Below are 272,504 nucleotides of genomic sequence, written 5' to 3' on the forward strand. Positions count from 1 at the left end.
AGCCTTCGTTACTCAGTGTGCATTTACATAACTGATTTCTGAGAAGTGGAGAGGGAGTTGTCCGGCTCATATTCCTAAATGGGAGGCGTACAGTGCTGTAATTGCACAGATGTAATGTGGCATCAAATTAGCCTTTCAGATCAATGCCTAATCTAACCTCGGCCCAGAAAAAGATCTGAGCGATCCATTCCCGAAGAAGGCTGCCAAATCCCCCAGCATCCTTAGTGGTGGTGCCGTGCCGACACTTTAATAAGCTGTAAGCTCCTCTTCTGATTTAAGACAACCTGAAATATAACACTAATTCCCCTGATGAAAGAAGTGTTATTTCTATAAATGTGACACATGTAACACAAGCTGAGGAAAGGGTAGGAGAGAAGGGAAGCGTGTGGGGGATGAAGACGTGGATTTGCTTTCTGCCTAATGCACACATTTGCTGAAGTGGCTTCAGCCAGTGTCTCTTCAGCTGACCTCCTCTCACTCTGCAAAAAAAAAAAAAAACAGGTTTCAGTATGGTATTCCTTCCCACTTTTTCTCATGATGTTTGATCTCTAAGCTCAGAGTAGGGTATTAGACTTCACAAAGGCGAGCCGTTGATACCCCAGGGATCAATACACCCCGGCTGGTCAATTCATTAGAGCCGTACAGTGATTAATTAAGTTGTCCTAACCGTCGGAAGCAGAGAACATTAAAAGGGAGCGAGAAGAGACGAAAAGTGCCGGATTGGCTCATCGCGGGTGTTGAGTGAAATGTGAAGCTCGGCGGTGATGTGGGCTTTTGAGTTTTTCATCTGCTTCACCCCTGTCTGCTCTGTCCTTGGAGCCGGGGCTGTTCATTAGAGGATGAGGAGGAAGCTGGATACCACAGTGTGAAATAGGGAGAGATGCTAATCCTGACAGGTTAGTCATTAAGAAGCCCTTAGAGGAGGAGGAGAGGTGGGGGGGAGGAGAGATGAAGGACATGGGAAAGAGCAGAGTCTATGAGAGAAGGTAGTAGCCTTGTTATTAATCCTGGTCAGACACAATGTGAAACACAGCGACCTTTGACCCCAACAGCCTGTTTTTTCCCAGTCACCCATTTCTTTCATGTTTGAAACACATGTTTAAATGCCACTGACTGGACTACATTGACCTATGACCTCTGAAGACCTCGGCCAATAGTTTTTTGGTGTTGTCATTTTCTTTAACACACTCTAATTGACCATATGGACAGAACGGTGGGCGCACAGGGCAGAGGAACATAGGATTTGTGTCATTGTTTGTATCTCAACCTACATACACACCTCACCTTCTTGTTTAGGGTAAAACGGACTTTCATACAGGCTAAGCTGTCAATCAAACTCTGATATGGGAGTCTACAATTGGTTTGGTGTGAAAGTCAAACAGAGCAAACACAGAATGCTTTCTCTTGGTCTTGACCAAATTAACTAGACTAAAGGTGTGAAAGAGCCCTCAGTCTCTCCGGAATGGCAGCTACTTAACACATCGGGCTCACTCATTTTATGGTGAGCCCGAAAGGTGCGACAGTCAAATGCTAAAACATTAGCATAAAGCTGAAGGGATTCAAATTATAGTCCCTTTGAAGCCTTGTAACGTAAATTGGGCGAAATTGCAGCTAGCGCGAGTGGCTGTCGCAGAGGCTGATGCATACATAATTACAGTGTGCCGTGTTTCTTGGCAGGAAAAGAAGGCTCGTATGAATCTCCCCTGATTACCAGTATTTAGCAGCATTGTCCTGATTGCACATAGAGTATGTGGCAGGTAGCTGTTACTCCTTTCAGTTCTTTCTCTTAGGGTATATGTATTTGTCTCTGTCTGAGCTCTAACTTCATCTCTTTCTACAGAGACCTGTACATCTTTATCTCTACAGTAGTATGTCATGTGTCTCCCAACGTGTATTTAAAGTGTCTCGTCCTCCTGCCGCACTCCACGCCGGTGTGACGACGAAGCTGCCAAAGGTGAGAGTCAAAGCATCGCATTTCCACCAATGAATGGCTTTTATGCGATCTGTTTGTAGCAACAATAGGCTTTGGTGTCAAGGTGCATGGCATTACATTACTAATCAACCAACAACTGACACTAGCAGGTAAAACAATACGCTGTATTCCAAATAAGCGGGACAAACACACACACAAAACCACTCAACCATGTGCATTAGCGACACAAGTCCACCCACAGAAAGCTAATTACTGGCACTCTTTCTGCATTTTCTTTTAGAACTTTAGCTGTCACAACACATTTTCTGGAAGGTGACAAATAAGCAAATGTTGCAAATTTGTTTTCAATTACACTGATGCATTGTAAGATTATTGTTCCACACAAGAGATATTACCTCCATTTGGCCTTGAAAACATGTTAGATGAGCATAATTATATATTTTCACGCTGACAAGTGATGCATTACAGTCTGCATTTTGTGACAGTTGGTATCCAAGGTGTGTGTAATGATATCAAGCAGAGATATTATGAGGGGTAGGAGAGCTTGAGAAAGAAAAAAAAAAAAACATCATCCACCAGTGGGATATGGGAGCGTGTGGAATCCGGTATTCCCTTCCATTAAGGCCCAGGGGTCCCATTTTAGATAATCATTATTTTACAAATAGGACTAGTTTTTTGCTTCTGTGAAAATAACCCTTCTGATGATGGCTTCACAATGAGACAGGATGGAGCTCTCTGTGCTGGGAGAATGCTTTAAATAATAAAAGCACATGGGGCTTCATGAATAGAGTATTATGGAGCTGTGAATGGAAGCTTTTTTCCTTTGCTTCCCGTACTGGCTCCAAAAAACACTCTGCTGCTGTCCGGCTTTTCTCTCAAGAAATGTAAAGAGACAGATGGAGAGAGAGAGAGAGAGAGAGAGAGAGAGAGAGAGAGAGAGACAGAGAGACAGAGAGACAGAGAGAGAGAGAGAGAGAGAGAGAGAGAGAGAGAGAGAGAGACTGCTGTCCAAACAGTTGCATACATTGTATGTTGATGCTTTGGCAACTTTCATGCCAATAAACCCTCTTTGAATTTGAAAGAGAGAGAGAGAGAGAGAGAGAGAGAGAGAGAGAGAGAGAGAGAGAGAGAGAGAGAGAGAGAGAGAGAGACACACACACACACACAATATTATATGTAGAGCTCTCAAAATGTATATTCTAAATTGTGAGACATTACTTACCATTATAAAACAAGGATATTTGCCATCTGAACATAAAGCCTATATCTCCTTGATATACATTTAAAATATTAAAAAATACATACAAATATACAAAAATACATAATATTAAAATACATACAGTACAGTGCAACATAGTTTTAAAAAAGTGCATCGATACAAACTGTGTCACAAAGTGAGGATGTAAAGGAAGTTGAAATTTAAAAAATCAAGTTTAAAATTGCACTTAAAGTGTGTGTTTCAATCTAAAACCTCAATGTATTTACGTCTAAAAGTAATTTCGAAAGTGCTTTATGTTTGAAAGTTCATCTTTTATCTCAATGCTGTTTATAACTAAATAAAACCACTATATCGGAAACTCATTCATACCGGTACGTGTAAATGCACAACAATTACTATTGCAAAACAATCACATATGCCCGCCCTGTCACTTCTCTGTGATCACTTATTTCAGATGTCAATAATACTAATCACACAGCCGCCCAGCCGCACAATTCTTATTACAAAATAGCTCATTTCAAGCTTATCACTAAATATTTGGCCTTTTAATTCTTGTATCGGTTTACAAAGTCTGAATATAACCTTTCTTAATGTCCAAATAATAGGTCATGGTTTTCCCTCTGCTTTCTAACCACGGCCTGTCACATGACTGTGACTTCTTGCATGCATATAAAAGGCACTTCCATGTCTTCTATCATGCATGTGAGTGTGTGTGAAGCTGGACCAGAGCTCTGACAGGTGGACGGTGTGTTGAGAGCCCCCTCCCACAGCCTCTGGTCCTCTCCAACGACCAGCAGTGGAATCCACCGCGTCACGTCTCCTTTCCCCCCAATTCACGCATCACCACCTGGCGCTCTGACAGCGGCTGCTGCCCGTCGTGGCCCCCTTGTCAAACCCTGTTGCCTTACCCCCTGACACCTTCCCCCATATCGCCGCTCAAAATGCCAAAACCACCGGCGCTGAATGTTTGATTTCTATTTATTCATGTGGTGTTTCTGCTCCTCCACCTCCCACACTCACTCTTGAATAACTTTCAAAATATACTGTATATCTAAAACACATAGCAGGCTGCCTGTGTATGGGAGCTGTCAGGAGGCTGTCATGTTAGCCAGCTCTGCTCGGCATACACACCCTCTTATGAATTCATCAGCTTGAAGACGAGAAATCTCTGTAAATGTGTGTGTGTCTGTCTGTACATGTTTGCCTTTGATTCTACATTTGTATGTAGGTGGCACAGTTTGATGACATGTGACACTGAAACATATTAATATGAGCGATGATGAGAAATAATCTGTACAAGTGTCACTATACAGGCCACTGGCATATCAATATGTGCATGTTGTGACCTTCAACATTTAGAAAGTTGCCAGTTTTGTGGAGTTAGAATCAACGACCAGTCATATGGAAGATTTTTCAGGTTCCTTCAGTTTTTTTTATGTAAAGGTTCTCCTCTAATCAGCCTTCAGTCTGGACTGATTTAACATTGGAGCCCATCTCTCCCTGTCCTTAATCAAGCTCTCATCATGTTTCCTGCGCCGCATGAATGATTCACTGTCAGTCGGAGCCGAGCACGTGGACGGCCTCTCAAGGACTTGTTTTCTGTCTGGAAGTTCTGTAACATCTTTCAGCCGTTTTAGATCAAAAACAATTATTCTGGGGGGCTCGAAGGATGAAGGTCGGATATCATAATGTCATAGAAGACGTTTCTCTGATAAGCCTCCGCCACCGTGGAGCGCTGCAGGTCAATGAAGCTTGAATATGAGGCCATATAAGCCCTGCAGTTAAATCCTCTAAAACGTGCAGGTCAGATTATCTGTACATCCACCTATAGCGTTACTTCATATTATATCACAGAACTACTTGACGCAACAAGAACCACAAAGTAATTGGATTACACACATCAACCATTCTCTAAACTGTAATCTCATTTTTTTAGCAACATCTTTGGTGCTAGATGCCCGTTGACATTTTTCATTTCTCACTGTATTTAGATCAGTTCCCGGGTTTTGAGAGTGTCTCTTTTCTGTTTCTTCGTATTGAGCCTTGGCTGCTTTTTGAAATGTCCGAAACAGAATGATGCTGCTGCTCTCAGTAATGTATTGCAAATCTCTTCCTGTGCATCTGTTTAACAAGAAAGACCCACAGTCCTTCACATCAGGCTGTTTTAATACAGAAGCTACTGTAAAAAAGCATTTATGAAATGTATGATCAACTGCAATAAAGGGGTGAACGATCATTTTTAAATGTCCTTGATTTAAAATCTGTAATCTTTACATATTGACATTTTTAGTATTGAACCATTTAACATTGTAAATGTCCTATACGTTGTGGTTACAAACATGCCATCCAACTGTATAATTACAGTAAATAAAATGCACATTACCAGGTGGTCTGTAAATGGCATTGATTTGTAGAAAAGGCAGTATTATATACTGTACATTTGCATCGATGACATCATTTCTCAGTGAGGACAGAAACACCAGCAGTATGTTCTCTTGTTTTTCCTCCCACTTGCTGTGACGTCCCTCCACATTAATCCTCTGTCCTTCCTCTCACCTCCTCTCCTGACCCCACGGTTCAACATTTGCTCAGCTAATAAGCATAGCATTTCAGCTGAAACCATTTTTTCTCTTGATTTACTGCGCACCATGGCTGCACACCAAATTAGAGTGTTTATTTATGGCCATCAATATTTAATTGAGTTTACTCTAATCTTGCGTTAGTGGGTTCAGAAGTCTCTGCATGGCTGTTTAAATATTAAAATTAATTGGAGGAGCGGAGATACTGTAAAGAGGCTTGGCTTAATTGTTCTGGGAGAACAGGTAGCATCTGAAGCCTTGGCATGCAGAACACACACACACACACACACACACACACACACACACACACACACACACACACACACACACACACACACACACACACACACACACACACACACAGACACGCTTAAAGATTTCCTTCTGCATTCAGCATGCACAAACAGAAGTCCCGTTCTACAGTTGAGTCGTTGTGAAAAGTCTATGCTATCATTCAGCTGTAGCCAAGCTAATAACAATAAGTTGATATTTTGAGTTGTTATAAAATACGGCAACACAATTTATTAGGTAAAATGCAAGGTAAAGTGTTTTCTACTTCTAAAGCAGTTGAGTAATAGGGAGTTTGTTGTGGTTTCTTTGTTGTAAACTACAGGAATTAAAGAAATAGTTAGACATTCTGTGACATACACTTTTTTTTACACTGTCCTCCCAAAAAGAAAGGCAGCATATGTTTAATCCTCAAGCACCCATAAACGTCATATGTTACATTATGTTAAAAAGTGCATGACCAAAAAAAAATAAAAATAAAAAATATTTGTGGACAGAAGGATAAACACAAAAAAAAAATGGCACAAGCACTTTTCCATATTTTGGCACGATAAACAGTTAGGGTCGCGACCTCTGTCAAACACCGCCGAGATTTGTGATTTGAGATTCACCAGCACGGGTGATTAGGATGCGGCCTGGTGTCAATTCGCGTTAATCGGAATATGCACATCTGCGTAAACAGGAATATTAGTTGAACATTAGTTTTCATAGCCATGGAAACAACTTATTAGCAATATTGTCTTTTTCGTAATACAGACAAAAAGTACTTGGTGCATGTAATAGTCACTGTGGAGCACAAAGTTGAAACAAATGACACTAGCAAAGGCTTTTACACACTAGGGGTGTGACGAATAAACAACACAAAAATGCTCTATATTCACTCAAAGCTTTTTACTAACAGGAGACTCAATGAAATATATGACCTTTGAGACACTGCTCTGCTTCAATATGATATTGGTAGTTGGTCTTCTGCGAGCATTAATCTGTTCAAATGTGTTATTGAAAAAGTGCTGCAACTGTCGCAAATTTGCATTGCTGTCAGTATGAATAGTTTTGATGTTCAATATTTGCAGGTGAGTTTTTTTTTGTAAACAGTTACACAGTAAACTGTATATGTCTAGAGCTTTATAGATAGATAGATAGATAGATAGATAGATAGATAGATAGATAGATAGATAGATAGATAGATAGATAGATAGATAGATACTTTATTAATCCCCAAGGGGAAATTTGTTTGTGAAAGGTATGAACGGAAGGAGTGAATCTGGTATCTTTGTTTTTGTACAATATATATATATGCACAACGTGATTGGTTGATACACTTTTAAACAGCAGAATAGTTACGTTCTGTGTGAACAAAAACAAAGAGTTAAAAAAAACATTGTTGTGCAAATTAATCGCACAAAAAAATAGCTGCCAGTGTGTAAAGGCTTTAATAGTAGACGCACATACAATTAAATTATAGACAAATCTATATTCTCAACACTTAATTCTTCACTAATTTTGCTATTTTTTCTAAATAAAAGCTTACGGTTAACCAAGATAACTTCATCCAGATCAACAAATCCATCAAACCGCTTGAAAAGAACCAACTCATCTGGATGATAATTAACCGGATTAGTTTAGCCCGATATCTGCTTGTTAACCTGAATTAGTTAAGCTATATTGAAGAACAGGGCCCTGGTCTGGAAAGCAGCAGAGAGCTTGTGTTAGGCCCCGGGTTATGCTGTTGAGGTGATTTAAATAACACTGTCTGTCTCTCATTTCATTAATGCACTTTCCCTCTCTCACAGAGCCGCGGGGCATACAGCTAGAGCAGCGACTGAATGAAATTCTGTTTTTTAAAATGAGCAGCGTACTCGAAAGCGATGGTAATCTCAGATGTAGAAATTGGAAAAGTCAGCACAGCAAATGCATCAGCAGCTTTCCGCCAGACAAACATGCAATATTGATTCTCTTTCAGAACAGGTCATATTTTATGTATTTGTTTTAAAGATTTTGATATTGTGCTCCAGTGCTCCTCAGGTTTTGGAGAAAGGGCCTCAGGAACCTTAATTGTGTGCATGTGTGTGTGCATGTGTGTGTGTACATGTGTGTGTACATGTGTGGACTCCTGCCTTTAGATGACTGGTGTTTCCCAGGTTCCCATGTGACCCTACAGTGTGAGCAAATCACTTTGCACCAGCCATTCTAGTTAAGCACTCTATCCTCAGCCATCTCTGCAAATGACAATTTTTGTTTGCTTACATCCGCATTTTCCTTCTGTAGTTTAAATTAAAATATGCAGGAAATCCAAATAGATGCTGAACTGAACTGCACTCAGATACTGTGGAGCAGATTATTTATCATAATGGCATTACGAGTAAATAACAAATAAACAAAGGCAAGGGGGAGAGTAAGCCAGAAAAAAAAAAATCTGGGACAATATTTCTGTTGAAAGCACAGTGGCTAGCTATCACTCTCACGGCCCAATTCAGTTGACAATGAATTGTCAGATGGCGCAGACATCAAGAAGACAGATAGCTTAATAAAAATTGCCTTCAGTGCATCATAAACAGCAGCAGGAAATGAAGTAGAGTTTGAATTGCAAAGGACTGTGATGTGGTGAGGTCTATGATAATTTACCCACTGAGGAGGGGGAGGAGGGTGGATAGACTGCGTCTACGTCCCCTCAGAGCCTCCAGACCTGCCCTGAGATGTCCACATGCCTTATGCAAGTATTATTTAACTCAAGAAATCATTTTTGCATGTAGATGAACATGAAATTATTTGCAGAGCTGCCAGTTTGGTAGCTCTCTGTGTTGCTCAATAGGTTCATCTGTGCTGACTCATGACTTAATCGGCTACATCTAAATGCAAACGCAGTGATGCTCTTGGGCTCTGCTTCCAACAACTTCAAAATAATGAAAAAAATAATAATATAGCAGTTTTGTTCCCCACCTCCTGATGAAACCCAGGAACAGGTAACCTTGAAAAATGACTGATTGCACATCATGAAATTGCGGCACTCTTTAAACCTATGTCCCCTGCTGAAAAGTAAAAAAAAAAGTGTTCATAAACAGAATGCTCTACATTTTCAAGAGTTGAATGCTCAAGTGTTGAATGATGAAGCTCAGGTGCTGAAGGATCTGATTCCTTTTGGAAATGCGACTCTTCATTTGAATTCCTCACACTTCTACTCAGGTGCCTCTGTGAATAGAAAGTAATAAAAAAGGCACTCCAGCTGCTCCTGAACTATGTAATGACTTAAAAAAAAAACTCTACTTTTGCTTTTTTTGGTTTGTTTTTCAGATCACAGAGCTTTGTAGAAGATGCAAACATAACTATGTTATACTATGCTCCTGTTTTAAGGGTAAAATAAGAACGTCAGTTAGATGGGAGCAGATATGCTCATGTAGAAAGTCATTAGGATAATGAATCAGGCCCTTTACGTTTACATGCAAGTGTTGGTACTTCGCCATGTGGATGAAACAAAGATGGAGGCCTGCATGTCATTTTGAAAGCCTAGATTGTGAGATTTGGTTCAAACACTGGTGCCTCATTGGACGAGAGCCACGGGAACCCCAAGGAGTCCCGATGACACAGCCATGACATCATCACGGCAATAGAGACCGGCGTGTATCTTCACCCCACGCCGTCAATGCGACTCACGTTGCCAAAAGGAGGTGAAACAACGTTGGTACCTTTCAAGAAAAAACGCAAAGTAAAAGTCCTTCGCTGGATGAACAACAGACTGATGTGTGGTCAAGAACACACTTAGATCCTAAAGGAGCAACGGATAACTTGCCACCAACCGCTACAAAGCGATTTCAAGTAAGTGGCTTTTGGCCGTGTGTTTTTAACCTCGTTTGTATTGTTAACGTGTTATTGTGTATTTTACGGATCACCAAGTCCCATTCAGTGTTGTGTAACATAACTGTTGTGCTTGTTGCTGCTGTGATTGTGTTGTTCCGCGCTGCTGAGCTTTCTTGTGTTTAAATCCGCTACCAGGAGCAAAGCTGGCAAACTGTACTTTATTAGTTAAAGGTCCAGGTTAAAGGTTTTCATCTTGTTATCTCCTTATTTTCAAACTAAACCGGACACACACAAACACATAAACACACACACACACACACAAACACACACACACACACACACACACACACACACACACACACACACGCACACGCACACGCACGCCCTCCATTGTGTGTCTGATTTTCCCATTAAATAATCACAGCCACGCTGCCATTGTTAAGTCTTGTGTGAAGTAACCACTTTACGTGTCTACGGCCGCCATTGCTTTCTGTGACTATTTTTGTGCATCAATATTGGAATAATAGCTGGATGTTTTAGTCAGTGCTCAGATTCAACCATTCACTGTTCAGTCTGAATGTGGAATTGTACTTTGACTGTTGACATTTTGAGAGAATTTTATGACTTAATCCACAGTTTTGTTATTGGTCCCTGATCCCCGTTGTTAATAATGTATATTTAAAATCAATTAATAATTTAATATCAATAATTGTATTTGCATCCTAATAAACAAACACCCTCCAGCCAGATCCCAACATAAGCTTTAGTGACAAAAGACGAGAAATAGGGATGATCTGAGAAAGAAATGGGGATGAGAAGAAGGGGTGTAGTGAGTTTTAGGTAAGAAGGGGAAGGTGATGGAGAGGGAATTGTGTTTGTGTGTTTGTGAACATTGAGGAGTCTGACTGCTTCAAATTAGACGGCACATTGCTGCAACGGCTGAAGAATTTTATTAAGAGTCTTTATATCGTCTGCCTTAAGCCGCCCGATCAGCATAATCCCTGTCCAAACAAGAGATAATGAATCTTCTCTTTTAGTATTGGGTTGGATAGAGGAAAGCAGGATGCCAGTGACGAGAGGGAGAAATGCACAAATTATTGGATTTAGATTAGGAGGGGCCTATTTTAATGGGTTTGAAGTAATACCACAACGTTAATGAAAAGTTGCCCCAGGCCTACATGATTGGGTGGGGAAGTGTGTGTGTGTGTGTGTGTGTGTGTGTGTGTGTGTGTGTGAGTGTGTCTGAGAGAGAGAGAGAGAGAGAAAAAGCAGATTGGCCGATAAGCTGTGCTTAACACAGCTCATTGAAAACTCCCAGCTATTGTTAGAGCGAATGCTTTTGTCTTCCGTTTTTTTTTTGGGTGACTTGCAATGCAGTCATGTCCATATGTTGTGGTTTATTTTTAGAATTTATTAATGATGATTACTTATGTGTTGGTGTCTTTGTGATTTTATGGATTATTCATACGTGTGTTGACTTGTGGAACGAACACAGATTGTTATACAGAATTTCACCGCATTTCCTCTCAATGGCTCTCAACAAGGCGACGGCTTGCAGGTGACAAGTCTAACAGCTCTGACAGGGAAAACAAAGGCCACATAGAATAGCCGCTATATTAAATCTCTGAATATAAAATGCTGCCAATATACATTTATATTTTCTCTGCCAGTTTGTTCAAAGACACTTAAAGTCAGAGTATGGCATAACTCAATTAATTCAACTCGTTCATGTTGGGCAGTTTATCTGCACTGGCAGGGCTGCTTTGCATATAGTTTCCAATGACCTTGGAAACACTTTTGATCTTGTTCGGCTCAGTAAATGCAAATATTTCTTATGTTTTCTGTTCTGAAACTTGCATAGTTGAGTTGTTTATGCAGTAGCCCATTTTCCTCTTATACAACTCTCTTTTCCTTATCAAAATGCAGACTTAATGCAAAGTCCGATAATGCTGCAGAGGGAATCCCTGCCGGGTAGAACTAATTCATGGGATGGAATGGCTAACATTGTGCAGAAAAACAAAAAACACCTCAGTTGTGCTCTATTGTTCTTCTGTATTTGTATGCCAAACTTAAGGTACGGTAAACAATATAAGATTCGCCCAGAGAACTTTGCCTATAACGCATTGACAACACTGCACTTGTTGAAAAAAAGGTTGACTCATGCTTTCAATTTCTCAAGCCTGCCCTCCTCTTCATAAAATAATAATAAAACCAGCCAACCTTGGTCTCTTAGAGCAGTTTACATGAAAATACACTCGTTAAATGGAGCAATGCCAATTAATAACAGAAATACCTCAACCTTGGCATTAGAAAGAATAACCAATGACAGCAGCACATATTTAAAGTGTTATTGTGTCTGTCTTTTCCCCTCTTCTCGCCTTTAGAAGCAGGGAAGAGGTGGAAAGCAGAAAAGAAGCAGAAAGAAAAAAAAAAAAGAGAGAGCTGCTGTACAGGCGGCACTGTAGCAGATCCAAAGAGAGCTGGATGAGCAGATATTGGCAGGCAGACAGAGAAAGGGAGATGCAGACTGTGATAAGGGCAGACATGTACAAGGTCCTCTGTGGCCTCCGTCTCCAACACGCACATAACCCAGACTTACCTTCAACAATCATGACACTGTCAGAGGAAACAGGTGTTTGAGTATCCTGCCGTGGAAATCAGTTGCGTGCTCTGCCTTAAAAAAAGCACTCATGTATTAATTACCCCCAGATCAGATTCATAATATATCATTTGTACTTGCTTCCTCATGGTGAAGCTTTCATCAGAGCATAAATGACAGCAGTGCGATCTCTTTTCATGACACATCCTGCAGCAGGAGCAACAGGCCTTTTGAGCCATTATAGAAGGAAACGCACAGCTGAAACTACTTTAGCAAATGAAGGCTCAGTGCAAGTGTCCCAGCCAGCATGCACAACAACAGCACACTGGAGCTAGCGCTCTTAATGCTTTTTATAAGTTTGATAAATGTTTGATTTGTTTTGCAACAAATCATTGCACTTTTTTTTATTTTTTTATAAATATTTATAAATAAATAGTACAAGGGAATAATGAATAAAAATGTCATTACAATATAATCAATTACATTATTGAATAAATTAAGGGGAACTACGATTTAATCCACAGTTTTCACCATTAAGCATTCACAAATATGGCCAAAACAGAACATTTTGGAGAACATTACACAAACGGTTCAAGAGTGATTTTTAGACCTTGTGGAGTTCAAAACATCCCTCTTTGAGACAGGATGTTTGCAATCATACTCTTTCAACTATAATGCACTATATTTATTGAACATCAATTTATTTGAGTGATCGAATGCTGAGTGTGAAGTTTATTTATGTATAATTGAAATGTCGTGCCACCAGAAATTCCAACAATGGAACGGAAAAGTATGTCAGCACATATTCTTCACATCTGCATGGGTCCATCGTCTCCCACATCTTCTGCTTCCCCTGCCACCAGCAGGTTTCCAAACATGCATGACTGCATCTGGATCTATGTACGTCGCAATGGCTATAAGTCTCTCTGCTGAAATTCTCTCCCAGATGTTGCAGATATGTAATGCAGTTGCTTACATGCAGGTATTAGTTACAAAAAAACATCAAAACAAAATCCCACAGTACCTTCTAATACTGAAACAGAGAGAGGTGAGAAGCTCCAAACTCCCTAATTTCTCTAATTACTGCACAATTATATATCCCTCTTGTGCCAATTACAGGTGTATTGATGAAGACTCCAGATGTGCCATCCTAATAATTAGCAAGGTGATATTACAGCTTTCCTTACGCTTAGTAGGGTTTCACCTGGGTAGAGCTGTGTGGAACAGTGACAGCCTGGTGCTACGTTACACCAGGCCGCAAAATTGATGTGGCTGTCAGCTTCAATTAGAGATGTAATGTCTTGGATCAGAGGAGTCGGACTGGCCCGGGGAAGGGGTAAACGAAGAATGGGGCTCATAGGAGGACATACTGTGACACAGGCTGAAGGGCAGCTGCTGAGGGGGAAGAAAAGGCCAGAGGGGGAGAGCTGGTGTGAAGAGGTCAGGAAAGAAGCTGGGGGAGAAGTGCTTACAGCAAAACTGTTGCAGGATGCAGCTACGCTGGTCCGTTTCAGGATAGACAGCAATTTGATGAAGAATGTTCATCCATCTTATTGCTATTGTGCTCATGCACATTGTGACATCCAAGACAACTGGCCAACTCCATCTGCTGATGAGGATCACGTGATATTATCAAACTGCTTCAGAAGAGCGACTATAAATGAACAATGAAGTGTTTTGCCAGTTGTAAAAGAAAGCTTGGCTTGAGTGAAAAAGTTGACATACTTGAAAAGAAAAGATGCCATAAACATGTGATGATGGGAACATATTTTGAATAAACGCTCTGCTTCTTTTAATGTCAACAGCTTTTATGTCATCCCGTCACTCTGTTAAATGCTCCAACTTCAAAAGAAAAGCCCTCAATAAATGAGAATAGGCAGGGTTGGTGCATGTTTCACACTATATAACTGGTGGCTAATAATCATAGGCTCTGCTAATAATACATCAAAGTGCATGTCGATCAATACAAAATACAAAACGCATTTTAGGTGGGAAGCACACAGAAATGCTGAATTAATTCAGTAATCTTGGCGCATCTTCGTGATTGTATTTGCATGAAGGTAGTTGATAGAAACACATACTGATTCACATTTAACTTTGTAAAACTTCAGAGATCCATTTAAATCTTCTTGCATTTTAATGAAAAATGCATACACAAATGTGCAACCAATCTCTTCTTTATTGCGTGTGTGTGCGTGTGTGTGTGTGTGTGTGTGTGTGTGCTGATGGTACTGCGTTCACAAGTCCTCTGCCAAGCCGGTGTTTTAAAATTTAGTGTGGACGCTGATCTCACAAGACAGATTAATCTGACAAAAATAACTGTTCTTCCTTATGTTTACGCCGACCACATGCCCAGATTAATTACAGACCCACACAGGAAGTACACATCCAGGGACAATGTAGTCATCTGTCTCTCTGAACACACACACACACACACACACACATACCGACACACACACACAGAAAATATAGCACCATGCTAATGTGACATCTCTCCGTGCCTTGCGGATGTGGAGAAGATTATGTCTTTGTGTATGTGTGGATGTCGGATGATAGGAAGTTCATTACCGCCTTAACTCTCAGTGTGAGGTCACCCGGCACAGAGTCGCTCACCAGGACCTGAATGGCATGCTGGGAGCTCAGCCTGAGGGGAAAACACACCCAGTATGCAGGCACATCCTTAACAGCTGACATATAACACACACATGAAAGTATGAAAGTATCTGAAGTAAAATAATTTACACCTCTTGTTTCAAATGTATATTGGAATGCAACAGTAGATGTAGAAAAGTGAAACTAATAAAAAAAAAAAAGTTATAAACATCTTAATGTTGGAGCGTTATTATTTTCTGCCTTTCAAGTGAAAAAATATAAAAAGCAGGGGGAAAACAGCTCTATTTGAATCGGCTGTGCTCTGGGATTATGTGTGTGTGTGTGTGTGTGTGTGTGTGTGTGTGTGTGTGTGTGTGTGTGTGTGTGTGTGTGTGTGCTAGGCCAGAGTGCAGTGAGACACAGGTGTATTAAATTGGGTCAGCGTTTTCATTTCTCAGGGTGAACACAACACTTGCAGAATTGTGCTATTTCAGCGCACACACACACACACACACACACACACACACACACACACACACACACACACACACACACACATACACACACACACACACACACACACACACACACACACACACACACACACACACAGAGTTAAGTAGGATTAGGAGTTATTCTTGCATCCAGACAAAGATTGTCATCCTGTATCAGACACAATGAAACAGAGGGAAGTCGTTTTTATGGCTCCTTTTGTGACTGTGTTTTTGTTTTTGTATGTGTGTGGAAATAATGTTTACATGACGACCATGTCCAGGGTTCAAACCACAGGGGAGCCCGGTGAGAGGAAGGTCAACTCCCTTCAAAGAGCCCTGAGGTCCATGAAAAGAAACACAGTTTGAACTTTGAGTGCTTATGTGCATCTGCTTTGGGATATCCACTTTTCCTGATGTTCACCTTCACACCCCGGAAATCTTTGAACGCGTGAGAGCTGCTTTGTTACAGCAACAGCAGCAATAATAGAATAAAGCAGCAGCTTCACAGAAGGCACAGAAGTCACATAGAAAATACTTTGAAAGAGATGAAAGCAGCACAGAGCTAGCTTGCATGCTAATTAAAAGGGCAGGACTCCACCTGTTTGCGACCAATTCAACATATAGCAAGCTTGCAGTGCTACATTAGCCTCGAGCTTGATGTCTCACCACAAAATATATTTTAGAACATTTTGAATATGAGGAGCAGCACATACATTGGGACAGAACACAGACAGCTATATGCACTGCTAGCATGACAACAATACCAGCACCAATGAGGCCATAGTTATTTAGTACCCTCCCTTAAAAAAATCCTAATGCTGTTTAATTTGAAGCTAATTGAATTCATAGATAATATGGTATTATATATCATATGGAGTGTAATGAAGCTAGAAACATGTCTAGGTATAATCTTAACAAACTAAACATTAGTTGACATCAGTTAAAATCCCTGTAGATTGTTTGCATCTCTGACTTTTCCTCTGACTAAATGATGTTGTGGCTTCCATTTTATGAAAACATTAAAGCAAATAGTGATTTGGGTTTAATACTCGCTGCCATGCTAATTATTTGAAGCTAGGAACAACAAAGTAAGAATCAAAGCTTTGCTCACAGCAGACATTGTAAACTGTCATAGTAAAAAAAGCAAAAGTAAACAGGTGTATGCTTACTGGAACTACGTGATTAGTGTTATTTGCTACACCTGTGCTTTGTCAGCCATGACAGCTGTCGAAAGGACTGCTGTGAATACTGGCGGAAGCCCGGGTGGGGTTGAGGAAATTAAAGATGTACTGGCTGAGTATTGAATGCTGGAAAACATCCAAGTGAAGATTAACATTAATTTATGACACTTCTAAAAGGCAACATTGTAGATTTTTTTTATTACATTATTTTGATCTGCAGAGCATCATCAATTAATTTGTATCTGCATAATAGCAAATACTGTTGCAATGAACTATGGATGGGGATCAATTACTACAATAAAGTGACTTATTACTGATGTAATGGTCCTGTCACCAAAAGTCCCTTATACAGTTTGTATTTAGCACAGTGTAGACAACACAACCTGTTATTTCCTGGTCCACAACCACAGCTATTTAATTCACATGTAGGCAGTTGCTACAGAACGAAACAGACCTGACCCCTCTCTCTCTCTCTCTCTCACCTGTTAGACTTTCTCTGTCAGCATTGGGTGAAACACCAGGCCTGCAGTATTCACATGTCTGAATCACTCAACACAGAAACAGTTGAAAGCAGCTGGACGGCCGCTAGACTGGCGAGGAAGATTCATCTTGTTGTCTGAGCTGGACTGACGGGACCGATGGGTCGACGATTTCACTTCTTACAGTGACATTTACAGAGGTGTCAAGTAACGAAGTACAAGTACTTCGTTACTTTACTTAAGTAGAAATTTTGGGTATCTATACTTTACTGGAGTATTTATTTTTCAGACGACTTTTTTACTTCTACTCCTTGCATTTTCACGCAAATATCTGTACTTTCTACTCCCTACATTTTAAAAATAGCCTCGTTACTATTTCATTTTGGTTTGTTTTCACTCCGACTCGTCATCGTTCAAAAACACACACACAAAAAACCTCTCCGCCCCGTTGCGCACAGATAAGTGCGCGCACACAGGTGAGCGCTGAGCACACACACCCAAATATATGTCGCGTGAAAAGTAGACCGCTATATCTGCGTTTTAAACGCTCCCGGGGTGAAGATGCAACAGCAGCTCTCCTGTGAGGAGCACCCGGAGTTCTGCTCGCACCGGAGCAGCTCTCTGAACCCGGAACAGCTCTCCTGCTCCAGGTGAAACGAGCCAAAGTGCTCGTGTCTTCTACCAACAATGAGCTGCTGGCTTCACATATTACAAAAGTACAAAGTACACAGATATAAAACTAAGTCATTAATAAATACATGGACAAATGCCTGTACTTTCGGGTAAATGGTTACGGTACGCCGTTAACAGGTTACGCTTGCGCATGCGCAATTTGACGCGACGCCGTGAGCTCCGTGAGCTCGTCTTTTCCTGCTGTTGCGTTTCTCAAAATAAAAAAACAGATCTAAGCTCAATATTGAGCATGAATTGAGAGAGGCCGTATCAAATCTACAACCCCGTTTATAACATATGTGTCGAGGAAAGCAGCTCACTGCAGCCACTAATACTGATACAACGTGATGGCTCACATATCTGCACTCATTCTGTTTTGTTTGGCAAAACAAATTAAAAGCTTATTGTTTTCCACAATGAGCTATTTAGTAGTAACTAAATATGAGTAATTTTTTGCACAGATAGAACTTACACAACACATTGTCTGATGGGGCAATCTGATTTACTTGAAAGTGATTGCAATTTTCTTTATTCTGTTATTTATAAAAGCACAGATGAGTCACACAATTATGTTATTTACAGAAAAAGTTTGAGAACCACAGCTTTAAGTGTTTGTGTCGAAGTCGCCGCCTATTTTGCACTATTACAATACTTATAGGCAACTAGTTGATCATGTCTTCAGCTCCATGAAACGCAAGTTAATGCTCAGTAGTACACATATGGTACTTTAATGTATTTGCATTGTAATAAAATGTGATCATTTTAAATGGGCATATATGCAGCTGAAACGGGTAGCCTAGTGCATCCCACATTTTTCAACATAACATTTTAAAACATTATAGTCATTATGGCCTTTATAAAAATTATTGTTTTGGGGGAGGTGGGGTAGTGCACTATAGGCCCCTGAGGCGTGGCTTAAGAGTTTGTCCTTAATGGAAAAAAAACATTCCCCTTACATTACTTTTACTATTATACTTTTAAGTAGTTTTTAAACCAGTACTTTTACACTTTTATTTAAGTAAAAAGCTTGAGTTGATGCTTCAACTTTTACAGAAGTATTTTTAAACCCTAGTATCTATACTTCTACTTGAGTAATGAATGTGAATACTTTTGACACCTCTGGACATTTATGTGTCCGTGGGGACATGGAGGGAAACACCAACTGACCTGTCTGATCAGACGTGGTTGTGTTTTTCCCTGATAGGAATATTTGCTGAAAAAGGAGAGTGCATGAATTATCCAGCACCATATTATTTGCAGCTGCTAAAGACAAGCAGGGAAAGTCCTCAAGAGCTTTTCTTGGAAAGACAGATACTCTTCAGAGGACATAAACACATATTCTTTACAATCCAAAGTGATTTATTTCAGAAAGATTCACACAATGACTCAGTTACTGATTCCTGAAGGAGAAATACTCTCTCTAGTCACAAATAAATAAAACCACTGCTCTTCTTTCTACTGTCTGTCTTTCTGACTCCCTCTCCCATTCTTTCTAACACGCACGCACACACACACACACGCACACACACACACACACACACACACACACACACACACACACACAATCCAGCTGCTAGACTATGTCATTCGGCACAGGTGCCCAAAGAACTACTGAGTTTCATTCATCAATCTAAGCTTGAAATCTGCAACAACTGCACACTCGAAAACAAGTCTCTCTCTCTTTTTCACTCTCTCTCTCTCTCTCTCTCTCTCTCACACACAAACAGAAAGACACATAGAGAAACAGCTGCACTCTGATGAATGCCCTATATTCATTTCACAGGAAGCTGGTTCATCTGTCACTACTGATGCAACCCTTCCACTCTGCCCCTTCAACACACACACACAAGTTCTCTTTCCTTGATTAGACTCCCAGCTGGTCTTTGCGACAAATGCTCCTTTGATGCATCTTCCCGGGGGCCAAAACCACCATCAGCACCCTCCTCTTTCCACTTCTCTTTCTCGCTCCCCGCTTCCTGCATGACATTAAAGTCACTTCCAGCAGCCCCCTCACGAACCGTTTACTCCCCACTGTCCTATTCAGCAGAAGCAGCTCTGTCCTCCAGCAAGAGGATGAGAGAAGCAGAGAGAGTTTGGGATTCTTTCCTGCTGAGTTGCCAGCTTGAGCTGTAATGAGACGTCCACTTCAAAGTCCTTTGTTTTTATTACTGCATCAAATTGGGGACTGGGAATCAGACTAAGAATAGCTGCAACTGTACATTTGTACCACATTGCTTTCACAGTGTGACAACAGCTGGCTCACCTCACCTCCTCACAGGTCATAAGTCACCAGGAAGCCCGAAGGAGTTGCATACTGGTGTAGATGGGAATATACTGCAGCACTGACTCGTTACTTTCAATGCAGGTTAAATAATTGTGTTGCTTCTGCAGCTACATTTACATGCACCTGAGATGACATGATGTGTTTGATAATTAGGGTATGTGTCTCGGAGGATGTGCGTATTATACTGACACTGCAAAATAAGAGAGGAAACATGGCGGGACTAGTCCTATGTTTGTTTCTGATAAATTACATTTAGCACCTGTGCCTGCCATACGCTGATTGAGTAAAGAACACCAGTTTGGATCCATGTGGCTCTTGTGCAGAATCAAAATGAAGAGGAACCAGCTTATGGTATAAATACATACCTTATGTATGAGATTATTCCTCAGTTTCCAGCCTTAATGTAAAGAAGATGGTGTTTAGACGACAGCAGCACGGTAAAGATTCTCAGGTATACATTAGGGGTGGAGTTCTTGACAGGATGTTATTTGGGTACTAATCTATACTTTGACTACAAATAATATTGTTTTCCCCCTTATTGTTTGGCATAAAAAGGATAGTTGCAATCAGTTTTCCCTTAAATACTTATATTATAAAACACATCATTGAAAATAGGTCTGCAGATATCATTTTCCTTTGCCACAAATTAAGTGTATGACGAAGGTGGCAGAACATGGAAATAAAGCAAATAAATAAGTAAATGTTTCTGTTTTAAGTTTAATTGACCTACACAACAAATATTAACAAATATAATTATTTTGTTAAGCACATAGAATAGACTCCAGAGAGGTCAACCTCCCTGTTATGAAAAAACTGCTATTAAAACCCCAGAAATCCAAATATTTATTTGGGAGAAGTAATGCTGCACACTAGTAAACACCAATTCAATGTAATATAATAATGTAATGCATTAAAATCCATTATATTTTACACCCACTGAAATGGGGCTAATGTTTCATTATGTTCAAAATCATTTTAAAAAGGAAATATCAAGGTCAAATGTATCAGATTGATTAGTATTATTATAATGGAGGCATTGAACATTGGATTTTCAATACGTTTTATGATAATCTCAGAGTTGGAAGTCTATTAGAAAGTTGTGTCTGATGTGTGAAATAGAATAAATGTAATATTAGCGTGTATAGACGCTGCAGCTCATTCAGTGAGACGTGCAGCTTTTAGTGAGTGGCTGACCTCTGGTTAGGTCACCGTGTGCAGCAGTGACACGCTGACAGTCCGTGTAAAAATAGATCCATCTCTAAATAGTGTCAGTATTTAGTTTGCAGTAGAGGAACTGTTCACCAGGTGCCACACCACTTCTTGTCACCTGTCATGCATGATCGCTGGAGGTGCACAAGGATTGACCGGACCAACAGACCCTGCTTCTCCCGGTTGTCCTCAGCTCAGACGAGAAGTCATTTTAAATATCAGCCAGAAATGGATTTGACTGTTATCTCCAGACACAAAGCTTTTGCTGTGACCCTCGGAGAAGGTCAACATATTTACCACAATCACACTAAAGACCAGGAGAGCTTGATCTCACTCCAAGAGCCGTTTCTCCCGCGTTGAACTTTCACATTTCATTTCCTGCAAATGCGACACACCTACCTTTAAACGTCCCAAATCACAGCAAATCCAAAGAAATGATGTCACCGATAAAGAAGTACGAGCGCAGAAGTAAAAGACCAGTCGAGGTAAAGCAGTCAGAGGAAATCTTGTGAATATGGTTCTTTATTGCACACATGACATTTGTTTTCCTTTTTCTTTCTTTTTTGGTGTGAGCAACAAAAACTGGCATTACATGTTTTACACCCTATTCAAAGTCCTGAGTCTAACCCTCTATAAAAACAAGGTTAAACAAAACAAAATAAAAGCTACTTCACATAAAAACTTAAATGCCACAAAAAAGAATCTCACACATTTTAGTGCACCACTATATGGATGAGGAACTTACAGAATATACCATACTAGTAAAATTTTAGGAGAAAATTATACTTTGTATGCATACTTATCACAGTCAAAAAATAAAGTAAAACAAAAAATTCCAGTGGGGCTAAAATAGAAAATAAAAAAAAGTATAATTCTGTATTTTAGTAGCATTTGCCATTGAACCACCTGAGTGCTACTGATTGGTTAACCTGCCGTTTAACTCATTGGAGGAATGTTTGTTAAACAGAACAGAAGAAAAATTAAAGATTGACAGGTGAAAAGGTAGTTAGTAGATAAATGCACTAAATGCCCTGCGACGGAGTTGGAAAAGCGCTGAGAGATGGCAGCAGTATGCAAGCGGCTGTTCACTGCATACTGTGGTCCAATCAAGAGAAAAGTTCTCAGTTGATCAAATTCAAATCATGTTCCATTAAGCCGAAGTTTAATGGTGGGGAAACATATGAGACCAAATTCCCCATATGTTGTCACACTTTTCCAGTTTATATTTTAAAGTGTGTGTTTATTGTGCTGAAAAAGAGGAAGCGTGGACATTTAGTTTTTGTGCTCAAGAAAAAACCTTCTTGGCGAGATGAAGGAAGACGGAACATTGGCACTTGAATGATAAAGTACAAAAATAAATAATTTCCCAATCGCAGGAATAAAAGGCACTTTTAACTCACAGATGCAATATTTCAGGCAGTGTTTGCAATACATTGTGCTCTGGAAAAAAGACTTGCCACTCAACACATTTTTCATCAGCCTGGTGGCTGAAAACCTCTTCCGACATAAATAAGGCGACGCTTGTGACAGCGTAAGTATATCGACTGCTAATGGACGGATTTTAGCTGGAGCTGCATATGGCAAATATGAGCCAAACAAACATTAACGGCCAATCCGACAGTAATAAATTGAAAAAAAAAAAGCTTATGGCTGACAAGACAAAAAGTGAAGGAGAAAAAACTATTAAGAACGGCTGGCATTAATCCAATGTTTGTCTCTACTTGCTGGTGCTTAAGCAGGCGTTATAGGCGAAAACACCCAGTTTCAGAACAAAGACATAAAAATGTTAATTTCAGAGAGGAAAAAAAATGTTAAGTTTGATGTTAGACACCTTTAATCCTTGTTCTTTGCTTGCTGAGACATGAAGAGAATTGCAACGGTTAAGGCCAAGATGTTTTGTGTTGCGCAGATTTAAAAAAGGAGAAAAAAAGGAGGCATCACTCAGTGGGTTAAAGTAATAATCAGGATTAATGAATTAATAGTTTGCTTCGGTGTCCGTGTCAATACCTTGAATTAGTCCGGGAAGAAAAAAAACAGAATAGAGCGAAGAGAGCTGACTGAACCCAGGGACAAGTGCACTGTAGTAGAGTGAACAACACACACTAGCAGTGTTTCAGACACAAAACAAGAAATAATAGCTCGCTGAAAGCCATGTCAGCATTTTACACCGGAAGGAATAGTAAGGTTGTTTTGATCCCAAAGTACTTCATATTGGCACCGTGTACTGGTGTGTGTCTAAGCATTATGGATGCTCCCAAACGGCCCCAGTATTAGCCATTATATCAATAAGCTGAATTGGGAGAAGTGTTCACCAAACAGACAACAGCTGGCGATAACTATAACGCTGCTATCCAGGCATAACAAGCCTGGGAGGCAACGGGAGAAGAAAAAAAAGACAGACTGGGGACAGATTTAGACCATCACACAACCGCCATCTATGCGTCTGTTGTAAATAAATAATATATGTATAACATGTGCCCTCTACATAATTCACAGTAAAATAAATCCTTTTGAGATGACGAATATGCAGTATTTTTGCACAGATTATGACTAGCCCTGCACCAACCACTATTTAGAGAAAGAGGACACTGGTGGACGTTTGTGTTTTTGACTTTTGTGTACACACAAATCACCCTTTTAGCGAGAGTGCGCTTTGTTCAGCTGAGCCAGAAGTTAACCAGTGACCTCTAATAACGTACAGCTGTACAACCCCAACCCACAGACACTTCCTGTCGTCTCACGCGGTCAGTGACACAGAAGGACGGGACAACCAACAGGAGAGTTGTCTCCAACAGAGACGACGAGACACAGCAGCAGTGTTGGAACTGAGCGGGGAGACAAGTATGAAGAGTGTCAGCAGAGTTCTCCAGCAGGTGAGAGTGCGTGAGCGGGAGTGAGGGACGTTTATCAACTCGTGCAGTTTCCAGTTAGGCTGTGTGTGTGTGTGTGTGTGTGTGTGTGTGTGTGTGTGTGTGTGTGTGTGTGTGCGTTGAGTAATTGTATGCGGAGCATATGTGCAAAATTGACTAGTGTGTGTGTGTGTGTGTGTGTGCTTATGTAGTGTGTAAGTGGTGGCCAGACACCAGTTTTAATTGTGTTAGTCCGTGAACCAGACCAAGGTAATACATTCATGAAACTGGTTAAAAACACAAGACAAAATATCAGCAAGTTAGTAAAATCTTACTAAGAATGTTTTATTAAAATAAATGCCAAGAGGTTAATAAGAAAAAAATAACAGCATACACCATGAAAACTAAATGCAAGCATGTAAAAATACTTATGACAAGAAAACTAATAAAGTAGCTAATGAGTTAAACAAGCTGGGAATTGGCAAGAAAACAAAACCAAATATAACAGGGAAAAGGCAACACTCCCCACAAGAGACAGATTTCAAGATGTAAAAGAGAATGGGGGGGAGGGAGGAAGAGAGGGGAGGTTTGGGGCGAGGGGGTTGCATGTGGATTCCATAAAAAAAAAAAAAATGCACTCAGAAACATGATTAATATACATATAAAATGAGATTAGAAAAATACATTATAAACCTGTAACAATGGCTGTTAATTACATTATCATACATGTAGTAGGCAGGCCAGAGAGAATACGGTAGGTATATATTTAACCTTTCACCTGATGGACTTATCCAGCCTTTCACAATGACACAGCAAGTTGTAACATTGCAGAAGGAATTTTCTTAATACTGTCAAATGCTGAATAGCCATCACTTGCTCCACTTTAATATTGCATTTCAATTTAAAATTATAACACTGAGAAAGAAAAACTAATTGACCTTTCGGTGTAACAGCATGATGAAAGAGCTATGAATAGAAAAACAAACTGCCAAGGGTAATATTGGGATCTAAGAATTCTTCCAATTTTATATTACGAGAATACTTTACCTTCCAGCAAAAAACTGTCAGTTGTTTCAATAACTGAAAACCATTTGGCTGTGAAATAGAGTTGCTTGTTTCATTATCCAGCATTTCATTTCGCCCATTATAAATCTCGTGATTGTATTGATAGTTTGTTGTAAAATTGACATGGAGAAACATGGGCTGGACGCTTTCGGTTGACAGCTATTGAAACAAATGGGCTTAATGCCGACGGGGCCGACGCCCTCCGACCCCCCCTTTTCCCGATCCATTACCTTGAACGTTATGTATTTTCCTCAGCTCGTGATCAGAACATGTTCCGGCAGACTACTGCATTGCTATTGGCAGTTCAATTTGTTCTAGGAAGTTAGTCACAGTCACCAAAAATCAAGACAATATTTCATATGATCATTCAAATCTAAATTAAAAGGAGGACAAATCCTGCACATATAGCAGAGTAAAGGGCCATCAAGTAAAGGAAAAAAATAAAAAGAATTTCAGGAAGACAAAACCATGGCACATATTTTAGCTGGTCAAAACGACTGCTATTCTTTTTGCATAGAATAACTTCGGTAACGCCACGATATGGTGGGAGCTACCCTGCTCGACTACTCGGAGCATGTAACACGAGCCATTCCTCTCTGCGCCATCTTGGTGGGTGCTGGATATTATTGAACACAACTGGAATACTCAGAAAACAGAAACACTGTTGATAAGGCACTTTGATTTGATCCTTTTAAAACTCTCGAGGCGTCTGTCTCGCTCTGATCCTCACTCACTTTTCAAAGGTTATGACTGTTTTGGTCTTCGTCTTCCTTTCCAATCATATCCAAGTAACAGCACTTTTTCTTCACACACTCAGTTTTTCTGTTTTCCCTCTATACCATTTTAAACTTTTTTTTTTTTTCTGATTTTGTAACTGCAAGTAAAGTATCAAAAGCTAAAATTGCCAAAAATAGATTTTTTAATTTTTTTTATCTTCTCCAGCACCCTGTAAAATTATCTATTTTTTGTTCACTTATGTATTTGTATATGCAATGACAGATATCTACATTTTTATATATTTATATATATGTATATTTATATACATATATATATAAATATATATATACACACACAAGACGTATGTATAAAGCAATTTGAACAGGCAGGCATGGCTTTCACATCCTATTTTTTTCTTGAGAGAGTTGAACAGAAGATTGTGGGCTCAGGAGCTAGACTGCGATAAAAAGGGAGATTTGACACATTGTGGATGCGCTTTTGGAGGGTTCGTCATGTGTTGAAAATACACGTTTCATACCAAAAAATAATCACAGACTAAAATGAAGAAAAAAAAAAAATCCCGAATTTGCAGATAGGGTCAGATTATGCCAACCTGATGTCTTGGGTTAAAAATAATAAAGACAATTAAAAACAAAATTGGCCAAATGTTGAGATGCAAAAACAAAAATAAAGACATAAAAAATAGTTTGGCAATGTGGCTGATGAAACAAACCAATATAGAAACCTCACGACAAAAGCATCTATGTACAGAACTTCAAAGTGCCCTTCCCTTAGCTGTAATTGAGTAGCGTGTTGATTTAGTGTTAATTGCCTGCTTTCACCTCCTCAGGAAAAGACAGAGCATTAATGGGTCAAAAGTAATCTAACTGACTGGCTGTCTGTTCCAGTTGAAGGCCGGCACCACAAACTCACACCTTTTCGAACTCTAAAATCACAAAGAGAGCCCTCTGTGAGACAGATGCATAATTGCAGATATATAATTCATTGGAAAACCCTTTGGCTAAATATGCACACTTAATACTTTTTTTTTGTCTTTTCAATCACAGCTCAGCTAACTCATTGAGATAATTTTCTAAATACATCAGGCACTGTATGATGGATGTAGTGTGGACGGGGACGTAGCAATGGTCAGTAGCTAATAAGCACTGCCCCAATGCCCCCGAAGCCTCAGCACACCCTACTTTCATTGTAGTATTAATTAAAACACACACACACACACACAAACACACGCACACACACACCCATCAGCCCAAACGGGGACCTTCCCATCTTGCCCTTCATCATTCCTTAGTTTCTGCAGCCTGCTTCAAACACCAGATTGCTTTTGTTTTCCAGGAGGTAGCCACCTGCCTTATTTCGGCTCGTCCATTTAAGCTAAGCTAATTAGTCAAATATGAACAACAGAGAAACCAAAATCAAGTGGAGAAAATGTGTCAAAAGTAAAATCAAAAAAAGAAAAGAAAAAACACATAAATCATAAAAGCTCTTTTTGCAATCATTTCAGCCATGCTTTTTTTTTTTTTAACGGACAGAAAGCTGTTTGGAGGGGCACACCCAGAATGCGTCAGCTCATAATTACATTTTAGAGCTCAACAACTGCACTACATGACAGAAAAATGACAGAAATTAAACAAGTTAATGTGAGTGTTCGTTCTCTTTCCTTCTATTTCTTTTTCTCTCCCAATGGTTAGAAACAGGGTGGGGGGGCTCCGGAGTTTTCTTTTTTTTTTTTTTCAGGGGGATCATGTTATTACTTTGAAACCAAATGGTTTGCGTCAAATAGACATTTAACTTGTATTCATCCAAGTGAGGTCACCAATTTAGAGTGATTAAAGGAGAGTGGGTGGGGGTCTTTATTGCTATATAATTCAGTGCAGATTTATGAGTAATACCACAAACACATCCACCCAGTATATGATTCATGAAGAAAAAGAAAGAGAAAGAATGGGAACTGAACTCAATGAACAGAGGGAAAAATATGGATATTACACAACTTGGTTGGGTTTTGTTGTGTTTGTGAAGATTCTCCATTGGCTTCTACTTTTTTTCAGAACGTGTTAGGGTAACTGTACGGGCAGGCGCCTCTCTCTCTTTCTCTCTCTCACTTGCGTCCGAGAGGCTAGCAAAAGGCAATTACCAGTTAACTGATCAGCAGGCAGGCTTGGGGCGGCTCGTCATTGGGTGAAGAGTTCAGAGGTCAGAAGGTCATGTGTTAGTTGCCGGTGGCGGCTAGGTGGTTAGAAACAAAAACAAAACAAACAGAAAAAAAAGATAGAAAGGATATTAGTGTCAGCAAGAAGAGACTGGAATGACATCATTTTAACAATAAAATGAATGCAATCTCTTATGTTGCCCCCTGCTCCTAATTCCCGTGCCAATGTGAGATGAACCCAGCTAATCTCAACATAATCATGACATTGTCACATTATGATCCCGACTACTAAGCCCCCACCCTGAATCATGTAGCATGGCGGTTTAATTTAAGCATTGCTCCCCCTAAATCAAAACAGAAGCAAAGAGAGGTCGAACAGACAAACAGAATAAGAACAACAAAAATCTAGTGTTTTAGTGTCTGTCAAGTTGGAGTGCAAGTTACAGACAGTGTGATTAGTGGTAAGGAGTCTCACTAATGTTATGTGAGGGATAACTGTGACTAGTGTTACATGTGCAATGAATAGATGAATCGATGTTTTCCGATTCTTTCTCTTTATTTAGCAGTATATTTTTATATAATATAAATATACACCAGAACCATAAATACATTTGATATAAAATGCTCAAATATAAAATGACAGTACCTCATGTACAACTGAAATATTTAAAATGTGTTTTAGCTTCTTTTTTTAAATCATCTATATGCAATATACTGGAGAGAATGCAAGCTTATGTCTGTGCGTGTCTTTCTTCAATAGAAAAATAAAATGCAAAATAAATTTAAATTTAAAAAGGTGAAATGGTGCATGACAACTTGTCTTCTGCCCACCAGGTCTCTCAGATGCAGTATAGAAATGCTATTCCTTTTTCTTTGCTCCGTATGAGCCAAGAAGATAAATCATGTATGGGAACAAGCCTGCCCCATTTTAGGCTCTAATCTCACATCAGAGGAATGTCATTATACACATTTAACACTGCCTGCAAAGTACTACCTGTCTTGGCTTCACAGCTGCATTAACCAAAAGCTGTTCGGATCACTTTTGCCTGAGCTTTGACATATACATCATCTACAGAAGACTGTATGTTAAGTACTAAATGTAAACAAAATGTGCATACCACAAGCAACCATTTAGCTGGTGTGTGGATGTATGGGGTAGGAAAGGTAGTGGGGGAAAGGAAAACAAAATACAATACAGATGATTCCTAACTAAGGCATCGAGGCATAATAGGCATAATAATCATTGAAAGTCATCAATCAATAGAGTGTAGCTAAGAGACTAAACTGACCTCTGTCAGCGGTCACAATCCTTTGGTAAGGATGGACCCGCGTGTCATGCCGTCTCACTTTAGTAGCCATTGCACCTAGATTGCAACAGGTCCACAAGGTTAGAAACCATTCACTTTGAGCAGGGGAAAAACAGTCATCTTTTACAGTAATAACATTCACATTTTTAACCATTATCATTATAATGCTTAGATAATACAATACACAGAAAAGCAACATAATACAGATTATAGTACATATAGACACACACACACACCACACAGAGCTTCTTTTTATGTGTAGAAAAATGCAGTAGAAAAAAATAATACGCCTTTTTGGAGTTTTACTTGGTATTTAAAATGCATAACTTAAGTAATAGAATTCCACAGTGCTCATAGTTATAGAGGAGTCTTTGAAAAGGGGGCAGGCAAAGGGTAAAGGCTTCTGGGCTGTCTGAAAAAAATAATGTGATTCTTCCTCTGGGATACAGAGGGGGGATTGAGAGAAATTTGTCTCTTTATTTTGAAAGGTGGGGAAATCCAATACAGCTCTGATGGTAATTGAATAGTGCCAGGCACCACCTGCCTCTCGCTCTCTTTCATTTTCTCTTTCCCTCTTTCACCATTTCTCTCCAGGTCAATCTGTTCACTGGCGGCAGAGGCTGTCATTTTCCTCTTATATTTGTCACAACTGATTTCTTCCTACTACAGTGCTCGACACCGTCTTGTGTACGCAGCACAAACAAGCCGTTTACGTGTCACTGTTTGTTTAAGTACTACATAAATGTGATGCGCAGGAATTAAGAAAAATAAATCAAGTTCTCCCAGAGGAAGAGGGGACATGGGAAATAAGTTTTATTTTATTTATATAATTTATTTTATTTTGGCAATGTCAGATGTATTAGCGAGTTTTGGCTGATGACTAAGCAACCACCTACACTACTCTGAAGAAGCAGATGGCCTGACATTCCTTTATTCTCAGAGAAGCCAATAGTGGCTGGATACAGTAGCGCAAGCAGCCGAACCAAGTGCATGAGTGTGTGTGTGAGTATGAGAGTGAGTGTTTCCACACAGGGCCCTGTGTTGCTGAAGGCACCAATCGATAATGTGAGTAAATAAAATGCACTAAGCTGGTGTAACCCTGCAAGTTAAAGAGAGAAAAGCCAGTCAGCTGCCCCTGTCTGTTCTAGACATGACTCCCAAGAGGCACGTCAAATACACAGGTTAGCTAAAATCAGGCTAGTGTCTGCTGTTGCGAACAACAATAGAGGAGTACTGTGTCATATTAAAGCGACTGACTTAACTTGGGAAGTATCTTTGCTTTATTAACCACCGCCTCAATGAAGCACATGGTGTTCATATAAGACTCTTTCATCAATATATGTTCAGTTATCTCTTTGGTAGCAGATGTGCTGAGCTTAAAGCACCATTGAGAATGAATAGAATATATAGACCCTTACATTGAACTCTACTCCTGACGCAGAAACTAAGGGGAGCGTCAGGTATTAGCACATAGCTCAAGTTCAAGGGGGGTGAAGCTAAGACAATGGAGAGAGGGGAGGGAGAAGAAAAAAGGGAAGAATTGAGGAATTTAATGAACATTCCCAGTGGGAGTGAGAGAGGGACTATCTACAGGCATCAAGGCCTGCCTGCAGAGAACAGCACAGAGAAATTATTTCAAAAGCTGCAGAAATCCAAGGGGATCTGCCGCCAGACTGGATATGCCTCCAGGCCAGTGCATGAAAGGGTTAGAGAGCAGGCTGCGTGTATGCGAGTGTGTTTCTGTCGGCACGCCTCAATTCGCACTGAAGCAAGCGCTCCGATATGAACTTTGCAGAAAAGAGACTAATCTAAACCTGAGAGCATAATTGTCTGGCGAGAACATAACTAAAACAGTGAAGTAACCTTAGTCTGAATTATAAACTTTCCAAGAGCCTAGCCCTCACAAGGTAATTTTTGCCCCCCCTTTGCCTTTTTAATACAGTGTCCATATGAGCCACATAGCTGGTCATCCCATTACCAAGACCTTCACCCGCACATCCACTCTGTGAGTTTGTCTGTTTTTTGATCTTCAGGTGGACACCACATATTTACCTTTCAACAAGTCCTGACTGTGGCTCATGGCAGCTGCGTCCAGCACCCCAGCTCCGGGGTAAAACAAGCTTCCCTCATGTCCAAGCTGGCCAAAGTTGGCCAATGTACCTGGACCCATGCTTCCCCAGGCTCTCTTACCTAGAACCCCACTGTGGTCGATGGGGTACTCCAGCAGGGAGGTGGGTGCCAGGGTGTAAGGGTAGTCGTAAGGGGTAGTGTAGATAAGCCCGCCATCTGGTGAGGGAGGCACCAGGGTGGGGGTACCATTGGACATCATGGCAGCCATCTGAGGGGACCGGATGAGGTTCATGATGGGGCCCCCACCTGGTGTTTGGGGCCGGAGTGCCTGGGGAGGCATCACCTGACCTTGGGGGCCCGCTATGAGACGTTGGCCCTGAGCGGCCGCTGCCGCCGCTGCAAGAGAGAATGCAAGGGTGGCTGCCATAAGCAAGAGAGCAAAGGACAGGAGTAGAAAGAAAGAAGAAGGACAAGAGATAAAAGTGGAGTGTGGTTGATCATAATCACAGATGAACAGTGAAAGGTGAAAATACAAAGGAGGAAAAAGAAAAGGTAACGGGAAGTGGCAAGTAGAAAGGGGAGAGGAAGGGGGCAAAAGGGAAAATTAGTCCATGCAATGATCATGGTGGTGAACCACAAAAGCCACAATCTGTTGCAAAGGAAAAGTCAACATAGCCAAAGAAAATAAAAACAATGCCCCATACACCAAAACACAAGAAGCACAGAATGCTGCTGTCATCCCAATGCATTCAAAGCATACAAATCACCATGGCAGCTATACATTCATCTACTGGAAAAGACACAGGTGAGGTAATCAACACACATGCCAACAGAAACAGAGCTGTCGACTAGCTGTAGAGGAGAAACACTCAATGAAGAGAAGGTTTCACAAAAGACTGATCAGGAATTTTGTTCTGAATATGATCACTGAAGACAACATAAGTTGTTATTAACTTAAAATATTTTGATCCTCCACATAGTCAGCAGTCCATTTAAGTTGGATAACGCACAGGTGAACACACAAATATATTTTTTTGGGTGGTTCTGCATCAGCACGTGCCATGAGCTGTGCCACACAAGCTTCCCAAAAGGCAGGTCAATGAAGCGCTTTGGTAACTAGAGTTAGATGGTGGGCCAGTTCAGCGTGGCAAACATTTTAGCAGATACATTAAGCGAAACGAAACAGTGGAATTAAGCACCTATAGTTTCATTTCATAAATCTGAGCCCAAGTATATCGAAGAACCCAGTTTCTGATGTTGCAATAACAAATTACATTTTTAATGATAATCAAAAACATAACCAAGGGTCCAGAGAGTAAATGTACATGTTCTGGACTTACCAAATATTTGTGCTTTATATGATGATTCGCATATCCAAAATCATAGATGTGATTATGCATTTTGAAATGGCATTTGGTGATTCAAATCTGTGAACAATTTGTTCTTTTCATATTTCAATTGGAAATCCAAAATCGGAAAAAGAAAAAACGATGCGTTGTCGTCATTTAGGAATCCCCTCCCTTTCAATTTTTATGCTCAAGTCAAAATTGGCACATTTAAAACGGGCAACAGGATGAATCTCTTTTTGAGATTGAATGTGTCAGATTTATGTGACCAGGAAGTTAGACTTCTTTGTGTGTTCCACATTAATGTAATAAATATGAGTTTGAACATCGATATACATTTTTGCTGAAAACATGTATTGATGTTTATGCTAATATCCATTACATCACATATTGCCATCACCCAAGTGTATTTGCTGCTATTTTATCAAGAGCCAGGCTCAAACTAGTCATCCTGGTCACAGAAATCTGAGCATTTAATCAAAAGTAAGAAAAAAAAGCTTTTTTTTTTGTGGATTCATAAATGAGTAACAAAATAATGAATTGTTTTCTTTTCATCAATCCAATTTTGGATCTCTATTGAATATGAAAAGAATGAATGATACAGGGATCGATTACAGAGCAAACAATGTAGACATGTGAGCGATTGACTAACATGCAGATAAGAGCAGGTGGAATACAGCAATGTGCTAAAAGAGTTCGCCAAGAGCAAGTGATACAGAGTGATGGCATCTAGATTGCAGGATGGGGGGAGGAAAGGAATACGGAGTAGAACAGAATGGAAGATCTCCTACTCATGGCTGGGTAGGTGGGAGGTAAACATGGATTGTTTGGAGAGCTTGAGAGAAAGACGTCTGCTAGTTGTCACAGATAATATGATGTGTGTACACAGGAAGTCTGACTACACATACATTTAAATAAAAGGTAAACAGTATTAGATCATGAGAAATACAGAAAATATAATATATAATGAAGTATGGTCAATGAAGTTAAAAGATCAGTTGTTTATGGTGCAAAACAGATGAATTGTGTAAATTGTCTATACGTGCCTCTATGGAAGCTCACTTACGTGTTTTGATGTTGTTGTCTCTGTACGTCCCATTGAGAATCGCCAGCTCCATCAGCTGCATCTTCTTCAAATTGTCTTCTCCCTCGGCCTGTGGAAAACAGGAACTTTAATGTCCATTCACAATAACACACCACACACTAATTCCAATTAATTCCACACGCTGAGGCCCCTTTATAGGCCAATTGAAACAATCCACATGGCGACCATTTCCCCAAATTACATGCCCGGGTGTTATTAAAAAGCTACAGTGGGGAAGCTAAATCATTCCAACAATACATGTCGTCTGTTCTCTACAAGCACCGGTTGGATTGGGTTTAGGGAAACAGAGATGGAGATAAGCTAAAATGCTGTTGTCATGGCAGAGTGCCTTGTTACTAAAATGCTGACAGGCACATTAAGTGTGGGAATGCATATTCATAATCCATATCAGAATGATAATTACTGTAATTTTCTTTGCTCCCTTGTGCGCAATCAAATGAGCAATAACCGCCCTGGCTAATGTCAGTTCTGTCAATTAATGTTTGGATAAATAAATACAAAAGCCGCAGCCACTGTCATTATTGCCAAATTAGGGGACTGAAATTATTCACGGAAAGCAATTAAGACAGCACCCCCTCCTCCTGCTGCTCGCACCCATTCATTCCTCCCCTTTCCTCTCTGCACCTCCACCACTAAACTCCATTTCCCCCGAAGCTACCGAACACTCAATAACCACGAAAACACAAAAGCCCCTGTGATTTTCCAGGTTGTACATCATAATTTCAGCAGGGCCTCATGTTAAATTACTCTCCAAACGGAAGGGTGAGACGACAGGCATGTGAAGCCTTGCTGGCCTCAGTTTCACCTGAAGTGAACTATTGATTTCATGCCTGTTAATGGTCGAAAGTCAAATTTGGATGCTTCATCATTTCAACTTACAAGTACAAAGAATACTGTACAAATAATGGTGGCTCATGCATATATACTCTGCATCTGCACGTAAACGCATCATGCGCACACAGAGGAAGGCCGACCAGCCCGTTAGTGATGGCAGTAATAAAAGCAGGAGGGCAGTTACTGAACATCCTCGATTTCTCTATTCTATCTCTGCACAGAGTGTGTCTCCTGGACCAAGTTTAACAACAGTATGCTGCTCTATTCAGACGATAAGGAAAGAAAGACGTAGAAGGGTAAAGAAAAGAAAAAAAAGAATGAGGGCTCAGAGTTAAGCCCTCCCTTGAGACTCCTCTTCAACACGGCCACTGAGAGAGGAAGAGAAAGAGCGAGGTTAGGCAAGAGAAAAAGTGACAGAGCCTGGTCTCCCTTGACTAAATATAAAGCAGTGGCTTCAGAGCAGTCACAGCTCACACATTCAGCTGTGTGTGTGTGGGCAATGTTTAGTGTACCACAGAGCTGCCAATTAATGAAGCAAGGACATTCTCTCTACTGCTTTCTCTCCCTCGCTAGTTCTCTTTTCTTTTAATGGTGAAGAATCAAAGCACAAAATGACAACAAAAAATTCAAAACTACAATACGTTCCCTGCAAAGACAGACAAACGCTTATTCAAACATTGGTGATGAAACTTCCATGATTCAAATATTTTTTGTATTTAATGTTTTGATGATGTGTAGCTGAGAAGATGTTTACAATTATTTAGCAACCTAATAAAAAAAAGGTATACTCTACAAATATGTTAAAATCTAATTGTCAATTCATTATGTTGAAAATAACATGGTCTTGTATAACTGTGAACATTGTACATTTATACTCAGCATCATTAACAACCTTAGGAGGTGAAGAGAGGGCCACTTGACATGCAGTGTCAACAGTGATAACCAGACCAGGCTAATTGAACATGGCCCAGGTCAATAGCTAGCCTAGCTAATATTGGCAAGTAAACTCGACTCAACGGAAAGCCAAAATCACAACTAATTAGATGCTGCAATGTCTATGTAAACAGGCAGTTATTTCAGGGTTTATCACACCTGAAAGAGAGCAAAGTAAACACTATAGAATAAAAGAAAATTCCAATCTCTGTTAACAGATGTTGACCTCTACACCTTTGTACAGTAAAAAGAAAAGTCTGTACTTTGCTTTCATGAATCAAAACAGCGGTTTTATCCTTCTGTGTGTGTGTGTGTGTGTGTGTGTGTGTGTGTGTGTGTGTGTGTGTGTGTGTATGTCTCAAAAGAAACTCTGTGGCTCTTTGGAAGTGGGCCAAGCTGACAAAACCGAGAACTGAGGAAGGAAAGAGAAAAATACTAGATAAAATAAGGACATAACTTCACCAGATGCAAATCATTGAGGGCGCTCCATGATGTGCTTTCAAAGCGCAACACGCTTGTGGCAACAATAAATCAAACATTTGTCTTTGCTCTTTTATTGTCACTGTATGAGAGCTGTATAAACACCATATACTCTGCTGAAACCATTGCTAACTAGCTTTCCATAACACAAAGGCTTGCTGTCTACCAACAATAATTCAAATGGCTACTTAGACGTTCCTCTCAAATCTAGCACGGGAAGACCTCACAAGCACAGTGCATCCCTGCAGTATGATTGCAAACTGGAGAACCACAGATCAATGGTGTTTTGCTGTGGCCACACTGAAATACTTTGTAACGAGAGTAATCTTTTAAAATTCAGACAAAATAATGAGCACATTCAGGGGGTGTTAGAGGTGCGTTGGTCTTTCACAACACTGTATGGATGAGAGGGAGTACAGGGGTAGCTCGGCAGCATGCTGCAGCTCAAGACAATGTCGAGTGTTAGGGCCGCTGGTTTGTGTTGTATGATGATGAATCTGCAGGGCCGTGAGAGTTAAATGAGCACGGAGCAAGCCTATCCAAGTCTGCATAGGTGGCCAACTGTCGGTTGAGAGGAGAGTGATGCAAAATAGAGGGCAGCGAGAAGGGAAGAGCACAGATGCGGCTGCTAGGATGAGGTGTGTGCTGCTTCTCTGATGGACTTTGGGAAGTGCTGGCAATGTTAGCAGCCTGGTTTGAGCTACACAACTAGTAAGATAGCAGACTCAACACTGCTGCAGACAGGAGACGCGAGATCAGGATAAACCGAAAGATAATGCAGGTGATACAGCTGCAGTGGGCTTGCACCGACTTAAGTCATGTTGCCCTGGGTGGACTGGGCCAGCTTCCGACTGCAGGAGCGCAGCTTAGATGAATGTTTGATGAACAGCGCAGAGAGAGCGGTTAACACTTCAAGGTGTTGCCACAATTAACAGATTCCTCAGTCAGAATGCACCACCCATAATAAAACGTTCACTCAGACGAGGGCCGTGTGTGTAAGCATGCTGCATGTGTGCGTCTGTAATGATCTGGCTGCTGGAATTCCCGAGAGAGGAATAGCTGCCAAATTATAAAATGACAGGGATGAGAAAAGGAAGTTTTCCTTCATCATCCCCAACACGCACACATGCATGTGCGTAACCAGCACACATACCGACACGCTCCTGTCCATCAGCGGAAAAGCCACTCAATAAAGCTGCTCTATCCACAAGAATCAGATTCAATCAATGAGTCCTATTTGTGAAATCAGCAGAGCGGTAAAAGCTATCAGGGAGGAGAGCAAGTCAGAGGGATGAGGGAAGGAGAGAAGAGGAGCAGGAGGGAGGAAAAGGGAGACGCTCGTGCGATGAGCTAAAGTAGGTGAGCTGTGTCCCACTGCCACTAACCGACAACTCTGCGATGAGGTCACTAGATGCATGCTAAATCACTGTCATGCTGCACTCTCTCCTGCCGCTCTCCTGATCAAAGCTTGCAGTTATGAGTTGATGACAAACAAATTGTAGCTAAAGCCAATTGTTACAGACAATAGAGTTAATGTTCAATGCTACATGTGCATGACAATAAGCAAAAGATGAGCGGCGGTCTGAGAGTTTATAAGGCTGCACCCTCACTCTCCACAGCTTCCCAGACTCCAGGCCCTTTCCTATCCATCTCACCCACAGATAAACACAACAGGCGCCTGGATTAGGTTGGATGAATTTGCTCATGTCTATGGCTGCAACTGAGGGGGAGTTTTTGCTCATATCGGGCAAGAGTCACTGTCTATGCAGCTCAGCTAACAGCTCTGCTTGGCAAGATGAAATGATAAGCGGAGAGACTGATAGAATGAGAGGTGGAACAAAATAGCACCAGAAGGAGAAAAGGTGCAAGAGAAAGTGTGAATACATTGAGTTGGCGAAGGGGTGGAAAAGATATGCAAGAAGAAGAAAAAAGGGATAGTGGGTGAATATGAGACAAGAAAAGACAGACAGCGTAGTGAAAACCAATTTGTCTGCTCCCGAGAGGGCTGACACTGGCTAAGGCCTGCTTTCCTTCCCTGGCCTCACTGCCAGTCATCACAAACAGGCGTATGCGCACATGTGTGTACACACACACACACGCACACAGCCGCACACAGCCGCACACATATCTTGGGCCTTAGCAGGGGCCAGGGTCAGGCTCCTTCCCAACTACTCCAATTACCTCAGCAGTAAACACAGCCTGCCCTGGCTGCCTCCTGGGATACAGAGAGGCAGAATGTGTAGAACTGAGAAAGAAATCCTGCAGAGTGGAGGAGGTGGTATTAAGAGCCTTGGGGAGGGAGGAGTAGATGACTTCATGTAGAGGGGTGGAACTGGTAGTGGCAGCAGCTGGTTTTTCTCCCGTAACCCTCCCTCTCTCGCTTCCTTTTTGGTTCCATCCCAAACTCTAACATCTGGAGGAAAATGATTACTCTCGCCCTGCTGCCAAAACGACTTATCAACAATTCCACACTCCAGAAGTGTAAGGTTAGAAAAAAGGAAGGAATGAGTACTTGTAGCAAGCTTCAAAACTTCTCCACATTAAATAAATAAGTGACAAGAAAGTTGAATCAATTCAAGTCAGCTAAAGCAAACATGGAAGTTGGATTGGGTAAGAAATGAAAACACATGTGCAACAAACCTGATTCCCATGTTTTCAACAACAAGACCATCAATCAAAAAACTACTCCACCAAAAAACATGTAAATACATATATGCCAAAGACATCTTTTTCTTTCTTATGGAAAACCATGCATCAATCAAATACAACAGGAAAGTAAACACTACATACTTACAATACATAAAAACAAACCCGTTTGACTATATCAATCAACCACAGGAGACTAAACAAACAGATATAACCTTTTTCCTTTTCCCTTTCATAAAAAGCACTTTTAAAGAATGTACTGGAGTAAGTGCTGCATGTCCTTTCTCAAACTCACTGCTGCACTTTCAAAGGCAATTTTCTTTCCTCTGCCTTGCTCTTCGGCTTTTGTGAACATATCTGCCAAGGGAATCAGGCCTCAACTGTATTTTCCTTTTCCCCAAAGACTAACAACGCAATCTCCTGCAACTCTCCTCTCCGACTGTCTTATACCTTCACAGCACCCCAGCAAAGCCGCTTTATTTCTCCTTTGCTCCCTTCCTCACTCTCAGACAGCTCTGTTAGCGATGTGCGCTATTAGTCATGCTAAACCACCAACACACTAGCTCATTAACATAGAAGTGAACCTGACTCCAGTCAGATTATTACAAACTCGTCATGGCTGCTCCGCCCCATTACTGTCAATCATACAGCTTACTGAGGTACAGTTGAAAGTGGCATATTACAAAGTCAGGAACCAACTCTTCTGTTCATACTTCATTTTCTGCATCATAACAAAGCTCATAAGTGCCAAGGCCTCAGAGTAAAAGTGCTCTGTCTGCTGTCGCATTGGCTGGTGCTCAGGGTGTTTCTATATGTTGCAGAGAAGTATAATTTAATTGGTAAAGCCTAGTTTACTTCCACAGCTTCTCTGGAGTTATCCATTACATGCAAAGTAAGTATGGTTGGCGGACGCAGCCTAGGCCCTGGCTCTATGGGGCTTATAATAGCATGTTATTATGATGAAAGGGGTGAAGTGGGCAGCCTTGGTTCTCTGTACTAGTCCCATCAATATCAACTGACACACACATACATAGACTCAGTGCCACCGACAGGAGAAAGGAGAGGAAAAAGAGAAGGACTGAAAATCTGTTTTTCCTACCAGCTCAGTGCACTCTTGAACTGAAATGGGGGGGAGAAGAAGAGAGAGAAAAAAAAGACAGTTTTTCCTCTCCCATCAAAAGCATTTCTAGTGGTACAAGGGGAAAAGCTGTGCAGAAATTCTGAGTGATCTTGTTTATCCTCAGAAACTGGGCTGTTATTCCATGTAACATAACAGCATTAAGAGCGGATTAATCTTCATATAAATAATCTAGAAAAATACATACAGATTTAACAACAAGATTTAGATGTATCATTAAAGCTTGTTGGTCTGCACCGGATTTGAAAAACAGATGCGGTGTTACAGGCGAAGAGCAGGAGGGATCATTCAGTACCTCCATGTTGTACAGCCCAATAAACAGCTGCCTGTTTCTCCCGTCCCCTTTCTCATCATGTGTTCTCTGCCTACCAATAATATTCCCTCTCCTTCCTCGGTCATCCCAGCATTTACTCCCAATTTGTAATCTCAGTGTCTACTTTATTCATCCACCCCTATTCTTTTTCTCCTTCCGCTCCCCTCCTCTCCGTTTATACCTCATTCCACCAGGCTGCCAGACGGTGTATTGTTCTGTCGCTGCGATCCTTTAATGCCATCCAATCGAGCAGGGAATATCTTGAAGGGATTTGGCCAGGGATGATTTCAGAGCTTTAAATACTGCTAGGGGATTTGCATCATTCAAAGATCCTGACTCCTAAAACAAGGATCTGCGCACCTCCTGCTAGACGTGGATTCAAACCTGAAACTCTTTGAATGCATCTATGGACATATGCAGTGAGCCCATGAATACTTTTTTTTTTTTTTATATTTTAGACACTTTTCTTTGGTGTCCTCTAGCTATCTGGCTCCATGCAATCTGACAAATATCATTAATACTTCCTTCAATTATTCACATGCAAGGCTGAAAGACAACTTTCACTAGGTTTCTTTTGATGAATTGGATCACTGACTAAGCTTGAAGGCCAACAATGATAGTGTTATAGATGCATGCCTTAGCTGCCAAGAAAAGAAAAAAAAACATTGGGATTTAAACAGAGCTTTTTGAACAGAAAAGAAGTGAGGGTTGGTTTTAGTCTTGTTGTGCCCCAGTGACGTTCCACCATGGGAAAACCAGTCAGCGCCATAGACAGAAAGTGAAGTATTGTACACATCACTGCTAACAAACAATAACAGTGTGAAAGAGAAGAGGGACTGTGATAAACAAACCAAATGAACCCAAGACAGACCAAAAACAACTTGCGACATCATGGAGGCAAAGAAAGTCATCCGTCCAGAGTTAGCTGGTGGGACTGCGAGCATGAGAGTTTGAAATGACTTCAGCAACGGCTGGCAAAGCAAAGCATCACAGACAGACTGTAGGGGCTGAATTTGACGTGCGGCCTTTGGGCTCTCTAAACGCTGAGCTCTACACAATCCTATTTTCCTGCCTAAACACTGGGACACAGTCGCATGAGAGACGGAGATGAAAGCAGTGTGTGTGTGTGTGTGTGTTCCCACTTTGCAGATGAAGCTTGGCCCTAGTAGCACCCCTAGGGAAGTTCAGAAACTACAGTGTGTGGACAATGTATAAAGCAGAGTGTGAGAGACAAAGGCGCAGAGCGGCAGAAAGACAATGTGCACACGTTTCAATCAGCATAGGACCTTTGGAGATGCAGGTTCTTAACGACAGCTCCCCTACAAATTGACCCACAAGCATACGCACACATGAAAACTTCCACACAGATACGCACACATCTGCATTGCCTTGCCACTCTGTAAAAGGATTAAGGAGACGTTCAAAGAGAGGCAAAGAGATTGGCCAGGGGCCTGTAGGGTCCCACTCCATGCCACTGGGGGGGGGGGGGGGGGGGTGACCAGAGCAGATTAAAACTGCCTGGACTCCTCAGCATGCCTTGTTATCCGCCTCCTTTCCCTACACACTGTATTAAGACACTGAAAACCCCCCTGGAGCACCCACAACCAGGTGGATTAGGAAGCAGGCTATTTTACAACGATGTCAGGGACCTGGGTGGTTAGAGACCAAAGTGCACGTGTATGTGCGTGAACTGAAATAAAAAATGGACGGCACAAGTGGGCATAGCAATTTTGTAAGTGGTGCAGAGGGCCTGTGTACATAGCATGCACCTTCACTGGGGATCTTGGTTGACTTCAAAATCTAAATGAACGAAACAAGAGAAGAAACAGGACAGACTCCCAGAAGAGGGAAGAAATGAAAGAGATGGATTAGAAACAGGATGATGTTTCAAGGAGGAATAAGGGAACGAAGAACCCAAGACACCATGTAAAAGAGAAAGTGCTAATTGCAGTGTGATGAAGCTGAGGTTTGGTTCAGGACAATAATGGACGACACATTTTCAAAACTGAGGACACAGAGCTACAACCAACAATAAGTGACATGCACCATTCTTCATTATTCTAGAATGAGATTTAGGCTTGTTCCACTAGCCAGACTTAACCATGTGTTTGTTTTAGTGATTAATAGTTGAATGATCCATCACGGTTAAGAATTTGATAGATTCAAAAATGTATCCCTCTATGATACATTGGTTCCATATGTGCAGATCATTTCAGCGGCTAAACATGTTCTAAACTGTTAAATATTGTTGGCACAGCATGTGCGCCTCAAGCAGATACTGCAACATAAAAGTTGCAGCTTACAGTGACAGATTACTTTATTTAGAGCAATGTTTATGCATGTTACCGTACTTCTCCATTTCTTGCCTGATTTTTCACACCAGTGAGTTGGTGAATGACGGATATAAAACAAGTGAGGAAAGGTGATGAAAGGTGCCATTCAGCACAAATGTTATTGCAATCTGAATCTTTTCCCCGCTTTAGACTTTTTACCATTTCTTGTGGCTGGCTCCGTGAGCAGACTCCTGATGAGGGGAACAGCGAGCCGAGTGGAATTCAAAGTCACACTGCCTCTTTCCTTGTTCTTGTTTTCATTGCTGCATTGTTCTGTCACCATGTGCAAGCACACATTTCTGAGACACAAACCCCACAACTAATGAGCATACTATAGGTCTGCCCCTGGGGATATATGCATATACAAGAAATTCAATCTAAATTAAACACACTTACTCACATGATGAGTAAGTCATTTAAATAAACAGTTTTTTTTGTGGGGACGCTTTAAATTGTATTTATTTAAATGGCATGCGGCTACATATAGGAGGCAGAGGGGCCGGCCAAGTCTCTGAGATCGGCTGCAGAAGTCTGCACTTTCAGTTGGGGGCCAGGAAACTAAACTGGAGGAGGAAAAGACGAGGGAAGGTGGCCAGGCATAGGCAGGTTGATCCCTGCAGGGGTACCGTTTCTTTAGGGTTAGAACCACCTGCCTGCCCCCCAGGAGAGCCATGGAGCTGGAGAGGAGGAGAGATGGGCAGATGGAGATGTGGCGGGGAGGGACGGCAGGGGAGGAACCCTTGGGCCAAGACCACGTCTCCTGTTGGGTTTGAGCTGAACGGAGGGACTTGGCACACATGGAAAGAAGCTCAATGGCTACTCCATGTAGTACAGCAATTAAATGCTTAGACTGGAGGAATGTGTGCGCCTTGGGAGTCATTAAAATTAGGTGCAAACTTGGAACAACAAGAGGCTTTTGTGGCACATCCTCTCCACACAATATATGGAAAACGTATTGTTATAGTTTTATAATCCATCAGTGACTGATACTTTTTGTGTGACTGGCTCCAGCCTGCTCTGTGGTTTGTAACTTGTGCTGTTAACAGGATGTGGTGGCCTTCAGGCCACTGCAGATACAGTAATGGAAGAGAGTGGTGAATGGTGTGTCCCCCTCAATCACCCAGAGAGAAAATAAGAGCAGCAGACAGCAGGAGAAAGGGTGATTACACATAAAAAAACAAATACAATGAGAAAGGACACACACAAGAAAGCAGGAGAAATACAGAGAAGAAAAAGCCAGACACTGAAATCATTGTACACCTTTACTTGGCCGGATACCGTAGGTGAAAGAAAGGTGGTAGATAAACAAAATAAGTTAAATAGATAATACATGTCAGCCCTAGTCTTTAATGTGATTGACAGAAGGGGATGGGGGGTTCCCTTCCTGCACCTTTGTGAGCTGGTAAATACAAAATATTCACTTTAGGCCGATGTATTCTACTGCAATTTTTTTTTTAAGTTGACTAATTTAATCCATGTTCATGTTCAGAGCATTCTGTACTGGGAAGCCAGTCAGGGTGATGCTTGAGCCTGCTTTCAGATGTTTTGAATAATGCCATCATTCTGGCCCGAGGAATTAAGCAATTTATTGTTGTATTGATGTCTGCAGTGTAGTTTAAGAGTGGTTGATGGACTTGAGCTCTCTTGTTATTTATGTTACCAATAAGTTCATTCGAAAAAAAGGCTGTGAGCAGGGCATGGCCAAATATAGACATACATGCTCGAGTGTATATGGTTTCACTCAACAGGGTCAATCATTGACACTTTTCACACACTAACCAATCAAATAACATGCAGCAGAAATCATTATTAACATAAGTGTCGGAAAAGTCGCATCTGTTTCCTGTGGTAAAACGGTTTGAGTGGTCAATTCCAATTATCCACTTATCACCTCTCGATCATTAATTAGAGGCTATTTATACACCACAGTTTTAGTGTTTGCTCTCCTGGTTACACGGTTTCACTAGGTGTCTGTGAAGTACCTGCCTCAAATGTGTTAGCGGGGCATATAAGGACCAAAAGGCTGGATAAATGAGTACAAAGACTGTGAGGATTTGAAGATGGACAATGATGACTGCTTGGGAGTAAATGGAAGCTAAAATACTACACAGACACACACTATAGAGAAAGTAAGAAAACAGAAGAACAGCATTGTATGAGGAGCACAGTGATGCAGGCTTGCAGTCTTAAGTAGAGGTCACTAAGTCAAGCAAGCCAATTAAAAAGATGATTAACATTCACGCGGAAGATCCCGTGTCTACGTGCCGGTGGGATGAGCTCACCATTCTCTCACACAAAATGTGTGTGTGTTTGTGTGTATGTGTGTATGTATGTATGTACATTCAAGGTCCCAAAGCCTATTTGAAATGGCTGGCGTGTGACATAATAGCTATGTTTGTCATAAGAGCAGATAGCCTGTATCACATTGTGTTGAACGTGTCTCCGTCATAGCCTTAGCTCTGCAGCTGTACTGCAGGCCTTGCAGCTCGGTTACAGGCAATCAACAATATGGTATGGTGGTGAGATTTAGCGGGATGATAGAAACACACGAGCTAGTTTCATGATACCTAATAATCTCAGAAACATCTGTTTTTGACTATTGCCTTTAGAAGCACTAACATAATGTGCATCAAGCACAGTCAATGCACCAACTGATGAGGTTCAATGAAAATTGTGCGCTTCCGTTCTTATGGATATGAATGTATATTATGCATGACTAAGGACGTGGGGTGGGGGTATAAATAGGAGTAAATAAAAGGAGAATGGTAGTGATAGGTAGGCCTACCAGAGAATAAACATCATTAATTGGGGAGGCACACAAGGATGATGCAGCCAGATGGTGTTTTGTACTCATTTGTCATACACTGCTGACAGAGAGAGAGTGGAGGACAGAGTGAGAGCTAAAAAGCAAAGGAAACAAAAAAGAGGTGTTTATTGATTGCAAAGTCGGCACACTGCTGCCTAGAACAGACTTCCACTGTTTAAATCCAGCTCTGCTTGTTCTGCATCATCTTCGCTCTGTGCATGTGCCTTTCCTGTCTGAGTGATTCTGATAGTTGTACCATTGTAGCACTCTGCCAAGCCGGATGCATACTGGCGAGTACAGACGCAACACCCTGCAGATCGCCAAACTTGGCGACCATTAAGGTCCATCTGTCTTGCTTTTACAAAAACACCATCTAGTGTATGTTCGTCCATGAAGGTGGACCATAGCAGAGTGAAAGAGGAGAGAAAAAAGAAAGAAATGAGGAGACACAGAAGGCCCAGGGGAGCAATGGACAGGAGTAGGAACAAAGGTGCCGGCGTACAGGTTTTCCTAAAAGAGAAACTTTATGTTGGCCTAAAAGTAATACAATGCGCCTGGTTAGCCAAACACGGAAAAGGACGGAGGGCTCTCACTTTGTTATCCACTTCCAAGGCATTTACAAAAATGAAAAGAAAAGTAGAGTGATGAAACCGTCTCATAATTATCATAATGTGCACTAGAACTACATAAGTGAAAATAAATACCCAAAAATAGAACTTAAAAAGGGGGCAATAGAAGGACTTAGGCGAACATGGAGAGATGGAGCACAACAGGGAGCAGTGGGCATGAGCAAGATTGCAGGACTGGGCTCCCAACGTGTTGCAAACGGAGTGGTGCTCAAGGCCGCTGGGCTGCTACCGTGCTCACTTTGTTCTTAGCAATGACAGTTTCATTCAGCAAGCCTTGGCTCTCCAGGGCCAAAGTGCCCCTGCACCAACTAGTTCTTTCTTTCACGGTGTGCTGTTCTCCTTTCATACCTAACCTTCCCTGCTTCTCATGTGCTGTGTGTGTGTCTGTGTCTGTGTGTGCACCTCGATTTATGTCTGGTATATACACCTTGCGGCAAGTGCCTGCTGTCACTGCACTGAATCAAATGTAGAGAGCATTGTCTGAAGCTTCCTTTATCAGGCAATCTCCCATAACTTAAACAGCATGACGTGATTTCAGTTCTCGCTATAACGTGAGGAACATCTAGATCAACAGCCCCATCAGATTAATTTATAATATTCACTAAATACTAGGATCGCCAGAAAAGACTTCAGAGTAAAAATCATATTCGTAGCTGACTTATCACCACTAGGGTTGGGTACCGAGAACCGGTGGGTACCGGTGCTTCCTTCCGGTGCCTGAGCCGATATAAATACTTTTTTTTAACACTACTCTGTAAAGTTGCACAGTATATAGATACTAAAAGGGTAGCGCGGTGCCCGCACGCTAAAAACGATAATTAAAATAGCGCGGATCAGAGCACACTCGCTGCTCTGCTCTCTGTCTGCTTGCAGAGCGGGGCTCGAGGGGGCGGGGCTTCCAGCGCTCACACACACACACAGCGCGCACACAGATTGCTGGAGACACGAGCACGAGCTTTTGAACGTCCGTCCTCGGCTTTCTGGAACAAATCTCTCCCAGTTGATATTAATGATGACGTGTAGTCCAGTAAAGCAGCAGTTTGTAGAATCCAACGGTTTCTTAGTTCCGTTGCACACGGCCCCATTCAGGCCACCTGATGATTGTGTCTGTTCTTTTTTTAAATAAATAGTTTTATAGTTTGAAGTTAAAAGGTTTGAAGATGTAGTTTGAAGTTTGAAGTGTTTTGTATGTACTTATTTATTTACATCTATAGTATACTTTAAACAGTTCATTATATTGTTCAAATTGAGGAAAAAAATTGCCTTGGCAATAAAAAGGTATCGGTTCATGCACCGTTATCGTTTTAAAAGTATCGGTTTAGCACCGGTATCGAAAAAAAAAAAAACGATACCCATCCATAATCACCACAGAGCATAATCAAAAAGCAATCTTTCAGAACTCATGGAGGTTCAGTACTGGATGGTTATTTCCAGGTCAATGTGTTTAACTTTACATTCATATTTCAGTATTTAGCCTGCTTGGGATTTTTCACACCTTGCAATGCAACAGAATTATATGCATCTTTTTCTAGATCAGCAACATTTTAACTCAAAAAAATGCAAAGGTCAAAGCCATGGCTCACTGACAATTCAATTACATACAAATCTAAGGACTTAATTTGTTACAAAAAGAAACTGTATCCATCTATACTTGGGTGAGCTTTAGAAGTACCTAAGAGCAAAATACAAAACACACTTATATTATATAATATCTAATAGGAAAAGGTGCCTTTGGGCCAAAGCACGCAGAGTTACCAAGGGACAAGGCCTCTGTCTGGTCTTAGATGGCCTTGTCCAATTGTCTGCCTGTCATTTTCCCATAAGCCCTTCATACAGTGCAGTGACTTGAGGGGACCAATAAGAATGTATCATATCCATAACAATGTCCAGTGTGTACACACATCAATCAAACACACACACACACACACAAAATACACACAAGGCACACAAAAACTGAACTGCACCCAAATGGAGCCAAATGTGTGCGAGGACCCAAACACAAGCTCAGTGTTGTCTATCCATCGTCACACCTGTCAATACCTTCCGGCAGTGAGAGAGGATTTTAATAGATTTAAATAAGCCGTCATACTGAGTGATCACATTGCTGCTCATCACCTACACAATGACACAAGAAGACCAATAATATCTTAACTGCTGTGTTAAAAGAAATGTACAGAGTGGGCAAAGGTAGCAGAGTTTGATTGAATTATGCATGTTAACCAGTATATGAAGCCAGCGTGTCAGGTTCCTAAAAAAATTGAAAGGCTACTAAAATTCCTTCTCCACCACTCCGTGTAACCTTCTGTGCAATTAAATGGTATATGATATCATTTTATGGCATCTCTCGGCTGAGATAATTATTACCAATTACAAAGTAAATGTACACTACTTCTCTCAAAAAAACAACTTGTGGTGAAACATGAATGAATGTTTTACTTTTGGCCATAATCCAATCAATCAATGTCAATACAGGAATTAAAAATACCTGCTTTGACATTTAATGGCCTAAGCTGCAACATGCTCACATGTTTAAACCTGTACAGGAGTACAGCAGCGGTTGTTCAAAAGATTCTGGCTGGATTTTCCCCAATTAAGGTGTTTACTGTCTGTGCCTCTGCTGTATTTCATGTTACAGGTTTGGCCTTGATTGATGACTAATTACTTTAAAACTGCTCGACAGCCCGAGGCCAGCTTGATACAAAGTTGTATAGTTATGCGATTCCCTTTGTGCAGGCCAAATCTTATTGCATAACAGAGGAATTTCTGTGTTCACCATCCAGAAGTTGTTTGACATTTGAGAGTACAACTCAGCAGAAGATCATTAATAACATATGGAGGTAATTTGGATGGATTGGATTTAAGCGGGTCTCTGTTTAAAAAAAAGTCAGCAGTGAGCTGTTTCTTATTTGTGATGGTGACATCATTGTATATGATCATGACATATACACAAGTCAGGTTTTCTGTTTCACTTACAATTGGCCAGGGGCTGCTGTTTATCAAAGGACAATATCTGACCACAGGTCAATCATTCTTGCTCCCTCACCTCTTCTAGGGACCGGAAGGGGAAGTAGTGCGGGCCAGTCAGGGTTTATGCATACAGCTCTGCAAGTATGTGAGCGAAGGTTACCTAAAGTGCAGTGGGGCTCTGCTGCCGGCTCCGTTTGAGGGCCTTAACCACGGACTCAAGGGATGAGCAGAGCATTTTAGTGAGTGTGTGTGTATGCAAGTGTACGTGCATGCATGTAGAAGTATTTTGTATCCGTGTGTGTGTGTGTGTGTGTGTGTGTGTGTGTGTGTGTGTGTACTAGGGCAGGATCAGTGGAGTAAATCCACACTTGAAAGAGTAGCTCAATCAGGCTCTCCTACCCATCTCTCTCTTCCTCATCTCGCCGATGCTCCCCTGCCCCAGTTCATGGTGAGTTGAAGAGTTCACAGGACTAGGGAGCACAAGAGCACCACAGAGGGCAAAGAGGAACGACTGTGAACCTTTACACTTCCCATCAGCACCTCTTCCAACTGTCAATCAATCTCTGATTAAGGAGCAACCATATAATTGACGAGGCGTTATACAATAGTCAATATTTTCTCAACCTACACACCGTCATGTCTTAACAGTGTGCATCCAAGTCACACTTGGTTGGTCCCATATCCGTTTGAAACATTGTTTAGGTGTAATAAATGCATCGTTATTGCAAAATGCAACTAGTTAGAGACTTCAAACACAACTTTCAAATGGTCAAGTTAAAAAAACATTACTACTGAACAGTATTGTATATACACACAACATAATTCCATCACCAAATGAAAAAATACTATGCGCCTGACTGTTGGACCACTGTGAATATAGGTTTTTCCATGCCAGAGATCCTGGCTCCTCATCCCAAGAGAGTGAATTATGAGATTTAAAAGAAAAACTAATGATTATAAAGCCTTTAACTTCAATTTACCACAAGCTTTGTAGAGTAAACCCATTGGTTATCGTTGTATTTCCCCTCTTTGTTTAAATGCTGCAGCTGAGTCCTCCTCAATGACAAGTGAAGCCTGTTCCTTGAAAGGGAATACAAAGCATAACCTCACGTTTTGTTTCCAATGCAATTTAATAAAGGCAATTTTAAACAGCCAAATGTGGAGAAGATTCCCTTCATTATAAGAGTGTGTTCCCAGCGTGTCCATAGTTTAATCCCATCTAGTTTAGCATGATAAAGGGCATTACTGCCAGCCAGCGCATGCACATGCACGCAACATGAAGAAAATAGTGCCTTAAGGGATTCATGGTTGGATAACGCACCAGCATTCAGGGACGGGATCACAGTTATTCTCTACTGACACCAAGTCACTTCTAGTGACATTTATTTCTCATACCCTAAACCCGTGCCAGGCCATTGAGGTAATGGAATAAGAGTGTGGCCTCTGATGCAAGCAGAATGAAAGGTCAGATCTACAAAACTATTTTTATGATCAATATTAAATTATGAGGTATTGGTGCAAGAACCAAAATATGTTCAAAAGCAATTATTTATTGAAAATGTACTAGGAGTAAAAGGTTTTAATGTTTGGAATACAAATAACCAGAGACACGTGCACTTGTTGCTCTTAATACCTCAATAATTGGAACATTTACAGGTGAATTTGGCTCAGAATACACATTGTCTATCTGATGGAAGGATCTTTTCATTACATTAAAATTAACTTTTAAGAATGCTTGAAGAATGCTTGAAGGAAAATGGCCTCTGGTGGATAGCAATGGGTCATTAATTATCTCTATAAAAGCTTTTGTTTGAATTAAGGGTAGAGTGAAACTTTTTATGAGAAAGATTTTATTAGTGTCTCAAAAAAGCTTGAAGCTGCTTTCTTGTGTGTGAGAAATAAAAGAGGAGAGCGCCTCCTTAACCCAATAAATGGGTCGGGTACCGAATCACCAGACCATATTTGAAGCACTTGTCAGGCTGCAAAATGAATAGAGATTTCAAGAACAGTGAGGACGCTATTTTTGTGGCACTCCATTCTGATGAGTGTTCGCCAAGAGCTGTCAATGACTTAAAAGGATGCCGAAAGGGGGTGTGTGTGTGTGTGTGTGTGTGTGTGTGTGTCTCATTCTGCTGCTTCTAGAGATGGCTTCCTCTTCAAGTTTGTGTGTGCATGCACATAGTTGAGTGTGTGAATTTCCTCTGTGTGTACATCTGAAACACTCCTGCTCTCTGAAACAAAACAAGTGCCCAAAGGTGCGACAGGCAGAATTAATAGACGAGCGATCCTTAAAAACAGACAGCATGAATTGAAGTCCTGTCCACATTGTCAGGCTAGGCTAAGGCCTCGCTAAGACAGACGGGGAGCAATGATCATACTAGACAGGATATCCCACCTCTTGTGTCAGATTTTACATCCATAACCAATGCAGTTCCGATGAGCTAACCGAAAAGTTACAGGTCATGGCTCTAGATGTAGCTAAAGTAAACCTGGTACAGTGTATTCTTTTCACACATTATCAGATTCAACTCTCAGATAGTTTGCATAGAGATGTGCTATCATTTCGCAACTTTGCTTTTCAGTCTTCCTGGCATCCTATGTGCATTTGTTTAAAATTAAAGGAGGTAATCTTCTTTGAGGTGCCACCCAGTGTTTCAAATCATAATTCTACTCTAAAAGTGATATGCTGATAAATTGTAATCCAGCTGCATCAAGTGCAAACATTGACCTTGATGCTTTTTTTTTTTTAAATGTAAATGAAGTACATGTGTAAACATTTTGTATTAACTGGATAAGGGGCATGAAGGAAAGCAGCTCAACAACATTGCGATTCAAGTGACACTGCATCTCTTGTTTAACCTTGCATGCTGGGCATTGGCTGGCCCCATTTCCGCAGACCACCAAGCACTCTGCATTGCCACCTGATGGCATATCTGGGCCTTCAGCTGCCCTGTCCACCTGGTCACCACAGTTAACAGGGGAAATACAAATTGCATGCCAAAAATCAGCAGCTATCACTAGTGGCACAGTGCAAGAGGAAGTCAAGGCAGGGGGGAAGGCGGAGATGAAATGTGGCAGTCACCGGATGCATGTACGGGTAGCTATGTTTTTCCACTCCACTGGGGGTGCGGCCAACCTGTTCTCCTGGTCTATATATGGAAGTAAACAGGATGCTGACAGTGGGATAGCGGTGTTGTTTGGACTCTGATCATGGAGCAGAGGAAGGCCTCTCTCAGCACCAATGAAAAAAACTACGTCCTTTGTGTCGACTTCCTTGGAAACTCCGGCGACTTTACTTTTTGAGAGCATTAAATAACTTACAAGGCCATAAGCAGCTACCATTGTGCATGCTTTGTGTATACAAGTGTGTGTGTGTGTGTGTGTGTGTGTGTGTGTGTGTGTGTGTGTGTGTGTGTGTGGGGGGGGGGGGGGGGGGGGGGGGGGGGGGGGGGGGGGGGGGGGGTGTATGTACTTACAGCAGGTACGAGGAGCTTCTTGACCTCCTCCATCGCTCTCCTCATCTTGATCTCAGCTCTGCCCTGTGTGTCTTCCACTGTGATCAGGACATGAAGGTCTTCGTTTAAGTGTTCCCAGTTTGGCTTCCCTCTGTTCTGCTCCTCCTGGACAGAGATGGAGAGGGAGAGAGAGAGAGATGGTGAGTGAATGTGACAGTGTGGGTGTGTTGGAGCACTAGTGCCGTAACACAGCATATCAGAGGAAGAGGAGGCGATAGACAAGCATACACAGAGGACGATGGAGCCCTGTGAAGCAGAATGACAGGAGTGGTCCTTTAGTCAGCTATTTAGCTTTAACTTTGAAAGAACGCTCTTCCTTAATAGATCCCTGGCTTCACAGAGACAAAGACGACAGCTAGCCCTGCAGCAATTAATATCAGTGAAAAGATGGATGGGCGTAGGGATCAGAGGGAGATGGATGGGCATTTTTTTAATCCACACCAATTTAATAATATGCATGCAATTATGATACAGTTCAAAGTGCTGTTGGATTGTGTGTGAAGGTGCATAAGCGTGTGCCTCTGTCTCCAACTCGTGTTTCCGTGGACAATACTGTTCAGGTAACAAAAGCTCCCTGGGGGAGTCGTTTTGCCACCTGAAAAGGCTGCACCTAAGCACTCAGAGGGTGCCAAATTGTAGTGTTAGCAGTCCCTGAAAGGCAAAATGGGCTGTATTAAAAAAATGACAAAGCTTGATAGCCTTCCAATCCGTTTCTAGATTTGAATTGGGAAGGCTGAGGTTGGGAAATAGTGCACGTTTTACGTCTTTTTTTGGTACATCCACATAAAGCCCAGTCAAAACCTGACTATTTTGTGGAAAGGTAAAATGGTATATGTAGAAAAATATGGAGTAGCATCACATTTGCATTTCTTTTCAAATGCGCTCCTCCATTTAGCATAGGTATGTTTCTCCCTCTTCAGGTTTCCCAACCGAAAGTAAATGCAGTGAGCAGACACTAAGAGCGCTCTAAAAAGCCTCTGAGGTTGTATCGCATGTCACTGAACAACCATGAAAGTCAGCGGTTTGAAAGCTGACTACTTCCCCCTGAGATGAAAAGTTGAGGTCTAGGTCACCTAAATAGATACAACCTTTGATTCTCGGATGTGTGACACCACATTCAAAAATCAAGACTGTATAATGTTACCATGATAATATTTGAGTGATTTGATAGAAAAAAATTATCTAAAAATGAATGCAACTAAAACAGTTAAAAATCAGAATTGTGATTGTTTTTTCAAAAGGAGGTCAGAGTCTTAAGCAGTCAACTGCATCCCAGTTTTCTACCCTCCTGCAGGTTTGTTCAGACTGTTGATGAACACTGTTGTTTACCCCCACCTATTCAAACCACCCCAACTTCAGATCACTGCTCATTTGTGAGTAGTGAGCCAGTGTGAGAGTGTCTAATTAACAATGCATTGTGGTGCTCTGCAGGGGGTCCACCTGACATGATTTCAATACACTCAACCAGCCCCACAGAGTAAGACAGGTGGGCGTGCACACACACACGCACACACACACACGATCTGAGTGCCACGCTCCTGCTTTCTACTCCACAGAGACCTGTTGCCATGGCACTGCTCTTTACAATACACACACGAAAGTTCAATATTCCACTCTCGTTTTCCCCTTTTCCACACAGGGTGGAGAGCCTAGTTTCAGCAGTCCAGCTATTATTTCACAATGGCTGTTTGCTTATGGCCTATTAGGGGACATGGGGACAACAAGGTGATTCATTTTCTAGAGGGGACTCCGATAGACAGGCCACAACTCTGAAAGCAGGGTACTTTATGAAAGCACATCGTAGATACATAAATGCACAACAAAATCACATGTCTGTGCGCGCATGTAAAGTATGCAGGCCAAAGCTCTGGCAGATTCTGATTTAGTTAGGATTGTGGGCAACGAGATCTGGGAACACACACACACACACACACACACACACACACACACACACACACACACAAGGTCACTCTGTGCCCTCTGACAGAAAGTGACAGCATGACAAACAGGAGGAAGGGTGGAGGGGGAGAACAGAGAGGGAAGGTGAGCAGAGCACTAAAGGGAATTCTGGGAAGGCCTTTGAAGAGAAAGTCCATGCTGGCCCACATCAAATGCCATGGCTATAACCACATACTGGAGGGTAATCAGTTTTGGTAAAATATGTAGCATGAATAAATAGCGCGTACACAGTATCTAGAGACAACATCTAAGAATAGGATCAGAGGGAAAGACTGCTTGTTATGTTGCCTGACGTCCATCATCTGTACACCACCTGTTTGCACACGCGCACACACACACACACAAAATATAGAAGGCTGTCTTTTTTTTCCTGACACTTTCCTGACTTTTATTGGTTGTACCAAAAAGAGTGGCAGTTAATTCTGGTTGTTTACATGTTACTTTATTGATCTTGTTGGTACCATCATTTCACTTGCCTTCTTTTACAGGGGACTTACAATACAGGGTCAGACACACCCTTGAAACTGGAAGAGATTAATTCCAGTGCTTAAATACACATTATAGGGAACACATTTGCAGACCCAAAGCTTTCAAAGCTTTTAATTATTGGTGTTGTGAATGAAGATCAGAGTCTAAATAGAATGTTGGACTGTGTGGCGCTACAATTTTGTCCTGGCAATATTGCACTTTAACACTTGCCAAGGAAACAGTTTGGACCGTTTCAGCTCTCCTGCTCTGAATAGTCCCTTCTCCTTTGATCCTAAAAGGACATTCCAGTTGGGGTCAATGTAACTGAGGCTAAATGCCAGCACACCAAACAGGTGCAGTAGGGAGCTGCAGGGGCATGAAAGGACACGAGGGTTGTAAAAGAAGGATAATGACAAAGGAATATTAAATAATATATTAAATTACATTATTTCTACTTGCATTTTCAAGTACGATAAACTGCCTTGAAATACTTAAAGATTCACTAAATTGAAATAAAGCACGACTTCTTGATGCTCGATGACTTTGGTCTACTTTATTGATTGCTTTGGGCCAGATCTCTTGTTATAAAATACATCACTAAGTGGAAAGTCTAAATCAAAAAGTACAAAGGAGACAGACATTTCCAGAGGGCAATCCTGGACCGCTCACCTAAATGTTAGACCCTTGCTCTGTGTGAAAAAGTTCTAGGGGGCACTAAACCTGGTGCGAATTGCCATCTATATGTCCTTAACCATCACCTTCTATCAAAGAAATGTCAAAACGCTAAACCCTGAGGCATCAAAAGTAACAACTGGGACTTTCCCTTTTCTTTTCACATGAATATAATAGCTTTCTATAAACTCTTTATAAAGACGAAATTAGCTTTCAGTTGCACTGGGTCAAGTAATCAGAGCCCAGGAGATCAGAAAGAAAACCACAAAGTCAGCTTAAACTTTAAACAAAACAAGTGGGCGTGCTGCAGTGCCAGCAGGTCAGTCAAGTTCAACACATTGATTGGCAATGTCACATTTTAGTCTATTTTCTGGCAGGGGTTGAAGATCCAAACCCGAGGCCTATTCTGTTCTGCCAGTGACCGTGCTGATACCACTTTTTTTTTTTTTATGTGCCAGGACAATCAGCAAAAAAACAAAACTAATCAAGAGTGTTAGAAGTGTATTTCATTTGATATAAAGCATTCCTCAAAGTGCAGGTCTAAAAGGACACTTAGTTTGGTTTAATGTAAAACGGTGGTCCTTGGCGCTAACTGTAATCTTACGCTGTAGTAGCTAAAATAGAACTAGGGAATTGTTTTTGCAAAAGGGAGGGAAATCCCTATTCTACGAGTACATTGGTCGATATAACATAACTGTAATTTAATTGCTGTTGTTCTTGATGTTGTTTTGTATTAAGCGTGACTGTAGGAGTGAAAACCACAGGGACTCAAGCTGCCACTTTATATAAAGGTTTGATTGAAATAAGGCCACAGGAGGAGTAATTTTCCCTTCCAACCGTTTAGACAATAATCATAAAAAAGGCCTTTCCCTTTGGGCACTAACTAAAGACTTTACATGATTTAAAAACAAACAAAGAATAAGGACCCAACACAAGAGACTGGAAGAGGATTTAGTGTAGTGGTGTCATAAACACCTTCAAAGAAGTACCATCCATGAAAATAGTGTGTGATCCAAAAGTCTCAATCTAGAGATGTACTTGCACTTATGGAGTCACTCACAGGCACCTTATTATTAGTCTAGTTTGAATAGAGTGTAGAGTGCAGTCTTGACAGGTTGTTATCCTGCGTTAGTCTCTCCTCTCCTATATTTGAGCGGAACGTCAAGTTCCACACACTCACACTCAGTGATTTCATCATTTTCACAGCGGGTTTATGATGATTAAAGAAATGTATATTTCTCTCCATATTCTAAACTAACTATGCACATATTATTAGTGAAATTTAGAATACCTTGTCATTTAAATACAGACTAAAGACAGTGTGTTGGCATCTAAAAAACAAAGTCTCTCTATGCATGACGAAAGTGGTGAGAAAAATGGTAACATTACATTTAGTTAATCTTTGTAACATTTAGTTAATCTAAAATGGTGACCGGCTCAACTTATACAAGCAACCACAGTAATACTAGGTAACATGTATTCTTCTAATACAAACAGAAAATAGTAAAAAGCATTATATTTGTTAAGTACCGCATTTTTCTCTTCACGTTCCTCCTTATTGTCTACTCAACGTGCTTTTCTCTCTCTCCATTGTTCTTTATTTTACTCTGCTTCTCTCCCTCAGCCTTTGCTCGTCTCTCTCCCACTGCATAGCTCCAGTGAGCCGACTCCCCGCCAGGCAGTGCGGCCCAGGAGGGAGCAGCCAGCTGAATTATTGAGAGCATAAAAACGCTGCCGCTAATGGATCCTGAATAAACACACTGGTTAAGCTGCTCCCGCGGCTTCCTCTGCTGCCACAGGGCATCAAGCTGGAAATACTGAGGACGAGGCTTCAGCGATTGGAGGCTACGTCGGAGGCTTTGTCTGGGGCTGGGACCGTTGTGACAGCCTGGCAATCCAAAAGGATTTGGGGTACAGGGAGCTAACCTGACAAAGATCCTTGTGATTTATTGACGTCTGAGACAACAAAGGATGTAAAAACTGACTGACCATTAGATGTCTCTTCCCCCCCCCCATCAGATTTTGTTCATCGTTGCTGTAAATATCTAAATCAGACACCACAGTAGTCTAAGGTAAGGACAGAAGGGTAGTGAGGAAGGAACATTAATAATATAAAGCCATGTGTAGAAAGCTGACAATCATTTAATGATAGAGATGTACTAAAAACCCAGTCTGCTACCATAAAAACATTATTTATTTAATTTACTTCATACCTTCTAAAAACAACCAGCCAGGACTATTTATGAAACATTTTGAATATCGAGTTATTCCCTGCACTCATCTCATCATCAAAACACAGATTAAAATACATGACCCTGCTCGGCGGTATTTTTGCATTAATGTTTAACTGCACCGGGCCTTTGTTAGCATAATACTTTTGAGCCTTTGACATGTCCTGTCCAAAAAAACTTGGGCATGTCGTTAAGTTGAAAATGGTAAAAGATTAATAAAGTTATTCATAGATTCATGAAATAAGCTAAAACAAACTCCTGCAGTGTGTGTGAGAATTTGTACACGCTTAAGCATGTTGAGCATTTAACTATTTCTGGATCAAATCCAAAGAAAGAACCACAGCAGAAGCCACTTCATTTTGTTCTGTGATAATGAAAACACACTCCGAGGGAAACGATAAGAGATACAAATAAATACAAAAAAGAATGGAGACACAAAAAAAGGGAAGAAAATGCTGCCCCTGCAGCAAACTAGAGCTTCCAAGATTATGACTCAGCTGAAAATCTGTGTAAATCTGTGTAAATCTGTGTATGAATCCCGTTTCTGTTGGTATGCACTGTGGACTATGTGTGAGTGTGTGTAGAGAAGTTGATGCCCATATCAAGGAGGGATGAAATACACTTCTTCTGATTTATGGAAATGCACTTTAATACAGCACCACTGCCGGGCAAATCAGAGCAACTAGGGCTATGCCAAGAGTCAATTGTGTAGTCTTAAAAGACCACAAATACTACTGCAAGGTTGACCTGCGAGTGGGGCAATACAGGACAACAAAACCGTGTGGCCGACTTTCATCTGCATTGTTTTGCGACAGTCAGTCTCCTGTCCAACCTCAGCTCAGTAGGCCCAGAAATAGAGGCTGCCATATGTACTTTCCACTGCACAGCGTTTCGCAAACAGCCATATCAGATGTCAGCGTGCAGCCACCAGGCATGAACGGAACGAGTGTCTGTCTCAAGTCTCTACAGTGCAAGTGGGATTTTTTTGTGTGACAGCAGTCCCAGTAAATTTCACGTTATTGTTTCATATCTCAAGGATGAATCTTTGTGGAGAAAGAAAAAAGGCAAGATTTATTGTGTTTTGGTAAAATAAATGTAGGACTTGTACTTGTGAGTGGAATCTACTGAGTACGATTAATATCAAGAGATAAAACGTCATACATTAAACACACACTGCCATACTGATGAGCTTACCTTCTTCTTGTCTCTCATGGAGCTCTTGCCTCGCACCATGATTTTGCATCCCGTCTCTGCCTCCAACTGCTTGGCTGTGAGTCCACGAGGGCCAAGGATTCTCCCCACAAAGTTATACTGCAGATACAGAGGGAGAAGCAAACCAGTGAGTCAAAAGGTGAATATGGAGTAGGATTTAACGGGAGGTCAGTATATGAAATCAGACCACAAAGGAGAAAGGCTATCAATAACAAGGGCTGAATACACATTGCATTTGCTCCACACAGGATAATAGACAAATTGTGTGTGCACATACACAAAGATTCCACTTTCCAGAATGTTTTGTTTTCGTTTACCTGTCTGACTCAATTTCCAACCACAGGCTATACTGGGGTTGGCTGGTGCTTACTTTACTGTCCCTGCTAACCGTCAAAATACTCTTGAACAAAAAATAGAAAATGAACTACTGGGAATAAGTTTGGGTGGGAAAGGGAGGAAGAAAGCAAGTGGAAAATGGAGTAGGGGTGGTGATGAGGGGGAGGCGGGATCTGAGGTGAGGTAGTGCGCTTGACACAATGTTCTTATCAAGGCCCCCTTTTACTAGTGAGTGGCTTTGGAGCTTTGTACCAAAAGGAAACGTATTTACCGTCGTAATCCTCTCCACTTGAAACTGGCTTCCAAAGGGATGAAGGGAAAATGTGTTGAAATAATCCAGCACAATTTTCAGCCAAAATAAAAACACAAGCAAAGGAGGAGAGCTTGGAGACGGGAGAGCACAGTGACACAAAGTAAACAATCCCCAACACTTTATTTATTTTTAAACAGTGTGCACGGCATCTGGTGGAGAGCATTATGGGTAAGATTTGAAACTGTTAAAATGGGATATTTTAACTTTTTTTTAACTGAATTACTTAAATGCTCACTGAAATAGCTTTCCTTAACAACAAGAAGCACAACTGTTCATCTTTTGAAGTGTTCAAATAAACCGTGACACAGCTGCTTTAAATTCTTAAACAGTCACATCTGCTTTGCACACCACCTCTACAAAAATCCAAAAGGCCATCAGAGCAGTCACATTTGATTACAGAGAGATCACGAAGTTGACTCAGTGTTGGTGTATTTCCCCTAAACCACATAAATCAACACTTTAAGTCAAAAACTCCAGGCTGCCGTTTTTTCCCTCGCCCCTTCACTGGGCTTGCCTGCAATCGCAGCCTGTCTCATGCAGGAAAGACACACCCTATGGCTGGAGAGATGCTGGAGTCTCCCTGTAGCATGCAGCTACACAGGCTTGTATGTGTATGTGTGTGTGTGTGTGTGTGTGTGTGTGTGTGTGTGTGTGTGTGTGTGTGTGTGTGTGTGTGTGTGTGTGTGTGTCACACAAGGCAACTGTCTGGTTGGTTAACTCAAATCAAGGAAACTGGTGCAGGGGCTATTTGTGAGTGTGTGCGGCTACTGAGGGATGTAGGGGCACCTGTCCTCTGAGGTCAGTCACCAATGATGCAGGGTGGCCTGTTTCTGACTCGTGTGCACGCATACACACACAGCCTCAAGGAGCACAGGAGAGCGCTGTCTGTCTGCATCACAGCACACATTGCAGACAGGGGTGAACCCCAAGCTGTGGGCATTACGGTGATGCTGTGGCGCACGCGCACAGTAATGTCCTGGGTGTAGTTACACAGCCTACCCCACTAGCAACTGTCTCAATACACACACACACACACACTTTTAAAAAGTTCTATATTTATATGTCGGCTTCTGTGCAGGTATGACATGTGACAGTTCCTAGCAACCTATAATATCTTCCATCAGTCCAAATCTCATCAGATTTACACAATATAAATATATTAAATACATACAATAGCTGAATTAAAGAATTAGTCAAATAAACAAGACTAAGGAAATAAGTATATTGGATTAAAAATATTAGGCGGTCGCTTGTTGGATGGAATATGCCAAAATGACAGACAGACCATTTCACATTTTTTATTCTCTGCCCTTCTCACTTTGTGGCTAATATCATCCCTCTCCGACCTCCCTCTTGAATGCATTTCTCTGTGGACATGAATATGTTGATGACAATTGCACTCGACAGTGAGCAGGGGGCCTGATGGAGGAAAGCTGAGAGAAATAAAGAGGGAAAAGGTTAGCAAGATGATGTCATCAGAGCAGGGGCGGAGACTAAATATCTTGTTTTTCCAGTACCGAGGGAGCCATTATGAGCAAGGAGGGCCGACACTGCCACGGCGTTCTCATAGTTTTCCCTCTCTAGATGTAGAACTGAACTTTATCCGAGAGGTCGCTCAGGGATAAAGGATTAGGGCAGGCGTGCCTGTGGCTCAGGTTTTATGGCCACATGGGTGTGTATTAATGACAGAGGCATGTGCACAACTCCAAAAAAAACATGTGGGATGGAGCACGACACAGAGCAGGCGTCGTGTCTGGCCAAGCAGTTACCACAACTTATACTCAAACATCACTCAAGCAAAATTTCAACACAAAACACACATCAAATGACTATGTTTGTGTTTCAAGCATCTCACCACAATCTGGCACTGTAACAAGAAACAATCTCATCACTAATGATGCCAAAATAATCTCAGTGATGAAATAATGCTCAATGTTTTAAATGTTTCTAGATGACTCTCTGCTACCAGTCTTCCTGCCCTGCACTAAAAAAGCCTCAGACATTATTCTCAAGGATGTTGATGTACCGTTAGAAAAAGGTGACCTCCATTTAAAGCCACTGGAATGTAGAGACAATGGAGAGCCAAGAGGGCGAGTTATCAGGGGGGTGCAGGGCCATTGAGCCTGCCAGAAACTCCACTCGGTACAGCTCGAGGAGGAGAATGGATACAGTGGCCTCTCTGCCAAATACACTATCTACTCTTCACCTCCTCTTGCTAAACTATCTAGCCCCCTACGCACTTGCTAAAAAAAGCTTGTTTTTTTTCTTTATTTCTGCTGCTACATCCACTACACTGTCTCCCAGGACTGATATCTTTGGAAAAAGTATTTTCTGGGAATCACCATGTTTTTCTTTTTTTAAAGTGAAATTGGGATGTTTATATCAATGGTTTTGTTTTCCCCCCTCTGTTGCTTGATTCCCCCAAGACAGAGCAATAAGCACCATTCTGGGGTTCAACAACACAGTAGCAAAAAATGTATGTCAACCAGCTCCGTTCAATCAGGCGCTACCGTCAGCCCTCATCTGGTGAACAGAATAAATGCTAAAACTTTGTGTTTTACTGACGAGGAAACTCAGCCGTCTAGTTTTCTTTCTGTATTATTGCTGCACTCTAATCGCCCAATTCTTGAAATGAGAAAAGTAAATAAGAGCCTTTGGTGGACAAACTATTTTCCTTACTCCTCTGTGTCAAGTATTTTTTCCAAACAAATTCACAAATACAGAGAATCACACCATTTACAAACAGATACACACATGCACACACACACCCCTCCAGGACAAGGGCTTACACTGACATTAAAGGGCCTTTGTTTAGCCCCAGTTATCGCTACTCCACAGGCGGGTTTTGTTGCGAGCATATCTACGTCTATGCCACTGTGTGTTTGTGAGCACACACACACACACACACACACACACACACACACACACACACACACACACACACACACACACAGTATGGAGTGAACTATTGCAGACATCCTCAACACCTAGAACTGATAGTCACGTGTGTGTGTGTGTGTGTGTGTGTGTGTTGCATTGTGGTTTGTTTTTGTGTGAACAACTGAGAAACAACTGTTTCTCCAACAATGCTCAGGAAAGCAGAACAATTATGCCTTTGACAGCATTTGTTTGTGGTGGTGGGGAGACAGGAAATGAGATCATGCTGAGGGCTCTGACTGTGTGCGCGCAGAGCTTATCGAAGAGCGGGGCCGGGCCAGGAGAAGAATACCAATCACTTATTAGCCGGCCTCGCTGGGCTTATGGAAATGAGGAACAGTTCATTCAGTGCAATGTATCAAGTTGGAATGTGTGGTTGTACCAGGCACTGCCATCTTTCTCTTGTTCCTCCCACTCACTTGATTCTAACCCTCCCATAATGCTACAAGTACTATTGTGAAACAGCTCATACCAAAGTAATGGCTCACCATTTATCACAGTAAGACTCCTTTTCCTCATGCCAAGGATACGCTCCGTGTCATTTCACTTCAAGTTACAGTATTTGGAGGGTTCAAAGAGGGCATTGAGTTGAACATTGCTCCTTTCACACCTCTTTAATGTATCCATTCATAGTGTCTGGAAACTGAGAAGGCTTCCTTCTCGTCTTAGTACACAGGATCTAGCCTTTTCTCTTCTGTTTCTTGGTCGTCCTCCTTCTTGGGTCTCCCATAGCACAAATCAATGTTTCTCTCAGTCTACACACAACCTCCTTAGCCACCAGCCGGCTTTTCATCACTCATTCATCTTTGGGTGGAAATGTTTCATCGTTCAATTAATCTTACTTACCTTCGCTTTGTGGCCTGACCCACAGCACGCACACACACACACACACACACACACACACACACACACACACACACACACACACACACACACACACACACACACACACACACACGTTAGCATGCTTTAACCACAGAAGGAACAGAGGAGGTGAAGCTGGGGCGATGAAGGAGTCAAAATTAGACTTAGATTCCAATGGTGACATTTTCGCCTGAAAGCCCTATAGACTTCAAAGGGCTCTATTCAGCACATCCAGCATTTCGCACCTAATCCATGGCTCCTTGGATAATTCTGTTTGGATTTATTTTGGGGTTGGAGGCAGGGTGAAAATACAGAGGAGGGAAGATGGAGAGATGGAAAGCGTGATGATTGATGTCGGCTGGAAGTTCGGAAGACATGAGTGGAGGAAGCACTGAGCAAAGCTTGTGAACTTTTGGATAAGTCAGCTGCAATAAGAAAAACATGACTTGGGAGACGCGTAATACAATTCTGTCTCCCCCTCAGTGTTCGTTTGAGTGTGAGGTAATCACAAGTCAATAAAAGACTGCCCTTTGACAGCTGAGAAAGTGGTGGACCAATGCTAGCCATGTAATGCTACCTTATCTCACCTAGAGGAGGAGGAAAACATTATCTACTTTTGATTTTTCACGCCTGGCCACTGCCGATCTTCCTGATTGAGAATTGCATTAGTTCATGTGAAGCAACAAAGTTGCTTCACATGAACTAATGCAATTACATGCGTCAACTGTTCAGTCATAAGCTATGCGTCAACACCTTTTTCTCATACACCAGCTAACAGGCAGTCAAACATTCATACAGGGATACAAGAAGGCCTTTCCAACCAGACAGTTGTCCCTATTATTCAGCTATACCAGCGCCTTATGAATGTTTATTGTACAGTTAAACTGTAAAATAATTCCTACTTCCACACCAGTCTTCATCACAACTCTTTAATAATAGCCTAGGGGAGATATTTGCCGGAATATAAGAATCAATAGTAATGTATATACTTAATATGATACTTTTAACACTCAAAAACATTGCTATTGATCTTTAAAAAAAATCCTGCATCAGTGGGATCTTGTCTGTGCACACAGATGTTTTATGTGCCAACACTACGTCCCTGGTGCAGCCTTTGATTCCTGTGTGGTAAAACTGCTTCCTTTGTCCTTCATCCTCTGTTTTCCCCTCTCTCCGCCTCTCAGTCTAATGACCGAGAGACCAACAGGCCCAGGAAGCACTACTTAAAGCTTACTTAAAGTTTTGTAATACACAAGCAATCACTGGCATTAGAGCAGTTAAACACATCTAACAGTTTACCCGGTTGCCCTTCATCATGTTAACTGATTACAACAAATAGAGTCATCTCTGTTTAAATTATCACTGTAATTGCCCTCCTCATCAAAAATCTAACTAGAAGACCATCCGTTCATCAAATTATCATCATCATGCATGGCTGGATAGCAAGAGATATAAAAATCCTCCACTCTGCCGCTCTATCAGTGAGGTGAGGTGAGGTGTGGGGCGGTACATTTCCAGGACTCTGGTAATGACTTAAGGGGGTCAGAAGGATATCAGGAGCTGGCATGATAAGTGATGACACCCTCATGGGAACAAGCTTAATGACTTTCCCTGTGCAGGGAACTGGCTGATTTGGTCCAGGCAATTTTTCTGCAGTGAAAAAGAAAAGGTCCAGGACATCCTGCCTGCTCAAATCATCAGAGCCTCTTTTTGAGTTTTCTTGAACCTGTGCATTGCGGTCAAAGAGAAGCATCACCGGGAATGAAGCTCTGGTATCCATTTTGCAAGGCCACCGTCGCTGCATCCCGTGTTTAGCGCATGCCAAGATGGGTTTAAAGAAATACAAATAAGCCAGAACGTTTTTTCCCTACACTAGAATGATAATGTGTGGAGCCAGACCTTTCTTTGCTGCTGATATAACACTGTGGAGATAGGCCTGTTCAGCAAGACTACCGATAGCCAAACTGAATTTAATGCCAAGAGTAAGTGCACACTGTGATGGAAGATTTTCTTTGTCACTCGGGGAAAGAGGAATAAAGTCTCAAGAATCAAAGTTGTCTTTTGTCCGTTTATTTCATGCAAGAAAGGAGGAAACATGTGACAACTACCAAGGCAGTCTGCAGCCAGATTTCTTCTAAATATGAAAAAGTCACCGGTATATTTATAAACATTGGAAGTAACACCCCTTTTTAGTTGAACACTAGTAGAACTGAACTAGTCTAAACCAGATATGGTTTCTGCCCAGAAAGCATTTTTCTCACATTACAATCAACTCTTATCAAAAGGTAGGTTTGCAAAAGATAGTTAAAAACAGGCTTTCCCAGGCACATTGCGATACTGTGTTACCTCTGCTAGCTTGCAGGCCGTCTCAGGACAGAGGCCTATTGTCTTCTCTTGGCCTATGAGCTTTCAAATCACTTCTGCTGACATTGGCTTAGTACTTTTTCATTACAACACACAAGTACACAAATATAGTGTTGAAATATTTAGATATACTGCGAGTGTTCATGGTTTATGAATTCTAATCAAATATTTGAGCAAATATTTAATCTCATCCTAAATTCACACTTCATTTACAGTTTCACCTGTGTTTTATTCTGTAAAGCTTGTTATACTTTCAGAAAGGCACCGTTATAAGTTTTAAATGTAGGAAACAAGGCAAAATTGATGAGCAACAAAATAAACCAATCTTCAAAAAGTGTAGACTTGCATGGGGCATCAAACAAATATGCTGTTAACTCCGAAAACACCAGACTGTGTTCCGTTAAACCACAAAACACAAGACAAACACTGATGCCACAGAAACTCCAACAGCAGAGCTGTATTGCACAGCTTATCGGACTTATCCATATACGTGATCCTTCTTTTCTGTCAGGCCTTTTTAAGCTGGCGAGAGGTCAGACAGTCCTGTTCAGCAGTTGCTCAAGAGCGTACATCTAAATGAGGTTCTCATTTCATAGAGTCAGCACAGCAAAGGGGGTGTCTGTGGGTGCATGTGTGTATTTTCACTCCTAAACATTTCTTACTACCCAGTGACCTGCCCACAACCCACACAAGCATTTAACAGTAGGTAAATACACAAGGGATAAAGTAGAGACAGAGACGAACTTAAAAGACATGTAACACATCCTATCGGATGCCTGAAGGTCAACAGAAATGACATGCTGAGGTGTCAGTCAGCTGCCTATCAATGTGTGTGTGCGCGCATGTGTGTGAGAGAGAGCGTGAGCTTGGGAAAGACGCAAAGCCACAGATAGCATTTTAATTGAAGGTTGAAGTTATCAGATAGCCTGCGACTCAGCTGTCAGTCAAGATGCAGTCACCACGGTGACGCTTCACAGCGCTCTGCACCACTGACGACGTCAGGAAACGGCTGACTTTGAAGAACGGTGAGGGAGAGAGAGGGGAGACAGACACCCAGGCAGACAGAATGATAGAGACACACAAACACATTTACAGGCAATTTTGGGACACCCAGACAAGTACACACAGGCCAGAAGACGGACACACTTAAAGGAATTAGAGTAGAGGCGTGCTGGCAAGGCTAGTTATTTTGGTTTAAGTGACATGCTGCACTGCATCCAGGCACCAGGAAAAATCAAATTATCTACAGGGGGACGCCTAGGTGAGCCGGAGAAAGCTCAATCAAGGGAGTGTGACCTCGGCATAAGGATATGGTGGGTAAAAGTGAGTGGGAGTTGTGTTTTTAAATGAAAGTGGAAGCTGAGAGGCAGGCAAGTGGATGGTGGGTGTCCAAAAATGACAGGGGAAGTGTGGAAAGATGGAGACCTAGTTTGAATGGTGACAAATTGAGATGTTGCCAAGACTGAGGCTTGGACCATCATTCCCTGCTTTCTTGGAAGAACCTAGAATTGCATCACCAAGACACACAAATCCACAAGCGCACATACATATGCATAAGCCTTTTTTCGATGCGGGGTATCTGGGAAATCAGACGGAAATGGGAGAGGGGGGAAATATTCCCCGGTCTAATAATTATCATTACAGTTTCCTATCCCTTTAGCAGTGGGCAGATGGGGATAGGAAGTTACACTTTTCTTCTCTTCCTTCATCAGTTATTTCCTCTCTTTCTTTTTACACTGAAAAAATCCTCATCTAAAATCCTCTTTTAAAACTGGATACAGAGATACAGCTTATCGGGCTGTGTTTGTTTTTTAATCTTAAACTACCGAGCCCAGCTCTCTGTGGAAGTCTGTTAACACAGCAACACTTTATCTGCCATTGTCTGCTGCTCAAAAGATGAAATTACAAGTTTCATTTTTAACTCTGCCTAACCCAATAGCTTTAAATTCCAAAGGGCAGCGAGAGCAGCAGTGAAAACGAAAAGGGGTAAGCAAAAGGCATGCCTGCACTATTTATTAAAAGTTACACTGAGAGAATTGGACTTGGAATAAAGTCAATATAGTTCTAAAATTAACATAACGTGCATCTAATTGTGTATGTAACAACAGTTTCACACGTTTTGCACATAAATCTTGTCCCAGATGCAGGGATGTAAAGAAATTATTCAATTTAGACCTGCTTTTGATTTCCCCTGGTTCCAATCAGCACATCCATATATAAACAAAGCTATCTGGCATTTCCCTCTTTTCCAGCAGACTTAATGACTTAGTGTGTACCTAAAGAGAGTAGAAAAATGTCCAAGTGAAATATGTGCCATTTTACATCCCCATGAATGTGTATTGTAGTGTGTGTATAAATTAGTGTGGAAGGTCATCAGTGAGTCATCTCGGCCACGAGGGCGATGCCTAATTAATTTAGTAGCTTTCACGGCAGCTCGTAAACACAAGACTGAGCTGCAGCTCTGCACAGAGCAGCATAGCACATTGAGAAAAGGGAACACAGGGGTCAGCTGAGGATGCCACAGTTAATAGTCTTTGTGTGTCAGAGAGTGAGAGAGTGTCTTCACAGCCACAGGTGGCAATCACTGCGCCATCATTTTCACAGACCTCCCTCACTCTTCTTTAAATGCTTACTATAAAATCCGAACATAAGTAAGTGTAATGTTTGCACCGGTAATACAATTTTGCTATGAATTACAATACCAATATTTTGTAGAAATATCATGGACAATAATAATATAACACAAAAAATATATGAATAAGGCAATTAGCTGAGAAAGGCAGCAGCAAGTGCAAATATATGATTCTCACAACTAATTAGAGGACAGCCCAAGGACCTGAAGTCCTGGCACTAGAGATGAAAGGTGACAGACTGTGTTGTGGTTGGTTGATTTAGCTTAAGTTCAGAGGCCGGGTCTGGTCTGAGGGACAGCTGGAGCTAAGCTGATCCCAGCCAGTCCCTGGTGCCCTTTATCAATTCTGTCAGGGGGAAAATGCAATCCACGCCTGGCTGAGCCTTGCCCTGCTCTACACTGTCTCTTATCCTTCGTCACCTCCCTCCATTCATTTCCTCACTGCGAGCTGCTGGGATTACGAAGAGAAATGTCGCTCCTCAAGACGTGACACAACCGTTCATGTGGGCGCAAAAGATTAGCATGAAGACAGAAAGGTGGCTGACAGGTCAGAACCTTGCAAACACACTACATGGCTCTACATATAAGGAGCCATAGACACACAAACGCATCAATCATTCCTGAGACAAAGATTTACTGACTCGCCTCTTGGTTATGTTGCCACCATCCTCCTCATCTATACAACCAGCATAGCATGGCAGCTCAATCGTGTACTTTTCTTTCCCAGCTTTGTGTGTGTGCATGTAAACGTGTATATCTTTCCATTCCAGAAAAAGTAGTCTCCGCCACAGCTCTAACCAATGCGAGTGGTAAGCCTAAAAGATTTCCATCTCATTCCACCTGAATATTTATGGAATTGTGCTTTACTTTTCATGACACCACTCCTCTCAATCCCCTCCTCATCTCCCTCTCAGCACTAACCTAAAACTGAGTCGGCCCATGAACACCCAAACATGCCATGTTTTCCTGAGACCATGCAGGACCAATTTAGACTGCCACCTGATACAGCTTTCACGGTAGTCTGTTAACAACTTTGTCGTTATTAGCAACTGTTTAACAAACTAACAAAACAGTCAAGATAGTCATGAGTTGTTTGTTTACAGACTATAAATGAAAAAAAAAAAAGAGCAAAAAGGAGAACAAAGTAGATACAACCAAGAAGGAATTGCACTTAGGAGTGAGCAGGAATGTTCAACATGAAAAATGAAAGAAAATAGCCATGTCCTCCACAGAGACAGATTGCTGAACTATTGCCAGCTGTCATTCAAGAGATGACGCCATAAAGAAGCATGGCGAACGGTGAGAGGACCAGCTTTGTGTGTGTGTGTGTGTGTCCACAGATATAGGATTTTTTAATGTATTACAGCCGATTTAGCCGTTGATACAAACAGAAAAGGCATCTTGTTGCTTACAACACTCAAATTTAAGAAGGAAAGGCAAACATTATATTGCTATAGACATAATATATCGTTGATGTTATGTGCCATTTAATTGTTTTCTTTATTGGATTTTTTTCAAGACACTGTAAATATTAGTTCTAAAACAATTAAGGCAAAAGTGCCAATATTATTGGCACTGTGATACATCTGCAACAGTGTGAGGTGTGCAAAGCAGCTACTTACGTCGGGGTACTCTTTGACAGGCACAAACAGTTTTTCCTGCAGGTGGACGATGGGTCCAAGAGGCTCAGGCAGCTCCAGGGGGTGTCTGTCCACAAGGCCATTCACTGAGTCGCTGTACATGTCTTTACGCACTCTGTTGATCTCTGAAACACACAAACATGTACAATTGGGTAAGCAACTGAAGAGAACAACACCATCAAACCTTCTTTTTTTATTTGGTATTTGATATATCACTGTCATATTGATTTTTACTTCTGGGCAAAAGCTTAATGTAGCATATAAATCAGTTTTAAAAAAGAAAGAAAAACAACAAATTTGTCAATTGCCTTGAGTATTGTTTGCCGTTTATAGACAAACAACCGAATATGTTTGTTTTTGGAGAGGACTAGAAAAAACAATGATCATAGCCTGCAAATACATGACAGCTGAGAACGGATGCTTCTCAATAGCTGCAGTTTACAGCATTTATTTTGCTTAGACTAAAATTTGTTAATGTGTGCGTTTGTGTGCAGGTTTTTCTATATGCCTGAGACAAAAGTTAAGCGCTGCATTATTTAGGGGTTAAGGCCAACGTCTTTCCTTTCTGCCTGGTACTCCCCTGTGGCTGTTCCCTAATAGAGCAGCCGGGCAGTGAGCGGCTGGGCAGGTGCAGAGAAGAGACGCCTTCAGATCCGATCCCTCTGTCAGATAAAACTAATGGACCTCTTTTTCTCTCCCACCCCCCGACACACACACACACACACACACACACACACACACACACACACACACACACACACACACACACACACACACACACACACACACACACACACACACACACACACACACACACACACACACACACACTTTGGCGGCCGCCATATCTCATATAAATTCACACAGCAGACAAACGCTGTGCAGGCTTAAAAATAAAAATGCATTAATTCATCCTGCCCGTCCTGTTTTTATATGTGCAAGTGTTTCACAGTTGAATGTGGATCGACATTTGCAGTTGTAACACCCGTTAACATTCTGTGGTCACACTTTGTAACTTCCCACGTATCCCATCACGATACAAACAGTCATGCCTTTGCTGAATGCAAAAGTTAAATCAGCAGTAAAGGGAAGGAGTAACGCTATTCAAAAAGAGCCATCTACAAAGACAGTTTTTCTTTTTGTGAAACAGTTGAAACAAAGTGGGAGGGGTGAGGCCTCAAGGAATGACGTGTGTATGGGGGAGTCAAGGAGGGTGTTGCACTATTTCCATCTCTCATGAGACTTTAGAGCAGTTGGGAGCACTATATTAAACTCGAGCTGGGGAACCTGACACTCAAGACTTTGAGGTCAGGCAGGCTTTTCTGAGGGCATCTATAGTTAACCTTGTGGAAAATTGTAAGGTGGGTCAAACTTGCATAACTAGGTTTTAGTTATTGTCTTAAGTTAGAATACCTATACACCTTTACAATAAACAAAAAAAGGTTAAAAAAATAAAGACAAAATAATTGATTTAGCCATGGCATCAGTTTGCAGGGATTTCCTGTTCAGCTGATAACCTGTTTTCTAACTGTCAATGACAGACTGACAAATGTGTGATAGATGGGCTCACGGACACTGACAAGCATACACACAAACATCTGGCCTGCAGCTGTTTGGACAACACCTGCGGGACACATCAGCCCTGTACAAACATGTCAGGAGACTCGGCCCAGAGCGACTATTCCCCACTAACATGACCTCAGCACTCTGTGGTCCGCAGATACTCCCAGTAGTACCTAAAGATGAATTCATCCTCATGGTATCTAGCCCAGAAGACAGATTACATCAGTTCTAACCAACACCAGCGGCTCCAGTCCACATCCAGGCTTTGTGTATGAGTGGAGGGGAGGACACATCATACAGGGAGGAAACAGGACAGCATAACAAAGGGTGTAATGGGAATATGAAAAACAGGAACTGTAAACTACAAATGATTAGGTGTCATTTGTCAGAAGAACACTCAAGTAAATAAAGCATAAACATAATGGCCAAGTGGTTGAAGAGACAGCATTTTAACCACACGGTCATAAATGTAATCACTTTAACCCCTTGATGGATATGCAAATCTATTCACAGTCTGATCACTCCTAGTTAGCATTTCTAGAAAAGGTGATCACATTCTATGAAAAAGAAATGCACCTCAGTACTTTACTTGCTGTGCCTGTCTCGTCAAGCAAACGTTAATAAACAGAGAGGAGCCATTTAACAGACCACTGGTGGGCTGAGCACGTGTGTGTAGTAGCCACCAAAGACGAGTAAAGAAGAGCTGACATTCTGTTTAGAAAATCTGTTCCGTCCATAGCGCATAGCAAAAGCAAATATAATTTGGGCCATTTGCAACCTCCAATTTATCCAAGAGACGCTATTCTTCTGATAACGAGAGAAAGATAAAAAAGAAGTATGCACACGTGACAATGCAACCTAACAACCACCAGCAGCACCCCTCATCCTAATTCTATTTCCTCTTGCTGAAATGCCACATTAACATAAGGGGGCCGTGCTGGGCCATCAGTGGGGACGTGCAGCATTTGACAACCACTAATTTCGGTGCGGCAAGTCTTTTCTGAAGCGCTGCGCTCATCTACAAATTACCCCCTGCTTTGCACAGCCAACAAAATCATTTGTCTAGCTGTCCACCCAGGGAGAAAAGGGCTTTTGTAAGAAAGACACAAGTGAGGCGAGGGAGACCAAGGATCACTATCTTAGGAGGAATGGAAAAAGGAGAAAGACAATGAGCAGGAGTATGAGCAGAGTTACGAGCAGGCTAGCAAATATTACATTTGTATTGTTTTGGGGCATTTCATGGCAACATGTATTTGTTCCACATTGATATGCAAGGGGCAATAACTGATCCCCTCTTACTCCTCTTCAGCAGTATTGCCAATGAGTGCCAGTTTTTCAAAACCTGGCTCAGCAAAGCACACACAAAACAGCACTTTTTGTCAAGGCTGTCTATTTACCTGTGGAGTGTGGCTGCAAAAAAAAAAAGTGTGCATGCACTTATGCAGCCAAGTGAGCTCACTCACAAAGAGAATAAAAATATTTCTGTTTAGCGTTTTACCCAAACATCTGTAAGGAAGAAACAAAAGTCAACCATGAGAGTAATTGGAGGGCAGAGTGGAAGAAGGTTTGATGAGGCAGAGAGAGGGAGAAATATTACCAGTGCCGAGCAAGCAGAAGGCACTTAACTCTCACTGCTCTTTTCTGCCTCAAAGTAAGTTAACATTTCAGATCATCTTTGCTTTCTTTTTTGCTTCTCAATATCTGCCCTTTCTCCTCAAATCTTCAGTGACAAAAGAAAATGTCAGAAGTTGTGGGTGCAGATTTATCAGCCCTTTGTAAGCACAAGTAAAGAGAACATTTCTCCTCATCCTATTGGTGAGAGGAGTACCCAAAAGAAAGGATATGGGAGAGGGCAATGGCAGGCAGATGGATGGCGTTTGAGAGGCAGTGTGCTGAGGAACATGATGGGAGAGGAAGAGGCTGTAACTTCAGAGCCTTTTGACCATGAAAAACTTTGGGGGTAAAAACAAGCATTTGACCCTCAAAAGATGGTTGCCAGCTAATTGTCATCATGTGACGTTGTTGGACATGCTTGAATATCGGCCATGATATGGGTCAATTATGACTAATTGAATACTTAGTATTTAGATAGTCCTAAAATGTAAACCCAGCATTCATGACTATGTTCCAAGCAATAGTCTGAAGAATAATGTTCTGATTTAATCAAATTACTGATTGATTAAACAGCTAATTTCATATAATTACAAAAGTTAATTTACTGATAAGCAAAATTAAATGTGTTGACATTACATTTAGCTGACGCTTTTATCCAAAGCAAATTACATTTTTGCTCTATACACCGCAGACACAGCAACAGGGAGCAATTAGGGGTTAAGTGTCTTGCTCAAGGGCACAACGACAAGAACTAGCGGAGCCGGGGCGCGAACCCTCTGATTGTAGGACATGCATGCTAACCACTTAGCCACAGTAGCCCAGTCATCATTTAATTAAGCTTAAAAGCAGCATGCCAAGCATCTGCAAAATTAGAGCTTTTACTTTGGTCCCACTACTGTCTAGATTTGTACTGAAGCAGGCAGACTTTCCACACAAATGAAAAGAAAAGAAGAAAAAAAAGAAAAATCACAAAGGGGCATAGTGCTTCATGGTCAGATTTTTATCCACACAGACTATTACCCCTTGATAGGGCAAGGAATAACTAGGCCTAGACTGAATAGTCATAAGCACAAGGAAGGAAATGATAGAAGGGACAGAGAAAAAAGTGCAACTACTCATCTGAACAAGTGATATTTGACGGACTCAGCCACCATGAACTCAGCACCAAGGAATAGGGAGGCTTTTCATTTATTCAGCCGAGCCTGAAAAAAGCAGCTTTAGATGCCTTGTGTTGCCTGGTAAAAACAAAAAGCTGATAATATCTACCACCTGAAATAGATCAAGTCCAACACCAATTCATCTTAAAGCCGAAATTATCAAATGTTTAATTCTGCAGGCATTGAATGAGTCCTGCCTGTTTAGAGCGGTTAAAAAAACTGCAGTGTTTGAAATCATTCCATCTTTTTCTGATTGCACAGGTGAACATACTAAATTCATTATTTAAACAGGGGAAGAGAAAAATAAACATCTAGGAAGCCCAGGCAAATGTAGACTTAAAACATAGTGGTCGACTCGTGTCACATTTTTTTTTATAAAAACCCGCAATCACAGATACACCTAAATGTGCCGGTGCCGATTGAAACAAGACTAAGGTGAGGAACAAGCCTTTTCACTTTAAAGCTGTGCACTTTAGCAATCACAAAGCCTGGGTACCCGTTGCAAACGAAAGGATTTGGGTGTTTAATGCATTCCTGCCCTTTATTCACGGCACAGACGACTTTATCCAAGACGACACTCCACTTCAACAGTTTAGGGGTTTGGCAGGCCAAGCATATGAACGACGGAGGTTTCTTTTAAAGCTGGGAGCAGAAATATAGTGCGCATTGGTGGGGGTGACTGAGCCATGAAAACGTATGCATTTCTGGGTCTTATCGTCTACTCACAGCTGCCTCCTCTCTCCCCCTCCCTCTTTGTGAGGGAAGAAAAGTTTTTACTTCCTAATCTTTGATTTAACAGTAGGCCTACACTGCACACTCCTTTGATGTTCTAGCACAAACTATTCCTGTGCGGTTAATGAGTATACTGTATTATCAGCATAGTTAAGAACAGCATAGTTATTTAAATTCTTACAAGGAAAATACTAGGTTTGAAATATCCCGACAAGAGATTGCCTGAGGGATCATTTGCATTCATGAACTTGAATGTCGACATCGTTTAGCCAGAGGGTCAGCCCTTCACTTGCCTTTGTTTACAATTTACCAGATTTACTGTAAATGTAATATAACAGATTGTAGGAGTGTGACAGTAAGCATGTGAAACACAATATGATCAGTACAGGATGCTTACGTTTGGTATGAGTATTTACCAGATTTACTGTAAATGTAATATAACAGATTGTAGGAGTGTGACAGTAAGCATGTGAAACACAATATGATCAGTACAGGATGCTTACGTTTGGTATGAGACTGTTTCGGTTTTGAAGACCCTATGAACCAAGACATTACGGTAAATAATAGTAACACTGGACAAGCAGGAGTAGATCAGACTGTGGATCAACATTTTTCAACCCAATTAAGGCACCGTTATGTCTCTAGGAATGGATACATCAAACACACCAACTAATTTGCAAGAGCATAACACAAGTGTGTCTGTTACTTGCAGTAGTCTATAACACACTTGGGTGCGAGGCACTCTCCCCATGGCATGCAAGCAGCCTCTTTTCACCGATTCAGAGAGAGAAAAGGCAATAATGAACAGCATAGGAGTGTTTATTGCTGTGGATATGTGACGATAGTCAGGCTTAGAAAACACAAAGTGCTCGAGCCCCCTGTGATAGTGTTCATTCACATCCAAATAGTTTTGTAATTAAGCTGGGGCAAAGCAGACACCGGCTTTTGTTTTCATTCGATTACTTATTAAGTATCTTCCAGTCTTTTTAGTTTAAATTCCTTGTTTGTTTCCCCTTAAAGTGTTTCCTTGCAGAGCTGTAGCAGAGGGATGGTAAGACAAAGATACTTGTTTTGACTAACCCTGACTGTTGAGGCATAGAATGAGGACATAGGATTTTGGCGGCCATCTCTTACATATAAGTTACACTAACAAAATTATCACCACCAATATGGACAGGAGGAATCTGTAATCAGAGTGATCAACAACTTGTCAATGTAAATATGGCATATGGGTATTGTGAGACAAACTTAGAAGAATAGTACTCAGTCATTCCTTGATTTTAAACTGTTAATGTTCTCTCAATGCATTTCAAAAATAGTACAGAAAAATACATCTCAGCCTTGCACTAGAGTGACTCATCCACAGAGTTCCTGAACCCTGACATGATGTGGATATAAGCGCTGGGCCCCAAAGGCTGTGGGGTCTAAATGGCTCGACAGAAATGATGGTGTGGATTGCTGGCAGCCAGAGGGAGAGATTTATGTTGTGTGTCAGGGATTCTCCTAAGGCCCGCTGGGTGAAAAGCTCCAGCGTCAGGTCTTTAAGTAGATGGGCCACTAAATAAACGGCTAGCATAACAAGGTTTTGGGATCCACTTCTCCCCAAGCCAGGTCAAAATATATTGAATTACAGGAAGAGAAAAACTCCCATACACACATGCTTACTCATCTCATGGGTGAACAGCAAGCCATTGAGTAACTGTGCTTTCATCCAAATTGGGTACGAACGGTTGATGCATTCTACACCAGTAAAATGCTTACACAGTAACCCAATCTCTTTTAAAGCTATACACTGCAATGCGTGCAGGTTATATCCGAGGCAACTACCTCCCCAATAGCAGCATGTTCCACTCTCTGATCATCAGTAATGAGCTGATGCTGCCTCAGAACACACACAAACTATTAAAAACGTCCACAAACACATGAGTTAATGAGCTTTTGTGAGAGCAAGGCTCTCTTGGGACAGTGAACCCACAGAAATATCTCCACGCAGAAGGAGGAGAGAATCTGCCTTAGAGAAAAATCTGCTCAACAAATATAGCAAGAAACAAGCGGGAAACTGTGCTAGATCCCACTTCTCCTTTACCATCCACTGACACATATTTACTCACCAAGAGACAGAGTAGAACATGTTACACATCAACCCCACATTCTCCCTCGACTCTTAATCATTTTCAGTGGAAACTAGGGCTGCAACTAACGCGATTGATTATTGTTTCGATTAATCGGATCAAAAAACATTTCCTACCTTTTATTCAAAAACAGAAGTGACAGTGCAAATTCACAGTGCAAAACATCTTAAGAAAGTGCACAAACAGGTTGCTCCTTGAACATCTGAGCTGTTAATTAAAAAAATAAAATAAAAATGGACTAACACTAAAAACATACACATGTATGCTTTACATCTGCCAAATGTGAGCCCTTTTTTTTACTGTAATTGATCTCCTTGGAGCAGAGGCTGCATTTAGCATACCCTGCTTTATCAATATGTATGAAATACTGGGATACAATGGGAAGCTGTATTGCTCCCCTCACAATATACAACCCAAACACGTTAGCTAACGTGATAGCAAGCTGACTAGCTTCCATTAAAAACAAGTTTGAGGGAAACAAAGACGCTGGAGACATCTTAACGCTGATTGGCAAAGACTCGACACATCAAAGATGTTTTATTTTTGCGAAGATCACGACCTCAGCTTTTCTCAGTGTCTCACTCCAATCTCAGAAATGCTGGCAGGCCAGTTGCTCTGCTCCGCTCTTTTTTTTCTCTCCGCGACTTATTGACTGGCGTAATAATCACGCGACACAACAAATTGATAATGCAATTTGTTGCCAACACTTTTGATAATCGATTTTTATCGATTCGTTATTGCAGCCCTAGTGGAAACCAATGCTACAAAGTAGCAAAAAATGTCTGCCTTTTAAAATACACATCAAACCCAAATCAGGATTATTATACATTTCCAATATGATTTTAAAAGGATGTAATGTATAAATAATAATGTATTCAGATCTACACCTAAACACAAAGAGCAAGACAACTGGGTGATTTAAGTAGTTTTTTTTCTAAATTATGTAATCTGTCAGTCAATCAAACCATGTGTTAAAAACATTCTTACATTCCTAATTACGTCAGAAATAATGATAGTTTACCTTCTCCTTTATTCTGGCTGAACCCCTGAAAATATGTAAATTCTAACAGCAGAATGTGTAGGTGTGGCGATGGCCAAGAACAGCAATCAGCAAAGCCATTAATCATAACTGGTGACAAATGCAATGTTTTCTGGGGCTGTCACTGTGACTGCATGCAGGAAAGGGGAAAAGTGCCAAGCTGAATGTGGCTTTCTGTGTCTGCTGGCAGCAACGGTGACGGTGGGCTATAGGAGCGTGTCATAGCACGTTAGTTTGGTGATTAAACAAAGCAAACAGACAAGGAGAGAGGGACCAAAGGATAGGCAGAGCTGACGGGAGGCAAGAAAGAAGCAGAAACAGTGATAAAGGGGGGACAAAGGGAACTGAATACACTAGTTTATTAGGTTGTATTGGAAATTCTAGTTGCAAAAGTTGGATTGTCTTACATCTGAGGAAATGTCTTTACCGTCGCACAACAGCAAACAATTGCTTGCAAAACAAATACTATTTTACTAGAGTGACTGCTGTCACCTAACTCCAGCACCATAAAGCAAATAGCTGAACAGGTACAGTGAATGTCCTGGAGAACTCAGCCCCAAAAGTAGGCCAGGTTAACTGAGGCTTGAGGAGTTATGATGACAATTTTGAGATCATGATAAACAACTGTCAAGTGGCCCGCAAACACAGAGACCACAAACGCAGCTTTAAAAATACTAACAAACAGAAAAAATCTTGTTGTGGTCCCAAAACTGGCAGCTTCTAAGAGTATTTGAAAAATGAAATGACAATTACTAGAGCTCGACACAATACTTCAGCCACTGGTTAAGGCCAGCTGTCTTTAGAATTGTAAAATGGAAGCAGAACGATTGCTACTTGACTGTATTTTTTTTCATTTAAAAATAGTAATTAATGTTAATTCGCAGTTTAGATGCAACACTGCAGTTTAAACACGTTAAGAATATCTTGTAAAAGGCTGGATCAAACGTGTGTGTGTGTTTATATATATATATATATATATATACACACACACGTCACATGCTCTTATTTTTGAAAAAGGTTCAACATTGGCTCAACATTATTCCGAAAACAAAAAGTTGGAAAAGAAACCCATCTTTCCCTTCTCACTCACCCCCATGCTAACCCAAACTTAACTGTGATTTGAGTGGTTCAGACAGTATCTGCAGAGCTATTAAGACCTCAAACTAAAATTAGAATAAGGGATCATCACACTTGATGATGTGGAACTGCTTTATGGGGCTGTGTGCTGGTGGGGGCACGCTAGCAGTTCAATGAGCCATAGGAGTGCCAGTTTTGTGCACTTAGTGGGGTCTACCATAGAGTGAGGTGAAACTGGCAGGGAGGGCTGGCTCGATACCGAACCATAATGGCTTACTCTTAATGGTTGCCGCAAGGGGCCAACGTTCATTACTCTCTGCGTGGGGGGACTTTAACAGGATCCTGGGGTGAGACTTGCGAGTGCATGCACGCTCACACACACTTAAATTTGGGGGAGGCACCGCGAGGCACATGAGCAAGATGGAAAGCTACAGAAACGGTTTTCGTTCCTTCACACACACTGACGAAAAAGTATATGCCTTACAGGAGGCACCGGCAAGTGTTAGTCTGGTAGTTAACAGAAATCTTAAAGCTGCTTACGGTAATTTCATAATATCACCAATTTAACGACAACGATAGAATAAATATTCAACTCCAGCGCAGCACAAGCTAGAGTTCTGTGCTAATACCTCCTCTCTCCTCAGTTCACCCTTTAAAAGTAGCCCAATACCCTAGCTCAGCTGAAACAGCCAACCAAATGCACACAAATGCAAACTCAGGCTCTCTAAAATACCAAGCAAAGATGGGCTATTTTACTGCTTCTTTTGCCATCTAAAAGGGGGAGCGATATGTAGCGTTAAATTGGAAGTCACAGCAATAGTCATTTAAATGGCTAGCTTTAAGAGAGAAGCCTCATGAGCTGAAAATGGGTGAACACATTTGAGGGGATATACTTGGTCGAAAAGGAAACAACCTGCCTCATGAAAGCTACAATACAAGGAGAAATCCCACTTTACCTTCATGATATATATACTATATTCCATTCATACTAAAAGCAATGCCTACAGGAGCAGTCAAAACCAGTAGATTAATTAGTAAGAAAACAGACACACACTTTTTTTTTCTTTTTCTGCATCTCGTGGGATCTTATTTCACAGACTTTACCTGGCAGTAAAATCAGGCAGACAAACAAAAGCAAGACCTGAGCTGTGCTGCACAATGCTGCTCAAGAATCCCTCTCACTTTGCTTTAACCCATTTGCCTCTACTTTTAGCGTTTTGGGGATGAACACGCGCAACTTAGGCATCTAGAAACATAAATGTTTTATCCACTAAGGCCTCAGGCATCCACACTTGCACACACACAAAGACACACTACAACAATGCAGAGGATGCCATGTAAAATGAAGTACAGGATGCATACTGTGAGCTCAACAAGATGTGACAAAGTGAGATAGGGAATGGGAAGAATAACAGGATGAAGAGTCAGGATGCATGTTGATGGGATGTATGTCTGTGGATTGGAAGAGCAGTCCTTGGCCAGGAACCATGTCCTCTGGCCCATGAAAAGGGGTACCACCTTTGTCTTTTGCCCACTGCCCGGAGTGCCCCAAAAAGATTGATGTTCGTTAGGTTTTGAGGAAAGGCTATGCCTCACAGTGGGCTGAAGAGTTAGCAAAGACTGTTGACTAATATTCAGATGATCTAAAAATGCAGAGCATTATTCATCTATTAAACACATCTTAAGTGGGTCTACCCCTGCACACAGCTGACCCCTTCTTCATGCAACAATGGCAGGAAAGGTCCAGCTGTCAGAAGAGGAAACAAGACAGGAAGAGGTTGGAAGGAAAGGCTCTGCCTGTCAATGTGACTAGAGAAGATAACATTCAGTGCTTCCTGTCCCCACCCCTGTAGCTAAGGAGACCACAGCACTCACAACCTATGAGGAAGAATGGAGAGAGGACCATTTGTTATACTGCCCACCATTCGATCAAAAAAACATTTCTGACTTTGTCTTTATGATCCAACCCCTATCTTTGTCCAAAGGGATAATATATCATGCTTCCAAAATGATCATGGCCTAAATCCACAGGAAAGAACAGTGCTTTTGGTGAGACTAGTCTACTGACAGAGCACCAAATGGTTAATGTAAAGTGAACGAAATAGGAGATGGATAAGTTTGGTACCAAGAATGTCAACAAACCGATTGAGGAAAAAAAAAATCTATTAAATATGTTTTTGGTAGGTGGGGGAGTGACCCAAAGAGGAACAGACACATTATTTTCCATCTCTCATCATCAGGAATGAGGTCACTTGATTTCAACAAGAAATCATACCAAAAATACATATACATTTGCAGTATGGTTTTTAATTACATTATGATTGTTGTTATTCCCTGTCCCTGGCAGCTGGAGCTCCATCCAGGGCACGCAATGGATTCCTCTGATTTAGTACGACATGGGGAAGGAAAGCTGCGTTGACATCCATCGACTGAATCACTTGATTACCAATCTCTATTAAAAAGGCCTCCTACAAGGGTCTCGGGCGACCCAAAGCTGGAAAGATCAGTCAAAAAAAATACTCAAACTGCCTTTAAAAAAAATAAATAGACACTACAAAGTGAAACAATCTGATGTGATGGGGAGCAATGAGGTGGCTCTGCTGACCCGTTCAGAGGTCCCTGACAATGCCCCAGTCTTGCTTCACCACACTGTACAGGGTGGAGCCTCCCCTGACTTTAATATTAATTAATAATTTGTTTGTATTGCTATTAGTGTTATTATAATTATGATATTTACATACAGTTATCGTTTTACTATATTTTCCCATAGTTCAGACATGCATTCAAATTATATATATATATATATATATATATATATATATATAAATAAAATATAAATTTAATTAGTGAATTTCTTTTGTCGTGCAATAACAATAAAACAGGAAAGAAGCTGCAAGTCAATAATACTAGGCACAATAATTAAAATAGTGATTTGGAGTTACTAAAATGCAAAATGAGCTATAATTGTATTATTTAAGTTGTATTTTAAAAATATTATTATAATATGATGCAATCAAAACAGCCCTGCAATAACTCCTATCTTTATGCATCTTATCTCATTCAGCTGTGTGATAGTGTATTGATTACACTCTATGGTTGCTTCACATGCTGTAGCTCATTTTAATAATAAATACACATTAATGAAGACAGTTCAATGTTGTCTTTTAATTTTTGATACCTGGCTCATTGCCAGCTTATTTGGTAGACCAGGGTTAAAGTAACGCTGTCTAAAACTAAAACAATTCAACAGTACCACAAGCTACATCCTTCAAAATAGGAGGACTCTTTTGGGTGGGTTTTAGTTGCCAGTGCAAATGATCTAGTGTATCATCAGCTTGAAGTAATTTTGCAGTTGTGATTACAGTTGACAGTGATGTACGTAATGCAATACAGAATTTGAGCAAGGCTTGAATGCTCTATACAGCAAAGACATGAATTACAAACACAGGAATACAGGAAGACAAACAGGTTACATCACAAAGTGTATGGATGCGTGTGTCAGCTGTTGTTTTATCCCCAGTCACCGGGCCTGTCAGGGCTTGTATCTAGCATCTTAAGTTTAAATCCAACAGCCAGTCTCTGTCTCTGGGCGTGACGATGCACAGAATCACGCCACAGCCACTGTGTCTGTGCCGGCTCTTCATTGAATTGATTTGATTTGATTCGATTCAGATGAAAAAATGTCATGTCAGGTTGTGAAGACAAACGCCTACTCTTGTACAATACAAATTAGACTCACGTAATGTGTTGAATACCTCGATGGATGTACATAGTCCTTCGACTGAACTTAAATTGTTCTGGGCCAAGTATACATGGATGGATTGTGTGCCAGTGTTGGTAGCTGTAAGTTAAACTGGTACAGCTGCTTCTCTATGAAGAACAAACAGGCCTGGCACTGGTTAGAGACTAAACAACTCCCGATGTCTGATGCACTTTGAAATATTAAGTTTGCTGGTCTTAAAGGAAAGACAAGAACAAAAAGAATAAAAGGCTCCCCCTGACCTTCTCCCTTCTGTCTTTATATCATCAGAGGAGCTGCACTTTGGCTGTGTGTTTTGGTCTGGTTGTCTGATCCTGGAGATCTTTCAGTCGATTTGCTTTGTCTGCCAAGTCATGTTGAATGTACCATTTATAGCATTTAAAAACAGACAGACATTGGAGGGTCTTTAACAACTGCGTCAGAGTATCATAAAGGGAAGAGCAAAAGAGACAAAACCATCATTAACCAAGCTTCCAGTACGCTTAAGCCTTTAAACATTGATCCGCCTCAGTGCCTCAATGCGCTTGGGTGTGAGGACTTAACAAATCTGCAAGAGCATATAAGTGTGCAAAATTACAGCCAGTGGGTGCAGGCATGTTGTTCTCTACCAACCAGCGTTTGAGCCTAGGAATGATTGAGTGGAGAGTCAAGCAAATACTAGGGTCCTGAGCTCAGACAGTGAGAGCTACACTGATGCAAACCGACAGACCACGTAAGCAGGCCTTTAATGTCACCACTGGTCCTCACATGAAAGAGGCAATGTAGCCCCAAGGCGGGATGTTTGCCTCACATACAAGTATAGAGGAAAGCTGCAATAGAGAAAACAAATGGACGAATTGAGAAGAACAATCTGGAAAAACAGGAGATGATGAAAGAGAACAGCAGTAGAGTCACCCTGTTAAAATAAATAGTTAAACACAAACCAGGAAAAATGAGTCATTCCCTTGGGAAAATGGATACTGAATTTCTCCTGTGGAAAACACTGACAATGATAGAAGGCCATATAAAATAAACAGATGAGGGGGATGCATGTACATGGTTAAGACAAAGGCAGCGATAACAATGAGAAAGCAAACTGTGTGTGTGTGTGTGTGTGTGTGTGTGTGTGTGTGTGTGTGTGTGTGTGTGTGTGTGTGTGTGTGTGTGTGCAGAGAATAGGATTGCATATGTGATGAGGGAGGAGGAGCAGAGATAGAACCAAGGTCTTGTTCATCAAAAGTGTCAGATGCTCAATAAAAATACGGTTGCAGGAAGAGCTCCCATCACAAACAGCCTAAACTCATGTCAGACAAATACTCTCGAAGAAAGCAAAGAATGGGAGAAGAGAGGAAGGGTGGAACAGGGAAGGAAAGAGAGGGATTAGAGGGGACAGAGAGAGAGTCTGTCCATCTCCTGGACAGACTATTCTTCACCTTAAGGTGTCAACAGCAGCTGGTGCCTTGGCACCTTCCTCATCCCCACACCTGTCTCCCCTGCCGTGCGCATCTACACATCGTCCATCTCTTGCTGCCTTTAACCAGTAAATGACCACTAAGGCTTACAATTAAATTATTTTACCGACACACTGCAGGAAATCACAAACATACTAAACTGTATATCCAATCCAAAACTGTTATAGTTATTTTAGTCAAATCACTCCATTTCTTAATTCACGGTTCTCCGCGTCACAGAGTGTGTTCTGGCACCTCCGGCGAGAAAATACACACCAGACAGACCGGCACAGCTGTAATCTTACCCAATATGACAACAAAGCAACACCTCGTAAGTTGTTTGTGGGCAACATTCACTGTAATAACAGTGAAGTTAAGTCCTAAGGGTGCTTGAGTAGCATCTAGGTAGAGAGAAAGTTAGTAGTTCAGTTAGTAGTTATGTGACCTGTCAAAGATGGCAGCAGGAATGTCTCTGGACACACAAGTAACTTTAGTAGACAATTTACCATATGTGAGCTAGGTAACTGTGGGCTAGCTACAACAGTATATTAAAAGCTTCTCAGGACAGAAGTGCATTTCAAATTCAATCCCCAGTAATTAAGTCATGGATGGGATCAGGGTGTAATGGGTAATTAGGATGTTCAGCATATAGGGCAGGATATAGGGAATTGTGAGGAAATGGCCTGGTGCTTGATTCAAAAGGACATGGTTACCGATCCACACACACAATATATATTTACATCATGTATGACACTAGAAATGTCTTTTCTACTAAGACTAAAGAAAAGATCACAGCCGTTTTTCAACATGCTCCAAATTGTCTCCACGATCACACAATTCAACTGTAAGAGCAACAACATAGATGGGAGGGTCTTGGGTTGCACAAACCACATCACTCAGAGTCAGCAACTTAAAGAACCGCACATTCAGCACTGTGCTTGCAGCTAAGATAATAAAGTGATAAATGCAATACGTAAAAATGCATCGCAATGTACCAGACTTGTTTAACAGACAACACTTGTGTGCACACTTCTATGTGAACTGGTAGGATTGACCCAGTGTATGCGTCTGGCCCATTAAAGCACACAAAGCCATTGTGCATCATTAGGTGAGGGGGAGGAATGGAGAGACAGAGGGGTGGAGTGTGGAGCTGAGGGAGGGGTCAGTGACCTTCCTCATAACCAACCAAATGACCTCATTCACAGCACATAGGAATCCTCTGTCTCCCCCCACTGTTCTTCATCACATTCACCATCCTCCCCTCTCGGCAGCCTTGTACGCCTTTTTCCTTTCAGCGAACACAATCAATCAACTGAGCAGGGACGAGGCTCATGCTCACTAACCCTTTCATATACACTGCACATTCTTTCCTGCCAGTTATCTGTGGGGTTTTATGCCAGTCTTTCCTATGCCACACACAGTGCTAGAGAGGGACTTTTGTTTCACCAATTAAAGTCTAATCATACAAAATCAACCATTGTTTCAGTTCTGTAATCTCCTCCCAACTACTGAACTGATAAGGGCAGACAGACAAACTCACCATAAACAGAACAAACAGCGACATACACTAAACAAACAGAACAGTCAGAAAACTTTCACTTGCAGTCTTGCAATTCTGACTTTATTCGTGCACTGCTACAATCAGTTTGGGTTGAATGCGTTGCACATGGACATATATTATGCTCGGCAAATCATGTTTTACATTACAGCACAAGACTGCAGGGCAGACAGCCACTGTAAAATACAACATGTGCAACACATGTAGTTCTTGTTCGGCAAGACAGCCACTATGTGCAACTGTGTCAGAAAGACAGAGTTCAAGCTATTGTATAGCTCAGTAGGTATAGAAGGCAGTGGATTAAAAATAATTAAAAATTAAGGCTATACAGATTAGTTTGAAGCTTCATTCATGACGTTGACATTCAAAGTAAACATTTGAATGAAGCGCAGCTTTTTCTTTTTGCATGCAAATTACTTCCATTTAAACCCAGTATTTCTGAACTAAATATAATATTACTAGTATTATACCATTTGTAGAATTCTTGTGTAAGAAGGGTAATGGTGGTGGAAATATGAATTCGCTTTTGATAAATGGTTGCACTGAAAAATGGCAGTGAACCCCCGTGTTTGGCAGAATATCAAGAGAGGAGAAAAGAGCAACAGGAGTGTTGAGAAATAGTATGACATGGACTTTGACATGTGTTGAAGCTGCTGAGAGTCAGGGAAGCAGCAGAGTCTGTTTAAGACTTGAGTTCCCAGTGCTTCATATTTGATGGCAGAAAGCTACAAAAGGATCTCTCTACCTCTTGCCACCTCACTTTCTGTGGCCCTAAGGGAAGGTTATGGCAGCGCTGCCTGCTCTTGCCAAGCCTCACAGAAACAACACGGGCTGCTGAGGGACAGGTAAATTATTCATCTTTGATTTATCGGCCAGCCGGCAACTAAACCAAGGTAAAGGCTGCAACCCCGGCAGACTGAGCCACTAGGGTGTTTTAAAAAGGAGGATGAGGCTAGAAAACCTCTTTGACTTGAGAGTTTGGACAAGGATGAGGAGAAAATTAACAAAGACGTGACTATGTCACAAAGTAAGAAGGTTTAGGAAAACATATGGGGACTTTGATAGTTTCAAACAAGTGGAATGGGGATTGCAAGTGCCAGCGGTGAAACGATCAAATTACGGATTCAACATTTGTAGATATTTAAAGCAAGTAGACGTTCCTATGCCTCACTCAGGATGGTATTCACATTTAGCTGAGCAAAAACACACTATGAGTGTGTGGGGAAAACAAACACCAGGCTGGAGGTTAAGTGCTACGACTGTGCTCCCGGTAACATTCCTGAGCTGGCTGCCAACGCTCGCTTGCCATTCCTCCTCTGAAAGGAGAGAGAAAATTAATGCAGAAGGGTGGGCGACTCAAAGAGAGGAACAGAGTCAGCATTCAGCTATTATTCTGATAAAAATGGGGAAGGAAAGAGGGAAATGATTCCTGAAAACCCGAATTGTTAGACGTTACATCTGTTGTGACTGTACAGAAGCTTAAAAAAAATGAAGAGAAAAAGAGAAAGAGGAAGAAAATAAGGCGGACCACTGTGAGTGAGAGGGGTGGGAGAGCTATTCGAAGCACTCAAAGAATGCAACAGGGTGGGGCCCATACTTCTGAGAAATATTGTGCATGCTCCATATCCACACAAATGTGGAGGAGGGACAGAAGTTTTAAATCATGATTTAATCTAAATGAATCAAAAGAAAGCTGACAGACAGACCCACCTCTCCTTCTCCCAGTCTGTCTGTCTGTAGGAAAAACAAACCACTGATTTGCCCGCTCTATCGTCTATTCCTATCTGAAATGGGTGTTTGTTCCTGTCAGATGTTTTTGCATGAGACACAAAAATGGTAGAAACTGACATAACTTGGGTCAAGGGCAATGGGAGGCGCTATGGTTTCAGAAAAGGGAATAAACAACCAAATGTAATGAACAGTAATAGAAGGGAAGACACATAGTTTTGGCGTCAGCGAGCCAGATAGTCAGCCAGGGTAGGGCACAGAGACGGGAGGCCAGGCAGAGGCAGCGGTGATAAGGAGCCCCAGCACTCACGGGATTGAGGCCTGAGATAAGAGCCCAGAGCTGTCGCTGGATGACTTTATCTTACAGCACCCGCTGGGTGGTGGCATTGCTGGGGCTGGAGTGGGGCCAGGGGAGCAAGCTGGGTCCAGGGTTGGAGCTAGAACATGAACTGAAGCTCACACAGGCACTGTGGTGGGGCTTCTGGATAGGAGGGCTGCAAGGTAGAGACACGTCAGAAGGACGACAGGAACGGCAACACTGGGTCGTGCCACAACCCCTACACAGCACCCTGTCAGACTTATACCACCACCTAATTTATTACCAGGGGAGGAGAGACTGAGAAAGAAGGATCACATGAGTGCAAGCGAGAGCCAGACACAGAAAGACAGCACAAAGGCTCCAATTCTGCTTTCTCACTGGTGGCGACAGCTCAGTAAACCAGCTCACAGACTGGCTCTCGGTTAATTAAATTCCAGCTTATAAGTGGTGCTTTGGGAGAGAATGTGGGGAGAAGAAAGGGGGTTGGGGTTATAACACGTTTCAGCATGCGACAACAGTCCTGGCATAACACCCTCATTTCGCTCTTCCTGTGCTCTCTCACGGTTCTAAGCTGTTTCCTTATTTTACAAGTGGTATCCAGTCTTGTTAGCTGATAAATTGATTGCATGTCAAAGGTTAGTCGAAGTCTAGCCCTGGGCCAAGAAATGCCATGGGTTAGCCTACAGTGGGCAAGAACAGTGCTACAACAGCCAGGTACAGAATGAAAGTAACCAGATTGACTGAAATATGGGACATCAGGTGGAAAACCAATCAGAGACTTCTAGCATTCTCTCATTTATCAAAATCTGTTCTCTAAATAGCGGTTCCCAAAGGACCGGTTTCCTACACAGGCAGGCACCACAGTGGACAGCAGACAGTTTGTCCTCCAAACGCCGACAGCTCTCCCGGGAAGGTCCTGTTAAATCAAGGCACACACGGAGCAAAACAAGCAGATACAAAACTGTATATGCAAAGAGGGGTGCTGCAGCCAGGAACAAATGGTACAATGCACCATGTGGCTTGGCCACACTGCGTGCAACGGAACAACAGACCATTTAAACTATTATACAAACAAAGAGCCTGTAAGGAAAGCTAAAGAGAGCTTGGAATAAATACTTTCAATCAATCTAACTAGTCCGTTCTCCATAGAAACACTCCATGACAACAAAAAAACTTCACTTTCTCTTACGCTCCGCTAACTTACAACAGCGCCTGCACTTCACTACTAGGCTGCATCTCTAGATGTTATATGGGCTGTCTCCTCCTGCCAAGAGAAAATATAGCAATTTGAAGCAGCTTGTTGGCTGGCAGATCGTAAAGAGAAGTTTAAAAAAAAAAAAAAACTCCATAGCAGGTGTCACCTCAGGGAGATGAACAACTGCAACGCAAGGGGATTTCAAAAGAGCCCTGTCAATCAGCCAGAGTGACCTTGAGGGACTACACATATTGGGAACTTAACAAGGGTGTCCATGCACTCAAGCCACTAAAGCAGGGTGGAAGCAGTCGTCTCACACAAGGGTGGTGTCAGCTTTCTTCTGCCGGGGAAACAGCTGTGTAGACATGCACAAAACTAAGGGGGGCGAGGGAGACATGTGCAGCTGTCGAAAGGGTATACTCTTGAGAGATGGACAATTTGGGAAAGAGTTTGAAGCTTCGCTAGATCTTTTTGATCTCATTAGGCCCAATAATGCCTGCAAAAGGAGGGCATTTAGGATGTTCAATCGCATTCAAGCCCATGAAACAGTACTTACTCAGAAGAGACGGGCTGTCATTGTAATTTTATGAACACCACATTAAAACTTTCGTCCCAGAGGAGACGCCTTGTTGGCAGGTTAGGACGGCGCTTAATTGTATTTCTTTTGGATTTTCTCCTCATTTTGGATAGGTCTACTTTGACTAGTTATGTTTCTCCCTCTGCTTGAGAATAAATAGCTTTTTCATGTTGCATCTGCTCTCTCCTTGTCGCCTTGAAATGACACCTGCTTTCAATGAAACGGAACTGACAGAAGTCTTTTGTAACACTAAGGAGAAAATCACACACACATGTGAATTACGTTTGATGTGAAAAGTTATTTTATTTTGTGTGTGAAATTCACAACACACTACCACAAGTTAAAGAAACCCGTCTGGAGTCGATCCTGTCTGACTGGAAGTTGCAATTGAGTGTGGTGTACATCACACTACCAAATCACAAAAGACAGAAAACACGCTTCACTGATCATCATACAAATGTTTATCAAACAAATGTCAAGCTACCATTTAAAAAAAAAATTTATAACTTTCCTGAGCTTCTTATAGTAGCTTTATACTAAAAGGTACAAGGTGATTGGAAAAGAATATTAGTTTGATCACTCTACGGTTTCTTCTGTTATTTTAGTGTTACAAATTGCACAGAGAGGATTCTGTTTTTGGTTTTACCCTGGGGTCAGTTTTCACCAGTCCGGAACAGGGAGTGGGAGAAGGCTGGCCCCAAATATCACATCAGAGTTTCAGCTCTGTTCAAAGGGGAAAGCAAACCGAACTGCCCCTAACGGGAACCAGACAGGCCTCCTCGGCACTGGGGTGGCTTTCATCACACACACGCAGTTTTTGGCGGCAGGATAAAGTTTAGGCTGGTGCTGTGGAAACGCTTGTAAACCTTAGATTTGTGTGGTTTTGTAGGATTGAGAATGGTGCTGGGAAGTCCCAGTCATGATTTCTTACACACAAGAGGAGGGACCCTGTTTATCCGTTTAGTGTGGCAGAGACGCGTCGGACCAGTCCAGCGCTACAGATTGATTTCTAAACCCCTAAGAAACCCGTTTCTCCAAAGTCACAACATCATATGGTGCAATACATCAAATTGTAAAAGCCTTTTTTTGTAAGAAAGAATGACAAGCGAATCAGTTACGTCATTTAATGACGACATCAAAAATTATAAATCTAACCGTAAATCCCAAATGGTCAAAATTAGTAGGTCTACAGCAGTATTTATAGTCTACCTACATGTTAAATTTCATTCAAACACTTAGTCCTCTTATGAGACATTCAGCACACATCTCGGAGTAAAGTGTATTTTCTTCCCCGCTTTTTAGTCCGACCGTTGGCGCATAGCTTTGATAGTTTATATGAGCAGAGAACGCAGACAAAACACGTACAAGTCACTTTTGACCTGGTACAAAATACCTAAACTGTGTTAGAAACAGTCTGCTCTTTCTGAACATCAGAATATTAAGGAAGTCACAGAGAAACAATCTTTTCACATTTTCAATGTGATAGAACTAAGTTTAATGATTTAAGTTAACAGTCCGTTTAAAAAACAAAAACCTAAATCCCCGTCTCAGATTACTGCCACACTATTGGCCAAGCCTGTCAGGAAACAGATTTTTTTGTTCATTCGCGCCACAGATATAAAAGCCAGGACACATATACATATATATATATACATTATAAATCACTGCTGACCACACAGAAGAAGAAAACATGGTTTCTTGCTTTCAGCTTACACAGCGTGCCCACGGCTGAGTAAACGAGAGGAACACAGACTGTGTGAGTGATCCCTTTTCTTTACTGTTCGGCGATGTTTAGGGTCTGTGACTATGGGGGCTGGGAAATGCCAAAGGGGATTTTATGGAAAAGAAAATAAGCCTGCTTCCCGTCTCTCCCCTAAAGGAAAACTCTGATACACCCACCCTTCCCAATTGAGTCCAATAAAGCAATTGTTTCTTTCAGTATTTCTCTTTAGTAAGATGTTAACAGGGTGTGGAGAGTTATCAAATTTGGTACCATTAACGACCAAATCTGGTTGCAAAAATGTGTGGGAAATGTAGTCATCAAACTCCAGTAAATGTATCTCTTTCTTTCTTTTTTAACAGTTAGTTATTGCTTAAGTGCTTGCCTGGAGGCATCAACTTGAAAGTGGAGTGACATTTTTTTTTTTTTTTGCAGTGGCATTCTTTAGGCAGATTAGTTGTAATTTACTGCCGCGAAATAACAGTTTTAAACTTGATTTGAGTAGATATTATAAACGTGTATTTTTGCACTTTTGTTTATCACCCATCAAGGAAGCGAGACAATCTTTTACAACCGGTTTGGCAACTGCATACTCCGGAGCCTACGCATCCAGACATGCAACCGAAACTGGCGGATGCACTGCTCTTTACGTGAAGACGCCACTGGTTTATCCAGTGAAGTGCTCTGTATGCCTTTTATCTTTATGCATGAGCGTGTCATGGTGTCCAGTCCGACACTCCACGCGGCACGGGGACAGTCTGCTAGGGGGCTGTGGCGCTCTCTAGTGTCCCCAGCTCAGTTACATAAAGCAGAGGTCCAACCTTCCGCTTACACCAGCTTATGTTATTGATAGTATAAACGGCGAATAAGCCTCGTTTAGCAGCGCCGCACAGCAAATAAATCTGTGACAACGCGTAAAATACACACGTAGACAGACAAATCCTGTCTGGGCGGCGGCGCCGACAAAAAGGCGACGCAATTTTTTGGTACAGCACGTTTTTGACTGGCGGAAAAAAACACGACGACTGCTGCAGCAGCAGCAGCATGGGCATAAAACAGAGACGACGTTCACTCTCCTCCTCGCTTGGTGACGAAATAGTGTAGTGAGACGAACAAAACGGTGCTTCTTTTAATAAAAACAAAAAAAGTTGAAATACTTTGCATGCTCTCGTCACCCTCCCAGTAGCAACTAACTGGCCATTGTTTGGGCAACAAGCAGACACACATTCCTCCGTGCTTTTAAGCTCGGCCGCTGGGCAACAACTAACACAAACCCCTCTGAGCAAGAAAGAAAGAAAGCTTAGAAAGTCAACATTTGTTGACGCTTCTTCACGTTTTGTCTTGACACGTAGTTATTGACTCAGTATTTGAAGACGTAAGCTAAGTTAACGTAACCATTTCTGGTTCCCGGAGAGTTCAACGGAATGCAGACACTCGGGCTCGCTAGCTTAGAAATGTGGCTAACACGAGCTAAATCGCCGTTGGAACATGTGGAATCAGGCCCCCCCCGTCTCAATTAAACGACACATCCGTTTAATTAACCAAACTAGCGGATTCCAAACCGCTCCATGATCGGTTTGTGTCAACACGTTGGAGATAAGGCGGGTTGTTAATTTTTTGTTTAACTGCGTGAGAGAAAGTTTTCGTCTCGTCGACGTAAAAGTCGAGAGTGGAGCAACAAACTCCGTGGAAGCCCGACGTTAGCAACACAACTCTCACGTCCACCTCTCGTTGTCGTCTCCCGGACACTCGGATTGAGTGCTGGGTTCACAGTTTATGACTCTGGGAAGTTTTAACCGTTATTGAGCAATATCGGTGTCGCCGTTGAAACTGTGAGTACGGGTCTCCCAGCGTTGCGTAGCAGGGGCACCGACCGGACTGCGCCGTGGTCACGCTGCCTTCCCTCCCCCGGCGCCTCTTTCCCCCCTTCGCTCGAGACGAACACTTACCTTCATCGAGAAGCCTCTCCAGGTGTGTGAAGATGCCGCAGAGATTTGGCAAACTGGTCATGAGCTTCTTCTCGTTTAATAATTGCATCAAATAGTCGGGACTCGGCCTCGGTCGTTCCTTCACTTCGACCTCTCCGACCATCATCTTTGCGGCGAGAGCGGAGAACAAACCACCGTGAAACACAGAATCCTCTTTTGGGAAAAGGAGAAAAAAAACGAAAAAGGAAAAAAAAGAACTTGCGACTCCAATCCCTCGCTTCCCTCCTCCTTGAGACGAGAAGACTCTGTAAACCCCCCTACAAATTCAGGTTTGGTTTGTTCTTGTTGTTTGAGTGGAGGGGGCAAAAAAAGAAACCGTTATCTTCCTTCCAGAGACTCGTGCGCCGTACTCTCCTCTACGCCGTGTGTGCGCTCGGGGACGTTCGATTCCACCACTGTGGGCGCGAGAGACTGATCCACCGGAAAGGTTCCATCCTCCTCTATGGCTATTGGCCAGTGGGGCCTTCATCGGACTAATGGGAGAGCCAATCAGCGCTCAGATCGGTGCCAGCAGGCTGGAGTGGGGTGGTTGCTGGAATGATGGACAGAAATTTGGGCCAATGGAGTGCGGTGCGCAGGAATGCACACATAGGGAACCTGAAGTGTTGTCAACACAGAACAGCACACCTTTCTTTCTTTCTCCTTTTGTCCTCACGTATATCAACATTACATTTGTTTAAAATGTCTCCAATGATAATCTTTCTGTGAATGAATCGTCCCGCAATGTCTTCAATGGTCTCATAACTTAAAAACCAAAGGCAGTGTCCATGATCATACTGAGCGTGAAAAGTGGACACCAAAGTAAACCTTTTAAAGATAGAGTTAGAACTTCTCTTTTCCTCATATTTATTTCTTTGGAATTCAGAGGCCTCTTTCCCTTCGTATATCTGCTTTTTTTGCCTGGTTAACTGGTTTTTATGTTGCTTCCCTTTCGCCCTCATCTATGCTACACACAATCTTCAGCACGTTCAGTGTAAAAACAACATTCCAGTGAGTGACGACTTGAAGGCACAGCAGACAAATTTGTCACATTGATTTAACAAGGTCTTGTGTAATTCTATGGTTTAGCAATGGCGTGTATGGCTCTACTAATCTGGTATGAACTAGTGATCTGGTTTGAATAGTCACACGTAGGTTGAATGCCTGTTCAATCTCCCACTTCACACAATGTGTGTGTGCGTGTGACAGAGGTATACTTGCCAAGAGAAACCAAATCAGACTTTGGATTGTATGTGTACGTTCCAAATTTGGGGGCCAAAAAAAGAAAAAAAATCCTGTGCAATCCGTATTTTACAAGATACCTTTTGGTACTCAAGACTTGTACATCTTGTTATCTGCCTTGGGACCGATTGATCAACGTTCCAGTAATCAATAAGGCCTTTTCGTTGTCCTGTCCTTGGGAGGACCTCTCTACATATCCTCTGAAGATTAACATCCCTGATCAATGGTGCACACACAAACAAGCTACCTTCTCTCACGTCCCGCTTAGTGTGAAAATAAACCACAACTGGTTCGTTTTTATTTTAACAGCTGTTGGCCGAGAGGGGCCCGGCTAAATCTGAGCCCTGACCTTGGCCACCATTCAATTTGTCCACTTACTGCTCACCCACTCATGTCTTTGTAAAAGTAGTCCCCACGCTGGGTGCATGAATGCTCAAACAGCTGCACTATGACCTTCTGGCTGCAGTTTGTCGCCACTGTGTTAGCATAGAGAATAGTAAATTAAATCTAAGCTCTCAGTATTAGTGCCGTACGCCCAATAAATTGATCAAAGGACACTAGATATGATGATGTCTTGAGACAAGTTTAATTAGCCTGAAATGATGTCTCTGTATCATTAACGTCACCCACGTACAACATATACACAGATTGTTAACTTGCTTGGACAAAAAAAAAAACATATACCCCAAAAATATTTTCAGTCAGTCTTCTGTTCCTAGAGAACAGCATTTGTCAGTGTAGCGGGCGACAGGAGCCACCACATCAAAGGAGGATGACAGATACAGCAGCCTTAACAACCTGGATCCTGCTTCTCTGCCCTCCAGCCAGCGTGTACATATAACTACACTATGTTTTTGCTTTAATTATGGTCGAACTTCAGTTGAGTCTCAGACAATCACTTGGGGACTTTTGTCTGTAACTGCCCAGAGTGCATCAACATGGAAATTATGTTATTTGATTGGATTTAACGGCCTAACACCTTAAGTGCACCACTAACACATCTACCATGTCTTCTGGGGAGTCTTGTATTTACCACAGTCACAATTTCAACCAGGGACCGCGGGAAAACAGAGTTTTTTTACATAATGGCTTGTCAGTTGCACCTCCGCCAGTTAAACAGGACATGTGATATTAGTCCCGTCATCCAAATGGACGGTAAAATCAGCGCGCCATCTTAAAGCAAGTATGATAAAACATCCCTTGAAGTCAAACACTGATAAGTGATTTTGGTGGATAAGAGTGTGTAGATAGGCAGAGGGAATGAGAAACCCCATTTTTCATGTGACTTGGAGATAGCTGAATTGTTCATGGTGTTGACTTTATGTTTCTATATCTTTTTTTCCCTCCCTTATTCTTTGAGTATAAGCGCTGGAAAAAGTCACAGACTTCTTGCATCAAAAAGAATCTGGCATTTTATTCTGAGCTTTGAAAATGGGTTTAGTTCTTATCTCAACGGTGTGCATGGTAATTTGCACCTAGCCTAGCGCTCATTCTTCTGAGTTGGGTCACATACGGCTTCTGTGTGTGTTAATGTGTGTGTGAAATAGAAATGCAGAGTTAGAGAGACAGAGATACACAGCGTTAGACAGGCAGAGCATACTTAAATGTGTGTGTGAGCCTGTGCATGCTTGTCTTCTGACAGCCCGAGAGTAAACAGTGACGATATTAATCCCCCTCCCCCCCCGCCCTTGTGTTTTCGTCATTTTTAATAACATGGTTTCTATTGAACAATTAATCCAATTAACAAGGATCCAGATAATTAATGAACATGCGTTTAGCCCCTTTTGAAAAGAGGCTGTTCGCTCACTCACAATGAGCTTGGAGAGCGCCGTGGGTTTTCAACTGAAAGTATGCTGAGTGAGACAATGGGCCCTCGGTAGGGGCCCTGTAGCCGGTTGCAGCCTGTCTCGAGGGCCTCAGCCGCGGGATAGCGAGTGGGAGCTGGTGACTGTCGAGGCAAGGCTGTCTGTGATAACAGCTGTAGCTCTAGAGGAGGCGAACAGAGGTCCACGGGCTCTGATAACACGCGTACGTACAAAACAAGAACATCTTTTCCTTTTTCTTTTGGCTTACTAGTTTGGGGACTATGGGGGAAAAAGCGCTGGCAGAATCTGGGTCATTTACATTTCGAGGAAGGTGTGAGCACAGCGCAACAGAAATAAATGTCCTTCTAGCAACCACAGCATATACAGAGCATATACAGAGAAATACATAATGTACCTATAATTCATTTTAACTCGTATCATAAGCATGACGTGACAAATGCCCCATTCGTGCTTGTGTTCATGCGCTGTTGCGCTCAGACTTATTTGTGTGCATTTGTTATTGTCAGTGACTGAACATTACTTATTTGTCTTGAAATTCCCCAAAGCAAGAGTTGTAGACAGTAAGGATGAAGAGGAAGCTTGTGTTTGTGAAAGCGATGGTGGGACATGCTGGGATGACACGAAATCAACCATTTCCCCCGAAATTTTACTTTGGTGGGGTTGGAGATCTCATCTGCTACATTTTAAGGCCTCTGTACCTTTTTGTAATCAGTCATTTTACAGGATGTCAATAGTATGATCACACATTAGAGTTGTCGCCATTTAACTGTATCTGTGTTTATTGTGACGACTTTGGAATAATACAATTCAACGATCGATCAAATCCCAGTGCAGGAGCACTGGAAACAGGTAGCGCTTATGAGATCAAATCACTGTGTTATGCTCATATGCTCAGTTGTCTGACAATACAAAATAGAAAAATATGTAAACCAGAACCTAATTGTGACTGGTTGTACTTGAACACATCAGTGATGACGGAGAGCAGAGGGAGATAGAAGTGGGGGAAAATTACAAAAAGAGAAGAAATTGAGCCGTTTTCCTATTCTGATTTTTAGTGAAGATAGAGAAATACCTGAAACTATTCAGATTTAAATGTTGGTAGAACTGGTTCTACAGGACCAAAAACAGCTGAGAGATAGGGGCCGGGGCGGGGGTTAGGGAGACAGCTATCCATCATCCCACCCGCCTGCCGATTGGATGACAGGGTTAAGGAGGGCCATAACACTTACAACAATGTACACTTACAAAGTAAGCTGGCAGAGGTTGGACCTAGCCTGAGCTACGTCAGTATTTTTCTGCAGACCTTTGTCCAATTTGTGCTTGTAAAGCTATTTGGCGACGGGAAAGGGTGACTTGGTTGACCAGAAAAGATGTGTGCGCGCCATACAGGCAGTACGTTTAGCAAAAGTGAGAAGACAGGCTTGTTTTCTTTTTTTTATCTCTCGCAAATTAGACCACGCTCAAGGAGTGTATATTATTCACACAATACAGGTAGAAGTGTCACCTGAAGGAGTGCTACAATGTGGAGCGGCGTGAGGAAAAATCCATCACAATTCAATCTGAAGCTGCAATGTTTCTGCGTTTCCCATAACCCACTCTACTCTCGCTGCCACAGATTCTCACCATTCTCTATTTTGTTAAAGGTCACCTTGGGTGTTGTAGTCTAGATGCTCCAGTGGTTTGGCAATCTGGTGATGGAAATGCGTGTTGGCCTGTCTGTTGGTGTTGGGGGACAGGGACAGGGACATGGGCAGAAGGGTGTGACAGCTGGAGCCACTTGTGGAAGAAGGCTCTGATGGGAAAACATCACCTCCAAAGTCCCACCTCGGAGCTGCTAATCATCAATCAAACAGGCGGAAATGACCCACAAATCACGCTTCACCATTTTACAGTAAGGGACACTTAAACTGAGCTGAGGGTAAACAAGTTTCACCCGCTCCTCCTTCTTCATTCCGTCCCTTGTGGAGAACACACTGGTGTCAATACAGCTTAAAGACATCCAGCCGATTCTACATTTGTCCCCACCAATTGTTAACAGTGTAGATCCATTCCTGCTCCTACTGGAGATGCCTCTGTTTGTTTACCTGCTTGGTCGCCTGTTTGTGCACGCCTGCCAGCCCGTAGCAGGGAAATAAATGAGTGTTTCTGAGCGATAAGACCTGTAGGAGAGGAAGAAGAGGAAGAGGAAAAGAGAGGAGGACGAAGGAGAGTGACAGAGAGAGCGGGAGAATCCTCATTGATCACATCTGTTCAGAGGCGGATTGATCCTGTGGTGTGGTCTGGGATCTAAACACACACACACACACACACACACACACAGAGAGAGAGAGAGAGAGAAAATAATCGCTCAGAAACCTTTACAGTATTTGAGATTTTAGCAGACTTTATTAACACTTTAAAGAGGACTTCAGAAGTAAAAAAAAGAAAAGAATAGGAGCTCCTCTTTCAAAGGTGTTTACATTATTCCTCCATTCTTGAATTAAGCCTGCAAATCAGACACTGGCATATGGAGAGGCAGATAGATAAATCTCCATTGTGCTGTCCTTTCTAGCACATGCTCAGTAGCTCCCTGGACGAGCGTGGACTCCGCCTGGCAGACGAGAACAAGACAAATCATTCCCAGGGGGGCATTTATTTCTTTTCCACGGCACCATCCCTCTCATTGCTGGTCCTAACAATCTGCCTTTTGAGACTATAACACCGGAATAACAAAGACAGCTCAGCATTAGAAGGGACAGGAGGAAAATGGGGAAGGAAGTGATAAAGAGGAAGACAGATAAAGACTTTCTGAATGCTTAATAAATCCTCCACTGTATGCGGGTCACATTAAAACATGCGACACGCAACCCAACTTTGATCACATTTAGGGTGACCCACATGGATGAATTATTTGATTTTCAACAAGGGGAGACGTCGTACATTCAGCTTGTTTGTTCAGATAAGGGAGCGTGAGGATATCATTAAGTGCCAGTTATCTCTTGTGAGGGAACAACAGATTACCCACCACCTCTTCTTTAGTGTCTTATTCCTTTTTCTGCAGCTGACTGCTCCTAAATCTCAGGTCTGGCCAGAGCTAGACAGCTCTCTCTAGCAGGTGACACAACACTCCATCCATCCATCTCAACGCGGCCCACACCGTCTCTCCTTGCCGTCATTTCTCTCTGCACTGGATTCATCTTGGACTTGCAGGTCTGTGTCAGGCCGAATGTATCTCCCTGACTTCCTCTTTATTCAACATGTTTTCTCTCTCAAACACACACACTCTCACACCGCAAGCATTTTCACGCTGCCTTTCCTCTTCCATAATTGTCTTTTTCTTCCTTCCTCTGTCTTAGCCTTTTCTGTACTTTTCTCAATCTCTTTTTTCCCTTCCGTCAACAGAGCGCTATCGGCGTGCTTGTGTAGCTTTTGTTGTGCAGCTCACTGCAATACAAAAGCCTTTGTTGGCCTGCCACCACTGTGATGTGGTGAGACGGAGATGCACAAGGACAAACTCTGTGGTGCCAGCTTTCAGAAAGTCAGTGTTCATTCGCAAATCGCGGCTCAACCTGATGGCTGGTGTAGCTGGTGGGGCCGAGCCAGACACACGCGTAAACACTTGTCTGCGGAGTCGACTGCGTTGATCTGTGAGGCGGTATGAATTGTGTATGAATCGTCCCGTGTCGGTGCAATGCGTGTTTCCATCAGTGGAATGGCTTGCATGTGTTCCTCAGTGGGAGTTATTGCTGGCTGCAGTGCAGTGGCAGCTGTTGTGGGGGGCTGAGCTAACTCGGCTAATAATAACCCCGGAGCTGAGTGAGTGTCCACAGGCTCCACATCGTCTAGGGTTGACCCTCGGAGTCAAGTTTCAGCGGAGAGTGAGGATTAGGCCAGGTTGTGGATTAGAGGACGCTATTTCACCCATGTAAGGACCAAGGCAGGTGTGCAGGAACGCTACACGCTCAGTGGCTAATGCTGGGGTCGTAGGACCCTGACTGCAACACTTTGGAAGCACGGACGCCTTGATCGTTTGGTACATGATATGTCTTTCCAAAATCCAGTTAGCAGTGAGTGAGTGTGCTATTACAAACAAGTTGGAATACACACACATAGGCAACACGATCAACATGTTCTTTACCTTGAATTCTGGCCTGAGGCATGTTTAGCAAAGCCGGGATATATTTAAAGGGGATATTATGTTCATTTCCAGGTTTATATTGCTTCAATATTACAAATAATGTTAATCTCTCTTTCTCCACCCTGTCTTGTTACTAAACGGTAACAGAAATAGCATTGTTAGACAGCTTGGGTCCATTTTTACTTCCAGTTAGCTGGTGTCATTCACATACACTGTGACTTTAAGAACGTTTCTGTTTAAAAATGTGAAATGGTTTATATATTTTATAGTTAGTGATGTTACAACCCTAAGGAAATCCTGACAGCTCGTTTAAAGGCAATTCTTTTTTATAAACGCTGTATGTATTTCTCCCTGGATTGAGTCAATACTTTCGAGGTTAATATGTGTAGCACTTAGACGTGCTTAATAATAAAAAAAACACACATGATCCACATCACACTTTTTACAATACGGGACCTTCGATCTCGTCAGCACTTATGTGAGCTGAGGAGAAATTAACAAGAGGCAAATAGACGAAGATGTTGCAAAATGGCTGAATAACATGATAGATCAATACCACCGTCTGCTCATCCCATCAGGAATATTAAAAAAAACTTGGAAATCCTCTCAACTGAAAATAATAATGTGTCGTTATCCGCAACAGATACTATCTGCTGTTGGCAAGTAGAGCATGCTGTTATAACCTGTGCTCTATGACTGGAGGAAATACTCTGAATGCGAAACAATTTATTTCCTTGTGTATGTTAGGGCACCCGCAGTCACAAAATGATCAATTGCGCATTATGAATAAGGGGAAAGGGTTAGAATATGATGATCCGGACAATTTCTGCTCTATGCTACATTTGTTTTTTAAGTCTTTTCTTCTTGTCGGAGAACAGAGCGAGATAAGGGAGATATTGGAGTAATGTCATGCTTGGTCTTTCAGGCCTGTACGTCCGGACCGGTCATGCGTTGATGCCTTTGATTTACCAAATAACCTCATTGGCTGCCTCCATGTCACAGTTCACTCTATTACTTGCATGAGCAATTACAGTGCGCCGTTGTTGTCTGGTATGGTTTGCCATTATTGTGTGTGTGTGTGTCTGTGTGCTTATGCCATGTGCATGTGTGTGCGCAGCTCTTGATTGGAGACCATATTCTCCGATGTTCCTTTCCAGACTGTCACCTTTCTTAATGAGCTTCAGTGGGTTTCGGAGGAGGTCGAAACGGACACCATTTAGCATTTAATGCCCGTTAGCGCCTGTGATGTGACCTAATTGAGCCAAAGCAATCAGACTGCCTGGCCCTTTAAGTGCGAAGAAGTGAAGTGAATTCTGGGCAATTTCTGTATATTATAGCTTGTATGACATTGGCTTGAAGCAAAAGACTATGATGAACAGATGGAGAGCTGTGAGTACAATTTCTGACGAGATCTGAAAAACTATATTTGAAGCATTCTATGAAAAGAAGCTTAATAAAAATGTTCACCATGTTGCACTTTGTCCTTTTTTTCCCCCGAGTTGGCCTCTCTGAGCTCTCCCTCCTTTGCTGGCCAGCTGCTAGCCTGTGGCTCAATAAGATTGGACAGGTGAAGCGGGACAGCGGGGCGTCACTGATACAGTTCGACAGAACCGCAGGCTGTTCGGAGTTCGATCAGCTCATCAAGCGAGAACAGAGGAGAAATTGTACCTCCCTTTAAAAGTAGTTAATGTGCCTGCAAAGTTGCTTTATTTGTTTTATTATGCAGCTGCAGGGATTGAGCTGAATGATGTGTTTTGTGTTGAAAGGGGACTGCGCCGCACTGCTTTTCGTCTTTCACTGTACAGATCAGGCAGCGGGCCGAGAGCAGCTCGGCCGAGTTCAGCAGCGTGGAACAGCTATTCAGGAACATTCTTTTCACGATGTGCTGAGGTTGAAATATGAGCATTATGAACCTGTCTTCTCGTTGAGAATAGATTCCTCCGCAGGCCTGTAAAGTTGCTTTTGCTGCAGACATGACTTACAGAAAGAGATGGTGCAAGTGTCCTTGTGAGAGTCAGAAATCAATTACGCTGTGTTTCCCCCATAGGTCACAAGGTTGTATATGTATATGTGCCAAAGCTTCCATTGAGTCAAGGGAGAAGTTTCCACTGTGACTTAGCAGTAGAGCGCAGAGCAGGAGAGAGTGCCTTCATCTGCACGGTGAGGAAACACATAGTTGGTTAAAGATGCCTACTGAGGTGCTGGCTTGTCGAGATAAAAAAACACACACACATGTTAACCAAAAACATAGATAAACCCACATGCACTGATCACTGGGTGGGTATTTCATTTCAAAGGATGGCTACCAAACGAGTGTATGCGTGTGTGTGTGTGTTATCTGAAGGAATGCTGTCAGTCATCATTCCTATAGCGTCTCAGCCTGCATGTTGAGACAGGCTCCGTCTCCAGCTGGTGTTTGTGACAGAACGGGTACAACACAACAGAAGCAGTTGTGGAGCAGAACAAAAGACGGTGCAGATGTACAGCAGGACTTTATGGACTGAGGAAAGACAGATCTGCATCACTGGAATGTCACATTATCTATGTGAAACTAATGTGTCTTTTGAGTGGCGCTCACACCCCGTCGGCTCGAAAAGGTGGCTGTAAAATGCAAACAATGTTGCAGGAGTAGTTTGGGAAGTTTTCTGTGGCCGTGACACTTTTTCCGCCTTGAAATCATGTCACCATTCAGTGGAGTCTACTGAAGTCGACATGAATTTAAGCTGCTGTTTCTGTAAAGGAGCAAACAACTTTTTTACGGTCAACAGTCAGCATCACGTAAGGTTTTCACTTTTAAAGCAATACAATTTTCATACATTGTGAACGTGTTACATTGTTCATCTGAGGCATGGCACTGTTTGAAATAAAGTCACCGTGCATCAAGGGTTCCTCATCAGCTCGCTAAATAAATCATTAAAGCAATACAAAAAAAAAAGTGAGAGGGATAAATACACAGATACACAAAGTATGAATTGCGATGAATTTAATAGGGGTTTAAAAGAAGATACATTGAAAAGCAGAGGGATGAGGAGAAGCTTTGAGCTCGGCAAAGTGGAGCAGAACAGAAACAAAAAGAGAAGGAATCGAGTGACAATGAGATTAGGGGAGGGCCAGGACAAAGAAAGGGATAAGATAAGAGTTGGGGGCAGATATACTGACAGACAAACTGACAAACGGTTAAAGTCAAGAGTCTGTGTAACATCAAGTTGAGACCCCCCTTCTCAGTTGATCATACAGGACTGGTAGGTGGGCACCATGTATTTGATGTTTATGAAGGAATCCTCTCCTCCGTAGCGCTCAAACATCTCCAGAGTCTCCTGGATCAGGTCGCCGATGTTCTCTCTCTTCCGCTGGCTGTAGTCGATGCCGTCTCCAGTGTTGACTGGGGACGAGGAAACAGAGTCAGACAGACAGACGGCATGAGAAAATCTGACGGCAAAGGATGTATGAGTTAGTGGCGGCTCTGCTGTTGCACAACGCTGCGTTGGTGCACACGAGGCACGAGCAGTGACCTGAGTCACGCTCTACAAGTAGGAATGTGTGTCTGTGATTGCTGTTTGGATTTGTATTAGAATGGAAATCTGAAACGGAGAACAAATTCAACAGTATCCAAATGTCCAATTACTACATTTTGTTCATTTCATTTTTCATTGTGATGAATGTAAAAATCAGAGTCAGAGAGCGTAATACACTTGTGGCCAATCACAATACAGCAAGAAAGCTGCAGAAGCGCCCCTCCCCCAGGACACACACACACACACACACACACACACACACACACACACACACACACACGAAAACAAACATTCGCGGACAGTGCAGTAAAACACACAAAATTGTACAATAGCGCTCTAGAGCGCTGGGGGAACTTGTTATCGAAAAAAACATTCCTGAGGTGTCCAGCCTCCACTCTTTCCTTCTTCCTCCCTTTTAACAGCAGGCACACTTAAACACACACACACACACACACACACACACACACACACACACACACACACACACACACACACACACACACACACACACACACACACACACAGATCGTGACTTTATCAGCACACAGCAAACTGCCAATCTCATGGCATTGCACTGGGGGCTCAAAACACTTTTCAGAGGGAGGTAAATATATAGAGGAATGAAGCACACACACACACACACACACACACACACACACTCACACACACACACACACACACACACACACACACACACACACACACACCACCAAGTTGTTTGCCATATATGTCCTATTCAACTATAAATCCTGGAGAGGAACTGTGGATTTATTTCTTGAGTTTATACAATTTAATAATAAAGCGCTTTCTTTGAGCAGAGAGAAGACAAGAGAAGACTGTATCATAAAGTGTACTTGTGATGTAAAAAATTCACAGTAGCACTTTAAGGAGGACCCCTCAGCCCCTTCTTTCACTCCTAATTAGACCTGATGAGAGAAGGCGACATTAAACCTCTCTCTGACTTCTTGCTAACACTCCTTCCTTTTTTCTTTCTCAGTCTTTTTATGCTCTAATCAGACTCAACTCTCTCTCTCTCTCTCTCTCTCTCTCTCTCTCTCTCTCTCTCTCTCTCTCTCTCTCTCTCTCTCTCTCTCTCTCTCTCTCTCCTTTCCACCCATCCATGGCCTCCTCATTAAAACACAAAGAGAGCCGATCCCATAAAGTGGGCTGTTAAGCAGTAACACGTCTATGATCTCAGTCTGCTGCACTTGCTTTCTGCTCAGGATCCTTTCTCCTGATTTAGATGAAAGCGACGGGGGAGAATTCTCCAGCCGCGTTTTGACAGTTTGTTAGCCTATAGATGCAGTGCAACTTTAGCAGCTTTGGCTTTATTTAGCAGCTATTTTCTGTTTTCCTGTTTGAGAAACACGAACAAAAACAGCACAGGATGAGGACTGCAGCCTTTCGGAAAAGCTTGTTTTGTATTTAAACAAAGGCTCTGTTTTATTCTTGAGCTACCCACAATAGAGGCGTCAGCACCCTGCTAGTTAGCAAAATCTTAAATAGCATCTCAAATGTGAGCAATAAAAGAAAAAAGGCAAAGCATTAGGGAGGAATGAGTATGCGGCATGTGTTTAGTTGGGGCGGGAGCTTGGCGAAAAGTAAAGAATGAAGTGACAGGAGTCAGTCGAGTCACTCTTGCAGTCTGTTTCAGCTGCATGGTTAGTGTGTGTGTGTGTGTGTGTGTGTGTGTGTGTGTGTGTGTGTGTGTGTGTGTGTGTGTGTGTGTGTGTGTGTGTGTGTGTGTGTGTGTGTGCATACATGTTATTGTAGGTTAAAAAGCCAGGCCTGTGGAGAGCCACCCCCTGTTAGAGTGAAAATGAGCAGCCAAAGCCAGCCCAGAGGGAGAGCTTTGGCCTTCAGACTACAGAACACAGGGAGCCGGAGAAGAGGTGCAGCTTGGGAACCAGCGAAGCTCAGACCCGTTTACTGGGGCCTGCAGGGGGGAGCAAGGAGGTCCTGCAAAGGGGGAATTGTTGCTGTTGCTATACTGACAGTTTCAGCCCTTCCAAGTGCATTTCTAATGCTGAGCCGTTGGGAGGCCAGTAGCATCAAAAGGAAGAGGCCAGAGGAATTTGCAACGATTCTCAATATTTAAAGAGGAGAAAAGGGAAAAGTGTGTTTAAGCAGGGATAGAGGGGAAGGCAGGGAGGGGAGGGGAGAGGGCGAGGGTGTTAAAAGCTGCCTCTGCAAATGTCCTTCAGCAAAACAACTTGCGTTCTTCTTCTTCTTCTTCTTCATTCCTCCCCTCCCTGTCTTTTTTTCTTCTTCTCTGCTTTCGGCAATATCTGCAACCCAGGGCAGACAGAGAGAGAGAAAAAAAATCTTTAAAAACAATCATAATAAAAAAACTCCCGCTCTGTGAACACAAGGAAAAGGGCCATAGCAGGAGTTGGCTGACTGTTCCTCTGAGGAAGAGGAAGGGTCGATACAGACAGAGACGGGGAAGCATTCTCAGTACGGCGACATTTGCTACGCTGAGGGCGAAGGAAGACGAGGACAGTGGCAGAGAAACGGTCTGTCTGTCTGTCTGTCTGTCTGTCTGTCTGTCTGTCTGTCTGTCTGTCTGTCTGTCTGTCTGTCCTTCTTCTCATTAAGACAACAGGGTCTGTGTCTCTCTCTGGCTCTGCTGTGATTTCTTCCGAACCACACCAGACCAACACTAAACGCACAACAACAGCTGCAGCCTCCTCCTCCTCCTCCTCCTCCTCCTCCTTCTCCTCCTCCACCCTGCTCTTTCTCCATCCGTCATTCCCCACGGTCCTAAACAACCTGTCTTCCCACATCAAGCTGAAGACAAGCAGTCACAGTTGTCGGCAACACTGGAGCGTTTTGTCCGAACTAATTTAAAATACATGCAGTAGATTTTAAGGGGATATTTACTGTTGGGAACTGGAGCTTAATGGATGGCAACTGTTACGGAGCTGTACTGAGACCGCCACCTTAAGATATCTGACCGAGGTTAGCATGCATCATGTGTATGTTGTTTGGTTATAATCTCCTCTCCTGCCAGGGACCGGGTGACACACACACTGCAGCAGCTTTGGAAAGTTTAGCTAGGAATTCCTGATTCAACATAAAATCAACCCACCTGCATTGTTTCTAATCAACTTACCCCTGCTTGTGGAAGTTCCTTAGGAAAGCAGCTTAGAGAGGAGGCTTCCCAACACAATAGCTCTTTGATCATAGCAGGCAGATGCAGACGAAAATCAATGGATGTGAGAGACCTGTTTTTTTTCAAGAGGGTTTTGCCATGTTTGAAAAAGGAAATGGAGGAATGAACGTTACGAGTGCGATGAAAGTTACCCAGCTGAGGGTGTAATGTGAGTGCATGTGTTGTCATTCTTTCTTATCACCAACCATGCACACACTGATAACCCTCCAACCCAATTTATCTCAGGGCTCCTTATCAGTTTAAGACTAAGCACATAATCTTATTTTCTCATATATATCAAAGTTTTCTAAAACAAAGATCTTATTTTCCCTTGGGAATGAATGGGAAATATGAAAAGAAATCACATTTAAAAAATGCTGTTCCCCTTGAAAACAATTACATTTGTCCTTGTTTCCTCTCCAATGATGTAGATTAAGTTGTTATTATTATTACTATTAATCATAATAGTCTAGGTAGATACTTTTCTCTTTGGTGACAGCTGAAGGTATATAAGTGCAGCTTTGTAATGTTTTCCCCTTAAATAATTGTTTTGTTTAGACTTAAAAAAGGTCCAACATTTAAATATTACTTTCGAATATTCATCTTAAAAAGGAAAATACATAAAAACTACAAGATAACATGAAGCCATGCATATTGAGGGTCATGCTATACATCATAGCATCATACTTCTCATTTGTGTGGACGTTTGTGCAGCCTGCTCTCCCCCTTTTCTATAACCAGTGAGCATGGTGGAATAAGCAAACCAAGATGAACGAGCTAACTGTCCAGCAGCTATATGAGAACAATTAAGCAACTAAATGCTTCATCTACATACTTTTGTCACAGTGTAGTAAAGCACAAGGCTATCACCAGATGAACGTTAACACGGATTCACCATCTTTTGTAATGTTCGAAAGGTCTGTGCTGTGATTGTAAAGCTAGTCTGTGGTTACAGAGGGGGGTCTGATTATAGGGCATTAACATTCTTTTATTTCATGAGGTAGATTAGCCCCAAACGGACGACTCTATCTCAGCACAGGCCTTGCAAGATTAGGGCTGATTTACAACAGTAGAGCCAGTTGTAAACCCATGAAATGCCATTTTTTAAATAAATTTGGTAAGAAATGTCAATATTAACACCAGCATTGATGCGTGTCATCACAGCACAGTCTACTTTAGTTTACTTCACCATGTTTGGAACGAATAAGAATAATCCCTTATTAGTCCCACAGTGGGGAAATGTATTCTCTGCATTTGACCCATCCTTAGTATTTTAAGGAGTAGAGGGCTGCCCCTAGTGAAGGGCCCAGGGAGCATCTGGTGGTTCAGTGTCTTGCTCAGGGGGATCGAGCCGGCTACCTTCGGGTTGCAGGACGACTCATCCCCAAGAGCTACAGCCGCCCCGTTTAAGTGTGCAGTATCCTCTTTAAACTGGCGAGGAAAATCTGATCGCAAGCGGTCCTTTGAAAATGTATATTTCACATGGATCTTTAGTAAATACTATCTCGATACATGTGGATACTATGCGTGAACGAGGCCATACGAACAAAGAGAGGGAGAGGAGCAAGCCTCTGACAGAGGGTGTGTATGCGTGAGGAGGTGGAGGGGAGAGGCTGAGACCACGAGGGGAGGCCTGTGCTTAACAGCAGGGCTCTAATTAAAAGGGCCTCACAGTTGGGCGCCAGGCAGGCCTCTCATAAAGAGACTCGCACTCTGGCAAAGAGGTGGGAGGCACCAGGTGTGTGTGTGTGTGTGTGTGTGTGTGTTGTATTTGAGAGTGTGTTTGTGTGTGTGTGTGTGCTCCTAACCACAGGTGTCTGCAGAGGAAGGGCAGCTAGACACTGTGAAAGAGAATATCCTAGCAGAATGCATGTGCGTGTTGTGGATTTTGTGGGTATTGTTTAGACACATGCAGACACACACACATGGAGATGCACACAGGCAAAGGAAGAGAATAAGTGTTCCTCTATAATTACATGTGACAAGGACAGAAAAAGCAAGGGAGCAAGGGAGCAAGGGAGCGAGGTATGATGACTTAGTTTAGTATGACCAGTGGTGGAAGTAAATGTAGTAATAGTATAGTAACAATATAGTCAAATGTAGTACAAGTAGTAGCAGAAGTATAAGTAGTAGTAGGAGTGTTAAAAGCAACACAAAATAAATACATACATATTTAAAAGAACCAGAAGAGCGACATTAAGTTTTGCACCACAAATACAATTTGTCGTGAAAAAAGAAACACAAGGAGTGAGACACTGAACCCCGAGTTGCTTCCTGAGCGCTTTACAGCACGCGGTTAAATGTAGAGGTCAAAGTTCATGTATGTACCATTATGTACGTGATGATTGAAATACAGTTTAGTGCTTACCTTTAGATTTTTTACTTCATGTCACTCTTTTCTCTGTATCAGTGATCAACTGATTATTTTTTCAGTTTCAACTCTGTGTCCCCGTTTGGTCGTGTTTGGAGGTGTTTGAGGGAAGCGGGCAAGGAGAGCATGATTTACATATAGTCTGCATACAAAGGAGAGAATGTCACTCTTCTGGACCCACAACTCGCACTAACCCCTCCGCTATGAGCACACAGCTAGGACACGCTAATGTCTTCCATGAGTCCACCTGTGTGCTTGTTTTTAATGTTAAAAACATTAGACTGAGAAGCCGATGAATTTCTGCTCAAAAAGTTCCTAATACCATATAAAGTAGTTCACTGTCGATTATTGTTACGTGAAAGTCACATCAAAAGACATTTGGACATTTCATATTTTTTTCATAAAAATTGTTGTGACTCAGCATATCCTCAGTGGATTAAAAGAATCCCAGGAATCATATGCTAGCTGTGCGGTGATGCCAAAGGCTTTGGAGCGAAATGTGGCTTCAGAAGATTGAGGCTCTCCCCTTAGTATGTAGATTATATGTAAATCACGCTCTCCTTGCCCGCTCCATTTATATTCCCTCCACCTCCACGGCAGAACAGTGATGAAGAGTTGAAACTGCAAAAAAAAGTGTGAAAAAAAACTGACATTGAAAACGTCATAACACGTCAGAATGCAAAGAAATATAAAAATAAACTGAAATTTTTTGATGCCTGTGTTTTCAGTGCTAATGTTTTTCACAATGCCAAATTTGATTTTCGATGGCAAAGTTAACTGTCACTGTTCTAGCACCATAAATATAGCCAGAATAAAAAAAAACTGATGTAAGAAATTTCAAAGAACATCACCCTCAGATGCGTCTCTAAAAATAAAAACACTCAAGTTAATTACCAGTACTTCAAAAATAGCACAGTGCAATTAATTTGTTACGCCACCATGGTCTCAATCTCTGTTCCCTCACACTGGTATTACCCTCTGCCTTAGTCCCCAACCCCCGTTTCCTCCTATGGATAAGCCAGAGGCTGACGGACAGCACAGCTGTGGATCACAATTACACACACACACACACACACACACACACACACACACACACACACACACACACACACACACACACACACACACACACACACACACACACACACACACACACTGGGCCCTTAACCTTTGTGTGTAATCAATAACAGCATTTCACCTGAACACAGCTAGCCACAATGAGTCCAGCATCTTCAGACACGCTACAATACACACTCTCACACACACTCCCATGCAGGGATGTCCACATGAAGTTGCGAGCAGAGAGGTATAACAACAGGCTTGTGGCCAGCAGTAGTTTATTAAACCTCCAACCCCTCCACCAGCCATCATCCGACTGCTCATGCTTACTGAAGTCTAACCTTTGCTGTAGGTCAGCGATCTCATTTTCCATGTGTTCATCCAGCGCGGCAGTGCTCAGTCCATCGGCTAGCCGCAGCTCAGTGCCACTTCGACCAGGTGAAAGTTGGACATCAGCAAAGCAGTATGCCAGGTGCAGGAAAACGTGTAAAGATCAGATTGTGCAGCAGAAAGTAAGAGTGGAGGAAGGCGTCGACGAGGGTGAGACAAAGACGTAACCGGCTGAGGATGCTCCTGAGCTGCACATGAGCCAAAGCTGCTACATTCCCATCGATCTGGCTCCCACTGGCTCACTAGTCTACATTTGTACATAGGTATACAGGAATTGAATTCCAATTCCACACTTCCGCCAAAAAAAACGTGCCATGTCTTTGGCTAATCTTTCCCCAGAAATCCCAGGCTGTGGGAGGGGTTCAAAGCCCTGTCGAGGAAAAGTGGGAGAATCAGTCTTCCACATCTCACAAAAGCCTCTTCTTGCTCATTTCTTTTTCAATTAGCCAAGTAGACCTAGCTATGACTGAGAGTAAAAGCAGTTTGTGGCATTTAGTCATGGTATTAATGCACAGAGGGCTCATCTTAGATGAAGGATCAATGCTATTTTCTAAGCTGTTAACATGTCCATTATTGTTTCAATTACCACCACTCAGATCATGGTTTCCCCAGTCCCAACTGTAGCCTGATGAGTGCTCTGAGAATCAGCTTCAGTATGCTTGTCACAGCCCTACAGGTATAATACATATTGCTATTTCACAGGTACTGTATATCCCACTGATTGCTTGGATGGGCAGCTACTTTTGAATTATGTTCAATTTGATTACATATTTTTCAGGGGGCACAAGTCTGTGTGTGTTGTTGGTGACAAACAATCTTTGCTCTGAAGTCTTGGCATTCTGATGCCCAACATACTATCTCGCTCCCAAGAGATGGTTTATATAAATGATAGGAAAACAAAAGAAGACTGCAGTGGTGCAGTCTTCCAATAATACACGTAAGTATAAATGTGATTAAAAATAGAAATATTTTATCACCCATTTAGCCATTCAAAACCCCGACCTCTTTAGAAGGTGGAAATATACTGTATATGACAATGAAAATTAAGAGAAAATGGATCAAAGCTTTTAACAGTACCGCCAACCACAGAGGACCTAGCCTTTCCCATTGTGCCTGTCTGTGTCTCTCCCCGGCTGGGAGGAGAGTTTCAGTGCTGTCAGGTGCGAGTCAATGCCGTCAGATGCGATCTCATTACGCCAGCTTACCTCAAGGTTACTAGTGGGCTGCTGGCTAGGCACAAAATCGATCGGCACCAGGGACAGACGCTAAAGGCCACCGCGGTGTGCAGTGTGCACAAGCCAAACAAGCACTGCACTTTGAAATGCAAAGGTTCACTAATAGGCTGTAGGCACATAACATGTACACAGAGCTCTGAAAGCACACTGTGAAGCCATGTGAAATGGGTGCAGATTGACAAATTAACATATCTCATTGCCTTTACACTTTCTAATGTAACCAGCAAACATTTTCATATACCATATCGAGTCAGTGGTCAAAAAGTTAACGAAAAAGTTTACTTGTTGATTAGTGTGCAGTGTACCTGCAAAATAAACAAATAAATAAAAATTATCGTCACCACAAAATGAATCAGTCTTCGAGGGTATCACTCAAAAAAAGGTCCTGAAACTTCAGAAACCTGTGCAAACGTTCCACATCGTACGTATCTCTCTCTGTGACCCACAGGTTACATCAGATAATAACATCCAGACAGCAAAGTCCCCGAATAATGTTGTTCCCTGTTGCGTCAAGCAGACGAATGTTTACTCACAGATGGCAGCAGAAAGGCTGTCTTCTAATTTCTAACATGTTTGACAGGAATCCAATAAGCATTGACACGTTTTTTTCTATGCTTCAATCCATCAGGCCCATCAAAGATTATGTCAGAGTTCAAAGAAAATGCCCACCTTGATCCACGTGCGTCTGGAAATGTTGTCTGAAGCATCATTCATTCCTCAGATCTGAGCATACATGGACATCCAATTAATGGCTGTCACAAATAAAACATAAAAAGCAGGGGAAATTTGTATTCCTATTCCCGGTGGCTTGCGACCTTCAGTTCCAGAAGCTAATTATTATTCATAGGAAACAGCTTGGCTGTTGTACCTTTGCTCTGGTAGCAGGTGTCCATACGTGGGGGATACCGGCGCATGGCTAAGGCTACTCCTCGTCCCGTCCCCTCATTTACACATCTTAATGAGAACAAGGAGCATATGTTTAAGGAAACTACTCGTTTATTTTTTCATTATTTTTTTCTTTCTAGATTTACTTTCCGCAGGGAAATGGTGGCTTTCAAATGAAACATCACAGCACAGCTTGGACAAAGTGTGGCTGTTGTGTTTCATTTACACCTCCGGTGTGCATGTTTAAATGCAGAAATACTATGTTTATACTTAGATTGTACTCTAAATGGTGTTAATAAACAGCTGAATGTGATATCAGGTTAATGTTCTGAGAAGACATCTCAAAAACAAGAGTGCATTAGAGGGATTCAAAGATTTTGCTAATGGAGAGACGTTCCTGTTGCTTGTGATGAATTTAATGTGAGGTTTGCGAATGGGAAGTACTTGTGCATAAAATCAATTAATTAAGATAGTATTGTTAATGTATCTACATTACAGTAACAATAAACAGACGTACAATTAGTTTGTAATGGAATAATTAACTTGTCTTTAAAAGCATTGAGCGAGAGATGGCAGCCCTTTGTCAGCACCGCGTCAAGGCCATGAGCTTCGTCAGGTTGTGCGTGAAAGCTTTGTTGCATAAACGTCACTCATGTAACTGGAGGGATTTAATTGCAGACCAAAACAAAGAGATTGTTGGAACAGTGGAAAGTCTTGTTTTGATTAGTTAACATGGCAATTAAGCCTAGTGTACAGTTGCATTTTGTAGGAAAATAGGTGTAAAAAATGGTCCTTTCTTGACATTTTTATTTAGTATATTTTGTAGACTAAAAAAGCTAAGAGAGCTTGTGGAACGAAGCAAACTCGCTGCTCGAACACATCACCCAGCTGAACCTACGACCTATTCACCTGCATGAATCACCGCATTCGGACAGTGGCCTAAGAAAAATGTTTTACATACCTCCAAAACCTATTGCTAGGACTTTGCAGCTAGACAATGAAAAGGTTTGGGATAGTAAAGGGCAGTAAAGAGTCAATATGATAAGAATAAGCTCAGGATGGTAGAAAGCAAATCTGAGACAGGCCTCATATATGACGTCTGAAAAACATAGAGAAATGGATAACACAGAGCTGCTGTAAGTGGAATGACCTGGACAACAAATATATGGAATGGAATCAGAGGAATCGCTCTTGTAAAGACAGCACATGTCTAGACGAGAATCCCGTGGGTTTCAGGTGGAAAAACTGACAAGTATGGACAGATGGAGAGAGAGAGAGAGGCCGCCCGTCAGAGCAAATTCAAAGAGCGTTTCCATTTGTCCTCTTCACTTGTCACAAGAGGAACATTTGAAGTGACATACTCATTTAAGTCAGCAACAAATCAAAGTCTATCACTGATACTATCCAAAAGCACGTAGAGTATCCGCTCTTTACTTAACAATTTCATTGTCATTGAAGGAACTTGATTGTAGTTTAAACATCAAAAGAATAAGGTGTGTTTTACCTCCTTAGACGCACTGTATTATCTCCCCTTACCAAAAACAGTGTCTTTACTGCACTATGTGAAAATACTGGCACACACACCTAGACAGTAACTCACATGCAAACACACGCACACGCACACGCACACACACACACACACACACACACACACACACACACACACACACACACACATTTATGTCTATAAAATCACTTTAGTCTTCATAACCACTTTAGCCTTGGAAGCTGCCATCAATGGAAGGACAAACACACACACACACACACACACAGACATTAACGTAGGGAACGAACGGTGAGCGGTCCAGCCCTTCCATTAGCCTAATGAAGTGGCTCCCTAAGATGGATGACATGACATCACCTCCACCACCAATCACAATATCACCCCTAAAAAACCTTCCACTAAAAGCCCTTCCTCCTCCCCTCCCCTCCACCCCCATTGCTTACTGCACCAAATGGACGATGAGCATTCCAGGGCCCATTCGGCCCCCTCACAACACTTTTATTGGTCTGGTTATTTATCTCTTTAATGCAATTGGCTGGGAGTGGATGCCTATGTATGCGTCTGGCTAGTAAATCACAGTGGGTTGGGTCGGCGGAATGATTAAAAGAACTTTTGCTCAACAATGACAATGGCACCAAGCGGACGGCATGCAGTCCGTCTGCATTTAGGCAGTGAGACGCTACGGGAAGCCTGAGGGCAGCAGCTCCCAGGGGACATGGACAAGGGAGAGTAAGGCCATGTCCACACAACTACATTTCCATTTTAAAACGCAAGTTTTAGAGCACTGAATATGGAGGAGTTTGGAAACGCTCCCGAGGACGAATAAATGAGAAAACTAGGATTACGCCCTAGTGTGGACGAGTGGAGACGGAGAAGTTTGGAAACAATTATATAGACGCCCGCGTTCTCTACTTGATTGGGTCTTAGCGGTCCTGGCGTGTCCTTCCTTGATTCGTCACACCCCTAACACCCCTATGTTTGACCTCGTCGTCAGTTCAAGCAAAGGTCTCTGGTCCCTTCTTTCGCCGTTGACGTTCTTCCTCCCTCAGTATTTTCTGCAACTAAACCAACTGTGTGTGTAGAAAATCTACTTCCTGTTTACACCGTCACGGGCATGCCCAGTATACGTAAATGGTTATGTGATATGCGTATTAAAACTCAGTTTGCAAGTTTTTTACCCACTTCTCAATTACCCTGTCTCCGAAGTGAATAAACAAGTCAAGCAGAACTTTTCAAGATATGCGATTGCAAACTTTACCTTAAAAATAATCAAACCTTAGCATCGATCTGGCCTAAAACCCTTCCTGGTTAAGAATCTCCTCTTCACCCATTCTATCCCACAAGGACAAAGAGTTTATGGGTGGAAGGAGATAGGTACAGGCATCCATAAACAGTCAGGGTTTTACAGGCCCGAGGGTCTGTCAAGGTTTACGAGTACCCCGGCCCTTTAAAGCAGGAGTGTTTAAGTGTGGTATTTACATAAAGCATGGCGAGGTGTCTGTCCTAAGCAGGCCTCACACCAGTACAGACATGTTTACTGTTGACCACAGGTTGAGAGGCTGACATGACATTAGGACCAACAATAATCATATATTGCTGTGCTTGTGGATCTAAATGATAAAGAACATATTGTTGGCAACATTCGAATGAGAAAATGTCAAATACTGTAATTTTTTGCACAGTAGAGGCTGTGGTGTTTGTAGTACAGCTCAAGTTATAACCACACATCTTTGTTGGACATGAAATCAAACCCACATAATCTCACTCAGTTCCAGTGTCAATTTGGCCTCTGTCATCATCGGACTTTCCACCGATCAGATCGCACTCTTTTTTTCTCCAGCTTTCTTTTGGCTTCTCTCGAGAAAAAGCATGAAAACTGATGAAATCACTGAACGCTCTAAAACAGGCTCAGCTGCTCAACTGGACAATGCATGTGCGTGGGGGGTTTATGTATGTGTGTGTGTCACCTCTACAGTATGCTTGCTTATTATTAGCAGACGTTCCTATCCACTGGGGGAGGTACAGTCCAAACAGATGCATTGGGAGAGAGGAGAGGAGGGAAGTATTGAGATATGCTGGGACAGCAGTACCACCCTGATGTGAGTCATATGACACGCTGTCAGCAGCCATCCAACATCACACACTGACTCATTATGCTGGAGGAGGCGAGATGACAACAGTAGCCATGATCAAGGAGAATGGAAGAGGCACATCAGTGAGAGAAAAGACGATGAAAGGACCCAGTCAGCGATTCTGATGGTGGCATTTCTCTCGGCCTTGCGCTGATGATGGCACGAAAACTTACAGATGTACACAAATACATACACAGCAAACTTAACATTGTTATTCAGGGCTCTCTGTACTTGGTGATCAAATAAAGTCACATCTTACACACTCTAGTTGGAGTCTGTCCTTAATAAAAAAACACAGCATCAGTTATTTTTTAGCAAATTCCCAGAAATAATATTCTCACATTTAAGTCCTCTTTCAGTCGTAGGAATTGTGACTGTAGGGCGCAAAGACTGAAGGGAACAAAGGACGGATGGGTCAAGAAAATGTCAGATTTTGACCCCGGAGATGACCCCATTTCCCATTTCTTACTGGCATTTAACAATGTCGATTTGAACCCAAACCACAATGCCTTATCCTCGTCTTTTAGCATACATTTTGTCCCTGTTTTTGTTAGGGTCATTTCAACAGTGTGTCTTCTCAACATGGTGGAAAAATAAACCTGTATTATATGTTTTGTAGCATCTTAGATGGAGATGCAGCGATGGCGTTCTTCTTGAACAGAAAGCCCAAATAATTATGACTGCTTAAATGAAATCACCACCTGGTATTCTGACAAAGGAGACTAATTCATAACATATGCCATAACAAATGCCATCTCAGGTGGGAGGAAACAAATTAAATGCCACGATGTACCGGATTTAGAGAAGAGACATGTGTGTTCATTTAATTATGTAATTTTCTTCCACCCTGTTGAGAATATTCATATGCTGTAGCACTAAATGATAGAAACACACGGATTAGCATTTTGTTTTGCCACTTTTTGTGGAGATTTGCATTAAACATGCAGAACAACAATGCATTTTGCAACATGACACGTATCCCTATACAGGTTACTGAAGGCCACGTGTACAGTATGCATTGATTTAGGCTTGAAGATTTGAATGACTTCACCGTTCACAACATCTCCCCAGACAAACGCCATATGTGTCTGTAAATATGTTGATGGTGGACAGGTTTTATTCATAAGGTATGTGAACGTGTGACGCACGATGTCATGGCTAGTTGAAGCTTATAGGTGTTCCTCGTGAGAAGCCGATGTTGGTGTCCGTGTTGCCTGCTGTCCCCTGGCCAGGTGGAAAGCAGGACTATTAGGTCGGCAGAGGAGGGACCATTTATTAGGCTCTTTTCTGGCTGTGGCTATATTATCTTCCGTGATGCTATTTGTCTGAGACCAGCCAAGCCACCGCTGTGACAGGATGGGGGGAGATGAATGATGGGATTCCGAGACACAGCCAGTTTTGCTTCGCTGACAAACTGGGGCAAGAGCTGGAGGGATGTGGCGAGGAGAACGAGGAGAAAGAGCAGGGGTGGAGGCAGGCCCCGGTTATGAAGGCAAACGAGAGACACTGTGGTAGCCGTTCGCCAGAGGACACAATTTACAGCACCTGTTGGCTGTGATTGATCAAGAGAAGAGGAGGGAGGGTAATGGTGTCTGGTCTGACACAGGATGAAGTGATGGGACAGAGGAGAGGGTTAAACCCGGAGATGCAGGGAAAAATAATGTGTGAGAGAATGAGAGGGATATTGGGATGGAGGAGGATAATATAGACGGAGTGAAGACAAGATGGGGGAGTGAGGAAACAAAAAAAGCAATAAACCATGAGAAAGAAATATAAGGAGAGTGGGAAATGCATAAAGAGAAAAGGTTCTTTGTGCAGGAATGTGTGAGGAAGAGAGACGGTGGGAATATCTATTTGTCCCCTGATGGGAGTGTGTTAGGAGTCCATCTGTGGAGAAATGAGATCAGTGGCTGACTTAGTGCTAGAGGAAGACTTTGCTGCCCTGCGGCTTACACACTGACTCAACAGCCTCCCGCCCGCCCCTCTCTTCCCCTCTCTGTTCTCTGTGTGTATGTTCAGGTTTGTGTGTCCGTGTGTGTGTGTGTGTGTGTGTGTGTGTGTGTGTGTGTGTGTGCACTAGAGGACGCAAGCCTTATTACCCAGAATGCTGCCCCAAATGACTGAGGCAGTCTCTTCCACTCGTCTCTCCTCACTATCTCTTTCGCTCCATCCCAGCTGAAACCACAGAGCGCTCTCCTCATAGAATCACCCACTAAATCATCTATCCACCAAACAGACACCTTGGCAAACACTCTTACTGGATGCTTTCATTTTCAATATAAACACACACCGGACAGAGGGTGAGTGTGTATGCACATATGTGTGTGTGTGTGTGTGTGTGTGTGTGTGTGTGTGTGTGTGTGTTTGTGTGTGTTTTGGGAGAGAGTCAACAAGAAAGGAAAGAAATATAAACAGCAATGCATTTGCTTATATTTGTGATTAATTACAGACAGCTACTCAGAATTCCACTGATAAGTTTGCATGTGAGGTATGTGTTAAGTTCTCAAAGGGGTTTACTAAATCAGGCTACACCATTCAAACTTGGCTGCTCAAGACTTTACTAATATGCAAATTGATTAGGTAACAGTGACAGCGCCATCCACTCCATATTAATCAACCTCAAATGCACTGTAGCATCAAAGGCCACAAGCTTTGGGCCAGAAAAGTGAAAACAATATGGAAGTCGCCTAAAGCTGCATTCTTTCTAATGACCAGCAGGGGGCAACTCCACTGGTTGCAAAAATAAGTCTGATTGTATAGAAGTCTATGAGAAATTGACCCTACTTCTCACTTGATTTATTACCCTCAGTAAACATTGTAAAAATGGGTTTATGGTCTCAATCGCTAGTTTCAAGAGTTCTTTAATACAACATGATTTTAATTTAATAAATGATGGTCCCATTTAGAGTAAAATACACAATAAAGCAGTATGCTCATGTGTCATCCCAGCTCCCCTCTCTCATTTAAATATGGTTAAAACAAAACAAAATGGTGACAGCCAAAACGTCAACAAGCCAAACGTGAGGCTTCAAAACAGTAGTGCACAAACCAATGGAGAGTCCCGGTGCACAGGCCATGGTAGCATCACAACCAGTAACATAACTGCCATACAATATAATACACTTACCGATAATTCTTTAAATTCACGTACGACTTTGTTTTCTTTTTATACATGCATAGATGAAGAAATATGCACACACACACACACACACACACACACACACACACACACACACACACACACACACACACACACACACACACACACACACACACACACACCAACACACACACTTACTGTACATCTAACACAACAAAGACCTTCTCATCCCAGGAAACCAGATGAATAGAGAATCGGGCCCAGGCCCGGTGCTGGGGATGCGGTGACGGAGTATGCCAGAGGGGAGCTAGAGGAGGAAGGAGAGGAAGGTGAGCCAGAGGGGGAAGGCAGATTAGAGCGCCTTGAGGATGCTGAGAAGGAGAAGGAGGAAGAAAAGGAGGAAGAGAGATGAAACACGAACGAAGAGCAGCAGAGAAGGTAGCAAGTGGCTCAAAGTATCTGACTGGGATTACTCTGCCCGCTGGGTTTACCTGATTACAGCACGGTGCTGGACGACAATAAAAGACACAAGGGTTGGCGTGAACGCTGCAGACGCACAATCAACACACATCGAGAGCCTGAGGGTCCAACGGGAAGCAGCAGCTACAACTCTCTATTCTCAACATCAGGGTGTGCTGCTCATGTCTACACGTACTTTTTGTATTACATGAAGTGTGTGTGCATTGTGGATTACATTCAAGAGGAAGAAATACATCACACGCATTGGTGAGCTCACTAAAGCTATTTCTCCCCCTCCCTCTACTCTGGTTTCAGAGCAATCAACCATAGGCTCTTATAATACACACGCTCTCCTTGCTCAAACTTTCCTCTTGATCTATGTTTCATGCCTTGACTGGAGCCGGAGCACACAGTGCTTCAGCCTTCATACAGAGTCACACAACTCTCCTGGCCTTATGAGGACGAGGAGGAGAGAGCACTTAATTAATCAAGAGTGTTTCCTTTGTGTGTGTGTGTCTCTTCTCTCCCTGTCTTTTCTCATTGCTCTCTCTGGCTGTTTGGAGTTTGATGAGAGGAGCAGTGTTTGTTGTTGGCTTTTGGAGCAGTTTCAGAATGTAATGGCTTATGTTTGTTAGCTCGTGCAAGTGGTTGCCAACCTCATTCGATCCTAAACAAGCTGACCAACTTTACGCATCCAATCGAGGATTCAAGCCTGCAAATAGTGTCTCCGCTGAATGGTTAGTCAATTTGAAAGAAAGGATATTTTCATCTGTCATTTTGAGGAATCCGGCTTTGTTTGTGATCTTCAAACTACATTCTCTGGTTCAACTATTGATTTGGAAGTTGGAGCTACAGGAGATTTGTTGTTTTCCTTTCTACTCAGACTATTTCAATATTTCAACGAGAGCGGAAATTGTTCAAAAGAAAAATAAATCAGCAACTATTTTGATAATTGATAAGTCGTTTATGAAGCAAAAATGCCAAACAATTTTTCATCCCAGCTTCTTAAATGTAGGGATTTTCTGCTTTTCTCTGTTTTATGTCAGTGCAAATTAAATACACTTTTAGGATTTTCTTCGAACAAAACAAAAACAATTGGAAGACATGACCTCGGACATTCTAATACATATTTTCCACTATTTTCTGACCTTTTAAAGATTAAATAATTAATTATGAAAACGAATATTCTTAAATTCCAGCCCTACTTCCAGTTATTCCAAAAGCTTTACTTTGAACTTAACAATTCACGGTACATTGTAAATCAATGCCTTGTGGGTTATGATCCCAGATGTTGGTCTTTTATTGAGATTATCACGTTTTTTAAAGCATACTAATCTTTAGGGAAGAATTATTTGACTTCCATGCCCAGGAGAGGGGTACGGAGTAGAGTCGATTAGTCATTTGTGGTGAGGATCATTTATATTAATAACAAGCGGGAGTGTGCCTGCAGCCGTGCCTCAGCTCACGTCCCTGTGATGAATGCTTTATTGGTTGGTGTCCAATATTTCTTGAATATTCATTATTACTATACATATATAGATTTAATGCAGTCATGGGTTTCATTCCCTTTAGCGATTCCTTTTAACCTATATGAGAGTGGAACAAATAATACAATTCCGAGAAAAGTTAACATATTTATGCAAAGTAACACACAAGTGGAAAATGTCGCCGCAATAATTTAGCTCTTTAGTGCCAAACCTGTACTGTACTTAAAAAACAACAACGGATAACACATACATTTATAAGATCCTTACAAAGTTTATCCACTGCAATGTGACAGCCTGATATGAATGTTTGTCTCTATTCCAAGCAAAGATAGTGATTCTGTTACCTATGGATCCACTCTGTCTCCATATCTCTGACTCTCAGCCGTGTCCGGGCACTTTGTGTGGCTCCCAAAGGAGAAAGGTTACACCGCTGATCTGCTACAGTGCAATCAGACTTCAGACGGAGCCTTGAACTTCAGCTGTCTCCTGCCGAGCGGCAGCTGGATATGGGTGTGAGTTAGCGAGAAGCAGATGCACGGAGAAAAGTACGAGTGGGAGGTAGCGAGAAGGAAGTCCAAAAGTTAAGAAAAATATGCCCCTTGAATAATCAACGCCTAAATCAATTTGTTCAACGTCCAAGAGAAGCGGACGGACTACAGAGGAATGTGTGGAGTGGGCGGTCGCTAAGCGAGCATCCAAGTCCATATCTCCGACAAACACACAACAGCCAGTCTGCCTGAGTCCAGAGAGGAGATGGCTAGGGGGGATGGGGCTGAGGAGAAGGACACAATCATACACACTGCTTTTTATTTTTCTCTCTTCTCTTCTCTCCTTTCTTCTTTCTGTTTTTGATAGATGCTGCAATGCACATCTGACTGCATACATTTTGCTCATCAACAACTACTTGTTTCATTCTATCTACCCTAAATGGACAAACGTATGTGGACATGTGAATAAAGAATGCGAATGCTGAACATTTCACCCCTACGTTGTTGTGAGTTAGACGAGAATACCACTTTTATATCCGCCAGTTAGCTATTAAGCTAAAGCCATACATACAAATATGTGTATTCAGTGAATACATTTACAAATTACTTTATGTGCTTTGGCAGAATTCTTTGACATTTTTTTTATTTAAATAAAAAGGTTGAAAAAGCTTCACTGGATGGAACTAACAACGACAGAGAGATGCAGTGCGGTACAAGGTAGATAGACTAGAAAAGGCCTGCAGGCAGCAACCGGCCCACTGTGCCCTGCTCAATAAAGGTCGCCATTTTACAACCACGCCTCTCGGCATTTTGATTTTAATACTCTTCCTCTCTTTACCTCTTTCCCCTGTGTCTTTATCCCTTCCTCTCTCTGTGTTTCTTTTGTCTATATTTTGTTTTTCATTTGTCTTTGAATTCTTACTCTGCCTGTCCTCTGTCGCTGCCTTTTTACTCAAGTACTCCTGAACGCTAGAAAGAGAGCTCAAGGAGACCTAATGTGGGCGGTTGGGGGCGGGGCACAAATGCTGGCCTAACCAGATTAGCATGTATACTATTTCTCACATTGACAAATTCATTTCCGTACAAATTAAATGAAGGAACCCTCCCTTGATATTTTCAAGGAAATTGGAGATGGTTTTGAAGAATGAAATAAAACAACAATCCCTTCTACAAAAGAGCAAAAAAAAAATCTAATTACCAGGAGAGCAAAAATAAAGGTAGGCTAATAAATTAGGAAGAAATAAACGGTTGACAGAATCCTATATTGCTATGAAACTGAGTAATATGAGGCAGAGAGGTCGCTACTGAGGAGGATTTGGATGCAAAGAAGATTCAGAGAAAGGGAGAGAGAAACGAAAAAACAATAATAGAAGTCTGGGAGAGGGCAGGAGATGGGGGATGGGGAAGGAGAGGATAGGAGAGGAGAGACAGGAGGAAAAAAACAGCACTCAGACGGAGAAAAAAATGAGTGGCAGGTGACGGCGCGAGGCTGTCTGGCTGTTCAGATCCACTGACATTTACAGAGTGGCCGATCGCTCCTTGCTATCCTCCCCTTGAAAAGTTCAAACGCACACAGATCCACAGAGGAAATGCTAAACTGCGTGGATTAACACACTGTCTCACTTCTCTCTGCAGGCCTCCCCTCCATCTTTGTGTGTTATGGCTTCCGCTCTGCCCGTTTGTAGTTTCACGTCTGTCTCACCTGTGTCTATATCTTCAACAACAAAGGGCCGACTGCAGTCTGATTCAAAAACATAGTCGAACTTTATCTGTGTGTGTGTGTGTGTGTGTGTGCAGAGCTGTCCCAGCCCAGCTTGGGCCGGCTGGCAGACAGACAGGTAGGAAGGGAGGTGTGGGCACCCAGGGTGGGGGAAGGCTGCTGAGACAGGCCTAATTAGACATGAGCAAGCGCCCAGCTTTAGGCTCAGCGGGGAAACTCCCCACCACTACTCCCTCCATGCTATCTAACCCCCGCCGCTCTACACACGTGCACACTGACAAGTGCACGCTGACATGTGCACGCTGACATGTGCACGCTGACATGTGCACTCTGACAAATGCTTGCAGATTGCTGGCTCACTGGCTAGGAGGAGAATCTGAATGCACTTCCTCTGACCTCAGGGGTTTTCTTGTTTTTGTGCTGGCACAGCGAGAAACTGATGTCGTCTCTCTTTTTTCTCTCTTATTACCGTCTACCGATATCTCTCTCGTCCTTGTTGCATTGTAATTCAGTCCATTTTAATTCTGCATCTAATACAGAGCTTTAAGTAAGTCTTAGAAACACAGAAAACATGTGTGGAGGTCTGGCGACAGTCGAATCAAGGCCACCTCACCAATAAGGTCACTATGAGAATTCTTTAAAAAAAATAACATTGAGCATTGAATTTCCCCTCATTTCCCAAGATTCACATTTTGTCTGTTGCATTAAAACATAATCATTAGAAGACCTGACAGAGGGACCACGAGCAGTAAACAACAAACTTGGCTCATGTCCCTTTGAGAGGCACGCTGCGTTTACTTCTTGTTTTACTGTTGCGATAAAACCACTGACAAGTTTATCTGTGGAATATCGTGTGACTGTTGCACAAACAAAGATTAGTCAGCCAAAAACAGGAGGAGTGTGGCAAGTTTATGCAAAGTTTGCTACAAATAGTTCCCATAAGCTACTCATCATACCATACCTTAAAAAGTTCTATAGATATTAACTCTGAGGCGAAATTTATATAAAAATCTATCTATAGTTTCAGGAAAGTTATGGGTTAACCAATACAGAAGGTAACTTTTTTCTCATGCATATCAAAATGCATATTAGTTTAGCCCGATCAACTTAATTATTTCAGCTTACCATAGTCTATTAATCTGTTTAGAAATGCAGGAGATGGGATTGGTGATTCAAATCGGAATTTTCGGACCCCTACACCCCTTGGATCACATGATGTTGAATCTAAAAGTATTAAAACATATACACATATATGCAAGTACCATGCCTTGGCGATGAGTTGAGAGTAATCCTCGTGCCTTTACTAATGATCTCTCCAGCTATGGTGCCTGAACTCTCACTGTTCCTCGTCTCTCCCGCCACACATGCAGCCCGGAGAGATGATGGTCGGCCTGCCCTCTTCATCACCTCTTAATCAGAGTGTTGGCACTGACTGCCCCAGGATTGGATCAACCTCAGTGACCCCTGCTGCTGCTTTCCATCCAGAGGTCAGACTCACATCACTGCACTGTCTCCGAGGCAGCGGCACACGCTCTTCAATGAAATCTTATTTCTCCCATTTCCTGTCTTTCTCTTTGTCTTTATCTCCCTCCGGCTTGATGTATTAACCCGGGCGTGATCTTCCACAACCCGGGCCCGAGTTACCGGAGTTCTCTCACTCTCTCTCTCTTTCCTGAACAGTGCTGGAGTTTGGTGTGAGACGTTAGTCTAGACAGAATCTTTTTCTGCGCCCGTCAATATTACCAAAAACAATATTTATGATGAATGCTTAATAAGACAAGCTGTTCTTTTGACCACAGGTAAAACAGGCATGCAGGCGTAGTTCTCGTGATTGGATTCGATTGCAGGAAAGCTGCAGTGTAAACAACACTGATTGCACATTGTCTGCAGGAACTCTTACTTAGTGTCCAAGATTAGGGTTTGTTTCACCTTCCGAGGGCTGGTAAACAATAACAATTTGAAAATGAAATAAATAAACACACCAGCAGCTATGAATAAGTTTTACCGACCAAGATCATAATGTTTTTGTTTCATATAAATGTGTTACCGTGCCAATTCTTGAATGTATAATGTTGTACAGAATCAATTAACTCATCTAGCAGTAAGCACTTATTTTAAGTGTGCCACGTTTACAGTGTGATGTACAACTACAGCAAATACAAATTACAAGACACCATTCTGTTGGCACTTTAGTGCTCCGTGGAGCCAGTTTACTGCTTATCACTTTGTGAATATACGTCTACAATCAACTGAAAGGCAGTTTATTCCATTTCTATTAAAACATCTGGTTTAAATCTGTTAAGTGTTGGATTGTTATACCGTTTTATTGTTTCCACCCACTTTTAAGCCAAATCCACCCCAGATGAGGAGATACATTTTACCTCTATGACATACATGCCAGATGTACAACGCCACTGTTCCTCATGAATGTAGCGCCACAGATGGCCCCAATATATCCACCAAAGACATACTACTATGAATTAAGTGCTATTTTCAGACACTGGTGTTATTCTCTAAGTATAAAAATAAGGATTAAAAAGCAGTACATATGTGCAATGTGAAGTCGGTCTGGATAAGAATTCTACAGCAGCTTGTTTTTAGTTAAAAAAAAAAGGGTGATCTTCTTTCATGTTCTACGGGCTTGGCGAGTTTGGCAGGATGACATGGAGGACATCAAAACGTTGACAAGTATTTGCTCATGACGTGTGTCCATGGTTCCACTTGGCTGCCTACACACACACACACACACACACACACACACGGGTGTCAAGACACAAAGGCACCCATGCGTGAGTCTACTGTGTGTTTTCACCGTCCTGCGTTCCATCGCGTTTGCATCTGCTTGCATATCTGGACTGTCTGTTTCTTTTCCAAGTGAGCGTCAGTGTTTGGGGAAGCCTGTTGGCAGGAGCTCACACCTCCACTGTGTACAGAGCGCACATGAAGGAGGCATGCACAATAGGTTTTCACAAGCACACACACACACACACACACGTAGAAACACATATAACGTAAAGATTTGCTTAGCCGACTTCCATTTTAGAGCCACATCCAATATGTTGCCCGATGCTTTGCTCTTGAATCCTTCCCCTCAGGTATGTAAGCTCTTCATTAAAGCTGTGGCAATCAGAGGGGAAAAAGTACTGCTCCTCGTAAAGAGAATAGATTACTTCCCCCATCTTTCACAGAAAGCTGTTTGCTAGAGTAGACACTCTCCTCCATTTTCATTAGCAGCTTGACTACTATATATTCTCCATATAATTGAGGTTGAAACCTTCTGCACTGTAATGGGGCTCTCCATAACAGTCTTTTAAAAGTGAAAGCCTGCCATCCTTGGGCACTGTGTGATATGGGCTTGTGTTGCACAAGGTGTGTGTGTGTGTTTGTGTGTGTGTGTGTGTGTGTGTGTGTGTGTGTGTGTGTGTGTGTGTGTGTGTGTGTGTGTGTGTGTGTGTGTGTGCACTGCTATCAAACAAATCACTCCTTCACATCTTCTTCTCATGCTACTTTTCAAAGGCAGCTTTGAATAAACAAAGCATGTCCTCACTTGTTTTGAACTGATATCTGAAAAATTAAATATGAATGAAAAATCTAATCTCTGCTTCTCTTTGTCAGGAGGAAGCAGATTTGCTATTCACAAGCAAGACCCAGACAAGAGAGTAACACACTTAAAGGTGGCTGGGTCTGTGTCATGTCTGGCCATGCACTTTAATTGGTGCAGTTTGGCAAAATAATCATAATCCTCTGAAATCCCTTTTTACATGCTTGTTTATGCATGAGTTTAAAAATTCCACTAATCATTATTTTTTTTGACTTCTTTTATGTTCTTCCCTTTAACGATGTTTTACGATAAGATGTTTGTGCACGACTGCGATTATAATGTTTATGATTATTTCATAAACTACAAACCACATTATAGGCTGAACAGCGGGGCTAATTCTGTCGCCTTTAAAAAACAACAACACATCAGCTTTGCTACACTTCCTTTAGTTACTAATCTGGCCTCTTTATGCAGAACAATGGGCTAGCTGAGCACAGTTTCCATGTTTCACTGGAACTAGTCTCCTCAAATTACCAGGGAGGTGAAATACTACGGCATGGTTAAATCTTGCATGTGTCAAGTTGCAGAGCTCAAACACAATACAGACAGAATATTTCCCGATCATCTTCAATTCACCTTAGTTCCTCAATCAGACTGAAACATCTGAGAAGCCGACATCTGAGGGAGACTTAAGCTGATGAAAGGTAGCTATCAGGATCGAGACTGAAAGTGAAGTCAAGACAGTCAATGTTAAATGTAAGGTAAATTACTTGGCGAGAGCGATTTAAACCGCTAATGAAACATCTTAAGTCTGTCATAAAGAAGCAATTTCAGACTTCATTTTCTTCCAAGGGGAGAGTGGCCCTGGACTCATTAATGTGATTTGGCTCTGCTTTCCATTACAGATGGACAAAAAAAAAATTAAGGAAACGCCGTGGCACAATATGACAGAAGCCTTTTCTCAGTACTGAAATCAAAATCGCTAAAACTGTGTCCTCCTTCCCATCTGGCTTCAGCCTTTAGTTTCATCAGCCAATCTTTGAAAAGTAATTCCTCCGTATGTATCAAGCCAACCTACCTGCACTCGCTCTCTGCATCCGCCTATTAGCCGAGCACACACACCATCAAACCTTCTTACCACACAGACAACTCAGCTTCACAAAGTTAGTGCGGGTGATTGGTGGCGTCGTGTAAATTGGAAGTTGCGGTCTGAGTCATAAATCGGAGGGAGAGAGGACGACAGCGCTCCGCCAGATTCGGGGAGAGCAACGCTTTTTTTTAATAACTATCTCGTCAAACAAATCACTCTGCTCACTCCCAAAGCCAGAGAGTGTAAAATAACAAAGTGAGGAGTCAATAGCAATAGGGAGGACTGAGGTTCAGACGTGAATATGGACCGTGAGGATTTCAATATTACTGTTGTTGAAAGAAGATCATCCTCACTTCACATTTTCCTTTTGTATCTCTGAAGCTTTTCATTAATTTGTTGTGTGTTGCCCTTACCTTGTGTTGCCCTTACCTTTGAAAACATGATCTAGTGTCACATTCTAGTAAAATAGTTTAAAATTCCAGAATGTAGATCATTTATGCAGGGTGACTTGCAGTAAGTGGAACATCCACCTCCAACATAACATTAACTATTCAAACTAAAAAGAAGAGGTTCAAAGGTTTTACAGTGTATTACGAATTCATGAAAAGTGAATTTCTCACACTTTTTTCGATTTTTGCTTAATTATATTTGAGATTTGCTAACAGATATTTGTGTGTGTATCTTTACTATATATATATATATGATATCAAATATATGTAGGCAGATCTCAAATATATAATATAGGGTAAAGACACACACACAAATATCTGTAAGCAGATCTAAAAAATTATTCAGCAAAAATTCACGTTTCATTCATCCTTAATACACTGTAAAACCTTTGAACCTTTTCTTTTTAGTTTGAATCGTTCATTTTATGTTGGAGGTGGATGTTCAACTTACTGCAAGTCACCCTGTATAAATTATCTAAATTCTGGAATTTTAAACTATTTTACGAGCTCATGTTATATCATATACATCGTATATATATATATATATATATATATATATATATATATATATATATATATATATATATATATATATATATATATATACGATGTATATGATATATAAAGAATATATATATATATATATATATATATATATATAATATATATTATAATTACTACCCGTATACTTTCTGTTTACAACTGATAACATATGTGCATCTTTATAAAGAGCTCTTATCTTTATATTTTTCAATTCAAGTATCTTGACTTCACTTTCAGTCTCGATCCTGATAGCTACCTTTCATCAGCTTAAGTCTCCCTCAGATGTCGGCTTCTCCGATGTTTTCAGTCTGATTGAGGAACTAAGGTGAATTGAAGATGATCGGGAAATATTCTGTCTGTATTGTGTTTGAGCTCTGCAACTTGACACATGCAAGATTTAACCATGCCGTAGTATTTCACCTCCCTGGTAATTTGAGGAGACTAGTTCCAGTGAAACATGGAAACTGTGCTCAGCTAGCCCATTGTTCTGCATAAAGAGGCCGGATTAGTAACTAAAGGAAGTGTAGCAAAGCTGATGTGTTGTTGAGAATATCAACTGTCAATAAAAATACGCATTATTATAATCTTTTCTTTTTATCCCAAAACAAAGTTGGTCAAGCTTAAATACAGTCTGCAGGTATTCATTTCAGGCTGCATTCAACCCTGACTACCTTTATCAATGAGGAAGAACCGCCTGTGCTTTGCCTGAGAGGCAAAAGCCAGGGAAAAATACACAACGCATTCATTGTTGCTCATTAAGCTTACTGCTTTGATTGCGATACAAACTGGAAGGATAGTAGAAGGATGATGTTCAGAGAGACTTTAAGAAATTCAAACTGAAACTATAAAAGGGAGGGGGAAAAAATAGGACTTTGAAAAGTAAAGGGGACATGCCCCCTCCATTCCCAGCAGAAACTAAAACAAATTTACAGCACACCCACTCATTTTTCTTTCTGACATTAATGGATTGAAGTCCCATAGGTTGGAATAAGCGAGGCATTTGTGCTCGATATCAATTAAACTTGCAGGGACGGATCTTTGCTTCAATTTGTGCCACCTATCCAACCCTCATCCACTCACATCTTTTCAACTCCCTCTGTATGAAATCAAGCCACCTTTAAGCATCTCCATTTCTACAACCAGAATGAATAAATTCCTGCAAAGTTGTCCTTTTTGGGAGATACAACACTTTCATCCACAGTAAGTGCAGCTCTGTCTGCATCTCTCCGTCTGATTATCTAATAGAATGCTCTCTGCTAAAACTATGCCATCACAGCTGATCAAGATGGTGCTGAAATGTTACCAGCGCATGTGAAATGCTGAGTCAGACCAGGTCCGCCAGCTCATTCTGATTCTTGTGACATAGAGTGTCTGAGTTTGCTTAAATTAATGTGCATGTGTGAATATATCGTGCTCTCGCCTGTGCATATCCATAATGTATGAGTTGACACTGTACATGTTACTGTGTGTCTATGTGGCCATCGTTTGTGTGTTCTTGTACAGTGATGTGATAATGCGTCAACATCTGACATATATGTCACGTACATGTGAGCATGTGAGCGCGCGCGTGTGTGTGTGTAGAGGTGTGTGTGTGTGTGTGTGTGTGTTAGTAGCTGCACAAACCCGACCCTCTGGGGAACTATCAGTGTGTGAGTGTTTGAGAGAATAATACATTTGAGGAGGGCGGGGATATGAGCGGCTGCGACCACCAATCGATCCCTCTGCTGTTTCTCAAATTAAGAAGGAGGGCTGAGTATGAGGGGCGGATAGAGAGACAGGGAGACAGAAACACAAGGGAGTTTAAAGTAGGTGGGGCAGCAGAGCGTTTCACTATGTAAGATATGGAGGCTGAGGAGGAACAAATGTACACAAGAATAGGAAGAAAGAGAGAGAGAGGGGAAGAAATGGGGGTGAGAGAGAGATTGATATACTGTAGCAGGGAGGGAGGGAGGTGAGTAGAGTGAAAGACAGCCAAAAGCTGACAGGAGTCCAATTAAGTGTCATCCCAGTAGAGGCAACCGTCCCCATCCTCTCCTGCCATGGCTACGCGGCCTCAGCTTCCAAGGACAAACTGCTCGTCCCGTGGTGCAACGCATGCACAAACCTCATCACACATTCAACACGGGTGCCAACACATATTTAGTTACACAATTTCATCAGAGCATAGAAACACACAGATGACACCTGAACAGTTTTGCCACACAAATGGACACTGTAGACATCTGCAATCAGGCTTCTCCTTAGGGGCTCAGCCTTTGGAGGACCGGCCAGGGACAAATTGGTGCCAAAGATGACTGGCGCCAGCAGCTACTGGTCCCAAGGTGCAGATCTGTGCCAGGGGCTAACCCACTCATCTCTGCTATGCTCTGCCCACCAGCTGCTACCCAGGGGCAGCACAGACACTACCCTGGAGTGAGCTAGACATCACACACACACACACACACACACACACAGAAACACACACACACACACACACACAGAAACACACGTGTCAGGTCTCAATGAAAAGAAGACACATTCGCTCACGTATAAACAAGCACACAGAAACACACACATGACCAGTGTTGCCCGTGTCACACACACACACACACACACACACACACACACACACACACACACACACACACACACACACACACACACACACACACACACACACACACACACACACACAGGCTGTGGCCATGGGGGTTGCTTGCTGTCTCTTAGAAAAGCCTGGTTAGTGAGTGAGGCCGCCGTCTCGAGTGGCTTTGGACTAGAGCAGAGTGACTGAATGGCAGACTGTGGCACTAGGGTGGGATTAGAGGGATGCTTCATATTGACATAGAGAACAAATCGACATACTCTAATAATTCCCTTTCACATTCTGCGGCAGTGTGAGAGGAAACAGCAAATGGAAGGGAATAATAGAGGTCGAGGCAGACGGGTCCCTGTGAGTGCTTTTGCCCCCCAGACAGCACAGCCCACGCTCACATACGCACATGTTAATGCACACATTTGTACACATACAAGAGCACACACACACACACACACACACACACACACACACACACACACACACACACAATAGACACAGCACATATGCACTGAATGGAAACAAGTGATCCTTTTGACTGCGGGCACTGCAGCCAGAGTTACAAGAGAAAGACAGAGAGAAACAAAAAGGGCACATATAAAAGGAAGAGGGAGACCGCCAGAAAGAGAGGAGGGGGGTGGAGGGGATTTAAGGATGAAAGGGGGAGGGACAAAATAATAAAAACGTGAAAGTGTGAAAAGAGAGCTGGTCTTGTTTTCAACATGTGCAAAAGGCAGAGATACCCTGTTATAAATATTCCGGGCCTGCCTTAGATTTAATCTGAGCTGGGATGCAAACAACACACAGGCCCAGCCTCAACAGGGTGCTGCTTGTGGAGTGTGTGAGCGTGTGTGTGTGTGTGTGTGTGTGTGTGTGTGTGTGTGTGTGTGTGTGTGTGTGTGTGGGCGGCTGAAGGATTGGTTGCCAGGGAGATTCTGACATATCGGGCCCCACTCCCTGCTGCCCTCAGTTTAGCCTCGACAAGTCAGAGAAAACGCTCTGCGGCGGCCCGGCTAATTTACAATCTCTCGTTCCCGGTCGCCTCCGTCTCTCCCGCTTTCGCTTGTCATCGTCTCGCTCTCTCTGCATCCAAGTTGTAGGATTTTCTATGTGTAATTCCTACATCTCATTGTACCAATCACACTCCTTTTCTTAATAATCGGCTTTCCATCAATACCTTCACAGCTGAACAACCGCTTTCACCCTCCATCTGTTTCTCCTTACTCTCATTTCGCTTTCCCTTTTCTACTCACATACTGCTGTTCTCTCTTTCTCTTCCTCTATTCCCTAACTTTACGCTCCCTCTCAGGTAGGCTGATGTGGTGGGGACCTGTTGTTTTGCATCTGGTGACAGCCAAACAGGGCCTGTTGTAATTAGTGTGGAATTCTAATGAGCTTATCAGGTCAAAAGCAGCTTAGTCCTCTAGGACCCTAGCAGGGTGGAAATTAGCCCCGCTCCCTAACACACACACACACACACCAGCATGCACATTACACAATAACACATTGTGCATACCGATGATACAAGCTCGATTCATTAGCGAACACTTGCTGACAAATTCAGCCTCACCCTCTCCTCTCATAAAGGGATTAGCCCACTTTACATCAGTCAGTTAACAAAAAAGCAAATTATTAATGTGAGTGGCAACAGCAACAAAAAAAGCCAACAGCAGTGATATGTAAGGCTGTCATTGTACTGAATAAACAAGTAGCTGCAGGGGGGATATGTTATCTGGAGAGAGGATGGCAGACAGAGACAAATTCAAAAGCATGTGCACATACACACATACACGCACAGAACATGTACAGAAAAACAAAGTAACTTTTGTTTCCCCCTCTATTGGAAAGTGCCTGGTTAAAAGCTGAAAGCATCACACTCCCCTCATCTCCTCCTCCTGGTCGGCAGCGTTCTGCAGTGGACGGGCTGAGGCAGCCTGACAGCACCTATCTCCATTAAATATCTGCGCAATTAGTTCTAGGAAAGTTTCAGCGATATACAGAAAGCAGAGCGGGAAGGGCGAGGCACATTGATTAAGTACAGCTGTACCAACAAGATTACACTCAAGAATTTTAATCGTACTTGTCAGCCATCTAAAAATATGACAAGACGCTGGCCTTTTGAAAAAGAATGGAGACGGTTGAATGGACTCTGAGGAAAAATATGTGAAACATTCAAGTGTATTTATTTATTTATAATACAAATGTGCACCTATATTTGTTTTTTTTAAAAGACAAGAAAAGCCATGAAATTAGGCGATAAACTCCTTTCCAGTTTCCAGAGTATTTCCTTCTGTTTTTTTTCTCCCGGTGTGTCACGTTTGATGTCCCCAACACGCTGGTCGGCACCAGATGGACCGTTAATAAACAGTGAAAATGTTACGGTGGCTACTTTTTGGATTTCTGTAATTAATTAGTCTCCCTTTGAAACTCAATCCAGAGTTGGTGAATGTTGGAGCAGTGGAAAGACTAACAAAGCTGGTTATGATGAGTTTGTTTTGGTTTCTCACGAGTTTAAATGAAGTGTGTTGTACGATGGCCGGCGAGGCAAAACCCCTGGCAGACCTTTTCAAATGAATCAAAACGGTTGCAGTCTGCAGAGCTCAGCTTTCTATAGACATTACACGGCAGCTCTCTGAAAGCCGGCTGAGACGATAAGGAGCATTTATTTCCTCAAAGACCTTCATTCCATTCTAATATTAAAAATAACTATAATCAATGAATAATAAAAAAAAATAAAAAAACACATTCACATTATTTTTAACTTCAAAAAGAGATGACTAAATGTGATTTCGGTTGCAGTTTAAGGGTGTGCATAAAGTCTGTAATTGTACGTCAGTGTGTTATGGTGGGAGAACCGAGAACAATAAAAGATTATGGGAGAACAGCAGGGGTTAGAGGATGGGCTAAATCCATTTCCTGTGTTTGGTGCTGTGGCGCTGACATCCATCTGTTTTATTCCAGGCTATTTAACATCGAATTACTTGCATTTTCTGTGATACTTCTGGTTGTGTTAATGCTTGTGTGTGAAGAATGGAAGGCAGAAAAGGCTTAGATCTTTGAAACAGAAATCTCCTTCCCAGATCGCCCAATCCCAACGTTTTATCAAACCCACAGCGTCTCGGTATCCATGTGGGCAATTACTGAAGGCATTATGTCCTGTTTATACCCCCTAAGTCATATCAATTAATTATTTGATATAAATAGAAAATATATTTTAAAAAAAAGTAAAGTTCTGAAAGTGACTGTGAGGAAAGAGCACAAAACACAGGAACAATTAACTTTAACTTGATGCTTCTATCTTACTGATAGAAGTATGCAAACTATCACTAGGAAACAAACATCTGACAACACAATTATACGTTCTGCTTCATTTATGTTTTATACACGAGTCAGTTAAGAAATGTGTGGGTGGCAAATGAGGCAGACAGCTGTCGTGGTTTCAGACCTCTGAACTCAAGAACAAACCATGTTTCCCAGTGACAGCCAAACTCATGGGCATAATTTCTTAGTGGGTAGACCTAAAGACACAGAAAGCAGTCATGTGTTTACCACAGACACCAGGGACGTGTCTATTCAGACGGCAGCTGCTTTGACAAAACGTTGGTACTGTACGACCTCGGAATGAGAACGAAATGGAGCTGTGAGCTAGTGTGTTCGAGGCAGCAAGTAATAGTGCATTTCTGTCTCGAATACAGCGAAACCTGCATGACAATATGAAGACCAAGGAATTGTTCATTTGTAAAGTATGGGTGCAAACGCACTTAATTTTGACAGTTAAGACTCATGAAAGGGTTTTGATTTCAAGAACAATAGAGCCTAAATGTACCGTTTAACCTGCATGTATTGGCATTTACTGACTCTGACACCATTGTACTGGTTGCTGTAAGTCAGTGTGATGGCTAAAGTTATTCATCCTGAAGGAGAGAGAGACGAGGAGAGAGGAGCTGTGTGTATCCTAAGATGTCCCCCAGCAGTCTAAGCCTATAGTAGAACTTCTGTAACACACAAATTGAATCTACACTTTTTTTTTATAAGTAATGTAAAACTTAAGTCAGAGGGTTATTCTTTCTAAAGGCCTTACGTTGGTAGATAATGAGCCAATTTATCTTAATTTAGTTGAATACACACATCAATCCGATGAATCTCCCATGGCTCCCCCTGGTTTCAATACAATACCGGCCTAAGCCGACAATAAAGCACCAGAAGGGACCAGGTCATAAACTGAGGGCCAGAGAAAGAGAAAAAGAGCAAGAGCAGCAGTCTTCCAAGGTGAGCGACACAGACAGGCACACACAGACCCTGGCCATGGACCCTGAGAGTTAATGAAGCAGTCCTTCCCTATTATATCTGCCGGGTGTCCACCACAGCACAAGGTAAAAGACAACCAGACAATCCTCCTCTCCGCTCCTTTTAGTCCTCCCTGTCGTCTTGAAAATGGATCCTGCACACAACTCATCCCACACAACGCAGACTGTAAACCACACCTGCCTCGGTTCCGGACAAAGGCATAAATCTGCGCTCGTTTCGAGGTAATAAAAATAACTTCTGATACAGCGGCAGAGAAGAAACTGATTTATTAAGGGAGTGAAAAAAAAACGTCCTCACTAATGAAGAGGATAATAATACATATTTTTTTTTAAAAGAGTCATCGTGCCGATGTCACATGGCATAACAACTTCATGACAACTGAATTTCAGACAAAAGTGGAATGTTTATAAACAAAAATTACAGGATTCATTTGAAGTCAGACAAACAATGTGGGGTAGTGACGGGTAGCAAACCTCCAATATTAAAGCATGAAGGAGAGAGGCAGCAAAATGAGAGCATAGTCAATTCCCCACTTAAGTGTCAGACTAAATTAGAGGAGTTCTGATGCCAAATTCACAGATTTAAAATTGAAGCACTATGGACAGTTCTTTTGTGAGCAAATACTGTTGCATAGCCCCAACTAGCAGGGTACTATGAACAAGTGCTAACCAATTACTGTAATGTGCTTGAAATGATCAGTGACTTCAAGCAGTATCTCAGTGAAAACACAGAAACTGAACTCACTTTAATATACTACAGCCTTCTCCGAGAAACAAACAATCAGAGCTTTGTTAACAGGATTAAGAATGGTGGACATCCCCCCTTATAGCAAGCAAACTTGTAGATACATCCATTAAAAATAGCGGCAGAACACGGTGACACACATGGCTGACTCTGACACCATTGTACTGGTTGCTGTAAGTCAGTGTGATGGCTAAAGTTAAACTTTTTTTCATTATAAAAGCTAAATGTCCTAATCAATTTCCCTACCTATTCTTGCCAGACGAACACAAAACTAAGGGAAGGTAGTGTTTCTGTGTTTGCATTTCCAAATGCAACGTGCACGTTGCCAAACTGATAAATGTGTTTTTTTAAAAACCTCTTTTTGATGAGTATGCAATGAATTACAGGGTTTTGGTTGTCAAATTGTTGAATCTATTTTGTCGAATTGCTTGGGGTTCTGCTTTGGTTGTATTGTGCTAAATTCCGTGGAGCACTACACAGAAAACTGTAAATATTTGACGTCTGCTAAACTGAGTTGCCAGATTTGTTGGAGACTCCCTGCAGCTATACAGAAGCCATTCAGGTTATGAGAGTGTCTGAGACAAGTGGATATTGCCTTCCTGCTGCTCTTCCCCTGGGAAGGCTGGGTTTCTGCCGTGCCTCACGCATTGTATCTGATAACATTTCCGCTAATACCAATATTTTATAACTCGAACGGTTGTCAAGTCTCATTTTCCTCTGTTTCATCAGTAAAACAGGCCTGATGAATTGCATTTCTTGTGAAGTGACAGCACTCTTCCCTTAACATATCTGATCTAGTTTGTTCTATCTCTCACACACATACACCAGGCCGAAGGGTGACTTTGTTGTGTTGTGTTTGATTTATGTCCACGCAGGCATACTCACATGTCCATCTGTTAGCACAAAGGTTTGTTATAGAACAGCTTTGATTTCCTCCCTGAACCCATTCCCAATATAAGCCTGTCTAAAACTGTACACATCTGTCTTCATCACAATCAAGCAGGCATGAAACAGAAGTCAATATTTTGCATCCCTGCCTCCTGTGGAGATATATAAAAGTAAAATAGCAAGGAGGCATAAAGGTTGAGTGCGTCTGTCTCTTCTGATGCAAACTATTTTCATGCTGAAATTCTCAATCATACAACCACACCATGGGAGAATTTATTTCATTTTGGTTAGGACTCAAACGCCACAGAATTTGTTGATTTGCTGGTTGCCAATGTGCAGCTTAGTACCCGAGCAGAAGATTAATGAGTTTTCATGTTTTTTCTTGTTCCCTTTTCTATGTCAATTAGCCTGCAACATTTAGAGATTAAATAGGCACAATTTCCCTTCACCGGCAAAATCCCGTCTCGCGTCTCATGTCCTGCCGCCTGTCTGTCACTTCATAGCCACGTGTGGAACACACCAGAGATTTCAATCTTTAATGCGGCTAATGTCCGACAGAGAGAGAGTATAGAAAGAGAGAGAGAGAGAGAGAGAGAAAGGGAGAGAGAGAGAGAGAGATAGAGAGAGAGAGAGAGAGAGAGAGAGAGGGGAGACACTGAGACAGAGACCGAGATGACAGCAGAGGAGACAAAGGCGAGGAAAATCAACAGTGATATTCTTGGACTGGATGTGAGGCGGTAAGTATGAGAGGCTGGGGGGAGGAGGGAAATGTCACGGCCAATCTCTAATGAAGGGCCTTCCGGGAACTATAGTTAGATAAATTATTTAAAGGCTTTCATTTAAAAATGTCCCAAAAACTGTGCTGCAATGATTTGCGCAGGGGCTGGGGAAAGGTCAGCCATGTGTTGGGAGTGCTTCATTAACCTCTCACCACCTCCCTACCTCAATTATTTCTGTCAAAGAGCACCTGGGGGGGAGGGGGAGGGGGAGCAGAGGAGAGATAGGGAGGGAGCGTAGCTGCTGTGGTCGAGCTGATACCACTCTGCTGCTGTGGCTGCCGCTCAGCAGACGAGAGCTGAGGGGCTTCAACTGCGTTATCTCAGAACCTGGTGGCGGTCCATTCCAGGTGCAATGTTTGGGTGACTTCAGCGTTGTAAAATCCTCGGAGATGTGTGGAAAGGCTGGATGAACTATGTGCGAGTGCATGACTGTGTGTGTGTGTGTGTGTGTGTGTGTGTGTGTGTGTGTGTGAAGAAACGGGTGGGGAGGCAGCTGGCTGGTGCACAGGCCTCAGGAGTGTTAAACGCTTTGATCTTGTAAAATGTTTTCAACAACCATGGAACTATCAGAGGTGCTAGGAAGTCTGATTTCTCAGACACTTGTACACACACACACACACACACACACACACACACACACACACACACACACACACACACACACAGTTACGTTTTCACTGACGCTCTAAATAGTGTATAGCAGCAGGTTGAAACTTTTTCCTCGTCTCTCTTTACTCTTCTCTTAACATTCCATGTGTAAAAAAAACTCTTCGTTTCAGATTGAGTTGACCTAATTGGTTGCTTTGACCTTATTATCAGGGATTTGAAAGGATGCAGAATTATCTTTTTGGGACAATGACAGTAGCAGCTCAGTATGAGTCTCAGTATGGATTTTTGAACTAAATGCATACAGTGCTTTTGCATGGGGTTAAATTTAGGTGAACGTTAACATATGAATTTGCACTATTGAACAATTGGAAATCATCTTGACCTTTGAGGGAACGGAGAGCTGACAGTCGCACCATCCAATTCTATACAACCACTTATATACAATATACAAACAGTCAGTGATGAGACAGCAGTGAAAGTACCAATATGTTCCCACAAATTAATAGCGTTAGCTTACTCTCCAGGTAAAGATAAGTATCCACTAGGTTACCAAGCTTCCAGCATCACATATTTCGCCAGGATTTGCTAATTCATTTGACCGTACCACTTTTTGATGTGATCGGTACATCAAGGTTTATGTGAACGCACCTCTAAGTGAAAAATGGGAAACCCTAAGTATGTTTCTTCAAATATTACCAGGACAGGAATACATCTTAAACCTTTTTTTTTTTTTTTTTGCCCTTTGTCTGAGTCGTTACTCTGATCCCGTCCCAGTGAGGCAATAGCAGACTAATTGTCAGGCTGTTCCTCTAATGCCTGATTTCTAGGTTAGGGTGCAGCCGTCAACTCCCCTGAGCTTGTAAAGAAGGAGAAAGTCGAAGAGAGAAGGAAAGAGAGTAGACAGGGTGGAAATCTGAGGGTGCCAACATTCCCTGAAATTCCTGTAAATCTGCAAGTTAAGAATAGGAACACAGGAAACCGAACCGCAAGGCACAGATAGGTGCTCACACACATTCAAATCTGCACCACATCTAAAAGGCATAGTAGCTGGAAGAAAGTGTTGCAATATGAACCACTGATTGGCGAAGGTGCTTAAGAATTATGTTGTTCGTACGACCTGAGATGTGGTATTTGTCTCAATCAGGCCTATTCAGCTGGCAAGTGTTAGGCTGCCTTAATATAGGCTGCTACATCAAAGAGGTGACTAATCAGGCTGACGGAGAGAGGTGTCACACAGTGTCAATCCTTCAGGGCTGCAGCCTGTCTCTCAAGGAGCCTGAACTCAAATAGCACACGCACAACACATGCACGTGCAGCGACAAACACACATCCGGTATAGACATGCACGTATGAATGCACATGCACACCTTGACTTACACAGACACGTGTGTGCATCGACGCGCAGTTAGTCGCGTCCGCTTATGCATGCACAAACATACTGCTTGCCTACATGCTAACCCAGCATTGCACATCTCCCAGGGAATCAATGTGGAGGATGACTCGGTTCAATGATAGGCCTCTGTTGATGAGGGCTGGGAAAATGAGGTAAAAAATGGAAACTCATCTTGATGTATTTAGGTCAATTTCACATCCACGGCCGTTGCTTGGTCAGGCCTATTTCTAGCAGCAGTGGTGGCGGTAATTAATGGGTGATAATGGACACATTTAATTGGCTGTAATCTATTTGATGAAGTGAGGAGCCTCCATTCTTTTGAGGACAAAGGCCCACTGGGAGGGCGAAGAATTTCGCCTCATCTGTAATGCTGCTGGCATACAGTATAGAGTGGACAATATATTAGCATAACAATAACGCAACTCTGTGACACAAAACAATTAAACCTCAGTACATTGAAGACAATATAACTATGCATCCTTCAAAATTTGCATAAGTCCATCCTCCTGCATGGACAAAGTTAAAATGCAACACACCAGACTGAAAAAAAAACTGCTGAACATAAAACTCAATAAATCAGTTCAAACATGCTATGCGCTCTATGTACTCATGGCTGCTTGGTTCTGCCAGAGAGTGCACTATACAATCTAGATCCTCCATATGATAGAGAAGAGAAAATGCAGTCTGCCAAGCTCTCTCCCAGAAGAGGGGCAAGAACACTTATTTGCATTGAAATGAACTGTCTGCAACATGTGTGTGTGTGTGTGTGTGTGTGTGTGTGTGTGTGTGTGTGTGTGTGTGTGTGTGTGTGTGTGTGTGTGTGTGTGTGTTCTTGTGTGTTTTGTCAAGGGGGCGTTGTGTGTCGACCTGCATGGATCACTAGTGATGGGGTGACTCTTCAATCTCCCCACCACCCGGCCTCCAGCCTCCGGGAGAGCTGTGTATCTGGCTGTACTTACACATGGTGTATGTTTTCTGTCCATTCACAGTGCTGCTGCACTGCTTTCTCATCCCCAGGGTGATTTATGGCGCTGTCAAGCGTAGTAGATTCAATGCTATTGTAAATCAGCATGACATTAGAAAATTTGTTTTTAGAATTTGCTCAAGACTTCCCTTTTTAGGAGGACATGCAGAGTGTGCTAAATTAATTTGAGTCACATTTCAGTGAGACGTGAGTCCCTGTTCTGTCATGTCCTCGGCAGATAGTATTTTGGAAACCAATGGCACCACAAACATTAATGTGTGTACACATTCTGATTGGACCACACATTTCACCTTAATCACTTTGAGAGACCATTAGCTTCAAGCGTGCTAGACGGTCTATCTTTCTAGGGCAGGGAGGTGGAGCCAAACAAGCCGTGATTGGAAGGTGTAATCCTACTGTACCTCACATGTAGCCTCGCACAAGTCAACCTGAATCGTGTGAACTCAGGTTATCCTGCACATTAGTTTAGAGAACAACAAACAATAGTCAATAGAGTCTGGCAGCAAATCAGCTATGGGGCACGGTTTCAATAATACCCAGAACAAGAAAGACTGTGTTGTAATTCCAACTGACAAAGCCATTATTCCAAGATAATGCCTATTGAATCTTACCAGTTTACACTGGAGATAAGTACAATATAACTCTCTTGTTTACTCATCCACTACACCCTACAAAGTACATACTGTATAGTTTACTCTATAGTGAGTGAGTAGATAGAGTTTTTGGACGCTCATCAATCAGCATCATTGTGCGCCCCCACTGACAGTAACATTGCATCATTTACACATCTATCCATGCAAAGTCCTGCACTGCGAGACGTCGAGGAAAAAGTAGTGTACATGCAATGATAACTACTACTTTGTGTCTCGTGTTTTTAAAGGTGCTATATTGTGCATAGTATATTACACTTGGAGTTTGGACATTTAATAAAAAGATTGAAAGTAAATACAGTCCACATGGTAGCAAATACGGATACAGCTTAAACAGTAGCGGAGGAAGTAATCAGATCCTTTACTGGCATAAAAGTACTAATACCACACTTTAAAACTACTCCATTACAAGTAAAATACATGCATTGGAATTGTAGTAAAAGTAAGTAAGCAAAAGTAAAATTATGTTGGTATAATCAGGAAAATTATGAAATGTAAAAATGCTAAAATAAGTACCTCAGAATTGCCCTTGAGTAAATGCACCGATTACTTCGTAGCTCAGTGTAGGGGAATTGGTGAACTGTTTTGTGAAGCTAGTGAACTAGAACCAAGTATTTAAGTACCAAATACTATGTATACCTACTCATCATAACAACAGTAGCAATCCTATTAACATTATGAACTTGAATTAGAAATAGAATTGGGCATAAACAAAGAAATTGACTCAGAAATTAGAACACAGAAACATCACTCCTTTCACATGGATACTTGACAGTTCCACCCAAAGAGCATTTTATTTTAAGGTAAATGTAAGACTCAATTACTGAAATGGCTTTTATATTTAGCCTGTATGCCATGGAATGAATCATCTGTATTGTTTGTCTAAGATGCTCTGAACTTTTGCCATGGCTCTCTTATTGTGCTCAAATTCAAGAAAGAGGCTTTCTTTTTAATCATTCCCAGACTGATGCTGTCCTTCTTCACTTGGTCTGCAACTACCTCCACAAATACATGAGCAGTTCAATCAATCAAACTAAAGAGCTGTGGGTTGAAGGTAGTCCGAGCAAAACATTAGGACAACAGCATTCAAATATCAGGTAACCTTTTCATAGATGCAAGACATGCATATATCTATATCTATATCTATATATACATTCGGTGTCTATGTGCGTGTGTGTGATGATGACAACACGATTCTGTGTGTCACGTTGTTGCTGGGAAACAGAAGTGTGCACACGGCTTTAGTTTACCTATTGGTGTGGTGGCTGAGTCCAGAGTGACGGACAGATTGAAAGGCCGTTTCGTTACCACTCCATTATTCTCTCTGATTGTCTTCTTGTTAGCTGTTTTCTCTAAGAGGATTTGATTTCCCCTGAATAGATGCAGCTAAAAGACATGTCTGACTGTTTTGACATCATTTTGAGTCCGCACTGAGGCTGGATTTAGTACGTTTACAGTCACTATTCTCTATTGATAGGACACGTTAGTGCAAAGACAATTTGCTTGTTAAATGAGCGTTAACCAAGTCACAATTCCACAGTTTAGTTCTGTCCACAAAGGCTTGGATTGGCTCAGTTGATCCTCGCACCTGGATAACAGCCATTTGCCAGAGTGACTCCAGGGCCCCATTCCTCGTACGAGGTTCAACTAAGTTGATCAAATGTCCTATTATTCAGTTTAAATTACCCCGATGATTGACATCAGGCTAACTCGGTTTCTCAAATGCTGATCCGCGCTCAATCAGTCTCGTTAAAAGACGTCAGTCATCTGGATAATTGCGCGTGCCCGTTCCTCTTCAAAAGGGGAAATAGTCGAGCGTGATCTTCTAATGCTACAATGGCAAATGAACTCAAAGGACAAGCCACTTTTTTCTCTGCTGACGAGCAGGAGATGATCATGAACGCATATGAGGAAGTCAAGAGCATAATCATGGCAAAGTCTAAAGCTGCGTTCACACCTAAAAGTGCTGTGAATATTCACAACGATTTTGCAACGTTAAATGCGTAAGTGTTGGGAAAATGTATCGGCTCATTTTAAGTGCATCATCACCCCAATAAATCACATTTATATTTATTTAAATGTGCTTGCTGGCAGTAGGCTTTCAGAATAAGTAGATAAAAACAAGCCCAAAGGGTAGCTAATTGATACAAATTAATATATACTTATGATGATATATGTACTGTATGTGCATATGTATCATGTACTATATATGTGTATATACATGTATGTGTAGATTACCATATAACCAGAAGTTATAGGGAATAATATAGGAGAATATGTGTATGGGAGGATCAGTATGTATGTATTATTCATAATCAGAAATTCAATCAATTGAAGCAGTGAAAAGAAATTGTGTGTGATTCTCTGTATTCTTATCATGAGTCCACCTTAATCATTTTCTACAATAATGATATGTATGGTGTACTAATAACACTGTCATATAATTAGGAGTGCTTTTTAATTAAGCGCTAAATAAACATTAAGAACAGCACGGCATGCAGCGGCTTTCCCGATGTTCTCTGCATCGCCGACACTGTACAAACATGTACCACTTGCAAAAAAGCTCACGTCTATGATCAAGTCTGTGAGACGGCCAATGCTCTGCTGCGCCGTGTGGTATTCAATGTACGGCTTGAGAAGATCTCGCTAATAAATGAGTCCTTGTCGGCAGAATCGATAGCGCTCGTACAGGAAGTCATGATGATAAGAACGGATCTTGGCGATCTGGAAGAACTCTCTCCCAATGAAACTAATATAACTAATATCGCTCCTTCATCTCTGAGGAAGGGAGCTGGCATTTTTGTCCGGTGGGAGTGGCCAGCTTATCCAGTGAATTTCAGTTAGCCTGCGCTGGAGTAGGTTAAGGGATTTGGATGTGTTGCAATGGTGATTTTTCCAAACTTGCTTTGTGGAACCGAAAAGCCTGACCTGCGTCATTTTATCCTGAAAATGATCCGGCTAACTCAGTAAACCAGGTATGAGGAATAGGGCCCAGGTCTAATTGAATTGCACAACCAAATTTGAGATGTGGGCGGCAATTCAGAGGTTTGGAGCCAGGCTAAGTTGAGCCTCCCTGTGCAAAGCACTATCTATGGATCACAGCACGTCTCCACTGAGTGCTCTTTATAGGTAATCAATAGGTGAGCTGGCTCATGATGGCTCTCACTCATTACAACTCTTTAATAAAAGCCCACCCTGCGGTGACTGCTGCTCTGGGTAGTATATACACACACACACACACACACACACACACACACACACACACACACAGACACACAGACACACACACACAGTCTGATGGGAAACCAAATCTCTGTTTACACACACACACAGGAAAAACACAGCTCACAAACATAGAGCGAGCACAGCAGCGTTTGCAAGCAGGCAGCTCAATCCCAATCATTTATAGCTGTTGTAATAAACATGACTCCCGACAACTATTCTGGGATGTCCTGTTGGCGAGGATTTTTTAAGTATCGATGGCTTAATCCATACGCACATCAGCTTTATGATGGTGTTGGGCTGAAAATATCAGGAGACTCTCAAGTAAAGGTGACACACACACACACACACACACACACACACACACACACACACACACACACACACACACACACACACACACACACCATAAATGCTACAATCATTGTGATAAGGCAGGCTTGCATTTATCAGCAGCATAACTACCATTCTCAAGTTGAACACATATTTCCTTGAGTCAAGGGAGTTAAACTCCAGACGTGGTCTCACAACCTTCAGTATGGTCGAGGTGTGTATTTCTTCTAGCTGTTTCCTAATCACTCCAAAGCAGCTGTTACTTCAATGTATCCACATATAGAGTCAGGTGGTGAAAGCCTTCTTTTTTTGTATTTTCCAGTGAGGGGGGGCGGCAGAGACAGAGACATAAATAGAAAAGGGAGCAGGGAACTCTGCATCAACTGCCACATACCTTAGTACTCAACAAGCACAAAAGCTTGAGCTTAAATTACACTATAGCCTCTGCTTCAATACGGCAACAACACACTCACGCAATGCACACACAGCCTACAGGAAAAACACTGCAAACATTCACCATCTAATATCATTCTTCTGCCAGCCAAATCGAAACAGTCTGCAACTTGTTGGAGTATAAACATTCTTGTAAGAACCACTCCTAAGCTGTGGAACATTTACTGGGGCTGATCATAAATAGATACAGGAATCTGACATCAACGACAAGCGAACATTACGGACTGTTTAACAGACAACCATGTGCCTCACGATCAGAAACCAGAGATAGTGGGTTATGATCTCAGCATCCTTAAGGTGTCATCATCTGAGGGGAAGATGACCTTTCTCTGCCCAGAATAGCCTGCGCTGTGGGGAACAAAGGCTGTGATGACAAACACACAAGAGAAAACGTGACCCCTCAGGGGCCAACACACATGCTCTGAACCCAAGCTCACATTCAGGGGTCATATCCCTCCACCTGCCACCATAGGCATGAACAGTATGTATAAAAATTATATCTAAATGGCTAAATTAAGCAGCGACCAATGTTAAAGTTATGAAAAATAACTATCTTTTAAGAATATAAATAGTTAGTCATTTTGAGGAATGTGCTCATTCGCTCTGCCCTGTGCTCAAACGGCAGTTACAGCTGCCTTTAAAGATCCATAAATTAGTGTTTCTTTCGGAGAGAAACAGCAGGGAAAATATGTGGCTGTATGTTGGACTGCATCCCGAGGCTGTCTGCAGGCACTATTGTTACTTTTACAAATAATTTAAAGCAAAAGGTGAGTCTATTATCGAAGCATTCTGGTCCACAAAGCTTCTATCTGGGACAGCTTTCTACACTAGACAGTGGCAGGCCATCAGCGCAGCTCTCTCCTAAGCACAGAGCTGAGATTTCAGCATGTTTGACAAGGCCACTCAGGGGGGGCCGGAACCTAAATGATGCAGGCGCTCATCGCTTCGTTCAATCTCCCTGTTGCCTCTGTGCGTGAAGAGAGACTTGAGGAGAACAGCAGGATATGTAGCGTATGAGGGAGCGAGATGAGGTGAGACAGTGAGTGAAAGCCATGGGACAGCCCAGGATGCGCGGCACTCCAACCACACCGGCTAAATATTTGATGAGAGGAGGTGGTGGAGAGGAGCTGAGGTGAGAGGAGGAGAATCATGGGTGCATTTCCTTCGGGAGTGTGTAATATGTGTCCCAGGCGTGCAGCGGGTTGTGGGGGTCAGGACATTACAAGAGTCTCCACTGTCCACCAGGTGAATTATTCATCTCGCTGAGGTCAACACCGGAACAGCATTATGGGCGACACGCAGCCGAGAACAAAGAGGCCAAGGCTTTTAGCACATAGGATCCAAAAGTGAAGACCATGCATGGCTACACTTATGTGAGAGAGAGAGCAACAGAAATAGAAGGAGAAAGATAATAGAGAGGCTGATGAGATGATAACAAACTTTGATTGGTATTGGAGGTTAGATAACATTAAGCATGTGGCCACTGCCTTGTGTCGTTGTCAACAGCAGAAAAATAAGAAGAATTGGAAAAGAAGGCATCCAATATCCGTGACCCGACACTGTTTTGTTTCAGTTATCATGAACATTTGTTTCCTTGTATTTGGGTTTGAAAAATAACTGTTCATATATTGAGATTGTTTTTGCTGGTTTTGATTTAATTTGATTCATTCACTTTTTATATAACTAATAACACATGTTTTAGAAAGCACTATACACAATATACATAATTAATTTATAATACATAATTCCCAATATGATCTGGCATGCATCACAGTTCAGTTGAACAGCTGCAGTCTTAATGTAATAATGTAATGCATACCATGTACTACGTTCTGAGGTCATCAGCAACATGAAATGAAGTCTTGGAGGGACGTCAACAACCTAAAGAATATGATCTTGTGGAGGTCATAGCAGGCATATTCTAAATTCCACGTGGTGGTGTGATGCGGACATGATGTTTATAAGCGTCCTATTGACTTTGAAGAGCATGGACGGTGTGTGCATGCCTGTGTGATCCTGAGTAAATAAGACAATACGATGGGAATTCTCTCAATGTTGGCACAGCGTTGACGATGCAGCCTACTTCACACACACACACACACACACACACACACACCTACACACACACACACACACACACACCTACACACACACACACACACACACACACACACACACACACACACACACACACACAGGTCCTGGAAGTGGTGTCCTATGCCTGGGCTACTGGTGTGGTACCAATATTATTTACAGATGAAGCTGCAATTAATTGATTATGCAAACAATGTACAACGTGTATTCTAAATTATTACACCGCCAGAAGCCTTATTAAATATAAATCTTTTCCTTATTAAATTAATTTAAACATTAGCAATGTTGCAGCACTGAAAAGCGGAAGTGCTTGAAGCATATACTTTGCAGATAAAAATGCAAGTGACTCCATTCATTTCTAAACACATGGTAGCTCGCATGCAAAAACATTCTCAAGCTGCATTTGTTTGGTTGATACTGGTTTTGGAGCTGAAAAGAATCCCGGTGTGTTCAGTCATATATTTCAAAGATTTGCCACGTTTGTCACGCAGTGTTTGAACACCACGATGTGAGGCTTACAACAGACTTGGCTCTTGTAGGTCTTTTGAAATACATGGCTGTATATCTGAGGCTTGAAGGTTGTAGCTTTGAGGTATCACCAATGTTTTGAAGAAAGGAAAAAAATGGATATTATTAATGAAATGCAAGTCTCTCTTTGACCTTTTTTGCTGCGCAATACTAACAGCACAAACATTCAGGCTGCTTGACTGGGTTTTTGGAAACACCGACTCACTTGACCACAGTGTTTTATGGTGCTGCTCTTGCAACGTTATCAGTTATACTGACCGGATCACAAAATGCATGAGTGATGAGCAGTGGCAGCTGGTGGCAATTCTTTTTGGTAGGGCCATCTAATCCCAGTATGATTCAATGCAAAAAAGGTATCACGCATTACTACTTTGCAGTTCAATATCTAACATTTATTCCAACACTTTGACATAATAAGGACATCTTATTAATACAATTCAGTATATTATTATTAGGGATGGGTATCGTTTGGGTTTTTTCCGATACCGGTGCTAAAGCGATACTTTTAAAACGATACCGGTGCCTAAACGGTGCCTGAACCGATACTTGACTTCAAACTACAGCTTCAAACTTTTTAACTTCAAACTAGAAACAATATATTAAAAAAAACAGACCCTGTTAACACGGTCCTCAATATTATACATATATTTTTGGTGCCTGAAGGTGGGTGCCTCTATTGGCCGGCCGCCACTTGTGATGAGAGCCCAGTTCTTGCTAATGCAAGCTTAACTGTTATTGTTGATAGTGCAGATCTTATTCTTTGTCTGTCGTTTTTGTCAGTCACCAAAGTGTAAGTTAATGCACTTATTGTAAGTCACTTTGGATACAAGTGTCAGTGAAATGCAATGTAATGTAATGAAAATGCCTTAAATCTCATCTGACGCTACAAATGACAAGCATAAATGGGGTGATACTTTTGGCTTATGTGATCTTGCGAGGAGAAGAGAAAAAAAGATGATGCATTGCTAAACTGTAGAGAATACCATATGGGGATATTTATCCTGGTTCAGATTTTTCACCTGAAGGCCTCGGAGGATCTCTTCCTGAGAGTCTGGTAAAATATAATACCTTTATTCTCTATGACCCTCGTCCTTCTCCTACTGTGGGCGGTCAAACCTAATATGGTAACATCTGGTTCACTGGATTGGCTTCCAGTTGCTGTGCATATTCAGAAGCTGGAACATCCACACACATACTAAAAGACCCTGATACTCTGAGAAAGACACTACAGATGTTGTGCTCCTCCGGTGATGTGGTATTATTGCACCACTTAATTGAGTTTCAAAAGTGAAAGGAAAAGAATAGCAACACATTCTCTGGGATACTCCCGTGGCTGAATATGCCCACACATGCAGATACATAATTATTTTTTCTCTGTAGTTCTGCTTATAAAACAATAACTGTTGATCCATGTTGGCGACCCGGATATTAGATGTATGATTGGCCTTCATGTCTCACAGACGTTCTATGAATTGTTAATGCATGTATAACATGATCGGGATGAGTAGTTCTATATGGGACGAATAAATTAGGACCTATAAACACGACAAAAAAAGTAACTTTTTGTACGTCCATTGAAATTTGCCAATTGTTGTGACTCATTTATGAAACGATGTTGCTCCCTTCAATTGAAAAGTGTGATTTTGTCTTTGGACTTAATTCAATGTTAGGAAAAGTGTAACTTAAACAACAACAATTCATTTTAGTTTGATGGCAGCAATTATTTCGTGAGACTGTGTAACAGTCTTCTTCGTAATGGATATAATCTTTTATCATATCAAGTATTGCATACGTAAATTTTATTATGGCTATATGAGCCATGGAGTCAGATGAAAACATTAGAGATGGGAGCTAGCTAGAAACTGGATGTGGGACAAGACAAAGCGGGGACAACCGTATGCATATTTGTGTGAGTAAGGGGGAAACGTTGTGAGGGTGTGTAGCAGGTTGTTGAGAAACCGTGTGCATTAGAATGAGAGTATAGGGTTCAATTACATCCATTAGAGATTGGGAGGACTGTGACTGGCGCATGCCTGTGTGAAAATGGAGCAGATACGATTTCCTCTGTCAGGGAAACGTGATGAGAAGGGGCATTAACGGGGGGTGGGTTTCTAAAGACGCAGACAGAGAGGAGACAGACCCCAAAAATGATAGGTGTGGAGGACTGACTCATATATAATATCTTAACTCTTTAGATTTGTACATTATTATATGTGAGAATTCAGTTTAGTAGTCCATGAAGTAGTCCAAGATTGAGATTACATCAAATAAAATAAAAATATTCTACTTGAATGTCAGTTATTTTACTTTTTTGTTTTCCTCAGTGCACATACATTTCTGCCCACATCTGACAAACAAAGGGAAGTAGGACTGTATCCCGACATTGGTCGTAAAATATATTTAGTTTGCATTGTTTATGTGTGTCCTTGTCTGGGACAATACGTTAGGGAGACTGCAATGCTATTTGTGATTCATTTTGAGAAATTGTGCTTTTTTTTAATTTTCAAACAGCGGGACTGTTTGCGAAGGTGTGGCTGTTTATGAAAGCTGACAGATAACCTGGCGTTAGGTGCAAATGCTGATCCAGAGCGGGCTGGACAAATGTCTGCACACACACCAGCATTCTGTGGCTTGCTGCCCGCGGAGATGTCAAACACAATGCTGTGGGGAGAGGCTGCATGAGAGCTCCCTGCTCTCTACTCGGAAGTCATGACACCCGCAAAGGCACACAAGGACACAGATTCATACACCAGAATACACGTAAAATTACAGGAAGCAGCGTGTTCACCGGCTATCAAACGGCTGACTAAGCCCCAACCTCCGCCAACACACATGCACTCGAAACGGAATAACAGCAAATCAGCGGCATCAACACGATCCCCGTTCAGACTGGAACGATCACCTGTCTTTGGAAAACACAGCTAACGCTCGCACGATTCATCTCACTCTATTGTCCAATTCCGACAGCTCAATAATTGTGTTACACATGTCAGGCCCCCGGAGCCTGGACAATCCTGCAAATCGTTTGAAAGTGCCCCAAATTCATTAATTACAGAGTGTGTTAATCTCATTGAGATGGGAGGAAAAGGACCCTCATAACTCATCCAATTAGGTAATTGAGTGCTACTTGGATTAGAGGGAATGAAAGGATGAGCCCCGCTGAGATTGAGGACTTCTGGTTTCACAGTAAGAATATGTACATGGTTGTCTACAGATTACAAGGAAGTGTATGTCAAAGCTGATTCCATCCATCTGAAAGCTCAACATTCACTTACAGGCTTTCTCTAATTGCTCATGCCTCTAATCCATGTATTTCCAAGGTTTGAACCTTCGCTAAACCTCGCCCACTGATTCAGCAGCAAAACGGGTTCAAATGAAAAGGATAGAAGTAAAGCCTCCAGATTACAGTGTAAAAGTGAACCACAACATCACTTGGTGATAGAGACAATGACATTAAGGAGCACCACTGTTCCTGTTAAACCGAGTAGGTCTTTATTCCCTGTTACAATCATTAAAAAGCAAAAGCAACATGAGTAAACCTTCCGTACACCTTTAGTAACTAGCGAAGCATAGAAGTGCTAATGCTAACTAATTCGATCCAATTTATTTGTAGAGGCCAAAATCTGAAATTTGCTTCAGAGGGCATTTGTCCTCTGTCCTGACACCCTCGCATCATATTCTGCTAAACTCAGCTCCACAGGTTTTATAATAAAACGTGAAGTTTTAAAAACACATATCTCCTTTCAACCTCTCTGCGTATCACTACGGGAACACAGAAGGAATCTGAAACTATAGCATGAGAGTCTATGGAGCAGAGCTGTACCGTTCTTGGTTACTGGTCAGAGCTGATCGATGCTACGCTGCGATTGGCCAGTCTACAATCGAGGGGCAGGGCATAGCAGAGGGTCAATTGGTTTAAGTTCTACTTAAGTCAATTTAAATTGAGGTCTGTTTGTTTAATGATATTCATGCCAGATAAAGAGGCATGCAGAATGACAATGATGTGATGAAGAACTGATACAAGCAGGAAGAAGGGAAGAAGCAACAACACAACACTTTTGACCAGAGGCAGTGCTTGGGGAGAGGAGAGACAACCTTTCTGCACACTGCAGCTATCTAAATGGTGATTTGTTTAAGTTGCAGACTCCCTCTGCAAAGATGCCAAATTCCATTTCATTTTAAGCATACTGCGTGCCGCAGGGCTCTGTGCCATTTAAAGAGTGGATCACATAATCCCCCTAAGTGCTTCACATTGCAAAAAGCACTGTGTATAAATTAATGAACAAATCAACAAACATAGAGCCAAATTCTTACTGAGGCTCTCCTCTCAAGCAATTAGTAAAAGTATATTATCTAAACTGATGGAACAATAGAGGCACAAATGTGTTCAATCTGGAAAAAGCAAAGTGAAACTTTGCATCATGGTCTGCGAAGTAAAAAGTTTGAGAGGGTCAATCATAGTCGAAGAGTATGATGTGTATATCTGTTGAGTGTGTGTGTTTTTTTTTGAACAGTCTGTCTGCCTGCCTGCAGAGCAGTTCAGATTATGCATGAATCAGGCTGCTTATCAGCTGACCTTTAAATTGGAGCCGCGGAGCGACTGCAGGCCCAAGGGCTAACGCTCCCACCTGATTGGCTGCTCCGCCTCAGACCTGCTGACAATAGAAATTAACAGAGCCAAGTGGGCATATCCGCAGGCGGAAGAAGTATTGGAGTGGAGGGAGATGGGGACTGCATTAATATAAAAATATATTTTCACAATTTTCCTCATTTTCGTCTTTTCTTAAGCTTCAGGAGAGAAGGAAAAAGTCATTATGTGCTGTGAAGCATGCTAACGGTGGGGCAGGTAAGAACAGACAAGCTCGGTATTACCTGGATTTCATCTCACGCTCACTCATGCTATCTTTCTTTCTATCGCTCCCTTTTCTCTGGCAGTTTCTCCCACTCTTCTGTATTTTAATGGCGGAGGGGCCTTGGCAGGCTGTGATTGCTTGATAGATAGATATCTCCCGTTGGAGAGCGGTACATGGAAGAGGAGACGGGGGCTGAGGATGAGGTGTGTGTTCTGTCGTCCACAGGGACAAGGAGCTCAGTGTGTCTGTGGAGGATGATGGATTACAAGGGGGCCACAGGTTTATGTGTGTGTATGTAGGTATGTAAGTGTGTGTGTGTGTGTGTGTGTGTGTGTGTGTGTGTGTGTGTGTGTTTGTGTGTGTGTGAGCATGGTCCCTCCATTGCTTCGCTATGTACAAAGTGAAAGTATGGCAGTGAATTAATTTCAGCAGCTGGAAAAGGTCATTAAATAAAACTAATATTTGTGAATGGGAATCCCCAGGAATTAACTTCAACACCATATACGCAACAGTGCAATGTTCTGGAAATAAACTGGAGAATTACGTTGTATTGTGGACAAGAGCGCAGGTGGCTGAGCACACTGGCATACTCTTGGCCTTCTGTCAGATTAAAATGAGTTAAAAAAAAATTGGATTAGATATTCCTGTGTGATCCTGATGGTCAGTTCATATGTGACAGTTACATGTATATTATCTCCATGAAATGTTCTTGCCTCCTCATTCCTGACTGTCCTTCTGCCAGGGAGTGGAAGGGGTTACAAGGTCAGCCAGCGCTTCCTGTTGAATTCCATCCTAACGATCAGTTTGGGCTGTAACTGATCCGCCGTATTCACAGAGACATCAAACATGAGCTGTGAGTGTGTGCATGTGTGTGTCATGTGATACACAGAAAAAGCAGGCCACAGGGGAAGACAGAGTGGCCAGCCACAGCACTGCATCTGTCACCAACACAAAAACCACAGCAGTCGCCCAGGACCAGAAGACAGAGAGCTTGCATGTGGGGGAGACCTTATCATCCCTGGACACAACCCTACAGGAAGACAACAGAGGCCAAATGAACCAGATCACCGCAGCATGTGTGGGCAATATGTATGAGTGTGTGAATGTGTGAGAGAGAGAGAGAGAGAGAGAGAGAGAAAGAGAGAGAGAGAGTGAGTATGACAGTGATAAATAGGAGTTTAAGGACCTACACCTTACAGATAAGCGAAGGAAATCATCAGGACAACAACAACAATACAAGGCAGGCTCAAATAAATACCAGAAGAGCCTTCCAGGTAAACATAAACTTCCTTCAGAGACAATGTAGAATGAAGTAGAGGCTGAAGATGTCAGGTCCCTTATTTAGTCTTTGCTTTATTGTGCGTTACTTGTGGTTATTTATGAATTAGTGAGGCTGAATGAATATATTGTTTTGGAACCAAATCATTTATCTGTGAGCTGTGCTTTTCAAGCTATTCTCAGCATGTACTGGAGACTGGGTGGCGTATCTTTGTTTACTACTAGTCAACAAATTGGCTGATAATAAACATTTTGTCTTAAATCAAGTTAAATGTTCTTCTTTCACATTTCTTTACCCATATACATATAATCAATTACAAAATATGGGTTTAAGATAAATGTTGCGAAAAGATCAAGACAAGAGTCGCACAAATTCTGTGCTTTGTCTTCCCAACATAGATTCTGATTCCCCAACGTCAGAGTAAAAATGTCCTCTTTTTACCAATTAAAAATATGCTACATCACTGTGTGGACCTCATTAAGATCAGTTTTTTGGAAAGGAATAGTGGAAAACCCAGAATTTAATTCGATCCCTATTCAACTCGTTAGAGTATGAGCTTGTGTGGTTTACTCTGCTGCTTCACAGAACTCCACAAACTATATTTCTCAGATGATGTACAGAAGATGAGCTCCCATCCTTTCGAGCTCAGAAGAGGAATTTGCTGGATGAGGGAGCACATCTCTCCTTCATAAGAGACGTTGTTGCATTTCATTAGGGATAAGATTCATCACAGCAAGCAAACAAGAGAGCTGTGCAAATCGCATTGGAAGAATTCCTACACTATCCTCAATAATGTCTCTCACATAACACATAAACACACACACACACAAACGCAGCTGATATCCAAAAGGCACAAAGCAAACAAAAGCTGAGAGCGCTGATTCAGTAGACAAAGGGGAACATCAAGGACGGTGATACCATGTGATTGCTCATTATTGTGCACTTCAAAATAACGCATTACTGTGTCAGTGGTAAGAATAGCAGCCGGCTGCCGGGTGTTGAACAGCAACATTTTTTTCTCATTGAACAATGGAGCTGTTCCTTCTCCAGACGCCTCGGCGTGTGGGCCATGGCTGTGCTCTCCCAGTCAGAGGTCCAGGGCTCTGTCTGTGAGTGAGAGGACACCCGAGGGTCCATTTTGGAGATGGCTGTAAAGCTCCAGCTATGACCCTTGAAAAATGGCTCAGATAAGGCCTGTATACAGATCAATTTAACAGGTCACAACCCTGTCTCAGAGTTGGAGCGTCTCAGCGGGAGTGTGTGAACACAGCCTCGGGAATCTGTCCCATGATGAGATACTGGTGAAATCTAAGTGTATCCCCGACGCTGCAGCCGTGGCTGTCAGCCGACTGATTCACAACTCCAACAACTGAGGAGACAGGGACAAAGTCAGGTTTTGTTTTTGGGACAGCATGTGCTTATATATATATATGTGTATCTGTGTGTATATGTGAGTGCAGTGGACAGCTAGTAGAGCATTATGTGCCCGAGGCTGGCAGACCTTATGAACAGTGAACAGAGAGACACGGAGACCGAAAGCTGGGGCCCTCATCCACACTGAAGTCAACAGCTGCATATGGGACTGAACAGATCTATTCATGACAGATGCACACAAGTGAAAACACACACACCACACATACACTCTTGGCACATACTGGACAGTGGCCTGTTTGTGGCTCAGGAGATAAGAGGGATGCCATGCAAGCTCTGAAAGTCACAGTGTGGGAGAGCCAAGGGGAGATGTTACCACACACTACTAGACAGTCCTCTGTGTCTTCTGGTGCAGGAAACACAATGACCATGTCTGTCTGCCAGAGGCAGCCCGCTAACTCTGGTTGAAACAGCCGACTGAGCGTGGGATGGAGCTGGAGGTGCATACAGTATATGCGATATTTGATAATAGATAGACTTCAATGGAAGCTTTGATATTGATATAAACAAGTCACATTAAACAGAAGAGAGAGAGAGAGACAAAAGAACGCAGGGAGAGAAAGAGCGTGAGAGAACAACAACAACCCTGGAATAGTACTGCATTAGAGAGGAAGAACACAGAGTTCTGAATCACAGAGTCTGGTCCCCGAAAGTCGTATCTTTGTGTGTTAGCAAAGAGTGGGTGGTGCAGAACATGAATTGACAGCTTATTTTACAATAAAGCTTCAGATGGAAAAAGAAGAACTCAATAATACTGGAAATATTTGATCTATCTGTCTATCTATCGATGAACTTAATTATATGAACTTACCTAAATATTAGGGCATTTTTTTTACTGATTAATCGCATGATGTTTCTGTGATTAACTGCAATTAATAGCATTATGCGCCAAATTCAATGATGAATGAAAAACTAGTAATGTTATCAGAACAATATAACGGGCACTCTCGGAGCAACAGCAAGTTAACAACAGTATATAAATCTGTTTTCTTTTTTTCTGAACAGGTACCAGAAGAAACATTTTACTTTATCAGGGAACAACAAAAAAACGGAAGTCGTATAGTGCGGTTTAACGGCTAAACTACGGTCTTTAAAGACCACCTGTCGGAGGGGTACGCTACAAACTGTAACTCTGAGATAACTGTGGCTACAGCGATGACCAGTAGCCTCAGTGAGAGCAACAGCTGGTGCACGTTGTAACGTAGTCACTCTGCTCCGTTTCAAACAACTTGTATATTCTCCTGACGACAGAGCGTCTGGAGGCTCTTACGCCCCTCCCAATGCAAAAACAAACAAACACGCAGTTAACGCATGATACAATAATTGTCGGCGTCAATGGATTGCTGCGTGAACGCGTTTATAACGCATTAACGCCCTACTAAATATACATACTTGCATACTTTAATTTGGTTGAACCTTGTGCCTCAACTCCAAGCAAACTTGGAAGCTTTACGAGATGCCTATGAGGTGCTGAACATGAAGCGTTGTCGTTGTTTAGCCGATTGGGTCCTGTGCTCAGGCAGCGGCAGGGACCCCCTCTCCCTCTGGCCCAGACTGGTCTCTTTGGGAGAGGTCAATAGCAGGGACGTCAGCCAGGTGAGAGGTTGGCTCGGGTTTAATCGATGCCCGCCAGAGGAGCAGAGACAAGCGGGCAGGCAGGGTAACTACCAGCCAGAGATAAAACTGTTCCTGGTGGGGTTCACCGGCCAACTGCTGAGCCTGCGCTGTGACGGAGAAACTCACGCTTCAAATTGGTTTAGGGGATTGATTTGACAGCTAATTTACAGAGGAGATTTGCATATGGACATGCACTAATAAGGCAGGCTTTTCTTTATCATCCTTTGTCTTTTCCCCGCTATATCTTTCGCCTCGCGCCTTCCTTTTTTTAGACCTAAGCAAATACTAAGAGATAGTGTAAGCGAATTAAAGAGACAAGAGATTCAAATTGGATATTGATTAAGAGACTAAAGCCGTGTGTTTTCTCCTGTTAAAGCCTGTGTTTAAATGATTGATTCACGGTGTCACTCTCCACATCCTCCTGGCTGTGTGTTGGGTTGTGTTTGGGACCGGTTGTGCCTCTAAGACTCTGATGGGCTCACATCATGTCACAGCATGCTAAGTGCTTTGACACAGCCACACAAAGAGCCCTGCCTATCTGATGCCAATCTCCCCAGGTCCTGGTGTCACCCAGGTGGAGCCTTTCAGAGAAAGCAAGGACAAAGTCTCCTCCTCAACAGCGCCGCACAATGCAGCCTGACTGACAGCAGAAAGGACAAAATGGAGCTTCTCTGTCAAGTGGATGTTAAAGTGGTGGGAGGAAAAGGGGAAAAAAAGGATTCATAGACAGGTGCATGCACTGGATCTGCAGAGAAAAAAAGGATGCTTTCTGCCTGGAAGTCACAAGATTCACTCTCTTAACACAGGATACACAATACACATGAATACTTATCACTGCCTGTCACAAGCTTGGACATGTTTGCTTTCCTTCCGCTCTCTGACGGAGTAGCAAAAATGTTTTATAACACAAAGAGACGTGCTCACACGATGACTGCTCCACAAAAGCGCAGAGCCTCGTTACGCTGACACACAATCGGTGTGAGTTAACACGCAACCAGTTGGAACTTACTGTTCTTGTTCTTGAAGATGTTGAAAATGGGGAGGATTTTTCTGAAGTAGGGCACCAGAGCCTCTCCCACTTGGTCACCGGACATCACCAGATGCTGCAGGACTTTCAGGGTGGTGCACATCACCTGATGGTTCCTCGTGTTCAGGGCATCTGAAGAGCATGATGGAAGGCAAAGGTCAGTCAGAAAAAAAGGGGCTACAAGGTAAAACTGTCAGTCGGTTTTTAGATCTGATTTACAGGTTGTTTGTGGACGTACAGTAAATGTGGAGTGATTCTGACAACTGCAATGATATGGCACGTACGACAAATTACACATGACTTGTAACTTCCACACAATACCTTCTCCTTGAAAGCATTTCCTTTATAGCTTAGCTTTGATTTAGTCTGGCTTGTCTGCAATCAGTGATTTCAAATGCACTGGGGAGGCAGGAGTAAGTGAGAGCCAATCACTAGGCTATTTGGCCTACAGCTGCACTTAACTCCATCTCCCACTGATAGAGAGAACAAAAGGGAATGATGGTGGGAGAGATGGAGGGCTAGGGAGATCAAGAGAAACAAATTCAGAGAGAGAAAGAGGGAAGGGGAAAAAACAACAAAGGACAATGCCAGAGAGAGAGAGAGAAAGAGAGAGAGATAAAGAGATGTGACAGGCAGAGGGCAAAGGGTTAGAAAATAACTGTGATTAGCAACTAAGAAGGACATAGTCGTCAAGTTCTTTTTGCTCGTTCAATGTTTTTCAGCGCTTATTTTTGCCAGAAAGCACTTACAACAACAGAAATGAACGACGTGAAGAAATAGTTAAAACATAGAAAAGAAAGCGTGAGCAGAGACTCTGGGAGCTTGTGGTTGACGGAGGGGAGAAAAAAGAGAGAAAAAAGGAAGTCGAGGGGTACTTTTGTTGTCGAAAGCCTGAAATCAAAAAGCTGAATAAGGCATGATTTTTAATCTGACAAAAAAACACTAGAAACTGAACAATAGAGGTATTTAAATCAAGTATTTTCTTTGAAGAAAATAAATGAATGTGCTGAGCATCTACACTGTCTCACAGATACATGTAAACTATTTCTATAGTAAGTTAGTGACACCTGAGGTACTGATACAGTCTGTTGAAACAGGCTCTCGCTGTCTCTTTCAATTCTTCTTTTCTCTCTTGACACCTGACTTCATAAGAGAGCTGCTCACATAAACTCTCACGGAACAAATGGCTGAGAAAAGGACTGAGAAAATAAAAACAATTAAACGTGTTAACACTTCAGTCACGTTGAAACAACAACGCTTGTTGTCACAAGTGCAATAAAGTCTCAAGTAACTGGGAGGCAATGCTACTAATTTAGTTCAGCGCCAGCTTAGTCAACAGCATAAATTCAAGTCTTTAACTGCTGTGTCACAATTCTCCACAGGGATTTTATCTTCTTCCTCCACTGCAAGTCATGTTGCTGCGGTTTCACCTGTCCAACTTTTGTCCCGAGCATCGTATTTAAATTTACAGAGAAGACAGACTGAGATTTAAAGAGAGCAACAACCCTAAAATAGTGTGTATCAGTGGGAGCGCTCAGAGAACGGCATAATGCATCACCTACTGCCTGCGTTACAGCTCATATGCAAATACAAAGCTGTCATAAGCCCACAGTCACACAGTCACACATAGCACATAGCACATAGCACACGGGCATGCAACCACGCTCAAACACACTGAAGGCAATGAGACGACATTTCAGCTTTAGTCATGAGCACAGGTGGCAATGAACAAGGCAACAGCCAAATATGAATGAAGTTATACAATGCAGAAGTCATATAAACAACAAGTGACTCGTGGGTTGAAGGGATACAACATCTTGCAGTATGTGTATGTGAGAAAATGACCAGTTGTACCAGGTCCATTGTTTTGTCCATTTGAGGGTGTCTTTGTCTCTGTCAGTGTGTGTGTGTGTGTGTGTGTGTGTGTGTGTGAGAAAGGTCCATGCATTGGACCAGCAGCAGTGGAGATGCTGAATGATCAAATGTATTGTGCTCCGTGCCATCTCTCCATCTCGGCCTTAGTGTCTCCCCAGATAGACAAGCGCAGATATATCTGCCGTCACCAAGATAAGGTGGAATGTGGAATGACAGGAATTTCAAACCTACATAACAAACAATGAAATTCTAATTACCAGCCAGCGCAAACAATTTCCCCTGCTGTGACATTTGGACCGCGGCACTGTTCAATTATTCATCGCCACTCTCGCCTCGCCGCAAAAAAAAGGAGAAAGGAAAAAAAAAAAATTAAAAGAGGCAGCCGAGGGCCTGATATATTAATGCTGGTATAAAACCTGTGTTGGGACAAATCTGAATAAAGTAATAATCTATTCATGCAAGGACCCGTTTCATATTCAGTGTGGTAATAAAACAGAGGTGACCTTGTATTCTGTTTCCTGTGAAATGTCAGAGGTAGGGTGCCACGTTGGAGAGTTTAGCGGTGAATAGTTCTCACTCATAGTATAAATATACTTTTCAAATCAGAAGAAGATGTTCCCGTGCAGAGACGTAACTGGGGATCTTCTTGTAATGAAAGTCTCATTTTGGTCCAAAGCTGAACAAATGTTATGCCAATCAACTGAGGCTCAATGGAGGCATGGCTCTGAATCCTCCCCCCTATTTAAGGAAGCCAGAAAATACAAAACCACAGCATTTCAGTAACATGTACCCTTACTTCTTAAGCCACCCTGGTACTGCTTAGCTGAGCAAGACATTTTTACCTTTACTTCCAAAATGTCATAAAACAATATTTTTGGGGGATTATTTTACCAATGGATACCTAAAAAAAACACATTTTGAGAAAAGAAGATGAACTAAATCCATATTTTTAAAGTTTCTTTTATTTTTAAAGTTTCTTTTTTTTTCATGTAGAAGGTAGTCTTTCTAACATGGGGTGAAGGGAACAGGGTGTACAGTAGGAACAAGTTCAGTCTTTAAGTCACTGAGGACAGCGCCTAAGAGTATACTGTCAGCCAGAGCCTCCTTCATTGTGTATTCTTATTGGGTGACCTGCAGTCATCATCAAAATTCACCAGGGCCTGACGTGACTCAGCCGCAGATAAGAGTCTGCAAGCCACATTGAAGATGTATTAACGTTAGAGGAGAAAAATATATATCTTGCCATTTTAGACTGCAGACGGCTTTTTACTTTCTTCCTCTTTCCACCATCCCTCCTTCTTCCCTGCTCCATAGAAAAGTAATTAATCTGCAACAGAGACACGGACGGGCAGCTTTGCCTTATGGATGGAGAAACAGGCCTGATTTTTAATAAACCAAGAAGTTAATAAGGAGCAGGCCATTTAGAATTCCATTATCAGTGCAAAGTGCGTGTTTTTCATGGGGAGCATAACCATCACCTTTAGTCTGGCCTCGCCGAGACAAATGACCAAAACTGCTGAAAGGTTTGAATTTATAAACTACTAAGTTTGCGAGTGGCCCGGTCGCTCTCGGCATAATGTTAGCTGTGTGTGAAGAGGATGCCTCTTGTTGAACGGCCAAATTGTCATTCGGCCATCCAACTATTTAAACTACCGTAAAGAGCGGGTTATAAGGCGCACCCTTTTGTTAGCCGCATCTACTAAAAACACAAACAAATGTTTTACTTAATCTTAAACAAGCCGTGGTGGTTTATAAGCCGCTGTTGCTGCTGCTACTGAGTCGCTAGCTAGTGCTAGCTAATGCTCTCTATCTAACTCTCCCTAGCTAACGCTCTCTAGCTAACACTCTCTAGCTAACTCTCCCTAGCTAACGCTCTCTAGCTAACTCTCCCTAGCACGTCTCTGCAATTGCTGCTAAATTTAGAATCGGAAAAATGCACAAAATAGCCGCACCGATATTTAAGCCGCATGGGTCAAAGTTGAGGAAAAAAGTAGCGGCTTATAACCCACATTTTACGGTATCTGTGAAAAGATGCTGGCAAATCATGCACCTGTGAAAATGTGGTATGAAAATGATGAAATCTAAATTCATTCGACCAATTTCACTTTCCTAAAACAGTACTATTTCCATCATTTAGAGTATTAGATAATCATCAGTAAAAATAAGTAAGTAAAAGTCATTCGAACACAAAACAAGATATGTCTCACTGTGAGATGTGTAATGGTGACGACTTTACAGGAGGTGCTCAGAGCAGTGTGTAGTGTGGTGACAGACTTTGTGCCAGGGTCAGTCTGTCACCGTGTCTCCGTTACGCCACTCTGCCTCCACAGACGTCCAACACCCACACACAAACAAAGAAGACGCATACACTAACATACACGTACACGCCAGCAGCCAACTGCCCATGACATGAACACTATCCCAGGCTCACTGGGCGCCACTTAAAGGCTCCCACTTTGAAACTGACACTCCACTTGGCATCGGCGCCAAACAAAAGACAGTGTGTGTGTGCGTGCGCGTGCGTGCGCGTGTGCGTGTGGGTGTGAGACTGTGTGTCGGTGCAAGTGTGCTGAAATTGTCCAACAAAAGCTACGCTCTGCATTCCTCTAACTTCTCTGTACCTTGATCCTCTCCACAGGAAACCTTTACCATCCACATCACTGTAAATTCTTATATGGTACAAAGCTCGTCACAGACTTCTCAAACCTGAGACCTGACCTTTCGACCCATCTCCATCTGCCAACGCGTGAGCATGTGAGAGTGTGCGTGTGCACGTGGGAATGTTTCCGTGTGGAAAGGTAAGGAGGCACAACACGATAACACAGTTAAATGTAGCATGTCACCACATTGCACATGGCAGATTATCAGGCATGCTTTTAGAGCCAACCTCTTCCGGGAAATGCAAAAACAAGGACGCTTCGCCCTGAGGGCTAATGTAATAATAGGAACCGTATGACTGCGAAACCAAATTAGGACTTGACATAGGACCGGTTGTATGGTTAATGTTAGAATCTGTTGTTCCGCAAGTGCGTCAAGCAGGTGAGTCTATTACTGGGAAAGTATGTTCTGCTATTTTGGTTGCTCTTTATTGCAGCTGCATTATTGTCTGAGATGTGTTTGAGAGTGCCATTGTCTGTAATTATTCCAAAATCATGGAAATGCAATTTAGATATAGCTGCATACCAATATTGATTTAAAACATTTGTTGTATTTATAATATATTCTCACATCTTTTCAAGTTCAAGGTCAATTTTGAAAGAATGACAAAGGACTCTCTTTGTGATATCTCATGTTAAGTTCCCTAACATCTGGTTTTTCCTACCAACTCCACTCGGCCTTTAATTAAAACTGCGTGAGTTATTATCTTGTGATGTATTTAAGGCTCCAGCGAGCGACACCATAAACAACTGAGAATGTCCTCTAGACTTTGAGTTCATCTGAGATCAGCAACAAATAAACGTAATGATGCTGTCATCAAAACAGTAAGACTGCAACTGAGAGGATTACTTGGCTGTCAGCTGCTCATAAAATAATTATAATATTTAGTGCTAGAAAGGTTTGTAAAAACTGATGTAATTAAATTAATTAAAAAGACAGTAAGAACAATTTGCTGCTTCAGTTATTGAATAGTTGCTGTATATTAATGGCTGTGGTAATGGTTCTGTATTATGTGTAATGTATTAATATTTAAGAACAATTTAAGAAAAATAATATATGTGGTCATCTATGGTTTTTCTTTCCTCCTCACATGCTATTAATACTATTATTAATAAGAGTATCTAGGCCGACACAATACCAGCATTTTAACGGCCTTTCTTCATTCTTGATGTCACCACATGTTCTCATTCGCGGCAGGGGAACACACAGCGAAGGTGAAATGATATCACACAACACGGTCACTTGGGAAGGGAGCTGTGTTGTGTGTGATTTGTAAACTGTGAGACTAGACACTCGGCCAGACTCACTCTTGATGGGGATGATGAGCTGGGAAACGACGGGCAGGATCTTGGGACCTCCGTGGTCCAGCATGTCATGGACTCCCTGGCAGGCGAAGAACTCGTACGGATGGACAGTCTCACATAAGCCATCAAAGAACAGAGGCAGGTAGTGGTGGTAGTCAAGCTTCTCGATCTCCACCTGAGGACAGAAATCATCATTTAAATTAGAGGCATTAGTAGCTGCGTCTTTAATCCAGAGAGACATACAAAGACAAAGGGGGTTTCTGTCCTGTGTTCAAGGACATTTTTTTGGAACATATGGCTGTTGATCAAGCTAGCAACAGAGATTATTGTTTTGTTTACGGACAGTTCCTCTACGTACCCACTACAGAGATATGGCAGATGACAATGCTCATGTTCTCCAGGAAATCAGTTACTGCCATTAAGCTTCCTTTTATTCTTTGCCCTTTCTCTTTGTTTGTCCTTGGCTTAGCACAATATCTAGGGCTAAAGCTCCTCTTGCAGCCATTTATAACCCTTACAGTAAACACATATATACACACACTCACCCACATACACCCACGCACACAATGGCGGGGGGGGACAGCTGTTCAGGAGATCATGACACAGCGGCATGTGGCATCTTGTGGGCTGACATGTTAACACCTGTTTACACCATTTACAGGACAGACAAAAGGGCGCACACACACACGGGTGGTAGATTAAGACATTCGTCCAGCTACGGGCCGCGGGCCAGCTTTGATGTTGTTTAGCTGAGTGTGTGGGTAGTGTGTGACACATTAAGGTAAAGCCAGTCATGTGTGTGAAGCCATCAGAGGAAAGCCACTCAGGCACACTGGATTGCAAAGAACAGCTGACCCAAAACAGGCTGTCCTTGAGACTTGCGTCTGTTCTGAAAATCATATAAAAGGTTGCATTTAGCCATGGCTCATGCAATATTAGTTTGCACTAGATGGATAGAGAGTGTGGATTTCTAACAGGGGTATCAGCTGTAGCACTGCCTCCCAATGGCACTATTGTTGAGAGAGGGGTGAGAGGTTGAATGGGTGATTCTGTTTTTCATGTAATGAAAGGTAATCCCTTTGGTGTGGAGGCAAACAGCCCCCAGCAGCCAGCAGTCCTTGAGGACAGCTGAAGCCATAAGGAGACACTCTCTTGTCCACTCAAACCTATACACACACACACGCACACGCACACACACATACATATATACACACACAAGCCTCCTGCTGGGTCACACTGGTCTGTGCTGAAATGTCACCCAGGCAGTGGCGCTTGGTGCTTTCAAGTCCCAGCCCTCGCCCAGCCGCAGGTCAGAGCTGAGACTTCAAAGCAGGGCCGACCCTCCCTTCGTGCTGTCAATCCTCCACCGACACACATCTCCCTCCCCCCCCCGGGTAAACACAGAGACGGACAAGGAGGGAAAAAATATGGAGAGATGGCAAGATGGCGACAGAGACAGAGAGCTCAGACTGTTAGCGCAAAGAGGAAAGGCTGATTGCTTTGAGGCAATTTGCCAGCCAACCTTGACCTTTCCCTGCGTTCGGTCAAGATCATGATTGTGAGTCAGGCGGACTGGAGACTAGAACAAAAGCAAACATGAGCCTAGTGAGAAGGGGAGCGGAGGGAATGGAAGGCTAGAGAGGGTGAAGAGAGGCGAGATGACACTAACGCACAGCATTGCTTGCTCGCCGATGGCAGTCAATGACACACAGGGACAGATGGTGCCATACAGTATGCTGCTTTTACATTCCTTTCATCTACAATATAGATAATACTCTATGTGATTATACTTTGGGATAGGAAAATGCTGGCCATTTATTACAAATATTAACACCTAATTTAACTTTATGGTGAAATGATATAATGTATAGGGCATGTTTTTCTCTTTTGCATTACATTATGCAGATGTACAGGAGTTTAAATAGCTGTTTAATGGTTTGTGTCCAAAAGAGAAACTTGTAGAAACTACACCTAAGCTAACTTATAATGGCACAGTGTCTTGTTTAACACTGTCAGAATTAGATCAGGTCTCACATTTAGGCACAGGCACGATCTCACCTACCCTGTTGTGAACCTGAGATGTTGTGGGAGTAATTACCTGCGAGCATTAATGTGGTGTTGTTGTGAAGATGCCTCTGAAGTCTGTGATACTCTTAATCCAAATCACATAAACAAGCACTTAGGGACTGGCTGAAGATTCCAGTTAGCACTGAAGGAGTGGAGACAATCAGCAAACACCTTCACATACTCACACTCTTACATAGTGCGCACTCACACACACACACACACACACATTCCCGGGGAATCTTAATCAGCGGCTGCACTCAGCGGTAACTCTTGCATCCGTTATTGATTGTCCGCCCAGGTTTGTTTGTCTTCGGGCGCCTATGGGAATCCCCCTGAAGTCCGGAGAGTCAATGAGAGTGGGGCAAAGAAAGACTCAGCCAAGTAGCAGCAATTAGCCTTGGGACACAAACCTGCATGTCTCCTCTGGTCAGCGCGGCAACAGCCGACACAGAGCAATAGAAGCAGATAGACTAGGAACCAGTCTGAGGAGAGCCTCTGCTCATTAAACAACAGCACAACAGCATCAGAGGCCCCCGGCAGGCACAAGAGGCCAGGAGGAACGAAAACAGCAGGCTGCCAATTTAAATACACAATAGCTGGACATGATTTGTGTGTGTGGGGGTGTGTGTGAATACCTGCGTGGGTGGGTGGATGGGTGAGTGTGTGTGTGTGTGTGTGTACTATGAACGCTTACATGCGAGTCCATATATGCCCTGTGTGTACTCAGACGTAATAAGCTATCAGTCTAGTTTGCCAGTGTGGTGTAAGTCATTAGTGTTGAAAAAGCTAAAGGCAAAAACACACACAGGCTGTACAGCGGGAGAAGACACAGTGAGTAAGAGGAAAACATTGAGTGTGCATATGCGTGTGTTTATGTTTGTGTTTTGGTCTGATTGTAAGGTAATTGCCGTGGACTATATAACATGTGATTTGCCACAACTAGCTACTCCTCTCCCATTATATAAAACTGCATTTGACTGTTAAATTGTGGGTGGTAGTAGCTGGCAGTGTGATAGCATTGGTTTAGAGGTGTTTAGCTTGGAAAATTCTTGTGTTTACATTTCTGCAGAGAAAGTTGTGTTATAATGTGTGCATGTCTCCCTCGTCCACCACCTGATCGAAAAGCGTGGGTGAGGGAGTCAACGGTCCTTTAAGGCTCTATATCGTTCTACAACTGTGCATTTGAGGACACAGACACTATTTGATCAAATCTCTCCCACATGTTCCATTTCAGTCAGGAATATGTCACATTACTGAAGCTAAGCAGATTAGCTTGAGGATTCTGCCATCCAACCTTGGGTGCTAACCATTTTTAACTACTAAAGAATGTCTCATGAGGTCATGCAAGAATCCGGCGGGATGCCAGCTGTTTGACAATGGTGCTATTTTAATTGATGATGCAATAATGACATGACCTGGATTCAGCTTTTTTGTTCACACAAGTGCAGGTTTCTGTATTTAGATGAGCTGGCAGATGAGCCAGCTTCCTATTGGTGCCTTCACACTGTGAGTCATTCAGTCGCTATGCCCAAACACACCTCCATTAGTTCTGCTGAAAATGTATCATAGAAGACCAAAAAGGAATGCAGGAGTCATGCATCTCTAAGACTTTCTCAGGAAGGAGCTAGGGCTACATGTTAGAGCACGCATGAACCAACAAGAAATTATACCACAATTCATACCAGTCATCAGTGTGATCTTGACTTCATAAATTCTAGATTTGTGCAAGTTCTCTCCTAAAATAAGAATTATGGACATGTGACACCACACTGTGATTTGTCAGTTTTTGTTGTAGAATTTCGTTCCATGCATGACAGCATTCCTGTTTCTAACACCCAGCCTGGCTTTCTGTCCCATCAATTATAGGGTGCCGTAATTTAAGAGTGGCCTTTCGTTGAAAATGTATGCCCCATTATGATGTATTAAAAATATTATTTAGGGTAGAACAATAAGACATTATAAACTGAAATTTATGTTTTAATTTTCCAGCTGTAGGGGCCAAGGCTGTTAAATTAAGGTAAAGGAAGCACACCATGAACCAATTCAATAAGTAGCAGCTCGAATCACCGTGAACAAGACAGCGACTTTGTGGATAGCAATGTCCCGCTTATTAATCTCTCACACGAATAGTTTGCCTCTCCATAAAATGTATCTTTAGGATGCACAAGCTCTCCATAAGGCCGGCCTCCAGCTCCATTCTGTGCAGCTGCAGACATCACGTTGAGAAATAATGATGTCTTTTATCAAACAACAGACAGGAAAGATATATTTAGTTCCAGATTTGAGCCACTTTGCGATTGGAATCGTCTGATTAGGTGTATCAGCTAAATACCTGGGTTTCTCCCAAAATGATAATATGTCTTATATTATTCAATTGTGTCTTTCAAATACAGGTTGAAGTTAGGTTCTGCGACAGAAACAAATGTTGCTTTTCTTTTGCTGCATGCTAAACACATGAATTCAAAAATATCAAAGGGATTATCCTGGCAAAATTAAATTAAATTACAAAAAAATAAACTTGAGCTCCTAAAATATCCCTAAGCCCCTTTCTACATTCAGTGTTGGCTCTTCTAGAAGACGTTAACGCTAGCTGACATCTCCTCATTAAATAAATTAACACAATAGCAGCAAAAAGGGACTTTGTTGTTTTATCCTTGACAAACAAGCTGAGATGTAAATGTTGCTTTTCATTCTCATCTAAAGTAAGTAAGCCTCTATGGCTGTTTCAATATTTCATTTATTACTTTGTAGAGATGCTAAACCTCCTGCACACACATTCAAACTTTCCTTTTACATTACAACCTCTCAAACATTTCAGAAATTGTCATGAGCTTCACACAGCACATACTCATATTTTTTTCATCACAATACAACTCAGTTTCCAACTGTGCCACAGGTGTAAAGCACACCCCTGGCCACAACACTTTTAAAAATCAGTGACAATGCTGTGTGCACTCACTGTGGATGCGATAAAGAAAAAAAATGATGGAAAAAGAAGCAAAGGAACAGAATATTTTGACTTTCTTGGAGGTCACAATAAGAGGAGCAAGACTGGAATAGGCAAGCGATAAGTGAGGGAAAGAGGAGTGAGTCACTCTCGCTATCTCCCCTGACAGCTGTTTCCATCTAACAAGCATGCAAGTATGCTCAATTCAAAGCAATAGTAGTAGAGTGCAATGTGTCAATTGAAATGATACCTAACACAAGCTGGATGAAACACTTTTGGGGCTTCAAAGGCAGTTCAGCACCAGGACACAGAGAGTTATACATTTTATGTGAACCTACCACACACACACACACACACACACACCCACACAAACACCAAGATGAAAAGACTTTTACTCACAGTCGGGCCAGCGGTCCCAAATGGTCTGTTGAGGATTAAAAGCAGGAGGGTGTTATTAGAGTAACAAACATTAGAGTAATTGAAACAGTGACCCTGTAGACAGTGTTTCTGTTGAGATTGTGCTTCTATTAACTAACGCTGTTGTTGAAGATGAAGAAAAACCCTTGCAGACGATTTAAATTCCACACGGTGAATTTATTTTTACGAAACAACATTAGCGAAACTATCTGCCATTCTTTGATGCTATTTGATGTCATCTTGGATCTTTACAATCGATAATGATAATTGCATCATGTGGTGCACTACACAGCAGACACGAACGACTGGAGCATTACAGTCAGGGAGGATTTCCTGGATAACTCAGATATGTTTTTAATGTGTGCAGAAAGGTATAAAGCCTCAGCAGACATCTTGCTGAAACACATAAACCATTCAAGTCCAGAGGTTTATAGATGAATTCAAATGAATGAATGTGCCATTGAGGTGAATAGGTGCCACATGCATATTTAAAGAGGTTGCATCTCCAAAGACACAAAAGAGGTGGGAAGAGTAAATCAGGCCTCCACGTGTGTTGACTCAGAAGGGATAACATTACATGAGTGTTGACCTAGAGGAGAATACATGTTTGAAAGCAGGACAGAACGCATAAGAGTCTCACTGCATTATATTCAATTACATTTTGAATAGTCGTCTGGCGTCTGAATATTGTGTTTTCCTTTACATAAATAAAGACATTTCAGCTACAAATTGATGCAGAAGAAAATGCAGGAAATGAAGTGTTTGACGTTCAAACATTTTCTGGGGGAGGACCCCCAAGCCCCCTGCATAATATGTGTCAACACCAACGTGGAAAACAAACCTCCAACCACTGGAGCACAATGACCAAGGAGAAGAGGAATACAGTGTCAAAAGGGGCTGATGAGGCTGAGAAAGAGACTGGAACCTGCTCCAGTTTTAAAGGGTGAACCAGCTAAATAAAGCTCAGATTAGGACTCCGCTCACTGTGTGTGTGTGTGTGTGTGTGTGTGTGTGTGTGTGTGTGTGTGTGTGTGTGTGTGTGTGTGTGTGTGTGTGTGTGTGTGTGTGTGTGCGCATGCACTCCAGTACGGGACCCTGTGCCACTGTGTTGGAAATAGGCCAGAACAGGAGGAGGGAAACGGGAGAAGATGACTGTAACAAGAGTGGGAGAGGAAGAAATTATGACAATAGGTTTTCATAGCTTGAGTTTTCTTTATCTCGTGTGTAATGCGTGCTTGTCTGCACATGCGTTGGCCCGTGTGCAGTTAGCATGCACAGATGCTCTGACTGTGCGAAATAAGACTTTCCAATGACCTAGCAAATGGCCACACCTCGCCAGCTATCGGTGTGATTGCGCCTGTGTCTTGTCTATTCAGGAGCCGCGGCCTCTGCTCTTAGCTTCCAGTGATTACAGCTCAGCAGCCGAGCTTGACAACACACAGGCAGAGTGTAATCAAGTCAGAGAGAGGGAGGTGTAATCAGCATTTCCCCTCCAATCAGCCCCAAAATCACTGTCTCTAATCTGCAGCCAGCCATTGATGGGTTTGATTGATAGGATGGATTTGCTATCTGGCTCTGGGGGTCTGCAGGGAGCAGAACAACAAGCAAGAGCAAGAGACACAGTCAGCTTATCAGCTATCGCTACATTTGTTACCGCTCCCCTCGTTGAGCGAGCTGGGCTTTTTCCTCACAGGCTACAACTACAGCTCTCCTCTCATTTATCATACAGAAGAATTAAATGTGGACACTTCAAAGTACTTCCACACACAAGGGTCCCCGGGGGCATGTGCTTTCTCCCTGTTTAAAATGGAAAGGCCCAATCCATCACTGCTTGTTTGTGACAGAAGCTACAGAGAGTATTTGTGTTTGAGCGTGCCAGCATACATGTGTCTATACTTGCATTAATTACTCAAACTTTGTGTGTTTGCACGTTTGTGATTTGTACTTGTCAGATGCATGATGAACATAGGGGGACAGAATAGTGCTTTTTCAGCATGCAAATGCAATGACTGTAACATCCACTGCCTGCACATCTTTGATAAATCGTGCTCCTCTGCCTCACACTGTACGAAAACAGAAATGTTCAAACAAATATGCTCATTTTCAATGAGCATGTGATGAATGAGCTCCCCTGATTTTGTGCATGAAGCCAAAACAATATGGACCAAGACAAATGCTCAGTCTGTTTAAGATAAAAGGCGGCTTTAACAGGCTTTGTGACATTCTATGTGAGCGTTTGAAGAAACAGGATCGACAAATTCAAGAAAATAAGGATGATGTATAATTTAGCAGCTACAGATACGATTAGATCTTTAACGTGAAAAAATAATTATCTGCCAATTTATTTTAATGTGACCTTGTCTCTGTTTTCCAAGTTGATTATTTGTCTCTTAAAATGACAAGCAGGAGCCCACAACATCTGTACATTTCCATGACAACGGCAAACGCCTTCCACTGAGGAGAATAGTGAACATCTATTAAATGGGCCTCAAGGTGAGACTGTTAATTCAATTAACGCTTGCATTACATGGTGCCTGCCTTAATCAAAGCTCCCAATTCCTGTTCAACCAAGGTGGCCAGCGAGAATTTAAGTGTCAGTAATACCAGTGGGGGACAACTCCAGGACTAATCACAAATAAATCACAGAGGGAAGTTCACCGCTTTAAATTCAACAAGTTAAGCGGAGTTTGAGCTTGTGTGTCAAGTGTGCTGAGCCAGTAATGCCCACCCTGAGCTGGGGAGAAGCACAGAGATTCGGCAGCATCAGCAGCATCAGCGGCAGTAGGCGGTGTGCTTTTACGGCCAAGCAGCAGCAGAGGAAGAGAGTGTCTGTCAAGGCTCTGTCCAGCTCCTAATGGGATGTTCTTGTTGTTGCCAGCGGATAACTCTCATCCTGTGTTCTGGACTACAGATCAAAGAAGGCCTGGACTCCACAGAGCTACCAGGGCTGCACGGATGGAGAGGACACAGGCAGAGAGTGGAGTAGGAAGGGTAAGTAAAGGGTAAAATAAAATAAAAACCATGCAAACAAACCGGTAAGAAAGAAATGAAAGGATAAAAAGAAACCAACCTATCCTTTTCAGTACGCATGCATTGTGTCCCTCTGTTCACCCTCACAGGCAGATTAAAGCCCATTCTTCTATTTTCTGATTCTATTAAGGTAGGTGAGGGAAAAGGGAGGTGAAAAGAGGGGAGGAAAAAAAGATGAAAGCCAGCTATAAAAGTCAAGTGGGACCGTGGTGTTTCCTTTAAACTTAATCTGGGGAAGCGAAGAGATGGATGTGACTGTGAGCAGCAGCACAACGACTGTGCAAGATGGTGTCACTTAGTGATGGTGTTTCTCCAGAAGGATGAACAGTCCTACTTTGTGAAAGACTTTGGATACTTGGTGGGGCAATACATGGTGACCCTAACCCTAACTGAGGCATTTTCACCTCCAAAGCTGTCCTGTAGCTCGTAAGAACGAGCACGTATTAGAACGTTAGCCCGCTCAGCGAAGAGTCAGTAGTGATATCAGGGCGAGGCGCTTTGTCAGGTGATGTGCAATCGACCTTTTGAGTTATGAGTGGCAGCGAGCTGTGCATCTGATGGTCCAGAGATTAGAAAATGGTTCAGTGTGATGAATATCAAGAGGCTAACACACGCGCACACAGAGCTCCATCATCCACCTGCAGGGATGAAGATGTCTTTTCTTAGCGTTGACGATAGCATCTTCAGTCTCCTGGTTCAACACATTCTCTCTGGGCCTGAATCGAAAGAAGAGGATTGTTTCAGAGGAACTGACTAATGTGCTCGACACGCTTGGCCTTATGAGTGGGATGAAAGCTGCTTGTGAAATGTCACAGAAAATGCTGCATGATTCTGAGCACACACATCACTGCTACTACTACTGCAATATCAATATTTTAGTATAGCCTGACCATGAGCTGTATCAGATGACTAAATGAATGCAAAGCAACACACAGCTCTACTGAAATGACGACGTTTACTTCCAGTGGTACAAGTGGCAATGAAAGTAAAACAGGGATTAACTACTGAAAGACAACATTTATCAGAGTTTAAGTTATTGTAAACAGGAAGTGCAAACCAAATGCAGACGGGGACGCAACTAGAAGAGTAAGAGCACTGTGGAAGAATACCTTTTTAGATTGGTGTGAAGTTACATTTTAAATGTTGAAAACTAGTGCTCTGAAAAAACAGTATTTGGGGCTGTGATTAATACTGCAATAGGAAAGGAGAAATCACATGATTTATACTACTCTCTGGATGGGAAGATAATCACTGATCAGTGGATGCAATATTAAAATCACTCAACCTTCTCTAGAGAAATAAATCCTATCCCAATGAGGCTTAAGATACAGTTCTGGTGCTGGCAACACAGGCTGAGTTTAAACTAATACAGAGTGTAACTAAGTGTTATATTTAATGGCAGCTTGAGGGAATTTATTAAAAGCAAAGTGTTACGACAGTACTCAAAGTGGAGAGCCAGTGTACCCAATCTGCCAAAGAAATCCATACAAGGCAGAGAAGCAAAATTGGCAAACATAACTTGACCTTGCAATGCAAAGAAGAACTTTGGACGTGGTTTCATTAAATAAATACATCCCAAACTCTGAATCCACCAGTTTGAATAGTGCGGCATGACGGTAGGGGATTCATTACAGCAGGTGGTGGGTGACATCACAATGGAGGGAGAGAATATACAAAGACCTATGTACCTGGGAGGAGAAAAACATTTTAATGTTGTTTGCCCAGATACAAGAAAAATAGCTGGTGCCCAAAGATGGTGTACAGGGATTGTGTACACCGCCACCCTGCCCCACCCCACCCCAACACACACAAACACACATAACTACAAATCTACTTTCCATTTGGAGGAGAGAGTGAGGGGAGCAGAAACAGTGCAGTGAAGCAGATGTAATTACAAAAGGCAATACAAGCCGTGTGACTCCAAGTCTCTCTGACCCACATGGAGGAAGTAAGTCAGGGCTTATCAGCATGCCACAGAATGGGGAAATCTTCCAGCAGAGGTGGCAAGTGCACCCTGTTCTTTTCAGATGTAACACATTGGAAAGATGATGGTGGTGGTGGTGGTGGTGTATGTGGGCTCTAAGTGAAGAGGACAGCAAATGAGGAAATAGTCCCCCCTTCATTCATGGTCGCAGGAAATCTCTAGTTTACCTCAGGAGGAGAGATTTGAGGCCGATAAACAGCACTAGTCCAGTCGTCATGTCAATGCCAGACAGGAAACTTAGTTAGACAACAGGGGGCGGGGCTAAGGGTGAAGGTGTGACCAATGTAGATGGTTGGTGGTAGGACAGCAAAAATGTAGTAAATGAAATGTTGCTTGCTGTGACTATCGATCATATTGCAAAAAAACTACAAACGGTTTACCATCGTCGACTATTAATTTGTAATGCTGTTCACAGGCCACGCCAAGAAGAAAGCAGTTATTATTGCTGCTGCAGTTTTGTTGCCGTCGTTGGTGTGAAAGATGTGGGGAGATGTTGTTTTTTCGGAAATCCTGTGGAGAGATTTGACAGGCATTGTCAGATGACAAAGTGAACAGTGAGGAGATGAATATGAGTTTGCTTCTGACAGGTTAATTACAAACACCGTTTAGGGGCAAACTGATTGGCCTTCGGGCTGCCTGCTTCTGCGAAAACACACACACACACACGTATATGCAAAAGATGCGCGCATACACACATGCAAAGATCGGCACACACACACAGGAATACACTGATCCAAAAAGTGGCAACACCTCTGGTTTTATAGTGGTTGCTGCTCGCATTAACTTCCAGACGCCAATGCTCGTCTACAGACCAGTACGCCCTTCCTAAATTCCCTCAGTCAGATTTTGAAGCCATGCAACATGAAGGACGAATAGTCCGACCATCACTGTACGGCAAGGAATTTCAAGGAGTTTTTGTTAAAAACTCATCAAGGCGAGAGAGAGAGAGAGGAGAGGGACGGTGACACGGCAAAAATACATTGAAAAGAGTAATTTAATTATAATGTGATGAAAAAAAATGTTGGTTAAAATAAAAGACAGCATTGTCTGGTTCATTTTAATTTCAAGCACTTTGTTTAAAAAAAGGACGATATTTAATATATTCAGGTACTTGTACTTTCACCTCAAAATTCAAGCCTCTGGTCCGAACCTTGTTTTTGTGTGTTTGTTACATCGGTCAAGAGTCATGTTGTACACCACTGGTTTCACATGCAATCATGCATAATGGACGTTGTCTCCTGAAGCTCAACAGGTCCCAAGTTCTCTTTCATCTGGCTGCAAAACCCTCGTACTTTATAGTGAGAAAACAAGCGAGCAACATCCTCGAGATGCATTTGGCCACCAGGATGCAGTCCCTATTACCTCTGTTGATTCACCGGAGGTAATCACCAATATGGCTCTAGAGGAATCGGAAGGATCAGGAAAGAAGGAAAAGTCAGTTAAACAGAAAGAATGAGGCTCCATGGAGGGGCCTTTGAATGAAATATGGCTCATATTATTTCTTCTTGCTCTCCAGACAGGGCCGTCTGTCATGGCCAGGAAGGGGCCAGAGAAAGTGGGCTAAGTGGTCAGGCCATTTCTTGTGCCTTTCCAAGTGGCTGCATAGATATTAGGATTTTACAGGCTATTACACATGATAATTGCACAGCATATTGAATTTCAGGCAATTTTCTCACACCAACTTGCTCCCTCTATTCTATAAATAAACATTGTACAGTATGTAAAGTATCCATCATATGGGCTATGATTTAAAGGTTGTTTATGACACACAATCAGTATCCGTGGCATTTGTGTAAATTCAATAACAGCACTCTACTAATTGCATGGCTTAAACCCAGCTTTAGCTCTTTAGATATTCATCTAAGCCAATTAAGTGAGAGGCAGGTTGGGGATGGGGCATAATCCTTGCTTGAATGTTAGAGTGCACATTCTAGAGCAATGTCAGAGGAGGACCCAGTCCATCTGAAATAGCAGCACGTCTTGCCTGCAATTTATTCACCCAATGTGTTTCTGCTAAAAAGAACATGCAGCTTCTGTGAGAGATTTGCAACAAAGAGATCATAAAGAATTAATCGTATATTTATCTTTTTCCAAACAACATCAGCCGAGGTTTATCACATGTAAGTGTGTGCAGTGTTATATTTTATCTCAGAGGCACAAGAACAAGACAAACGCTACAACTGCGAAATAGAAAAATAGAAAATAGAAAGAAATGTTCAGGTGCTATTATCAAAAATAAGAAATCCGCTTTGAATAAAGAGAGGCCTTATGGTTAAGCCTGCACTACTTTCCGTCTCACAGACATTGTTTCCTCTTAGTGTACTTGAGTTGTCTGTCAAATACTCAAACAAGGTTGGCAAGTACGAGTACTTGATCAACACGTGCACAATCCTGCACACTGTCTCAGCTCAGTCGCGATAAAGAGCCGAGAGAAGACAGATTGTGAAATGCTGATGGAGTACCCTCTGCGCTACCATTCATCAACATAATTAACCATAATCAGCACCATCCACAGAGAGACAGAGGTGGATGATGGAGGGAAAAAAACTGCCAGTAAAAATATTCTGAAGGTGGCATAGTTGCAAAAGAAATTTACATTTACTGGGATATTTGAAAAACATTTATGGTTGAATACGTGTATTAGTATTTTAAGTGCAGAATATTGCTGTGATGGGGCAAAGTGAAATACTCAGCATCAGCTGACTACACGCTGATCCATGAATTATCAATGCAATACTTTGTATTGTTCAGCTGAAGGTCTGCATTTGCTCTGTGCAGCTCATCATACAATATTAGTATCACATGAATACTTTTTAACCATTAAGTAAAAACAAAAGGGCCTGCAGTGCATCCTCAGATTAAAACACTTATGACAATAACACCACTATCGTTCATATGTGTTAAGGATGTGAGTCTAAAGCTGTGAAATCTGTGCTGTAGGTCTACGCTAAAGCTTGAATGATAATGCTCCACTCCTGCAGCGACACAAACACACTGAAGGCTTGTCGAGTCTTGCCTCCATCAAGTGCTTGTATCTCATCTTGCATAATTTTAATAACGGCTCATCGAGGTCAGCAGACATGCTGACAGATCGTCTGAAATACCCAGTCAGCTCACGCCATGTCTGCAGCCAAGTTCCCATTACACATGCAGATCTGTTCGTCTTCATTCATTATTAAACAGGCAAATGCAGCCGGGGCCATGTAGGCCACTTTAAGGAAGTAAAACATTTAAATATTTCAAAATTCCTGGGTAATGTGGTCGATGACCTGACAGCAGAAAGGTGCCGCGCTGCACACAAGCTCAGAGATATTTACAGCTAATATCGCAGTGACAGCATTAAAGATGCAGTCGGAAATTCGAATATGATTCCATTACACTTTTGTCAAATTCAGCAAATATCTCCTCACGGTCTGCGAGCTGTCCGTTCGATGTGTGTGCTGATGAAAACTCTGGTGTTCATTAGGGGTGACCCTGAATAATAGAACTATTCAACGATTCCATTTAAGGAGTCTGATTCCACAATTTCACAGGCGAATCTTTGAGCATATGTGGTAATGCAACAAAGGATCATGGGGATGTTGAGTTAGCTAATTGTTAAACTGTGCCTTCAAACGAGCTGTCAGGATTTCAGTACTGCTGTGACATCGCAACTATAAAATAAAGAGAACATTTTACAATTTGAAACGTGTCCCAGTTTATTTAAGCCTGCCGTGAATGTGAGTGAAATCAGCTGACAGGGAGTAAACATGGACCCACAATGTTGTCTTAAGCAATGCAATTTTGTTATAGGCTATATTCAGAGGTATATTCAGAAGTATGAGAAAAATAAAGACCTTTTTGAACTTTGAACCATGTGTACATCTTCTTGTAAAATCTCAAAATAGAAGTATGAACCTGGAAATAAACATGATAAGTCTACTTGAAGGAATTGATAAGCAATTCAGACTCACGCTGTTATCTCAGGATAATTCAGTAGAAACGAGAAAAAGCAATCGTTGCCCTAAATAGGTTGTTCATAGTATATAATCATTAGAAAACTGTCGCTGATAGTGCCCAATCATGAATAGAAATTAAGTTATTGTTAGGTTATTCTGTGCGATGTAGACAATGGGAACTAATATTTATATTCCAACTACATTTGACAACATGTATTAAAATCCAGAGTTCCTGTTAGTATACTGAGTAGGCAAAACCCACGTTTTAATTGTCTTCTTTAAAGGTCGTAAGACAAGTTCTACCCATAGCCCTTTTAATTATCTCTCTGCATGTATGGAGCAGTTTGAGTGTTACGTGTTTCACACGAGAGTCCGCCAGAGGCCAATCCCCTATGACCCTGACCTTTTGAGGAACTAATAGAATTACGGCACACTGAATGCCAATTAAATAAACACATACATGGGAAACAAAACAGGCAGAGAGAGCACAGGAGTGTAATTGCCATAAAACCCCTTAAGGTAAACACATGTTCCCGCAGTAGGCAGCCTCAGTGAGATATAGGGTGATGAGGAAAGGGAGGTTGTGTGTGTGTGCGTGTGTGTGCGTGTGTGTGTGTGTGTGTGTGTGTGTGTGTGTGTGTGTGTGTGTGTGTGTGTGTGTGTATGGGTGTGTGTGTGTGCGCGCGCATTGAGGTACAGAGAAGAAAAGCTGGGGAGGAGGGAGTCAAATCAAATAGGCGAGGCAGGCTAGCTTGTGTATGTGTTGTAAATTTAGCTCTGTTTTTAATTAGCTCCTCTGCCAAAGCACAGCAAAGCAGAGGGGGCTCGCGGGGAGCCCTGCAGATCTGGGGAGACTGGCAGGCTGAAAGAGGCCACCAGATTGGCATGCCTAACAACTGCCTGTCTAAGACCAGCAGCTGGGTACACACAACCCCCATCGCTGTTCTAACCGCCCAAAGGTAAAATACTGGCCCGACAATAACAACACACACTCGTGCCACTTAATCAACTTCTATTCTTTTCTATTCCTGTGCCCTCAGTCGAGCTTTAATTAAATTATGTTTTTTTTTCTTCTCTCTACTTAACAATGCAAAGACAAGATTTGACAGTTGCTTATGATAATGCTCCCGACTCTCTACGGGACGATCTCTGTTTACAGAGTTCACACTTGAGCTACGTCAAAAGCTGGGTGGGTGTCTGCTCTGTGTCTATGCGGCCACTTGATATTTAAAGAGTTTAACTATTCTATGAGTTTTAGTCTTTGAACAAAATAAGGAAGACAATGGAGACAGTCCCCTCTGAGCAGCAAACAGTGTGTGCCCTGATGGAACGAGCAAATATGAGCCTAACTGCTTTTCTGAGAGGATTTATGACATGGCGTCTTATTATCTGCAGGTCGGATTACTGCCACACATTTTCTTCCCAAATAAAGAGGTTCCAAGCCCAAAGTGTTTCCATAACTGTGCAACACTCCCTGTGTGCCTTCAGGACCGATTTTAAGGATGGCTCCACTGTTCTTCTTTGGTTGATAATAACCAGTTAGTCACTCAACGCTTCTCTTGTTTGCATTAGCACTTATTGCATCAGGACAATCAAAAGGTCAAGAGGACGCAGCCATTTCTTACTTTGCGACGCCAACTTGATGAGACCTCCACTTGAAATGGATAGTAATTGGTTGGTGAGTACCTTAGTAATGTGGCAGAACTCTCTCTCCAGAGAAGAGAGATTAAGCTACCTGCAGATGGAGATATGGCAGGGCCCGGGGACAGGAGGAAAGAGGGTCTCCGACTTGACTTTGAAGACAGAGAAAGGAGATGGAGAACTTGAGATAAAGGAGGCTGATTAACATATTGTGCCCCTATCTCCCAGTCAGACGCTGTCTGGGGAAATATGCGGCGGACGCCACAGTTAATGGGAGCCAGCATATTTATTGTCCTGTTAATTAGCAGGGATGTGGTTAGAGCTGTAAAGATACGCAGTCTGTGAATTCAGGGAGGATGCAGGAACAAGTCAACAAAGAGCTGCAACGGCACACAAGCTTCTCTACTCAAACAATGACGACAAATAGTGTTGGTCAACCCACTCGAACAACTCTCCAGTGAGCGGTCAGACATTTTCCCTGCATTGCGGTTGAGTAATTGCAAGGTTTGAGTCGCATTTCCCGAAGCCTCCGGATAGGTAACTCACTTGTCTGCCAGTTGAGTTGTTTGATCTGCTGACTTTGATCATACAGAATGGAGAGCGGGGCAGTCCGATTTGAGTGCATATCACAGTGTGAAAAAAAGGCCCACAGCGTGATATTCTTTGTGTTTTTTTTGTTTCTTCTTCTGCTTTGCAATTTTTAGGGCAGTGACTCCATCGAAGAGATGAAACAGCACACGTTTGGCAGAATTACATACTGCACATAAAACACAGACCTAAAAAATAGCTTAATACTGCACTCAGAGCATATTTTAAGTTCCCTCTTTTGACATAAAGACATGGAGACAAACATCCAGCCCCTGGAACCCAGCTCTTGGTATTTCATCTGATCACTAGAGGACTGGAGAGTTATGAAGTGAAGCCTTTGGGACAGAAAACCCTCACAGCCATTTCCATAATTCATATTTCAGCCAGCTTCCAGTAATTTTGGACACCAAAATAGAAATAATGGATTTCCTGGTCTTTCTTTTTCACTCGTCACCTCACAGAACATGCAGACAATCCACCTCCACACACACGCAAACACATATAGTGCTCTAGCCCAGACCAGCACCATCAGAAGACCAGCTAGCTCCAGGCCTCTAATTGGCCCCATTTCTCCTCCTCTTGTCTCTCTTTGTGCTCATGAAAGCAACGGCTATTCTCATACATGTTTCTGAAAAGGCTGGACACACTGTAGCTTGCACTTATCCAAACACAATAAAACTCACCAAATGAAACCAAAGACAAATGACAAGGCCAGATTCTTGAAAACTGTCTGTGTGTGTGTGCATGTGTGTGTGAAAGAGAGAGAGAGAGAGAGAGGGAGAGAGAGAGAGAGAGAGAGAATGACAGAATGGGGATGAGACTGAGAGCGGAGGCAGACAGCGAGTTTGTGCTGGCTGCAAACTGTGAGGCATGAAGGACGCTCATTGAAAGATCCGTCGCTGGCGTTTCATGGACACAGAGAGGGCTATGAGTGCGACAGGGCCACAGAGCGCAGAGAGTCTTCAAAGTTGATAGTGGCATACATCACTTAGAGCCAGTGCCTCCCACCCACTGCCCTAGCCAGCCAATCAATGGGCCTATTGTTGTGATGTATGTGACCAGAGGTTTATGTCCGTCCATGTGCTGCAGTGTCTGGCTACTACAGCTCTGAAACTGTTACCGTTGATTATAAAAGAGCGCTCTGCCTCCCTTTCCCTTTATTCTTCCATCTACTGCAGAGCCAATTTGCTAATGGATGCAGCAACCTTGTGATTTATTGTTGTCAAAGATACGCTTCAAGTAAAATGCACTAAATGATTTAAGTTTGCAGGCAAAATTTACATTTGAAAGCCGGCCCACTCTAGAGAGCAACTCACATCAAATATGCAAAGTTGATTATGTGGAGCATCTATTTAGTGGTTCTAAATCATTGTTCTAGCCCTCTCAGTGATATTAAAGTATGTATGGATTGTCTGTGGTTTGCGTCTGTACTTGGATTTAGTTGCTGTGATGGAAATTAAAAGAGCTACAAGCAAGACAGCACTGCAACAAAAGCCAAAGTCTCCACAGTCTGGCGACTTCTGTACATCTGCTGAAAGGTTACGGTAGTTTCACTGAATAGTACTGGAAATTTCCTCTTGAGGTAAAATACTGTGGTTCTCAATCTTCAGTGTACGCACCAGACAGACGGCCAGTTCCATCTCCACTCACTCGTCCAGGCTTGTCAGATCTATAACTCTGTCTATCTATCTTGCCCTTTTGAACCAGACAGACCCATAGGAATGTTTGAGAGTCCCCCAGGGTGTATGGCTGCTGTTACAACCAGCTGTGGATCCTAAAGCTAACTGGCCCTCTCCAAAAGCCAAAGGACTGTCCATGGCTACAGATGCAGAACATTTCTCTCACTATCTGTCAACTGTTTCACAAATTCCACCAGTCTGTCTCATTCTGACTCTCCTCTTATTGCTCTGTCCCTTCACACACACAGTACCAACAAGGCGTTTCTCTAAAAGAGGAGCGGACCATAGGAAAGAGAATATTATACATAGATGTATCTTACAAACTAATGGGCCAGTTTAAAACATGACGCCTGCTCCCCAAACAAGGACAAGCAGGCTGTTCAGGGAATACTACAAGAAAAAACACAAAGAAAGTAGGACAGATTAAATTACCTCATTTTTTATTTTAATGAAGTTTAATTACTAAATTACACAAACATGCCAAGAACTCTAAAATCCAAACCTTGCTCAAAATATTTTAATGAAAAACTTCAAGTTAAATGGTTGTGGAGGCTCTAATCCCCCCCCCCCCCCCCCCACTCCCAGCCATGAGTTACACAAGTATGCGTGTAAGTGCTTAATAAATACATGTGTTTGAGTCTGTGTATGCATTAGTGTGTAAGTTAGCCTGGGCCAGGACTGAGAGACCATTGAGAACATTACAACACAAGCGACCGATAAACCCTGAGGCACTGCCTCGGGATCTTGCTCAGCAACACAAATGGACACACGCATACCCGATACATGATTCGATAACTGACTTAGGCCTGCTGCTATCACCACAGGGGGAACTCAGCACTGTACTGGGGACAATTTGCCCTCTATACCTCAGCACAGACCAAGCACTTTTCAAATGTCATTAGTCATTAAAAACGATCTAATAGTGATTATATCAGCACTGGCGGATAAATCCCAGCACATTTGACACTAAAAGCCCATTTCTATTCTGCACTGATGGATTGAATACACTTATCTGCTAACACGCACTTCACTGCCGCGTCAAAACCAAATATTGCGTAGAAGCAAATGCAACATGCAGTGAAGAATACGGGGAGGGCACGAGTCCCTTAAACAAATGTGTTTCAGGGCCTCAAGTCCAGGCTCAGTTTTTACATATTTGTGAAAAAGTTGAAGCATAGAGGCAAAGCATGGGTCAGTCGGTTCAGAGCTGAATGCAGAACAGCAGTCGTTTCAGACTTGTCGGTTTAGGGCGAAGGGAGCAAAGACTGACCTTTTCAGTTGACGTAATGTGACGTAATGTAGCTGCACGTTTCGGTCCCCTCTTTTACAGTGGAGGCTTTCAGTATTAAGTGATTCATGAGTAGATAACATTAATTTACTCCACTTTAAAAAAAAATGCCGCTGTGCAGACATGAAGTCACTCATTGGGGAGCAGGAGCCCAAGCAAAAGCAATACATTACATATCTGATACAGATTTGGCATTTAAATCCCTCCTTGCTCTGCTCTGCTGTGCTTTACTGAGGCTGGGCCGGCATGTGTGATCAAACAGAGATTGGACAACTGCTTTTCTTCCTTGCCCTTCACATCGCACCATGTTGAAAGACTTCATTAAAAGCTCAGGGCTGGAGATACAGTATCAGAGGTAATTTTCCATGCCTTTCCTTAGAAAAAAAGAGGATCCCATTGTTAGAAACAGAGGGAGAAAAGTCTGTCAGGGCCTTTAGATGAGATATAATACAGTGCTCTACCGCCTCTGTGCTATAATCTATGGTGATGGTTTCGGGCTAATGGGAGTCTAACCTGCAATAGAGCTCATTGCGAGCCATGCAAAGAGGCCGCGGAGAGCAAGGCAGAAAAAGGAGGGGAAGGCAAGAAAGGAAGACAGAGGGAGAGAGCGGGAGGAGAAAGATAAAGAGAGAAAGATGGGGGAAGAATTGGCTTGAAATTTTCTGACAATGAAATGTCTCCAGTAATTGTTCCTGCGGTGATAAATGGCGTCCCATTGTACGGTGGGTCTTCTTGTCCTTGGGAGTCAAAGAGATGAGCGGAGCAGAGGAGGGAGGGGACGCAGACATGGACGGGCAAAGCAGCCTTTAACTTGGCTGCAAGCCGTCAACTTTCTGAAGGTGATGGCGTGTGTACGTGTGTGTGTGTACACACAGACGTATGTTGGCGTCTGTGTGTATCTGCATGTCAGTGTCTGTGCTTGTTTGTGTCTGCGTTTCGATGCTGTATGTGTCGAAGCGTTTCTGCTGAAGTGGACCAGCAGGCAGCACAGTTGTGAGCGGGGCTCCTGCCCTTGGGGATGAGGCTGACAGAATAAAAACACATCATAACACTGCAGTAATATCCCCTTGACAACACGCTCGGAGCACTCTGTGCCCCGAGACGTATTTGCAGCCATCCACGGGGAAGAACATTTTCCATGCTGTGACTTCTTCAGCAGGCAGCGTTATCAACTTCCAGTTTCGGTTTTCCATATTTTTACTCGCTTTTTATTAATTTGTTAATAAATAAATGCAATCTACCTGAGTGGTTCAAGATAAAAAAGATATTCAATCATGTCAGGATTGTTCACTCCCATTCAATTCCAAACACCATGCAAATGAACTTTAAGTGTCACTGTAGACACAGGTTTATTCATTTTTTTTATATCTTACATTCTTTACATTGTATTATTTCACACAAGACAAGACAAGAGGGGAGTGTGTCCATGCCCTGATCCTTACTTTGGGTATTATTGTTGTTATTATTCACTTTCAAAACAAGTAGACTATATTTATATTTTTATATTTAATATGTAATAATAATGTGATAATCAATTGAGCAAAAAACTAATTCATGCTGCAACCACCTTGAGAGGATAATTTATTATTACAGTATACATGGAAAGATGTCAAGCCAGTAAAAAGAATGTAGATAAAATAAGTAAAAAGTAAAATATTCACACCACTGATAAGAAGTAAAGTGCAAACAGTGAGAAAAGCCAATGCAAGTCTGCTTGATAATAATCTTGCTCTGATTTATTTAGTTTAGCTGACAAAAATATCAATGGTCAAATTTGAAATCTACGGCAGAATAAACCCACGAGTTAATTGATAAAAGATGCACCTGCAGATTCTGCTCCCACACTGTAACGATGACCAGACAGGTGTTGAGCACTTGTGGAGATCGAGTCAGCTTAATGCAGATACATTCCACAAGTGAACACGCTGCTTTTGAAAAGAGCATTCAGCCACACAGAGTCTGTGTTTCACTGATAAGCATGAAGGTTAATTAGAACCCATATGATTAATGTTAACTGGCATTTGTGTCATATTGCAAAAGAGGGAGAAAAGTCACACGCAAGATGTAACATGGATAAGTCAGTCAGCAAGTAAGTAAGTGAGAAATAACTCGGAGGAGAGTTTTCAGCGACTGCATGGGAAGAAGAAACTAGTTAATATGAATAACATCTATCATTGTGAGCCCAAATAGGAAACATGAGAAGAACGTCAGAGAGAGGAAGCTGTTTCTCGTACAACAGGACATAAGGAAAGAGCAGAAGAAGCTGTTCAGGCTCGGGAAGGATTGTGAAGGCGAGAGGAGGAGGACACACTGTAAATGCTAAAGAGACTGCAGAGCCTCGAGTTACCCATGACACACATTAATCACTGGTGGCCTCTCTTCACTGCATACGAATGCATGGCGATGATGATCCTCCCCTGCACCACTATCTTACCTACAGCTGAGACACAAACACAGGCCCAGGTGTCACATAAACTGCTCTCTTCTCTCCACTTCCTGTCTTTTCTCTTTTCCCTTTTTTCCTACATCATAATCTCTCTCTCTACACACACACACACACCACATACATGCACACAGACATTCATCTTATCTTGTTCCCACCCCCTCTCTAGTCCCCGCTGGCCTTGGACAGGTTGGTGCCAGGCAGAAAGCAGGTGGCTGAAAGAAAAAGGTTACACTCATTATACAGATTAAACCTGTAAATGCCCTGTCATTGGTGTAATCGATGTGCCACTTCATTGCAGTGACTTATTGATCAATCTCGTCTGGGGGTCGTACACAGTGCATCGTTATAGCTTCGGCAGTTGCAGGGACTGCCTTTCCTTTCAGACCCTGGACCTTCCACAGATGCACTCTCTAACAGTCCCTCACCCTTACTGGCAGTGTGCTCTAATATGAGGTTCACCTCCGGCTGTTCAGTTACTTGGTCTGATAGCAACAGGACTTCCATACTATGCAGCAGCAATACTAATGCATCCCCGCAAACACAAATGTAGCAGCGACTTGTTAACATATGAATCTTTAATGCACATGAAGATCCATTGAAATCAAATAGGTGCGATCACGTTCTAACCAAAATGTCATTAATAGCTGCCCACTAACCTAGCACAAACTTGTTTTACTTTTTACACATTTTTAATGACTGTACCTGAATTATGAGGTCAGTTCCTCGACACTTTAGCATTCATAGCGTAGTACAGTGACACCATAAAGCCACTAAAGCACTATCCTTGTTCAGTGGTCATTCAGTAGGCAGCAGCTGTCTACCTTTGTAGCACATTTCTGCAAAAAAGACTTTGTTGATAGGTTGAATAAGTATGAAAAGATGAACAGTTCTCCCTTTCCCACAATTAGGCTATTTATTAGACCAAATACTACATTTAAACATGCATAATCTGTAATGCATAAAGCAGCACGATCTCGTGGAGCACGATTGTCAGCACAGAAACACTGAACGCTCCTCGGTGCTCTATGCTGGATCGGCCCAGACCGCTCTCTTTCTTCACAGTAGAGGAAAATCTAGCCTCAATAATTGTTAACATAACTTTGTGCTTTATAGTTGAAATAGCAAAACAAGCTTCTTCATTAAAGACATGAGCAATGTCTCTCTCTCTTTCGTTCTCTCTGTCTCAATTTCTATAGCTGTTCTTAATGGCTGTCATTAAAATGTATTAATTCATACGGTTGCTTAAACCAGACAATTGAAGAACAAAATATATTTGTGTGAAAAATCAACTGATGTCCTAACACCTGTCCAATCTTATCTGTGGGCTCAACTACAGTGACTCAATCCTCCCTCGCTCAAAGGAGATACATTTGGCGTCTTTGAAAGGAAAGCCGTTACTGCAGGGAGGGAAGACAGGCAGAGCAGCTGCCTCGCCTCGCAGGATGCCTGCCTCTCCGAGCCCACAGATCACACCAGCCTATGGCTACAAAGAACATCAATTTGTGATTACAAATAACACAGCTAGTTTTTCCCCACATTCAGAGGAGCACTGCCCAAACCACCCATTGCTCTTCTTTAGAACTCCTCCGTCCCTGCTGCATCAGTCTGATTGGGGAGGTATCAGGTGCACCTTTGGATTGAAAAAATAATTGGTTTTGGTAAATGGATAGATGGAAGCGTGTGATCGGCCAAGTTTGGGAAGCAGAGTTTGCATGCTTATCGTGCTGCACAGCTGCACACTGCGGGGGTTTCTTTGTTTTATGGCGGCTCGCTAAGAAGAGTCTTGATTGCTAGTGAGGCAGATTACTTTATTTCAAACCGCTGTTGAATACAGTCCTGAATACATATAGCATTGATGTACACAACACCAAAGCAAGCCTGTTTCAAAGTTAATTATTTTACCTCACCCTTGGACGGCATCTTTCTGTGTCCCATTTTTCAGGCCGATCACAGGAAGATGTGGAAGCTTAAGCATACATGTTGCCTCGGGGATCTATAGCAACGAGAGTTTAAGGCATATGGGAAAAATCACTGGAATTTCCACGCCTGTTGCTAAGGCGCATATCTTTTGTGTCAGCCAGCTTCCATTTTAGCACGACGCGCCCTTCTAGACGAGGTATCCCCCATCCGTCTGTACATCACGAGTCTGCAAACAAATAAGCAACAGGGCCTCACATTACTGAGAAATGCGTCACTTGTAAATAGTCAGCATTTGAAGACGAAGAGCACTCTGCTGTGGTATTTGCCACAAGGGTGAGTGTGTATGAGTCTGGCTTGTGGCTACTAGGAGTACGCTCCTACAGTTTGAGGAGCCATATTAAAGTCTCCATCAGTCACCATTTTTCCCCCCCTCAGTTGTGGATGGAAACAGATGACCGGGAAATTGCACCCTGTCTGACAAATGGCAGGATGGCATGGCTGTATGGGCTGCCCGCCGGCAAACTGCTGCTACTGAGGGAAAGGATGGGAACAAATCGCCTCCTGCTGCTCCAATTACCGAACACGCTCATCCCACTGAGGGACTGCAGTCAACTCCATGGGAGGGGGATGGAAAAACACCAGCTTGACTGAAGGCGCACGATGACGGGGTCAAGGGTAAGATGGCATCTCATTCCAATTCAGCTATCACCCTAAATGTCACTAAACTGGGAGTCCAGCAATCGCGAAAGCAATGCAGTTAGGACATTGCTGTATAATTCAAACTGTTAAGTGGTAATACAGTGTGAGCCTCTTTGCATTAAAAAATATATGGAAGTGCTAAATATTCAATGTTGTTATAGAAGAGAGCCAACGGTTTTCTGTCCAGTTAGAACGTGATATACTTGAGCTATACATTATTAGCTTGAAGTGCTCCTTAAGGGAATGAGGGAGTTACTAAGTTTAAAAAAATAAAATAATGATAAAGCAGGGAGGGGTAGTGGGTGCTCTTTGTTAGATTTAAATGCTGCACTATGTTCTCTGTGACAGGTTGGTGATAATTTATTGCCACAGCTATTACGGTTATTAGAAAACTCACTCAGGAAGACAAATGGCAGCCTGCCTGGTCGTTGGTCTTCCGTCAGGGCTGACAAGGGCGACGCAGCACTCTTGGCTATTGACATTTTCACACCTAAAGCCAAGCTCTGCCAGCTGTATTGCAATTCAAACCCCAACGTAATGGCAATGAGCTAAATCATCCCTGTCTTTGGCGTACAACCTTTCTTTCCTTGAGAAGAGGAGGAGCATTCTGGTAGTCAGTAACAAGGTACAGCCTTTTGAAATGGACATTTCATGGGCAGATTTCTTTTCCCCCAGAATGACAGATTAAAAATATTCCTGCCATAAATAACTTCTATCACATAGAGCCATTATGAGAGACCGTTAGGAGTATCTAAATGGAAGCCATTTCTTCTGTATGACTGAGAGTGTAGAGGGAAGGAGGAGAGGGTGGAAACTTGAGACAAAGGCCCTGTGTGACAATGTGCTTTTTCAATTTCAACATTTCTGAGGCCTATGAGTCATATTTCACTCAGTGGCCCAGAAAGAATGACAAATGATTTCAGTTGTTTTGCAGCAATTGAAATTGAAAGGTGACATGGCTATCAGTGAGGGCTTCGGCCCCACAATAACAAGACCCTTTTCTCAACATAAAGGGATATAAACAAAGGCTGAGCTGTCAAATTTAAAGTTGGAAAGATTGAACAGTTTACTGAACTAATCCTCGAGCCTAGATGGGATTAAAAGGTGTAGGCATTACAAAACAACTACATTATTAAAAAAATGGTATTATCTTGTATAATGTATAAGGATAGTGCAAATGGCTTGTCAGACTATCACATGAAGTGAAGATTTGACAACAGTTGCACAAAAAGAACAGTACAAATGAATGGCAACAACCAGATTCCTCCTCTAGGGCCCATGCATATGCACAGAACATTTCATGGAAATAACATAACATAACATACATTGTGCATTGTATTGCTTACCTGTATGTATAAATGCTGCTGTAGCTAAATACGTGTCCCCTTGCAGGATTAATAAAATATCTATCTATCTATCTATCTATCTATCTATCTATCTATCTATCTATCTATCTATCTATCTATCTATCTATCTATCTATCTATCATTTTATGTTTATGATACTTTGTCATGAACCACAGTCTGGCCACAGTGATGACAGATTAAACTTGACCAACAACAAGTCTCCTTGAAACAACCAAGTTGCAAAATGCAACTGTTAGGCTATACACAAACTACATCACGGTCACATGACTTCCCGTCACCACCACTGAGCTAAAGTGCTTAGCTTAATGACATTAGGCAGTCTAATTTATGCATTTGCTAACAACAGCCTTTTTATAAGACACTTACAAAACTTACTACTTCACAAGAGGGATATTAGTATTTTATGTACAAAACACTTAAATCTCTTCAGCTCGTCTCCCCCACAGACCTTATTTCAAGCATCTTTTTAAAAACCCATCCAAAAAAAAACATTGACTTTGAGACGAGGTAATCAGAAGTGCAAAATTGGTTGACCAGGCTTGGCCAAAAATTACTGGCTGGCTAAGGCCATCAATCCAAGGCAATCAGTCAATTAGAAGCTAAGTGTAGGAATAACAAACATGCCTTCTCTTTCAGTTAAAAACAAGTCATTAGACAAAACAACTAGAACGCTGTGTTTATGGGGTGTATATATGGGGGCCTAATGTGTCCTAGTAAATATGGAGAAGGGTTGAATGAATAACAGACAGTAATTGTACAGCCTTACACTGACATGTATTCCTCAGAGGCCACCGGGTGTTGAGTAGCTGTGTGTTGAATTGCTAATGGAATGTCATGTGAAGGGGAACGCTGGATACACAAGGGGTAATGGCGATGATGGCACTGTGCTGATAGCTTCAACAACAGTGTAGTTTGTGTCATGTTTGTGCATTTGTTGAGGGAAAGGTTAATAATAGCACAGAGGCTGGTTCTATTACCTTGTGTCAGGAAGCAGGAAGCCAACTACATTGTATCAGAAAAATTATGACATTTCGAACAGCCACACCTGCACCGTCTTTGACCTGTAGCTAACAACACTGAGACTTTCCCGGTCACAAACGCAAAATGATTTAATCCTGTCTTTACGAGGCGGGATAAGAACAGAGGTAGGCCTTCATATTTTGACATGTGCATTTTCCGTGCTAGGCCTTTATTGAAGATTTGTATTGGTTTAGCGAAGGCCAAGGTTCAGGGCAGAGTGGGGTTAACTGCCTCTCCCTGACAGCCCAGATGAGAAAGTGATGTGCACAGTGTGAGGTCACTGTGTGTCAATCAGCCAGCTAACACTGGATCATTGGGAACTTGGCACGCTCCATTTAGCTTCACAGGGCATCCACATCCTGCATGTCTCCCACACACACAAATACACACACATGGATGCCCTTGCTCCCCCAGCATCCAGCCTCTCCTGTATGGCCTTGCAAGGATCTCGGCCTACCATAACCTTCTTAGGGAGCCAGAGTCACTCTGGCTCATTAGGGTAATTGAGACAGGTCCTTCTGAGACTAAAGAGCTGCTGAATTGCTACCCACTCACGCATTTAAAAGACCACTTAATCAACCCCTTGTGTGTGTTTTATTCTCTCTTTCTCATCATTCCGTTACTTTTTCTTGTCATACTTTTCTTTCATTCATTCCTTCAGTTCGTCTGTGTCAGCTCACTGAGTGACACACAGTGTGTGCCGCTAATTGCCAATAAGGGAATGATCTAGGGGTTTCCCGGCTCTAGACTGCAGTCCCCTGGTGTTGAGAAAGCCTCGGCTCCAGGGAAGTGTGAATGGGTGACAGCAAAGAAAGAAAAAAATGCTGATTTGTGGATGTTGGTAAGGAAGAAGGGAGGGGGTAGAGATTAAGTGAGGGAGGAGAGAAGAATCCACCACCTCAGCGATTCCGGGGGCCCGGCTGCTCTGAGCTGACAAAGACACCCAGATTGCGGCCAGAGGTTGTCTTGGCGAGGCGAGGTGAGCCAGAACACCCGTCATGTAACAAGTCAGATTTAGCAATACTGCTGGGTCAGGTCAGACTCAGATTGAAGTTGGAGTCACGGCTGGTACCACGCTCCTCGCCTCTTCTATTGCTCATCCATCTGAACACAAATTACTGAGCCGTCCGCTTTACGCTGAGATATATAGACTGGTGCTTTGTGTGAGTGTGTGTACATGCACTTTGTTTACACACACACACAAATCAAAACAAAAGTGACTGTCCTAAAGATGCTTGAAGATGGATGGATGCTCCTAATGTATTGTATTTTCTCTCAAGACTGCGTGCATGCCTCTGGCCCCAAGTAGATGAGGACAAAACTGAAATGATGTTTATCTGCTCCCGTGAAAGAAGGCAATGACAACGCAGCGAGTTCAACAAACTACCTCGCACAAAACGGAGAAAAGGGGGGAGAGCGTCGCCACAGAGCCCCCTCGCTTTAATCATGCCCTATTTCTTTTTATATTTCTTTGTCTCTCTCTTTTGCTCCAACACTCGCTACATAATGTTTTTTAACCACCAGTCTCCTTTTTCTTTCCCTTTCTCTAATTTTCACAGCTCCACATGCACACCTCCCTCCCTCCCTTTCGCTCTTATCAGTGACAGGCTGGAAACAGAAGCGAGATAAGGAAACGCCAAAGCCAATACAAGGTGTGGTGGTCGAACACCCAGGCAGATTAGTCATTGACACGTTTGTCAGGTAACAACGGAAAACGTGCCGCTCAAACTGGTAAATGGGAACAGAAACAATGAGATGAATTTCTCCTCATACTGCATTATGGGCCCTGCCGCATTAACAGCTCGATCCAGGCACTATGCGGGTCCTCCCCTGAGGTGTGGCAGCACAGATTACAAAAATGGAGCTGCTACTACATACCTTAATCAGTTCCCGTCACTCAATCACTCAGAGAGACACACAAGCACACATTTACACACACGCATACAAACTACAAATGCACCAGGGCCTGCTTCATCACTCCCCCTCTCTCCCTGTCAGCCAAGCGGAGGCCTCAATACTTGTTTGTACCAAGAGCAGTGCACTCATTTCTAACCGATATTCACTGCATCCCTTTCTACAAACTCCAACATTATTGTCAACCATGTCGGCATAACTCATTGATTGATTAACACTCTGTTGATTCAGCGCAATCAAGGCATGGGATGATCCAGGATCGTCAGGTGATTTTATTCACTGTTACTGTTGGACTTAATTTATTTCAGGGTGTAATTTAGTACATTAACCCCATCCAGGTCCTCGTGCCTCTTCTCACATGTGTCGTCTCTTGTGCGGTGCATCACTGAGCACATACAGCTGCATAGAGTGCGCATTGCCCATTTCTAAGCTGTATGTCATTTTGGAGCAATAATTTGGAGGATCTATTGATGACATTACGTTGTATTCATTCTGCGCTCAAAATGAATCTTTATGTTTTGGTATCAGGATTTTAAACTGAGTTGACCACATGGGGAAAAATGCTCTGGCGTCTCCATCAGGGATGATGTGTTAATGATAATAATTGCTTCTATTTTGTATCTATGGATGACCCTGTAGTACTCTGCACCAACTCTGTGGCAACTTCCTGGTCTGGGTAGTTTTCTTCTTCTTAAATAGTCCTTAATTTATGATGCTCGGGCATATTCCAGAATGACAAAATAATAAAGAAAAGGCTCACAATTTAGACATTCAAATTACATCTCCATAGCCTCGTTCATTTTCCTTCAGCTCAGAGGGAAACTGCTTCTGTTACTGAACAAGAAGCCAAGCTTTTGTCAGAGGTTATCAAGGTAGAACACATGATACGGTATTCAAATGTTAATTTTTCAGTCAGTCAGATGCCAAAGCACTGTATTTCACATTTTTTGTGATCCGATAATACAATATTATAATAATGTGCAATGTTTTAATACTGCAATATTAAACCTAGTCACACCAGAAAAAACTATTGGTTATCTATACTTTACATCTAAATGGTATGTCCATTATGTACTGCTTTGTAAGTACTGCAAGTACCAAGTAAGGGTGGTAACTTCTCAATGTCAACTGGAAAAAACGTATGAAACATTGTAAAGCCATATCTTCTTATTTAAATATGTCAAACACCCTTAGTGGCATATAGTAGGTGTCAGAAATTGAACTATTGCTTCTCTCACACACTGATGAATAGCTGATGAACCAGTTGTAGGCATTTCTACTGCTGAAGCCAACAGAGGATATATTTGTAAAATTAAATGACTAATTGTATGAAATATTTTTAAAAATAGAAAAATTGTCTAATCCACGTATGTAATATTTGAATAATGAAATGTAACAACTGAGATGTAATGCTATACTTGTCTCTAGAATTAGACAAATGTGGACTGATATAGAAATGTACTAAGAAGAATGGATTCTGACCAAGTACCAGTATGTTTGACAGGCAGGAACATTTTGAAATTGGACAATATTTACTGTGGTCCATCTTTAAGGAACACATAAGGTCCATTTCCAAATGCTGAAAATATGTAAATTGCAATGGAAAATATTTGCAAATTGGCCTGTTCATGGCATGCACGAGCAGATGTATAACAGATGGGATTCATTATTTTTCACTGCTTACAGGTGTGTGTATGTACGCATGCTTCATTAATACCAAGTATTTTATATGTAAAAGCATTTCATACACCTTTCTATTATTTTATTATGTATTCTACGCACGCGTTGATAAATACAGCCCCTGGACTTCAGAGGCCTCTCTTTCCCAACAGCCCACCAGAGACAAACACTAGAAGTGTATTCTAGTCAGCCACCTGCCACTTTAAATGGCACTTCAATCAAAAGAATAGCCATGAGTTCAACTCCCTTAAAATGTTTCCATTTAGAGTTATTGCTGCTTTAAAAGGGTGAATAGACTATACTAGACCAAAGCATGGAGCATGAAACCATCCAATGTTTTCTTCCAGGCGTTCTCCTTTTGTCTTTAAACCCGTAAACTCAGCATAATGTCATTGTATTTAAGAGCATGAGGGAAAATAAAACTTGCATCGTGAAAGATTGTGTCCCTTAGTTCCGCAAAGTTATCGTTTTTCTCTCAAACAGCTCACGCTGGCTCAATTAACTATTGATCAGATTTGTGGAACCGAATGTAAATAATTAACAAAAGTGGAGATAACATCTGCAGCTCTGCAAACAACTTCAATACAGAGGCCTCTGTGTCTCTGATGAATAGGGCGTGGAGAGCATGCACATCCGCAAGGTGGCCACGGAAACAGAGAAAATCACATCTTTATCAGACATCACAGCTGTGTCAGCTAAAAAAAAACATCAAGACCACAGAAGTAATCAGACAGTGGCTGTTTTATTGTAGATACCAGAGCAGGGAAAACCATCTGTCTTCGACATTTAGAGGTAATCTAATTAGTTCTCTGACTTGGCATACTAACAGGTAGATGAAAACTGAAATTGCTGTTGTTGAAGCACTAAGGTGAAATTGGACTATTTCAGACAGGAACTTTACCGAGGATGATGTGCTCCAATGAGAATCCGTCATCCTCTAAGCAGCTCTGAGGGAAGTGATAGCATAGTTGTGTCCAACAAAGCTTGTGTAAGTAAGGATGTAACATACCGAAGAGAGAAAGGCATACAGCTCCTTGGGGAAGGAAGGACTGTATGGGACTGTTTGGGGAATTGAGCTCGGGCCTCTGGGTAACCCTATTTGAATATGAATGTGTCCTATGATCCACATCAAGGGCATTGACGGGGGCACCTCTATCTACAACTACCTCCAGCAGATGTGTGTGTGTGCGGGTGCTAAACTGATCACTCTGTACAGCCACCAGCCACCGCATTTTTCCAAGGTACTTTGTACAGTGCATTAATCACAGGGACCCTTGAGCACTTCCATGGATCCAAATATTCCGACCTTGAGGTTACAAGAAAGACATTAGTCCTGATCCATTCAAAGTATTGGAGACAGGGAGGGGAGCTGAGGGAGGGGGCAGAAAAGCTTTCAAGGTAATGAAATTCTACCATAATTTAAAGGAAAAGACTTGTGGGGACAAGCCTGAGCCAGAGTTAGAAGAAGAAAAAAAGATTAAATTGGATTTTTTTTCTTTTTCCCCTTTATTTTAAATTAGGCTTAAGTGCATGTGGGGGTAGTTTTTCTTTCTCTTTTTTTCGAACAAAAGCATGATAACAGCATTAACGTCCAGAATGAATCGAATCATTTCCAAACCAATTAACCTTTGACAGAATGGATGAGTGGACAGGAATGAGAATTGTGCATAGGGGAGGGGAGGGGAGAGAAAGAGGTGGGTGGGTGAAGGAGAGCGGGCAGCAGTGTGCAGAAACTGACTGGCAGGGACCACACATTTTGAGAGGGATTGCTGACTAAGAGCATGGCATGAAAGGGTTGGATGGGGCTCCCACAGACCCCCCAAATATTCGTCCATCTGAGTGGGGAAATGCCTCACACCCCACTTAATCTATCCTCCCTCTCCATCCTTGAGTCTGTCCTGCCCATCGTGACTGATAGTAGGAGGGGTCTGCAGTTAACCCCACTTGTTCTTTTTTGCTGGCTCTCACTCCCGCTATCTATCTATTTCTATTCATCCCTCATTGGCTCACACACAGCTGCAGCCGGTCCATTAAGTTAATTAAAGGCTCTATTTTGAGCTGGAGCCCGCTAGCAAATACGAGTGCCAATCAATAGATCTCTGGCTTATTTTGTGGGAGGGAGGGGTGACAGCACTGGTGCTGCATTCGGGGATGTGATTTGTAGAATTGGCAGACAAGCCATGGTCCCTCCCTGTCTTGTCTTCTGTCTCTGTCAAATTTGTTAGCCACCCTGCCCCTTCCACAATCTCCTTCCCACTATTCACTGGGATGTCATGCATCACTTCGTTCTCCCTTCTTTACACTCCGCTATCCACGGCTTTTTCCAAGTGCCTACAAGGAGACACAGTCCCGTGTTACCCTATGAGAGACTGTGTGCAGTTGTGTTAGTCACCATCTGCACAGGGGAGCCAGCTGTGTGGGGTTGCAGCTGTGATTGGAGAAGTGGGAGCTAGGCTGCGGTGGGCAGTAGTAAAGCTGAGATCGATCAACAGGGTGTCCATATGGAAGATGTGAGCTCCGGGTCCGGAAGAGGAAGTGACAGTGGGACAGAATGAGAGGGTTTCATTCTGAGAGATGACATAGCGTTCCTAAGATCACTACGCAGAATGAAAAGCTAATTTCCCATATTTGCAACCATATCTAATAGTGTCGCCATAAGCTGTGAGAGGAGATGATCTGCCAGTTAAGGCGTTGAGTGTGGAAGTTTCACAGATAAAGATCATTATTGCAGGAAATGGGGATCATGAAAAAAGACTGAATTCATCCGGATGCAAGTCTGAGCCCCCTATAGGAGCAGTGCCACTTCCCTGACCCATGAACAGGACTAAAGATCGACTGATTCACAATGTAAGTCATCTTCAGAAATAATAGTCTCCAGTGATCCTCCATTTTCACCAAGAAAATCAATTATTTTGCTATTGTCTCATACCACAGCAAGAGCAGAAGACCCAGAGGCTAAACAACCATCATCAGCTTCATGTGGCGTTCGTCTGCCATGAAAAATGTCTGAAGGCGGCAGGCGGTGTAGCAGTTCAGAATCCGCATACAAGCCCTCTCTGCTGGATACCTCTGCTCCAACACTCCCTCCATTCCTGCAGTCACACCAGCAGCACGACAGTGGCGCAGCTCATCGAGATCCATCCCAGCAGTCACTCGACAATTCTCTCCCTCCAGGGAGGCAGCCCATACAGGCCTTGATGGTTAGCCAGTGTTGTTTGTTGGCGGCCTTTTCCTTCCTCTACTCCTCCTCTCTCCTCTCATCTCTCTCTTTTTTTGTGGGAATGCATGGTGTTTTTTCCACTTCTCTAATCTAAACTCCCTCCTTCTCTCTTCTCTCTCCTCTCAGAGAAAGCCCAGGGGGGCTTGTTCATATTCTCTCCTCTTATTGTGTTTCATCTTTTTCCTTATGACACAGAGCTATCCCCCCAGAGTATCCAGCTTTCAGCCAGGGAGCTGGAGAAAACGCATGGTTAACCCCATTTTATTCTGTCTATTCAAAGGTTCCCCGACAAAGCTCTAGTGCTCACAGCAGATAAGAAATCATTCACATAGAGTAGAAGAGAAGGTTTGGTATGCATCCAACAGAAGTAGAAGAAAAGGTCATTTTCTGCACAGGAGTGTGGCATTCGAAAGGACTAGTGCATTTCTAAGCAATGAGTTGCACCATAGTGTGCGGCTTACAAAACAATGGAATAGCTCACTCACAGAGGCATTTCTACGAAACCTTTGGCTGGCTACTGTACCCGTCCTGGATGGGTTACTTTTTAATATCTGTATCGAACTTCAGGAGATAATATTAGCACAATGCTACAGTATGCATACTCGTCAATCATACACCAGGGTCTATGATACTAAAACAAATTTAATTAAGATGTGAGACAACCCAGCTATCATTGTGCCGTAGGCCATTGCCATAAAGTCATCCATACTTCTGGACCATATGCATACTGTACTGTGAGACAATTTACTGTTAAATAGATGACAAATGTGTCAAGAGCAGCACTCAGAGGTGAATTGAATTGAGAAAGCAAAACGATGTGCCAATGCCATGTAATATAGCTGTCAAATGAAGGGGTTATCAACTATAAAGTATAAAACATACTATACACATATGTAAATGGGGGGAAAGGAGGGACAGAGAGAAATAAGGTCCCATTGCTGCTTCTGCAATGACCTCATCTCTCTTTTACCCCACTCTTTTGCTCTTTCTCTTGCTCCATTTCATTTTCGGCCTCTCTATCTTTCACTCTCCCGTATCAAGCACACACTCCCACTGCGTTTCTCAAGCACATGCTCCCTCATCCTCGGTCACCCTAACCACCTCATTTCTCCAGCCCTCCCTCCTCTCCAACTCTCACTCGGTGCGTAATTCAATCATCCCAAGGAGATGGATATCCGTCCCCTAGGAGCGCTTACGCTCTCCATTTCCTAAAGCGCTTGATCAGATTAATTGATTGTCCCCCCCCCCCATCTATGCGCCCCTTCTGCCTGCTGAGGCTGCCGTGGTGGGGGACGGTGGGAAGAAATCAGGTTTGCATTGATATTTTTATAAAATGGCTTTTTCCCTCTGCCCCCAGACAGACCCTGTAAAAGGACAAAGGGGAATAGATAAAGTACATGAGCAAGGAGAAGGGGGGTCGGGGGGTTAAAGCCTGCAGAAACAGACAGGCAGGATTATAAAGAGGACAAAGCAACAACCTGGAGTGGACAGCAGGAAACACGGAGCTGAACAGGAGATCAAAGGACAAGATAAAGCATAGGCGATCAATGAAATAAAATAAACAAGCTGTTTTAGGAGTTGTGTAAAACATGCGAGGTGAGTATGTGTGCATGCGCCTGTGTACCATGATGTTTGGCTGCAGGCCTGCAGAGAGATGGGAGAGTCCAACCAGGCCCCACAGGGAGCACAGGAAGACCTCAACTCATCCATTATAAGTGAGAGCCAAGCGGCTGCCATGTCTCCTGATTGCTGAGTCCCTATAGAGCGCAGTCTCTCTCTCTTTCTCCCTCCCTCTCTTTTCTTTTTGGCAAAAAGGATGGCAGTAGATTACGGTGCTGTTCCAGGCTTTGGCCTCCACGTTATGGCGGCGGCCAAATACACAAACAAACATATACACACCCTTGTGCACACACACGGTAACACAAACACACATAGACAGGGATAGGAACTCGCCCGTCTCTCTCTTATCTATCTAACGCACATGTTCCCCATACATGTAAGGCTTTTACCTGAGCGCTATTACAGTTGAGGCTTTTGCCTCTGGAGAGCCAAATTACCTTTCAGATACAACATTCCTTTTTTCAACTTGCCCTTGCCATTTAGTCCACTTGCATTTACCCTGTACGTATAGACTCAAACACACACTATAAAACCACATACACCAGCAGGCCAGCATGCGCACAAATACATAAAGTAGCATGACTCATAACTCTTTGTCTTTCTGTTTGCTGTTGCCTTTAATTGAACCAGATTCAATTACTGCATCTCACTACTGCATTTTATTTCTTAAACTGCACTGCAACTTTTATTCAACTTGTATTTTTTATTTTGCTTTTTGACTGTTTTAATGTTTTCTTAACTGTTTTTTTTTCTGCATTATGTTTTGATGCTTTTAATGGTTTTATGTGAATACTATACATGCTATACAAATAAATTTGCCTTGCCTTGCCTTGTCATTTTGACCTTTCAACACACTCTTCTTCTGCCTCTACCATTACTTCTACCTTCAACAAATACTGTATGTTTGCAGGATAGAGCAAAGAGCCTTGACAGGATTATACTGTAAGCACAGAGTTGATCACGTTCTTTTAAGCCGCAAAGCATTTCCTACTCGGCAAAACAAGTATGACATGATTGTTTTATGGAGAAAGGAGGAGCCTCGTTCTAACGAGAGGGAAATATTCATCTAATAACCCTCCGCTCTAGTCCTCTATTGCTATTGCAAATAAAACCAACACAATGAAACTCCTTCACCAATACTGTATCCAAACACAGGATGTTCTGAAATCATAAAATATGGAAAGGGCTGCACGAATAATTTTAAAATTTCCAAATTAATCATGTACATGATGATTTAAATGACTCCCTGTTCAAGGAATTGGTTGGTATCAGCTGATCCCATTGAGAATCAACATCACACTCGCCAGTTATATGCAAGATATTCGCAAGACTGCTCACACGAGCCAATTCTACGCTGCCTGCCCAGCATGAAATGGCGGGGAGCTTTATTTTTTTAGTGGCTCTTACAAAAAGCATTTTGCGAGCCAAAGAGACCGAGATGTATTTTGCAGGAGTTAGTGGGCGCAACTGAAGCTAAACCACGAGTGAGTGTTTGACTTATATTTCACAAGTAGTGATAAAGAACATAATTTGCTTTGTTTCTGCACAAATAACGTTGCAAATAAGTTGCAAACGTGTTCGCAAGTATAGCATATACAGTAGCATATCAAACCTGCAGCTGCTTGCTGGGTTCTACATTGACATCAAGCAACCAAAGCAATCACTTTCCGAGAGTAACATAACACAAGCTGAAAATCTGTTTTTTTTAAGTTAGTTTTTACCTCCAATGGTTTAAGTGGACTGCAGTATGGGTGCAGGTGCAACAGAGCACAGTTCTGGCATTCAATCAGGCCTGTTTGTGTATTTCATGGTCACATTGGCTTTCTGCTGCTGTGCAGAGTCAAACATATACAGACAGCATCTTTGGTGGGGAAGCTGAACTCCTGACCTCAATCCACAGATCCATCAATACCGACAGTCAAACCGATACAAATACAGTACACAAACACACACACACACACATGCACTCACACTCTGTTTGCTTGAGTACTCAGCCCACAGACTAAATCAACTCACCATTTATTTTTTTCTTTCCGAAAGACTCTCTCTTTCTTACTTTCCTCCGACTTTATATTTGCTAGGGGGCTGAGCTCTCAGACTGGGATTGATCCGGAGCTGCCGTCTTGAACCTGTGCCCCGAGGGCAGCTCAGTGCAAACACGCCGCAGCCCCTCTCCACTTACTGCGATCATGGCTACACTCTCTGTTACGCTACACACACATTTAAACCCACATAACAGATGCACACAGCAGGTGCCACCTCTACCTAACCTGCTTTAAACAAACAGATGTCTGATGAAGACTGATCTGAAGGAAAAACTAATCATATATGAAAAAATGTATCTCCTCAACTAAAACCGACACAGTTTTGTAAAAAAAAAAAGTAAAATGTTGCAAATCAGAAGAAGTAATAAACTCATCTTTTTTGGCGGACTTTAAAAATGGCACATATCGTATGTGTAAGCATTGGGGGGAAATCAATAAGCATAACAGCTGCATTGGAGATGACAGCAACAATTTCATACACCACATCCCATTTGCTGAGTGCTTTTTCATGGGCAGAGCACAAAAGAAATACATTATTTTCTGCAAACGCAAAGATTCATTTGAACATTTTACATAAATAATTTATACAAAGAGAGCTTTTACAGTGTTTTCACCTGAAGACAAACAGCTAACTAGCGAGGATGCTCCCTCACTCACCCACCTTCCCTTCTCTCTTTGAAGTCGGAAAAACAGGAGGAGAAGAGTATAATTTGTTTGATTCATTCATCGTTGCTTACTATGAATAAATGTCATTAAGAATCGTTGCTGTACGATGATTGAAGAGAAATAACGCAACGTGGTGATTAGAAGAACGCATCCATCCCACACACACTGGACCAGCCGGGAGTCTGATGGCTCTGTGGAGGCTTATGTATTGAAACACACGCACATGCAGCACAGACACACAAATACCTACACTATTAGTCTCTGTGTTTTGCTGCGACTGCCTTGAGTTTCTATAGAGTTTGTGATTGATGGATTCTGTGATTGGTGCTGTGAGACGTGTGGAGCCTACAAGTGAGCAAATCTACACTGCCTCCTACAGGATAACATCCCACATTGGCCATGTGAATATGCAAAAAAAACTCTCATCATCGCCTTCAGTTGAGCTGATAATGATGACGATAAATGGTGTTTTCACAGCAGCTATCGAGTCTTGAAATTCACCAAAACGGCTTGACAGCCAGGGTGGATTCAAACAGTAGCTTGTGTAGAAGGCAAATGTGTGAAGAAGACAAATGTGTTGTGTGTAATTGTAAATAAAAAAAAATAAAAAGTTATTTATGGCCTGATTTATGTTTTTCTTCTTTGCAAGCTTTTAATTAAATGGCTTTACATGTGCCGCAAAGGGCTTTTTTTGTGTGTATTATTGAGATTCTAACAACATTGCCACTGTGACACGCTTCCTGATGGCAAATGTAGCACCCTGGCTTTTTTGTTAATGCTGTGAGAAGACCACACACATTAGTCAATCCTTACCAGAGGGCAGCACTCCTACCTTCCACACAATATGGTTGCCTTTGGTGTCGTGCTCCAGTGCCATTGGGAACTCCCTGCGCTCGTAGAATTTGCGAAAGGTGGTTGGTTTGGAAGGACGCTCACGAAAAGACCCTGCAGCCGGGGGACCCTCCACCTGGTCAAGCACAAAGCAGAACATAGGAATGAAGAGACGGGAGCAAAACTGTAAAATAAACAGAAGAGCCACACAGGGCAAGTGAAAGTGTTGTTTTATGAAATCAGAATTGACTGTGTTTTCCTCCTACAAGAATAGAATCACTCCCACTACCTCCTCTTAAAAGTAATTCAGTTAGACATATGTGACTGCTCCTCTGCTCCTCTAAGGAAGGCAAAACCCAGATAGTGAGTGAGTGAGTGAGTGAGTGAGTGAGTGAGTGAGTGAGTGAGTGAGTGAGTGAGTGAGTGAGTGAGTGAGTGAGTGAGTGAGTGTGTGTGTGTGTGTGTGTGTGTGTGTGTGTGTGTGTGTGTGTGTGTGTGTGTGTGTGTGAGTGTTGGCCCTGTAGCCAGAGGCACTGCAAGAGGCATTGTTCAGATCATCTTTTTTCTCCTTCCATATTGGACATGTGCTATTACTGCGCCCCTGACAGCGAATGAGAATCCTATCACCCTAGCCACAGTGGCTGCTGCTATTGTTTTGGGGACTATTGGTGGTGATAGCAAAGGAGAGGGAGTGAAGAGCTTAAAATTAGAAAAAAATAAGTGTCTTCTATCGAAAAACAAATTGGTGTAACTAATACATTTTACAAAAATGATGAGAGGAAACCACAAAGATGATGTGTTCAAACATGACACCTAATGTATGAACCACGAAAGGACCAATTACCTGAAAGTACCTGCAAAGAAACACTCCATCAAGGAAGTGACAGAAACCTTTCACTAAAGACCCACTGAGACTGTTCAAGTGGAGCCACTCATGTACTTGAGGAATACAGATTCATTTGATTGAAAACATTAGAGCTTTGCAAGAGTTGTAGTGGACAAATGACAGAATGTTGGAGCCAATCGTTTCCCTGCCTGTGTCGCTTGTGTGCATCCCCCGCCATCTGTGTGGCGCTGCCACTTGACTGGCAGATGTGTTGCTGTCATTAATCCTCAGATTACCACCCACTGAGAAACAGAATTTTGCCACAGCAGCCCACAGGCAGCGCAGAGCGGGACTGGGACATGTTATCTTTGGCAGGATTGCCGAAGACTGCTGTGCAACTTGAGAGATTTTAAAGGGTTTTAGTCTATTAGTTTAGTTTTCCATGTTACATCATTCACTAGTGTTGCCTGTTTGTTGCATAATTCCCAAACAAAATTGATAGGAAAAAAAAAGCCTAGAACCACAAATGCAGCATCAGTAAAACCCAGCACTAAGGACTGATGCAACATGGAACAAAGTTTAAGTTACACGTGTGATGGAGTGTAGCTGGTGTCATGGCAAGGATCAAGAGAAACAAGAAGAAAAGGAGAAACGGTTATGAGCAGCTCTGAGTGAGTGTCCCAGAGCACTCCCTGCATTTAAACAGCCCTAATGCACCGTGGGATTGCTGCGCAGTCATTTCAAATGAATCTGTTTGGAGCATTTGTTTACCATGCCAGGGATTGCCGAATAATATTATGCTGAATTAATAGGCACAGTGTTGTATACCTGCAGGAGAAAGAATACCTGAACAAAATGTGTGTGACTAACAATGCATGTAAAGCACAAGAAAAGGCACATTTCAGCACCTAGTGTACAAACCTTTAATCCATCACAACAAATGATACATGTATGGCTGCTGTGGTCTTTGAAGTGCTGGGTCATTTTAGTATGCAATTGTGTGTTTAATCATACAGTAACAAAATTGTGTAATACCTATCGTTTTGTAAAACCATGTTAAACAGTGCACTTCTGAAAAAACAAAGACTGCTCCCAGTTTTGCACAAGATTTGAATATATTGAAAATATTGTTTCTGTCTCGTCACATCAAGCACAAAGTATAGGGTAAATTAATACAAAAATGCCCTTTGTTGTTTCATTTAGACTCATCACTATTAGCTGTTTGTCTTCCCTCTTCCTCGCTCTACCTTGTGCATTCCTTCCACTGCAGGAGTTGTTTTGCTTTCCCTCGCTGTGGAAATAGCAAGCTGTAAAGCTGTCCAGATCAGTGCTGCTCCAGCCTGCAGGAGTGACAAAGCCCTCATATCCAGGTAGCTACGGTGGCGGTTGAGCCACGCTGCACAGGGAGGCTAAAATTAGCTCCGACTGGGCAGCAAGGAGAGAATGAACCCAGACTTGCATTGACTGGCTGAGCAGCTTTTATGGGCAGAAATGATGACGCCGCAGTCACTTCTATGGCCTGAGTTCGCAGCTGAGGTGTTCCAAACTTTACAGCTACTTCCTTGTTTTCCCCACAATCATCATCACTTTTAGGCGACACACGTCAACAACCAGAAAGGCACATATGCGTGTATGCACCGTGGCACCATTTTCTTGTGGCTGCAGGCACGCCATCAAAGCCAAACCCGGGGGGGGCTTTTTTACGTGCTACTGATGCTACTTAAGGAGAACTGTAATATGAATAGCACTGTCGAAAGATTATCAGCTGCTGGCTTCCTGATGGCGATCTATCTGCCTGCTAATGTTCTGCCATTTATGACGGCGATCTAAAGCTCATGCATGCTGGTAGAAAAATCCTTATCACTGAATCTTAAAGTAATAGCAATAGCCACTCCGACAAAAGCTAGGATGTGTTCCCTATGTTTTGTAGCTTTCTTTGAACTTAAACCACACAAACTTATGGACAGGGCAGATAAGAAGCGCACAACGTCCATGTTGTGAGCAAAGGCATTCCTAAATTCTGTCTTGTATGTGTGAGCATGCGTTTGTGTTAACTCAATTTGGGGCTAGCTGTGCAGATTATGTTGCCCTGTTAGCCATCGAGTCACATCATACGCTCTGCAAATCTCATTTTAAATCATTGCATGGTCTGCAATTGTTGAAGCGAGTAACCACAAAGGTGGTTGAGTTGTTACATGAAGTGCAAAGTCCAAAATGCAAGTCCAAAATGCATCCCTGTTCTAAAACACTGGCATAAACAAAAACACAAACCGTAAAAAAGGAGCATCAACCTATAACAGACCTATACAAGGAGATAACATCCTGCCCCTCAGTGGAGGCTATAAAGCATGCCTGTGAGGCAAGAGACTACAGAACAGAGATAGAGGTGGTGTAAGGCAATAAAGGGAGGAAGTGTCTGTTTTGTGTGCCCCTGGTGCACACATCAGGGAGTCATAACAAGGCAGTACTGGTCAGATGAGCTCCAGGCTGTCATTTCTCTCCTTCGCCTTCACTAGGCCTCCAGATCTGTTTCCTTCCTAACACTGTTGTCCACTCCAACTAGCTCCACCGTAAACCTGGCTGCTGCAAGAGCCACAGAGGCAATAACGCACGAACATGCACTCATGCACGCACACGCTCACACACCGCACATGCCGAGCTCCCCATGGGCGAGACCCTGCAGAGGTGATTGAGCACCGGCAGGGCCTCATGCTCCTGTCATTTATAAAGGTGTCACCCTGAGAAACAGAGATTCTCCCTCTAACCTTATCAGTATGGCACTTCCATGGCTCTCCTGCCTGATTTTGACACAAAGAGTGGGCGGGGCAAGGCACAGGGAAGAAGAAGAAGAAGAAGAAGAAGAAAAAAACTTAAACGGAGAAGAAAAAATTAAGAGAGAGGATGAAGGTGAAGGGTGAGCTCGACCAGAGACAGAGACATGAAGAAGCTGGAACGGTGAGCAACAAAGAGACTGAGAGTGACGAAATCAAGAGGTGTGAGAATGAAGGAGGGGGACGGAGGAATAGTGGATGATAGGAAAAGGGAGAGGGGGAGACAAGAGGTGTGGCTCATCAATTCTGAGGGTGAGTGCAGCATGGCGGGGCTGCTGCAGAATGTAGGTGATCCATCACTGTGCCTGGGCCTCCAGCTGCAGCACTCTCTCTCTCTCTTTCTCTCTCTCTCATATCTCTCCATCTCTCTGCCATATACCACCACCCCAAAACCCCTCTGAATACCTCTGATAGATGTCTGGTGAAGGGCTGTCAATTCATTGTCAACCCTGCATTGCCATCACCACTGCGCATTTCCTGAAAATGAGGCCCTCGTTAATCTCACTTTTCACTTTTTCATCCGTCTCCTATTAGCCTTCTGCCTCTTGTCTGTCAGGGCAAAAAAGCATTTTGTTGCATTGTATTTGTGTGTGTGTGTGTGTGTGGGGGGGGTGACAACAGTGCCACTGCACATAGGTGCATTGCATCACCTGTTTACTGAGGCAGCAAACGGGGTAGACACCTACTTGCGCTCTCTCTCTCTCTCTCTCTCTCTCTCTCTCTCTCTCTCTCTCTCTCTCTCTGCTGTTCTCGGTTGAGAGGTTATTGAAATCAAGCTCCGTACAGAAAGCCGCCTTTCCTGAGGGAGGGAGCAGGGTAGGTTAGTCACAGAGGATGGAATAGACAGGCCGAGGCGCTCCTGATAAGGTCAGTGTGCACATCGCTGCCACAGGCAACAAAATTAGCCTGCTTTATTTACAGGGCCTTTTCCACTGTAGCCCGCTGCCTGCCTGCCGGCCACCAGGGATAATGCCTGGACTAGAGATGCGTGCATTATTCTCAAACTGCAATTAAATGAACAAGGCACAGACACAATAATGGAGGTATTTAGACTGTGAGGGAATCTCTGCTTATATGGTCAAACAATCCTTCTCCAGGATATATTTGCTTACTCATTCCCTCTGCAGGGAAAAACACAGACTGGTGGGAGGCTGATTCCTTTTCAGAAGAAGAAATCTGCAATATTTGTGCAGCACTCCATTAATTTCTCACGACCAAACAGCAAGAAGTGCAATCAGTCTGCGAGTGAGTTTCATTGTGTGCTGAAATTAGCCCTGTTGAGAGAGACACGGTGGGATGAGAACAAATGAGTAAAGAGCTCTCACTGGACGGGAACACCACAGACTGATGGAAGGTAACAGAGTCTTTTGTTCAGAGCTCACAGGACCACAGAGGTGTGCTTTACAAGTGTCACTGTGTCAGAGGCTTTTGCATCAACTGTACTGTGCACGCAGGCACAAGGGCAGGGATGTGTGTAATGAAAAATGACGACACCGCTCGGGAAAGACGACACTACACACCTCGTGTCACTACAAAGACACGAGGATGAAACAGGTGACAGACACCTACTATTGAACTGTGCGCAAGAGGGATAACTTTAAAGAAGGACTTCAAAAAGAAGCTTCAAGCACTGAAGAGCACCCCGCTGTTTTCTGTCTCCTCTAGTTTAACCCCATCACTTAAAAGAACAGCAGAGACACAGATAGACGTTAACGGGATGTGTGTGAGATAGAGAGAGAGAGAGAGTTTGTGGGGGGGGGGAGTGAGCAAGATTGAACGACGGAGAGAGGGAGTGAGAATTCTCTGAGTATTTTCCATCTTCTCTGTGTGGCCCACTTATCAGCCAGGCAGCAGGGCAGTCGTGTGCTTACAGAGCCCTATTGGCTGATTCATATCACCAAGTTGAGAGGACGGCTCAGAGTGAATCAGCCTGCACGGCAAAGGCAGAATGTTGCAACTCTTACTACTTGTTAAATGAGCGGGGAAACCACATGCACTGAGCCCATGACGCCAGACAAGCACATTGCTTGACTCCCATGAGTCTGAACTGAAGCCAAGATGCCGTCAATGTGCACCTACACTGATACGAAGCAGAGATGTAAATACACGTGTAGAACGCCACATGTGTGCAGGTTGTGTCAAACACATATCATTTGGAGTCTTGTTGTAGTCAACGACCTATTATTATTTGGAATCACTTCATTACACGTTTTAACTTTTACAATTAACCTTCTTGTTAGAGAGAATTACCCTCATCCTTTTTCAATTATTTACCACAACACAATGCAATACATGGCTACAATAAATATGATTTTGCAGGATAGAAAATGTCTGACCACTGTTCAATTTGTGCAATTTGAGTGTGTTATTTGTGTGTGTGCATTGTCTATGAGTGCGTGTGCGGTATGTTTGCGTGTCAGCAGAGACAGGCTGTTAAGAGAGTGCGGCACGCACTGATCCAATGCTTTGTCTTTACTGCCCCAATCAGTGATGAAGGTATTAAAACACTAAGCTGGGCCATGAAATTAATGAGACACAGAAGGAAAACTACATCCCTGACCTGCTGCGATTGCCACTTCTGCTGCTTATAAAGAAGAATTTAACTGTCCTCCCAATTTTATTCACCAAATAAGTAGCTTCTTGTCAATAAACATCCTCATAACTGCATTTAATTTATGGCGGACTGAAAACCACCTCATAGAATATTAATGTCCCTGAAATCAGTGACAACACTCTTTGTTTTGGAGTGGCTATGGGTGCTGGCCCCAGCTCAGAATAACTGCATGACTCATCCAAAAGTTGAAACCGAAGTTTGTTTTACAGGTAGAGAGACGGCCAACTAAGCAGATAAAGAGGCAGTCGTAGAAATAAACGGATGGACAAGCAGGCTGTAACCAGACGAGGAGACGAGCAGACAGACGGGGAGATAGCGAAGCTGTGTGAATGTTGCTGTGACTACAGTGAGGAAGCGTCACTGGGAGCTGTGGGAGGTTTGATTTGGCAGCAATAGGCCCATAGGGGGAGGACGAGGAGACAGACACACCCAGAAAAGCAGGAGGCCATCGATTTGGTCGCAGCACCACAGACAGACAGTCGCACAGATGAGAGAGGAGAGAGCGGGTCAGTCTACAAGGTGACCACATCACACACATTCAAACTCCTGAGGAGTGGAAGGGAGGCGTGGGGAGATAAGCAGACTGCACATGGCAAGAGATACAGGTTCTATCTCTGATATGAGAATATTGTTTAACAGGGAAGAACATTATCTCGGTGATTAGTATGTATTGCAGAATGAACCGCAGGCCCATGTTCTTATCGCACATCCAGCGTGACTTTCTATTCCTGGAAATCAGTCTTGCTCCCTGTTAGGGCGTCTGCTAAAAAGTATTCCGGTGGGTTTGCTTACAGAGACGCCATGCAGAGACCAAAGCCTGCATGGTCTGAAATCTGGCCTTTACAGAAATGAAACTGGGGAGGGAGTGGAAGCACACTGAAGCCTACATGCCTGCTAGTAGATACCCAGGGCACACAGTCTGCCAAACTTAGCTGCACACATCCAATTACAAAACACACTTTATTTTCTCCATCTCCATGTCCTTTACCTACTTGATAGTACAATGAAATGCTTCCTAATCCCGAATTAGTTCATTTCGCAGACTAAGAGGACAAAGGGTCTCCCAGCAGAGGTTGTTACAGGGGTCATTGTTTTTCTCGATGACAGTCCCCCCTTCGGATGAGTCCAAGAGACAAAGAAAAAAAACGCTTTGAAAACAGGCAACTTCTCAGACACCTCAAATCTCCCACTGTGCTTGCTGGAGCAGCTCTCTCAGACAGAGAGGCAACACTTTTGGCTGAGCTACAGGGAGCCACTGACACAAAGACACACACATGCGCACAGTCACACAAACAAATAAATAAAATAGAGCTTAAGTAAAGACATGCCCGAGGCTCTGCTTGTGCATTCTCTTTATTCAGAGAGCAGCATTTGTGTGAAAGTCGTAGAGATCTACCTCAGTTTGATCAATTATTGCTCCTAGAATCCATTCATCTGTCTATCCATCCATCTAATCACTCCTGCTGCTTCCACGCCTCTTGCTCTGCATTGCAGGTTTGCTGAAGCCGTGACGGGTGTCTGCGCTATTAACATGGGTCTTTCTGTGCCACCTCCTTAATCCCACACCTCTGATGACAGGCATAAATCAAGGCTGTGTGAATGAACAATAGTGAATAAGGGACTTGCTACGCAAACATCCAGGCAGTGTGCCTTTAGTCTCACCGTCCAACACCAAGGACAAAGCTTACAGTTGATGCATGAGATCTCAAAAACAGTCCTGACTGAGGCAAAGCTTAAATACTGCTTATTGTTTTGGTAAGAGTTCAAAATGACCTCCCAAGTTCAGTCCGAGCAATGAAATAAAATAAAAAATGAAAACTCATCTATTTAAGAGCTGTGCTGCGTCATCCTCTCTCCCCAGAATCATATATATATATATATATATATATATATATATATATATATATATACGCTATCCAATATCTTTCCTCTCCACTCACTCTAATTTCCTCTCGTAAAAATGCTTCCTTCTACGACTCTCCTTGGCGTGAATTTTTATGTCTTTTTGTGGCCCATCTCAGAGGAATGTTGTCAAGGTAATGTGATGATGACCCTTAGACTCCACATTAAATCACTCAGTATCAGAGCATCAATTAAATATCTAAAATGGTAATATAAGAAATACAGCCAAGACAGTACAGATAACCTTAGAAAAGTGGCGGAGAGTTTTTTTTCATCCATTTCAGTAAAGGTCTGAATCCCAATCTCTTACATTAGCACTCACATCAGCATCTATGTCACAACCTTAATCAGACAGCCAGACCGCCAGTCCCAACAAAGTCAGTTAAATTCGACAACGCTAAAGAGATGGGTGTCAGAGTGACAGATGGAAAGTCACTATACGGAACCATTTGGCTGAAATCAAAGGGAGATGAGGGCCTTCAAAGGACAGGCAAAGCTGTGTCTGAGGCCAGACAAGCTCTGGTGTGCTCTGCAGATAAGGGCCAAGGGGTTATTTTGCTTTTCTTCAGTCGCCCCTTTTGTTCTCCTCTGTCTTTAGGGAGTGCGAGGAAGAGAGGGGAATGACAGAGAGAAAAAAAGTAGAAGAGAGGGCGAGAGAGTGAGAGAAGAGAGACAATGAGTCACGAACAGGTTGCCGGTCTCCCTCTGCAACAGCACACCGTGTTGGTCAAACATTCGTTAGTAGAATCCGCTTGGTGTTTCCGGATGGCGAGGGTAATGAGCAGAGGTGGCTGGAGCGCAGGGAAGCCAGGATGTGATGGATCATTTCTGACAGTATCGGAGTACTTTTGCCCTCCAGCCCTTCCCTTTCCTTGCCGTCTCCAGTTTGCTGCGGCACAGCCGTTGCCTCCAGCGTACATTCGACTGGGAGCACTTTGACTCAGCTGAATGCGAGGCATGAGCTAAACAGCAGAGTAATCCTCAGTGGAATCCTGAAAGGAACGTACACGCTACTTCAAATATCAAAGAGTTTGCAGGTTTACTTTCTTGGCTCTGGGTGAATAAAGATGGCCCGTAGTACCATCTAGGAAGGTGGTATGTTTTCAGAGTGTAAGACGGTGGAACTGCTTTACTTTCGCTCTGTCCTCCTATCCCTATTCTCTTTAGGGAGAATATTCCCCTTATACATATCCATTTGGGTTGTAAAATGCTTATTTTCTAACATTCATTACAATATTGCATTTGCTATGTATCACTAAGGCATGGTGGACTTTGCCATTGTCCTTGAGAGATACAGACATACAGCCCATTTCGGCCTCTGCACTGGTCAGCAAAATGTAAAAGGTCAGGCCAATGTTATTGCATTGATGGTGATTTTAAAAGATTTTTAAGGCGGGGGTTAGTGAAACAAAGGCCACCATTTGGCATTATTGGATTGTAACGACGGTGTTTGTCAGATACATTGATTTTTCTGGGACTGGTTCTTATTATGTTGATGTAGGCAGTATGCGAGCTGCCACATAGGACCCTGTAGTAAAGTGTATAACACGTGCCTACACTAATAAGGGGCTATTCTCCTCTAGCAAGGACAAGTCAGTCAGTTGGATGATAATGATGGAGGATGGCTGTATAAAAGACTAATGCCCTGTCAGTTTAATACACTTAAGTGGAGTATGGCCATTAGGGCAGTATGTGTAACTTGTAACAGCTACACAAAGACACAGGTCACACACCACAATATGAGCCACAATATAATGTAAACAATTGATGAAAATTGTCTTAAATTGGAAGTAACTGAACTAAGCCAATAAAACAAAAAACACTAACAAAGAGGTTCAGGTAGCTTGAAAGTCATGCAGCAGCGTTTGTCAGCTATAAAAGATGTTCGCTATCAGCAGCATAATATATGTTCTATATTGTGTATTATGTCAAAAGGAAATGTCAGGACTTTAGAAGGCAATTATCATTTCCCAGTTTATACATCCTAGATTTCGTTTTCATATAGATTTATTTCGAGGGAAGAGACGGGATGTGAACGGATTATTCCAGCTGTGTGTCATCTCTCTTTTATGTCACACATGGTGAAAAAGAAGATACTACTACTGGATGCTCGCTTATAGCTCCTTTGGCAAACCTCCGCCCTCCTCAATCCTCGCTCCTCGAGATGCATTTTAGGAATTGGGACGTCCTTCAGAATGAAGCACTGAGATCGATTTTCAGGTCAAAAGCAAGAGGAGCGAGCAGCTAGGAGCTAAGAGACGAGGAGTCACAACATCTCTAAACATGAAAAACGTTGTTGTTGTCTCTTTGTTGTTCTGCCTGTCTCTCTGTTCCTGTCTGCAGCTCCTGATAACTTCCCCTAGACTGTATAGCCTCTTCTCACTCCCCGGACCTGCCATCCCTTAACCTTTCTAGCCCCAAGCCCCGCGGCGCCCATTATCGGACAAGAAAAGAGACGAATAAGTCAAGTGACGTTACCTAAAGGATCTCCGGAACCACAACGTTGATTAACTTCATTTAAATCGCTGGAATACAGTAAAGCCTTTTGGGAGGAGTTCTATCGCCTCAGAAAAAAATAAAGCTACCGTTAAGTGTATGTAATTACATAAACCTCGTAACCTTGCTGTCACTTCCGGGCGGCAGCTGTAACATTTTACTAGACTGTTAATAAGTACACTTTACAAAGTCGGATTTCAATAAACGACACGTCTAAGAGGTTTCTTAGAACGCGTCACACGTCTTAAGCAGAAATGTATGCACAATTAGATACCCAGCATGCACCAATCTGATCATGTTTAGGCATAAAGGTTAAAACTTTTATATTGTTTAACCGAACGACACCGTTTTTTGACTGAAACTCCTTGGCAACACCCCAAGGTTTTGTTTTATTGTCATTTTTCTTGCAGATTCCGATTCTTTAGGTCATTATCTTACAAATAAATTATAACTCTGTAAGTTGTTGTTTAGGCCTTGAAGCATGGCTTGAGAAGGCCTTTTTGGAGAATCTTGATCAAATTATGCTCAGATCATGCTAGATGTTTATACTTGATACTATGATCAAAATATGGTATAAAAGTTTCCTTTTTGGAAATATACATTTTATTCAAAATAAAATTCTGAAAAAATCAATATAAAAATTAACCAAGTATTAGAACTCATTTGGGGTTCATACGACTACTTGAACAGACCTCACTAAGGCATTCAGCTTTTTATGAAAACAAACGATATGCTGATGTTCATCGAGACATAGCCCAATGTTGATCAAATTCATGTTGATAAATATGAGTCGACAGTGATAAGCAAGAACAAAATAAGAATAACGTATAAAATATGTAAGTAAATATAGCAAAATATCAATAAACAAATTCTTACAAACAACATAAATTATAAACATAAATATACATTACATGTCCGAAAAGGAGGAAGAAGTATAGACTTTCACGGTCCGACCCCTTCTCCAAAACATTTAACTCAAAATTATCACGTGAACTTCAGTGACTGAAAGCCTAAATTGCTTTTTTCATTTCAATTCCAACCTTGCTAATAAAGTCATATTTTCACCGGGTTGTCCACGTCTAAGATAAGGCAGGGGAATGTGCAGTGTTACAGCACAAAAGGGATAGTGCCATAACAAAAAGCATCCGTTTTTAAAAAAGCAAGGTAGGTTTACTAAATAATTGAACAGTAAAAAAGCAACATCAAACTGAATGGTTGAACATATATATATATATATATATATATATATATATATATATATATATATATATATATATATATATTGCACATCGGAAATATTGATATTGAAAAGTTTAATTGATATTGCACATGAGTGAATTGACAGTTTTGGTTTATGCGGTCTACTGGGAGCAGTGTTGATTGTAAAGTATGAACTGCAGCAAGAAGGAAGGAACTCCAGTATCTCCCCGTCACACACCACGGGTAAAAAAAAAAACAGCTGTTTATAGCCGGCATCAAACGCTGCTGTATGAATGCACTTTTTGTAGTCCATCTTCAGAACACTGTAATGTCGCCACGGCAGACCTTATCCGCTTTTGTGTCAAAATTACATCGCCTAGTTTAAGTGGATTTTTTATGGGACTCTCTGAGCTCTTTGTTGAGTTCTCCTGCATCTCTCCTTCACATCTTTCCTTGACCTCACAACATTTTCCATCGAGGCCAAAGAAAAGTGGTTAGAAAAAGACATTATGACATAATTTTCTGACTTTTCGACCACAGCCCTGCTCTCATGAAATCCACATCTACCTACACACCCCTGTTTCCCTCATCAGCTCCCGCCCACCTCCTAACTCGTCAGCCACACTCCACATATATCAGTTCACCTCCCTTTGTGTTTTGTCAGATCATCAACATCATCGCTGCCTGCCTTTTACCCTTCGGTCGAACCCACTGCCACTTAGACTCTCAATGGACACACACAGTACACTCAGTACACAAGTCCTGCTGAATGGATGTCAAACTAATATAACCCTTTACTCTGTTGTACTTAATGTCTTTTTTTTATATTTCTCTTGTTTATTTCTATATCATATGTACATAGATGTGAATGTTCAATTTAAAGGGGCTGTACTTAACATTCTGAACATCAATATAGCAGCAACAATAATTTGCTATGTAAAGATATAGTGGAGTAATGTTTACCTGAGCAGAGAATGAAGTCACTCCCCCAAAATCAGTTTCCTGTTTTGCGCATTCTCTGCAGCTGGTGATAAATTGTGGATTTAACCTCTTTGTGTTTGGGGATGTTGTGACAGCTGGGCCACTTGTTGGGCACTCCTACCACCACATCCATGCATGCAAGGCACTCATTTAGTCAGTTAATGAACGGTTAACCAGGGTCGGCTGTCGGTAGAAAAATAAAATTTGAATTGGCATCCCTAAAATGAAGTTTTGTTTAATATAGCAACATCAAAGTATGTCCTCATAATCAGCTGTGTTTTAAATACGACTGAAATAAAGTGAAAACAAGCCAACCCTGCTTTCTTGCTTTTGATCCGGGAAGGACACAGCTCATAGATGAGGCATAGGTCTGGATGTCCTCTGCACCGGTTATCACATGACATAGGGCTAATTAACTCTAGAGCGGAAAATAGAGGCCCTGCAAGGAGCAATAAACATTCTCCATTAAAAGCTATCTAATTAGAATGCAAGCTACAAGAGCTTGAAGGAGAACACAACAAGCACAGAGGCCAGTGTAATTGTCAACCAAGCTCTGAGGAAAGCAAACATAATAGACATAATCAGCCAAGCACTTCCTACAAGGCCATGATAGAATGCTGTGGAAGTACTTCTCTAAAGTCTGACTGAAGTTTCCAGATGGTGTTTTCTTCAAACACGGAAAAGGTCACAGACATTTCAACAGTCATGCACTCCAGATAGCATGTGATCAATTATAACCTAATCTGTTTGATACCTGGTGAGAGGGGCATCAAGCACAGGAACTACTTCTTGTAAATTCTACCAAATGCATCCTCAGTTGAAATGTAGATTTTCAATATGAACAAAACACCAATACCTGATTTCTAACAGATCAAAGTGAAGTCTCAACAGAAATAGCATTTTACAGACAGGCTTTACTTCCCTGTGAAGGTTAATTCAAATTTACCTTTCATGGATACAGAAATATCTTTAAACAATGTTGAAAGTGCTATTTGGGTCAGTCTCTTTCCACTGCTTTTAAAGTGAGGAGCAAGGCAGCCAAAGTCAACAAAGTTATGGGGGAAACTGCAAGATTTCCAAGTCAGCCAATGATCCGCTCACTCAAGGCCTTTAGGTGCCGTGGTTGATCGATAGTAATGGAAACGCCAGAGGCCTCAAGAGCCCATTGCCAATTTAACCTTTTTTTACCATGACTCAATTCTTCCTCCAATAACCTAGCTGCTTACAGGGATGGACTACAGGCTTCTGTTGCTGATAAGACATGTGTGCAGGAGCACAGGGAAAGATGCAGGAACATAGTTTGAGTGTGTGCAAGGGTTTGTGTGTCCACATGCACCACTGACTTTGAAAACCCTTCCATTGGGCAGTTTAAGTGAGACAGGCAGGCAGACAGGTGAGGGAATCAATAGCAACAGTGCAAACTTGCTCAATTTACCTTTACTTAGGCACACAACACAGACACATAACGCCGTGCTGGCTTCATAGCCAATTTATGTATCACGCCGGGCACATTATGTTTTTCTGTGTCAGGTAAATGTGTTAGGAGCGATGGGGTAGAATGGTTTTGACTGCGAGTGAAATAATAAACAGACAGATTCATCTCCATAAAAGCTTTCAAGGGTTCAATCTTGGTCAACAAATGCCTGCTAACCATTTAACTGACAATGGACATCGTTCTATATCGTACTTTTTTTTTTATCCTGGTTGTTTTCATGTTCTGTTCTGGTGTTTCAGTGGATAGCACAAAGGATTTCATCATTTCAGTGATACACATCAGACTATTGGACAAACTATAAAAATGTGGATTCATTCTAAACCAAATTGAATCTAATTTAATTTGGTTTTATATTTGAATTTAAAGAGAGATTACATTTAATCAGGTTGCACATACATTTTATACTCATTTAAACTCTAATCAAGGATCAATTCTAAACCGTCACTTGTTTAATTTGTTCAGATGGCGTAATTTATTAAGATGACATTCAGTGGTTAGAGCATCAAAGGCAAATAGCCGAGATGTGAATCAGCACATTACTGACACAATCCGAACAAATCCTCTAAAGGCAAAATAACTACAACACAAATAAACTCAGAATTAAAGTGCATGTTGACTGTGTGCTGTGTTCTGTTCCAATTTATTATTCAGTTCTTGTTATTCGCTGTTCATATATTGCTGATTTAGTTGATGTTTTTATTATTGTGCACAGTAATTGTCGAGCAACCCACTGTTTCTCAGCGTAAAATGTTTTCATCTTCGGGGACCTGCCTGGTGGAATGAAGGTTATGCTGAGAGAGAGGGAGGGAGAGAGAGAAAGAGGAAGACAGCATCGGAGGCTGAGACATCTGCTCAGGTATATAATGATGATGCTGTGGGAGAGGAAAGGAATACGATATGAAGGTCATGTTTGCTAGCATGGAGTCTCCATCTGTCCCCTGGGGTTAGTGGGGTGAGTCAGGGATGACGGTGGAGCCGGGGAGGAAGGGGTTGCCGTGTTGTGGGTTAGGGTTGCCGCAGACTTGGGGATGATGTTTGTCAGCTAAGGTTTTATCCCAGAAGCCAAGCAAACGGTAAGCGAGGTGTGCGTGTTATAGAAGCAGTCTACAGGCTCAGCAAACTGCAGACCCTCGCATCGCCAAAGTTGAGGTTGGGATTGAGTGTAGTTTCTATCGATTTGCCCTCTCAGGTGAACCCTGCGACACAGCGCCTTAAAGAGGATCATGTCCATGTTCTTGCACTTGTGTTGTGTGGCAGTGTACTGCAGGACTCAAGAGTAGAGAGACATTTACAGCTTCAGTCCATTTCTCCGGGTCTTTTCATCAAAGAGCACTTTCTGTGGCAACCGGCTTCATGAGACCTTGACAGTAACCTCAGTCTTTGTGAAAGCGCAGTACACAAAAAGAGGAAACATTACGGGATGTGTTATGGCAAACATCCAACCAATTACAGACTATATAAATCAATTACAGGGCATGATGGTGATCTAATGTCACATATTCCACACCTTCAGGAACCCCAAGTGAGTTCAATAGTTATGGACCAAATGTTTTTCACGTACGTGTTTAAACAGCGAGATGTAATAATGAAGGCTGGATCCACATCTCTGATTTGTTCAGCGATTCAAATAGGTCAGGGGCTGTGCTGTATTTGTTTCAACAAATCAGAGTTTTCTCGCTAGAATAACTAGAACTACATAGCCATAGCAGCTACGTTGCTACATACATAAAAATGGCCACAAGCATGGATGTGATTAATAAAGCTAAGTTGTTGTATGGTGACTTGCAGAGATACACACTCTGTTCTTGATTGATGAGAAAGCTGTTTCTCATCAGAACTGCTTCGCAGAAGCTACCGCCATGTCCGTGTCAACTAAAAATTATAGCTTTACAACATCTTGATTTGACAGGTAACTCATTTTCTGGATTGGCATATGATGATACCATGAATATTTCAGTCATACAGCATTACTCATGACATTCCACATCTTCTTTTCCTCTCTCTCTGTGTCAACTGCAATGTTCACATTTGCGGTGTGCGTATTCATGTCCATTCGTGTCACACCACCATGCAGGTGTTTGCGCTCTCCCCCTAAACCCCTGCTATTTTTTGTCACCAAGCTCACTCTCTCCCTGACACAGAAAATAACAGCTTTGTTCTCCTCTCTGTCTGAAACACAGGGTGACGACCTCCCACCAGAATGTAATGCGCACCTTTTTTTTCTCTTTAAATGCTTGGGGATGAATCACAAGAAGAAAAGGGGGAGAGTTGCGTGGGCCTGTGCTGTTGATTCAATTTCTATGACCACAAATACGTTAAAGTATAATAAGCCTATGCTTCAAGTCCCCATACCCTTTCATGGCTTGAAATGGCCTTGTCGTTACCTACAAATCACGGCTCTCTGCAAAGCCCTCTACGGAGCGATATGTCAGTGATCACATGGGAGGCAAAAAAACAAAAAACAAAAAGCAACAGATACAAGCAAGCCTCTGAAAAATGTAATGGTTTTTGTTGAGGATTTAGCCAGTGGTACAGCAGTGCGGTACTATCATTCATGTTCCAGACGTAGCAGATCCTCTGAGGAGATGGTGAATATTAAAGGGCTTTGCAGGAGCCTTCCTTGTGAAGGCTCTTGACAGAAAATTTGTTTATGACCTTCAAAAAAGGAGGAGGAAGTCAATGATAGCACTGACTGCATCCTTTGCATCTAAAGGCAGTTCCTGCCATTGAAAAAGTAGAGCTGTTTCAATTGCAGGTATTACGGTTGTCATCAGAAATGTGCAGCTTGTCGACTTGTATTTGTCACATGGGCCAGATTTCTTTTAGGGCACTGTGAACCAAACCAGGCAATAGTAGTTACTGGATTGGGTGTCGGAGACCACATGCCAATCTGGTAACGAATACCATTATTTTAATAAAGAACAAACCAGTTTATATATATATTTACTTGATATCTTTTGTAATACAAAGTTAAGAAAGCATTGTTTAAGTCACGCCTGATATTGCCTTCCACATAAAAGAATGATCCCAGCCACAGTGAGGTATAATTAAACTGGTATCTGTAGGTCCTCGGTATTGGCCAATACCCAAATCCCAAGTATCTAAGTCGATATTAGGAGTTAAAAAGTTAAATCAGTCCATTCGTACAAAAAACTAAGCGGATGAGAGAAGACCTAGTTAAATTGTTTGCATCAAAGTCCCCAGAAGACTACAGTCAACATTTGAGAAGAAGAAAAGATGTGGAAGTGAAAGCTGGGGATTGCTGACAGAAAATATTAAACTGACACTTTCCTCAAATTCATTCATTATTGCTGACCACGGATGCCTCAACTTCTGATGCAGTGCTCTCATTATACATAGACCAAATGAAAATCCTGTCACCATAAACAGCATCAGAAGAAAACACAGAAATCTAAATCCTAGGTATTCTTGGAATTTCCTAAATAAGTCGAGGGTTTTACCATATGCCTGGCAAAAAAACAAAAACAAAGACAATGACAAGTTGCTAAGTTTGCATGTAGGAAGAATACTAAAAAAATAAATGATTATACTGAAAGCCACCTGTCTTCATTTCCACTCTGAAAGAAAGAGATTTTAATGACAAACTTTGTGTCGTCTCGAAAAAATTGGTTGGGGATAATTGCCTGAGAAATCAAGCAAATGAGAGTGCCTCAATCTGTCAATTGAAGCAATATGACTGTCTGTGACATGCTTTGTTGCTCATGAGCTGCAAATGCTTCTTTGTAAAAGTGCCAAGTGAGAATTAAAAGAAAGAAGAAAATATGAGACATCTCAGCCTGTGCTCCTTACATATGCTACTGCATCACCCTGAAACCGACCAAAACCCAACATAACTCTCCCCCTCACACAAACCAAAGTCAGATAGTCTTTCTGATAATGAATACAAGTCAACTTGTACAGTACAATAGCAACAGTATAAAGCATTAAAATTAACACAGGCTTCAGTGTTAAAAAGGTGCGATGACACATACTTTTCGATACATTGTGCAAGCGCTGCTAAGCTCGGGTTTGTGTGCGGATAAGAAAGGATGTCTGTGTAAATGTGCTGCTGGGAGGCTTGTTTTCATCACCATAGCTGCTCCTTTGGCCTACCACATCTGCCACAACGCAGTGGGAGGCTATACACATGTTTCAGTGGCCTTTGCTGGAAAACAGCATCAGCTAAGGGAAATGCCAGTTTCACACATAATCTCATTTTTAACAAGATCATACTAAACCACGGGCCACTGCCACAGCACATTTTTAACTCATCTTAAATATATATGCAACGATACAGTTACAGAAGACCTACCCCAGATACGTCCAGATTTCTAATCATAATCTATTTTTTGGCTGCACAAATTCTAGTTAATCAATAAAGATTGATGTCCTCTGCTATACAAACTTATTACACCTTCCCGTTCCATCTTCATTTGGGGTAAATGAGAGGAGAGGATGATACGACATGTCTTTGGAAATTAGTAAACTCCTTCAACACAGTTTAACTGGAGGTCCATGCTGGGGACTGCAAGAGCACAATGGTTCAGAGTAAGACAAAAGGCACCAGTACAAAACTAAGGGCACTATATGCAAATAAGTGGTTTATATAATACACATTAATAACTCTAAGCTTGTAAAATTATACTCGGCATAGTAATAGTCAATAAACAATTATCCTTTTGTAATGTGGTGTCTCTGAAGTGTTATTAAAAATATATATTTTTCTTATCAAAGTGCTTCTTTGTTTCATAGTGTCTAGCTAGTTAAGCTCATTATTGCTTTGGAATGGGTTCTAAAAGTGTCATTTAGACCATACAAATATTGAATAAACAAAGTAATCTCCATAGTGTTTAAAACCCAGACCAGCATGTCTGACCAAAGAGTTACACACGCACGCACGCACGCACGCACACACATGCTGGTTGGAGAAAATATGGTCAGGCTTTCTGGTTTTTCCTTTTTTTACTGCTACCAAACCTCTCTGGGCTATTTAACGTCAGTGTGTTGAGATGTTGCTCTGCACAAAGAGCAAAAAGATGATATGGGCTGTGCTGAATAACCACAGAGAAATGATAAGAGGAAGAGGATAATTTAAAGCGGCTCCCTCCATTGTAACTTAATCTAGAAAGTGGTGCCACACTGACGGCAGCACGTGGGAGTCCAGACTGTTTCAGTGTTCATGTAACAGCTAACCTGCCAGACTGCCACAGAAAGCACACTCAGCCTCTCTCTATATATATCTCTCTCTCTCGCTGTCTCTCTCTCTCCTCTCTTTTTTGTCTCTCTCCCTCTGTCTCTCTCTCTCTCTCTCTCTCGCTCCCTCTCCATCGCTCTATGTCTCTCTCTCTCTCTCCCTCTCTCTCTCACACACTCTCTGTCCCTGTCTCTCTAAGCAACTCTCGTCTGAGACGTTTCAAACACTCAAACGCACCATTAGATGGCTAGCGTTAGCTAGCTTGGCAAGGCAAAACTCGGCGTTAACTTTGCAATTAAATGAATTAGCGCTACCTCACGCTAATTATGCACTTGCCAGACAGTAAATATGCTACGTGGCCAGCTGGCAGTGCATTGTTTCTGAATAAAACAGTCCAACTTAATGCTACAAACACCAATTTTAGGTGAACGACGTGAACAACATGACGATGAAGAACTCACCCCGGAGTTCTTTATCGTGGCCTTCAAGGTGAAGCCTCGCGCCTGGAGCTCCATCTTGTTCCTCAACATATCCGCTGGTCTTGTGTGTAGTTAGAGCGATGAGGCGGATCCACACAAAAAAACAAGAGCAATGTTGCGGCAATTTATTTGCCGACTAGTAAATTATATCGTTTAGCTCTCGAAACGTGACGCGCGATAGTTTTGGTAGTGGTTGCCTGGCAACTTCGGAGACGCTTAGGTCCGGTGTGTTTCCTTGTTACCATAGAAATTCCAGGGCACCGTTGAAAGGGAGGAAGTATAACTATACATAAGCTTTAAATACCGGAGATGGTATTTCCTTTGCTCTTATTATTTAAAAAAAATAAAGTAGTCATATATCAAATCATTACAAATATGATAATATTAGAGCTTTTATTTCATGACTTTTATTATTTCATTCGTGTTTTTTTTTTTCTCAATGTAATTTTATCTTATTTTCCACAGGGGGACTACATGCTCCTGGATATATATTTATTGAATCAATAACCCTAGCACCGCTTTCACTGTATACACTTGCATCTTCTTTAATATTTCATTTTCTTAAATGTATTTCTGCTCTGCTATTTTATTGTATTGTATATATTGAGTATTTCCCATACTTAATATTTTTATGTTTACTATGTGACGTGCTTGCTGCTGCCACAAACAAATTGTCCCCTCGGGATGAATAAAGTATTTATCTATCTATCTATTATGTTTTAACTCGGCCACCTAATATTCTTACTTATCATGAGATAAGAGACGTGCATAGACTTACAGTTTCTTTGTTTGAAAAGGTGTGCAGGTATAATGAAGGTCTAACAGCACAACAAAAGATGTAAACTGCGCTTTACTCTTTTGTTCAATGGTTCAGACTCGTCCTCTTATTACATCACGCTATTTTAACTAATGGGCTAAAGACTGTGAAAATGGGTCATCGGTCTTTTGTCTCGGCCTATTCCAGGGTCACCAAACTTCCGTCTTAGACATAGAGGATCGATCCCACCCCCAGCTCATCATTATACTCGTGCAGCGGATTCTCATCCAGAAGTAAATACTTAATGATGCTCTTTGTCTGGCAGGTGGACCAATGGCTTGGCTCCCAATAAGCTGGTTACAGAGCAGCCCAAGCTCTGAATCATTCCAATTTAGAGATGAGGCACTTTTAATCTTCCAATATCGTTTTTGTCTCTGGAGACTTTCTTGGGTGGACTGGTGCAACTGTTATTAATCTTCAGTGCACAGGCAATTTCTCTAAAAGCCCCTATTTGTTTTTTATGGGTCCATTGAGAAAGGAGGGTATAGTGGCAGGGAGGGAGACTGTAAACAAGGTATGCAGGGAGGGGAAGTAATGTCCCTGTCAGCATTCAATGTTGGTCTCCCTCTCTTTCTCTCTCCCACTCTCTGCTTCCCCTTAGAGGATTAAAAAGAGGGAGAGAGGAGTTTTCAGGAAGCAAACGGAGCAAACTGGAGCGTCAGCATGAATTCAGCTGAACTGAGAAATTATTGTTCAAACAGCACTGCGCCATCTCACTCCTGTGAGGTGAGGAGGCGAGCTGGCATTTTTGAATTGTAGAAACAGACATCGCCGGAATGATGCATGAAATACAAAATGTCTAGTTAGTTTTTGCCATTATGTTGAGTTATGTGTGTTCATGTACATGTGTGTGTAAGTGTGTATATCTATAACTCCTTCAGGCTTCAAGTTAATATATCAGCGGCTCACAGCCTCTTGAAGGACACACGGGTAGTGTCCAAGTTGACTTGCACAGTGAAGAATCATTTGCATTTTCCGACACTAATGATGTATTGTCGATCACCAGGTGGGTTCGGCAGGGGGAAAAATGAGGGCAAAAAATATGATTGAGTAACAGCATCAAAGAGGGAATGCGATAGCCTACATCATGCTTTGATGACTGTGATCTTTTTCCGCGTCTGCACTGTGCCTTCATCAACATGGTGTCTGTCCCTGGTCTGATCTCCAGCTCATTTGCTGGGCCACCTTCAGGCTTGGCAACCATTGTCCACTGCTAGAAAAAAAAACAATTACGATATCATTAGAGGAGAAACCCGTACCTACTGTACAAAGCAGAGGACCCAGAGCGGGGCAGAGAGAGAAGAAACTCAGGAAAAGGATAGCAGAGACTGCAAAGTCAGTTGGCCTCCAATTATCATAAAACAAGACAAACAGCCATTATACTCGACCATTAGGCTGTAGGGAGAGCAGCCAGGGGCTTGTTGGGTTTAACAATTCGTCAGGTTGTGAAAGTCGCACAAAAGTATGTGACTGCGATATAATGCCATTCAATGCATGTTGTATGTGTGGTTGCCGACACCATGTTACACCTTTATGACTTTTAAACCAGAAAAGAAAAATATATTCTTAGATATATTTTACGTCCTATGAGGACACAATAGAAGATGCATTAAAGCCGAAGAAATCCATAAAAACACTTTAGAAGGACTATTGAGCCTAATGCATGATCTAGTCGTCCCAAAAGGAATATTATTGCAATATTGTGGTAGTTAGTTATGAGGGGTCTGAATACATGTCGCAAGTGCTTAGCTTACACTGTTACTTGAACGTAGTATAGCCATGGAGTATTTTAAGTGGCACCAAAAACTGAACTACATTCTTTCACACAGTCATGCTATTTGATCTGAGATTTTAATGATTTATTAACCGCCCACACAACCTTGGTACATCTCCATAGGTGTTTTCATGTTTGCCTGATTAGCGCACTTCTCTGGACTGTGTGGGTGTGTACAGACTCTGTTTGACATCCCCTTTGCTCTACTGTTAGTTTTTCTGCACCTGTTACACCTCGAACAACTCACATCTTCCCAATTTCCATTCGTACAAGGACTTCAGTGACCAACTTCAATCTCAGCATGGACCTAATCAGTGAAAAAACATGTGGGTGCACAGGGCCTTTGATGGTTCAACATCTAATCTGGAAGGATTTGATGCTCAACTCAAACACAAAGTGGTATGTTTATTCATCTTTGAGTGAACTAAAGCTGCGCTGATTTTTGTTGTGTGTTATTCACAATGTGTTTGGGAAATTGAACAGGGGAGCATTGGATCACAATTTAAGGGTCATGATACAAATCTGAAAGGTCACAATTTAATTAACAGGATACATATCAATGGCCAAAGTGCAAAACCTCCTATCTGCAAAATGACCTAGGAAAAGTGAGGGAAAACCTCCTATCTGCACTTTGTGTATTTCTCTTTTTTTTCTTTCATTTTTGCATTATTTTTGTTGTTGTGCTTTCTATTGTGCATTTTGTATCCTTAACAAATAGCATTCTGCAAGAAAACAACACGTTTTTTTAGTATTCTTAAAAAAGGGCTTTTTTTCATATAGGAGGTTTTGCTCTTCGCCCATCAATATATATGCTACAACATATTATATTGGAGTTTCTCTAATCTTTGCTTGTTTCTTATTTAATACTGAAGAGTTACACATCTTACCTCAGGCTTCTAAAAACTGTTATAACTAAAAACAATCTGACAAGGGTCCACGTTTGATTAGTTGTTTGTGAGTAAGCATTAATTGACTATGAAAGTCCACTAGTGGGAAATCAATACAGGTAGTGTAGCTCAATACAGTACCATTTAAAATCATGGTTTTGCCTTTTTTCTTCTATCTTAGTGCAAGTGCAGACATTCTCTACTGTTTGCCCGCTGCACAGTGACTCAGTCATTACCATATGGCCTCAAAACTGCAATGTGATACTAAGTGTCTCTGTATGGAGTTTGCACATTCCATGACAATGAACTGGAAAATTAAGAATGTTCGAAAAACAAATCAATAATACAATCTCCTAATCAATATTACCTTCTTAATCACTTAAAGGTTCTCCGTGGAGTTTTTCTTTGCAATGTAAAGACATTTTCTGATGAGGTGGAAAAAAAAAACGAAATATGAGCGGAATAGTTTCAAAACATTAAAAAAATACTTTGCTACAAACATTTTACGCATTAATTGTATTTGATGGGTGGTAGGGATACACTAAATACATATGATGAGAAAGTTTGAAAGTATATAAAAACATGTTTCTTCAAAATGAGATATCCACAGGGTACCTTTAAGTAATCTACACTTGACATGAATTGTCTTCAAGCAGAACAATACTGCCACGGCACCAGGGTGGAGGGAGTACTGCTTTAGGAGAGTGTGAGGGAAGCAGACTTGACTGGATTCTTCTTTTTGCAACTATGGATGTGGAAGCGTGCTGTGCTCACATCTTGGGTGACAGAATCATCAAAGGTTGTTGATATCGCACATGAGAGCTACAACAAACAACATAAAACATAGTCAAACAAGCTTGTAATACAATAAATACAGCAGCAAAATCCCTCAATGGGGAAATAGAACTGAGATGGATTTGGGGGAAATGCCCCTTCTGTGAGACGCTTTTGTTAAATCATCACATCTTGTCATAATACTGCAAATATCAGATATACCCCAAACACCAGTAGGGCCGACAGGAGTTCGAGCCCCCAAGCAGATTAAGTAGTGTGGACTGGTAGCTGGAGAGGTGGCAGTTTGCCTGCTGTGCATTGCCGAGGTGCCCTCGAGCAAGGCACTGGACCCCAAACTGCTCCCCGGGAGCTGTCTAGTAGCGGAGTCTAAATTCCACTGTGTGCTGTGTACATGTATGACAATAAAAGGTGATTCACATTTACAAACAGAGCAATATTAGCTTTATTTTTTCCCTTCCAAATAATAGCAGTTTGGGTTTCAAGACTGTAGTCTTCTTTCCCCTGAGCCCTGATAAGTCCAAAGGCATAGTTCTCTTCAAATGGCAGGGCAGTTGGCGGGAATACTTGATTTGGGCACAGAGTTACAAAGCCACAGTGTATTGATCTTTTTGCATTATAGAAGCATCTTTGAGGCCGGCTGATATTGGAAGGCATAGTTTGCTCTTCCTTTGGAGTATACACTCTAACATGCCCACTGGACCGTAGCAGCAATAATCAGACACGAGTCTTGATGATGAACATATGGATAATACATCTATCATATTGCTGCACTCTGATTGATAAATGTTTACATAATTATGTTTGCTACAGACACTTGTATTTGTCCTCTCTAAGTTCAATGGTAGTGCAGTCTCTTTGAAACTGTCAAAAACTGGCACACTACAATCTTAAATAGATTACAGGCCATTGTGTCGCTGTGGGCTGTCAGGCTTTTTCAGCCAGAATCATCAAAGTAAATCTATTGAACACTCCGTGCCTCACAGTATGACCTCACTGGTGGTGCTTTCAGCAGCCTTGGCAACACCACCTAACCCTCCAGAGAATTGAGCTTTCCCATAAACCACAGGTCAATGTCACATGAACCTCAATGTGTGAACAGTGACATCAGTGATCCCACTGGGGTGCACAAAAGTTGGCCTCTCCTGCACACAACTCCACTGTGGACATGGTGTTAGGGAGAGTGAAGAGAGACAGACAGTGAGAGTGATGGCATAGTGGTGTTTTAAAATGTGTACACCTGCTTTGAAGAGTTATTTAGGAAAGCTCAGTTTTGGCTGTGAAAAACACTCACTTAAGTGAATTGGGGGTGTCGCTTTTTCCCCATTAATGAAATAAATCATCATTTAAAAAACACATTTAGTTTGCACTCGGATTATCTTTGTCTGATATTAAAATGTGTTTGATGATCTGAATCCTTTAAGAGTGACAAATATGCAAAAAAAATAGAAAGCAGGAAGGGGGTAAATACTTTTTCACAGCACTGTATATATTATGAACTCTCTCCAACTCCCGTGGTGGCTGCACAACCATGAAACTGTGATTTCAATGTATCAAATTATTTCCAGAGCTAATTTGAAAAAAAGTTCCTAACAGAATTATGAGCATGAATAAATAAACGAATATGGGTGTGAGAATCAGAATTAGAACCTGGTGACAAACAGAAAAAATATGCCATTATCTTTACTATAAGCTGGACTGAAATACAGAATAATCACAGAGAAACTCTCAGTCGTCTTTATCAGATCGGGACTTAAATGCACCATTTTGTGCTTACCCAACTGCCATTAAACTAAAAGAAGAAAGAGATGGAGAAGAAGGGATTTTGATGTTGACAGAACACTTTTAGATAAGGATCTAAAAACTCTGGTGGGTATAAAACAAACTTTCCACCAATAAATTAAATTTTCAAATTCATCCACATTAGTCTCCGTAATGTAATATGTATGAATGTCTGAATCTCTGTCTAACGTACATATGTTTTTATGTTTTTTCATCAAACTATTCAGATGCTTTCCCTTCTTCTTTGCAAACACAAACATCCCTGCGGCAACAAACTCTGTTTGGCAAGGCAAATGCAATTTGCTCTCACTTCAGAAAAAAAGCAGCATGCCTCTCATTCACCTGACTGATGCTCCTCTGCTCAGTGTATACAACAATCCAATCGAGAGAGACAGGCATTTATAAAGCCAATATATTTGAAAGCAGATACCCCTAAGTAAAGATGGACCCTCTGCAGTTTGCCTACAGGGCCAACAGGTCTGTAGACGATGCAGTCAACATGGCCCTCCACCACATCCTCCAGCATCTGGACTCCCCAGGAACCTACGCCAGGATCCTGTTTGTGGACTTCAGCTCTGCCTTCAACACCATCATCATCATCATCGTCTCTGCTGCAGGACAAGCTCTCCCAGCTGCACGTGCCTGACTCCACCTGCAGGTGGATCACAGACTTCCTGTCTGACAGGAAGCAGCACGTGTATCTGGGGAAACACGTCTCAGGCTCTCAGACCATCAGCACCGGTTCCCCCCAGCTGCGTTCTTTCCCCTCTGCTCTTCTCCCTGTACACCAACAGCTGCACCTCCAGCCACCAGTCCGTCAAGCTCCTGAAGTTCGCGGATGACACCACCCTCATTGGACTCATCTCTGGTGGGGACGAGTCCGCCTACAGGTGGGAGACTGACCACCTGGTGCAGCCAAAACAACCTGGAGCTCAACGCTCTGAAGACAGTGGAGATGGTTGTGGACTTCAGAAAGAACGCCCCACCCGCCCCTCTCATCCTGTGTGACTCCCCCGTCGACGCTGTGGAGTCCTTCCGCTTCCTGGGCTCCATCATTTCCCAGGACCTCAAGTGGGAGCTGAACATCAGCTCCATCACAAAGAAGGCCCAGCAGAGGATGTTCTTCCTGAGGCAGCTGAGGAAATTCAACCTGCCAAAGAAAATGATAGTGCAGTTCTACACTGCCATCGTTGAGTCCATCCTCTGCTCCTCCATCACCGTCTGGCATGCTGCAGCCACTGCCAAGGACAAGGCCAGGCTGCAGCGCTCTGCGGAGAGGGTGATTGGCTGCAATTTGCCATCCCTCCAGGTCTTGTCCACTTCCAGGACACTGAAGCGGGCAAGAAAGATCGCAGCTGACCCCTCTCACCCTGGACACAACCTGTTCGTGTCCCTTCCCTCTGGCAGGAGGTTGAGGTCCATCAGGACCAAGACCTCACGCCACACTAACAGTTTCTTCCCGTCGGCAGTCGGGCTCATCAACAGAGCCCGGGTTCCCCACTGACTGACTCTACATCACAGGACTATTCTCGGACAATTCTTTCGGACCATTTATTTTTATTTTTCTTCCTTTCTCTCCTCTTACCGGTCACTCCACTGCACACTTCATATTTAAACACTCATGCCACATACACTTAACTTTAACTTAAACACACACGTCACTTTAACATACACTTATATTAATGTTATCTGTTGTCTGAGCACTTTATCCTTATCTGATTTAGACATCATTGCACTGTTGCTGTCATTGATTGTTGTTTGTCTCGTCTAATGTCTAATGTATGCACCTTCCGCCTAACTAAATTCCTCGTTTGTGCAAACATTCCTGGCAATAAACAGTTTCTGATTCTAATTCTGATTCTGATTCTGATACTTGGCATCCGAGCACACATGGGCAGATCGAGGTAGGTTAAGGGGGGGACAACAAACGTTTTCTTTCCCCGGGAACAGAAAAGTCATCTCTGCTCACATCACATCTGCCTCTCTTTTCCTCGAGCAGGAGTCGGCCTCTCCGGTGTTCCGACATCTCGGATCCCTTAATTGCAATGTTTGCCGGCCGTATTGGTATTCGCGTTAGGCCCTGAGAACAGATGGTGTTTAACTTGAAATATTATTAACACTTCCCAGCATTCTAAGATCTTGGGTGGGGGTTATTAGGCCGAGCAGACGTGCAGGTGAAATTACAACACATTTCATAACAGCATCAAAGAAGGATGACTTGCCATTTGTTCGTGGTTGGTTTGTGTGTGTGTGTGTGTGTGTGTGTGTGTGTGTGTGTGTGTGTGTGTGTGTGTGTGTGTGTGTGTGTGTTTCTCCTATAAAATATAAATCACCCTTTGTATGTTGTTTCTTCCATGCATCATTCTTCATAGCATGTTTTCTATTCGTTTATCTGTATGTGTGCATAATCTATGTTGTATCAGTATTGCCAAAGAAGGAAACAAATATATATTAAATAGCGTCACTAAATGAATAAAATACTGTTACAGAAACACAAATATATATGAAGCAGTGAACCCTTTGATGTTGTGTGTATGTGTATTTAAGAATGTGTCACTTTGAAATGCTGTCTTAAATTAATTCAATTAATTCATAATTAATTCATTACTTTTTTTCTTCCGGAAGACATCTCCTTAAAGTCTATAAAAGACACGTCAAATATTTGACTTACCCACTGTGAGAAGCACAACTACTTTAACGCTAGAGTGAGTATGACAGCATCACATTTAAAGAATGTCTTTTTCAAGAACGAAAAATTACTCCAAAAAGCCATAGTGCAAAAGCACGCCGCCCTGTATAGCCTCGGAATGTGCTTCGAAATGCCTTTGAAATATATATGACAGCCTATCTGAGACAGACTGTAAATGCACTTAACTGGCGAGGTGTCGGCGAGATGGGATGACGTGGAATGACTGGAAGTCACCGCGGAGGAGAGGAGGAGTGAGCGGTAGGAAAAGAGAAGCTGAGACCAGGGAGGATAAAAGCAAACTGTTACTTTCCGTAGTGTCGGGCAGAGTAGCTGCTTTTGATGACAGACACTAGTGTGTGTGTGTGTGTGTGTGTGTGTGTGTGTGTGTGTGTGTGTGTGTGTGTGTGTGTGTGTGTGTGTGTCTGTTTGAGTGTCTTTGTGTTTCTGTGTCTGGTATTGTGAGAGAGAAATAGAGAAAGCCATTGTTTGTGTATTTTTTTGTTTTTTTGTGTCTGTTCCTGTTTATGTGGGTGTTGGTGTGCCAGAGAAAGAAACATGGGGGAAAAAATAGTACGTCAGTATGACGGAAAGAGGGCGATGTTCTCGAGCATACACTGACATGTCACATCGTATTTGTCACATTGGAAGGGAGAGCAGCCGTACTCTCTGGTGCCCTGACCCTGCAGCCGGGCGCTGCTGTCTTGCCACACAACCGCCACCATCTTTGGGAGGCTGGGGCTGCAGCCCACCTCTGGAGAGCCTAGCAGCTGTCTTCTGCTCATCCCACATATAATGAACTCTCGCCTGCACTACATGGAGACATGGTATTGTATGTGTGGGCACGTCTATATATGTGCACTGTGCATGAAAAGGGCAAAATATCACCTCCCCGCATGAAAATTAGCAATCATGTTCAGCTGATTGCTTAGCGAGTACAATGCGGTTCAGCACCAACACTGCACAAAACCCAGTGACATGCTGCAGGTCTGGAACTACAGGAGGTTGTTAATCTATGCAGAGAGGTGATTGCAGGTGAATCATCTGCTCTCTCTGCTCAGTACTTAACAGGTGCAAGAGTTACTGTTTCAGTTACCCTGGAGACAGTGATTTGAAAGGGCAGACAAATCGGCTCCAGGATTGGTTGGGTTACTGTAAAGTGCATGCTGTCACTTTAGAAAATGCTATTTTGTGATAGACTTCACATTCCTGTGAGGAAATAAAAAAGTGAATACCTCTTTGTGTTTGTTTCACATTTCCTTTGTGAAAATAACTGCACTTATGTGCATTCATTGAAGCCCTTTCCACAATAGCTGTTTTAGCAGAAAGACAACTCATGCATGATGAAAAACTGCTTTGTGAGAAATAAAAAAAAAGGTCTATATAGTACCTATATATTACCTTCCTTATGTTTTCCTCCTTCATCCAGAAACACATGCTGGTAAAGGAAAAACAGGCTTGTGTGTCTCACTGCCCCCTCACAAATGTACATGCCATTTACATTTTAGACATTTGTCTAATGTGCTTATTTACAGCAATTACAATTTGTAAAGTGGAAAGAGGTTCAGAGTGCTGCAACAAAGTGCTTCAACAGGAAGGATGGCTATTATTGAACTGCGGTGGGAAACAAAGCTGTGTCTTCTCAGGGCTTTTCAACCACTAAAGTGCACCCTGCTAACCCAAAAAGTCCCTGTTTCACCATAAAATTAACTACACCGATGGGGAGATGAGAGGGAAAAGAGAACGGGCAATTGCAAAATCTTCTGCATCGTATCATAGTGTGAATAATGTTTGATTATGCCATTGCAGTGTGTTTAAAATTAATCAACATCTTGAGGTTCTTACGATAGTCTCAATTACATTTGGAATAGAAACAAGGCCTTTGATTATCTTGTTTTGCAGTACAAGCACGCATACACTAAATAAATACACCACTAAAAAAGAACAGTTTGTTTTCTGGCTCCTGCTCTGGGTTCAGGCGAGTGAGCAGACGGGGCATTCTGGTGTTTTGCTGGCCTCACCTCTGGGCTCCAACACCAGTCAAAGCAATTACACAAATAAGCCTCTGCAGCTCATTCCTGTGTGAGACGAACAGACGTGTCAGATACCTTCGCAATTCTAATTGAGAGACAGAAATCTTTTTGCACTCGCGCCCTTACTCGAGGGTTTTCTCGCAGAGTGGTGTCTGTTTGCTGCTGCTTGTGTTGTCCTTCATATTAATTATACACATCAGTTCTTAAATTAGAGGCCAAAGACAGAGCTAAAAGCACTATTGTCCAGTGGCGGGCCGTGGATTCTCTACCTGGGCCTTAATCTGATGAATGTATAAATGACTAAACTCACTATATCAGCTTTAGAAGGTGATAATATCTCAGTGTCAAAGTGACAGAAATCAGCTCATGCAGGTTTAAAGCATAAAGGTGACGATGAATTTTAATTTCCTAATTAAATTAAATATGTAAATTATTATTAGTTCCTTGGAATGTACACATAGACAAGTGATTGACATGATTGCTGTATTAATAGGCAAGTATATTGACCATACATCTGTTATTTGTCCTTCCAAAAATGCCATCAGTGAGCTGCAATAAGAATCCCCTGTAGGATGATTGAGTTGTAATAGTAGCCACAACTCTTAATGTGTCCCTCTGTTTAGGATTTGACTGAATAATTTATACATGAGTAAACTGATCAGCTGCAAAGCTTTTAGAATCAAGTTCTACTTCCATTTCTGCAACACCATCCTGCAGGGGTCATGACCTTTGTCTTGTTGTACGATACCAGGCAGAAAGCCTGAACTGTGGATGAAAACAGAGTAGAGGAAATGACAAAAAAGAGACAGACAAATGAAGAGACAGATTCAGAGAGGAAGGGGAGTTTGAAACAAAAGAGAGAGTGATGAAGCAGTGGGATGTGTTTGCTGTTTGTCAGCACAAGGAGAGCAAAGTGTCAGATTTTTGTGCCGCATCAGTGATTGATGGCTGCCATTATCCCACCCAATGGGTGCAAGCAGGCAATATTAGCACACTGTTTCCACACCCAGATGAAACACGCAGAGTTCTCCACAGTGGGGATACCCGGAGCCACAAGGAAAATGGAGTGTGAAAGCATGTGAGGCATACCGATTGGTGGAGAGAGATATAAAAAGACTTTGGGAGAAAAAAAATGGATATAACGAAAGAAGAAAAGGAGTTGGTGTCGCCATGCACCAAAGATAAAATCACAAGAAGGCTAATGTCAGAAGCGGAGACAACGAAGGAAGTAAGAGCAAAGGAACGAAGTGTCCCTGTTGTTACAGAGGATCCCGTAGTGCTTTAAATACAATGGTCTCTCTTAACATGGACCACCACATGGTGTGATCTGACATCCATTGAACAAAGTGGCTGAGGCAGATATGGTGGTTCGAAGCACTGCAGTGGGATGCCAACAATGAGGGTTGCAATTATAGAGCAAGCACACCTCGCTTGTTCATTCAATACAGATGGAAACTACCTGTAATTGTTTCAGCAGCATGTGTGTGTGTGTGTGTGTGTGTGTGTGTGCGCGTGCATGCGTGCGTGTGTATTTGAGAGAGAGAGAGAGAGAGAGGAGAGTTTCAGAGGTCATACAAAAACAAAAATAAGTTAAATTTAATTAAATTAAATTAAGTAATTATTTACTCTTAATGATAATAATCATCACTGTATTTTCATTAGTGTTTAATCATTTGAAACTAATAATCATGTTTTAGTTAACTTATAATGAGCCCTTGATCTAGTGAGCAGGTCCTCTTCATAGAGACCTCCATGTTGCACCGTCATGTTTCTCCAGCAGCCCAGAATTAACAAACCAAACACTGGCCTTCTCCTTTAAAATATAACGATGTGTGAAGGAATGATAATCCTTGGGATGCGATGGTCGAGAACTAGACATGTGCAAACAGTGAAGAGAGGTCACAAGCAAGCTATTTCTATGTCACTTTTTATTTTTAAATGAAATTCTGCAGACCCACACAGTATGCAATACTAAACAAGCAGTGCCATGATACTGCACATTCACAGGTACAGGATATACTATTTGCATGCTCAGCCAAAGAATCCTGTTAATTCTAACAGTGTTTTGCTAACGAGCAGAATCTGTGCCATCCATCATGGCAGGAAGCTGCATCTCGCCCGACACCGTGTATTAAAATGACAAAGCAAGCAAATTAGATTAGCATTAATACACAGGATATGTCCCATGAAGGATATGTCCTGTGTATTGATTAGTTCCCTGGTGCCATTTTCCAAGGCGAGCTCAAGACCCAGGAGGTTTTCATCATTTTACGTTTTAATAGAAACCTCCTATGATTTGAACTTACATTGAAAAGGTATGATATCAAAATGCAAAATACTATAATAACAGCATTGCTTTTTCATTCGCTTTAGCAGTTTAATGGCCTTAGAGGCTTCATCTTTTGGCAGATTAAAGCATGAGTAGGTGGGAGATTTAATGGCTGTTGTTTTATTACAAGCTAGAGTACAATCTGGGAAGTCATGTTAGAAAGCAGAGAAAAATAATGACTGAATGACTGAGTTGGCAATGATGAATAACCCTGTCAAATCCCAGCAGAAAGGCTTTACTGTGATGATTGTGTGATTGGACATAAAAGTAGAAGTAAAAATGCTATTGTCCGTTCAATAACACGTATGGCTGAAATGTAATAGTTCATACAGCAATGCTAAACCTTTAACGTTGCAGTGCAACATTCAAGTGAAACAAAACACGTTTTCCAGACACTCAGAAATGCTATTATGTTTTTTGGCACAAACAAGACAACATGCTGGCTTCTGTATGCCAAGATGTAGCTGCTGAGATGAATCTGCCTTTGTAAGTGACTCACACTACCCTGGGCCTTCAATCAATGTTATTCGTCCTCTGAAATTAGTAAGGGCCCACGTAAGAGCACTTTTAGACTTAATTTACTTTAATGACGCAGTTAAAATCACAAATCAAACCACAGAAAATGTCACGGTGAGTCAGAAGTACAGAGGCAGTTTGTACGCTTTAAACAAGCAGCCCAGGTGCATGATTCTCTTGAAATGCTGCACTTTCTTTGTCAATCTTGTCCACACTTCAGAGCAGTGCAGATAAGGTTGAAATAGCAGTAGTATTCAGACAGATGAGTCTTAGCAATTTCAGAGTGAGCCTATACATAGTTCAGCCTACATCTAACCCCATCACAGTCCGTTCACCAGCTGTGGCTCACCTACTCTGTCTTTCTCCCTCTGTGTTTATCTCGATATAAAACAAGTCAACAAAATGATGGCAGCAAAGCAATCAAAACAAAGACCTCACTGTGTACATTTGATTGAGAACTGAGGAGAGGTGAGGAGAGGTGATGCTGAGAAAACTGTAATTCTAGACAACTAAGACTTCCTCTCACGGGGAACGGGGAAATGAACCGAAAGTGGCATGGTGTCAACATCAAGAGAAGATTATTTGTTTTTAGCACTGGAGGAGGCCAGAAGTACAAGTCACACCTTAAGAACTGGAAAGATGATGTAATGGCACCAGGAAAACATATTCCTCCTTCAATCTGTTTGTCATAATGCAACCACATGGGCCGCCATAGAGGATTTCTGAACGGGCCATCCAGAGGGCCAAGCAGTTATGGAACCCCAAAGCCAGAGATACTGTTTAAAGTGACTCTTGACTTATGACAACAAAGACTCAAAATGACTACAAAGAAACGTAATATGACCATGAAAAAACAAGAAAACAACAACAACCATAGAGACACACAGAAACCACAGGGACACGTAGCGGCAAAATTACTTCAAAAAAGACAACTTTGCATAGAGACACAAAACCAACAGGGACACAATAAACAACGATAAAAAAGGATGCAAAACGACTACGCAGAGAGCCTGTTGTTTTGCATCTCTTTGTGGTTGTTTTGCTTTCCAGTCCTGGTGTCTCACTCTTATGTTGGATGGCCTATTGCCTCATAATGTGTCTACTGTACACAGACAATATGTTTGAAGAATATTGTTAAGCAGATCCAAATTATGGCAGATCCAATGCCTCGGGTGTAACTTTCCCTTTTACGTCTTCGCCTCCTCTCCCACCGCGTCTTGTCTTGTAGCATTGACTGCGTTGCACGCCAATGAGAACCAGATCGCAGGATGTGATTGTGCTTTTCCATGAACACAAGCAGTGAATGCATTCATTGTACTAAGGGCTGACAATTGGTTTAAAAAGATATGTTTCCTACTATGTCTGCAAACGATGCTATCTCGCACCTATTCTCAACCATCTCTCATGTAACTTTTAAGCACCTCCTGCAGACATTTCTGTCCTTTTTTCGTCCAGATTGAACTAAATGAGAATAGATGTAGTGGAGTTTCATTTTTTGGGAAATGAGGACAGGGTGCCTCTTACTCTAAATCAGCGCCTTCAGTTCGGCGAACCCCGTTCCTCGCTGTGACAGTTGAATATGTGTGGGTGACAGTACAAACAAAGGTGAATCGATGCATTTCCCCGAGGAAGAGACAAAGAGAGGTTGAGAGGAAGACAGAGAGTGAGAGAGAGAGGGTGAGATGAAGGTGGCAGCGTGACATAGGGAGTGTGACAGTGTCATGCAGACTGGTTTCATTGTTTCTCCCCAGCGCCCTAGGGAGATCATTAGCTCACAATATGGAGTCTATCAATCCTCACAGAATACCACTCTCCCCTACGGATACATGTCCCGTCTGTCTGCCTCTCTCTCTGTCTATCTGTCTCTTTGTCTACATGCTGCTCATAGACGTACGTTCGGAAACGTGAAAATCTAGTTAGTAGGAAATGGGTTGCATGCAATCTCGCCCTTAGGGGTCTTTCATGGAAAAAAGACAGTAGCCTAAAGAGTAGCTATTATCCCCTGTGAAAGCTCCGCTCCTACACTCTGTGTGAATACAAGGTCAGCAACAGGTAGGCACAAAAGACAAGCAGGCAAATAAGTGACGCTTAAGTATACATAGAGAGTGGCTAATTAAGGGGAATGATGGGTAGGTGTGCTAATAGGAGAGACAGGAAAAGCTGGGAACAACTGCTGCACATGAGGGGCATGGAAGTTGTTTTTTTTGCCCCTTCTTAAGTTTGCATATTTCCATATGTGGCTCTGAGGACATGTGCTAGCTTATACATTATAGTATATAACTATTATTAGGGGCGAGCCTACTTGGTTTATTGGTCTATATTCAGTTTACGTACAGTTTTCTATCTCATCATCCCTTGGGAAAGTATAACTGTAACTCATGCCGCCAAAGATTTTCTCAGTGCACATTTTAAACTTTAACTTACACTGCAAAGTGGACCTGAAAGTAATCTAGTTGAGTTGGCAGGTGCAGAACTTGCAACACGGATGGGAAGAATCTTACAAGCTTTTACAGGTTGTTTGATACCCATGACAGGGGTGTGTGTTGATGATGTTGAAGTCAATTTGGGATATTGCTCTGATTAGTCTTTGAAAATAATTGGTGCATGGTAAACGATTATTATGTGTATGCATTTACTGTACACTGTGATATACTGGTAAAACCTCAATGAAATACTTTCACTGTGATGCCAATCAGTGAAAGGTAGACCTTTCATCTCTCACACTGTTCATATACTGCCACGGTCTCAAAAAAACAGCATCCTGACTTGTAATTTAGTAAAACTTGTAAAAACTATGCAGAGGGCTGTGTTTTCCAAAAAGATAATGCACCAGTGACCCTGGTGGCAGAGAGGTGATTGTGTTCCTAATTGGAAAAGGTAGTCACACGCACAGACTCATGCATTCACATACACACACACACACACACACACACACACACACACACACACACAGACACACACACACTAGCACCAACAGAGACCCTCTGGGAGGTAATCTCTCTTCCTGTTCCGGCTATGCCTGACCAGTCAAGCGGAGCTGCCACCTCATTGTGTCCTTCTGTACGGTCTTCCTGCCGGGTGTGTGGCGAGAGAGAGAGAGAGAGAGAGAGAGAGAGAGAGAGAGAGAGAGAGAGAGGGGGGGGGGTGATTCAGCCACCTATAGACACACATGACACACACATGGCTGCATGCAGTCTGATGCCCTGCAGTACAAACAAAGAGATTTCCGGGAGACTGCAGCATCTGATTCACAGTCTGCTATTTTCTGTGTGTGAATATTTGCACGTGTTGCACCTGCAGTGGCTTGCATGTTTGTTCAAGATAATGGTTTTACTATAAAAGTGACTAAAATTGCCATTGTTGATCATTAGACCATCTGCCCTGGAAGAAACCACAAATGACTGAAAAATTATGAGCAGCAGTGTATTTTCTTCGACATTGTAAATCAAACATAACGTAAATCTGGAGATTGTATGGAGCGTGGGTCAAGAGGAAGTGAAGGAGGTTGAAACAACGTTGGGATGCAATATACTAAACATTTTATTATGGTTGCAACAGAAAGACCAGGTGGCATTTTACCATTTTAAAACATATAATGTGTGTCCTTTGTGATATCAGCTGTATTTATGCAAATAGTCAGCTTTTATTTATTGTTGTAATATGTGAATACCCAAAATGTCACTTTTTTCCACATGTATGTGCAGCGGAGCACGGAGCAGCCAAAAGGCACTTGGATGTAAAATAAAAGGAAATAAGCCTGGCAATATGAAACACAAACTCATGAGTCGACGCATCAACATGTTTAACAGTTATCAACGAGCCCATAAATGTAACTTCAAATGATATGCGGGGAGCAATAAATATGCTGTTTACTGGTTTTGTCCCTCAAGAAGGGCAAGTTGTTATTTATTCTTCTTTCAGAAGAACAGTTTTATCACAAATAATGTATGCACGTAAAGACTTTTGAATTTAAGCAGTTATTTTTTACATATCTACTTCAGGGTATCTGGCCTCCAGAAGCCTCAATTATTTTTCTTCAGTTTTTCAATTTATTTCACCGAAGAGGTATTTAAAAATTCATTAACGTTTTGCGCAAAACACTTCTGGGAGTCTAATATTGATTTGTTATTAATAGGTTGTTTGTTGTAATAAATAATTTTTGTTTTAAGGCAATGCATAATGTAAAGTTGGAATGCAGTTGGGGGAATAGGAGGGGGGCAGCTCCGGGTGCAACAACCAACAGAGAGAGTAAATATGAATATTCCTTGATGTGAGATAAAGAAACAACAACACTGAGGTAATCGTTAACTGTCATTTTCTGTAACTCATAAATGTATAGTCTTTCTCACTCAGTGTTTTACTTGTGATCGATCTGCGTATGCGCGTGTGTGTGTGTGTGTGTGTGTGTGTGTGTGTGTGTGTGTGTGTGTGTGTGTGTGTGTGTGTGTGTGTGTGTGTGTGTGTGTGTGTGTGTGTGTGCATGTCTGTGTCTGTGTGTGTCTGTGTGTGTGTAATAAAAGAAGGACATGCTACTGACAAAATCCATTTTTATGAAATTGAATGAGTAAGAATACAAATAACGCACTGCTTAGTGTTGGTGTCATACAATCAATATGACCTTGTCACTTTCTAGCATCTCTGAAGGCTTGTGGTTGTGAGTGTTACCGAGAAAGACAGATGGGCCGAAATTTACGGAAAGGAAATGCTACAAGAGATACCCACAATGCAATGTGTCCAACAGACATTGGGTGTGTTCTGTCAGTGGCTGATGTATCCTCAAGCAGAGATGAAGAGCGAGCTACAGAGCTCTGGGAAACATACTTTTCCTACATTTTGTTCATTTTCAAACTTGTAGTCCACAACCCTAACTGACTCAAGTGACATCATTTCAGATTCAGATTCAGATTCAACTTTATTGTCATTGCGCAGAGTACAAGTACTAGGACAACGAAATGTAGTTTGGCATCTAACCAGAAGTGCAAAAATAAGCAGTAAAAGTGCAGTGCAATGTTCTCGATAAATAGCAGTATAAATATAAATAACAGATAAATAATTAAAAAAAACAGAACAATAACAGTTGAAAAAATTAAAAATAACATCATTTGAGGCTCTCGTAAGACTTAGTGCAGCACCCTCTGGAGCATTTAAAGGCTTATCCAACTCTTTTTTCACATATGCAGTATTTCACCTCAAGATCTAGACACAGACTATTTCCCCTATAATGCAATACATGGTGACACAAAGGCAGCTGTTTAACATCTCAGACATATACATATGCATACAGGGTTGGACAAAATAACAACAATATTTGACAATATGTTGCAATCCAGTATCAAAACCGCTTAATAACGTCACAGTAAAACATTACCATATTACCATATCTTTACTTCGATATTGCAGATTGAGTGAAAGGGTAATAAGTCAGCTTGTTCAAGGAAACCAGAAGAATTAGAAATACATCCAGGCAGATCTTACAGTACACCCACAGTGGCATGTCTCGAGCAGCCACGCAGCTCTTGTTAATGCATTATTGGAGTTGCCATCCCGATTCAGTCTATTTATCGCCTTATTCAAGTTTGTTTACTGCAGCACGTAACTCATGGCAGCAACAGACAGACCATTCCTCTCTTCTTCCCATATGAAACCTTTACTGGGCTAACAAACTGCAACCGTCGACAGAGACGCTTGGTAGACCGGGGAGGGAGGGAGAGAAGGAGGGAGAAAAGGAAGGGAGAGAAGAATAGGAAGGATTTATGGCTGCTTGTAAATTTGTCCATCAGGGCTTTCGTTCTTATCAGCTACATTTACTCTCTTGGCTCGACAATGAGCCTTCTAGACTCCGCTCCAAACGAGATCAATTCTCCCCTTCACACATAGTATGTTCAACTTAAAATGAAAAGATGTTTCATTTGGGAGAGGGGGAGAAAATAAAAGAAAATGTGTTTTTCAAGCTGCTGAACACATTTCGTGAGCGGATTGGTCCTGTTTCACACATAGGCGAGAATGAAATGAGAGGTAACAGAGAAAAAGCTTTAGAGATGAATTCATGCAAAGCCACACAAAAACGCACCTTTCTGCCGCAGCAGAATCCCACTCATTAGCTCTATGAATGTAACATCAGGGTGGAGAAAGCCAGATCTTTCGGTCGGCCCACTCTGTTTGTGAGGGGAGCTAGTGATTATTGTTTATTACTTCAATAAAAGCCATACAATCCTCAGCCTTACTGTGCCCATCTGGTATAATGACAGCTTAAATATTCAGAGCTGTGCAGCCATAAAATAAAAACAGAATGAGTAAAAAAATAAAGTGTGTGGAGACGCTAGCTAGCTTCCCTTCAGGGTTTGCTTTTTGTCATTCACTTCCAGTTCTGGATTGAGGAATGGACTAGCATTTAAAAGCAGCCGCTTTGCGCTTCAACAATGACGCATGAGGGGTAATTTTTTCCGATTTACCTGCATGCGTGCACGTAGGCACGCCAGGTGCACACTGCACTAAAGACATAGCCACACACAAGCATGCATAAACAAGCACACACTGATCACATGCCCGGAGGACATGATATAACGAGATAAACCATAACAATTTTGCATGCACAATAATTACACCAAAAGTATCATACAAACAATGCAGCAATTAAGCTAACACAATTAACTCCAGGGCCGTGGAGGATCTGAGAGGCTTCGTGAACCTTGTGAGGATTATTTAGCAGGTCCCAGTCAATCCTCATTTTATACAATTCTTCCAACTATCATGTAGCCGTCTGCGTTGTGCACCTGCACAGTATTAGGAGGGCCATTTGGCTCCGATTCCATTCTCCGTCTCTGTAAAATGTTTTGCTGATCATACTTTTGTTTGCTCTCCTCTCTGTCATATCTTCGTCTCTCTCTGCTTCCATTTCACGTCCTTCCTCCAACCTCCTTCTCCTTCTGTCTCCGTATGGCTGTGAAGACAGCCACTGTAGGCGATCGATACCTGACAATGTGGTGAAATCATATATTTTTTCTCTTCTTTAGCAAATTCAATTTGGTCCTTAACATTCCAGTGGCTTTGATTAGATGCCCACGGTAGCAAATTGCAATTTACATTTTTATAGTTTTTCGAGTTAATTAGCTTGCTCACTCAGCCAGAGCCGACTTGTTTATTCTCTCCCCCTTCCTTTTCTCATTCTACCCCCTTGCCTACTTTTTTGAGGCCTTTGCTTATGTAGTGTTTACAAGGGGGGAAAACACTTAATGTCACACAATTCCTTCTCAATAAACCAAATAAAACATTAAGCCGACAAAACCCTTCTTTTATTAGCCATTTAGAAGATGCAAGCTTGGTGTGTTGTTTTGACTGCATCAAAAAGTTTGCCAGCCTCACTAATGTTATGTCCCATTGCACAAAAACACGTAATCATCTCTTTTATGAGGACAGACCTTTAAACTAACGAGTAACTTGTTTTGCGTCTTCCCTGTTGAACTAATTTCTTCAACTCCTTCTGGTCCAAAGGGATGTGTTGTATAGTTTCCTGTTACCCAGACCACTGCTGTGAGCCTTTAACAGCATCAGAGTGGAAATGTTTTAGCTGTTTCTTACAGATTTAGACTTTAATTGTACAGATATATGATTCTATCGCTTATGAGACAAATATTTCTCTTCCAGTCCAGTGATGTCTAAGAAACATTTCAGCAAAGGTTTTTAATGTGAATATTGTCATATTTATCTCAAACACATTAATATAGCAGTGTTGCCAGACATTACGGAAGCCCTGCTGCCAAATTAATAAGCATTCGGATAGAAAACGTCTCTGCTTTAAAAGAAAGCAAGCTGTGTTGGTGGGTGCATGTTGTTTCTGGTACCAGTGAGACAACGAGATATGAACCAGGAAGTCCAGTTTGAGTAACAGATGCATGCGTTTGAAGCCTCATAAGACGACTAAACGCTACACAGCAGTTTACAATATTACAAGTATGGGATTTTACAACAGTTTAAAGTGGCAATGATTTCATCTTCCTTTGTATGGTTGCTGGATAAACATTAGCAATGCTTCGTTAATGTTACAAATTAACCTGCATGCGCTTGCTCATATTTGATTGTAATGCAGGCTGTTCAACTTCTCTGCCAGACGGTCTTGCAATGTTTTACTCGCCGCATCAGCACCGTGTGGCAACCACTTGCTGTCTAAAAGCACCTTCACTAATACATCTGCTGCAACTTTGCAACTTTAGGTTTAGTCTAAGAAATTCAAACATCTCCTCAAGCCAAACTACGCCACAGTTACCCCATAAATACATACCTCTGTAGAGCTGCCCCCTGCCAAAATATAGCTGACCTGAACTGCTTGCAGCATTCGTGCAAAGAAATGAAATTGCAAAGTGAATTCTCAGACCTAGCGTTGTCAAAGAAAACGAGACTGCCTCTCCTTGTGTAACTTACTCGTCTGACATTTTCTTGTTTCTTTATCCCAACACATAATAGCGTTTAATCTAAATCTAAAACCATCCTTTTAGGTGACAGATATCCACAGGAGAGGGAGAGAGGTGAAGGAGGATAAAGGGAGGGGGGGGGTCTGTGAGTGCAAGAGAGGTAGATAGAAAGAGAAAGACAGTGGGAAAGAGAGAGAGTCAGTCAGTGCGGCAATCAGCCGAGCAGACAGGCAAGTCACCTCTACTGTCAGTCACCCCTCCCCCCCCTGTGACCGGAGGACTAAATGAAACCGGGCCTTAGAGGTTCTCCATGTTGTCTTCTGTTTCATCCTCTTACACCATCACCCTTCATCTCGTTAGCAGACATCTAACGTTTAGTCATGGAGCCATGGACACTGTGTGGCTGCTCGGAGGGCCGAGGGCTTGCTGACTGCAGGGAGACCATGTAAGCACTGACCTCCATTACGACGCAATTAAGCGACTCCTGTCCACCTCTGAGGTACGAGAGCACTTGAGTTTGACTCTTTTCCCTTATTTTCCTTTCGCCTATCCCTGCCTCCTCCACCTCACTTTTATTCACCGCCAGCCCTTTGTTCCTCATTAAAACATCACATCCATTTAGCAAAGTCTACTTTGACATATTAGACATTGTTGTTATTGTTTGACCCAGGCTATTACTTCCAGGGCCTCCTGGAGGCAGAGAGAACAGACAGGGGCTGATGGTCATGTCAGCCACTAATTGCTGGTTTCACGCTGATAAAAATGGGGTCAGAAGTCAAAAACAAATATCCAAAGATTCTCAGGCATTTTGTCTGGTGGCAAAACATCAGTAGACAATAAGTTATAACTGGCTGCTGTACGCCGCAATGATTGTGGAAATGGGGAAAGTAGAAGCTTTCCATCACATGACAAAGAGACAGTGCAACATTTAAACATCAGCTGTCAGATTGTTTCATGGACCAGAGAAACCGAGAGCGCATTTGTTCTTCCTGTGTGCTTTTAAATACCACAGAACAAATGAATGAATCAATCTTTTGCTTTCACACTCAAGCAATCTTTGCCAATTTAGCAAAGACAAATAAACCTTGGAAAAGATCTTTTAATCAAAGGAAAATGTTGCTGGACTCATCCACATGCTAAATTAACAGAACAATTGATGGGAGCATGTAGTGAGAATGCAGAAAAAGGCCTTAATTTTCAAGTCTGTGGGGATACCTCTACACTTCAAGACTGCATCATTATAGATGATATTTTGGTGGAAAACACACAGAATCTTTGAAAGCAAACTTTAGTGTTTCTTTGGAGTTTCCGAAGCCTTTCTTTTCATAACCCCCTGAACAGGTTACGTGCTCACCTCACTTGAAATTCCGCCTTCTCCTCTAATTATGCACTGCTTGTTTTTCCATAAGCCCAGCTGTGTCTTTGAATTCTGAATGTTATTCATCTAATTCTTCCCGACAGCTTGTACCTAGTTTTGTTTTGAAGTACTTTTCAATTGTCCTAACCTTATTTTGCTTCACATAGATTGGTATTTGCTGTAACTATTCTGTCTTAGAAACTGAAAAACCACACGAACAAACCAAGACAGCAGTCCAATCTCTGCCTGAGGGATAGGGAAGAGGGGGAAGACACGGGGGCGGAGGAGAGCCGCTGACCTGATGTTCCCGCCCCTATCAGCTAATTAGTCCTATTCACTAACCAGATGCTTATAATTAAATTTACATGCAGTGGTGAATATCCGGATGAAAAAGAAATGAAACAGATCCATCAGGAGGCCACGAAACAATACACAAGAACATAAAAAGCTCATTAAGAGAGACAATAAGGGGAGGAGACCCCCAGAGCACTTCAAACACCATCTTGAGCTGTGCCCTGGAAGCATCCGCCCACCTTCACCCGCCTCCCCTTCTCTCCTCCCTTCTCCCTCCCTTCCCATGTCACATGTTCACTCCACCTCTTTCATTCCTCCTCTCTTCTCAATCATGTTTGCGTTAGTCCATCAATTTGCTCCCGCGCTCTTTCATTCTGCACCTGTCCCGCAGTTTGTTGTCATGCAGGCGATGAGCAGCTACCCGAGGCAAACCATCTCCCCTCTGGAGATGTTCAGGGAGAAGAAGAGGGGAGAACAAGCTTTAATGCAGTTTTGGCACAGTGCCCTGACTGATGGAACTGGCTGCAGAAGGAAAACAACAACAGCACCCTACAACAGAAAAGCCTTACTCACTCACTTACTCCCACTTCGATGCTCTGGATAATTATTGCTCAGAGCTATTTAAATACACCTAATTAAAACAAATATAAAGTAGATCATTAGTTGAAAGATGTTCACTCCCTGTTGTATGGGCACTGCTGTCAGGGCCTCAGGAACGAGGGTTGCAGAGGGCAGCAAAATGTAGACAAACTATCACCAAAGTTTAAAATGACATGCACATATTTTAATAAAGTTCAATTTGATTTTAGAACTTGGTTAGTAAGAAAACACACACAATCATCTGATCATCCTGAAATGAATCAATATTTTGCTTTTGAAACTGTTGCAAGAAGCTTGTAGAGTAAAAATCCAAGTGCTCGAGGTACAATTAAGTATGTGAACCTGCTCAACGTCAGTCTACGGGCTTTGAGAGATGATAACTTTTTTCAATCATTGACTTACATAGAAGTGGTGGTCTCATAATATTTGTAATGCCCCCAACTCAAACGTTCCTGTGGGCCTGACTGATGTGTGTGCACGCAAACAAAAAGCAGCATTGGATAAACTCCTCTCGATTTCAAAAAGGCAAACAACGGTTTAATTTCTAGCGAAGGACAGGGGCTGTTAGCTGATCAAACAAAGTACATATAGAGGTCAGAGCAACACAAGTAAATATCAAAGGATCTGCCAGCCAGAGGTGTAATTCCTGTAATTTTCCACAAGGTCTTCCCCTGCTATGTAGATAAATAAACTTGAGCACAGAAGAGAGGCTGTGGAGGTGCAGAGGAATCACACAGAGCAGAATGAAGGACAATGTAGCTGCAACGGTTTAAAAGGCATTCAAATGGATATCAGTATTTCATTTCCTCCATTTCCTCAGAAATTTAGAATGCAATCATGATTTGCTGATACCAGCCGATGAGGGGAGTACTGGCGCATGTTTTTTTCCCCACTTTAAGCACTGCTGCTGAGGCTGAGGTTGAGGTTTTGTTGACCCAGTGACATCATGAGTCAGAGGCCACGGTCTTCACACTCATCTGTGAAAACGTGAAGGAATCCTGGGAAACTGAGTTCAATGGTTCAGTCGCCAGTTTGAGTAATGAGGCCAAAAGTACATTAAAAGGCCATTTTCCCAGCAGAAATTCTGATATGTCATAGCAGGAAACACACGGGTAATTAATAACATTCATAATGATGCCTGAACTTCATTTAAGTGTTCCAGGTTCATACTATTTAGCTTGCTTATTGTCATGAACTATTAATTACAACTGTGCTTTTTCCTGCTATGACTATAATCAAAATGTCTGCAAAAATCCCCAAAATATTGGAGGCTGTGACAACTTTGTTTCTCAGAATATATGTATATGTCAACATTTTCCAATTTATTATAATTGAAGTCTTATTTTTGTAGTTAATTAACAGTTGACCGTGCCACAAAAGAAACCAAGAAGCAGGAGACAAAAAACCTGGTCGAAAGGCTAATGGTCTCAGAATGTTATATATCCCTTATGGTCCTGCTGCGCTAATCATATCTCCCAGTTTAGGAAGCGTTTCAAATTTAGATGAGCTAGCACACACAGTCCAGTTCAGTCTTTCCAGAATCTGCGGATTTGTTTGATTCAAGTCTGACAACAATTACACACTCACACAGACGCTGCCAACACACAAAAGCATCTCCGTGCACACATGGTGTGTACCTGTATGATTGGATTGGAAGAAAGACAAAACAAGTGAAAAAGAGAAAATCAGAAAATGTCTAAGAAGGTGGCAGATTTGCAAAAGCATGCTGACATAATTAGCATCATGCTGGAGGGACACACGCACACACACACACACACACACACACACACACACACACACACACACACACACACACACACACACACACACACACACACACACACAACCACAAGGACCCTGTTTTTAATGCCCACAGTCTGACAGGTGCCCATATGCAAAATACATACGCCAACACACAAATTATACATGCACAGAGGGAGAGAAACAAACAGTCTTCCAGTTATGCACCGCAACACGCCGGAGTCTGGCCCTTATGGATTTAAAACTTAAAACCCCAACAATACATATCTATATATAGTTCAAAGCTTAGTTCTAATGATACAATGTCCACGTGATTATTATGCAGTCTTTTTTTAACCTCATGATGGAATGTAGCATCTATATATTTTTCATGTTATATGATGTAACCTAAGATACAGATAACACAGGATAATCACACACTGAGAAAAGAGGTGTTATGAGGACATTAGATAATTAACAAGCACAATCAGACTCCGCTTCACTTCCCATTAGATATAGCAACCTAATGCAAATTAGCAACAATTAAGGGGGAGTTTTTGAATCTTTTTTGCATGTCCATCATCATCTGTCAATCATTTTCTCTTATGCATGTTAAGAATAATTACCACCTGCAGCCCTGATGGTGTACAGCTCTGTTCCATACCTGTAATTACAGTGAAGTAATGCTCAGCAGAATGTTTTACCACACATTTGATTGAAGTATGAGCAAGCAGGTAAATTATGGACAGTATGGGCAGTCAAAGGTATTATGAGAGGACACACACTTAGCCTGCTGGGTCTCCTTTATAATATAATGAGTCCCTGTGCACATGCACACTTATATTTTAATAACTGGTGGGTGGACCATAGTTGGCATAGAAAGTGAGCAAATGGCTCAGTCTCAGGCATCATGAATATCAATGAAAGTGTTGTTGAATTATCGTGATGTTACATTCAAGATGTTCGTGACATGTTAACTTACAAGGTTATTTTCAGCCAAACCATGATATTTTTACAAACCCTACTAAGTGGTTTTGTTGCTTAAACCTAAAGTTGTTTTTTGTTGCCTTAACATAACGCTAAATTATTTCCATGGTGAGGGCACGTCATTTATTTTTTGCCACCACCACACAATGCACTGTTCAGAGGTCGTTGTCAGTTCTCACATATTCTTGTGAGATTGCTTCATTTGAAGGCATACGGTAAATTCTTTAACCTATGTCAAGCTGCACAATGTCAGACAATAGAATTGCGGTATACCTTTGAAGCTAAACTAATCATGAGAACATTATTAGTCCAAATGATTGTGCTAATGTCATCATTGTTAACGACAATGACTAAGAAGATTGGCAATGTGTTCCATACTGGTTTGGGTATTTGTTCAGACTTTTGCTGGAAATCTGCAGGTTTCCTTCAAAAATGGCGCTCCAGCTTTGAGAGTTTTTCGCGGTGGCAGATGGTGGAATAGCTGAAAGGCTGGTGGAGAACTCACTTGCATGCTTGAACGTGTTTATCCTCTTCTGAGAGAGAAATCCTGGCTGTAACAACTGGCATATGTGTGACAAGAACCAATGTGGTGAATGGAACTTCCAAATCAAGGCAATCAGTCATCTTTTCCACTGTCATTTTTTGCAGCAGTTATACCAATGTATCCACATTTTCTTTGACAATGATATGTTGATGTATAACAATGTTGGAGGTAACAAGTGTATTACCAGTAATGTACCTTGGGGACCTGCAAGAGCCAGATTTGAAAAAGAATGGTTGTGCTAAATGCAACAATGGCCCGAAAAAGAAACTAATGTTTTATTTTTGTTAATGTGTGAGCTAAGCAACTTTTATTAGATTATATGGTATCAAGTCAGAAGGCATCCATGTTTGGACCCTCACTGCCTGAAAAAACTGTCATTTAAGTTGTAAATATTTTTCATTAATTCTCTTACAAATACACATTGTTTTTGTGTGAGCTTGTGTTGTTGTTATCATTAAAGGTGATGCATATTTCTGTCACATGCTTTATGTATTTTGTCTTGTTTTATGTTCACGTCTGTGTGGGTTCTGTGTTTTACTTGACTGTAAGACAAATTACCTTTTGGGACTGTGCGGTTAAAGCTGAATGCCTAAAACCTATTTATCCATTACATATTATATGTATTTAATGTGCTCATCAAGCAAATATAATGGAAAAGAATTGATGTCCGTAAGTGTCAGACTGGGTGTTAGTGTTTCTTGTGAAACATGTGAAAAACCTGTTGGCTCTATAACACAGGAGAGCCGATAGAGGAGACAATGGGCAGACGGCCCTTTAACTATAATAGCATTATGAACAGGATGGATGGATGAGCCGTGGCATCAATATCTACTTATCTATGTGTCCATCTAGAAAATCGGCTGAGAGGAATGTGATTAAAAGGCTGTTTGAGTCATGCCTTCAATTCTATTGATCTCCTTATAATAACCATTACTTGAGCCTCAAACACATGCTCTGGCCTACATATCACATAGGAACACACACAGGCCAACACACATAGAGATGCTCCATCCATATCTATAAATATCAACCTGAGGTAGACTGACTGACGACCTTATTTCCTCTCTCTCACACACTCTCACATACACACACACACACACACACACACACACACACACACACACACACACAGCCTTTCATATTGCCGGGGCAAGCTAGACAGCTAGTTTGCTGTGAATTTAAAGCGATAAGCCGAGCAGTGGCGAGCCGTAGCTATTCCTGGACGTTAGGTGCACAAAACCGGGCACTGCCAGAAGATTTATCTCCTCCTCTGAAATTTCATTTGGGGAAGGAATAATAAGGCATAGGAAATGAAAGTTAATCACGAATCCTCTCTCTCTCTCTTTCTCTCTCTCTCTCTCTCTCTCTCTGACACTGGCTTTGAGAGCTTAGCTGAGGCCTGCTTTATTTAGTTGGCAACCTTTTGTCTCCCCCCCACCCCCCGCAACCTTTTAAATGCTTCATAAATCAGAAACTGTGCGCACACTTATGATGGTTTGTTGTCCCACAGAAACTAATTACAATGAGAAAGCCCCTCCACCAGTGGAACAAACCAGAATGAAATGGTTCGCCACCTAACGCCCATTAGAGAGGTGTGTAGGTTAGAGAGCATCAGGAGAAGATTGGAAAAGGATTCAAGACACAGCTGTAATGCGTCTCTTGTTATTTCATTATTAAGATACATTGTTATTTCCCCTATTTCTAGACAGTATATTGTGATTATGTGGAGAATTACACTGCATGTGGTGATAGAAAGTAAATATCAGTGAAAGTAGATCCCTTGTCAGAGCTACTTGACGTGGCAGGTTCTCCAGTTAAGCTTTCATTCTGGATGTAAATACTTTACTCTGAAATGCGAACTCAATCGATATTTACCTCAATCTTGAACCTTCTACTTTTAACCATAAGATGCCGATCCATTTTCTCGAGACAGTTTATGCTTTTTAGTTGTTTTGCCCTCGCTAAATGGCCTCCATAATGGATGAAATTTCCTTTTATGTTGAGCCAAGTTAAGAACATTTCCCCCCGACCTATGGAGTCCAAGCCACAGCTAATAACAGCTATATTTCTACAGAAAAAAGTGGACAAATGTGCAATTTAACTTTTTGCATGATTTGCAGACACCTCCAAATCACTTCTTAGGGAATGACCTGTCCATGTTTTCCTCTTTAAGATGAGTTGCCATGACATGTAAAACAATAAGTGAAAGCTGTTCATGTATCACATTATACGATTTGAAAATAAAAATATGCATGAACAAATCCTCCATCATGTGATCTTCAGCTCCATGCTGATATATTTCTAATATGAACAATGAATAACTTTTTAAAAGGCTCACTGAGAATTATAACAATTTAACAACTTTTAGCCCTTTGTTTTGGTCTTCGTTTTGGTCTTCTTTTCTACACCGTTTCTAAGATTCTTTTTAATTATTACCTGGATGATACTCAAAACCGAATCCTGGATATTTAAAATATTGTTTTTGATTCAAGATCTTTTACATTTGTTTCTGAAAATGTGTGTGGAGAATGTGTTGCATATTCTGCTGCCAGGATTAGCACATTGTAATGGGTGGTGGACGGTTGGACCTGTACAGAGGCTTCAAAGCTCAAAAAAGTGTGTAAAATGTTTCCATTCCCTCAGTACCTTACTTATTCTTCTTTTCCACATCTCATCTTTCTTTTTCTCGTTGAACCTTATTAAATTAAAATTGCATTCAACCTGACCTTCTGTTTTGATCACATGTAATTGAACAGGGCCAAAACTGCCAGGATAGAAATGAATTAAAATTACCTTGAAATCTGCAGCTGCTACTCGAGTTCTCCAGAAAACATCCAAATACACTTCATGCACATAAGTGGAAACATGCAAACAAACTCGATATTAGCATAGTGGATATAGGACTGTTTATTGCTGTAGTTTATGATGGGGAACCCTGAGAGTGATTTTTATAAGGCACAGGGTTGTAAAGGCTTCAGGCTTTACAGTTGTTGAGCACTGATAGCAAAAACCAATAGCATATTCCTCTAAAGCTGGTTTCCCTTATTGAGATCATAAGGTTTCGCCATTTAGTCAGGCCTACATGTGAGCAAACACAGGGATAAATACACCACAAACACCTTATAATGTGTTAGATGGAGTGTAGTCAAAAGCTTGAATGCAACCATTAAGCAGTGGTTGATGAATCCAATTTTCTTTGTCGAAAGGAAAGCTGCCGTCTGTCATTCCTCTCAGCAAGTCACTTAACCTGAATCGCTTGTGTAAACACTGTGGGATAAATGGGTATTATCTTAGAGGAGGCCAAGAGCCGGCAAAGCAGAGGGGTGACGGAAATAACTAGAAAAAAAAGCTATCGCTTCCACTTCCTGGACAATGAGGACGGCTGTAATGAGTATTGGTGTGTGTGTGTGTGTGTGTGTGTGTGTGTGTGTGTGTGTGTGTGTGTGTGTTCGAGGGGAGCAAAGAGATCGAGCGTCGGCAATAGCGAGAGCGAGACAGACAAGAAGAGAGAGAGACGAGAGACAGAGAGAGGGAGAGAGACAGAGAAAGAGAGAGAGAGAGAGATCACTGTAATGAGGTGTGGGGTGCTGATGCGTTTTCAGCGATACGCAGCGTAAATCTAACAGTTCTCTGAGCAGGGTGCTTTAGCATATACGCCTCGTGCCCAAGCCGAGCTGATCCAGATTGCCTCTTAGAGATGAGATTTTGGTGAGCGGTGCCTTTGATTGGCTGCTGTGTTTACATGCCGGTTCGGGAGAGGACAAAAGATTTTCTTTCTCTCTTTCCCCTGTTGATTAGTTTGATTTTCCTTTTATCGTCGGGGCACGGCACCCATTTTACGCGGGAAGATTAGGTGTCTCCTCTTGAGGCGTACCACTCCTCCTGTGGACACAGTTGTATCATGTGGTTTTGGTTCGGGGGGGGAGACTAAAGACTAAAATAAATATCCCTGATGATTTCATCCCTCGCTTGAGACTCTATATTTGTAACAGAAAGACTGAGTTTTTAATGTGGACATTTACTAGTCATATCGGGACTAAAGAAAGACGAGATGTATTATGGGAATTGTAGAGTCCAGTTTTTCTTTTTTAGGAGAGGCAGCTTATCTCAACCCCTGCTGCTTACATTTTGCCCATTTTTTATTTAATCTATTTCTCACAAGTCCCACTAACTTTATCAAGATTTATTTACAGCGTTCCCATTGAATAGAAAACAATCTCTGCAGCTTTAGTCCAGATTTTTTAAGCTCCATACTAAACTGGTAAACACTTTCAAAATATCAAAATTGCTGCAGGGCTCACGCTAAAAAAGCTTTTCTTCTGACCTAGACTGTTGTCATGTTGACATGGGGCTGCACAAATCACTCAAGTGATCTCAGATGAGGTGTGCTGATTTATTACAAGATAACTCTGGAGATCTGTGACCGGAGCAAATGATGATGAAGTCATATGAGTCTGCTTCCTCTCTTTTTCCCTGACACCAATTGCCTGTTGCACTTTAACTGCACGCTGTTCAACTCCCATATCAGATTCATGGTAAAGATATAGGTCATGGAACAGCTTGAACTCTACAACCAAGAGCATGAATTCTGAGACGACTCAAGGAGTTTTAGTCTCTGATCCCGAAAATGTCAAGTTCATTTTTATTGGCAGTTGTGTCCCTTAAGCGTTTTTCATTTTGATTGCCTGGTGCTGTGTAGTTGATCCACCTCTGTTTCCCTTTCCTCTCTTTTTACCCCTCACCTGTCCCTATTCCCTTCCTGCCTCCCCTTGCTCCATTATCTGTTCTCTCCCGCCCGGGGCAGAGCCTTATGGAAACCTCCTGTCTGCCAGTGGGAGTTAACACAGAACTAACCCATCACCCAGCATGACACGACCGCCACAAAACCGTGCGTGTGTCCATGTGTAAGTATAGATCTGTGAACATTCTCAAATGTGTGCATGTGTGTGTGTATGCGTGTGTGTGTGTGTGTGCGTGTGTGTGTGTGTGTGTGTGTGTGAGAAAGAGAGAGATAGTGAGCAGGGAGCACTTTGAGGCATGCATCGTTTTCCAGGCAGACAAATAAGAAAATGCATGACAACTCTTGCATGACAGCCCTGTCATCATCCATCCATCAATCAACACACAGAGCTCTCTCTCTCTCTCTCTCTCTCTCTCTCTCTCTCTCTCTCTCTCTCTCTCTTTCACACACACACACACACTATGCAAATGTAGCAACATTCTGATGGAAAATCATGTCTTTTATTGTTCAATATACAGCATAAAGAGAAATTTGTTGAAGGATGAACAACTGAACATGACACCTCAAAAACCTGTTGGCGTTTAGGCTTGGCCTAACCATTTTTATCGTTATTTCTGTTCATTTGGTCGTCACTGGATGTTTGTAAGATGTCACATCAAATTCTGCTCCATCTTAGAGGACAGATGGGAAGAGGGGCCACTATCTGGACAGGTGGATGGTGATGGTGAAAGACAGACGTTTATATATATATATACACACCTTTAAGGCTTGTCTCCCGGTAACAATCTCCCTTTTCAGTCGTTTCTTTTAGAATTTCACCTATCCTTAATCTGACTAATATGTGATTATAGTATGTAAAGTATCAACCAAATGCTATTGTTTGCAGCCAACAGCCAGTTAGCTCAGCGCCTATCAACCCTGTCTCTGTACCATGAGTGTGAATCAGAGCCTTAAGCAGCTAGTCCCTCTGCTCTCTCTTATCTTTAAGACATATAGTGGCCTTTGCATTCGGCAATTTCCCCCAAACTTTGCCAGCCTCTCCCCTCAAGACTTCTCGGTAGAGTCGGAGGAATGGGCTGCCTATTCAACCGCTATATTTTTAAATTGTACACAGCAGATATCAAACTGAAGCTGCACTGTAGGTGGAACTGTTTGGGAAAAGGTCACAGTGCTGCCTCGCTCACTGCATACAGTCAATTTGTTCAGTTGAAGAGATTCAATTCTCAGCGCAGGCCCGATCGGAATGAGAGGACAAGTGAAGCATTTGAAATGTGTCATCATGCTTCACTTAGTCACTTTAAAGAATAGTCATTAGTATGATTAACTGGCTTATCTAAAACACAGAACATGATGCATATTGATTATATCATTACCATTTGTGCCATATCCAATTGATTCTACTCCCAGCTTGATATTTTTGCAGGAAGACTGCAATAATATCATTTGAGTGACAGCTGGATTCTGCGGGGCTGAGATTGGAAAGGTTGTTATATGCCAAAGGCGTGGTCATGTAGATAAAGTATGGTTCCAGTCATTTTAAATATTAAATGTATTATGCATGGCCAGCTCTCATTCATTTTGTGCATCTTCAAGTTTGATAAGTCCATGTAAATGGATTGTATTTCCCCACAGCAGGAGCCCATTGTAAATGGGACGTCAAATGAGCACTGCCATCTTTCTCGGAATAATGACAAAACTAGTGGGTGAAATTATTCCGAGACTCTGTTTTATGGCTGTTTTTCATCCTAAATTACATGAACTGAAATTCGGTTCATTATAATTGCTATTTGTAAAATATGAAGCGTTCGTTTCTAAAAGTTACTGGGTTTCATTTTTTTCTTGATGAGTTTTACAGTTAAGAACCTGGACTCAAAGAACACAAAAAAACACAGAAGTTCTTAAAGAAATGTGCAAGATACCAGAAGACCCTCCAGTGTGGAAGAGTAAAAAGTGAGGAAACAGATTGTCAGCGTCCTGTGGGAGCAGAGCAGATTCACCATAATCTGCTGTATAATGTCAGCATGTTATTGTTCTCCTGGTTTGAGCCATGATTAGAGAGCAGATTGAAGACATTTGTCGTGTGCAGCCCCAAACGTTACTGAGAGACATGGTGACAAAGAACAACCAGCCATACATCCAATAGCAGGAGGGATCTGCTGCACAGTAGAAACATGAAATGCTGCATGTATCAAACACGCCATACAAACAATCATTAGACATTACACATTCAATGACACAATCTGTGTCATTGAATGTATGCTACTGCACTTGCTAACACAGCAACATGCATGTATACAAAGAAAATTGATGGCAAATATTTTCTAAACTACTAGAGATGTTCTATAATAACAGGAAATAAAATTGCTTCACAGTTAAAACAGCAAATCACAGTATAATGAAGTAAATTGGTAAAGGTGTATTACAGGATGAAGCCATGGCAGATTATGCAAATCTATACTGTGACTAATGACTTGAAAATCACATGTAATACTGTGTTACACATATTTACACACACACACACACACACACATTAACAAGACTTACAGGAATGTGCTGGTGTGCTGTCTGTGGCAGATCTGTGGATACAAGAGCTAATGTTTTTATGCATATGCACGTGTGCTTGTGTGTGGCATAATGTGTCTGCGAGTGTGTTTTCCTGTCTGTGTGTGTGTGTGTGTGTGTGTGTGTGTGTGTGTGTGTGTGTGTGTGTGTGTACAGTACACAAGTGACCAAGCACGTACGTGTGTGTGTTTTCCTGCTCCTGTCTAGCACTCTCATAGTGTGCCCTCTGGATTAAATTATATAAATGGATAGCTTTTCCTCCTGATGCACCGTTCACCTGCAGGAAAAATAGGCCCCCCGAGGCTCCTCCCTCCCCGGAGCATGGTATTCCAGGGCCACTGCTGCAGTTGTTGAAGATCAGCATTGAGGGAGACAAATGGCAGAGCAGAGGTAATCAGCAATTCAGATCAGTCTCGCTGTCAGAGGATTTGGGTCATATTATGTGTAAAAAGACAATAGGATGTGCCGCCAGGAAGGAGCAAAGGCACAACTTGGTAGAAAAGACCTCTAGAAAATGTGTATTGTATTGTCAACCTAAATCTGTCTGTTTTCATTTTAAAGGAAAAACACTGCATCCTTCAATAAAGGTGCTAAATTGGATAACTGTAGGCATACAGTAAGGACATGGGTATATTGGCAGAACATTTTTCAACTATCCAAAACATCACTGTCAGGTTTTTTTTTAAAGAGCCAGTCTCACAGAGTCTTAAAACAAGAGCTCCACTGGTTTATATTGCCCAAACATGAAGGAATCCATTATTTCTCCACTGAAAGTAAAATATGAGACCATAACGCATTGGAACCATAACACATGTTGCGTTTTGAGATGAAGCGATTTGAAGCTTAATTTGTCCTCATGGGACAAACTCACACTCTTGCTCAGACATTACAGCATCCCTCTCTACCAGTTCATAGAGAACCGACAAGTTTACCCCGGCTCTCTGGGGTTTGTCAAAAGGCATTTCAGGAACTGTTGGAAAATCACTACCTGAAGCACAATTTGGCAGCTGAGGGAAAGTGGATTCAGCACAAAAATAGATTTCAGGACTTATCACTTGAGTATCTGAGGGTAGAATTTCACTTATGGCACGAGTTATATAACCAATGTGAAAGAATGTTTGTTGCTCATCAGAATTGCAGAACTATTCTTTTTTTTGTATTTCACTACAAATCATACAGAACCGATGCAAACTCGAGTCGTACAGTTTTCTACTTTTAAATCATTAATGTTGCTGCTCTCTGCAAGTATTTTGGCTTCATGCATGTTTTACAGAGATAGGGGAACTCTATTTTCAGGACTTTAACTTAAATTTGAATCATGCAAAAGTTTCTAATTTGCATCACAACATCTCCAGGCCGTTTTCCTCCCCATGGCTCTCTTCTGTCTTCCTCCTGTCTCCCTCCATCACCTCCACACCTTCGCTCACCTCACTACCACACATCAGTAACAATCTCATTTACCGCCCCATTAATTGCTGGAATCCCAGACACTGGTGAGAGGAGTGTGTGTGTGTGTGTGTGTGTGTGTGTGTGTGTGTGTGTGTGTGTGTGTGTGTGTGTGTGTGTGTGTGTGTGTGTGTGTGTGTGTGTAGTTTGCATGTAGCAGCAGTGTATCGAGGGAGGAAGGTGGAGCAGAGAAGCTACTCAGGATGTGTCACTGGCAGTAAACCTCCACCTTGTGTTGTAAAACCACTCTGTGTGGCCTCGCTGATGAAAAGAAAAGCTATATACATTGATACAGCGGCTGCAAAGCAATAATCGTCATTATTCACTTAATAAATGATGGGATTAATCTATGTGAAAGCCATTTATCTTCACTGATTTTTAATAGTCAGAAAAGGCGAGACGTAGATAAAGAGCGGAGGGTTTAATAAAGTTTAAGACAATTGAGATGTGGATCGTTTTGTACCTTCAGTACTGCTGCAAAAGCAGTGACACACAAGTGGCTGTTTTTTTTCCACACTATCATCTATATAGCTGCATTTGAACACATAACTAAGACACACATACACACAGACACATATCTATTCACACACACAAATCATCGTTCTATCTGTCTCTTAATGTCTCACTGGAAAATAACACACAAAGCTGAGTGGCATATTAGCAGGGGCCTGTTAATGAAGTGAGTCCCTGCTGCAGTAACGAGTGTGCAGAATTAACTACATTAGCACCACATTCCTCCTCAACAGTGCATCAGGTAGGGCATGACAGCACTCACAGTCAGACACATTACAGCTATCTGTTGCAACATTGATCCAAGCATCAGGATGCTGATGCTTTACTAGCAGAGGGGATACAGGGGGAGTTCTGCACTGAAGTAGTGCACGTTCTGTTGCTTCGCTTTGAGCTGTGTTTGTATTTATGGGAATGCTTTGAGAAGGTTTGTTATTTGCTGTGGTGTTTTCCTTTCATGAGCAACACGGGTGAGACTTTTCTGATCTGAAAACGTGATAAAAACCCTTTGAAAGGACAAAAAGACGACTCTTTATGGAACTAAACAATTGCTGGCATAAAAGGAAAGCACACAACTGCTAAAATAATAACGAACAAACCACCTTTATTAGTTTATTTGGTTACTTTTTAGAATGTCATCACTCAATTTCAAGGCTCAGTGACTTAAGAGTTCCTCTAAAGCAGTGGTTCTCAAACTGTGGGGCGCGACCCTCTAGTGGGGTGCGGAGGTATTACAGGTGGGGCACGGGAGAGGAAATGCAGATTCTAATTTTTTTTATTTTGTTTTACTAATCCTTTATTAATCCCACAGTGGGGAAAATATTCTCTGCATTTTACCCATCCTTAGTAATTAAGGAGCAGTGTGCTGCTGTGAAGCACTGGGGTTCAGTGTCTTGCTCAAGGACACTTCAACATGCAAACTATAGGGAGACCAGGGATCGAACCGGCTACAATGTGGTTTCAGGACGAACACTCTCTACATGAACTACATGAGAACTTCACATAGTACAAAAGTACAAAGTACACAGACATAAAACGTCATTAATAAATACACGGCGAAATGCCTGTACTTTTGTGGAAATGTTTACGTTACGGCGTTAACAGGCAACGCTTGCGAATGCACGACTCGCCGATTCTTTGCGACTCTCCGTGAGATCTCTATGAGGTAAGCTTTTCTGCTGTTGCGTCTCTCAAACTTAGAACTTTATTTGCATTATTCTAACAAAGTGATTGCACATGTTATTAGTTTTTGCCTGATGGAGCAATCTGGTTTATTTGAAAGGGATTGCAATTGTCTTTATTCTATTATTTGAAAAAGCACGGATGGAGGAGTCACAAAAAGTTGGACCATTTGGTTACTGTTGGGGTGGTGGCACCCGAACATTTTTCTTCCTCCAAAGCGGGGCGTGACGGAAAAAGTTTGAGAACCACTGCTCTAAAGTAAGAAGACACCTCCACTCAGTTATAACCTCCACATCCTCTACTCAAATTATTTTTGCCATTTTGCCCTAACATTACATACACGTATGCTCTCTACTGGCAGATGCCAGTTACATTTCTGGTGTGCAATAACTCTAATGAGTGTCTCTGCATGCAGGGCACATCATGTGGATACTTGGCCATGAAATGAAAGCATAATTACACCAGGGAAGTGCTTTTGTCTCTTCATTTTCTCTCATCTTCACTATTCTGTGCTCCGTTGCTCTCAGGTGACTCCGGTTCTTACGTGAATGCACTCGAGGGCTCTGTCTCTCCATCTCTCTCAGTCTCTCTCTCTCGCTCTCTCACGCACACGCACACACATGAGGACCCCCAAAACTCTTTGTTACAATCATTGTCAGGGCAGGTCTGAAGAGAGTAAAATAAATCGAGAGAAAGGATCAGTGTATGATGGGCCCAATTCCTGGATAAAGGTCAAACAGATTGATGGTTCTAAGACGACTGGTGCAAGGACACCAGGTTATGACGTCTTATATCACCACTGTCACTGTCGCCAATGCCATCAGCGTTGTCTCCATCAATGCAAGTTTTATATTACCAGTAAGTGGCGAAGGTATATGACATTCCAAGGCTCTTGTAAATTGTTGGTATTTCTCTCTCTTTGCAGGTTATATTTTGAAATGAATAGGGATGTTTAAGTGGCGGCTCGGGACGCCGTCAAATCGTCCTTGAGTGTCATACAATAGGTACAAAGCAGAGTAGAGAGGGGTGAGAATGGGAGGCGGAAAGTGATAAGAGGGAGTGGGTTAACAAAGAGGCTGTCAGAGAATGAGGCGCTTTGTCATTGTCTGGAGCATTTAATGAGCAAGAATTAAACAATGACAGGCCGTAATAACCTGAGAGTAGAATGTGTGGGCGTTTGTGTGTTGATGCTCAGGTTTGCTTCTAAACTTATTTTTAGAGTTGATGAGAAATACCTGTCATTGTAACCGTTTAACTGATATTAACACCTCAACAAATACATAGTTGCATTCCCATACAAGCAGCACGTATGTATTCGCACACCTTGAGATAAGTAAATCATAAACACGTTCCAGACTGAAGAGATTCAGCAAAAAAAAAACAAGGACTGATGATAAGAGATTAATGACAACAGCTTGCTAAGGATGTCAATTGCAATGTTCTCGATTGGTTTCCTGTCAGACATCTAATGACGCTGACGTCACTCGTTTTAATTGACGCAATTGCCGCAGCCGTAAAGGTGCCGCAGGGCAGCAGGAAGGGAGAGCACTTTAATTCTATCGAGCTGATTCCAGCATCAGTTGCAATGCGCACCAACAACCACTAGGTGGCTTGGTGCGTGGTGCCCGCAATCACGTGCCTGTTACAAATAGTTCACTAATAAAAGCACTATTCTCATGATTATACAAAGAAGGCCGTTTGTTTTTAGATGCTTTAGAAGCAGGAGGTCTGAAAAAAATCTTCATTTGAGTAAATATTTTGCAGCAAAATCTAATTGTTCACAGGATATTCAACCTTTGTTTCTATATGCATGTAATACTTTGTTTCTATATGCATGTAATACTTTGTTTCTATATGCATGTAATACTTGACTTATTTATTTCCAGGGCTTGTACAAAAGCAATAAAGTAGTCCATGAATATGAGATATGAGTTTACAGATAATTACAATCACTCCTCATCCTGCATTGTGGAGGTTGGTTTATGGCTTTTTGGCAGTTACATCTACAGTCTGTGGGTTACAATCGCTTGTGTTTTTGTTTTTTTATTCTTCACAGTTCATTTTGTCTGTACACCCTCTGGTGTTTTGGAGAATAATGCAACAAACAGCCAGAGAGTAGAAACACCTTAGTGCCAAGGGCGAGTAAACAAAGATTCATACAGTAGCTGACAGTAACTGATATTGCAATGCAACAAAGTGGAATTTACCGTGGAGGAAACTATGTCTCCTTAAAATTAGGCTCACATACAACTATTTAAATGTTTTCTTTCTAGACAACACATGGGACAAGACATGAGACAAGACACATAGGACAAGACATGACGAGATTCATAATCAGAATATAACTGCATGGAAAGCTACAGAACTCCAGTGAAAGGGATCAAGAGATTAAATTGGCCTCCAATCGCCAGTTTGCACCCCCTATAGTTTCCACAGATGATGTCATTCTGCACAATTTGACATGTGCTTTTGGAAAACGCTTTTAGATTACAGTTTTTAGATTACAGTTTGTAGATTACAGTGTACTTACTGCAGACTTTACGGGGTAATCTTTTGTACTGATGATGATCCAGTACATTACGTACTAATACATATATGTAAAATGTGGTTGTAAAGGCCCTTGTCCTACATGTGCTTTTTTATGCTCATCAAAAAAATAGCTCCCATCATAGTGAGTTTTATCATTTAAGTATATTTAAAAATAATAAGGTAATAAAGTAAAAAGCTTCAAAATCCACAAGTGGAGTATGTATTGGCATATTTCACATCGTTGAACAAAATGTTAAAATATTTTAAACTTGTGTTAACCACAAACTTTATTTCAGTCATCTAACCCAAAACCCATTGACTTTGAACCCATTGAACCAGAAGTGCAAAATGCTAACACCACTTCCCTATTTAGTTATTTAAAAAAAATAATTGAACAAACTAAAATGTTGACCGCTTGATAAAGAATGAAGGCATGCAAGGACTGCTTTGCATCAACAAAATCTGCTGATACTGATCTTAATTCAGCTGTGTGAAATCAGCAATACCAGTTCCAAGTTTCCTCTACATGTTTGTGAATCACCAACCTGTCTTTCAACAGCACAACTGTACAGTCCAAGACAGAAATAAAAAGATATTAAGAAAAGGCTTTACGCTCCGGTTTAAGCCTTGCAAGAAGAGACCACCCACAGCTGCTAAAAACACTTCCTTTGTAATTGTTTAAAAGCACATGCATATATGGACACACACACACAGTGTATTTACTCCGCCGGGTGACAAGCTTGCGTGCCAGTAAACCATACAGGAAGTTAGCTGGCACAGTTCTATTTAAAGCCTTCAACAATATCACTGAGGTGGCTGGAATCATGTTTCTGAGAAGTTCAAAAAATGGCACAGAAGGACAATATTATGACTATAATGCCATATGAGCAAGTATTTAGAGGCCAAACAACAGTGATGTGGGCCCAACATGTAATCCAATATGTATGGTCTCATTATGTGATAATACGAAACAGTGTTCACAATGTCACTTCTGGGTGCAGCTCCTTACTGTGGAGCCGTCCTCACACTTCCTCACCACAGTCTCTTAATGAGCGCAATCCTCCATGTTTGAATCTCACTAGTAAAAGGTTTGGCCACCCTGTTTCTCCCCTTTCCAGCTGATTCCAATTAGATGCTCCCAGTAAATAATATTGTAATGCAGTGGTTTACTGAAAAGAGAACAGGAACGAGAGGAACAGAGCGCATTAAGGAAGCTTCTGGTCTCCGGAGGTTAATCTTCCATTTTCAGCCTAATTTACAGAGCAACAGGAAACGTGCAGGGAGAATGCAAACTAGGCAGAAAAAAAGCAAGAAGTGTGATCAGGGAGAAGAAGCAAGATTAAAGTTATAGAGACAAGATGAGGGAAGGAGACTGAAAGAAAAAGAAGTTGTTAAGATGTATATGTAGGGGGGAACGAGGAAAAGGTCACAGCTCGTCCTGGATTCTGACCAGGCAGCAGCACTGCATGTAGCAGACACATTTCATTTGCTGTCTATTTGAGTGGAAAATGACTGGTTGTGATCCAATCAGACGGCCTGTCACTGGGACGTGTCAGCCAGCGAAAGGAAATGTTCACAGACCAGCCTTCCCTGCCGCAAGCATCAATCTCCACCATCAGATTAAACACGCTGAAATTAATCCAGACCAACTGGGCGATATGCAGATCGCACCGCCGTATGTAAATGATGGAGCAGCTGTCTGAAAGGTGGGCGGAAACCCAGCCCTGTCGTTTTGTTCAAAATATTCGTCCGTGGATGGACTCACAGGCAGTACAGATATAGATGTCTGCACTGATTGCTGTATCATATGATCAAATATTGTAAAACAACGGAGGATCTCTCGGGTGAAGGCGTCATGTAAATGTCAAATGAGGCAGCAATAGCGTTGTGAATATGTTGAAATAGGTCAAGCTGAGTGCAGTTGATCTCAGGTCTTTACGCAGCAGGGAGAGCAGCATCCGAGAGGCGACGTGTCAGAATTGAAAGTACACCAACACACCAACAGGGGGGTGCTTTCTGTCTGGATACACAGCACCCCCTAGAGGATAATCTGAAGCCGGGACTCCCTTCGTGTGTGTAAAAAAAGATTGAAAGAGAGGAAAGACTGAAGACTGAACGAGCGTGTGTGTGTGTGTGTGTGTGTGTGTGTGTGTGTGTGTGTGTGTGTGTGTGTGTGTGTGTGTGTGTGTGTGCTAAGCGGTAGGCTAGGCCGAGCAGAGAGGGAGACTGAGTGACTTTATACTCCTGATAATCTGGATTAAATCCCTCTGGGACAGCATTAAACACCGCCGGCTGGGCATTACACACACTCAGATACACACACACACACACACACAAACACACACACACACACACACTATCTCTCCTTCTCTGTATTTCTCTCCTATTTTGGTGTGTCTTGTTTAGACAGTACACAATTTATTTTAGACTGTATACATTTGCATGAATGAAAATGAAGCTCTAAATTCAGGCTCTACGTTTTTCTCTTGACCTGAGAGGGTTGGATTATTGCACGTCATTTCCTCCAAATACTCTTTTGCACCAAACATGTAAATTGTCCCATGAAGTTACACCAGTTGACAGGGATATTCTGATGTGGAGCGATGTCAGCGTTCGATGAGATGATGGGAGGGATGGAGAGCTTTGCCCTGCCTGGCCCTGTGGGGGTATTAGGTTTGATTGGATTGGGGTTGGGGATTTGTGTATTAAACTGAGATTACCATGTGATCCAGCATTTTGCAGGGAAATCCACAGAGCATGCGGAGGGAGTCCGCTGACCTCCTGCATGTTGTCTGATTCAATTCACCTCTGGCCGAGCCCTGCTGGGTTCTGAGTTCTTTAATTGTTTTGTGTTTCTGCGGTTCTGCTCTCCTGCTCTATCCACTCCAGTCTGTTGCATTTTATTTTGCTCAATTCAGTTCTGTTCAGTATTATTTATATCTATTCACCTCTATTCACTTCTATTCAGTTCTATTCACCTCTATTCACCTCTGTTCAGTTCAATTCACCTCAATTAATTTCTATTCACCTCTATTTACTTCTATTCACCTTTATTCACCTCTGTTCAGTTCAATTCACCTCTATTCACTTCTATTCACCTCTATTCAGTTCTATTTAGTTATATTCACCTCTATTCCGTTATATTCCGTTATATTCCGTTATATTCAGTTTTATTCCGTTCTATTCCGTTCTACTCAGTTATTCACCTCTATTCAGTTATATTCAGTTCTATTCACCTCTATTCAGTTATATTCAGTTCTATTCACCTCTATTCAGTTATATTCAGTTCTATTCACCTCTATTCAGTTATATTCAGTTCTATTCACCTCTATTCAGTTATATTTAGTTCTATTCACCTCTATTCAGTTCCATTCCGTTATATTCCGTTCTATTCAGTTCTATTAAGTTATATTCTCTATTATGTGCAATACCATTTTGTTCCTCTCATCAAAAATCCATCTTATTCATGAGCCTTCGATGAATAGATTGATAGCAATCTCATGTCTGCACCATAAACATGTAGTCAGAGCCAGCCTCCCCAGTTAGCCTATTTTAGCACAATCTCTGACTCCATCGGCTATCGGTTTGACGACGGGTAAACCTCTGGGGGTCGAGGGCTGTATGACGCCAGCTGATATCCGGGTTAAGACTTCCTTTTCTGTGTTGTCGGCTCATTGTTTACAATCCAATTAGCATCTTGAGCAGTGAGACTGAAGTTGAGAGACAAAGTCTCCGACTTGATAGTTTCACAAATCAATAAAAATCTTAATCTCGTGAGGCGATAGCCGATGGGTTCCAAGATTGCACATCGGCCAATGCCTTTGGTTCGGCCTCTTTTTCTCACAACATAGACTGCTTAACGTGCTCGAACGTGATTGGTCAATACTGCCCGGACTACAAACATTCCGATACCAAAATCTTCTGCATAGGAATGCAAAATCTGTTCATTGAGATTCATTTTAGCACAAATAATGTAAACAAGATGGAATAGCGAGCTTGGATCTGTCAAGAGGGGAAATGTTTTGTCTTCCTTCATCTCGAAAGATCACTAATTAAGATGATATATCTTATTTGTTTTTTATGCCTACAATATCCTAAGTATCACATTTACAATCTTGTACTACTAAACTATATTACTATAATTCTACCCCAGACACGGAAAATCCGTAACAACTTTAATTTTGAGAATAAATAATTTCACCCCAAGGCCTGTTTAGCATAAAGGCCATATTTCTGATGTCCTAATCTATTTAAAATGACAATCCCAAACGGTCTGTATTAAAACTATACAAAACTAAATGCAATAACAGAAGCTGAATCGGTTCATGTTCTATACTTAGCTTTTGATATTTTTCATTGCTTTTTCATTTTCTATTTTCTCTGCTATATCATTGCTTATTTAATATGTTCTATATAGCCGTTTTTGCTGTTGAATCATATTACTTTTGCTCCTCCACCAAACTAATTCCCCCAAAGGGATCATTAAAGTTTCATTTTTCCTTATCTTAAAATTCTAATTTAACTTTGAGTCCTAACACCTTCATTGCATATTTTCACACAGCGCCCACATTCCTTCAGATTCAGAAAAGAACCATCATTTGCCAGAATGCACCATGAACTGTGCACAATCTGCACTGTTTAATTCTGTTGATCTCTGCTTTCCATTTCCCTTCATCTTGTCGGTGTGTTCTGTTCTCTGACAACCTCCTCTAATGACTAAAGTTGTGCGTAATCTGGTTAACCCGGCCCCATTGTGGGACGTTATGCTGGAAATCTCTGCCCTAATGCTTTCCAGAAATACAAATGGCATTTGTGCATCCAGTGTATTAATCTGTGTGTCGTCTGAATCCACAAGGTTGTGTGAGAGCGGGAGAAGATCAGAACTCCCAATGGAAATCGAGATTCAGTGAAAATAGTAGACGTGTGACAACTCCGTCACATAAGCCACGGACATGAATGTATCTCTCTCTCTCTCTCTCTCTCTCTCTCTCTCTCTCTCTCTCTCTCTCTCTCTCTCTCTCTCGATGCACAGATGTAGCAGTATCGAGTCTACCGAGTGGGTCATTGATTTCCTGTCAGCAATGCAAGAGCTGAAGTCCATTAGGCCAGAATCAGCCGACGGACAGATGTGCACGCATGCAAACTCATCCGCACAAAGTGAGGGTGTAAAGTGTAAGATTTTTCAGCGTGCATTTCTAGTGTTACATAGACCAGGCAGGGTTAAAAGTGGACCTCCAGTAATGTGGTATTGCACTTTGATAAAGTCGGCGGGACCTGAAAGAGTAACCTGATACAAGTCTGTAACCACACCCCACAGTAAGGTCACAGTGCTGACACACCCTGAACATCACTGTGGGAAGATGTGAAGTTAACCACTGAAGGAGAGCAAAGAATAGATCTTCAGCTTCATGTTAAATTGATTTTAAAGGCCAGGGTATGTTTAAAATGAACTATTTGTACAAAGAGTCTTCCAATAATGTCAACGGGTACAAATGTTGGAGGGGGGTGAAGGACACGGCCCCCAGATCTTGACGTCAGAATGGTTCAACGATCCAGCAAGTACTTCATTTGAAGCATATAGGCATGCCTGTATTAGAAGATGATTTATTTTCTCCATACACAGTCAATTTGTGACACAGGCTTTGTGTAAAAAAATTATAATTTTCAAGTCCAAATTGAGATAACATCAGGAGGTCACTTAAGTAATTTTCTCTGACTTGATAAAACTCTTCCAAGGACCACAGAAGACCTCATAGCTATTGTGTACAGACTGTGTAGTACTTCATGACTATATCCTGAATCTGTGCCTCTTTCACTATAACATAATGTTTGTTGATCACCCGACGATAGTTATACTGTTACATGGTCAAAACATGCATTTCTCTCTCTCTCTCTCTCTCTCTCTCTCTCTCTCTCTCTCTCTCTCTCTCTCTGACGTTTGGTTGATTGATGGCGGTCCAGGAATTTGCTAAGAGGCTCCAGGTGGAAAGCTGTTATCAGCTGTAGGCCACAAGATTACCTCCAGCAGCTTTCTGCTCCAACTTTTCCCTCCTAAAGTCTCCCATTTACAAGCTGCTCCCAAGCCACACACACACACACACACACACACACACACATGCACACACGCACACATGCACACACACATGCACACACACACACCAACGTCATGGACTTGCACAGATGGCAACACACACCCACAGAACAGATTTTTTTTCTTCCTTTGATGTTTTTTCCACCATATTTCACACTCTCCTTCTTCTCTTTCTGTCTTCTATTATTTGTCTGTCTCTTGGGTCTACATCTTTAAGTCAACACAGCGATGCTGAATGTTGACTCAAAAAAGACCTCAGACTAGCACACTTTGGTCCGACTTCCATGAGGCACTTGGATTCAATCGGCCTTACACGTACCAGTCACTCTGCCTGATCTCCAACTGTTTGAGCTATTCAAATATTAACAAAGGGTATTTTCCATCTCACTCTTTGAGTAGCGCTCTGTGACAACTCTGACAGCAGAACATGAGAGGAAGTTAACACCTTTAAAGAGTTTAGCAGCAGCCACAGCGAGAGTCAGAGTGGTCACACCTTTAACCTCCTGGCGGCCTTTGACAGTCTTTGACAGTCTTGACAGTCACACTGTCGTGGTGGAAACCTCGGGAAATGTTAATACAAAAAGCATGCCAGCAGGCAGGATAGTGGTCATTCTACATCATTAAATATCACTAATATATTGAAGATTTTGTCTGCAAAGCTGTGATTCCTTTGTCAGTCAAAAGAGATTATCTGTTCTCATCTTCTTTTTTTGTGTCATTCATTTTTGGTGTACAGTATGTCTTATTTGGTTTAGCTGTAAGCTGATGTCAGTTCCTCCCTTGAGGATGTGAAGATGGAGGGGCTTCTGGTTTGGGTAGGAGAGAGCAAGCGGAGCGGCCCTTACAGGCTGCAGTACAGGGCACAGTACAGGGCCCACAGAGGATGGCAGCAAGATGGATACACAGTATTTTATGTAGGCAAAAATACAGATAAAATCAGCCAGGTTGAAAGACAGTGCTGTGAAGTCTGAGGTACTTCAGTTTCAAGGTGACTGTCAGAGTCAGAGGACAGCCAGAGCTGCAATGTAAGGTGTATAAAATGAATATTATTGAACATTATTTTTCCCCACCAGGTTACGTTTCATTTTTTATGGGGACTCGAGAAAGATGTTCAGTAAGGTGAAAAAAGAAGTGATAATGGATTCACTGGCTGCAACACTGTCAATACTGGCCCTCTGTCTTGCTTACTCTTTCTCTCCGTCACTCTGCTCCTG

The 272,504-nt window shown here is 42.1% G+C and overlaps 2 protein-coding genes across 6 annotated transcripts; both read right to left on the minus strand.

Annotated features, from left to right (window-relative positions):
- Positions 1-24,497: 24,497 nt before the first annotated feature.
- Positions 24,498-94,126, minus strand: qkia (QKI, KH domain containing, RNA binding a). Of its 5 annotated transcripts, XM_079220538.1 has the most exons (8): positions 93,729-94,126; positions 70,161-70,303; positions 59,075-59,191; positions 52,512-52,655; positions 33,918-34,005; positions 31,488-31,925; positions 29,418-29,492; positions 24,498-28,205 (listed from the first exon to the last, which is right to left on the minus strand). In XM_079220538.1, the coding sequence occupies exons 1-8, from the start codon at positions 93,871-93,873 to the stop codon at positions 28,189-28,191; spliced, it is 1,167 nt and encodes a 388-aa protein (XP_079076664.1). In that variant the 5' UTR covers positions 93,874-94,126; the 3' UTR covers positions 24,498-28,188. The 5 variants fall into 5 exon arrangements, with proteins under 5 accessions (XP_079076664.1, XP_079076666.1, XP_079076665.1 ...); XM_079220540.1 differs by lacking the exon at positions 24,498-28,205 and having other exon boundaries at positions 28,672-29,492; positions 31,626-31,901; XM_079220539.1 differs by lacking the exon at positions 24,498-28,205 and having other exon boundaries at positions 28,672-29,492; positions 31,626-31,925.
- A 9,898-nt stretch (positions 94,127-104,024) lies between these two features.
- Positions 104,025-224,734, minus strand: pacrg (PARK2 co-regulated; the record flags this gene model as incomplete). The annotated part of the gene is made up of 5 exons (XM_079229993.1): positions 104,025-104,313; positions 159,804-159,953; positions 165,662-165,833; positions 204,667-204,801; positions 224,666-224,734. The coding sequence occupies 5 exons, from the start codon at positions 224,732-224,734 to the stop codon at positions 104,153-104,155; spliced, it is 687 nt and encodes a 228-aa protein (XP_079086119.1). The 3' UTR covers positions 104,025-104,152.
- Between the last annotated feature and the right edge of the window lie 47,770 nt (positions 224,735-272,504).

Source organism: Taurulus bubalis (assembly GCF_910589615.1).
Source record: "Taurulus bubalis genome assembly, chromosome: 1".
NCBI lineage: Eukaryota > Metazoa > Chordata > Actinopteri > Perciformes > Cottidae > Taurulus > Taurulus bubalis.

What these genes read in the sequence shown, in the direction of transcription:
- qkia (XM_079220536.1), bottom strand. Translation starts at nt 93,873, where the DNA reads ATGATGGTCGGAGAGGTCGAAGTGAAGGAACGACCGAGGCCGAGTCCC. An exon ending in CCATGAGAGACAAGAAGAAG is followed by an intron (nt 52,656 to 59,074) that starts GTAAGCTCATCA and finishes ATCTCTGTCCAG; the next exon opens with GAGGAGCAGAACAGAGGGAA. An exon ending in AGACAACAACATCAAAACAC is followed by an intron (nt 31,926 to 33,917) that starts GTAAGTGAGCTT and finishes TGCTTATGGCAG; the next exon opens with CCACCCTTGCATTCTCTCTT.